Below are 288,358 nucleotides of genomic sequence, written 5' to 3' on the forward strand. Positions count from 1 at the left end.
TATATCTTGGTGGTCGACTGACTTTGACGCAGACTCAGTATTTATCTCTTGGGAACGTCCTTGCACTGTAGTGGTGTGTTTAACTTTAAGGGAGGTGATATCTGGGTTATTTTTATAACTCAGAGGCACATAAAGGGTCAGACTGGCAGTTTGGAGAACAATATAAGTCAGAGTGCATCCCATCACCGACGCTGAAAAGGCATTTGCTGTGAAACCTAAACTGACATTAAACGTTCATCACCTCTTTAAGGGCATTACCCGAGCTCACTTAATGTAATGCAGAGGTTTTCTGCAGGAACTTATAAAAAAGATATTGATAAATCAAGTCTTTGGAGGCATCGAGAAATGTGCTTGTGATGAGTATCCAACAATGTTTAGCTTGTTCATCTCTGACTGGTGAACAGCCACTCAGAAAGTATAAAACCCAGACTTTTTCCAATTAGTGAATGCACAACATAGAGCAATCTGCTTGAGGTAACCTACGGGGACTGCTGGACCTTAAACTATACCAGGGCTCAAGATCTCAATACAATAAAGTCTAAACATGGTGTGTGTGCGTGTGTGGCCGGATGATTTGTGTCCGATGACGAGAGAGAGAAAAAATAATAAAGCGTCGGCCTAGATAAAGGTGTTATTAATCAGAGAAATAAAAAGTTATTTCCTGATTGTTTCTCAGCGGTTACCTTCAACAGGTAAACATGCCAATGGCAACACCTCATCTTCCCTCAGACCCAACCACCCGTTGCCGGTTTCCCTGTACCCCCCCTGAGTACGCCCTAAAACAGCATCTTTAAACTAAACTGAACCTGTCTCAATCACAATGAAAAGTATTACAGCTCTGTGCGTGAGCATAGTCAAGAAACCACGTCTACCACCAAGGCTTGTAAATAAAACTTTCAGCCCAAAATCAAATTTCCCTCTACTGGCGTAAACGACGTGAAGTCAGGGGAAAAAAAGAGAGATTTCTGATTCCTGCTCGTTTTCTTCTCCCCGATCCGTTGCAATTCTCTCGTCTGTTGCCTCCGATTCCTCTCTCTCTTGGTTCCTCTCCTCCTTCATCATTTACCTTAGATGTCTGACCTGCATTTCCCTGGTTTCAGCCAATTGAGCATATTTGCGAGAATGAATGAAGTAGAGGCCACAAGCTAGGTGCGCATATACAGCACAATGTGTAGAAGAAGATAACTTCTTCTATATTTCATCTTAAAATGAAGCGTAGAAGAAGACTTCTTCTAAATAAATACATTTTTCATGTGAATACATTTTTATTTATCAAATCAAAGCGAGATCAAAGTATATTCATGTGCTAGACGTGTCCAGTCAAAGTCCAGACCAAAAATCCTAATGAAAATTTGTGGCAAGGCTTGAAAATTAATGTTCACAGATGCTCTCTGTCAAGTCCGACTGAGTTAGAGCCGTTTTTTTAACAAAGAGGAATGGGTCAAGATTTCCAGCTCGAGATGTGCTTCCAGAGACAGAAATCAAAACTAACGTTAGAAAACTTGCCCTGGTCAGAGTTGAGTTGAAGATGTAATGGGCTAAGTATAGAGTATTAATGGGAGATAAACTGGCTGCAGAAGACTTCAGACTGGGGTGAAGGTTTACCATATGGATGTGTTAGCAGGGCTGAATCACAGATATACAATTGAGAGTTGGTGGCAAGACTCAAAGATTGATGTTCACGTAAAGTCGGTTGAGTTTAAGATATTTCGGAAACAAGAATGGGCAAATATTTTAATCCCTATCTGCAAAACTGGAAGGGACATGCTCCAAAAGACCTGCAGCTTTAATTCCAGGTGGGATGATTGAAAATGCTTCACTGCTCCTGTCAGATTATTATCTTCTCAAAGGTGTCAACGTTATCACATGCTTTCCTGGTGTTGTGCAGCTCGACTATCAAAAAGGTTTTTCAAGCGATTTAGATTTTTTTTTTTTTTTGCCTCGTGTTCTTTCAGGAGAAAGCTCACAAACAGACTTCAGCCCTTGGCAGCTTGAGCCAGCTTGTGACGCCTCAGTCTCCAGCCGTGCTGATGGTCGTGCAGGAGAAGCAGCTTCCCGATGGCCGTTACGGCTTTACGTGTTGCTACAGAGACGGCAGCGGACTGGTGGTGGTCAAGGTGGACAACTCTCGCCTCTGTGTGGACGACAGGTAACGAAGGAGCAGAAAAAAAAAAAAGCACATCATCCAGGGTTATTGACTAAATAGTGTTCACAGATGCCCCCTGGCTAGTGAAAGCACCAACTTACTCATCTTCCATCGGGACATGTTTCTATGCCCAGTAGCTATGGAGACCCATTAAATAATAGCCTCAAAACACGCAACAGAGTAATGCAATACTTGGAGTGAGAAGAACGTGAACATAGGCAGATAAAAAAGATGTCATGCATTTAAGCAATTAAGGATTTACAGTCAGCGTATTATTAGAGAAACAACTATGTCAGAGACACAATTTCACAAACACAAAGAGGTGTTAATTTTGCTCCTAGAGACAATCGTGCCATGAAAAGCATCCCAGAGCAGATAAAGAGCCACTAAAGTCTATCTATCTATCTATCTATCTATCTATCTATCTATCTATCTATCTATCTATCTATCTATCTATCTATCTATCTATCTATCTATCTATCTATCTATCTATCTATCTATCAGACATTCCCTGCCTTTCAATAAATCTATATTTATATATACATACATACAATCTTCTATTTCAACAACCTTTCATATACTAAGTTCATACACAATACTCTATTTGATGTAATTTTTAAGGACTTCAGTTTAAAGCTACTGTTTTTTCCCCCCCTCACAGACTGGTGGAGGTGAATGGAGTGCCGGTGGTCGGCGCCACCCTGGAGGAGCTGAACGATCTGCTGCTCTTCGGACCGTGCGTTCAGATCGTTGTTCTTCGCCCGCCTCCACCTGCTCTGCTCTCTACTTGTTTCAAGACGCCTGCGGTCGGTCCAGATCCGGCCCAAACACTCTGCCCTCAAAGGGATGGAGTAACAACAGAAACCCCTCCACAGAGAAAGGTGATGGCCATTTAACAATGGATAAAAAGAGAAGAAGAAGACTAACAAGTGATTGCAACAGTCCGTTGTTCATCCTTTGTCACATTTGAACCACAAACCTCTATGTATTTACATGAAAAGCTGAAAATAGTGCATAATTGTCTAGTGGAGGAAACGTGAGGGTGTTCAAAATATTTTCCAAGCAATTCTGAAAAGCGTGGGAACATCTGAACGATGTTTAATCAATCATCTGAAAATGGAAAGAGTACAAACCTGGCAAGTCGTGACCACCCACCTAACCTGAGAGATCTGGCGAAGAAAACATTCATCAGAGAAGCAGCCAGGAGGCAAACAACCCTGGGGGAGCTGCAGAGACCACAGCTCAGGTCTAATAAATGGTCTAGACTGGACAAATATTTTTTATGCACTTCACAAATTTGGCCTTTTTGTGGAAGAATGGCCAATTGTTGGGAGAAACCCATAAGAAATATGTTTGCAGTTCACCCCGAACCAAGCAGAGGACAACCAATGTGGAAGAGGTCACTCTAGATGAGACATAAACTGAACCTTTTGGTCACTCTGTTTATAGAGTGAAAAACTAACACTGCACATCTTCCTACGGCAAAACATGGTGGAGGCAGAGTCATGCTTTGGGGATACTCATGGTTTAGCAGGGTTGATGGGAAGATGGAGCCAAATATCCTGGTGAAGACTCTAAACACACAGGCAGAGCTAATGGTCAATTAAATGGGTAAGTCTATGTATATTTGTGTGTTAGAATGGCACGGTCAAAGCCCAGACCAAAATCTAAATGAAAATCTGTGACTAAACAGCAAATTTGCCTGAGCTTGCGCTATTTTGCAAAGAAGAATGGAGAAAAATCTGAGTAGACTCACCCCAAAAAGACTTGCAGCAAAGTATTAACTAATATAATGTATTGACTCGGCGGGACTAAATACATTTAACAGATTTTTTATTCAATTATGTATTTAAAAACCTCCATCATTTTACTCCCACCTCACAATTATGCGTCAGTTGCTGTTCATCGATGACATAAAAGCCAAATGAAATACTACATAGACGTTTGTGTTTACAATGAGACAAATGATGTGAGCGTGCAAATGGGTGTAAGTGAAAGATGGTTACTGTTAAACACCAAGTAATCTTTTCAGTGTTTAATAATCTCCTCATGTGGAACAATTGCTGTTTTCACTAAGAAAAGCCAGACAGTAACTTATGTGTTTCGTCGTGGAGCAATCCTGTGTTTTTCAATGTATGTCGAAAGCGATGCCAATCAATAAATAGCAATAAAATGGTGAAACGTTTTTTTTTTGATTCCACCTTGTTAAATATTTCACTCATTATTGGAAGAAAGTAAACATTGAAGCAAAAAATGTCCCTTCTTGCATTCTGGACGTTTATTTCCAGTGAGGGACTGACACGACGAGGACGCTTTAAAGGCTTTCTGCGAGCTTTCACTTTGCGAACTTGACACTCACGATTTTCCTGAATACTGTCCGCGGCCGAACGTTTCTGGAATAAAAGAAGGTCGGGTCTTTGTTTGCAAGCCGTAACGTAATCCACCGCATTGCATGAATAAACCCTTGGGCCCGGAAGTAGCCCATTTATCAGCCCCCTTTCTTCCTGCTCCCGCTAAGTGGCAGTGGATCATGCATGTCTGACAGAAAGACAGCACAAACACTACCAAACTCTGACCCAGACCCCGAGGGGTCCAAAGAGCCTGAGAGGAAAAGTGAGGGACCGGTTTTGCTTGTCCCGTGATGAGAAAGGTCACAGGTCAGTCAGCAACACGTTTGCGTTTTAATGGTTTTCTAATCAAAGCCAAATGAGCTCCGTATAATCCCCATGATGACAGAGGTGGCATTTTCTGCTTGCCAAACGGAGCCACAGGGTGGGAGGAGTACGACGCTGGCAAAACTGGAAATGTGAGACTTCTTCACAGGCATGGGAAATTGAATTTCTCCACACTGCGAAATGTTCGTCTATCCACCGGCACGGAGGAGCCACAATACCAAACCTCAGGATGTCTAACAATAGAGCGAGAGGTGTATTAAAAACTGCAACACAGTAGCAATAGCAGGGTTCGGATGTGAGCCGCTGTGGGAGGGAAGAGGAGGACGCTCGGAGTCAACAAAGCTGTGTGAAAAGCAGCCGAGGTAGTCTGGTCTTCTATTCAGAGCAAAGAGACATGGGGAGAAATTCACAGCTCTGTAAAATAAAGCCACACAAAGGCTGAGGAGAAGGAGAGAATGTGTCATGGCTGCCTTCATGGAAACAAATTAACGCTGGAGAAAATGAGACTAGAATCCCATAAACACTCATTCTGGCAGAAGTTGAAAGACACGGAGGGACTCCCAGTGACCGACGCCACCCTCTGAACACACTCCCACAGACTTTGATATTCCAGCTATAAAACCGTTGCATGTTGTCAATCTAACAAGAAAATCAGTCTGGTGAGGATTTAAAGGGACACAGTGAAACCTAAAAATGTCATTCAAGCCAATAAATTTTATGAAAACAGGGTCTGTTTAAATGGTAAAGGCAGTTAATGTCTTTACCTGCAGTAGATAAGTCTCTTGACATCTTCATTTATTGTTATTCTAGATAAGTTGGTCTACGGGACTGAAGCTCAAAGCTGGTCCAGTAGATGCCAAGACGAAAGCGGACTTCTGTTGTCTTAATAATACTGCATTATCAGTACTAAACAATTTAAGCAAACCTGACCAACTTCTGCTTAACTTTTTACCCAACAGCAGACATGTTGATATTATAGAGGTTTAGAAATGACCATTCATTTGCATTTATGCTGAAGGGAGATACCTAGAGTTATCTAATCCAGGTAAGATATTATTTATATATAATCTAACTAAATGCGTTTCGATATCCTTATTCAATGTAAATTTCGATTAGTTGGACCATGAGTTTAGTTTTTTTGCACAGTTAAGAATACAAATCAGTAATTTCAAAAGAAAACAAAATATATAGTGCAAGATGTGGCAAAAAACAAAACAAAAATAAAACCACAGGGTTTAAATGAAGCCGCAACCCAGATAGTAAAGAATAATTCAAACAATAAAATACTGGAACAATCCATGTTCAGTTAGTCATAAATTTGTCAAATTCATTAATATGATAAAAGTAAAACATACGACATTCAAAAATACGAATGGGAATTCAAACAGAATAATAGCATAAACAATAACCAAAGAGTAAATACGGTCTTTGATGAATCTTAATCTGCAGATTTAACTTGGAATGAGTCATAAAAAAGGCCCTGGCATATTCTATTGATGTTTATAAATCTTAGAAACAAAAATACAAATTTAAAAAAATTTTGATATTAAAGATAGTGAAGCTCTACAAAGGCCACCACTGAATTGGATTTCAAGCAAAGATCTCTCGTTGTAAATTCATAGTAATCATCAATGTAAAATGAAAAATATATTTATATATATGTTTATTAATGTTTACACATGAATGACTGAGCTGAGACGCAGAGTGAAAACTTCAGACGTCAGACACTAACCGATGAGAAACAACTCACACCTGGATCAACATCAAAATTATAAGGGTTAGTCATGCAGGAATCAAACGGCTCACGTGTCTCGTTTTCAAAATGACATTTTCTTGTGGTCTGTTGTGTAAAGAGGAGAAAATGAGACGTCAAAGCAATCTGAAACCAAAGAAAGTGACCAATATTACCACCAGCGAGTCTACATCAGACATCAGCTTTACCTTGTTTTCGTGGCGTATAGACATAAGTTAATCTTATCTTAGGTCTGCAGTGTCACCTCTCTGATGAGCTGCCTTCGTTTCAGGGAGCAGATCTCTTCTTTTTTGTCGCACAGCTTCAGGAACGTCTTCATTGACGGAAATCACACAGCCCTTTTCTCAGCACGGCAGATTAGTTTTTCAGACAAGAGGCTAACGCTAGCGTCGAGTCTGAGAGCGGCCAGAAACAATGTGGGCTTTGCCGTCTCAAACAACTCATCACAGCCGTTTACCAACCTTTAAATTGTTGTCAAGTTTTCACTGGGCAGTAGGTTACACAGAAAGAGACAACTGGTTTTCTATAACACATCTTAGAGTTTGTGCATCGACAACAAATTACCTGTCTTAAACCTGTACTGAGAACATTTCATGCAACTGATGAGATTTAAAAAATAAGTCCTGCTTGCATTGGGCAATTGTTTAAACAGAAGCCAGTGAATAGCAGTGCACCACCAATACTCTTCCTGAGTGAAACACGTACTCAGAACAGAACATGCAAAGCATTTACTGCTATTTTTATGTCAAAAAGCAGCAATGTTGACATCGCCGTCTGAGGTTTCGGTGAACCCCTTTGGCCTGTGTAAATAACAAATTCAATTCAATTTTATTTATATAGCGCCAATTCATGAAACATGTCATCTCAAGGCACTTTACAAAGTCAAGTTCAATCATATTATACAGATTGGTCAAAAATTTCCTATATAAGGGAACCAGTTGATTGCTTCAAAGTCCCGACAAGAAGCATTCACTCCTGGAGAAGCGTAGAGCTACAGGAAGAGTCGTCTGCATTGTCCATGGCTTTGCAGCAATCCCTCATACCGAGCAAGCATGAAGCGACAGTGGGAAGAAAAACCACCCATTAACGGGATGGAAAACCTCCAGCAGAACCGGGCTCAGTATGAACGGTCATCTGCCTCGACCGACTGATGGTTACAGAAGACAGAACAGAGACACAACAAGACAGACAAAAAAGCACAGAAGCACACATTGATCTAGTAATCTGTTCTACATTAGATGGTAATAGCGGGTGATCTGTCTTCCCTGGATGATGTCACAGTTAACAGAACGCCAGACCAGGTGTACCTACTATGAAGAGAAAAAAGAGAGAGAACAAAAAGTTAAAAGCTGAAATGACAACAGTTATTTCAATGCAATGCAAAACTAGAGAACAGTTTTGCATTGTATTGCATTGCAGAACACCAATGTGACAATAGTTAGAACGTTAACAAAAATGGTGTCTGTATTATTCGCTAGGTCATTTTAAGAATCTGGACAATCGTTCATGCGGCATATTTCTGCTGTGGTCTTGGTCACTTTCCGACCAGCAGACGGCTTCACCCTCTGGTGCTGTTCTGAATTAATACTGAAAGAAGATGCCCAGAGACGTATCTGCTGCAGGTCAGATTTTAACTACCCAGAACTCTCAAACGACAATCACTTCAAAAACCCCGGACTTGCTGTAAATGATTGGTTCTCCAAGTTAAGGTGAGGATACCAACCGGGTTCTCAAATCGCCGTGCATGAGATCTTTAGATCCTCTTCATTAACCGAACCAAATAAAAGACAAATAATGGCAACAATTTATTTTACCTAGAAATGTTACAAGAACAAAACCCCCAGACTTACACACAGCCTGTGTCGGCTGTTGATGCTGTTTGTGTTTTCACTGTAGCCTTGCTCAGTAAAAAAATACTTGCATCCTCAGCGTCATGAATCTCCTCCACAGTTATTTTGTGGGTCAGAAGCTGAAAAGGTTTTGGGAGCCGCATGCTTTAAGTGGAAGAGGGTAAACCGCAAAGCGCCCCGGTACTCTTCTGTTTGCTCATCGGGAACATCTGCAGCGAGTTTGAACGGCACGGAGCGGCATCTTCCCCTTCGCAGCGAAGCGCCTCGGGTTGACCCGGCTCTGTACCTGACACACGGTGGCACGGAGCAACCTGCATCTGGTTTGGCTTAGCGGCTTCAGGAAAACCTACATCCAGCCAGCGCGCACTGATAAGCTCAGAACAGAGTCCAGTCAGGCTGGATTTCTCCCTTTTCGTCCTGTGAGCCACAGCTTCTCACTCCTCAGCCCCCACTCAACGCCCCCAAACCCCCCCTTACACTCCCACCTTTTTCAACTCTCTAACCACCCCATGACATTTAAGGGTGCCTGGCATCCGTTTGAAGTGGGAGAGGGGGCATTAGCTCTGGTTTCCTGCCCAAATCCCACACAAGCCAATAAAATGCATACAGGTCTAAAGTGAACCAAAGGAATTCCTGTTCACTAAATGCTAAACTAACAACACCGGCATTTAGCCCCTTTATGATACTATACAAGCGAAAGGTGCGTTAAATATCCCACTACCTTTTAAAAATGCCCATGCAATTTATTCGCTGGTAATTAGAGATGTGCTTGCATGTTAATTAAATCATAATTCAAATTTCCTTGTCAGACTTCCACTTCTGCGCAGCCTGATATTGTTAATAGAGGTCTGCACCCTCCAGCCCCGTACATTTCAGTAATCACTCAGAGGGAGCGATGGCTGAGAGGGTCAAAGACAAATCCCAGGGGCTTTTCATTTCATTTTACTCAGGTGGAAATGGAAGTTCAGCCTTTTTTTTTTTTTCCTCTGGCTAATCTAGCCACACCGAAGCACTTCAGAGACTCCCCAAAGATATTTATCAGCTAAACGTCTCCAGGCCAGCGTGGCCCTATTATCCTATTATCACCAAGCATATTGTGGCTGCAGCCGCCATTGTGGCAAGACAGCGTGAGTAGAGACTGCCATCTGCTGGCAATCTCACTGTCGGTTTCCAAACGTCACACTGTCTGCGTTGTGTGGCAGCAACCAATCAAGGTAAATTTGCCATGGGGTTGATCGTGAAATTAAATCCCATTATTCATGAAACGTGGACAGTTTAATTATGTTTCTTGGCTGAATGAATACCCAACACATTTTCTTTTAACTCAGTGATGTAATAAATGTGTAAATATATCTAATTAATGTGGGAAAACTCAGCACATCTTTCTTTTTTTCTAAATGGATTGTCTGAAAGATCACGAAGAGTCTGCCTCAGGACTCCCAACGCTGTTAGAGGTCTAAGTTTGAATTAAGTTCAGCATTTTGGATTCCCATTTGTAGTTAAAAGCTTAAAGTAATTTCAGTGAAATAACTACTTCATTTAATTGACAAATGTAGACCCCTCTACAACTATTGGCACTTTGAAAAGAGGTAACCTTTAACTTAACATGTTCATTGGCAAAAAAAAAGCCACATGCTAAAATAATATTACTCACATACTCACTAGTGACAAAAAAAATTGCTACGGTTGCTTTCAATAAATTGTAGAACAACACGTTCTTTTCTTATATAACATTTCACAAGGTTGCACCATTCAGAGAGAATAAACTTTGACCTTTCCTCTTTGCACAATCTCTCTATAAGATCCAGAGTCCTCTTTTATTTACTCTTATCTTCAGCTCAACCCGCAGGGGTTTCCATAGGGTTTAACTCTGTGGATTGAAAGAGATACTCTGTGGCTGCAAAAAAAAAAAAAACAACTGAATTTATATCTGTGGAACCATTTCTGTGTTGATTTGGCCACTCGCTCACATTTATTATCTGCCAAAAAGATCCAGTGAAGCCAAATTTTGAGTTTTCTAAGCAGATATCACCACTTTTTATGTAAAACAACTAATTTGAAAGAGTCTGCTCTCTCAAACAAACAAGCATTTAAAGAGAACAAGGCCCACAGCACCATAGATCCTCCACCGTGCTTAACAAATTGCATCATACCATCATTTTGTCAATTAGTACTAATTGTCTTGTAACCATTTTTTTGAATGCTGAAGATAAACACATATCTGTCTTACTTGAAAACAATGTTCTCCAGTCTTTCCTATTTTAAAGAGAAATGGCCCTTTGCGTCACCATCATATTAAATCCACTTCAGATATGGTTTTTGGTTCTTAACATCACTGTTTGGTGTGTTTTCAGTACGCTTCAATCAAGAAAAAGAAATAATAAGGCATCCTTTTATTTATTTATTTACTTGGGTCAGCAGTGAACAATACATAAAGTCTACAAAAAAATTTGGTTCAATCTATTTATTATTAGTTTTTTTTTTGTACCGTAGCTACAGCAGAAACCTTGATGTTCCCAAATAGCAGTGTAGTGATAGCTGGGAGTCGTCTGCTCAAAAGTTTAGATTTTGGGGTCAAACACTTTTCCAAGAAAGCTCACATTTTATCAAATGAACAAGTTATAAAATGAATAGAATATATAGTCAAGAAGACATTGACAAGGTCAGAAATAATGATAAATAATCAAATTATACTTTCTTCAAATCTTACTTTCATTAAAGAATCCTCCTTTTGCAGAAATGACTCTCAGGACTCTCATGTCAGACCTTTGACGTTCTAGCTGTCAATTTGTTGAGGTAATCTGGGGAGATTTCACTTACGTTAGCGATTTTGTACGTATCTTTACCGCAGGGTCAGCATTTTGTCAGCATTTTTATGGTGAGAGTGTTGGGATTAACAAAATCCAATAATTACATTAATTCACTTCCTTCTAAATGACCCAACCACGGCAGAGCTGTAAATATGAGCCGTGCTCCCTTTTTCTGCTATTTTCTATTTAACACAATCAGACAAAGAGTCACGCCGGGAGCAACACGAATGACCGATGACGACACTTTGTGTTTAATGTGGGTGTAACTGTCCCAGATTAACGTGTATGGGCCGGATCTGACATTAGGGCCACTCTTCAAAGGCAGCTGAGAGACAGTTTAACTCTCATTGCACTGCTTAATTAGAGGGATAATGAAAAGGCCATTAGGATTAAGTCTGAGGTGTGCTTTGGATGAGATAAATATGCTGCTAAATACGCTTTCTCCGTTGCCTTGCCAGCAGGCAGAGAACGGGAAGGGTCAGCATAAGGTGTCTGTCATTTTTCAAACTATTCTCTGAAATACAGAGACCATTATGGCCCGTGTCCTCGTCAGATGAAAGGTTTAATTAACACTAGATGAAAAGGGTTATAGGAAAAAAATCCTCATGGCACATAATCAGCAATGAGTGGCTGGAACATCTTGAATCAAGTCACAGAAGTGTGGCACAGACTACAACGGAAGAAGGGTCTGTAACAGAAAGAAGAAATCAAAAAAGAACAAGACTGACGCATTGTTCACAGCCTGTAGGAGAGGTCCTGCTGCCATTAGTGGGATTTAGAAGAAATTTAGGTATTAATTATTTGCATTGTGAATACTAAAAGGTTAATTGTGTAACAGAGCTACTGAGCACCAACGGCCTAAATAAAATGAGCGCAAAGATATAATAACGACATCAAAAAAAAGAGACAGCTGTCTTTTTAGGACTTCTGAAATGAAATCAGGGGATAAAAAGCAGGTATTAAATTAGGTTCAGGTATTAAATCCACTGACCTTCGATTTAGGTTTCCTTGCCTTTCTCTTGCTCTCCGCATATAATGATAACAAATGTCCAAAACGTTTGTTGTGAACTTCCGGCAGTTATTGTCAAAATGGCGCCGTAGGATACCTCTTAATTAAAGCGTTATTTTCTTTTCTTAATGCATACAGATCGCATTTGACTATTTAGTTAAATCCATGCAAGACTTAGGAAAACCTTAATGATATTTGTGAAAACACACACCCAAAAACATATAGGATTACAATTACAACCACTGCAGATTGATACAAGCAGCACGACCATACGGTATAGCCAGCAGTCAAACAGTCCTCACTGAGTATTGATTGTTTAAACCGAAAGGCACCATTTCAGGTAGCTAGTAAGGGGTAGGGGAGGTTACAGGGGTGTAGGAGGGACTCACCCAGGGCACCATTTAGGAAAAAATCCCAATTGTTCGAAAATTACGTGGAATCCATCTTAACTACGGCCCAGTAGACTTGCTAACTGCTGTGCTCAGTGACCACCAGACTCACTGCCATTAGCAAAACAAGCTAATATCACCGTCATTGCTTAATAACATTTTATTACACTTTAAATGCCATAGCAATAAAATAAAATAAAACAATAAGATATGCTCTGATGAACGGCTTTCTGAATGAAAGCTCAAATTAAAAAGTGGAATTTTGCATTGAAATGAAATGACTTTTTTTTTTTTTTTTTTGAATGGCCTTAATGTTTTCCGTGCTTTTTAACTGGCTGTGGATGAACATCGTTTCTCTGCAATTCCGTTCCTGGACCTCTTCTTGACTCATCCTCAGTTGTCTTTTTTTATATATTTACTCATAAAATCCCTCAAGCCTTTGGTGTCATCTTCTCTTTTCTCTTCTGTGCGCCAGACTTCTAAAGACCTGACATTCTTAGTTTGCAGCAAAACGAACTTTAAAAGTTGCAGCCAGCCGTTGTCCTAATGGTCAAACCATTTTATGTTTTGGTGGGGGGAGTTCTAATGGTCCCTTATTTAAAGAAAACATATTTTCTTTAGTACCATATTGAGGTCATTAATACATTTTTAAAAGTTCTAGATGAACAGCAGCCATTTAGAATTTTGAGGTCAGAGCTGGGGAGAAAGCTCAAACTTTCCAATTTGTAATTCTAACTTTAGGGGATGGAGTTGTGTTCATAAGGAACTATTTAGAAAGGACAAAAAAGATGGGTGCAAACTTCCTTTTTCATGTGTGCAAAGCCCAAAAATCTTAAAGGTATTATTACTGCATATTGTAACACAGAATATATCACACACATTGTCATTTCAATAGCACTGTGCGATATATTCACATTGGGAAGGATTGTTTGGAGTGCAATCATTGTTGGCTAATTATTTTGAACCGTTATTTATACCGGTTGAGACACAAGTTCTCATTTACAAGAAGAGATACCTATTGGCACATACAGTATTTAATATATTCCATCTGTAATCTTGTCTTTTACATGGCAATATAATATTGAGTCAGTAGGAGAAAGTCTAATGGCAGCAGAGGCTCACACTGGACATAAATTACATTGCTCAAATACTAAAGGTTACAGAGTGACGGAGGTACATATGGAAAAGAGAGAAGAAAGAAAAAAAAGGCATGTATCGCAACCGATTCATCCTCCTAAATCCAGCCCTCGTTCAGCAAATCATTCAATGTCCATGAATACAACTTTTTGTGCTGCTGTTGCTTTGATAACATATTATAACGACCTGAAAAAGTCCTGTTGCCTTGCTTTTCAAATGCATATCCAGATGTTTTGGTGTTTTGGAAAACCTGGTATTTACTTATCATGAAAAGTTTTCAGAAGAACTCGAAGCAGGTAAAAAAAAAAAAAAGGAAAAGAAAAAGTTTTAGTCCTCTAATGAGCTATCGCCTCAAGTTTCGGTTGGTGTTGAGTTTACTTATATAATAAGAAGACATATCCTCCCACTCTCTGAAAAACAAACAGGCGATTTCTGGCATTGCTTCAGCATTGTGTGGGGTGAGATTATTATAAAAGGAAAGCCAGAGAAATGGAAACGCTACATAATTGCTGTGTGTTGTCATGTGTGATAAATACTCCAACAGTTGCGTTTACTGCAATAATTTTCTTTGTTCTAATGACAATTTTACACAAAACTGAGGGAAAAACTGCTCAGTTTTGCTCCAACGCAGCCTGATCCCTCATGAACAGCAGCGTTTATGCTCTAGATGGCAGTAGAGGGCTCATAATTGGCCCTGTTTGCTGCACAGAAAAAAACCCACCAGAAACTCAGAAATTCTCTCAGTGAAACCCATTGCTTGCACCGAAAGATGCTTCACAAGAATCCATGTTTGAAAGACTGCCAAGCAAATCCTTAGCCGGGGCTGATTATTTGCTCCTTGATGGTTCTGGAAAGTAGGCCAAGGCACTGCTGATTATTATTCGCAATAAATGTTTGACAGAAGCAACAGAAAAATGCATCAATTTATTTTTATTTTTTTTTTTTTGTTGCAAAATACCACAATAATATATGGATGCAGAATCTCCTGCTCAATACCATGCTTCAGGAAACTGAGTGGAAGTTTAAAGGGCAGGATGAAGGTTATCCACTTTTTTCCCATAGTAATTCCACTAAGAAAAACTGGCACTCAACGGAGCAGCTGAGACGGCACTAAATCCTGTTTGTGTCTGGATGCGAGAGCTGATTGAGATGCACTCACTTTTTGACATTGACAGCAGATCCTAAAAAAAAGTCAACGGCAAGAAAAGCAGAGAAAACGGGTATTGAACACATTGATGGGTGAATACATTTCTACTGAGACTACTGACAGATATCGGCAACAAACCAAATAATATACACGCAAAGAACTAATCAGTGCGAGTTAGCCTTAACATGAGGTGGAATGAAGTGAGGACATAGGGAGTAAGAAGAGTCAAAAAGTGATAAAAAGCTAAGAAAGTAGCTGAAATCTGTATAAAAATTAAATAGCCCCTATCAGTGCCAGGCTATATCAGCTGTTGGTTTCTAAAAAGGTTTGTCATTACCAAGGTATAGCATAGGGAGAATCTCATGATGGGTAAAAGTAAAAAGCTAAATTCTAAGTCCTTGGCAAGCTTCATTGCTGTGATACATACTCATGGTTGTGATTTCAGATGCATTTCTAAACTTGTGAAAGCTCCGGTGAGCACCATAGGGACCATATCCAAGGAAAAACAATAATTTTAGCATGAACCTATCCAAGACCAGGTGGTCGTCGCAAGATTTATGATAGAGGAATTCATATAATAATAGGAAAAGTGGCCGAAGAACTAAGAACCACCTTTGACGAGACCAGGAATCAGCAGGTACAGCTTTTTCTTTTCTTCAGGAAAACAAGTGAAGCACTCAACCACCATATCCTCTATGCAGCTTTGTAAAAGGTTGGTGAAGAACATCTGAATGTAGGTTGGTCAGATGAGACCTGAATTCACCTCATTAACACCACATTAACTCACAGTTATGTGCTATGTCCACCATCATAACAAGAGTAACGTTTAGAGGGGGAACGTCTTGGTATGGGTCTGCTTGTTCAGCATCTGTCACAAATAGAATCATGTTTGGGGGATCAGTTGGAAATGATTTTGTAAAAAAGTTGCATTGTCTTGCTGGAAGTAGCCTAATGGTGGGTACACTGTGGTCATAGAGGGATTTACATGGCCAGCAACAATACTGAGGAAGGTTGTGGTGTTCAAAAGATGCTCAGTTGTTACTATAAAGGGCTTCCTCGTCACCGATCACCACCAGAAGCCTAAAGAAACAGTAAAGCGTAGGGTTTGATGATGTTTACACCACTTTCAGACCCTATCGTTTACCTGTCCCAGCTGAAATTGAGAATCCGGCCAGACAAGGTTTTTCCTATTTTGGTTTTGTCCAATTTTACCGAGTCTGTGTGAACTGTAGCCTCTGATTCTTTTCTTCTTCTTTTGCTGCCGAAGCCCGTCTGCTTCAAGGCTTGACGTGTTGTAGCTTTAGAGATGTTACTACTCACACTTTGGTCGCAGCAAGTGGTTGTTTTCAGGTATGTTTGGCCCTTTTTTTCCCCCCACTCTCAAACTCATGTTCTCTTCCACTCTCCCTCGATTTCTAAGATCAACAGGTTATTTTGATTCACACAACAGCTAACTGGATATTTTCTCTTTTTTTTGCACCAAGAGGTGGTTGGTAATACTAAAAATGAGCCTGTCTGACACTAATAACGTTGCCGTGTTGAAAAGTCACAGAAATCCTCCTTTTTTTTTGTTGCTCGGTTCGAACAAGAAGTCGTCTTCATGTCTGTGTCACAAAATAAACCGGGTTTCTGGCATCCGTGCGGTAGAGCTGCTCTTTGTGTTGGCACGTAATTGAACACATGTCCCTAATACTACTACTACTACTACTACTACTACTACTAATAAAAATAATATTAATAATTTCCTTAGATAGGAAACATTTTGACTAATCTGCATAATCTGATCCAATCTGTATAATCTTATCCAATCTGTATAATCTGATTGAATTAGACTTTGGAAAGCGCCATGAGATGACATGTATCACGAATCGGCGCTATATAAATAAAACTGAATTGAATTGAATTAATAAAGTGGCCGTCGAGTGTAGATTTACCACAATGTCGACAATGTCAATACTTCTTCGATGCCTATTTTCCTCCCGCTCTACTTGTTGCTTTCGACGTGATTTGTGCGAGAACAAAGAAAAAAAACGCCTGTGATATGAGAAGATGACACTGTAGATTTCTTGCTTCAACCTGACACCACAATCCATCAAACAAAAAAGCCACACTCACAGCGATATCGGCCCCTTCTCGCTACACCGCCGCCGAGGCACAAACACGCGCAAAGTAAAAGCGCATGTAGAGCCCGAGTGTTCGGTGGTGAGCGAGCGGGGCCAGAGGAGATGGGAGAAGCACACCGGGGGGAATGATGAGGGGAAATGATGCGCATGATGAGTGCTGAATGCTTGGCCAGTGGGACAGACCTTGTCAGACTGTCTGCTAAAGGGGTGGAAGACGCGTTGAGACAACTGCATAGGGGAGAAGAAGGAGAGACGGCAGAGGATCGCTCAGTGACAATGTTTTTTTTTTTAACTGTCTGGTGTCTTCTTGACCACAGCATATCGCCCTCATCCCACAGCCAAAGCCAACGGGCGGGTTGATTACTAAGCTGAAGGCTTCAGAGTTAGAGAAGCAGGCCAGCAGCATGTTTTATTCAGCTCCTATTACATAAACTCTGCGTTGCATTTCCAATTCCTCCTTCTTTTCTGCAAACCCAGAAACGTCTCCCGGTTCGGTGGTGAGCGTCATCTTCCCCTCCTGTCGTCAAGCTTTTCATCTGCAGAGCAGGTCCTCACGCGCGGAAACAATGATGACCCAGTTCTGAGTTTGTCTCTGTCTTACAGCCAGTTCTCCTCAGTCCTAATCGCAGTCCCAGAGCTCCACGGCTGCCGCTGCTGCTGCTGCTAAAACAAGGCAGGGAGCAGGCAGAGATGAAAACAGAAGAGCAAGAAAAGCAGAAGGAGTTCGTCTTCAAGGGGGAAGGAGAGAAGAGACGACAAAATATCCGGGCGGATGGATAGATATGTTCACAGATAAGGCAGAAATAGAACGACAGAGAAAGGTTAAACCACAGCTCCTTTTCTGATTCGCTCCCCGCGGAGAGCGCTTTCTGAAGGTGGGATTGATGCTATGACGGGCTGGAGAAGGGAAGTTGGGGCTCGGTGTACCGTGCTCCTTCATCTGCACAGATGTCGGCAGAGATACAAGAAATCAGGTCATTCTGTTATTCATCAGGTGTGACTAGAAGCTCGCTTGCAGGGTCTGCGGATCCGTGTTGCCCTAATGTAATCTAAAAACACGACGCCGTCTATTACATCTGTAAATATTTTCAGCTATGAACACAAAACTATTTTACCTCAGTCTGCTTGTCAGCTCTGGATTTTCTTAAACATGAAAAATGTCTTTTTTCCCCCTCTCACAGAACTATTTTCACATAGTTGCATCTTAATAATCTGCTCAGACAGATAAAATATGGAGGATGCCCTGAAACATTTAACGGACATGGACATGTTTATTCCAGGCTTATTTAGGATGCCTGACTAGATCATGGCGGAGTTGTCTCTCTCCAGAAATAAAGAGGTTATGATGCTTCTTTTGCTCTGGTTCCATGCTGCACATCCTGCTCCTGAGCTGCCTCCAATGCCCCCGTTTGTGGTTCAAGCTTTGCTTACATTCACTTAAAGAGATAGCTCAGAATTTCTAACGTGAGGTTTGGGTCAAATGTTACGGGGAATAGTGCCTGCTTCTTTCTTCAGTGTAAATCCAAGTTAGTTTGGCGTCAGAAGACGTTAACTTTCACACCAAGGGCCCAAGTCCATCTCATTTTGCTAAAATGCCATTTCATGTCGTCACGTTTGCATTAGGCTGGTATTTATGTAGAGGCTGATGATGATTTACATGATAAAGGAAGGTAGGAGGCAGCGTATGGCCAATAATCTTGCTGTGTGAAACATACCCGGAGCAAAACGTGTTGTGTGTCTGGTTAGAGGAAAGCTGCTTTCGCCACTTTTCAGTCTCTCCACGTATGTTGAGAATGTCTTTATTGGTTCTAAATGTGAGGAAATGAAGCAGGTTTGTGACAATTTAAGTTCTGTTGCGTGTTTAAAGTATAAGTTTAAAGATGTGTGTCGATCGATGCGTTCTCATTAGTGCGCGTTTATTGCGATTGAAGTTGTGGAGTCAAAGGAGTTCTGCTGGGTCGGGAAGGGGTAACTTTGCAGGGACAACGCACACTTTTCTGTTTTGTTTTATTTTTAAGGATTAAATGGCTTTCTAAGAATAAAATTTCAATGCCTCACAAGTCCCTTCATCATAAACCAAATTAATCAGAAAGCTGGATTGGCTGTCGGTTTCACTTTCAGCTTCAAGCAGGGAAAGGAGAGTAAAGTATCATCAGTGGAGACTGCACAGGACACAACTATGAGGATAGTACTATTTTTGAATTATTGCTGTTATATTTGAGTTCTACTTGACTTTATGCTGTTTAATTGTGATTTGCGTAGAGCGTTCAGAGATGAAAACTCAGAATAAAACAGACCAACTGACCCACAGACCGGTACCGGTCAGGAACCTGCAAAACTTCAGGATGATGCAAAAAGTGAAAAGTTAGATATTGTTTATGAACACTTAAACTTTGTGAAATGTTATAAGAAAAGACATATCATTATCAGCTGGCGTGCCAATGATTGTGCCACCAGTGGTTTGTTTAAAAACGGATTTTTCTTAATGCTATTTTTTCAACACTGAAGAAATCTACTCAACTTTAAAGGAGACATATCATATTTTTTAATGCCTTCCTTTTTACAGTGCAAAAATTCATTTGTGGACTATAAAAAGTGAAACTGCAACACTTTGGTCTGAATTCCTAGTTTCCCCCCTTTTACTCAGAGGTGCTTCTGAGAACAACTCGTTTTGGTGCGGTCTCTTTAAATCAATAGGAGGCTCTTCACACGGTGCACCTCTCCAGGGTGCAGAGTGTTTGTTTTATGCTGGGAGACATACTAAACTGTGTGGGTTAATACACCCAGCAAGGGAACATTTTCACTTATCCACTTGAAGCATTGGCACTCTTCAACTTGGAGAACAAAATCGCTCTGAGAAAGAAAAATGGGGGATTTGCAAAATTGGTAAGCTGGAAGTTCATGGCCTTGTTAGCAGCTCCACCACAATAAATGTGACGTTATCTTTCATAAAACCTAACTGAGAACAGAGAAAACCGAACTGCTTGAAAAATATAACCCAAACAGAATATAAAGATATCTATGCAGTACCTAGACAGACTACAATAATTATTTCTGGATGTCTTGAGACTCCGAGTACACAACAAAATTGATTCAAGGGCTAAAAATGTGGATTTTACATGATATGTCCGGTTTAAGACTGAATGTCTTGGCAGGTAAAAACAGTTGTGGGTTACTATTTTATTGTAGGTCCAACACTTGTTGAGGTACAAGCAGGAGGACTAAAATTTAGAAAGCCAATGCATGCATCATCCGTGAAAGGCCCCCTCATGTAAATGACATCTGTGATTATTTGTGCATGATTTTCAGGACTTCAGAGAGGATCTCCGAGCTGTAAGAAAAACAAAATGTTAACATAATGTGACTGTGGTTCAGGGGTGATATCACTCAGATCCACTATGATGCCAACAGACTGAAGAGTAAACAGGACAAATTGTGCATCGTGCATGAAACCCTCCTGCTCTCCTAGATACCTTTGTCACTGGAGTCAGTGCCAGATGGGACTGAATGAAGGAGGAGAAAGGGAGGTGGTGGAGGCTTACCTATATTTGGCACAGCAGATAACGAAACATAAAAAAGCAATGACAATTATGACAAACCGGGTGGTCCAAGTGTTTGCTATCTAACTGTATCCTGCATATTCAGAGGACAGGGGAAGTGAAAAAAATCAAAGGATGAGCGGTCACGGGTGCCAAAGCTGGAGAAACACAGAGTTGGCACTAAGCTGGCAACGCGCTGAACTTAGGGAGGCAGGGGATTCCTTGCCTGGCAGAGTCTGTCTGTTTGAGCAGAGGGACCACATCTCAATGACTCCTAAGCCGACTATATTATGCTAAGACATGTATCCTTGAGGGAGCATGCATTGGAATTGAAAGTCACACAAGGACAGAGAATTAGCAGTGCCAATAAGAGGATACCAGCTCCACGCTCTGGATGACATACAGCACTGCGCCTGCATAAATTGGCTAAGAACGAAATATTTGCACTGGTTTCTATTGCTTCCCCTAGTAAGAAATCTGCACAAGCTGGTGAAAACTAGTCACTGCAATGCAGTAAAAAAGTTTAAAGCAGAAATTTATGGGTATGAACCCAGAATCGACACCTTTTAGGTGTGTAGTTTAACAGGCTAATAAATATAGACATCTGGGTTAAGTCTCCATGCGTTATTCCCCTTCTTAAACTGCCTGTGTTTCAATTTCCTCTGTGTGATATATATCTCTGACATGAAGAGATGAATTACACCCTCAGCTCATTTCCTCTTCCTTCCCCAACCTTTACACAAGGTGACCTTGCGTGGAACATAATTTACCGCTGAGTGACATGTTTGCTGTTCAAACGTATGCCAGGCTGCGTCAACACTGTAAGTGCTGTGAGACATTGCTAAACCGCTCCGTAAAACTAAACGCTACAATTCAGCGGATTGCTAATGTGCATCTATGAGCCTTCTGTCTGCTTGTTTGCACTGATAGCTCGTTGACACTGCACGTAGTTATGGCATCTGAGGGAGCATGAGCACACTGCAGATGGCATTTCATTGCTTTTAACAGCATCCAGCATGTCTTCCAGTTAAATGTAATCTTAACTGCAGCAAAGCTGAAACACCTAATATGGATTCTGAGTTTAAAAAGAAGGATGGGCTACTTAATGATGCTTCGCTTTCACTATAAATTTCTATACTACTTCAGTGTATACAGCATCTTTATTCACATTTAAAGGTATATAGCCATATTATATGCCTACACCAAAAGGACCAAAATCGAGTTGATTATGATATAATAAGGCTATATACAGCAAGCATCCATACAGATGTTGTTTTGATATACCTTTTTGAACCTAAATAGAACCCGAGTAATGGGTGTGATGAACTGACATAAACCGATGTGGTGCCATCTACTGGCAGTACTGCAGAACTCTTACTCGCCATTGACACAGCTACTAAATAAGTCTCGACCAAGCTGAGCGTGCTGTAATGCCTTGCATGGTCGAAAAACCATCCCGACCTACTCCTATTTCAAGTTCCAGCGAGTCCGTCCCCTGAGCCTCCTTCCACAAAATGGAAAAGCATCACGGTAAGAATTTTTTCAAGAACATGAATAAAAGTCTAAGGCTCAAACCTTTTCATTGGAATGAACGCAAATGAAAAGCAATGCTATTTCCTCCATGAGTAAATTGTGATGTTGTGATGGTAAATACACACAGAAAAGGCTATATTTACCAACATATTAAACAAAAACAAAGTTTAAAAGACAGCAATAACAAATACTACGACAGCAGGACATGATAATCTTTCAGAAATACATAACCAGAGTGAGTTACTGCCGTAGAAATTTAAAAAATGTCAAATAACGTGAATATGTACCTTTAACTTTTTACTAAACGTCATTGTCCTTTTGTCTCGCTTAAAGGCAAAAAAACACAAAAAATGGCTTACAGTAATGTTACCTAGGCTTGGTCGAAGACACAACCCGATCTGGAGGGTTAGGGTTACTTACTCTTGGTTTTCACATTACTGCAAGGTGTTGCTATCACGCTCAGCTCCTTTGCTTCTCCTTGTTGACCAATTGTGCACATGCACAATATTGTACTTTTGGTCACACGGTCTTGTATTGTTAAATTTACACAAAAGCGCTTCGTTTTCCAACAAACGGTTCCAAACAAAGTGTAAAACACAGAGATAAAATGTAATAAGCCAACAGGGTGCGATAACCTAATCCGAAAACCTTTGCATGTAACCATAGTGCGCTACTAGTGTAGAGATCCATAAAATCATAGTAGATGACTAGGCCCCTTTAAGCCATGTTGGTTTCTGTCACTCAGTGCTTAACTGGTTTACATCCTATTGGACAGACAGTCTTTCACAGTAATGATTATTAATGTATCTTCCTCCAGTGCTTGTGCTTCTACAGTATGTCATGTGGGGCGCCGCAGGGTTCCCTTCTTTGTCCCCTCCCTTTTTCCATCTATCTGCTGCCACTCGGACTGATTACAACTCAGCAACTAGCAACTTTTCTTTCCACTGTTATACAAATGATCTTCAGCTTTACCAACAACAGTCACATTCAATCCTTGTCAAACAACACCCCCATATTTCTTACATTGTCACAAAATTTAAAATCCAGAGCACTGGTGGAATTCTCATTGAGCATAATTAATTTGGTCTTTTCTTCATTTAAAAACAGAACATTTTGATTTAACCACTGTTTTCCAGCAGAGATAAAAAAGTCAAATCAAGCTTTTACCAACTTCAGCTTTTAGTTAAGCCTTTGTTAAACCGTGCTGAGCTTGAGATGGCTATAGGTTTTTATCAGCTAAATAACTGACTACTGCAATGCTCTGTACGTCCATGTCTCTCAGTCGTCCCTCAACAGGCTTCAATTGGTCAAAAATGCGGCTGCATGTCTTTTAACCTTCACTGCCAGATGTGAGCACATCACTAATCATATCCTCCCTCCACTGGCGGGCTGTCAGTTTTAATTTTTTATTTTTTTTTACTTTTATTGTTTGGTTTTAAAGCTTTTAATAGTTTGGCCCTGACCTACACTTCTGATTTATTGAGTTTCTGAATGTGTGTAAGATCCCTGAGGTCCTAAAACCAGTTCTGTTTAAATTTTCCAAAAACTAAATATAAGCCCCATTTACACTACCCTTGTTAAACCGATCCATGCTGAGCTCGAACCGAGCTTGGTTCTGACGACCATTTACACATCACGCTAGCACGGTTCCTCGCCTCCTAGAGATGATCTACGGTACTACTGCTCTCTAGGATTGAAGGAGGGAATCAAGCAAATCAAAATGGCGGTGCCTGAAACATTCAGGAAGATATGTTTGGTTATAATTGTGATATTTTGTTGTTTGCGGAGAGTCAGGCGAAGAAGGCAACCGTTAGGTAAATTTACTTGACGGAATCGGCTTTTGGGAAGTGGATAAGACAAACGGACGTCTAATAAGGATTTACAGACGCAGGAAATAATGACAGACGCTGAGGTTCATCACACTGCTGAGCAGAATCATCACTGGAAACCGTGCGGCACGGTAAGGAAGCTAGTATTTTTATGAATGTCTGAAACCGCAAAACTAGTCAGCTGACTGTAAGGAGATGATGCGGTCTGCTCATGCGCTCTTTGTTATCAGAGAACCGAGCCAGGTAAAAACCAAGCCGAGCCGACCTATTGAACTGGTCTAGATTTAAGCAGTCCGGTTGTGTCTGGCACGGTTCAGTTCAGTTTGCGTTCCATTTACACTCAATAGTTGTCTCAGTTACTGAGCTTGGACTGTTCTCGGCACGGTTAAAAAAGGGGCAGTGTAAATGGGGTAATAAACATTTGGGTGACCGGGTTTCAGGGAGAAGAGTTGGGAGCTTCTGGCTCGTGTCATCGATCTTGTGAGAGAGGGCTTCAGTGGTGAAGTGGGTCTTTCTTATCCTCTCACTAAGTAGCTCGTTCTGAGCATTCCCAAGAATCTCTTTTGCCGCGTCCCTTGATGGCGGAATTCAGTCTTAAACTGTTGGGGGATGAGTCTTTGCTGTCTGCATCTCAGGTTGAAACGAAGGTGGTTCCTGTAATCTCCAAGTTTCCTAAACAACTTCTCATACTCCTAGGGTATGGCAATATGTTGGTGAAGGAGGAGGAGGTCTCAGGTTTCAACTTTTAAAAACTTACAACACAGCTACAGGTTTGATTCTTGCTAAGTTTCACACCTCCATGAATGTCATCACAACATTTCCCCTGTGAGCCAGGCAAACGATGAGCCTAACAACTCTCCATTGTTGGGCCGATCAGTTCCAGGTTAATCTACATGCATTTCTAAGCCCTAATGAGGCTTCGCCAGCAGGTCTATAAAGCTTGCAACTCCACACATTTTTAATTGAGAAAGCTTCCTGGAGAGGAATGAAACGTCTTCAGCTTTCGAATGGAAGCCTAGTTGTTTAATTTGTTAACCTTTTTTTTTTTGATTGATCATGACCTGGATGACTGAGAATCTTCACCAACATATTCAAGGGCATTTCAACTTTTGCAATGCACTGTAAGTGTAATCAAGCTGCAGCCACCAACAGGACATCTCTGCCTTCACTTTAGGTCTAAATCACACATAGTATTGGCTCCATCTCTTCATCCTGTCCCCATGCTCCGCCAACCAGCATCTGACGACGTGAAATATTGATTTGCATGTCCACCCATATAACCACGCCTTGGCTTTGCTGTCAAGTTCATTTAGAAGAAATCTCCTTAATGGCCCTTTGATGCCAATATTGTGAGGGCTGTAGGGATGGGGGGGGGGGGGGGGGGGGGGTGGTAGGTGCAACCTCATCTGGGCAGACAAAAACAAGTAAAATCAAGAAGGAAAAAAAATATAAAGCAGTGTAGAGATTCTCTTAATCAGGAATTATCTTTGAATTCAGCATAGCCTGATGCAAGTACTGTATTTAGAGCATAAACCTGCACCTATTCATGTGAAGCGAACACGCTGCTCGGTGCATTAAATCAGGTTGTACACTGTATTTCCCAATCAGTCATTTCGGCATGGATACACTCTTCTGCTTCATATAAACAGCCAACAGCCTGGCCCAAACATCAAACTACACACACACACACACACACAAGCAAAATCACACTGAGGTTAAGAAATGATGCAAACCATGAGTTGTTTCTGAGACGGCCTTTGCAGAGAGCATGAGGTAAAAGGTTATTCTGTTGTCCCAGAGTTTGGGTCAGTGGTGTATGGTTAGATTTTTAGGCTGAAAACTAATGTCACCCACAGTCCATTTGAGAGATAACAAGGTGACCTTTTCATGTACAGGATCCAAATGACAAATTGATGTTAATGCCTTTAGTCTTCTTCTGCACAGCTGCTTCGTGGCTTCCCTTCTCCGACTGCCGCAGCTTAGCAAGAGAGGAAATAAAGTCTCAGCCAAATCAGATGCGGCTGATAGCTGAAGGGTTCCTCTATTTTTTTTTTTTTTTCTTTCTGGACGCCGTGTCAGTCAGACAGCAACAGTTCATCACCAAGCAGGAGAAACCAGTGGCCTTTATTCTCACTGCCATGGTCCCTGACATTGTCTGACTGGCAGACTGAGAAAGAAATCTACTGATGCAACGGGGCGGAGGCAGATGAGATGGGGTTGAGGAGCAAAGATGAGAGGCAGAAAAGGAAGATGGACAGATTTGCTGTGAGGAAAAGATTGAAAGGAGGAAGGCTGGATCCCTCTCAACGAGGAAAAAAAAAACATAAAACACTCCTGCAAGAAAGATGGGGTATTCTCTACTCTACCCTAAAGTGCAAAGAAAAGGTGAGTCACAGCACACACTTGAACTAGGAGAGGCCAATTGACAAGCAGCTTGTGCTGGGGGGAGCATTGTGTGCTGTAGGCTTATTATGAGGGAAGCAGATGAGAGGAGGTTAGAGAATGAGCAAGACGGGATTGATCTCCCCATTGTGCTCAGTGTGAAACCCAAACTCTTTCTTTCTTTTTCTTTTTTTTTTGTTATATCATTAGCTCATCCCCTGGCCCTCTTCTGAAGATTTGCATCATCTCCTTTAAACCCTTGCTTATTTATTTATTTGCATGCAAAATATAGGTCATGCATTCATACAGACCATGCATTTTTAATAGACTCGCAGCTTTAGCTCAAATGCCTGCAAAAAGCCCCTGCGAGCCGATCTGCCTCTGACTCAGGGTATGAATGAAGCACAAACAACAACCTGGTGCAGAACAGGGCAGGGTGTTGTGCAGAAATGCCCCTGCTAAATGCAGCTCGGGTATGATGAAAAGGTTTGCATATCAAACAGTGTGCTTTGACACTCCTACGGTAAAGACGATACATAGCTCGAAACCTTATGCTAATTATAAAACCCCAAACACCCTAGCAGGTATATTCATACACCTCATAGTTTAAAAAAAACAACAACATTTTGTTAAGTTGCCAGGACAAAATTTAACGCACTTTATTTAGATTTCTATGTTACAGACCCAGACAAAGCAAAGTGCATATAACCATGAAGTGGATGGACTTTGACTAGGCCATTTAACCAATGACCTGTTTTGATCTAAGTTGTCCGTTGTAACCTTTGTTGTGTATTTCAGGGAAGTGAACCTCCGACCCAGTTTGAAATATGTTTTAGCCTCTAGTTTTTCTTCCAAGGGAAGAAAAGCATCTCCACAGCATGATGCTGTCACTACCCTTTCACCATAAGAATAGTGTGCCCAAGGTGAGGGCTACAAAGGTCAGGTGACATCAGTTTAGCCAGAGTAGCTTCTAGGACATGTTTGCTGTGTCGCCCACACGGCAAACGCAAATAGGAAAGATTTTCTGAAGCGCTGGACTTATATTCGTCCAGTCGACAGATTCTTCCACCTGAGCTGTGGGACTCTGCAGCTCCTCCAGAGTTTCCATGGGCCTCTTGGCTGCTTCTCTTTCCTGACCTCTTAGTTTGGATGGACAGCCATGTCTTGTTAGCGTTTCAGTTTTGCCATATTTTAAGAAATATGGCAAAACATGATATTAAGAAAAGTATGCAACAATGTCGGCAAAGCTTGGATGTCACTAATTGGCAGCCGAGTTATTGATATTGTGTACAGTAGTGCATGTGATATTTATATATTTGCTGTATGCTGTGAACGTTAGTGCAATGCTCTTTTCATTTTCACATTTTCAGACTACGTTGTTTTGTTTTTTTAACCTAACCCTCCATCGAACTTCTCCCCACCTGTTTTCCCCGACTTGACTCTTAACTAATTAGGTGATTTCAGTAGGCGAATCCGAACCAGGTTTTATTTTCCGTAATCAAAGTAAAAGGGGCTGTACATAAATGCATTCAATGCTTCTCAGATACGACTTTGTAAATATCATTTTTCCCTCTATCTCACAATGATGGACTATTGTCGTGTTAATTTATCACACAGAAATCCGATAAAAAATACCTTAAAATCTGAATTCAAGGGGTACGAATACTTTTGCAAGACGTTATATGTGATCGCTTCCACAAAAAGATGTGCCAATTAAAGAGAACGCCACGTAGTCATAGCAGCAGAGTCGTTTGTGTAGATCAGTCTAGCTCCATTTCTAGGAATCACTGAGGAGCCCAGAGGCGATAAATGGCCTTTTCCCTCCCACAATATTTTCACTTCTCTCTCACTCAACAGACATGAAGAAAAGGTGCTGTCTGTACATCTTTAGTAAGAATTATCACTGCTATGGTTAAACGAGTCAAACATGAACGGTCTGCCATATAGGGACTGGGAATCTGACCTCCCCCCCCACCCAAGAAGACAAATCTCACAAGACACCACAAGCAATGTTGAAATAGAACGGCTGCAGTGAAATAAAACATGACTTACCAGTGCAATTGGTTTAGTCATGATGGCTGTAATGGGTTTAGATGTTTTATTAACATTTCTAGTGGGATTATGAGAGAAGCTCTTGGAACCTAGATTGATGTTGGGGTCTCATTTATTCTCTTTACGCGCATTAAAATCTGACGTGCGAGATGTGACACCTCCGTTTTGAGAATAATGCAGCACGGAGATTGCTGTGAAGAAGACTTCTTCTGAGGTGATAACAAAGCATTAGCTGTCTCTTGATGATAACAGCTGATAAATGATGGAGACGTTTAAGAGATGCTCTTTGCTTATTGCTCCTCTCACATTAGTTGCTTCCGAATGAAAGCGCGTTTCTATTACATCTATTTCCCCTCTGCGATTACCGCCTGATTGCTTTCAACATCTCTCTGATTGCGCCAACCAGCTTTTGATTTTATTGAAGCTATATCTATTTACACTTGTTTATTTCAGAGAGCCAATATTATCCTGTTGCCACAGAAAAGGGAGGACGTCAAAAGCGTCAATACATGCAGCTTCCACAGTCTTTAACATGTATGCATGTAATAGTGGCGGCAATTTAAAAAGCTGTATCGCTCACAAGGAGCGGCGGCTGCTGCTAACGCCAAACTGTGGCATCTACATTACAAATGAAACAGGAGCTTATGTTAGACAGACTGGCTGCTCAGCTGAGTGGAGTAGAAATATTATATATTGAATGCATTAAATGGGTAAAAATCAATAAATGTCTGCCCTGTCGGTCTGGCAGAGCGGAAAACCACTTTTATTTCACGCTCTGTCTAAGAATGAAATTGCAGAGACGCCAGAATATAACCATGCATATGTTCGGCGTTAGAACTGCTTGCTTTCTTTGTGTGGCTGTGATTTCTAACTCACGATCTCCTACCCGCCGCTCAGATTTTAAGGATATTACCTGTGTTGCAAAATTCCCTGAATTAATTTTCTGCTATTATAATGTTCTTGTGCTGCAAAGACGAGGCTTAATCTACCGCCGTTATCTGTTCCTCTAACGGTGACAGCAGGTTTCTCACATTAAGCGAAGTGAGGTTGCACAGCGAAGTGATGAAGACAGAGCAAAAACAAAAACAAAAAATACAAAAACAGCCTTTAAATGACGATTTTATTTATTAGGGAAGGAAGGGAGACTTTTTTTGAACTGTAACTTGACAGGAAAGAGGTTGAAGAGAGAAGAGGAAGATATGCAGCGATGCTCAACACCAGGGATTGAATTTAGAAGAACTGCATGCACAGGGTAGGCCCGCTCTACCGACTGAGCCACCCAGCTCTCCTTGGAAAAAAAAAAAAAAAAGCTTTTAAACCAGCATGGTCCTATCTCAAAAAGCAATTGCCGCCCAAAACCTAATAACTGGCTGTGCTACCTTTGGCGGCAACACCTGCCATCACACATTTGTGATAATTAGCAATGAGCCTTTTACTTCACTGTGGAGAAATTTCAGCCCACTTTTCTTGTTTTAATTCAGCCACACTGGGGTCCACGGTTTGATTAGGCCACTCTAAAACCTGCATTCTGGGTTTCTTCTTAGCTGTCGTCCTGTTGCGCAACCCAAATACACATGAACATAAGGTCAGAAACTAATGGCTGAACATTATCCTTAAGGGTTTTCTGCTAAAGAGCCCAGTTTATGGTTTCATCAATTTCTATAACTCTGTCTCTTATTGCTGAATTATGAGCACTGACCTTAGCTGAGGCAAGTGATCCCTGCCTGCTTTCGATGTTGTTCTGCTTTTTTAAGGATCTCGTAAACGGGCCAGAAAAAAACATTCATCTTGTATTTTTGGTGCCCACCTCTACTGGGAAGGTTCACCATTGTTCCATGTAAACATTATTAGTGGATAGTTACTCTCGCTGTAGTTCACTGGTGTCCCAAACCCTTAGGAATGGCTTTTTAAGTCTCTCCAGACTGACTTTTTAAATCTAATAAGTTTGCTTCCTCTCTGTTTTGAATTTATTTGCTGAATGTAAAGAAAGTGTTGCTTCTTGAGATCTTTTGGCCTACTTCATGCTATCAAGCATGTTCGATTGTGGTAACTTTTTGATTCAATAGGTTAGGTGGTTATCAGGCTCAGATTTAGTTATTTTCCTTACTGTTTTTTTATGTTTGTATCATTATATTGTGATTATGTAAATAAATAAAGAAATAAAGAATAAAAAGGTACATTTCCCCTTGTCCGTTTTTGGTTTCTGAAAAGATCCTCAAATTAGTCAAAAATGCACTGACCCCTTAAAAGTGCTGAAAGATCCGCATAAAGAACCAAATATTATAATATTATAATAATTTTTATACAATGATGTAATTACTTGACTGCATCAATAGGTACTAATTTAATCATCCCACTGTTTGTCCATTAGTGAGCAGTCTTCTGATCTCCAAGACCCTGTCAGCTTCAGCTGTGAAACCATACGCAGTTCTCTAGCACGTTTTCCTATTTTTCTAAGAAATATCAGACTCAGTTTTATCAGCCAGGATTGTGTGCAAAAACAAAGACATCAACTTTGATTTCAAGTACTCACAGCATGCAGACATTAAGTATAAATATATAAACTTTGGACAAAATAAAATAAAGAATAGAATAAGCAGTCTGTGCATGTAAGTGTATGTACAGCAATTTTGTTGTATGAAGAAAAAGAAAAAAATAGAAAGGCGAATCGGGTTGCTGTAATATACTTATTTTATTTCATGGCAGAGTAGCTGACTACTCAGGCTGTAAGGTGTTTATTGTGTTTATCAGAGAGACAGCCTGAGGGAAGAAACTGTCTCTTTAGCAGTCGTATTTTGCAAATCTCTCTGTAGCACCAACCTGAAGGTAAAAATCTAAATCGTCCAGGATGTGTGGGGTCTGCAGAGAGGTTAGCTGCCCTTTTCCTGACCCTAAACCTAGATGGAGGAAAGATCAGCCCTGATGATCCTCTCTGCAGACTCAATTATTCTTTGCATATGGACCCAGGCCATTCAGGTACAGAGAGGTGTGGGGAGAGCACATACCCCCGGTGGGTGCTGGTGCTGATGGTCCTTGTGCAGGAGAAGATGCTCCACAGTCTCACCTGCTGCTGCTGCTGCAGGTAAGCCAAGTGATTCACTGACAGATAGAGGCCAGCACCGTCAGCTGGGTGAGCTTCTGGTGGAAGATGTCTGGGTTGATGGTGTTGAAGGCTGAGCTGAATTCCACAAACGGGACACTCGCGTCCTTCCCTTGATGGTCGAGGTGGTGCCAGATGAAGAGTAGTCCCAAATTGATTTCATCATCTGATGACCTGTTAACCCTGTAAGTAAAGTCCAGGGGGTCCACCAGGGGGGCTGTTATCTCCTTTATATGCTTCACTACCAGTTGCTCAAAGGATTTCATGGCCACAGACATCGGTTTGTAGTCATTTTATCTTGTGATGTTACCTTTTTTGGGGGCTGGGATGATTGAGTAAGATTCACTTGAGGTTTGAATCTTGCACAGTTCAAGAGACTTGTTGAAAATCTAAGTGAAGATGGAGGCCAGATGGTCAGCGTAAGTTCTCCGGAGGGGGAGACAGCGCCAGGTCCAGGAGCTTTACTGGTCCTCTGATGCTGAAAGAGCCTGTTGTTATTATCTTCAGTGGTCTTCAGTGCAGGCAGGGAGTTGGGGTTGTGTGGGAGTGGCATGTGGGAGAATATGTTGGAGGTGTGAATGACTGTTTACCCAGGCAGAAAATATCACCTTCTCGGTGTATAAAAGAAAAAGAGAACTCTTTTACTTTGGTTGCATCCAAAAAGGAAGGTGGCTGGTTGGGCAGCTCAGGGTCTCAGACGGTATTGGCGGGGAGAGGAAGATGGTGCTCTCTGGTGCGCTTGGGGTCAGAACACGCTGGCTCTCTGGAACGGCGGTGCCTTTGGATCTGCGGCAAGCCATGTTGGTTCAGTGGTGCAGCAGCACTCCACGGCTAGTTCGATTATTTGCCCTGCCCAAAGCAAAACGGACGGACTTCGTTGATTCACTGGGAGATGCAGGGTTTCCCAGTGTACCCTCTCGGGGTTTAATCAAAGATGAATTAAAGTCAAGACTTCCTCGGTTATAACAACAACAGAGGGAAAAGTGATGCGGCACTTGGTCCTGCCAAGAATGTGCTCATGCCCCCCCCCACCCCCACCCCCACATGTTGAATACATGCAGAAAATCGAGCTGGATGGTCTTTTCAACCCAGCGGTTGAAAAGACCATCAAGAAGAACAAGCCTTGGATGAGCTGCGGTGCTCCAGTCCGAGGGCACCCATAATCTCTGCTGTCATGTTAGACGCGGCAGTGAAGGAAGTTGTTGTACCAACTGTGTTGCATGCTGGGAGTTGCAGTTTGTCACGTTATGATGGCACAACATGAGTAGTTACTATGCGTTTGCTGGTGAAGATTCTCAGTCATCCAGGTCATGGTCATTCCAAAAAAAAAAGAAGTAAAAAACAAAGCAACTGGACTTGTTTTCCGTCGTTGAAGACATTTCACTTCCTCTCCCGGAAGCTTTCTCAATTCAAAAAGTCTGGAGTAATGTGGAGTAACTTTATACCATACCAAATTGCAAGGCCTTTGTGGGGCAATGGTATAAAGCTTGTTACTCCACATTACTTCAGACTTTTTGAATTGAGAAAGCTTCCGGGAGAGGAAGCGAAACGTCTTCAACTACGGAAAACAAGTCCAGTTGCTTTGTTTTTTACTCTTTTTTTTTTGGAATAGTTACTATGGTCTTAATGGCGAGTCACTAGGGCTCGTATCTTGGGTGTTTGTAATTCATTTAGGTCAACACTAGATGGAAGTAAATCTCACACACCGGGGCTTTAATTATGATGACTTTCCTCTTGCTGTTAATCAAAACAGAAGATTATAATATTACATTAGACCAACGAAAACATTTGTAGTTCAGAGATATGGACTAAATAAAAGCGCCTGTCTAAGTCTTGCCTTAAAGTTTATTTTGAACAGGTACTTTTAAACTTACAAACAACCCTCATCAGCTCTTATATTCTGATTTATAGAATATGTGTCATGTTTGTTGTGGGTGGACCAGTGGACCAATTTCTCGTTAAGAACTGTCAAGAACAACATTGAAGTATGTTTTTGGTTCTCTACTGCTGGGAGAGTCAACGATTATATTAGAAGTAAAGGTGACGTCACAACATGTGTGTAAGGGACCAGCTGTAAAATAGCTTTACTCATTTATAAAAAAGGAAAAAAAGAATGTTGCACCTTATTCTATAAATTTGCACGATTAACTCCACATGTTTTTTTTTTCCCCACCAAGAATATTCCTTAACTGTGAGATTTCTGAGAGGCTGCCATAACTCTATGAAGTCTAGCTTTGCTCTAGCAGCCTGAATGAACAGCTAACATGCCTCATAGATTAACGCTTTCTTTTAAAATAACATCTTTCCCGATGTGTGCATCTTTTATTTTTGATTTTTTTCAAAACTCAGTGATTATGAGTGCAGCTAATTTTGTGCCTTCTTCCCTCAGCAACAACTTCCTCACTGAAGAGTGTTGTCAGCAGTCCTATTTGGGTTTAGGCATGGCTTACTGATTGCTGCTCATGGTCAATTTGTTTGCGCATCTCAAGTTCACCCGCCCTACCAAAACGAACATATGTATCATTACTGATATGTAAATATTGGTATATCACTTACTCACAAAGGTTCCTTATCCAAAGGTTTATGAAAATATAGAGAGCTTTTAACTCTATGATTTAAAGTAAGAAGTGGAAAATCAGAGGGATTTATTCAAGCTAAAATAGTTTGTGATTTAATTCCCATCATCATTATAAATCTCTCAGTTTAGGCTGGAACATGTGTTTCTTAGCATGACAAATATCCATTTTCATCACATTTATATTGTTACCCATTTCTAAACCACCCCAAAATGTTATTAAGTTGATTTTCCTCATTTGTTTTATAACGTGCAGTGAGTCCCAGTGCAAACACCACACAAGCTGTTTTGAAAGCCAGGCGTGATCTAGGCCTGTCATGTTGACAGTTTATCAGGTTAAGACATAACCTCATTATAATCGTGACGTAGACAGAGCATCTGGAGTGGAGGCTTCAGAAAACACAGTAAAAACACAGATTGCTGACATAAAGCTTAACTCCTTTATCGAGTTAATTTATTGCTCTGAATTTGTGTTGCATATCTACCCTATCAGAGCATCTTACTGTGAAACTAAACATGTTATTTTAACCAGTAAGGCACAACGTATTTTTAAATATCATGACATTTTTTTCCGCCTTGTAAGTTATTTGTCAAAGGCTCCTTTTAAGATAAAAAATGCAACTTCAATAATTTACTCACATTCACATTCTACCTGTGTGGTTGCATAAATGCCACTATGAATGAGTGTCTTAGAGAGTATGGATGTATGTGCGTGAATATGTTTACATCTCAGTGAACACTGCAGTAAACCAGCAGCGCTGACACGAGTCACATCGGCCCTCGGTGGCACATCAGGGACAGCTGGATGTTGTCAGGCAGCCATAGCTTTGATGAGGATGGGCTGATCGCAGCTCAGGGGCCCCTCCCCCTTATAAATCAGCTTCACAGCACTCGGGGATGGAATATAGCAGCGGCAAGCAGTGCGATACCTGCTGGGCCACGCTGGAAACCCTGCAGTAAGCAGCAATTTCAAATGGCTGTTTTGCTCTCCTGGGAGACGGATGGTAGTTCTGTTGGCGTTATAATATCGGAGTGAAAAAGCTCAAAATTGAATTCAGCTTTCTACAACTTTCATTCACTCACTTTCTGAGTTCAGGTAGGAATCGTCAGTCTATAACAGCTTACTGCAAAAATAGAACTAAAAATAAGTAAAACATTTCTTGAAATTAGTCTAATTGTCCTTGATTTGAGCAGGTAAATAAGACTATTTGCCAATGGAGTAAGATCTTTGCACTTAAAATAGGAACAACTCATGTCTGTCATCTTATTTAAAGTTCAGTATGTCTAATTATCTTATTTTAGGGGTTGGTAATATTGATGCACAGTCTGCTGAGTGTATACAGCTTCCGTGTATATATCCTTTTTACTTCTTATTTTACTGTATTCTTATTTTTTGTCTGCACAATCAATACCAAGTCAAATTCCTTGTAAGTGCAAACCTACTTGGCATTAAACTTGATTCTGATTCTGACTCTGATTGTGAAATACTCATTCCATTGGCAAATAATGTTATTTACCTGCTCAAATCAAAGGCAAATAGACTAATTTCAAGAAGATTGTACTTATTTTTAGTTCTCTTTTTGCAGTGCTCAGAGTTAGGGAGGATAATAAACTGGGCTCATCTGCTTAATTGAGAATTACCAATCATAACTAATCATATATATGGTGAAGAATATCCAAGAAGAATGAAGATGTAATTAGACAATCCTAATGCTTAGGACTCTTCTTTTAATACATTACTATAATACTTTATAATCTCAACTGTAAGGTTCAGAAACAATGGAAAAGAGTGTCATTCTACATAGTCAGTTCTGGCTCTGTTTCAATAAGAAATTAAGATTTTAAAGGTCTCAGTAGATTGCTTTGTTTCTATCCACAAACTAGATTTGACTCAAATCTTGAGTTTAAGACTGTGAAGCAGAATTATCATAGCACCTCTGCACAGTGTGGCTTGTTAATAAGTGTGACTAAGTCTCCCTTTTGCAAAGAATAAAACAGTTCAGAGTCAAACCTGTCATGACGCATGCAGGGCGAGCAAAAAGACACCAAGAATTAAACATTTTCTGCCAGGGAAAATCTACTGTTAAAAAAATAAAACAAAAGCATTACATTCAGTTTCACACATAATCTCATTTTTAACCGTGTCACAGAAAATCGTTTTAATTAAAAAGCCATAATCCATCATTCCCTCCTGACCTTTTCACAAAGTTTTACTCAAATGGTGAAGTTAATTGTAATGAGGAATTACCAGATGCCCAGAGGGTAAACCTGCACAAAAAAAGAAGAAGAAAATTATAACTCTACTGACTGTTTAGCTATCATACTTGCATGCATTTAAAGATTTCTTCTCGAGGACTCAGTTTTTCCATTAGCTCAGAAAAAAACAACAATTGAACCTCCTTTGAAGACTTCATCCAAGCCGAACCATCATGATATTAATTTCTATGGCAGTCAAGAGGAAAACTAGGGTTGTCTTTGTTAGCAGGGCTGACAGCGGCTAAACCGTGACCGTCTCCCTGTCTTTGTTGGCTTCATTCATCCATATCTTTCTAAGAGACTTCAATAAATCGGATTTTTTAGCTTCAGCCTGAATCTTTGTGGGTAACTAGAAAAATAGTGTTGCCATCACAATTAATGACCAATGAACTGTCGGACACTAAAAAGACAAGAAAGTCTTTAAATCTGTGTTTTATAAACGAGGAGATTGAACCCCCTCTTTTCTTTCCTTTATAAGCAGTCCTTCTGTAACAGTGGATCTCTGCAGTTTGCAGCTACTCATTACATAGCTTAAGAAAACAAATAGTGTCTGACAAATGCATATTATGCTCTGTGGATTTTGCCTTATGTGCTCCGATGTTTAACAGCATTTTCTGCATCCTTATGGTCTGCAAAGTCCACCACAGATTCATCTTTACCAACTAAAGCAAAGCTCCTGAGCATGTAGAAATGCTTTGTCTGCTGTGCAGGCTTTCTGTCTCCTCACCCGAGCCGAGGAAGTTATTTTGAATCAGGGTATTTTATTTTTCCCCAACAGGTGTTAGGTTTCATTTAAATCAAACAAGGAATGAGAATCTGCTCCAATCACGATGTTTTAGCACGACAAGTTAACAAATCCAACTGAGGCTTTCAGACAAAGGACTTAGAGCTGCTGTGGCTGTTAATTGTTAAGGACTTACAATCCTTCTTTCCCACTATAGATTAGTAACCAATAAAAATCAGCTTCTAAAAAAAGGTTTGACCTTTGCAGTCTTTGAGTAAAATGGATTGAATCTATTTAGCAAGCTTGATAAAGAATGTAAAAGTGTTTGGTAGTCTTTGTTCTGATCACATGCATGCAAGATTAAAAAAAAAAAATCAACACACACAATCCTGAGCCTTCGGTAGACACTAACATATAATTTATTCATGTTTTTGCGTGCTTTGCATGCACATACATAGATTTTTTTAACATCTGGAACAGTAATCTTTAAAATTTCCAGGTCCTTCCAGTATCTTACCCTATTTGCAACTGGTGTTGGGAAGCTTAAAACCATTGAAAAAGAACAATTCTGCACAACTACTTGCATTTGTTGGCACTCTGTAACTCCAGGGTACTTAATTTTGCAATTTGGGGCAGCCTTAGATTGCGAAACACAGAGACAGCAAATGACACAAGCATTAAATGATGGTTCTCAATTCCGGATTGGTTTTCTGCAATGTGCTCACAGGGTAAAAACACATCACCTGAACCTATCAGCCTGAACGAAATGGCGATCTGCAGCGCGTGATCCACTTTTAGTAGTGCGCTGGTTATTGCAGCTGTAGGCTGCACTAAATACGGGCATAGCTGCTCCCTCTGCGTTTACTCCCATTGGCTCTTATGTTAGCCTGAAGCAGGCGAGACCCATCCAATATGGCGTCAATGCAGGATACTCTCTGGCACGTGATGAGGCCTCTATGTATATAATGTTTATAGTGAAAAAGGCCAAAACAGCTCAGCAGAAGGCAGGGCTTAGAGTGATTGCTGGAAAAACAGTGCAGTGAACTGATCATTCATAACAAAGTCCATATACTGTAGCTTTATCATTTTTCAGCGTGAGGAATGTCATGTGTGGAGTAAGCGGATGTGAAGTCAGGAAAATGTTCATGTCCCTGTCTGAGCATGGTGCACAAAGTAGGACACACACACATACACACACACACAAAATAATGTCTCTTTTCCACTGTGATTGCCACTGTAAAAGATGAAAAATAGTGATTGTCAGGGCAAAATAAAGTTTTGTTACATCAGCTAAATAATGTGCAGTGCAAATAATGCAGTTTAGCAGGCTGTGCTTCTTCAAAATTGGCTGTTCAAAATGTTTTAAACGTGGCTGTTTTAATATTGGATGGACTTTTTAAAGATGACACATTATCTTAATTTTCTTTATTTTCGCAATTTCATTTATTGCTGATAATTGCTGAGGTGGGTCAAGCATGAACCTTATTTGCCTCCCGGATGCCTTCGTTTGCAGGTTGGTCTCTTTCCAATGGACACATGCCACTGTGAGGAGACCCCATTGAAGACACAGAACTCGTCGGAAAGACTGCCTTCATCTTTTCATATAACCCATAATAGCTTATGTAAAGAAACAATTTATCACAGAGCAAATACAAAAAAACAAACAAAAAAAAAAAAACAATGGTGGAACATTAAGTGTTAAACCTTAAACTGGATAATATTGTCATGTTTGTGGTAGAGAAGGACCGTAATTGCGGGAAAAAGACTGGTATGGCATGCACTGATGAATTACTGCAGATCATAAAAGGACAAACCTGTGTAAGTCTTTACTTTATGAGTTTATTCTAAAGGGAGCTAACATACAGGGATTTTAGTGGTTAAGTCATATTACTCTTGATACTGTACCTCATGAGTTGGAAATTCATGGAAAATGAGCTACTGCTCACATGGACAATCCTATTTTACCTTGGGTAGTCGGTCACACACAAAATCACTGAAGGAAGAAGATAAGCTTTGATCCTCTACATGTCTTTGTGTAGATTTTGAAAGACAAAATAAACAACAACAAAACAGCCACTTTGAGAATACAGCTCACTACAAACTGTAACCTACCAACACATTGTCCTTTTTCTAAACCTTGCTTTCTTACTTATAGTTGGCCAAACAATGGAGTTTACAGAGCCGCTGTCATGGAGGTATGTGAGGCTTTTCCTCTTGAACCTGTTATGGATAGATGGATGGATGTTGATGACAAAGCCAGAAAAGATGATATATTTTATTCTTGCAGCAGCCATGTTGAAGCTGCAGATAAGCGATGAGAAATTAGCTTGTGTGAAGGTTAAACATTCCACTTCCCTCTCAAGGGGGGGTTGGTAATTAGTCTGAATGAACAAAAATAGGTGGTCACAGCGTTCACTAAACTTAAACTGCCGTGAAAAATTTTAATGTTAGTGGAGAGTCAGAGATTAAACTGAGGAGGAGGATAGAAGCTGGCCAGGGCAACAAAATGATTTAGAATCAGCTTTGAGGGGCTTTTCCCATGTGCCGTGCAGTAGCATATCTATTTTTTTGGTGCTTTTTCACAGGTTTCTATGGGGGCTGCTCTCTCAGTTCACAGACCCCAATCTCCTCTCTGACCTTCTGCGACTCTGCGGTTTCTGCCTATTAACGCGCACTGAAGCATGCACACAAAGACACAATTTCATAGTCAATCCAAAGATTTGGATCAAGTGACCATCCACACAAGCATTTACAGCAACTGTACAGCAACATTTAAATATATTAGCATATACAATTAAGAAGTTATTTTTTTAATTATGGCTTCGTTTGACCGTGACTATTCTCTGCTAGCCTACAACAGAAACCAAATATTTATATACATAATTTTGTTTTGTCCCTCTCTAAAATAAATTATAATAGACTTTTCTGGTTTTAAATCAGGATTACAAAATCCCTATCTGTTCTCTGAATGGCAGAATAATGAGAAAATGTCTATCCCATTCTTTAAAGTGAGAGGTTTACATACCTTGTTAAGCCTTTATGGAATTGGAAAAAGCCCAGAGGATGATGTCATAGCTTTGTAAGCTTCTGATTCACAAGATTTAAGTTAAATAATGGTGAATTTCTGCATGTGTTTAAAGACATTAGCTCAAATAAGCTGCTTCCTTGTGTGACATCAAAGCAAAAATCAAAAGAAATTAGAGAAGATATCAGGAAAAGGTTTTGAACCTCAATGAGGCCTGTGCATTCTAGAGTGTCCTTACACAGAGAAACGAGTCCTGTACAGACATGAGCTGAAACGCTGCTCAGTAAGGAAGAAGCCAATACACCAAAAACATCACAAAGAGTCTGATTACAGTGTGTAAATGCACTCAGTGACAATAACAGATTCTAATTTTTGAAGACATGTCCCGTGCTCTGATAAAACTAAAATGTAAGTCTTTGGTCACATTGTTATACTTGAATGAAACAGATGGAAGTCACAGGAGTGGCAGCATCATGGTATGTGTGTTTTGCTGTAGAAAGAGCTGCTGAAAGTCACAGGATAGATGATATGAGAAGGAGATGCATCGAAATACAGATCCAACACCTCAAGACATCATCTAGGAAGCTAAGGTTAGGGCACATATAGGTCTTCGTAATGGTAAGTGAATCCAAGTTAACTGGCTTAGGGACAATAACACCAATGTTCTGAATAGCCATCACAAAGCCATGAGGTCAGTCCGATAGAAAATTTGTGGGTTGAAATTTGAATTAGTCACACCAATTCTGTAAGGAGGAATGAGCCAGAATGTCAAGCAAACTACTGTGAAACCCTTGTGCATTAATGACCAAAATATTTGAAACTATTTAAAGGCAGTTCTTTCAAATACTGCCGTTATTCAGCCTGTTTTATTCACATATATCGCAGTGCGGACAACAACGAACAATTAGATCTGCAGAGAGGACTCACAGGGTCGACCATCCCTTTATTCAGGGCTTGTACTGGTCTAGGGTAAGGAAAGGGGAAATTAACATCTCTGCACATCCCCACGCATCCTGGACACAACATGCTTAGACCTTTACCTCCAGGCTGGCGCTACAGAGATCCATTTGCCGAAAACCAGGCACCACAGAGACAGTTTCTTCCCCCAGGCAGTCTCTCTGAAGAACACAATGAATCCCTTACAGCCTGAGTAGTCAGCTACACTGCTGGGAAACAAAATAAGCATATTGCAATACCACAACCTTGCTTTTTTTTTTTACACATACATGTACATACTGTTCCTGTTTTCCTTTATTTCCCCAAAAATGTATCTATTTATACTTAAGGCCCGTACACTGTGTGCACTCGAATCCAAAGTCAGATTCCCTGTTTATGCACACAATGACTAATAAAGCACATTCTGATTCTAAATCCATCTGTCTTTTTCTTTGCCCCATGCCTGCATGTGCCTGCTCAGCACTCCGCTCCTCCGAGACTGCTCGGGTGCAGCTTGAACTCTTATGGAGTCTGTTCAGATATTTATCTACATATTTACCACAATCCAAAGCAACACAAGTCACATGGAATTATGTTGTTCGGATACGCATTAGCACCCACACTAAGCCGTGCGTTATGATGCCCGGTTGTCTTGTGTAAATAAATCAATTTCTGCATCTGCCTGGGTTGCAGACACGTCAAATCACATCACAGGATGGACCATATGGTCAGCCTTTTCAGCACCAGCGGGACTCCCACCGACACTTTGTCAACACCCAGCGTTCCATATTTCAGGCAGAGAAGAGTCTGGTGCGCTACTGCAGACATAAGCATCTGTGCATCCCCCATAAGTCTGACAAAACATGCAGGTTTCAGCACCTGATCTCTAAATAGCTGATTTTACATGACAAGCACCTCCTGCCTGACTGCCATTATGCAAATCAGCGAAATCGTCTGCTGATTCGATGTTGGTTGGAACAGAAGCCAGCATGATTCAAACCATTAGTGATTCAAGTACTCTGAATTTAACATCTATGTGATAGTGTGGTTGAGTTTATGAAAATGAGATTGGGAATAGGATGGCTTATAAACTCAGAGCAGAAACTAGAAGTCTTGGGTGCTTGTTCTTAAGACGAAAAGACTGATCCGTTTGGACAGCAAGCACTAAATGTAGCCAATTATGGCTTTATGTCAACAAAAAGGACATTGCTTTTTCTCTAATTAAAGCTTTTCATTCAATGGCTTCCTGTTAAATCAAGAATAGAAGTTAAAATTCTCTTTCTAACGTATAAAGTCCTTAATAATCAAGCTCCATCATATATCAGAGCTCTGATTACTCCGTATGTTCCTAACAGAGCACTTCACTCTCAGACTGCAGGTCTGCTGGTGGTTCCTAGAGTCTCTAAAAGTAGAATGGGAGGCAGATCCTTTAGCTACCAGGCTCCTCTCCTGTGGAACCAACTCCCAGTTTTGGTCCATGAGGCAGACACCCTGTCTACTTTTAAGACTAGGCTAAAAACTTTCCTTTTTGACAAAGCTTGCAGTTAGAGTGGCTTAGGTTACCCTGAGCTATCTTTGTAATTATGCTGTGGGCTTAGGCTGCTGAAGGACATCAAGATCTATTTTTCTCCCTGTTGAGTTTTCCTACTGTTCTCCAATTATTTGATGTTATTTCAACTTTTAGCATTTTATCCTCTCTGTCGTTTTTTCTCTTCATAGTAGGTACACCTGGCCTAGCGTTCTGTTAGCTGTGACATCATCTAGGGGTGCAGATCACCTGCCCTTCATTTAACAAAGAAAGGATTCCTGGATCAATGTGTGCTTCTGTGATCTTCTCTAATCCCCAGTCTGTCGAGGCAGATGACCGTTCATGCTGAGCCCTTTTCTGCTGGAGGTTTTCCTCCATGTTTAAGGGGAGTTTTCCTCTCCACCATCGCTTCGTGCATGCTCAGTATGAGGGATTGCTGCAAAGCCATCAACAATGCAGACGACTCTCACTGTGGCTCTACGCTCTTTCAGGAGGAATGAATGCTGCTTGTCAAGACTTGATGCAACCTGCTGGTTTATCCTAGATAGGAAACTTTTTGACCAATCTGTCTGGATGATTTGATTAAATTTGACTTTGTAAAGTGCCTTGAGATGACATGTGTTGTGAATTGGCGCTATATAAATAATTGAACAATTTTAGTTTGACGTATAAACTAGGTAAATCTCAAACAAAACACTTACCTACAGCAGGGTAAATACACGTCACATGTATTTTTTTCAATATATTTTTAATGAGGCCATTGACAAAATGATTCATATAAGATTATCACAACCAAGTAATTCACATGTACAGAGAAATCAAAACAGATCACTATGAATTATGGGTGATAAAGTGGAATGACAGAAGGATTAAGTTTCAACCAAACTTAATGAAGTGTATTATTGGTAATGATAACATTAGAACATTAATTAAGGAACTAAGCTCTGATCCGGTGCAATTTGGACCCTTTCTTCTACACACGTCTTCAAATCTTGAATATCCCGCGGTTCTCCTCTCTGCATTCTAATCATGAGTTCTGTCCATTGATTTTCAATTACATTTAAGCCCAGTGACTGACAGATCTCGATAAACATTTACTTTCTGTTTCTTTTTTTCTGTTTCTAAATAAGTAGTTTTTCCTTGGCCGCATGTGTTTTTGGTATCATTGCCTTGCTGAAAAAGCCTGTCGTTTGATTTTCAGAATATCTGAGGAATAAAATTTCTTCATTCATCTTCTGTTGAACTATGTGAACTCTGTTGGTAACATATGCTGAAAAAACAGCCCCACTGCATGGCATTCTCAGCTCCACACATCACTGTTGTTATGTTATTCCAATCGTCCTCGTTATATGATGTGTATATTGACATCCATAAAGTCCTGTTTTGGTTTTATTTGACATGTCCACTCTTCTAGTAATTTCACCAGTTTGTCCAAATGTTTTTCAATGAGCTTCAAAATAAAATTGAATGTGCTTTTTCTTCAGCGGTGGAGTTTTACACAGTAAAAATTCATAGAGACCGTTGCAGTTGAGTTCATTACTTACTGTTTTCATAGAAAAACTGTACCTGCTAATTCAAGCCTTTTCTGGATTTTGAACAGTTTGCCAGATACTTTTTTGACATCTTGCGAAGTGCTACTTGATCTTAAATTATGTTATTTGCCCTTATGGATTACGATCTCAAAAAGGCTCATTGGAACATTAATAACTAGATTTGTCTCAACTTTTTTTTATCTATATTGCTGGTTTTATTCTTGTTGAATGTTTGTATTGGGGTTGGGTACTCAGGGGACCACAATGGAAATAAGCTCTTGGTTTTCTTGTGTTTTTATCACTAAGGATGATACTTGACTGTGGTCATGAAGTGCTGTTTTTTTTGCTCAATTGTGAGCTTTAATGAAATAAACTCCATTCAATTCAACGTCTGTAGCCAATGCAATTTCTGACATTTATGCCTTTGTGGAGTTTATTTGTTTAATTTGTTCAATGGTTATTGTTAATTTCTAGTGTGATCTTCATACCCTATGTAACATACGGTATAATTACTGAGAAAATTTTTTTATATTTTTATACTTAGTTGCCCCATTGTGTCTCATTTATGAAGTCAATACTTTTCTTTAAACATTGCTCTTCAGTGTTCCTGAGGTGCTTCACCAGAGACTAGGACAGGAGTAAACTTGTAAAGCATGAAAACACTTGAAAACCTCCACTTGAGGCAGTTGATTTCCCCCAGCATACCTGCCAAAACTCTCCTTGTTATTTTTGCACTTGTATTAAAATGAACGTGAAATTGACTCTTTTTCCAACCTTGATAGGACCTTGATTTCAGCCGTGAAAATAAATTACCAATCAGAATTTGAAGTAACAGCAGTCTGCAGTGGGTTCTGTGACAAGGCGGATATTTTAATATAAAATCGTAACCTTGAGTTTACAGTAGGACTTTGCTCACTGAATAGTTGCTTCCTCAGCACCTAGACTCGGACACGCATCTCCCCCATTCTCTCCCTCTCTCTCCCTGGTGTCAACAGAACATGATCCATGTGCCCTATACATTTTCAGAACAACCTGAGTGCAGAATATGCAAGCTGTTTCCAGACTGGGTCAGTGTGAGAACAATCAATGTTATTTACTAATGTTTTGCATAAGAAAAACCTCAATCTGCAATCAATGTGAGAGTTTTCACCTTAACCTTAATTACTAAAGTCTGTTTATCGTCTTCTTCAAAGTGTACATTTTCCTTTCAAAACTATCCCCAAACAACTTTCAGGATTTATGAATCCCCACCGAGTTTAATTCAAGCGCCTACAATGGTTCACCAGAAGCTCATTAGGGTCCTGAAAACTGTCCCTCATTTTTAACCCATCTCCCATGAGCTGTCACTTCTGGGACATTAGTGTCAGGAGTTATAGAAGGTGAGGACCCAAATGTAGAGAGCAGGCTGGAGCCAGGTAGATGGATGACAAGAAGGATTTATTTAAAGGAGAAACCAAGGTTCTGCAAAACAGGGAACTAGATATAAACAAAAAAAACAAAAACCGAAGTAATGTAACATGGCTTGGAGGAGCAAAAACAAAAGACAGAGTTAAGAGAGCTCTGATTAAAGTCCAGTCACAAAACAAACTCAGTCCAGGAGTGTAAATGCTAAATGACATGATAAAATGCATGTGATAAAGATAGACTAATGAAATAAATAAAAACTAAGTAAGTAGACTTTTATTTCTGTAGCACCTTTCGCAAACATTGACATCACAAAGTGCTTCACAGGAGCAAAGAGAATTTAAAAACACAAAACAAGCTTAAGCCATGCTTTTCTAAATAAAAATGTCTTTAGATGTTTCTTATAATAGAAAAAAAAAGTCTCAGAGCCACCACCTGAAAATCGGCGCGATTTTTCACGGGTCTAAAACGGGTCAGAGGTAGGACAAAGGCGGACAAAGCGGCTTCAAAAGATCCTGTATACATTTACACAAGCCTGATTGTGGCTTGCTCTGAAAGTTAAAACCCACATTTTAAAATGTATCCTAATGGTCACAGGTAGTGCAGTGCAGAGAGGTCCGAGCAGGAGTAATATGTGCTCTTCTATTTGTTTTAGTCAGTAGCCATGCTGCAGCATTTTGCACACTCAAGACAGGCCAAGGAGGATTTACTTAAACACATAAAAAGACTATTGCAATAGTTTAAACAAGAAGGAATAATGAAACTAACTAGTAAAAAAAATAAAAAAAAAATAATAAACTAAGGCAAACTTTAAAGGGAATTTATCATTAGTTCACAACTTCAACTAAATGTTTGATTGCATTTGGTCGGGCAGCCAGCTTAGGCATTATTGTATAAAGTATGGCCGTCCAGGAAATAGGTAGTCACAGAAAAGTCTCCAGCTTGAGGGTGAGTTAAAAGCAATGTCATGATGAGACTTAGCAAACCCGCAGCCTATCCCACAATTTTAAAGCTTGCTGTGGCAAGCCTAATCTGCATCTCAAGTTAGAGTTTGTGAAAAAAAACAATTATAATAATTTCAAAATCTAAAATTCTGGCCTCTCAGCTGCAGTATGAACCAGCATTTTTACCCTGATGTGCAGACGCAGGCCCCAACCATCCAACGTCTACCGAGAACTGCCAGCAGAATCTTTTTTTAATTAGTGATCTTTGGAGTGGATATGTAAAATATGTAAATAAAGGTAGCAGCTAAACACCTCACTTCCCTCTACATAATCAAACCCTGTTTTACACATGAGGGTTTATCTGCGCTAGAGTGATGTAGCATGTTAATTGGAGGACGTGTCATTTACGACTCTCAAACTCAGTCAGTCTCTCCACAGTTTTTTTTTTTTTTAAACAACATATTAATTGGGCCGAAAACCTAAGCATGGGCTTATGCTAAAGGTTTTAGATGAGATGAAAGTTAAAGCACTGATACACAATCTGTTTTCATTCGGCTCCGATGCTGACAAAAAAAAAAGGAAGAAAGAAAATCAGCGCTGTAGCTTGTTATGAAACAAGGATGTTTGAAGGAAACCGCTATCGATTCAATTGAATTGAGACTTGGAGACCTCAGCAGGTATTTATTATGGACAGAAATCCTACAAAGGGAAGAAACAACAAAAAGTCTGCCTAATGACACCAACGTTTACCTTGATGGTCTGGATACCGACAACACTCGAGCTATCTGTTGTTGCATGAGTTGTGTCCTCGTCTCCAAGCCTTTTGTTGTTGCTTCTCTAAATAGGGAGATATTATTCTTTTTAAGGCCTTCCTTTTCACATTTAAATAATCCAGTTGTTGTCTAAATAAAGTGGAACTGCAATTCTTTGGTCTGAATTCCTTTTTTACTGCTGCACAGGCACTTCACAATCCGCTCCATTCCACTCCAATCCTGATCGGTTAATATTGTAGTGTTCTCGGGGACGGTGTAATGAAAAGTGTGGGTAAATACACCCGACAAACGAACAGTTTTTACTTATCCACTTGTAGCTTTGACATCCTTGAGCGTGGACCATTAAATCGCAAATAACGTCAAAATGGCAGAAATTCGTTAGCCAGAAGTTCGTGACCTTGTTTGGCAGCTCTGCAGCAAATACTGTAAAATAATTCTTCAAAAAAAAAAAAACATAATAGGGAATAAAGAAAAGTGAACAGCTTAAAAAATGTGACCTAAACTGAATATGAAGATATCTACAGAGAAAATACATACATTTTTTTCTGCACTTCTAGGGACTCCAAGTACACAACAAAATGTATCTAAGGGCTAAAAGTGGATTTAGCATAGTTCCCTTTTAAAGTCACACGTAGTACATTTACTTCACTTTCAGCCGCACATCCATTCAACACATTCTACATAGAAATTACTATTTTTGCCAGGAAAACAGTTTTTATTCACATCAGTTTGCCGTTCCAGATCTCAATGAGGCTTAAAAGACTCTTTCTGAGTCTTATCTACTTTGAAAAACAATGGAACTGTTGATTGTGATTAATCTGTTTCATACGTTTTGCTCTCTGGCTCTAAATATGATCATATTCTACCAGAGATAGAAAAAAAAAACAACAACATGCCGAAAAAACACAATCAAACTGGAAAGACACAGTTGGTTTTGTGTTTTGATTGCTCTTTAATAATAAAACAGCTCTGGTAATATATGCAAAGTAAGCACTTTGGTGAAACGGGGACTACTGTATTGCCTTCTTTTGTGACTTTAACCAAACCATGTATATTTAATTAAAATCTAAGGGCATTATGTTTTACTTGTAAGGAGGGCATCAGTTTTAAACTCTTAAACGCGTACATTGTGAAATATTGTATATGCAACACACAGCAATCCCTTTTTATTGTTAAGTATATAAAAAAAAAACAGAGACAGCCATTTGCAGGGTCAATCTGAACAACCTTAAATAGATATGTATTTAGAAAACACCAAATTAACTCTCGGGCAGACATTCAGACAATTATGCCAAATCGGTTTTATATGATAAAACAGAGAGGAAGGAGAGTGAGCAACGGAAGAGGATGTGTGGGAGTCAGAATGTGAGCTTGTTGTAGGCCAGGGTTATAAGGGTCATCCCTACACTGTCATTACTGCATCCACACATTCAGCTGCAGGACACACACACACACACACTGCAAAACACATGCACAGCCACAGGAAAGGTGCATATTCTATGGACCGATACAATGTGCCTATTTAAAATGGTTGCTGCGCGTGTTATCCGGAGAAGCTTCTGGCTCCTGCAAACCTCCCACACTCGTTGGTATTTCTGTGCTTTCCCAGCAAGTAAAATTACCCCCATAGATCTTCTGAGTGTGATATATTGATTGTTAGCCAAAGGGGAGGCTATCATCTCATCTGCTGTGTTGCTGCCTTTTCAGGCCAGTTAAAGTGTGTTGGGATGTTTGTTGGACAAGGCATTGTTAAAGGTTCGAGTTGATAATGGAGGATCATTGCATTTAGTAATGAAATGTTGATGCTGCCATTTGCTATAACTGCCATTTACAACTAACAAGGGGGGTTATGCAATACAGTGGCCAAATCTGATGGGAGTGCTGCAAATGCCAGTGGGCCTGATTTGTCAAAAAAAAAAAAAGTGCATAGCTTTGGGGGGGAAAAATTATTATTTTTAATGGAATTATTATTATTATTATTATATGTGCCTAAACCCAGAAATAAAAAAATCAGGTGGTGATAACTCCGTTGACTGGAAACAATCACTATCCTTTCTTTTATGGTTTTGGTGACCCCGCCCACAATAATTCTATTATGGATGAACAAAAGATGACAAAAGGGAACATGTAAGGCAGACACAAAAGCTGAGTCATAGTCTCTCACGCAAATAAAGTGTCTGAATATTGCATTAGTTGTTTTTTTTTTTTTTTTACTTTTTTGGAATAAATATTGCGTCATACGTTTTGATTTTCAAAGCAGACTTGCCTTCACAAGTGTTAACTATAGTTCTGACTATAGTGCAGAAATGCTCAGGCTAATATGGCCTGAGCATACTTTATTAGGGATGTACAGGAGAGTTTCCTAGGCAGGGCCATGTCCTCCTCAGTAGAACTAAAGTAAGTGGCCTTTGTCCGAATGACCGCTTCCTCAATCTCATGCAGTGTTGTCTAATACCAAAAAAAAAAAAAAAAAAAAAAAAAAAAAAAAAAAAAAAAAAAAAAAACAGTGTGGAAAGCACCTGGCCTTTTATGGCTTGTTGGGTCTCCCTTCTTTGAATCCAATTCAAGATTTTGGAATGACTTAACAATGGCATGTCTTGGAAGAATAAATAAACCTCCTCCCGCTGACAGTGTCGTGCATGAATGCATTCACGGGTGCCGTTTCACACGACGAACTTGAAATGAGCGCAGCCATCCCTGCTGACATTAAACTCTAATTGGGAGCGTACAAAAGATGAAAACTAAGAAACTTAAAAGGAGATCCTTTAAAGGGACTTTTGGTTTCAGATACGAGTTGCAACATTTTCCCCTAAAGGTAAGGGCTTGGTGACTGCTGTGATATCGTCTGTGTACCCACACCCAGGCACAGCTCAGGCCCCTGCGCGCAAACATATCTGCCTCTGTGGGGACCCGTTATTGAAAATGTTTGCCTCTCTCCGTGCTCCAAACTTGACTTTAATGCTGCCTTCTGCTGTGCTGACAAGAGAAACTGTCCTGTGCCCTAACCACCTAGACTTGACATATAACGTCAATTTTGCACCTAGTTTCTGTTGCTAAAGTGCAGAAATTGAAACTTCAGGTTGTTCAGGAGGTGAACAACACAAATTCATGAATATACACTCACGTTGCGGATCGATGCATCCAGAAATGAGCACAAAAACGACCACACACGTTTTCCACCATATGCACGTTGATAATTTAAGGCCAATGTGAGCAAACGGCAATTAAAAACCCAAAGAGGTGATGGATATGCTACAAATTTTAGGCTCACAAACACTGATTTACTTGCGTATTGCGTGTGCGCACAAACGCTCACACTGTTCTTGTGCCCGACTGCCAACTCTCTCCAAGACCCCACTGGAAAAAAAAAAAAGAAGCTCTTTCAGGACTTCTAAGCCCCATATCTGGGCGGACGCCATCACTTCCACCCCTTCCACCTGTCAGGTGCCCTTGCCTGCTTTAATGGTGGCAGCAGAGAGAGGGGAGGCGTGTGGAGAGGGAACAGTGGACGACGAGCTGCTGGATCTCGTCCGAGCCTTCGTGTGCCAACCCTGCATCACAGTTCATTTCGCAGCCTCCCCTCTCCTCCGCTACGCTCGGCCAAGCCTCTCAGCAGGTTTCCCTCCGCAGAAGAGTTCTGTCGCCGCACAGGGCGGCATCTCTGTGCTCAGGCCCAAAGTGGCGAGCAGCCACCTCCACAACATAACTAATGACTTCAGCGTTCGGAGTTTTGCAGATATTCTATTTAAATTCTCCTGAACCAGAAATAATTTACACTAATAGAGTTTGCATTTTTTTATTTTAACTACACTGAGCATATTTCAACAGTCTGTTTTTCCCGGCTTGTTTGCACTGCACACCATCTGCAGTTAGTTCTTGTAGGATGGAGGTGTCCTGGTATAACAACTTTGAAGATAAAGGCGTTTCATTGAGCGCTATCCTCAAGAAGCAATCAACAAAGGCACAGCTGGACTCCTGGTGCTTTTTAGCTTCACCTTTTGATGTTTCTACCCCACAGCAGGAAGAAAACTGTACAGAGCCAAGGAATTTAAGGGACCTGTACTTGCATCAGTATATAATGTCATTCAATAACTTGATCTTCTAGCGTTACGTCTGCGATGACTAAACCATGAACCAGCAGCATTTATCATAAATGTACATTTCCCCCCCGCATGTGTAATATTGGTTAAACCTGATGATTACATCAAGTGCTGGCCTTTGTTAAACTTATGTGTTAATTGCAGTGTTACTACAGTTATGCTAATGTTTCCCTTCTCTGTGAATATATGCACCTAGGTGATGACAACGTGCGAGATCAAATCGATGTTGACGCTGTGACAACAGCATCATTACCTCCTCCCCTCACTCCTGCGTCTGAATGTGTGAATAACAGGATTACATTTTCTGCAGATGAATGGAGGGAAAATGCAATTAAGCCATTTAAGGTGGATATTTGGGGGCATAAATCAAATGCTGTAGGTAGCTGGTGGACTAAAGTGTCAGATGAATTACAAAAAAAATGTCTGATTTATTATGCATTTTATTAGTTTCAGACAATAACATTTTTTATTTCTCCAGATAATACACAGTTATGACAATGGATCTGTCGAGAATAACAAAAACAATCCGAGAAAACCTTTTCCTTTTTCCCATGATCATTGTTTTTATGTCTGCCTAATACGTATTTTTATTTTTTTTCTGGTGTTACTTGTGGATTTGGTTACCAGGGTAACATCTCTAGTGGCCTGCAATTTCAGAGTATGGTGCCCCGTAATGTTGGCTCCATGTTGCCATAGCAAATTTCTCTGTTCGACAGTGTACACTGTATCAGGGGGCTTAGCGGGCTAATGCTCCTCAGTGCTGCAAAACACTAAGACAGTTAATTAGGGTTTATGGAAAAATCAATATTGAGACTGGTTCAAGGAAGAGCCTCTCCAGTAAATTCATTTACCTTATCCTGCTCTGTTCTTCAGTTTCATTTTCACTGTTAGGAATATATAGCTATTTGTCCAAACATTTAACAGAAATAACAGTAACTAGCACAACACTGCTAAATAAATAGCTAAAATGTCAAACAGAACATAAAAAAGATTTTTACCTGTTGGCATATCTAAAAACTGGGTCTGAACATTTTGTAAAACATCAAGTCCTGAAGTGTTCGCTGATATGGTGTGTGTGTGTGTGTGTGTGTGTGTGTGTGTGTGCGTGTGTGTGTGTGTGTGTGTGTGTGTTCAGGGACAAAGACATAGAGGCACCAAAGATTTAGTTACTTTTTGCCATCATAATACTGTATTGTTTTTTTAGGGTTTCTCTTGTCATTTGATCCATTTTAGGGTTTAATGGTCATATGATCATGTTTATTGATCATATGACCATCTTGTAGTAAAGGTTTTGTAGTATATGAGCACCTATTGGTGCTCAAATCATTACTTTATGTGGTTTAATAGATCTAAATGTAAAGAAATTACACGCATTTGAGATACAGCAAGTTAAATTGATTAAAATAAAACAGGAAATAGGTTCAGCTCCTGCTCTGTTGGTCAGTTTTATTTGTATTGTTATAAAATTATAATGCCATATAAACAAAATGTTGAACAGAAATAACTGCCCTTTAAGATAACATGATTCCTAAGGTTATTAAAGCATTAACTAGGACAACATTAGGACAACATTGCCAAATGAAAGGGTTCATGTATAAATAATTAACTTATAATTGCAATTGAACAAAATAATTTATGCTTATTTAAAATCAGCCTTTAGCTGCTGTCACACTGTTGCTTATACTGTCATGTATGTTCACATATGTGTAAACATGTGGATCGAAATGGGCAATAAATGTAGTTTTAGGAAGCATTAGTTCTATCATTTTCACAAAGCTAGTGTATCATTTATGATGCTCTTCAATTTGCATGTACAATTACAGGATGTGTAAAATATACAATACAATTCAGTCCTGGGTATGGGCGTTTTTTTCCCTTTGTATATAATGATTACCTGAAAACCTTCAGCTCAAAGTAAATGCTCTATAAACAGTCTATACAAACAAAATATGTTCAGTTTACTGGATTTTCAGGTGTCCTTGCTCAGCCAGCTGGATTCAGTAGATCTTCATCGGTACAAACTGTGATTCTGCATGATGTAAAAGCACATCAATGAAGATACCATTGGGTTATAGCTGTGACAGTAAGGTATACAGTTGAAACCAGATATTTACATACAGTAAATAAAAACAATATTTTTTCTCACAGTGAGGCAATCCTTTAAGATGACTTTTGTACTTTGGAGAGAAATTCACTTTTTGTCATAGCTTTATGTTTAAAGATTTCAGTATTCTTTATTTAATGATTTTTGACCAACCTATACTTCCATCCATTTTCCGAACCGCTTTATCCCTCATGGGGTCGCGGGGGGTGCTGGTGCCTATCTCCAGCGTTCAATGGGCGAGAGGCGGGGTACACCCTGGACAGGTCGCCAGTCTGTCGCAATATACCTACCTATACTAATCTAAACAAACATAATTTAGTCACGTTGGAGCAGTGTTGGCATTTACAGCATACTACAGATTACAGAAACCCTTTCCTTTATCACTACAAATCTAACAGGAATGGGCTGGGTGGGATTACTGTCCTTCTTTGTTTGTTATAATAGAACCACATGAAGCAACTGATAATTTATTTACTTGATACTGTTGCAGTAAGGCAGCCAATTAAGAGCACATCACTGCATTCTCTCCTGCTAAAGTGGCTTTGTGTCACTATCCCATGCCTGCTTAGTGCTAATTTCAAGGACAAAATTATATACTATTTACATCTGTTAGCGAAGATTCTGTGCCGTAAGAGGAGGGTTGCTGCTTTAGTATCAGGAGACATGATAAATAGTGATTGCTTAACTTATGTGCACTTATTTTTTAATTTTCACACAAAGCTTGAATGCACAAAGTTTTGGATATTTCTTACAGAAGGAAACAAGCAAGCAGACTAATTATCTAATGCTATGAATATATTTTTTATTTTTTTATTTTTACAGATGGCAATAAAAACATCACAACCCCTCCATACAGGTCAAAGCGCTACCAATGTAGGTTCTGAAGTCCCACAACATAATTTTCCATATAAGGGGAAGTATTTTCACTTTCTGGCTGAAAATGGCAGAAAATTATTATTTTTTTACTTATGACCTTTGTCCAACCTTAGACACATGTTCAATTGATTTGTTGCTGTTCAACTGTTCATTTATATTTGACCTTTAAGCTACTTTGCAAATAATCAAGTTTTATTCAGAGGGTCCTTGTCCTTTAGATTACCCAATTGTTTCCAAGGTTTAACTTCCAGGTTAATTTCTTGAGATGTACTTCAGTGTTCCCTCATAATCTTTATCCTGTAAAGTAAGAAAAAAAATCTCCAACCAAACGTCTTTTTTATTCTGGCATTTTAAAAACATGAATATATATATATATATATATATATATATATATATATATATATATATATATATATATATATATATATATATATATATATATATATATATTTAGTAATGTCAGACAAAAGAATTATCTCTTTTTATACTGTGCATGTAAATATCTGGTTACAACAGAATGCTTTGATGATTTAGAGCCAAAAAATTTACAGCCAGACTTAGCTGGAGATCAAATTACAACAGTATTAAATGTGCAGAAAGGTGATGCTGGACGCCTCAAGCAAAGTTTAGTTCAAAAGACATAAAAGAAATAAAAGACATCATTGCCTTCAATCTGATCAGCATGAGACGTGAAAGCTGAAAACAATTAAAAGTTTGGATCAAATGGGCTAGCACACCATGCTTTTTATAACTTTGTTTAGGATAATTTAAGGGGGGGGGGGTACAAATTGAAATTGAAATGCAAAACAAACAAACAGAAAACACGCTCCTCTAGTGTTTGAAAACAGAGAATTATTTACTTAAAGTCTTGTATCTTTGTGCGACTGAAATGCAAGACAGATCTTCAATAGCGTGGCGGGGGAGTAAATAAACAATTAAACCCCCAAAGGAAAAGGTAAACCTACTGTGCACATGCCAAGTTAAACAAGAGGGACAATTAATCCATATGCATTTGGAGAACATCGAGAGAGTACATTGTATTCTTAGCTCCATGTACTCTCCAAAGAAGATGATAAAAAGAAGTACAAAAAATGTTGCATTTTTTTTTTTCGAACACTCTGAAAAAAGGCACGTTACATAAGCGTTTACGTAATGAGACACACATACACACACACACACACACACATATACATACATATATATATATATATATATATATATATATATATATATATATATATATATATATATATATATATACACATATATATATATATATATATATATACACATATATATATATATATATATATATATATATATATATATATATATATATATATATATATATATATATATATATATATTATATATGTACAGACAGATAAAATCTACACATTCGGGAAGCCTGTGGTAAAGCAACTTCATCCTAATACAGTAGGGGACACAAGCTGTCATTTCTTAGACTTAGACTTAGACTTAGACAACTTTATTTGTATGTGCAGAATTGATTTTGCAAAGGGCATTTGTGCAAGAATACAGCTTGTAAATTACAGATTAAAAATACAGTACAAGGTGCAGCAGTGATTCAAAAGTAAACAATTAAAATGTAAACAGATTTCAACTACAAATCCACTGCATTTAATATAATTAGTATACTTGTCAATTGATGAATACACATTAATCAAATTCTACCTGAAAAAATAAGAACCTTTCACTGCTCTGAATTATAGTGTAAAGCTAAGATTTTATCTATTGGAGGTGAAATTGAATGCTTTGGCTTCAGGTAAATGAAACACATGAGGCAAAAGCCTTAGATTAATCCATCTTTCTTATGGGGCATGACTGCCACTTTAATTGAGACGTAGCCAATTACATATCCAAGTATGCGCAGCTCCATAGGCTGAATTACCCAATCATAAATGCTGTCTGCTCCCATTGGCTGAGCTCCTGAGAGAGCTCTAAACTGTGCTGAGAGGGGGGCGGGGATGCGGGGGCTCTCGATCTCTTCTGCGCTCTCCCATTCAACCTCTGTAGTCAGCAGAACGAGTGGCTGAGCGGAGCAGCGCAGCATCCACAGCTCCTGCATCCTACGGAGGAGTCTGCTCCGAGGAAGAGAGGAGAAAAAAAAAAAAAAAAAAAGATCCTGCCTGACAGAGAAAAAGAGAGCCACAGATGAAGAGAGGCAGAAAGGGGATGAAACGCGCAGAGGGAGAAAGAGGGCAAAATGACAGGACCTGAGTAAAAGGTGCTGCCTGAGGACAACTGCAGCGATACTAAATCTGGAGCTGTCAGGACAACCCTCAGTGAGCCAGCGAGTGAGAAAGGAAAGGAGGAGGAGGAGGAGAGAAGTGGATTTGAAGAGCTGATCTTATCACTCTGGACATGCTGAGATGGGAACCGTGAGAGACTCTCCATCAGCAGATCAAACTTCACATGAGAGAAAAGCCCTCAGATCATCCGTTTGAAGCTCCTTCTTCAGGGAAGTGACAACACGGAGAAGAGATAGAACCCAGTACTTCCCAAAAGCTGGTTGGACAAACCCCGCACAGGACACCTACTGCTGAATCGCTCAGCGCGGCTCGAACCTCTCCCGTCCTCAGCCCTCCATCACACCCGGCTGCTCCTGCTGGATGTCTTCTCTGCGTGCTCTCCCACTGCTCAGCAGTTGAACACACTCATGGTCGATGCCAAGGGAAGGAACATGAAATGTCTGACTTTCTTCTTAATGCTTCCTGACTCGGTGAAAAGCAAGTCAAGCAAAAGCTCCAAGAAAGGGAATGCCAGCGGCAGCTCCAAACTGCCCCCAGTCTGTTATGAGATAATCACCTTGAGGAGCAAGAAGAAGAAGAAGATGTCTGCGGAAATTTTTCCCACCAAGAAGCCGGCGTCCACCACCACCACCGCCACAACGACCACCACGGTGCAGGAGTACCAGCAGCAGAACCTCAACAACAACAACACGATACAGAACTGCAACTGGCAGGGACTCTACTCAACTATAAGAGAAAGGTACAGTGTGCCAAACAAGAAAGCTCAACGCAGATAACACTCACAAGCCACTGTTTGGGAATTCCCACATGCGGTTCTCTACTTTGGTATTTTATTTTCTAAGAGGAGATATCTAACTTTTAAACATCTCGGAAAATACCTTTGCAAACCATCCTAATTTGCTGTTATTTATGGCTAAGACGGTCCTGAGGAAAAACAACCACAAAAACATAGAGCCTGATGTGATTGCTTTTATGAGGCGGAAGTCAACAATTACCTCTAATGTTAGTAAAATAACAGATTCATAGTTAGAAAATTGATGTTCATAGCATAAAATGTTTTTATAGTTATAGACTAAGCTGATTTTTTTTTTTAATAAATGGAGGTAAATCTATTAGATTTTTTTTCCACTCTGCTCTGTTTTGACTAATATTGGAAGTGTTACTCATATGTTGTCAGACTATCTGCTAGGGTCTGCGGTTTTACAGAGCTACTGCTTGCAGCTTGCCATCTGTAGATGAAAAAAACAGCATTAGCATAACAAGAGTGACTAGTGGCGATCCTTAAGTTTACGCACTGTTCACGTTTTTTCCACAATGGGAAATGGGTCCAAACAGCCATATTAGTTATTCATGTGAGCTTTTAGAGTTGCCGCCGTCTTTCAGCAGTGCTCAGCAATCAGTTGGGGAGGGGGCAGCTCTGCAGCACCTCCGTACAGCCTGAGAAACTTCCAGTCACTCCAGCATCCTCTGTGTCATCTCATTAAGACGACTTTAAGCCTGTGAATGTTTAATACCTTTGTATCCCTGCACAGTGGGAAGCGGTCGGCGCCTTTCTCTGGGGGTGTTCTCCCGACACCGTCCTCGTTCTGTTTGGCGAAACGTCTGTTTACAGCCTCTCCCACTCCCACAGACTTCGCTGCTCTGACACAACGGAGAGCAGACAGGCAGCAAGTGTGTTTGATATGCACAACAGGCAGAGGCTGATCTGTGCTAAGAGCCAAATATTTACTTTGGCCTATCTGTAAAAGGGCCCAGCTGTTCAGAGCAAAACGGGGGCTTTTTTTTTTTTCTTCTTCTTCCTCCTGACCTGGCTTTGTTGTCTCTCCAGAACATCAACGGGGCCGTTTACCCACCCCAGTGACATGCACTCAATAATATATGAGCACGGCTTTATTGTTGGTCCCATTCTTTCACAGAGGGGACTTCCCATTAACTTCATTGTCTTCTTCCCCTGTCTTTACGAAGACAGACGAAATAAAAGGAGGTGATATGAGGGGAACTTAATAGCTGCTGGATGATGATGTTACCAGTTTAAATGGCGCAAAATGAAGGACACCGCTGGGCATCAAAGTTACCATCCAGCCGAAACCCATAAAGATGCAGCCGATGACTTTCTTCTCCCCGTTTCTCTTTCCCCTCAGAAATTCAGTGATGTTCAACAATGAGCTGATGGCGGACGTTCATTTTGTCGTGGGTCAGCCGGGAAGGACCCAGCGGCTGCCGGGCCACAGGGTAAGAAATCATCTGCAAAAAATAACGGCGACAAGAGAGGAGATCCACAAACTGGGGCTCAGTCTGGCTGGTTTTCGTTGAAGCTCGTATCATGGGAGCATGAAAGCAATCTTCCTCCTCCTTTCTGTGCCTTCGTGAAGTCTTTTGTGCTCTGTTCTCACTTCCGCACCATGTGTCTTTTTTGAGACAGTCTTCAATTATTTATGTAAATTAGACTGGAAGAGAGTGAGCTAAAGGAGGAAGGGGTCTCCTCCTCAGCAGTAATCTCACACAAGATAGATTTGCCCCTCGTCTCAGCACCACCTATGGAAATAACTAACTTAATCCGTTAAAAGCAAAGATGAGGCAAAGATGGACATTCACAAATCTGCGGGCAGTTTCAACGCCTGAGAGGTTCAGTCAGGTTAAAGGAACTCTGGCTCATTTCCCCACCTTAGTCTGGTTTGTTTGGATGGGAAAATAGCAATAGCAACAGGGTCCCTACCGAAACCACGGTTCCAAACAAACGGTTTATTTATGCTGAGCGTGATCTGACCTCGATCTGACAGAGCTACCAGGTGTGCACTCCAAGGTCTAGCCAAATGCCTTCCCATAGTCTGGTGTTGCTTGTGAGCAAACAAAATGATAAACCATGGCGACGTGTCTTTTTCATAAAGCATAAAAAGGTTTATGCAGCCCTCAATCAAGGGTTCTAAAAAACTTTTGGTAAAGTTCTCTGATAATTTTGGCTGAAATAGTAAATAGAAACACACCAACGACATGATTAAACTCTTGTTTTCTGCGACCTCAGAACCACAGCATCTGCTTCCTGTATGTACATTTAGTGCTCCCGCCTTGGACGCATCTGACCAATAACGTTCTCGTCTGATTGGTAGGGACAGGTTTTAGTTTGTTTGGAGTTTTCACTCTGAAAAAATAAACAGAACCAACCCAAAAACGTTACAAGTTAATGGACTCAACAACTGATTTGGACAAACTATAGGTGTGAAAACAACCTTGGGAAGGACTTTTGCACTCATGTGCATTCACAACTTCCTTTAGGATCCTTTAAGGCACTTCAACACTTTAACTTTTATAGGTATATGCTTTATGCCTAACATTGTTCAACTATTAATGTGCTTTTGAAAAGCAACATATTTTTCTCACAGAAAATAAAAGGACAAAGCTTTGCAATCAATGCCTTGTAGTCTTTAAAGGCTACAGCCCTTAACTTTTCAGTTGGAGAAAATATTTAAGCTTCAACCAGATCACAGGACATTTTTAACTATTTTTGCAAGCAAAAATCTTCCTGCTACAAAACAACGAATAAAAAATACAGATCAAAACATTGAAAAATATTCTTTCGGAACAATGGCTACAGAACAGCAGAATCAGAAATGCCTTCCTGAGAACCTCCGAAATTAGAAAATACCACTCAGCTCTGAAAAGACCTTAATGCAATGCAGTGGCAGCTGGTGATAAAAACATATGTTTTTTGGAATTACAACATTCGTATGTTTAAATAACATTCACACCTGTGTATCTATATTGCCTCGGGTGTGACTTTAACTCACACAGATCATGACTCAATCTGATTGGATGAAGAATGACACATGAAGCGCCGATTGGCCACAGGCGCAGAGAGCTGCGACCTGATGAGTAAGTAAGCAACCAATTAGAAACCAGCATGAAGTCACATGGAAGTCAAAGGTTTCCAAACATATTTTCACCCTCCTCTGGTCGGCACTTCTCCCTTTGGCTTATACACAAAAATAACCCCAAATGAATAATGCAATGAAAACACTGAAAAATCTAAAAGTAAGACATGAGTAACCAAATGTGATGATTACTTTTCAATTTGGAATTTATGATTATGGTTTCTACGCCCTTTTCCAACAATTTTGATGGGGCAGGCACTCTAGCGCCTCCTATTGACAAGTAACCACCGATTAAAAAAATCAATGCAGATTTACTGACAGCTTGTACGACCTCTGAGATGCCAACTACTTCAGGAAGTTTAGTCAAATAGTTTTAATACTTGTAACCTGTAACAGTTTTCAGCCAAGTTGAACTCATTGTCATAACATTAAAAGGGCATTTTTACAGCAAATCTGTATTTTCTAGTTTAGTTAGCGTTAAATAGTTAGATTTTGAGAGTTAGTTTTATATTTAACTAGTTTTTTGATCTTGTTCATCCCTACTTCTTCGTTTCCCCCCACCCACTCAATTCATTCCTTTTTCAAGATGTTCAGATCAATAATTAAGATCTACTTTTGCTTAGACCATATGCCTCCCGTGAATGCGCTTTCATGTTTACTTTCTTTAAACACAATTACTAAAGATTAATGTGGTACGTTGCCGTACCACATTAAATCTGCCCATCCAACCACATCAGCTTTCAATAGCTCTATTTTCTTCCCTTCGGTCTATTATATGGGACCAAATGAATTATATATGATTAGGAGCTGCAGTGCTCTTTGTGCGTTTAGAGGAAACAGTCATGGAAGGATGATTTGATGGCCCTTTATGCTGAGACACTATATACCAATAGGATTTGAAGATGTTCAGCTCAGCCATCTTTATTGTGTCCAGTTGGCAGGAAATTCAGGAAACAAGCATAATCTTTCCAGTTTGTTCCAAACCAAGCCAAGAAAACAGCTAAAAGCGTCGCATTTGCTTCATCTGTGAACTATATTAGAGCATGAATTGAGACTAATTTAATATGTTGTATTATATTGGTCCTTAATGCCGCATAAAAGTACATGTGTGTCTTCACGATGAAGGAAACAAAACATGTTTTGGAAATTTGTGTTCCAGGCTTTCTACAACAACAGTGACATCTTTTCAAGCCTTTCCCCCTGACTGGCTCCAATTTAGAGAGATTTATTTGAGGAAATTTATGCCACCCACATATTCACCTACACATACTTCCACAAACACTTCCACACAAAGATCTAAAACCTGAGTTTATAAACAGATCTGGAGGCCCCAGCGTGTCTAATGGAAGCGTGCCTATTAATGAAAACGGTGATTGTTGCCTCTAATTTCATCATGAATTCGGATAAATCATTAATTCCAGCAAACTGAACCTTTAGTGCACCCTGTTAAGTATCTAGAAATCTGCCTCCCTGTCCGCAGGGAAAAGGAGAGCTGGCTAAGTACTGCCGAGAAAATCAACGGATAAAATAAGCTTTATTCTGTGCGGACTCAGATACTTGGATTCGGCTCCAACCTCGCAAATTATGGGACAATTTCTTGTGTTTATGCGTCCAAATAAGCCCCATTTTTAGAAGCAACGTGTTTATTCTAAACAAAAGGCCATGCTTCTCAGGCATGATCTATTGACAAGTCATGGTTGGTCAGGCTACTCACAAAAAACATAATAAAGAAATAATAATTTGCGCACTTTAGTGATTTTACAAAACGGCCTGTGTAAAATAATCATGACCCTGTCTCTGTAATTATTGCAAAAGCTTTTATCTGCCATCACGGGCATCAGACAGTTCCTCTAATTGAAAACAAGCTCTAAGCACCTGATTTAAGATCATTTTTCTGCATAAATGTCCCTATCTATCCATCTGTTGGTCTATCTATCTGGGAGATTGATGCCACATGAGCATCCTGATGGTACATCAACTGTATCCAAACAGAAAATCTAGATGGTTTACAAGGAAAAAAACATCATAAAGAAAAAGACAAGACAGTGTACCATCTTCCAAATGCCAAACCTGCATAAGTGGACATGCAAAGATACAGAGATGCTGCAATTTATGGACATTTCCGTTATAAGAAAATGTATAATCAGATGTTTCTTCCTCTCCAATGTCACTGTGTTTTCTCTTCTTCTTCTTCCCACAGTATGTATTAGCTGTGGGCAGCTCGGTGTTTCATGCCATGTTTTACGGTGAACTTGCGGAGAACAAGGATGAAATCCATATACCAGATGTGGAACCAGCAGCATTTCTGGCAATGCTAAAGTAAGGAGGTTCAGGCTGTTGCCGTGTTTTCCTCACATCGCTGATCTTTCACTTTTTGTCTTTTCTTAGATCTACCTTTCTTTTACATGTTGGACCAAACTGCTCAACACATCAATGACAGATTTATCGGTCTCAGCAACAGAGTTAAGCGTAATGACTGTAGTGTGGCCCATGCTGAATATATATTATGCTTATCTACTATTACTATGATTACTTGTCAAAAATTCATGTGTCCTTGTAATCTCTGGAAAGTAAAATGATTAAATTCCTGGTAAGCACCCAAAAATTGCCTGGTTTTGCTCATTAAATGAAGGATATATAAAATGTATTTTCAAGCCAGGCTTCATCTTTAGTTTTTTTTTTTTTTTTTTTTTTTTTTAAGAGAGGGTGGCCTCCATGTTTCACTATTGCCATCAGGCTCTTCTCTGAAAAATACCAGAAATGTCCTCTGTTCTGGTGTCCACATGATCCAGTTTTAGACCTATGTGTCCAAAGAACATTATTCCAGAAGTCCTAGTCTTTTACAATCTTTGACTTAGCTCTCTAAGTCAAAGAGAAACACTAGAGGTTTAAAGAAGGTACATCTCCTTCAATATGGTGACTAATGATGTTCACCTGATGCCATAAATCTACAGTATTTGTGGTTTTAGCTATTTTAAGTAGAATTTAGTGTGATTGGTCATCTTATCAGGAGTGAATGCTTCTTGTCAGGACAATCAACTAGGTTCCCTTATATAGGAAATTTTTGACCAACTTGTATAATCTGATTGAATTTGACTTTGATAAGTGCCTTGAGATGACATGTTTCATGAATTGACGATATATATATATAAAATTGAATTGAATTTAATTATTTTATTCCTCAACAGTAACTGCATTTTTGTAAAGTCATATGCAGTTAAAAGTTTAAAAGTCTTCAGTATTAATCTTTTATAATTATTTCAATCTTTAGTATTGATGTTATTTAAAAAAAAACACTGACATTTCTGATTTTTTTATTTATTTTATTTTTTAGAATAAAACAACATCCATGTTTCCAAATGTTTTAAAATCACCGCACACTTGGGTAGTCTCAATATGTTATCCTTAATTTCAACACTTGTTAATAATACCATGGTAAACATATTTATTTGGCTACTGATGAGCGAAAGTTAAAAAAATGTCTCATTTCTGCTTTGACAGGTACATTTACTGTGACGAAATTGACTTGACTGCAGACACTGTGCTGGCCACTCTCTATGCTGCCAAAAAGTACATTGTCCCTCACCTGGCCCGGGCCTGCGTCAACTTCCTCGAGACGAGCCTGAGTGCCAAGAACGCCTGCGTGCTGCTCTCCCAGAGCTGCCTGTTCGAGGAGCCGGAGTTGACACAGCGCTGCTGGGAGGTGATTGATGCCCAGGCTGAGTTGGCTTTACGTTCAGAGGGCTTCTGTGACATTGACTCCCAGACCTTGGAGAGTATCCTACAGCGAGAGACACTCAATGCTAAAGAGATAGTGGTATTTGAGGCCGCACTTAGCTGGGCTGACGCCGAGTGCCAGAGACAGGAGCTCACATCCTCTACCGACAACAAGCGTAAGGTCCTGGGCAAGGCCATGTATCTCATACGTATCCCTACGATGGCACTGGACGACTTTGCCAACGGAGCAGCCCAGTCTGGCGTGTTGACGCTAAACGAGACCAATGACATCTTCCTGTGGTACACGGCAGCCAAGAAGCCCGAGCTGAAGTTTGCGAGTCAGGCCAGGAAGGGGCTGACGCCGCAGCGCTGCCACAGGTTCCAGTCCTGTGCCTACCGGAGCAATCAGTGGCGCTACCGGGGCCGCTGTGACAGTATACAGTTCGCTGTGGATAAAAGGGTTTTCATCGCCGGCTTTGGTTTGTACGGATCGAGCTGTGGCTCGGCAGAGTACAGTGCCAAGATAGAGCTGAAGCGTCAAGGTGTGCTGCTGGGGCAAAACCTCAGCAAATACTTCTCAGACGGATCCAGCAACACCTTCCCAGTGTGGTTCGAGTATCCGGTCCAAATCGAGCCTGATACCTTCTACACGGCCAGCGTTGTTCTGGATGGAAACGAGTTGAGCTACTTCGGACAGGAAGGGATGACAGAGGTACAGTGTGGTAAAGTGACATTCCAGTTCCAGTGCTCCTCAGACAGCACCAACGGCACGGGGGTGCAAGGAGGGCAGATTCCCGAACTTATCTTCTATGCTTGACAACATGTGTAACTATGTCTCTCATTTTAGTGCACTTACTGAAGCAGAAATGTATCACTTTGTGCACTGTGGAAGGTGTTATTTATTTTTGTTGTAGCTTGATGTTAGACCTGTGAGACATTTTGTTCTTTTGACTTGAAAGAATGGTCCGGCTCCGGGTCAATGCGCCCCTTCACCATTTCATAGCCAGAGTCATTTTTGCCCCTTCCTACTGGCAATATGTGGGACGTACTAAAGCAGCGTGTATCAGTTAAACTTTTTGTTGTAAATATTTTGTTAAATCATGAATATGAATAATCACAGAGATGCTCAAATGTCAATTATAGTTTAATTTGATTGTAAAATATTTTCAGAAACATTAGGAAGGGATATTTTGTACTTTGTCAACCAAAGAGTAAAAGCATTTATTTTACCGTATTTTCTGAACTATAAGTCGCTCCGGAGTACATGTCGCACCAGCCATAAAATGCATAATAAAGAAGGAAAAAACATGTATAAGTCGCACTGGAGTATAAGTCGCATTTTTGGGGGAAATTTATTTGATAATATACAACATTAAAAACAGACATGTCATCTTTAAAGGCAATTTTAAATAAAAATAGAACGGAGGCAACAACAGGCTGAATGATTGTACGGTTAGCTTACACTACATGACACAACTGAGAACGTGTCTGGTATGTTAACATAACATATTAAAAGCTATTCAGATAACTATAGCTTAAATAACATGCAAAGAAGTTAACCAAAGCACCCGTGTCACTCCAAATAACTAAAATCCAGTGAAATCTTCATCCTCTGTGTCACTTTCAAATAACTCCGTTAACTCCGGAGGTAGAAGACGCGGCGCTTCCGCTTCTACGTCGCTTACGTCTGATTCAACACAGGCCTAGAGCGACCTCTTGTGGTTTGGTGTGAAAATAACAGGCGTAATGATATACCGGTAAAAATGTGTAATAATTTCACACATAAGTCGCTCCAGAGTATAAGTCGCACCCCGGGCCAAACTATGAAAAAAAACTGCTTATAGTCCGGAAAATACGGTACATTCTAGAGCTAAAACTAGATACCTACATACACTTTATAAACATTAAGCATTTTCCCTCACTGTCTAGCATTAAATCAAACTAAATGTTTCCAGTTTAGGTTAGGTTAGGTTAAATGACACAAATATAGGATAAAATGTTTAATTATCTTTAAAGTGTGAAGTTTACATTTGCTTAGGTTAGTAACCTGACTCTCGCCAGATGGATGTAGTTCCGCTGAGCTCGGTTCAGGTTAAAAGGTTGGTAAGTCTTGAGGAAATTTTGGAAAAGGTTTCTGATTCACAAGATTTATGTTAATTGGAGGAACACTTAATATCTTCCAAAGCATGCCTCAAACACACTGCTTACTTGTGTGACATAACGATAAAAATCAAAAGAAATCAGCCAAGATATCAGGAAGAGATTTGGCAGGCCATCATTCTGTTTAGAAAGAAAGCCGACGTGTTCTGTGTCCTAGAGATAATGGAAAATACTGTATGTGACTTGATCTCAGAAAAAAAAGCTTTATTATACACAGTAAAACAAGTCCTGTACCCACATGGGCTGAAAAGGCATTGGTGAGGAAGAAGACATTCTACAAAGCAACATAACATGCTAGATTACAGTTTATCAATGGTCTCAGGGACAAATATCCAAACTTAACGTCGAAACAAAAATTATGTCGCACGTTATTCTTCATTTAGCAAACAGAGCAACTCTTCTGATTTAATACCAGTAGGGGGAAAAAGGGTTATGTATGTTTTTATAGTGTACGTTTTTGGTTTGAACTGTGAAATATTCCCCTGGCGGGTGTAAATTGACACATGGTCGGTATGAAACGCCCTTTGGTGGATGTCTCTGTTTCATACCAGAAAAAAACAAAAAAAAAGTTAAGTATGAAGTGGCGAAGGGGCATAATAACCTGAACCCGGGTGTAGGACCATTTAAAACATTAAGTTGCTGAGTTGTTCAAATTAATAGATAAACTGCCCTGATGTCCTGCTCTAGAACAAACAAAAAAAAAATACCTTGCACTATAAGTGCATGTACATATGAACATATGTAAATTTTGAAAAATGTATACGATGCCTCAGTTGTGGCCTATGTTGGCTGTAAAGATATCTTATATAATAAAAAAAATGCAACAGTATGTTTATTATTTCTACACTTGAACAGAGTGCACATATATATGAGCAATACTTTATATTCTAGAGTTTATGGTGATCGTTTAATGTCAGGGACGACTCTCTGAACCTTTATCATGGAGGAAGGTTCACACTTTTAAAACCAACCCATGATTAAGATCAAAACCACGGTTTAGCTAATGAGTAATGAGGATTGGTTCTTTGCATTTAGGTGGTTTAAAAAAGAACTGCTGCCCTTTAAATATAGCTCTGGAAGCATTAAGTAATATGATTATCTGTGATATTTCTCTGTATTTACATTCACCTTAAAGTTTTATTTCAGGGTTCTCATTTCCAGCCCTGCTTTGTGTCACCTTTACAACACAAGCAGCAAAAGCTGAATAGAAGTGCTAAAACTCAAAACAAGCTTTTATTAATGCATGAGCAAAGTTTCAGACCTCAGTCATCTGATTATCATCTGTTCCCCATAAAACTGGGTTCCTTCATAAGAGCATGGGCAACAACACGTCCAGTTAAAATAACGCTTATTCTTCAGATAAACCTTCAACACTGTTACTCATGTTGCCATCCTTCAGTGACACTATGTAGCCTCATTTATTCGTCTTAATCCACGAATGCAAGACATCTTAATAGCATTTTTTTTTTTTTTTGCTGTACATTAGTTTTGCTCGTAAAACAGGAACCTGACTAATGTGGATATGTTTATAGCCAAAATTGTAAACTGAGATCCCCAACATTCACCACCCCTTGCTGACATTTTGTTCAGTCATTTATCTATACTGATGCCCACACCCCAGCACTCGCTACATCCGACAACAAACTGGATCTGTTAGATCTTATATCGCTGTACGGCTAACTACTGTGGCTCCTTGCTTTTTGTTTACAGTAAAATGATCAGTGGCTGATCAAGCGTTAGAAAACTGCTGTTTATCTGCTGGACTTAAATCATGGAGCGCTCCCTCCTAATGTGAACAAACAGTATCAGTATTCGCAGAGTCTGCTACTCCACAGCTGCACTGACGTTGGCTCTCGAATAAGTTTGTTTTCACTTGTATTCGCTCGATTTTTTTTATGGAAGTAATTTTTTGGCAGGATTTCCTATGCTACTGATTCTTTCTGATGTGGGATAAATGTCCTCAGCTTGCCTGCTGGTGGTAAGGGATGGCTTAATTGGTGTACATGTCCTGTGTTTTATGTGCTCCAGACGGCGCTGGAAGACAAACGAATGTGTATGGTTGTGTATGATGCAAATAAACAAAAGTTGTATATATGGATTGTGTATTTTGTCTCAATAGAGGGTACAAGTGCATGTCGAAAATTAAGACGTGGGGCAGATCTCTCTTCGGTGCTGCAGGGATTTTTAATGTCGAGCTGAGCTGCCAGTTAGTTGTCACTGTGACGCGCTGACGGCCCACAGTTTTCTGTTAAATGCAAACTATGTTATGCATCTTATTTAAACCTCATTTCAAATTGTTCTAAGAAATGGGCATTCCTGCAAAGGTGGGAGGGAAAACACAATACTTGATGGGATTTCTTTCTTTGACTTCAGTCAAGAAGAAAGGCTTGTAAGAAGAAATCTGTTTCAAAGTTAAAACAGATGAGACTAAAAACTAATATCATGCAATTAACCAGGGACTGGAAGGGGAAAATCTTTCGTTGGTATGTGATTAGTATGTGAAATACTGAAAAAAAATTAATGTTTACTAAATGCATCACAAATTAGAACCACCTCAATTTTTACGCAGGGAGTTTGAGTTTAGTAAAAATCCGATGGATTAGGGAGACAAAGTATGTTCTGATGCATAAGCGGGGATAAATACATTTTAAAAAACAGCTACTTATCAAAGAACCTACAGCACCTTTTTTTTCTCTCTTATGTGGTGTAGTTTGTCAAAAATAGAATGGTTCAATATTTAGAATAGGTACGTCAGACCAGAACATTAGAAGTTGGCCAGAAAAATCCTGATTGCTGCATTTCTAATTTAAAGGGTCGCATTGATTATCTAGTGATATTGACGCACTTCGGCTCACATTAAATCTGGATTAACCAATTTAAAGGAGGATTTTTTTTAAAAAAAGGCACCGCTCTCTTTTGGATCTGACCGTTTCTAATTGCCAAGCAAAAAATATCTTCCGCTTACATACTAGAAAAACAATGCTTCAAAATAGACTTTGGAGACTTATCTGATTGTGTATCAGGCTGTAATTATATATAAAATATGTTTCTCACTCTCGAGACCAATATTTATCTTTGCTTTGCCTTCTTAATGTCAGCCTAGATAATCCTTGGTATTCAGAGATGGACACATTTTCCAGTTCGAAGTTTCAATTTTTCCAGATTTAGGCCCCATCTACATTAAAGCTGATATTAAGCAAATAGTTTTTTGGGGGAAAAAAACTGATAAAACAACAATTTTAATAACTGATAAAATAGGGACCTGCTTACTTTCTGCATAAAACCACAAGAGACATGTAGCCATTAGGAATTTTGTTCCATCATATCTTGTCTTTGGCCAACTTTAGGCTCTTTTAAGTTAAAGTATTTGCTGCAATATTTTAACAACACATGAACCTAGTTTGTTCCATGAAAAACCAAAACAGTGTCCATGAACCCAAACCCTTCATCTGAGGTAAAACCAATCGGTTTACATGCAACCGAGCCCAAAATTATTCATACTTAACTCACGTTTAGAAATGTCAATTATTTTACCTCAACAAGTAAGTTTGTTTCTGACGGGAAATTGACACGGATATTTCTCAAAGATGATCAAACCATGCAAAGATAATTAGCTATTTAAAAAGTATCTGACTATATAAATGTAATTGAAAATAGCATGCTAAAAATTATTTATTCCCATCTCAATAATAAATTGAACAATCTTTACTGGCATTACAGCTATTAACCCTTCTTATAAGTGCTCTTGTTTTTTTTGGATGTTTCCACTAGTATTTCAAAGATTTATCACTTTTGATGAGCTCCAACATCGGAGGGCCTCTTTGCCATCACCCTAATCTTAAAGACTCTGGCTGGGTTGCCTGAAAACGTTAATGCTACTTAAAGTCAAAAGAAACAAGTTATTTTAAGACTAAATCTGCAAGAAGTATAAACAATTTTGGCTTTAACTGTATCATTCATATATTTAATCTCGAAGTCTGATGTAGATGAAGACGCAACAATTAATTTACATTTGATGTTAAAATATTTTGGCTGTTGATAGTTGATAATTGTTGAAAATTTATTTTTCATACTTTTTTCAGACCTGCAAGCGGCTAAAACCAAATTTTTTAATTTTCAAGAGGATGTAAGAGCCGTAATTAAGAAAAAAAATCTGCCTAAATAGTTACCTACCAATAAGTGTAAGCTTTGTTAAACTTACCTTAACGTGTTAAGGGAAGAAAAAAGTTGTTTTTCTTTGACCAAATTTATGTCATTATTCCTACACTACTGCTTTTATCAAGATTAACAAATAATATATTTGTATTAAATACAAAATACATACAATCTCTGGCTACTTTATTAGGTACACAAGGTCAACTGTGTGCTGACACAAATAGCAAGTCAGCCAATCATATCAAAATGTCTTCCAATATAACAATATAAAGCTAACCAAATCGCACAGCCTTTTCAAAACTGGGCAAAAACGTGAAGAATGTTACCCTGTCCAATGATTCTTAAGTTCATCCATAATGGATATCTACAGTGAGAACTGAACTTAAACATGAAAGCTTTGATCTAGACGGTTCAGGCTGCTGCTGGTGGTACGATGGTGAAAATGTTTTTTTTTGTTTTTGTTTTTTTAGGCAACACTTTGGGCACCGTGCTACCAGTGAGGGTTGTTTAAATATCACTCTGCCCGAGTACCGTTGTCGACTATGACCATCCCTTTATGATTCCCTTCAAGCACTACAAAGCTCTGTCTGAACCTGGTTTCTGGAACGTGACAATGACTTAACTGTACTTAAGGCCTCCAAAGTCACCAGATCGCAATCCAATAGAGTTCTTTGGAAACTCATTAAACAGGAGATGTGCATTATGGATCTACAGTCAACAAGTCTGCGTGATCCTTTTACGTCAGTGCAGAGTAATATCTCGGAGGAATGTTTCCGGCGCTTCACCGGCCACTTTATTAGGTACACCTGTCCAACTGCTCGTTAACACTTAATTTCTAAGCAGCCAATCACATGGCGGCAACTCAGTGCATTTAGGCATGTAGACATGGTCAAGAGAATCTCCTGCAGTTCAAACCGAGCATCAGTATGGGGAAGAAAGGTGATTTGAGTGACTTTGAACGTGGCATGATTGTTGGTGCCAGAAGGGCTGGTCTGAGTATTTCAGAAACTGCTAATCTACTGGGATTTTCACGCACAACCATCTCTAGGGTTTACAGAGAATGGTCCGAAAAAGAAAAACCATCCAGTGAGCGGCAGTTCTGTGGGCGGAAATGCCTTGTTGATGCCAGAGGTCAGAGGAGAATGGCCAGACTGGTTCGAGCTGATAGAAGGGCAACAGTGACTCAAATAACCACCCGTTACAACCAAGGTGGGCAGAAGAGCATCTCTGAACGCACAGTACGTCGAACTTTGAGGCAGATGGGCTACAGCAGCAGAAGACCACATCGGGTGCCACTCCTTTCAGCTAAGAACAGGAAACTGAGGCTACAATTTGCACAAGCTCATCAAAATTGGACAATAGAAGATTGGAAAAACGTTGCCTGGTCTGATGAGTCTCAATTTCTGCTGCGACAGTCGGATGGTAGGGTCAGAATTTGGCGTCTACAACATGAAAGCATGGATCCATCCTGCCTTGTATCAACGGTTCAGGCTGGTGGTGGTGGTGTCATGGTGTAGGGAATATTTTCTTGGCACTCTTTGGGCCCCTTGGTACCAATTGAGCATCGTTGCAACGCCACAGCCTACCTGAGTATTGTTGCTGACCATGTCCATCCCTTTATGACCACAATGTACCCAACCCATGATGGCTACTTTCAGCAGGATAATGCGCCATGTCATAAAGCTGGAATCATCTCAGACTGGTTTCTTGAACATGACAATGAGTTCGCTGTACTCAAATGGCATCCACAGTCACCAGATCTCAATCCAATAGAGCATCTTTGGGATGTGGTGGAACGGGAGATTCGCATCATGGATGTGCAGCCGACAAATCTGCGGCAACTGTGTGATGCCATCATGTCAATATGGACCAAACTCCCTGAGGAATGCTTCCAGCACCTTGTTGAATCTATGCCACGAATAATTGAGGCAGTTCTAAAGGCAAAAGGGGGTCCAACCCGTTACTAGTACCTAATAAAGTGGCCGGTGAGTGTATATATATATATATATATATATATATATATATATATATATATATATATATATATATATATATATATATATATATATATCCCAATCAAAGCAGAGTTTATATTTGGTTTAATGTTAAAAAGAACAACCCCATGCAGGGACCCAACCTTTGTGAGAGTTTTGATGTATAAACAAAGCCCTGGGCCTGCGGTGAGAGATTTCCTCCTTTTGTTCAGGTTGAACCCTTCTTTATGCAACCCTGTAATTTAATAATTCTTTGGTATTTGTCACAGTCTGTTCAATAGACAGGCGGCTGGAGGAGGTGTGGCAGAAGGGACTCTGCTCCTGAAGATCAACAAGAACCGAATCAACGCTTCAGTCCAATGTTGACGTTAAAAGGCTGTGCATAAAGAGAGAAAAAAAAAACATAAAAGTCACCAGATTTTATTCTGCAAGGGGCTTCACTCCTCGTCTTGTTTGCTGCAGGCAATCTACTGCTCAACATTCTAATAATTTCCTTCGCAGCAAAATGTAAATGAATTAATAATAACTAGAGAGAGAAGGCAAACTCAGCTGTGGGTGTAAAGAATTCATCAAAGAAAATTATTTCTGTATAGGATTTTTAATTGAACCTCGTTCACACCTTAAGGTAATTCTCCAGTCTCCCCTCGGGCCACATGTTCGGCTTGTATCCATAAGATAATGTTAAAAGTGCAGGGTCCATTTAAGTGCAAAATCTGCTTAGTAAGTGTTATGGAAGTCCAGAGGGTTTGCTAGAATGCTATGATGAATGCACAGATCCCCAAGAACTTTTAAATGGATGGTTCACGATTTCTCAGGTCCTTTCTGTTAAAAGACTCAAAGCAGTTACTAACTTAGCTGCAGCAGATGGCTCTTTTGGCTACTTCAGTAAGTATAAATCCAATTAGTTGGGCCCAGGGGCTGAAGCTAATGGCTAGCTTGAAAGGGCTAAGACTTCTAGCACACTTCTACAGTTTTATAACCAATGACAAAAGTCATTGCTGTTTATGTGAAAGCTATTTGTGAACCATCAAGGACTCAGTGTGTCACACTGCCACCAACCCACGTTTCTGGTGTAAATAATCCTTTTACTTTTTTGTGATTAACTATCCAATGCAAAGGTGATGAAAGTCTTCTTTTTTCACTAAACAAAAACCGCTGAGATGATTTTCAGTTTGGAGTTATTTAAGATGGTAGCAGCTTGTTTAGGTCTTTCTCTCTTAGACGCCTCATTAGCTTCAGTCTCTGGAAGCAACTGGATTAAACTGGTTGTAAAAAGCAAAGATTGTATGGCCTTTTGTTTGTAGAATATTGTACTGATTTCTAAACAGCCTTAATTTTCTACCAATTATTATGACAAGAACTACTTCTTAATGTTCCTTTCTACACGTTTCATACGGGGAGGTTATCTGTGTTGCTCCACATCCTACCTCTATTCCTCTTTAAATAATGATTGTAGTCTGTGCAAATAACCACCCAATGCAAACCTGACCATGGTTTTAGAGTTTTAAAAATAGTGTGCCAGAAGCCTGATTTGATCTGTGACCCATAAATCTAAACCTACCATCTGAATATAGTAGCTGAGACCCAGACTCAGTAATATTTTTCCAATCTGTCATCTTCCAATTTTGCAGTCTGTGCAAATGGCAGACCCATTTTTCTCCATTCTGACCTGCCAGGCGCATCACCTGGTGCAGCCTCCTACTGCTGTGGTCAAGCTGCTTCAGAGGTGAACGTGTTGTTAATTCTGAGATTACGTTCTGCATACCTTGGTAGTAACAGGTGGTCATTTGAGGTTGTGTTGCTTCTCCGTCATTAGTCTGTCCTTTCTCCTCGTACTTCTGATGTTAACAGGACGTTCTCATGCACACCCAGTAGATTAGCAGGTTCTGTAAGATTCAGGCCAGCCTGTCTGGCCCAAAGAATCCCTCCAAGTTTAAAATCCAATTAAATCTTGTTTCTTCTCCCTCCGATGCTCAGTTTTGACTTCAGCAAGTCATCTTCACCACATCTGGATACAAAAAATGATTGAATTCCTGTCAAGTGACGGGTTTGCACTTTGAATTGTCTTGTTACTGGAATGTGCTATACAAATAATAAACTGGCCTTGCCTTTATCAGTGGTGATGACAACAAAGTTAAAAGCACAGGTTACATTTCATCAAACATGAACAGCAGAAACTACTTTGCCAGTTTTTTTAAGTTGATTTTATTCGGAAGAGGTGATAAATCGCCAACAGATGTGACGGACCCCAAAACCCTTAATGCACCAGCTGGCTGTTGGCACTGCTGGCTGTAAGTCAAACAAGGAGTAAAGTCACAAAACTCAGATGGACGGTCCATTTTGGAAGTGACTGCTATTTTTTTCTCTTTCCAACCATTTACAGATGAAACCAGGTATTTAACTTATTCTGACATTACAAAACACCAAATATTATATTTGCTAAAATGCAGAATAATGAGAACGATATATATTTTCTTTAAATTTGGTAGTTTAATGCTCTAAGATTACTGTGCATGTAAATAATTAGGGGAAGCTGCGGTATTTATGTTATGGCTTTGTAGGCTCCTAATAAATCACAACTTTTGAGTTAAATGGAGGCACACGTCTATGTTATGGCAGCATCTCATCTTGTGTGACATTATGGTAAAAATCAAAAGAGGTCAGGGAAGACGTCGGGAAGAGAACTGTGGACCCTCATAAGTTTGGTTCACCTTTATGCACAATTTCCAGATGTTGGATAGATGACACGTTTATCTGTTCGAATTATACGCAAGTATAAACAATATGACAATGTCCAGTTCAATGTCCAAAAGACAAGTGTGTTTTTGGTGCAGAATGTGCAAATCAATCTCAGAACAAAAGACTCTTAACATGCTACCTGAAGATAAGAGGAAGCACGGAGAAAAAGTCAACAATTAATCCGAATGCAACATAATCAGCCGGATTAGTTTGCAAATGCACTCCTGTACAAGCTTGATAGGGCTTCCAAATGGACAATAACCCTGATACCTTAAAATGTAGAAGTGAATTAAGGGTAAGAAGGTTCAATGTTACATTATTAAAAGTCATGCAAAAGTTTTAACAAAACCAGAACCTTTCAATTAAATATAATAGTGCTTACAGGTCCCCAGGCTTCACAAATCAAATCAAATCAAATCAGGACACAGAAAAAGGAGAGCAAGATGTAAAAATAGGGTAAATACACGATAAATAAATTTTTAAAAACCAATGAGTAAAAACCACACAAAAAAAATAATAATCTAGAAATGACACAATTTTTAAAACAAATAAAATCCAATGAGAATGGCTGTTTTATTTCAGCATGTTCATTTCAGTAACAGCAGTTGCAGCAAAACTGTTTTTTTTTTTCCAGGGCAAAGAAGCTGAAACTTGCTGTGAAGGGGATGAAAGTCATTGTTTTAAGGTATATAGCCACGTTATATGCTTAAAAAAGACCAAAAACCGTTTGATCGTGATAAAATAAGGTTACATACACCAAGCATCCATCCTGATAATGTTTTGATGGCCCTTTTTGAGGCTAAATATAGACCAGATGTAAACAGGTGCGGTGCCGTTTACCAGCAGTATGGCAGAACTATCATAATGCCGGTTTGCTTAATTAATAAATCACTTGAAAATACTGCCGGATCGAAACTGACCCTCTGCAATGCCTCACAGTAAAGCGGCAGTTCGGCGTGATCAAAGACCGACCATTATCAATTGAATAAAACGATCTACAGCAACTTTAAGAGCCTCATATCAGAACATTTACTCACGTCAATCAACTCTGTGGTCACATTTGAGCCTCGGCAGGTTTATCGTCTGCTTCAGTGAACGCCGACGTTCAGACTGTATTCTCAGAGACATTCCAGTCTTTTCCCTCTTGGAATCATATATTTTTGCGTCATTTTTCTCTGGTTCGTGGACCATTCTTTATTGTTTCGCTGGGAGATGCTAATAGCTGTTAGCCGCTTCCACGTCTTATCCCCTGCTGCGCACGCGCACTTTCGTAGTTATAAATAAACACGAAAGGCTTTATTTACTAACAAATTGGGCAAGAACAAAGCATAAAACACCAAAATAACAACTAATAGAAGTAGGACGTGAAAACCGTTTATAAATTTTTTTTTGTATGCAACCAGAATGAGCTACTGATGCATGTATATATTTTTTTTAAAAGTTGAATAACGTGGCGATGCACCATTGAAACAGAAGTGGCCATCTGCTGTCCCTGCCTGCTATACAGGGATGAGTGATTGTTGAGGCTCTCCAATCAGTCTAGACGACAGTTTCACAACCTTGAAACCATTCAGTGTCTTGCAGTGGCCTCAAAAATTTGCAGACAGATCGGAAAAGGCGTGTAAGCAAGGCGGCCTAGAAACTTGACTCGGTTACACCAGTTCTGTCAGGAGGAACGGGCAAAACCTCATGCAAACTGTGAGCAGCTTGTTGAGGGAAACTCAAAATGTTTGACTGAAATTATACTGTTAAAAGGAAATTTTACCAAATACTGAGTACCTGTGTGCAAACTTAATGGTACTTAAAGTAAAAAAATCTAATAAAAAATACAGTGTATGTATATCTGGCTGCAATTGGCAAAGACAGACGCAGATGTCGACGGTTTTTTAGCAACGTTCATCTACTCCTTGTGGGTCCAAGTGGCTCACATTTCTGGGAAGTAAGTGCTGTGCGTATCAGGTAAATTTTGATTACTGAAGAAGAAGAAGAAAAAAAAACACTTTTGGCTGATAAAGAGAGCTGCAAATTTTATTCAAACCTGGAGGAAAATGCAGACAACACGGCACAACTAAATCATATCATATTCCCAGTCGCGCAGAGATAAATACCCTGTTTACATAATCGGGTTTTTTTGTCAAATGAAACAGGACCCAAAAAAATTTTGCGGTCAGGCACAAAACAAAAAGAAATAGTAGCTTCATATGCAGTGGAAGCAAAATATGTTGCTGATGCATTATGCTAATCAAGCTATTTAGTCCTACATTTATAGAATGGCATACCTGTCACCCACAGCCATTACTGTAAGGCCTGATCAAAACCTTGGACGCTGGCGGCTTCCCACAGCACGGGCAGATGAGGGCTGAGCATGCTACTTTTTCTATGTACTCCAGAGCCTCTATTCATACTGAAGCATGTCCTCTAAAGCAGCTCTGTGGCTTTGATAGTATGGTGAAAGAGGGCCCCCTTCTTTCCCCAGGGTCTGATATAATGAGAGCAAGCTTTCTAAACATGATCCACGGCTCTCTCAAATAAGCTGCTTGAAACAGCTCCAGACTGAAACACTACAACAAACAGCACTGATTCATTTGTACACATGCTCTCGCTCCATCTCTCCGTGTGTAGCTTTGGGGATGCGTTGAGGGGTGAGGGGGGGTTGTAATGGTGTTTTAACATGCAGTAGGGTGTAATACGGGGATGGAGAAGGCGCAAACCCTTGGGTTTCTCACTTTATGCGCATCCATTCAGGATATCTGCCGTTTTCGGTTTAATTATTTCCTGCTGGCACAAAGGAAATGCAGATTGACAGATTTGTCGCGATTAGATTCGGTCTACATTTGTATACATGTGAATACAAATGTGTTGAGTAGTTATTGTGAAAAATAATAGGTTTCAAAATGTAGTCATTATCTGCTAAATCTTGTCACTTTGCAGCTGCAAGGCTGGTAATCAATAGATGCGCTATTCTGCCCAAAAAGGTGTTTCTTTTGTCAACCCAAATAAAAATGTTTCAGCCTCTCTGGGAGCCAGCGCAGCATTTCCTACTCATAAATACACAAAAAAAAACAGCGAGTTTTCCCTCAGCTTAACCTTCATGGGACTTAACACTTTCCCGACGCTGCCAATTTCTGTATAAATTATAATAGGGAGAATAAAAACAGATGTAGTCAAATGATAACAACGAGAGTTCTTTAGAATGTGACCGAGCTCAAACAGCCTGCTTTTGTGGCCTAATTTAAGAAGTGGAGCGTTATCTCCTGTTCTTCTGCCCTTTTTAATGTCCTGCTTACCACAGGGAAAAACCACTCTCCGTGTCTCTCTGTGCAATTAACACTGTTCAAAACAGCATTACCTAGGCAACTGTGGCCCAAAGCTAACCACTGGAGCCGCTGCTACGCAGTTCGTTGTGACTTTGAAGCGAAAAATTCAGCGCTCGAACAAAGAGGGTCTGGGAGTAAAGTACCTCCATTTACCATCGCTACATTCGAGCAATCGGCCCAAAGCTCAGCGGTTAATTGCAAGCTTCATTGTCAGACTAGCGCTAAGTTTGATGTCAGCAAAGACCTCTTCCTTACAATTAAGCCAAATAGAGTAGCTAGTGCCAGATGTCTCTGCTTAACTGTGTTCCTTGGGTTTTCTTCTCCATAGTCATTGACAGAAAGTATTCCTAGGTCAGCGCTTCTGTGTTAAGCTGTCTCTTTTCTGCAGGTAGCCATTGTCAAAGGAATTGTTGTCACTGACCGCGTGTATTCCATTTGTTTCTCATGCTCATTGAAAGTACTTTTGACCCAGTGCTTGTGTGTTTAACTGGGTTCCTCTTCTGGATGAAGCTGTCGTTAGAGCCGCCGCTGCAATAAACTATGTTCTCGATTTGATTTTCTGTTACATAGAAAGTACCCCTTACCGATTAGTTCTGTTTTATAGCCATGTCTCTGAACTGGAAGAGGCTAGTGAATGATCTTTAAGCACCACTGACTGTGTGCACCCTTCGTTATTCTCTTCAATAGAAGGTACACCTGGCTGAGTGGTTCCGATTTTAGTTGTCTCCATCCTGCACAGTGTCATTGTCCTTCGTACACTATTTGTTTTTTGTTTTTTTTCAGAGAAGGTACCCTTGCCCCGAAGCATCTTTAATTTTCTGTGTCTCCCTTTTTTTCTCGTCATCTCCAAGCAGTGATAACATTAATTGATTTTAACAAGAAGAACATAAATCTGGAGTAGGAAGTGCAAAACATTAAATGATAAATGATCAAATACAAGCGGCAAATTTCTAACTGAAAGATCAGATGATTGAACGCATCTTTTAAGAAACAGTGTTCATTTGACCCAACTAAAAATCTTTTCTGCCTATGCTTTCTTTAGTCAATCCCCAAACTATTCACTGCCTGCCCTCAATAATGGCCTCAATTTAAGCTTTGCCATGCATTACCTTCTCCTTAGTTTCTCTTCCCTTTCAGATAGCAGGGTTTTTTTTTTTTCTTCTTCACTCTGAGCTGCTGGAAATAATCCCAGGACATGAGATGAATAAATGTGTCTTGTTTGTAAAAGTTTCCCTGTTGATTATGAGTGTTTGTATTCTTCAGCACAGACTACACACTGTGTAGTCTGTGTGTGTCGAACAGGAGAAAACCTCTGGACAGCTTTGATAAATGCAACCCCTAACAGTGTCAGGCCCATAAAATGTGTAACTATGGTTCAAAAAGAGATAAAGAGAGCATCAGACTTCCACATAAAGCAGCCAGTCCAAACAGATCCATTGTCTATATAACTGAGTTTATGTGTTTATTCTGGCAGGCAGTGATGTTACTGCACAGGTGAGGGACTATGGGACTAGCTTTATGTATTTAATCAAGGAAAGTGGAGCATATGCTTTGTGAGACAATTCACAGGTTTATGAAAGAGACAAACGTCTGGGTATAGTTGCCAGTCTCAACTGATGTCGTTTCAGGGAAAATGTCTGAAGGTTTTTTAAATTGATCTGATAAATATTTTCGCTGATGAAAGAAAAACAACTGAGTAAACATTCAAAGACAGACCCCTAAAAATTCAGGAAAGATATATAAAATAAACTTAAAATAAATTCATCTTTAATTGTTGTGGGAAAATCTCATGCTAAGATCTTAAGCAAGCTCAATCTTAGACTCAAATGACCAAGGCACATAGTTCAAGTTAAAGTAGTATTTTATTGTACCCCACATTTACATTTCTAATGGTAGAACAGAAAACACTTTTTCAGGGCATCACTTCCTGTTGGCATGTAGATACAATCTAACACTTGCTATGGAGATCAGGTGAAGCCCTTTTAAAAACATTGACCTATTTGTAATATCAATTCAGTCATAGATTATGAACAATAAATAAATAAATAAATAAAAAATGCTTCAGTTGCATTAATTGTAAAGGGAGTATTAAGGGTATACATAATTTTACCAAAATTTTTGTTAAAGGTGCATTGCGCAAGTTTTGAAGGTAAATAATATACATTTTCTTTCCCATATATGTCCTTTCAATTGCCCGGCGTGTAAAATGAGTTATCCTCTAATTACTGCAGTTGCCTCTATAGGCTGGATTAGTCAGTTCATGAGAATTCATGTGATTTGGGTCGAATCTTCTGGGCGTGCATGTGAGTTAGACGCACTGCGCGCTCTCGTTCACCTGGGTACTTTGTTGGGTCTCCACCGTAATCGATGCATTAGCGAGCGAATACGGACTAACTTCAACGTTTATAACTTTCTTACCTCAGAAGACCTTACGCCTCTAAACAAAAGACCCGTGCAGTCGCAGCAGCAGATGCTTTTCCTCTTCTACCATGCAAGTGCAAAACACTGGTGTCATTTCAACTTATCGCCAAAGGGGGCAGACGTGTGCAAAAACTCGGAAACTTGAGCTAGTTATCAGATTTTTTTAATCCATATTAAATAAATTTACTCCAAATAAAGATGTGATTTTTTGACAATTTTGTGAGATTAGGCACAATAAACAACAACAGATACATTTATTTTGTTGCCACACCTTTACCAGGGGTGGCAACAAATGCGTCCGCATATGTATAACATCAGTGACAACAGTGAGAGTTACATGTTTCGGTCCATTTCTTGAGCTAATATTGTCACATCAACTGTTTGCATTTTTTCATGTGATAAAAGGGAATTTACTTTTGCTAAGTAAGACAGTTGTTTTGAGAGCAGCAAAAGAGGAAGAATGATGTTGATATTCTCATTTATGTAATAGAAGATCTCACTCCCCCTGAGGCAACAAAAAGTGACAAGAGAGACATCATTTTAACGCAATGAGTAATGCATCTCATTTTACCATAACATCTTGGACTATCAATTATTATGTTGTCACCTAAGGCAGTACTAAAGCAAGCAGAGCAAGAGCGGAGCATCTCCCAAGCATCCTCTGCTTGAAAAGAATGGCTTGCAGTTTTTGCAGAATTAGCATTTGTGAATAAAGACGGAACAATGGAGAAGTTTAATGCGGTGGAAAAGTGCAGGATCAGGAAATGCGCTTCAGCACAGCAGATTATATGAATAACTAATAGATTTTTGCATATTTAACAATGCGTTTCATTGACGAGGACATATTTTGTAGTTTCTATATCAATTATCACATTACCTTAACTACTTTCCGCCCTCTTCTCCCGGCATCTCTCCTTTAGTCTCCCTTTCGTCGACACGAGATATCACAAATATGTCAGAGCTCAAGAGGTGGGAGAGGAGGGGATTTTCTGCACCTCCAGCAACAAACAGGAAGAGGAGCAGCTGGAATCCCATTACTCAGAGAAGAAACACTTTTCATCATGCTTCTTTTGCATAACAAAGCCGCACAAAATGTATTATGTATGTCAAAGTTTAAAACACAACTATCAACCACCAACAAAAGATTAGTCCAAAAGCGGCGCTCCGTTTGCGGGGACAAAAGCAAACATTAGGCATTTTGCCTTGTAAAGGTTAGAAATATCACCACTCACCACTTCGCTGCATGCATGAGTCACTAACCACATTTAATGTCATTAAAGAGCTTATGCAATTTATCCAGTGACTGCAATATGTGAGGACTTTGGTCTTCTTTTTTTTTCTGATGTTATTCATTACTGTGTGAATGCATCCTTATAATTTGCTATATCAATAAAGTCTCATGCACCGATGACTTGTTTCTTTCAGCGCTGCACAGAGTTCATCGGTGCACAGAGAGAGCTTTGGTTTAGTAATATTTCATCAGTGCTCTATTAAGCTGATAAAAGGGATTGGATAAAAAAAGAAGGCCCATTGCAGCTGAGAATCCATGCCAGGTGTCACTCTAATTTAATGGAGCCACTAAAGACAAAGAGGTGGCCCGAGGGATGGCTTTCAATAACAGGCCTGACTGCAGATGACAAGTGGCACAGTAGCCTGTGATTGAAAGGACCGACAGGAGGCTTCAGGGCAGCTTCACTGTCTAGAAATAATGAGTGGAGTTAGAAGCTCAGAGATTCAAATGGTGTTTTTGAAGGAGTAAGTGGATGAATAGAGAAAAAAAATAATGTGATTTAGAGAAATGGATTTACAGATTTTTGATAAAATGGGACGTTACAGGTGAAAAAAATGGGTGGGGGGAGCTGTCCCTTTTTCCATTTTGTCACGTTACGACCACAGACTTTAGTGTATTTTCTAAGGATTGTTGGAAAGGACCAACACAAAGTAACATATAAATTGATGAGGAAATGATGCATGCAAACCGAAAACTGATCCTCTACAGTGAAACATAGTGTTGGCAGCATCATTCCGTGGGGATTCCTGTCTTTACCAGACACAGTGAAGGCCAGTCCTGACGAAAAACCTGTTACAGATGGTGCGTTCCATTTGTCCTCAGTAGTTGGAATTCTCGGCCTCCAAGTCGGAAATTTCAACTGGAACGGCCCCTAAAGTCGGCATTACAAGTCGGAAAATCGGTGCAACCGGATGGTAACTGACTTCGGTATTCATGATGGCTGCTACTCGCAGCAACATTGAGTAAACCTTCATACTTTGACTGCAGCTATTATTTATGTAACATTTAGACAATCATACAGGTGCTACCTTTCGGTGTTCATCAGCTGGGATGTTTCTGCTCTGTCTATTTGCACAAAATACCGCCTAAACCAGCGTTAATGTTGCTGTTTTAACAACAGTAGCCATAGTGGCTAAACCAGCAATGAAGGATCGCCTCCTGCTGTGGTTCAACGTTTCACGTTCAGTTGGAAAGTTCAGCACGGCTTCAAAAACGACAAAGATCTGTCAATAAAATATGACTTTAAAATGCATTCTGAGGCTCAACATGGCTACATTTATATGTTTAACAATGGCTATTGTGCAAGCGTTCATGTTGTTTTCCCACCGTCCAATAAGAGGGAAACGCAAAAAGGCGGCGATGAAGTGATCTGCGACTCGTTAGTTATGTCTTCTGAGGCAAATTAAGCGCATAAAGAGGGTGAAAAAGCTTCAAGAGAGAGACAGTGGTTCACCTTCCAAAAAAAACCAAAACACTAATCTTAAACAAACAGCTAGAGCTACAATGGAAAGGTTTGAATCAAAGCATATTAATTTATTTGAGTGGCCCAGTCAAAGTCCAGACCTAAATAATTTAATGTTCACATGATCGCCAATCAGTCTGGCAGAGCTTGGGATATTTTGTGAAGGATTGATAAATAGTTTAGTCTCTAGATGTGGGAAGCTGGTAGAGACATATCCCAACAGAATTGCGGTATTGACTGGGAGGCTTAATGCAAATGCATGCTCCACTTTCCATATTTTAATTGGGGGGAAAAAAAGGTTTAAAACCACATATCCTATTCCTCCCACTTGAAAATCGTGTACTACTTTATGTTGTTCTGTCACATAAATTCCAAATTAAATACACTGAAGTTTGTGGTTGTAAGATTCAGAAGATCTGAGAATGGTTGTGTACACTTTTGCAATGCAGTTCACCTTCTCTGGGCTGTATTGGATTTCTCTTTGGCTGATTCAGCTGTTATCAATATCTTTGGAGGTTGACCTATTACTGTGTGTAATTACTATTCAGATTTAGATAATCAATAAAAACGTCTGTATACATCAAAGTAGTCGTGGACACAAATGCCAGTCAGCATATAAACATGTGTGGGTATAACATTCATGCACCACACCCTGGCAACAAGGCTGAGAAAAGGTTAATTGATCCTGAAAAATTAAAAGACGTGAATGGAAATGAATGCGGACACTGGAAGGTGCATTACATGAATTATGCTTAAGCAATGCTCTCTAGGTCGTTTGGTTGCCCAGACATTCAATGCAGCGGCACAGGTTCTCAAGAAGATTTGCAGGATTAGACGTTGTAAACCAGGCCAGGTCGATATATTGATCTAACTTCACTGAGAGTTAAATTTCCTATCAATTAGATGTACCTGAAGGTTAATATGGTGCTTTGTTAATCTGCTTACTTGCCCTAATAATAACTTTCTCTTCGGGTATATCGTTTGGATTAAAGGCACAAAACTCAGACATCCACTCTACTAACATATATATTAGAGATTAATTAGAAATTAGTTTACATTAGATTCAATGGAGGACATTATTTCCTCCACAGTGCTGCTTGTTAAGGAATATATTACGTTCCTAACCCAGTAGATGATTTCAAGGCAACATTCAAACCAAAGTGAATTAGTTTGGCCTCCACCATGACCCTGTAACCATGCTAACTCCTCCCATGACCACAATATGCTTTTAATGGCCTTGTATAGCCACACATAGGCAATTTTGTTTTCATATCCACCGGCTGATTTCATATTCTGAGGACGCTTCATGACTTATGGCGGAGCGAGAATGAAATTTCTCACATGGGATTTAGGAGATTTGTCTGTGGTGTACGTGCATCGATGCTGGGGAAGCAGAAAAAAAAAAACAGCGAGACTGCATGCTTGAAATGAAACCTTCATAATGTTATCAATTCCTATTCATTGAGACCCGTGATGTAGGTCTCAGTGGTTTCTGTGCGTGGATTCACTGTGGGTTTGGGGATTTCAAAGCAATTTTCTGTGATAAATGATGGACAAGGGAGAATTATGTGATCAACAGAATGATAAAGTGATGGCGAATTTGCTGAGGTATAACAAGCGCAGTTTGACACAAGGCTTGAATGTGTCCGATTTACAATTACTGCAGCTATAGAGTGAATTCATATGTCCAAATGCTCGCCGAAAGTGAGCAGCTAAGCGAGGCTGGGGTGGGGGTGGGGTTTGGGGTGGTCCCTGCCGTCAATAGGGAGGAGATTAGCAACAGAGGCTTTAACTGCTGTCTGGTAGTTTGGGCCCAAACAAAGAGAAACTGGGAAAAATAGGCAGTGATTCCAGATGTTCTAACTTTAAGTTAGACAAAAACTCTTATATGCTAATTGGTCAGGAGTCATCATGTTTTTATATAGAGAAGCCCCAATCCTGGTTATCTTGCTGATACCGAGATTTTCAAATCCAGGAAACGCATCGCTTTGGTCTTGGTGTTGTCTAAGCTTATGTGAGTACACCACAGACATTGCGAGGAGCACAGCTGCAGTTTCTGCCAATATTTCCAGTTGCATTCATGTTTAAAAGATTTAGCAAACATACTTTGCATATCCTTTTAATTTTAGATTTCCAATTCTTCTCAGCTGCAGAGCGGCTAAATGTAAGGATGTAACTCGGTGTCCTTTTTTGAGCGGAAAACATTAATTAAATGGTCTGAAGAGCCGCTACATCCCGCCGCAAATTCGCTCTTTAATGGAAGAAATGTTACTATGAGCGAGCCTGCAGCTGCTGTATCTCGTTAATTTCCTTGTGCAGTTTGCGATTCCCATTGAGAATGAAAAAAAAAAAATAATGAATATAATCCATTATCAATTCTTTTCTACTGCTGATAACAACATTACCGGGGTTTATTGTTGAACTTTAAGTCAGACAAAGTTATGTTAAATTTACCTGAAGGTGACAAAAATGTTTTGAATCAAACTGAATAGTTTGCCAAGTAATGTTTTCAAGTATCTCTAGAAATAGATCAATTAATCCAATATGTAAACAGCTCAAGGTCAGCATCCCATCCAAAAACATTGTAAATTACTCATGTCAATTTTACAATTAAACTACATTGTTTACACTGCTGGAGGTTTCTTCCTGTTAAAGGGGATTTTCCTTCATGCATGCTCAGTATGAGGGATTGCTGCAAAGCCATCAACAATGCAGACGACTGTCCCTGTGGCTCTACGCTCTTTCAGGAGGAGTGAATGCTGCTTGTCAAGACTTGATGCAATCTGCTGGGTTTCCTTAGAGAGGAACCTTTTTAACCAATCTGTATTATTTGATTCAATTTAACTTTGTAAAGTGCCTTAAGATGACATGTGTTGTGAATTGGCGCTATATAAATAAAATTAAATTGAATAGAATTACTCAAATTTTTCTCTATCCACTCATTAAATGGTACTTAACTGGGTTTTGGCTGAATACAAGGACAATTCTAACTACATTGGTAACACTTTATAATAACTACCGCTTAGCATTTAGCATAGTAACATTTATTCTAAGCACAAACCAGGCATAATTTGTTGAACATTTCAAGGTAATGTCTAAAAAGCCTTGTTGAAATTAATAGTTTAGAAGGAGGGAAAAAAAATTTCCCATAATTTCTTCTTTTCAAACGCTGTGACACTTTCCAAATCTACAGTGTAAACATATTATCTTGGTACTATTTAAAAGTACATTCAATGTTCCTACAGAACTTCATAATATATAATATAACATAAGCAGAAGTCATACCAAATAGGTCAACAAAAAAGATTTTACTATTATAGAAAAACAAAGAAGAAAATGTTGTTAAACTGTTTTTGTATAAGAAGTTAGCTAACTGACAACAATCTCTTGGCATAATTTCTAGATTGTAGATACTCTTCTGCCAGACTCTTTAAACAGACCTCCACCATGTCCAAATCCTAAACATGTGTGGTAGAAAGAAGTTAATAGCTAAATATGATCAAATAAAGCAACTTTTTGCACTCCTCTTAGCCTTCCTTGTAATAAACTGAACAGGTGGACTCAGTATTCAAGCCAACAAGCAGGAAGTATGTTTAAAAGACGTTTTATTATTATCAGACTGGCAAGACAGGGACAGGCAGGCTCGGTGGTCAGAATAACAGTCCAAGGTCGGTACACAATATAGCTGACAGGCTGGATGAGGACAGGCTGAATCGGAGGTCAAAAACAGTCCAGGACGGTACACAAACAAGCAGGTTAAACAGGATGGGATAAGGCAAACTCAGAAAATCCAAAAACAAAACCAGGTCAGGCAAAACAGGCAGGCAGTCAGATCAGGCAGGAAAAACAGGTTCGGGGGTCAGGCTGTCTCAGAATCTGGAGGCAATCAGGTAGTATAGACAGGTCAAAAAAAGAGAGCAAGACAAAACTCACCAAAGGCAGTGAAGCAGGAATAAATAGGTGAGTGAGCAGGTGAACAGGAGTGAAGACTAGAGGAGGCAGGTCAGAATAATCGGAGGGAAGGTGGTGACTGAAATGAACCGAACTGATTGGCTGTTGACTAGACAGAAGTGTGACAAGCAAACAGATTAGGTGGTGAGGTGAGCCGGCAGATAGCTGGCAGGTGAACTGAGGTGACAGATTAAAGGCTGGAGACAGAGAAGGGATGTGATTACCAAGTGAACTGATTACTTAAACAAAATCAAAATACAAAATCAAAACAAAACAAAACCCAAACTATGACATAAACCAAAACTAAGACAGAACCTGAACTAAGACCAAAACAGGACACAAGCTATAATAGAAACCAAACTAGAAAGAACCCAAAACAGAAACTAAACTAAGGCAGGAACTCAAACTATGACATTCCTGTTAAAGTCTTTAGTTGCTCATTAACAACAAAATTTAACCAGGAGTTTAGGACACAAGAAACATATGTAACTAAAACTACACTGGCTGAAAAACCCAATGAAAATACCAATTCCAATTAATTGACACCTGACTTTTTCCCTTTCATCAAGAATACAGGATGTCTCCGCCACTCTCTAGCTTTAGCATCTCAGCCATTAAACAAACACACCAGGTTGGGGATTAAGGGCATTAGGACTCCATCCAGCTATCTGAACACATTACTGGCATACAGAACATGAATCCCTGACATTTGAAATATAACAACATATAATATTGCATCTGCCTCACCTTCTGCCATTGTGATTTTGCTCATACATATTGCAGTGATGATTGCCATTTGATATACTGGGCAGCTCGACTACAACCATCTATTTATAATAGAATTCAGGAGATTATGATGTATGTTTTATTAGATTAGCATCCAATAATTATAGCCCTTGCACCAATACAGAACCATGTCGTCTGGACTGGTAGCCATCATTATCAGATCCATTATTGGTACAGGATTGGCTCGTCCCCAATACCTTGTTCTTTAAAGTGTAACTCAACCCAATGTAACAGTATATCCCCATCCCCTGATAAATTTTGAAAAAATGCCCCCAATTTGCTTAATTTGACATACTGAAGCATAGAAAGTGAGCAGAGTGACGCTGGTAGTTACGCTAGTAGTTATGCTGCCGTCATCCCCAGAGGTTGAGGGAGGTTTTGTGGAGCCCAGTGGGGCTGAGCCTTATCAGTTCATGGTGCTGACTCAGAGATGCCCGAAGCCGGTGCTGCTGAGGCAGTGGAGGACAGAAGGGATCCCTCTTCTGATTGGTAAAGTGATGTTAGCTAACATGTGTTAAAGTTCAAAGCTAACGTGGGCTAACTTATTGGTAATAATATGCTAACCTGAAAGACGTTATGACCAATGCTGGCGATGCTCACAATTCTGACCCCTGACTCACTACAGGTTTGTGCGTCTGACTGAGGTGCTTTTATACCCAAATATGGAGCTGTGATGACAAAAGCATGCATTGTTTGACCCAATAGGAAAATTCAATAGCCACCTTTAATCCCTAAAAGGGTAGCACTAAGACAGTTTGAAGAATTACTGTATTTTGCAGAAATAAACAAGTTCAATAAAGTAGAACCATTAGGCCCTGTTTTACGGAGCCCTCTAGGGGACATGGGGATTTTTTTTTTTTTTTGCGTTACCTCGCAATACTTTTGCGGTACCTCGCAAAGGTTTTTGCGTTCCCTCGAGGTATGGCTGATTTAGTTGTTGTGGTCTCTTGTCATTCACACACAACAATAAACCGTGAGAGCCAACATGAGTTTTGAAACTGCAAAGCTTTGTCTTAAGCGGAAGATCAAACGTGCATCTACACAGCACAGCGTTCACAGACCAGTGTGATGCATTCGCGAACGTCAGAAAGCTATGGTGCATTCATGTGCATGGGACATTTCAAGTTTACAAGGAAAGAGGTATAAAACGGAACAGAACTTAAATCATACAATAATGTGTTTATCCAGAAACAGTGTGGGCTTTCTTACAACACTGAATGCTCTATAATTGTATTTATGTTAATTTTTGATAATGCACATCTGCTAGCTTTTTATTCTGAAAAATCTAATGTCCCATGCTCCTGAATGCATTCGCGAGCATCAGAAAGCTATGGTGGCAGGCATGTACTTTTCGGAAACATTCACATGCGAGGGAACGCGAAAACTTTTGCGAGGGAACGCAAAAGTATTGCTAGGTGACGCAAAAAGAAAAAAAATCCCCATGTCCCCCAGAGGGCTCTCTACTGTTTATATAGTTCATTTGCAAAAAAAGTTTTATTTTCAGGTGAGTTAGTCTTTAACTGCAAGAAAAAAATCATGAAAGAGTCTATCATACATAGAGGCTAAACTCATCTTTTCAGGATGGGAAATGTTACAAATGTGCAGCATATATATATATATATATATATATATATATATATATATATATATAATATATATATATATATATATATATATATATATATATATATATATATATAAAACAGCTACAAAGATTTGCCATTGAAGAAAAAGAGAAATACTGTGGTGGGAAGAACAAACCCTGAAAAGTAATGACAGTATAGTTATAACGTAAGAAGTTAGTTAAACTTTATGTGCCCTAGAGGAACAGTAGTGTTGTCATTTTAACATATACCATTACATTTCATTCTAGGACACAAAGAAATAAAAAGGGTCTCATGATAATTATGTGTTTGAGGCAGTAATGTAAAACATAACTAACTATATTTTAACCGATATAGGAAAAGATATTTTTAACAGAGAATACGCCAAAAACAGACTAAACTACTGTTTTACCATCTAAATATTGCCACAGCTTTGATAACCGAGCTCTACTGTAGACCCTGACTCATCCAGAGGTGGTGGAAAACAGCTGGGTACTACCCAGAGGAGGCTGGATTCAAACCACAGTCTGCTTTTAATGTTGTTGCACATCAGATGCACTTTTGGGAAAAATATTGCATGTTTACATGCACAAGCCCAGTAGTAAGAACAAAGCAAATTAAAAAAAGGATACTCTTTCAATTTCGCTCCATCCTGTGGCACAGCTAATTCAAGCAATTAATTTAAACTCACACTGTTCTGAGAATCCCCTTCATTTACTCCTCTCCTCACACACTGTAATACTTTACCCCCCGGTGGTGGATGGAGAAGGGGCTGCGGATGCTGCCTCGGTAATTGGACAGACCTTCTAAAACATGCAGATGAAGCAGTGTGAGAAGGAAAGAAGTGGAAGTGAAAAGAAAAACGGACCATATTCCTAATTATCCATTTCTCCCATTCCCTTTTTTTCGAGCTTTGTTCGAGCTGCAGTCATACAGCGGGGGGCTCTTTCTGCTGCTCGTGCTGGCCAGTGCATAATTAGGCACCATGTACATGGCTGAAGAGGGACTGAATCTCACGCTAGGGCCTCGGTGGAGGGGGTTCAGAGGAAAGCTGGAGCTTTGATGAGCGGGTTAAGAGCACTGTCAGCACTCTCACAGTGAATCACCCTGTCAGCTGACACCCAAGCTGTCTTACATGAATCTTGGATGCAAGGTCAAAGGTAAAAACTTCCCATGTGAACACACATCAATAAATTAAAAAAAAAACTCTGAAACATTATATACATATATACATATATATACACACACACATACATACATACACACATATACATGTATATATATATATATATATATATATATATATATATATATATATATATATATACATATACATATACATACACATACATACATACATACATACATACATACATACATACATACATACATACAGACAGACAGACAGACAGACAGACAGACAGACAGACAGACAGACAGACAGACAGACAGACAGACAGACAGACAGACAGACAGACAGACAGACAGACAGACAGACAGATAGATAGATAGATAGATAGATAGATAGATAGATAGATAGATAGATAGATAGATAGATAGATAGATAGATAGATAGATAGATAGATATACCACATAAAGAAAGACATGAGCTATTTTTCTGAAGGACTGGATTACATTAAATGAGAAAACTTTTCCAGCTTTAGGCCAGTTAACAATTTTTTTTTTTTTTTTTACTTCAAATTGAGTTATTACATACATTTCCCCTAGCAATTGCTAGGATTGACGTTATAACTATATGACTTGAAGTATTTTAAAATGGCTTGTATAATAATCTGGTTATCCCTCCACAAGTTTTCCCCCCATAGTTTTCTGTAATTTTGGCCCATTCCTCCTGACAGAACTGGTGCAATTAAGTCAGATTTATAGACCTCCTTGGTCACACATGCTTTTTCACTCCATTTTTTCCATTCATTCCATTTTTTATGGGACTGATCAGTCCCATAAAAAAAAGCTTTATGATCTCCACTCCAAAACATTAACTTTGTTGTCCTTAAGTCACTTTCTGACTAATTTGGTGGCAACCTTAGGGTCATTGCCCATTTGAAGACCCATTTCTGCTCAATCTTACATTTTCTGGCTCATTTCTTGAGATGCTGCTTCAACATTTGCACATAAAGGTCTTTCCTCACGACACCATGTTTTTTTGTCATGTCCACCAGTGGTTCCCGCAGCAAAAATGTGACCGTTTTCTCAAGCTCTCAAGCTTTCCTCTTGCTCCTCCAAATATCAAGATAGTCATTATGGTCAAACAAGCATATTATAGTTTCATCAGAGCACATGCTCCGTCTCTAAAAATTAAGGCATTTTCCCCCTGATTGCATTAGCAAGCTGTCCTCTAGAGTAATGCTTTTTTTTCCTTACAGAACCTGCTTAAAAGGACTAGTTTCACTGTGCATAATAATAATCTGTTACTAGCTTCGGCCAGCATCTTTGCAAGGTGCTTTCACAATTTTGTTCTGGGGTTGCACATTTCCCACCAAAACGTGTTTATCTGCGGGTCAAAGAAACCGTCTCCTTCCTGAACAGTATGATGGCTGGACAACTCGTTATTACATAACATATTTCATGTGGTTCTAGTTATGCATAAATTAGACTTCTAGAAAATGTTCTTCTCTTTTACAAACTTTAAAGCACTTTACGTTAATGTACGCACAATAACTGACTGCTGTTTGAGCTGCTGGGGATACCTGAGCACAGATCACCTAACATAGAGACACTAGCAGCTGCAGCAGCCAAGATGCTCCTTCTTTCATTATTGAAACCATTGTAAAAGGTAAAAATATGCTTAGATCGTTAGGGATAACCTAAAATTGTTAAATGAACACATCACTATGAATAGCCTGTTATACATTTTTGCAAGCTGTGCACTGATTTTTTATTTTATTTACATTTTTGGACCACGCAAATTTTGCTCTTCTGGATAATTCTTTATTTCTTATTGAATTAAAAAGACTTCCGCACAACAACAAATGCTACAGTTGCACGTTTTGTTTAAAAATATCAAATCAACAAGCTGTTTGAAAAGCCTTATGGTACAGTTCTAGTTTTGGGTTTTCTAGGGTTAAACATTACATCTATACCTGATGAACAGAGTTTAGTTTATGGAAGAGCGAAAATTGACGAAGAAAACGCATCAGTTATTGACAAATTCTTCTAAAACTAGACTGCTTTGAAATACTACATTTTACTTGATAGAAATACGGTGGGTTCTGTTTAATGATAAAGGTTATTTTATAAGAAGCCCTTGTGATAAAAGATGAACAACTCTTTCAGGATGAAACTGGGTATCATTATTGTAGGAGGGCATAAAGAATATAAATGAAAGAAAAGGAATTTACAAACACATGAAAACTACAGTAAATCACAGTGGTAAGACCACTGAGGATAAGTGAAGTACTTCTTAAAGAACCTTGTGATGATCACAGAGGACCAGGTATCGACTGTCCTCAACTCACCTGCATCAGATCTTAACATCATTTCCTAAGTTTTCAGCAAAGCAAAGCGTTCTGACATCAGCAGGAGCAAAAGCTTTTAAACACACTTTCTGAGCTCAAACAGGGGAAGCATTATATTTCAGAATGAGTGCACATTTGCCACCAACTGCATGGACTGACTTCATTTTGCACCACCAGAGATGAACCTCAATATTTATTTCATTGATTCCTATATAGCTCTGTATGTCTGACACACATATTAAGGTTTATTTTCCATCTGGGCAATTTCATCTTGAACAAACATCCTGAACAAACATCTTTAGATAGATTAAGACCCACTGAAATGATGCAAGTGAAAGCTCCGTGGAGCCTTCCTCCCATGGCTAAGCCACCTACCGCAGCTAAAGGAGGCTCAGAACCACCAGTCTTGCATATATTCCGCCAGACCGCCCTTATCACCAAACTATGGGGCCATGGAGGGGTAATAGGATTGTGCTTCACAGAGAAAGTGCCATGCTCGCCAAGCAGCGAAAAGCTTAGGCAACAAAATCTGAAGTGGCTGTCCAGCTCCATGAGCAGAGAAGAGCAGGAGGGGGTGGAGGGGGGGAGGGAGGGGCGGGGGGGGGTTCCTTCTTGCTCCATAAATAACTGTGCTAAATTGAAGGCTTTGGAGGGTCAGTGGGATGCTGGTCTGTTAGTGTATATCTGAAGGCCGGGATAACCTGTAATCCTGCATCCCCCAGAAAATGAACAGCGCAGCAGTAACGGCAAAAAAAAAAATGTATTTTCTATAAAACTGAAGCCTGGGCATTTACGAGTCTGGGGACACAGAGAGAGAAAGAGAGAGAGAAAAACCAAACGAGAACGACTTGAAGCAGGGCGAGGGATTTTATAGCTTATAGTCGATGTCTGAGCACCAGCCTCCTTCCTCTGCTGGCTGGGTCCCAGCAGCATCATAGCAGTCACTGTGTATTCAGGAAGAGAGGATGAAAGCAACTCCGGGTCAAACAGGGATAGACAGATGAGGAAGGGGCGTCTTTTTTTTTTTTTTTTTGACAGGCAGGCTATTGTACCCCTTTTCAATCCAGATGACTGACATGGATGATGGCTACAACTCAGCTTTTGAGGCCAACAATGCAACCTAACATCAAGATTTTGGGGGGGGGGGGGGACCAAAGTTAAACGTAGCTAAAGGGGGAACTCAAGAATTAAATGAGTGGATGTGTGTTTGAGCTACATCAGCACGCCAGAGCTCAGGGAAAGGGCATTAAAAGCCACTGCAGGTGGGATAAGATGGATGCAGCCACTCTGATTGTTTTATGTTGTGTTAGAGAACATAAGGCGCCTGAGGCAGCAAGCACTGAATCTGGTGCTATTGCGAAGACTTAAGGTTGTTATTGAGAGGCAGGCTGGGCATGGTGCTGCGTTTTCAAATGCCTGGAGAGATACAGTTCCTTGCAAAGGTATCCAAACTTGGTTAACTTTTTCACATTACTGCCACAAACTTTGATGTTCTCTATCGGGATTTTATTTGACGGGTAGAAGTGAAAAGGAAAATTATGCGAAAATTTCCGAATGAAATTTTGAAAAATGTGGCTCCCATTTGTATTAAACTCATTTACTAGGATGCCCTGAAATAAAATCCAGGACAACCAATTGTCTGACTCTTCTAGTTCAAAGGTCAGTACTGGTAGCCCTTCGTATGACACAACACCAATGAAGTAGCTCTCAGTTCCAAAAAGGCTGGTGACCCCTGCTCCAAGGTTTGTTGGATAACATCCGTCAACAGCAACATGAGGAAGTTCCTAACAGAGCACTTCTCTCTCAGGCTGCAGGTTCACTGGAGGTTCCCAGAACTTCTAAAAGTAGAATGGGAGGCAGAGCTTTTTGTTGTTTAGTTTTCTTCCTGTGGAAAAAAAAAACTCTGTTTTAATCCGTGAGGTAGAAACTCTGTCTATTTTTCACACTGGGTTTAAAACTTTTCTTTTTGATAAAGCTTATAGTCCTGTTTTAGCCTCATTGTACTGGCTGCCTGTTCATTTAAGGATTTTTTATTTTTTTTTTCAATTTCATCTTGCCTCACCGTACCCCTCTGAGCCTTTACAATTACACTGCCTCTCTCTTTCACTCAGGTCAGCTTCTTCTGGATGTGCCAAGGACGTGGCGGAAGCTCAGAGGGGACAGAGGTTTTTCTGTGGTAGCTCAAAGGCTTTGAGATTCACTGCCAGTGTGCGTCAGACAGGCCTCTTCACTGTGCATTTTTAAATCTGCTCTGGAGAAACCTTTTCATTAGCTTTTGACCCATCATGAGAGACCAATTTATTTGCTTGAGTTGCTTTATATCATGTATTATGTTCAGCACTTTGTTGTCATTTGTCCTGTTTTTAAAGTAAATAAAGTTGGTTTAGCTAGAGTGGCTTAGGGCTTAGGTTTTCCTGAGCTATCTCTGTAGTTATGTTGCTATAGGTTTAAGCCGCTAGAGGACATGATGAGCACTTTCCCTTACTCTGCTACTTTCTCCTACTACTCTCCCATTTTGCATTGTTTATTATTTCAATGCTTTTTGTTCTCTTTCTCTTCATAGTAGTGACATTTGGCCTACCCTTCTTTTTAGCTGGGACACCGTCCTGGAGTGGGCATCGGCTGAGCTTCTGCTGCCAACAACTTGATGTTTTCCTTCTACAAATGATATATTAGGTCTGTCATTCAGTGGTTGGTCTGGTCTTTAAGTAGTTAACCTTATCCCCTTCTTTCATTGCTACTCAAGCCTGGGGATTTTCAAATCCCAGGTGGCGTTTCCATACACATTTACCCAGCTAATTTCACTTTCCTGGGGCTTTGGTCCCTCAAGCGACGCAGTACTTTGCTCTGCTTTGCTGGGGCTTGTTGAGGGGGCAGGGTTGTGTGCAGCAAGAACAAACTGTCTGCCACAAAGGTGTTTACAAGCCTATCCATTTTATAACCTTAATTTATCACAGAAAGTTGTTTTTTTTTATTTATTTTAATTCTGCTCGGACGTGTCAGAATTTTTTCTGTGATCAAAAGTCTGCGATACTTTACTTAAAAATCATCGTCATTCTCGCCATGGCTGAGGAAAAATTATATTCATAAAGCTCTTAAAGATCAGTCTTATCTACCCTGCACTTCTATCACACCCCCGCCCCCACCCCGACAAACTGTGGTCCCCGCATTGCCCAGTCAGAAAGAAGCTGTGCTTTATTTTCATTTATTCATACCAACAGGAGTAGAATAGTCCGGCGGTGGGAAATAGGGTTGCAGGGCGGTGTAAAAGGGGCTAAGGAGATGTAACGCCATCAGTTGTGTCGTTGTCCTCCACTGCAAAAACGGATCTAAAAATAAGAAGTAAAATGTTCTTAAAATTTGTGTTTTTGTCCTAGATTTGAGCAGATAAATAGCATTATCTGCCAATGAAATGAGTATTTTGACTCCTAAAATAAGATAATTAGACATCCTGCACTTGAAATAAGATGATGGAGATGAGTTGTTCCTATTTTAAGTGCAAAAGTCTTATTCCATTAGCAGATCATCTTATTTACCTGCTCAAATCAAGGACAGATACACTCATTTTAAGAAAATATTACTTATTTTTAGTTCTGTTTTTGCAGGCCTGTTTCTCCGGAGTGGCAGGATATGGATAAAACTTCTCTGCCTTTGTGTGTTGGTGTGCCTTATTGTAAAGTGTTATAAACTTTCATGTTACGAAGTTATATTTTAACTTCAGCCAAACGTATTTGCTATATGACAAATCAAACACAAAAAAGAACATGAACCACCTGGTTAAATACGATCTATATTTAACTTCTACTCATTGGTGGAAGCCAGCATTATGCCAGTAATCAGGCAATTCCTCCAGGTATAGTGCGCCTCAACCACCTGGTCAGCTGACAGCTGGCGAAGTGAGCTGGCTGTAAGCGCAGCGGGAACAGACATCTCCAAAAACATTGGAGAGAATTCGGCAATTAAGAGATATCTTGATAAACCGAGCAGATAAATGAGTTTTACACAGCTGCATTCTCACCTCAAAAGCAGTGTAAACGTTCGTTTTGTGTCACCGAAAGTGTAATGCATCAAGCTTTCACATTTTTTGCCGTTCTCCTCCACCATTGCTGCTTCCGTTAGAACAATTTTCTTCGCATCTTCACTCCAGGAAAGGGTCCAGCAAACATCGTTGCTCAACACATAACCCTAAACCTCAGCAATCCTATTCCCACAGCACAGCCCTTTATCTGGAAAAGAGTGTCATAATTGCAATTGCAGTTGGGTAAAATAGAGATAAAAAGCGAAAAGGGCATTTAAAATCCTAGGTGGCGGTTAAAAGTTGCTGCAATGGAAATAGGGCTAACGGTCAAAGCTATGCTGGTTGACTGAAAGACACAGGAATGGAGATGTCGTAGTCAGGTGAGTTTTTTATCACAGACAGCGAGAAATGGGGTGAGAGATGAGCTGAGAGAACAAACGGGTGAATCTTGAAGGTGGGTGAATCTGTCAGCTGACCTCACTGTTCTGAAGTAGACTGATTGGAATCAGGGAGCTGAGTTCAGGAGAGCTCAGTTTCGGTATGGACTAAATGGTCGGGGGGGCGGACAGGTTAGGCTTTGAAGCTCTGACCTGTTGTCAGCTGTTGAAGCTTGCCGTTGTCAGTCGTTAAAGGAAGTTGTTGGCATTAGGTCTTGAGGAGGTTTTATAGTAGCGAATCCAGGATGCTTCGCTGAAAAGATGATCCACGGAAGAACAAGAGGGGAAGACACATATAGGTTGAAACCCAAGTGCTGAAAGACTGATAGTCAATTCCTTAAGCTCCAGCTGATGGGCTTGGTGAAAAGCAGGGACACCTGCAGTTCAGTGGGAGGAAAAACACCACATCACTCCATCCAGATCCAGATCCAGGCATCTATAGGGTACTGCATCTTATCAAGTTTTAGCAACAGATCCAAGGGGGCAGTTTTGTTCTTTTCACTGAACTGAATTAGTAGCTAAAGAAAGCACTATGGAAATCAATAACTGGCTTTTTCTTTCCTAATCGTCAAAGTTTTTTCTTTTTTTTTTCTTCTTGTTCAAAACACACTGACTCAGTAAGACAGATTTAGACATTCAGAATCAGAAGTGTCATTATGCATACAAAGGATCTTACATACATAACAAGATTTGGTTTGGAGCATCACAGCTTTCACAGCAGCACAGTCAACTCAGACAAAACAGAAACTAAAGAGAGAAACATCACCATGAGCAAACTTCATAAGCAACACAGAAAAGGTTTTAAGACATCAGGACACAAAACAATCGGCTGTTTCGCCTAATTTATTTTAGAGATACATCACATAATGGTATGCCTGTCCTTTTGAAAGTGGACATTGCTGCCAGTTGGTTCTGAAAGCCTTTAGGTTTAGACTGAAGCTGCCATGCAATTAAAGGGCAGGGTACCCAGGGTGACCCGGCCTTTCGACCATAAGAAGCTGGTTTACACTTCAGTACCCCTACAACTCTGAACAGGCCAAAGTAAAGGTTAACGTAAAAACTGTTGAAACCTGTGATGTAGTCTAAGTTTGATCTCATGTATCCAGATTTTCAAATATAGGAAACCTAGATAAAAAAAGTCATAAATGTATGATTAATATAGTTACATTTAGTTCAAAATGGAAAATAGATGTTTTTTTTAAAATACATATACGATAATACAAATACATAAATGTTAAATTACCATGTTAACCTTTCATTGGGAATTATGTATGTGTCACATCTACATGAAAATCTCATGAAAATTTCAATCATGTCAAGCTTGAAGCCTCCATTGTTTTATTATTTAAACCAAGATGAGCATTAAACTGCAATCTGTCTTTAAATGCATGGGAATAAAATTACAGGCCTATTTGTGGTAAACGAGACTGTCAGCCTAATGTCATGTGTCCCGCTAAGGACGCACGAGTCTTCAGCTTTTCCCGGAGTCGGCTGTGCTTCTAATTTATTTCTTGTCAGGCTTGATGAGATAAAGTGACGAATGCCAAGAGATGGTTGTCAGGAGAAGACAGGGTCTTTCTTCTTGCTGCGTTTTGATGGCTATCTGGGCCTGAGATCTGGCTGAAAGCGTGCCGGCTACACAGAGGGTCAATAACGCTAACGTTGCTACAAAACCGTCTTTGTTCTGTGACTGACACCCGCTCGGCATACAGCTTCTGTCAAGTGTATACATGTCACGGTAAAATAAAAGAGAAGGTATTTTTTCCATTTTAGAAGTGTTGTGAATAACATGACAGATGCAGAGATAGCCGCCCGGCTTTCGCACGTTGCGAAAGTCTGTTTTGCTGTTGGTGAAATGTACGTATATGCAAATTTCCCAGTTCCTGTCACGCACACTTTGCAACTGTTGTTGGTCACTTGACAGCCAAAGGTTTGCTTTTGATCCTCAGTTCTGTAAGCTTTCTTTCCTCTTATACATACATTTCTTTTCCTGCTGATTTAACTCCCCCTGATTGTCACATTAAAGACAGTTTTCTGCTGTTTGAATGATCCCCTGGTCTGATGTAAGGGATAACGGCACGTCTTTGAAATCCTTTGTACGATCCAACACTTCAGCTTTACAGGGATGTGTCTCTCAACACGAGGCAGCATATTAATTTTCCTACTCCTCCCTCTGTTTTTTCCTTTTTTTAGCGTTGCCATTTTAAGACGACGTCTACCCCATCAGTGGGTGAGCTTCTGCCTCCAAACACAAAGTCCCCACAGCTACAGACAACGGATGCCAGTAAAATGATCGTTTCTTGTAGGGTCTTTTAAATGAAAAAGAAGAAGAAAAAGAATAAAAAAGTCAAATAGTGCACTGTAAAAAGTTAATTTTATGTAAGCTTATTTAAAGAAACAGGACTGAGTTATTAATTTATTTTCATTTATGGTTTTAACTTGTTTAATTAAGTAACCAGAGGTTAATTTGTAACAAAAGCTACATAATGCAAACCCAGCCGAATGAAACGGTACATTTATCATTGCAGAATTTCACAAAAATGCAAATAAGGCAAAAACTAAAACCATTTTCCTCATAAAGAGCACCAGGTTTAGTGATTGCAGAGGGGGTATCAAGGGTACAAACTGGGATCTCTGTTTTGTTTTGGTGTCACTTTTTAAAGTTGCGCTAGAGTTGTGCAATTATTTTCCCACATAAACCTTCTGCATGTTTTCAGGCTTAAAACAACGCTGTGTTTGTTCAGTTCATGCTGACACGAAAGGGCTGTCACAAAGTGTGTAGCGTACCTACTTCTATGACTTTGTTGAATAATATGTATTGGAACTGTGAAGCTGGTTTGCTTAACTGTGTTTTTTTTTTAAACCAGTTAAATAACAATTTATGACAAAGGAGTAAAATAAATTGGGAAAAACTGCGATATTTTGTTTTATACTGAACTGTGTGTCAAGTGAGTTGTTGTTTTTTATCAAGATCTCCACAGTGTGCTTAAGAAGTCTTTCAGAAGGCTCAGTATGCAAGTACACTTGTCCTCTTTTTAGTGCCTTATTATCATCATTAATATTAACAAATCTCCCTGTTCTGACCTCAGCAGGCATTCCTTAAAGTAAGACAGAGGTTTGTTAGTGCACATAATTCAGGACTTTTAGTATAGACTGATCATCCTTACAAAGTAACTGGAGTTTTGTTTACTGTTCCCTGCAAGCATAGTATCAGTAGGAATGTTGCATACTGGTCTGGCTTGCGGTCTAAATTTAGAAGTAATGATTTTAAACACAAATAATTCATTTGATCTGAAAAATTATGTCCAACAATATCAGGCACACGTCACTGAAAGAGGAAAGCTAAGCATGACCTCCTTTTTCTTCTTTTCTTCCCATATATCAATGTTACAAGTTTTCAGCAAACAGTGTGCTCTGTTAACAGCTCTAAACTTTGAAAATGTGACACATTTTTGTCAGGCTGTTATTTACATAAATAAAGGAAGACTTTCCTCTAAATGCAAGCTTAACACCTCATTAAAATGTTGGCAATCTCCAATACTGTTTAAAGACGCTATTAATGCAATAGCAGATCTGTCTTTGCATCTGGTTTGAGAATCGGGACACAAAATGAGGTGTTCACAAACATAGCACCTGCAAAGAGCTTTGTGAATGTGCCCCTGAGTGTATGCTTAGCTAAATAAGAAGCTCGTATTATTATTTTTAGTGGTTCAATGCAGCTATTTTTTTTTTTTTACCTCATGCATTTTTTAAAATTTTGGAATTCATTTACAAGTTAAATAAGACTGCGTATCATAAAATGCTCTACGTCAATCAAATCTGAATTCTCTTCGTGTCATGTGGGATGCAGAGGAACAATCCCATGCTGATGAAGCACCCAAATATGTTATTTTGTTTCACAGCCCTGCGGTTTTTGAACCTCTGCAAGACACGAACGGGTATCATGACAACGTGATGGGCTGTTGCTAATATGAGCCAACCGTCTGATCGGGATTCAGCAGGTGCTCCGTGTAGAGGGCTGACGTTTGCTTGGGATCATCCATCAGAGCTAAATGGCAGATGGTCCTCTCTGCGGCCAGGCAGGAAGCACACTAATACAATTGCTGCAAAAACACAGGGAGCACTCTACCTGCTGATAATCCACTTATGCGCGGACAAAGCTGCTTTAATCTGCCCGCTTCTTTCCTGCACAGCCCCTCGCCACACGACAAGGCCAGGCTTCCTGCTGGAGGATCACCGCTGATCTGCGGCACGTATGTGCACAGACTGAGCCCTGACAGGGCGCGTTATAACAAATCCTTAATCACTCTTGTGTGAAACAGGAGGAACATGGACATGAAACAAAGACTGAAAAATAATCACATTGCCATCGTGTTGTTGTCATTTACCCATTCATAAATTGCATGTGAGCATTTGGTTCAAGCTAAACATTTTTTTTTGTTTTTTGTTTTTTTGCTGAAAACATCTGAATAAAACACCAATAAAGAAATGACGAAATGTCAAAAGAAAGCTATTAGGATGTAAATGGGGCATTTAGTATTTGTCTGAACACAGAATGAACTGTCAATCAGCTGCAAACTTACTGTAAATAGTCTATAAAGCAGCAAGATCAACTTAATAAACAGCTTTTTATGGAAAATCAAGATTCATTATTGCAATTATTCGTTAAATTAGATGTGACATTTAACAATAATAAAAAAAAACATACAGATGAACATCTAAGGTTGTTGTAAAGCTACATTTAAAAATCATTAATTTTAAAATACATTTTAGTAAAAAAAAAAAAAAGGCAAACCCCAATCTGTTTTACATCAGAATGAAAAATGGTCTTTTGTATTGTAAAAAAAAAAAACGACTGCGATATGAAAATAAATTTATTGGTACCATGTCGTCTACATTACTGTGATTTTATTCTGTACTGATTCAATGCTCAGATATTCATTACATTCATTTTATGACAATATTTTTCATAAACCCAGATAATTTACTGAATTATCTGGGTTTCAGAAAGCACTGAAGGCGTTTTCATTTATATTTGAGACACTATCTGACTCAACAGATACGACAACAGAGCCTTGGGTAAGCTTGCATCTCTCTGCTGCTATGGATGTTTGCATAAGGAGGAGTTTGTCATAGTAGCTGCCTAACTTGCTAGCTTCCCCTCTGTTTTGATATGACTTGTTGATAATTCAGTTTCTGAACTGATTTTTAGAGGTTCTAAAGACAACTGCTAAATAAACTAACAGAACGGTGTTCCTCTGGCTTCATGAATTTAGCACTTGAGTAACGTTTCAGACATGCTCTCCAGGTGTTTCTGCAGAACGAGTCCAGTCAAAGGGACAGGCAGAGAGCTGCAGCGACCAATAGAGTCTTTCTGTTGTGGCTCTTACAGTGACTCTCACAATGTAAAAGTATATCAACAATTCTTAGATGGGAGAGGCAAACTCAGATTTGTTGGATAACTTTCACATTTAAACAAATTTCGCAATAGCTTGTTTTTTATATTTTATTTTGTATGATATATGCATTAAGTTCAGGACACGGGGATTATTCAATAGGCATAAAAATGTAATAACCCCTTCAATATCTTAACACAAATAATAAATGATATGAATAATATCAAACTGCATAATTTATATAAACCATAACTGCATTAACCTCAGCTTAATATAACCATAAAAAATTAGGATTCTATTCCCTAAAGGTCCTATTTATCAGAAGAAGTCAATGTGGACGTATTTTGGGTTTTCTGTTTGTTCTTTTGACATATCCGGTCCCAGGTCATCTCGTTTTTACAAATACAACTTCCCTTTACGTTAATTCCTAACTCATCTCTTTTTCTTATTTTCCTTCTTGCTCATCTTCACAGGTCCCCAGACTGTTCAGCCCTCTTCATCTCACCACCAGAAGGCCAAAGACTTCCTGATGCGTCTGGATTATTAAACAACCTCCTGCAGTGTGTTCTGTTAGGATCCGCTCCGGGCTTTGACACCGCACTCATTCACATTCATGTGAAAAGTCTTCTACTAAAATGTTTCTTTGACGATAAAAAATATAATTTGTTTACATTGGCAAAGATTATCTGTTGCCAACAATTTTTTTTTAAACCCTCATTCCAATTTATTCCAACCTGATATTTGACACCATAGAATCAAACACTTTGACTATATTACCGTTACAATGAAGCTGGTACAAATACAGTACCTTGCATTTTGTGAAGTTATGCCAAAAAAGTTTAGCTTAGTGAACCTCTGAGCCTGATGTGAAGTGAAAAAAATTATGTATAGTTTTCAAAAATGGTTTATTGAAAATCTGTAGTGCTTTTATATATTAGCCCTCCCTGACTTTGATTGGGTCATTCTAGCCTTCTTCAATCTTAAAATGAGTAAGAGACCAAAAGAAACATTTCCTTATTTTTTTTTCTCCAGCTGCACCTAATGATCTGTCATAGATTCCACATGTTAGAGTCTTGGGTCTATGGGAGTTAACAGAATAACAGTTCTCCTTCGACAATAAGCAAAATCAGTTCCTGCTCACATCATCACACCCAACTGACCACAGAGCTTCTTTCACAAGTGGCAAATCAAACACAGGACATATTAAAGACAAAAGTCTGATATTGGGCAAACAAAATATCATATAATGTTCAAAAGTGTCCATATTGAATTCCAGAGAATGCCATTATGTGCAAAGCAGACTGTGAGTCATCCACTAATTAAATCTAAAATTTCATCCACTTAGGTTTCCAGTTTTGTCAGTCATTCTCTTTTCAGATGATGGATTGAACATTTTCCGAGGAGACATTCACAGCTGGCAACCCAGTGCTGTTTAAGACTTTTCCAGAACTGTAGTCCTGACCTGTCTGCATGATCAGTTTAGCGCTGGGCCAGTGTTGGTCTGGCCTGCTGTGTTCCTTGATCTTCATAATCCTGTCTGTTCACTGGTGTAAGAACTGGGGGGGTGGAGATAGAGGTGTTAAAACCCAAATAAACTGCTCAAAAAAATTAAAGGAATATTTTTTTTAATCAGACTGTAATGTCAAGTCAGCTAAAGTTCTGAAATATTGATCTGGTCAGTTCAGTTATAAAGGGGGTTGTTAGTGTCGGCTGTTTTGGTGTTAATGAAATTAACAACAGAGGCACTAAAGGAATGAAAATGAGACAACCCCCCAAAAAGGAATGTTTTTTCCAGATGCAGGACATTTTTTCCTCCCTTTTTTCTAGTTTTTTTTTTACTGTTTTTCAGGAATTTTGCCTTTGACCAGGTTAAGTGTCACTACTGGTAGCATGAGGCGCTACCTGGATCCTACAGATGTTGCACAGGGAGTTCAACTCCACCAGGATGGCACATCAACATGTGCCATTGCCGGAAGGTTGGCTGCATCTCCAAGCACAGTCTCAAGGGCATGGAGGAGATTCCAGGAGAATCTCCAGCAGTTACTGTAAGGGAGCTGGTCGGGGCCGTTGGAGGTCCTCTACCCGTCAGTAGGACCAGTATCTCCTCCAAGGAGGAACAGGATGATTACTGCCAAAGCCCTACAAAAGGACCTCTAGTTTGCCTTTGGCATGAATGTTACTGACCAAACCATTAGAAACAGACAAAGGTGGCCTTAGGGGCCCGTCATCCTCTAGTGGGCCTCGTGCTTGTCAGCCGGCACCATGGAAATCAAATGGCATTTACCCGAGAACACCAGAATGGGCAGGTCCTCTGTCCATTATCTGTTCTTTTTACAAATGAGAACAGGACAGACACGAAAGCATCTGGAGAGGCTGCAGTGAATATCTGCAACCTGCAACGTTGTTCAGCATGATCAGTTTGGTGGTGGCTCAGTGATGGTCTGGGGAGGCATCTCCATGACGGGGTGAACAGACCTTTACAGGATAAATAATGCCACCCGGACTGTCATCAGGTATCATGATAAACTCCTTAGAAACACAGTTAGACTCTTCGCTGGTGCTCTGGGTCCTTGGTTCCTCCCTGGCCAATGGTAAAGCCGGCTTTTTTTTTGGAAGGGTATACAGGCAGCCATCCGTCATCTCATTAGCAGCATTCCCTGATATCGTCAGGCTAGCATACAAGCCTGCCGCATCCGTTTTTCTGTTTCACTCCCTCAGTGACTTCGGATCAAGCCCTCTGTAGGTTGATAATTGTTATTTTCATCAAATGATGTGGCATCCCTTTATTACCCGTTCCATACCAGTACAGATATTTTGCAAGATATTTTTTCTCCAATCGAGATCTGGTGTGTTTCTTTTATGGTTTTGCGTACAATCGCCTGCCACACATTTCAGATTTTCATTTGTAAAAAGCTTCTGAAACCTTCCACTTGACATTGGCGTGCTACTTAGTGTTGGTTCATCACATCAAATCTAGAGATACCTTTTTAATCCCCTTTTGCCAGAAACCAGATAAACAGATTTTTCTTGGCCAGTTTTGTAGTATATGTATATTATATATGTATATTATAAAATATGCAGAGTAGCGCTTCCAAGACGATCAGTCAGCAATGGAATTTACAATAATTTGCTTTTCCACTGGACTGTTTGCATCACCGAATTAAATTTTTTTTATAACTGATTGATTACAAACCCAAATGATTGTATTTGTTGCGACTTAAGAGTGAGCTTTCCTCTGATCTTGTGTTGCTTTATTAATAACTTTGCACACTGCCAATTAACATTTTGTTTCTGCACAGCGATTAGAAAAGCTGGACTTAGAAGTGGACCGACAGACGGAGCCGCCAGAACCTGGAAGTCCCTTTGGGAGTCATTAAATGTGAAGATAAAGTTTATTGAGGTATTTTGCCAGGTTGTTTCAGCCGAATGGCCTTCATTAAAATAACACCGACTTATTGAGACTGAGCAGAAAGATGTTGTGTTCTTTAGTCTGATCTCAGAAAGCGTCTGACACCCCCAAAAAACTCCGGTCAGATCAGAATAGATTCATAGCATATTTAATTTTCTGTATCCCGGGGTGTGGAGCCGCTCGTTCTGGTGAACTCATCCATTTAACAGTTTGAATAACGAGTTGTCCTCTTTTCTCAGAGCATGTTCACTGGAGCTCTACGGGGAGGAGGTGTCAGAGCGGAATAAGAGCAGGGAGAGAATGAACAATTAGTGCAGAGTGGTGGAACGGCTCCATGACAAGGCAGAGGCGGAGGGGGAAGGAGGCATGAAAGGGGCCAGGTGCAATATCGCATCCTTCCTGTCAGGGAGCTTAAAAAGGGAGAGCAGAGGAAGAGCATTTAGCTTTGAGAGACGCATGTGGAATGCTGACCACAGGTTGGAAGAATCGGCTATTCAGAGTGCGTCTCTTCTCTCTGCCCTGGTGGGAGGGAAGCTGTATCTACCAAGTGAAAACTGCTGCCAGCGTTTACTGAGATGTTTGGAATACCGACAAGGAAAATAAGGTCTGCAGGATGAGAGCTGACCTTGATCGCAGCAGCTGTGGTGACTGGAAGAATGCTTGCTAGTCAAAACAATAGCACTCCATTTTGCATGCTCTTTTTTCAAAAGCAAACGGACATGTTTCTTTTTTTATTAATTTTTATTTGCTATCGCTTTTATTATGTCTTCATGTACAATTAAATATAAATCACATACTGATTTCTCAGTATATATTTGCTTTTCCTTCCATTCAGATAATTGATTATGAACCATTAGATTTTCATAATGCATTTGTTCCTGAAATGTTCCTGTACAACTTTAAACATTGCATCATGAATGGATACATTATATTTAAGCATATACTGTGGATCATTAAAATGCTGCATTTCTTCATTAGAAACTTAAATTTTGAGCAGTCATATATGGAAGTTACACGTGCTGCTTTAAGTTTACAAGTTTAGTAAAGTTTATTTTATTTTTCTTATTTCAACTAGTTGTCTTGGTCCAATGTTGTCATGTATTGTTAATGTGATTTAAAAAATGAAGAACTCAGTAAGGAGGCAAATACCTTTTCACATATATGTCAAAATTAGAGCACACATATATTGCATAGATTAAAATATTTCTTGTCCTCCTTAGGAAGATAAAGCTCAAACTTTTGTTGGCCACATTGCAATATGTGGAATAAAGGTATCCCTTTTTCTTTCAGTCAGCAGGTGGTGAAAGAACAATAGGAGACCACTCCAAATTACATTAATTAGGGAAGTTCAATTAGGAGTTCTCTAACTCAGTTATGTGCTATTCAAGAACAAAAATCAAGTTTGAGACTGGTTCGAAAGTACAAACTTACTGCCACAGCAGACCTTAACTATTACCCTCAGGCATCCTGTCTCTTGGAGTTCTTTGGCATTTCAAGTTTTTTTTTTTTTTTTTATCAGGTAGAGTTAAGTTTCGGTTGAGAACTGTCCGTGCCTGTCCATCATTGATTGGATGCTCTGTTAGGAGTTTGCCATAACATCTTGATTTACTGCGAAGAATAGCGACATGCTCAATAGCCTCCATGTCCTTTCACAGCTAGAGCCTTATTCCTTGTCTTAACCGTACAAATGCTTGTCTTTTAGTCTCTATTGGCATTTTACTCCCGACATCAATACAAGGCTGTTCAACCACTAACAAGTAGAGAACATTTTTGTGGACAAAGAAAGCAAGGGCATTTGTCATTCTGAAAAGCTTTGCTCCTCCAAAACGATTTGAGGTGAGAAAAGAAAGTAAACCTTATACAAAAGACATGATAAAGGTGGGAAAACAAAGCCTTAAAATTAATTTATGTTCGGAGTAGCACAGTTGGTTTTAAAATGCAACCTTTAATTTGAGCACATTACTGCTAATAATTTTTATGAAATAACTAATGGCATAATTATTGATGCCCCTTCTGTTCATTTGGCTATAAAAAGGTACAACCACTCACAGAAAAGTATTTAGTCTTCTATAACATTTCACAAGGTTGTTGCTTACAGAGAGAAGGTTCTTTCACAATTTCTCTTTGCAAATTCTTAATAGATATTCTCAGGATTTAGGTCTGTGGTGGCCATGGAAGGAGGTCGGTTTTGTATCTAGTGGATCATTTCTGTGGTGTGATTTGTCAATAGCACCTTTTCCAATAAAAGCCCCAGGATTTAAAGCCCCAGGCTTTGGTTTCCTGGGGTAAACCAAACTCTGGGCTTTTGGAGTTTCGTGTTTCCATCTGCTGAGGGCCATTTATGTAGAAACGGATTATGACGTCTTGGGAAGTTGTGTGGGGAAACTGCAGTACCACTCCGGTCCAGTGAGTGGCAGCAAAAAGACACCATCGGTCAAACAGAGAAATGCAAACTGAGATGCTGACTCTGGATCAGGATGGACAACTTCTGCTGATGATGTTACACCTCCTTAACCCCCATTACTCCACCCTTGTGGTGGACAGTTTTTTTTGTTGCCCCAGGAAAGTGAAATTAGTCGCGTAAATGTGTATGAAAACGCTACCCGGGATTTGAAAAGCCCCAAGCTTCTTAAAAGCCCCAGGCTTTTGAGTGGCAATGGAAGAGCGGCTAATACTTCTCACCGTATTTTTCGGACTGTAAAGCATTATGTTTGATTACCATACCTGTTGTGCATACTGACCAAATATTTTGTGGTACAATGCGCTCAAAGATCCGTCAAATGTGTAGATCCGACTTTGGTTAGCAACAAACCCGCTCCGCTCAATGGATATTCGGAGCATTACGGTATGCCATGTCACTACCTAATTAGACCCCTGAGCTGTCTACAAAACTGCCTGACTGTAATGTCTAAACTAGAAGAGCATTCATGTAAGCCAGCCCAGAGTGTGCGCTAGCAACAATAAACCAATCAGAGAACAGTATTTGGTACGCTAAACCCAGCCACTTTTTATACGTACTGTGCTTCATCATTATATTACAGTACATTTGGTGCGTACCGTAAAAATGGCACCTGTTAAGAGGCATGCTCACGAAGCGGGATTCAAGCTCCAAGCTATCAGCTACGGAGCAGAATATGGCAACAGAGCAGCTGCGAAAGAATTCAACATAAATGAATCAATAGTACGGAAGTGGAGGAAGCAAGAAGATAAATTGTGCCAAGTAAAGAAAACCAAACAGAGCTTCCACTGGAACAAAGTAAGATGGCCACAATTGGACGACAAAATCAAACAGTGGGTTATTGAACAGAGAGCAGCTGGAAGAAGCATCTCCACTGTCTCCGTTCGATTTAAGGCAACAGCGATAGCACGATATGAAGATCGACAAATTTCACTCCGTGGCTTCGGTTGTAGTTATTAGGCTCTTAACGGCAATGTCGTTTGTAATTCATTCTGAGCACCACTAGATGGTGTGCCAGTGTGTAAATCTACACACTGGGAAAGAATATTTAATGTGCCTTATAATCCGGTGTGCCTTATAGTCCGAAAAATACAATAGATAATGACCCAGTTGAAAGGCCCACTGGTCACATTTATTAGAGACAACCAGACTTTATTTAAAATGTCCTGGTTTTGTAAACAGTTTATAGACTAATAAGGTACCTCAGGCATTTGTAAAATAAACAGCCCTACTGTATCACACATCTTACCCCATACTTAACAGTCACCATGTGGTGTTTTTCTACATTCCTTGTTTGTTTTACACCAAACACACTAGAGGACTTTTTCAAGCAAAGCACAATCTTAGTTTCATCTGACCAAAGCACAGGGTTGCATTTAAAACCCAAGTAGATGTCGGCGAAGTTGACATTGGTTTATGTATCTATTGAGCAGCGAAAGGAAAACCCTTTCATAGAAGTGTCCTGACCAAGAAAGGTCGCAGCTCACATCATCAAAAACAACCCGAAGGTCTAAAATATACCATACATGTGTAGAGATAACATTAAGTAACTAAAAAAAATAAAATAAAAAAAAACTGGAAAATCTACATACTGTAAGCTTAAGAGCCAAGATGGTGTAATATTAAATCTCTTTAGTTGCTGCGGGTCACACAGGTGCTGAAGGATAATTTACAAGCAGACTTATCGGCCAAGCAAATACAGCTGCACTGATTGGGAAAACCATTTTTTTCCCCTGAAGGGCGACAGAGTTGCCTTTTGGCACTAATGTAATACATATTCAGCTGCAAGAAAATTATACTTGAACATATCTAGACATAATGCAAGTGTGTGATCCCTACCAAGTTCTAAAATTATTTAAATCCAACCATAATAAAACACAACAGAAACCACAGTCATATTTTCTGAACTAAACCAAAACAAAAAAAAAAGAGTCTGAGCAGCCAAGTACACGCTTGCTGCTTCCAAAGGATTTTAGATGTAAAGTAGCAGTCAGTTCCTGCTGATTATCAGCAGGTTTCAATATTTAATCCCTAGCATACATAATCTCCTCTATGAAAGCAAGAGTTTTGGAAGTTTGCTAGTCTGGGGAGGTGTTTAATACATTGATAATATATAAAAGAGATCAGAAATGACCGAATAGGAGCTCACATTGCTGCACATCAATCTGGGAAGGGTTGCAGGGCCATTTTCACTCACTTTGATGTCCATCGTTCTGCAGAGAGAAAGGTTACTCACAAGCGGAAAATGTATAGGACAGCTGCCAATCTTTGCAGGAGAGGACGTTCCGGCAAATTCTCCTCAAGTTCAAACTGTGCAACAGCTAGTAAAAAAAAAAAAAAGCTTGATCTCCGATTCCACAGGGCTCAGTAGCATGTTAAACAGTAAATGTCACAAGAACACATAAATACACTTAAATGTGTGTATAGTGTCTTTGGAAGGGTTGCCTCGTCTCTCTAAAAATAACCTAAAATAAAGGACTTCGTTTTTCCTCACCGCAAACATTATGTCCAACATTATGGCCCTTAAACAATCCTGAACTCAATATGCAGGTTTTTAGCCAATGGGAGGTGAAAGAAACCAGACATAGTCAGAACAAGCAGGGATCGTTAGCGCCGTGAGTTGAGGGTGCTAACCACCTCATCATCGTAGTCTTGCAGGAAAACATCGGACCTATTTACAGCTGCAACCCTGCCGTTTGTGGATATTTTCTGCTTATCTCTAATGAATAAATGACCGAGGAAATGTTACCTGACTTAAAAACATGTTGCGACCCAGCTTGTGAGCTAAAAGCCTAAAGTGAGATTAATCACTGCTGTCACATACAATGACAAACTTTGTTTCTGTTAATTTATGGCCTTGTTTATAACTGAGACTCTGAACCAACATATTTGACTCCAACATATTGTAAATAATCTTTGTGCACTTCTCACCTGTCTTGGGCAGGTCCTCGGGCACATATTCAGAGACAAATAGTAAAAGAAAAAAAAAAAGACAATGGACTACAACAATACGTTATTCATAAGGCTTTAAGCTGTGTTCTGCTTCCTATCATCTAAAAAGAAAAATCCTTTCTGGCACTACCTATCAAGCTCAAAAAAAGGCAGTCGTGCATTAGAGCAGATGATGTGAGGCTGGTTTAACAGACAGAACTAATATTTTTAAGAAAACAGCTTGATATGGGCAAATTCATAGTTCCTCGAACTCCAAACATGTCTCTTGGTGTAGTGAATATTTTATGCCTAAGTGTCATAAAGCTGACAGCAATGTTGACCACAGTATGGCTCTAACAGATGTCAGAGAGCTTGCATGGAGTTTTCTAAAAGCACCAATATCCCTTCTACTTGTTCATTTAGTCACATTACCATGAACAGCTTTGTGATTTTTATTAAGATTCTAAGTGATGGAAAAATACAGCAATATCTGATTCCGAGGAAGATAAATTATGAATCTTTGTAGACATTCAAGTTTGACAAATATTTACATTCTGAATACCAGCTTTGGACACGCAGAGACCCCAATTTTTGCATATATTTAACCCCGTTTACACTTTTTTAACCGAGCCGAGACCAGTCCGAGCTCGGTAACCGAGATAACTCTCGTGTGTAAATGGTCAGCAGACTGAACTGGACCGAGCTAGACATAACCGGACTGCGCTAAATGCAGACCAGTTCCAGGTGTGGTGTTGGCCTGGTTTTTTTCTGTCCCGGTTATCTGATAAAGAGCGCATGAGCAGACCGCGTCATCCCCTTACAGTCAGCTGACTGTCCACGGCGTGTCTGGCTGCACGTCCGGATTCACATTCCATTCAGACAAATTTCAGACATTCATAATAATACTAGCTTCCTTACCGTGCCACACGATTTCCAGAGATGATTCTGCTTAGCAGTGTGATGAACCTCAGCGTCTGTCGTTGTTTCCTGCGTCTGTAAATCCTTATTAGACGTTTGTTTGTCTTAGCCACGTCTCAAAAGCCGACTCTGTCAAACCATAACTTCCTGAATGTTACGGGCGCCGCCATTTTGATTTGCTTTGTCCCGCCTTCAATCCCAGAGAGCAGCAGTACCGCAGATCGTCACTAGGAGGCGAGGAGCAACCAAGGAACCGGGATAGTGTGATGTGTAAACGATCGTCAGAACGAGGCTCGGCTTGGTTAACTGATCCAAGCTCGGACCGAGCTCAGCTCGGATCGGTTTAACAAGGGTAGTGTAAATGGGGCTATTCTTTGCATTATAGCTAGAGCTCAGTCAGATTGGATGGAGAAGATTCTCATTTAGATTTACTGTTCAAGAAAATGCTACGAGCCGCATCTTCAGTATTCTGCACCCGTTAAATGTCTCTCTGGTCCAACACACCTAAACCAATGGTAGACCTTAATATGTGATTCAGGTGTGCTGAAAGAGACATCTTAATAGTTCCAGCATGCCAGCTCTCGAGGACTGGACTTTGACACCCTTGATCTAAAACTGACTAACTCCGACCAACTTCATTGGTTGTATTTTTAGGGTGGTTTTCCTGCTGGAAGGTGAACCTTTGGCCCACTCTCAAATTTATTCAGATTCCCAACAGGGTTTCTTCAAAGATTGCCCTGTTTGGCTCCATCCAACTTACTTTTCCAACTCTCACCAGCTTACTTGTCCCTGCAGATGAAGAGCATCCCCACAGCATGATGCTGCCTCCACCATGTTTCACAATGGGGATGGTCTGTTTGGGATGAAGTGTAACATTAATTTTCCTCCCTGATAACATTTTGCAGGACAGAAAACCAAATTTTATCCTCTCCACACCTTTTTCCTCTGATCTGTCTGCTGTGCTCCTTGGTCTTCATGACGCTGTTTGCTCACTAATGCGCTCTAACAAACCTCTGAGGCCTTCACAAAGCAGCTGAATTTATACTAAGATTAAAATAGACAGAGGTGCACTCTATTTACTAACTAGAAACGTTCAATTTCTGAAGAAATTGAACAAGGCGCCCGCCTGGTGGTGCGCATAACCGTCAAAGCCAAAGCTTCTGAATTCCTTGGTTGTAGGCCCTTATTGCTCGGAGATTTTAAATCAAATCTTCTGAGTGATAAGGATTTGTCTTCATCAAAACCAGCCGACAGGAGAAGGTCTGCATCGAAGCAGCATGGAAAATTGGTTTTATTAAAACACGATTAAATACTTCAATGTAGCATGAAAAAAAAGAAATATGTGAATAAAAATGTTAAAGGCTTCAATAAATGGTGAAATGTATTGATTTAAATTCAAAAATACTTATTTAAACCCAAAGGAAAATTAAATGTTGGGTAAAAATGTAAAACTCTGAAATTGCCACACCGGATTTCAATCTTGCCGTACCAGGTTTCGATTCTGCAACTTTTTGATGGGTAACCAATTACCTAACCCACTGTACCAAAGACCAGTGCCAGGGACAGCTCTGAATTATAGAGAGGTCAATTGTGTAGAAGACGTTAAAAATTAAATATGTGAATAACAATGTTAAAGGCATAAAAAAATGGTGAAATATATTGATTTAAATTCAAAAATACTTATTTAAACCAAAAGGAAAATTAAATGTAGGGTAAAATGTAAATCTCTGAAATTGCCACACTAGGTTTCAATCTTGCAACCTCTTGGTTGGCAGCCAAACTCTAACCCACTGTACCAAAGACCAGTGCCATGCTAAACTCAGAATTATGGAGAGGTCAACTGTGTTGAAGGTTCACATTACACACATTACATATAATGAAGGCAAACAAACAGGCAATGAACAATGGTTACAGTTGTTTTTTCTTCTTCCATGTTTCACTTTCTTGCACCAAAAATATCTCAATTAAGATTTAGGTTTATGTTTGGTTTAGGTTTAAGGATTATTTGTTAATTATAGCAAGGCCTTGCTTATAAGTTTGATGATTATGGATCACACAAAAACAGAAATGTGCGAAAGAAACCGATGAACATATCAGTTCACGTATGAAACAGCTGTTTTAGGAGTGCTTTGCATGAAAGCATAAAGCACACAGCTCAAACCGCGTGTTACATAAAGCCGGACACATTTATATGGCAATAAGATGCTTGGTTATGTACAATTTCTTTCTCATCCGCACACAGTCATTTACTTACATAATTGTCTGGCATTAGGCCAAGCCAATAAATGCATTGTTGGTCTTCAAATAGTTTTAGGGGGCAGTGCTGAGCTTTGACTGCTGTGCTCTGATGGGCTCTCTGGAGAGGCCAAATCATGCAGTCTTTTTATAGCCGAGACACATCAAGTGTAGGAAAAAACCTTCCCTTTCAGGCCTACTTTCTCAAGGTTATTTTCAAAGATGGCTCATGTCTTGTTAGAGTATGTGGATTGGGCCTTAAGTGAGCCCTGCCACCAGAGACGCAGTGTAACCCCAATGTAGGGGAGCTAAGGGGGCTTCAGAGAGACCGGGGGGTAGCTAATTTGAACCCATGGGCAGCCTAGATGGGCGCTGTCTTTCTTACAAGAATGATACTGTGATGCCGGCTTTACACACAGCAAACAAACCATCAGCTTATGTCTGCCGTATAGCACTTAAGGGTAATGAGATTTAGGCCTTCTGCTCATAAAGTCCGACCGCCTGGAGAAACCCTGGAGACAATGGTGACCAAGTGCTGCCAAGTAGCACAAAATAGACTTACATTGTATCAGAATCCCCACATTCGACTATAGAAAAAAAGGATTTTATACCCCAGGGGAGGGATGTTCCTTCTGTCGGAGAATTTGCTGCCATCAGACAGTTTATGTCTCGATGTACTGTGTATCCACTTCTCCAAGAAAGATTAAGTACTTTACGGACGGCTGGACTCAAACGAATGAATTTCTGTAAACGTATCCTCTATGATTATAAATCTTTGATTCGATCCATTCTGGAGGATTAATCATAAATGTTACTTTAAGTCTAGATCCCACCAGTCAGCAGCCCTGGAGAACACAGAATATTTCTGGCAGAATACAAACCTGAAAACGTGTTAAACTAGATAAAACTAATACTGACATAGCTGCTCATAGCCATTTTGCAAATATGACTCCTAAATGTCCACAATCAGCAAAATACGGGTAATGAAAACACTCCCTAAATTGTTTGTTGCAAAATCTGAATATTGTATACAACCAATTAAAAAAAAAGGGGATTTTCAGTGCGCAAGAGTCCATAGGAATGAATGCTCACTTAGTAGTTATCCAGCAGTCAATGGCACTCTCCACAGAGAGGGCAAGCTACAAAAAGCCATTGCTAAAAAAAATGACATTTAACAGAGTGCTGTACTCTGGAATATCCAGGAAAAGTTAAGTGGAAGGAAAAAGTGCAGTACAAAAAGACGCAGAAATAAATTAAAATTATTGTGGATTGCAGCTGTGTGTAGTGTTTCAACAAACAGCATTGAAACAGTAGCTATGTTTTCATACACAAAATTCCTTGCTCAGATTTAAAATTGTTTGGATTGAAAAGGAAAAAGTAATCCAAATGCAGTATTTACATCATGATATATGTTTAAATGCACCAGGCTTTGGTCAGAATACAAACACTGCGTAGGGTCCTCAACTCCAACCCCCAAAAAAGTTGCATTTCCATCTTTAAAAAACATAAAAATAAGAAGTGTTTTATTTATTTTTTTCTTAAACTTTATTAAATATTCATATTCAAACAAGCATGGAAATGTGAACGTAAAAGTGGGGTTCTGTATCTTTCTGAGTGCCCAGAATGGACCCAAGCCAGGTTCTTAGAGCGGTTCAGATGTTACTGCCCTCACTAATAAAGCTACCAGCTTTAGAAACACGTGCTGTCGGCATTCCTGCATCACAGGCTGAGAGGCGCAGGGCACGAATGCACAGTCCGGGCAGTTTGCCCCTACCCGAATGACACGATAAGTGTTTAGAAGGACGCCATTCAAATTAACGATCGGCATAAACCACTTGTCACATTTGAAATACAAATTCATTCTTATTGAGCTCTACCCGATCTCCATATTCCAGTCGGCATGTTGACATGACACATTTTTTATACCAGTCGTCTCTTTATCCCAATTACTTATGCACACGTAAACATAGCTAGTGACCATGTCCGAAGCATATAACCTGGGCTCAGGGGGAAAACGACTGAACTATGGATGTTGGTCCACTATGTCAAAATTCAGCACAGCCATCTAGCAGGAATTTTTTGAAAACTCTTTATGCGCTCCACTGCTGAAGAGCTTTGATGGAGATGTTTAATTAATTTTCCAGCAGAAGTTGATATCTGAGTAAACAGCCAAAAGCACCGATTACTGTTTTAATGATCATGGCATCACTGTGCTTGATTGCTGACCAATTAATTTGAGATTTTGGATTGGTGTGTCAGCAAACTGACCTGACATAAACCCAAAAGAGAATCTGAAGTATTGTCAAGATGAGGATGAGAGACACTAGAGCAGGGGGTCACCAACATGGTGCCCCCGGGCACCGGGTAGCCCCCACGACCACATGTGGTGCCTTCAAGACCGTTGAAAAAAAATAGCACAACCCTCCAGTGAGCTGCATTTAAAATGCTACTTTATTCAGTTGCTCTTGTTTTTAATCATACTTGTATTTGCATAAATTTTAAAATGGCAAAAGCATTAAAAACGTTTATATAACGTAAGGTAAGTTGAGCTTGGACCCTTGTAGTTCACAGGTCAGTACAGGTGACCCTTCGTATGACACAGTACTGATGAAGCAGCTCTCAGTTTTAAAAAGGTTGGTGACCCCTACTCTACACCCAACCATGCAAAGTAGCTGAAGTTTGCAAATTAAGGAGCACTGCACAAGTTTAAATGTTTTTTTTTCCCTTTCCCACACATGCCCTTGCAATTTCCCAATATGTAAAAAAAAAAAGATTTCCTCTATCTACCGCAGGGCATTCCGGCATGTGCCGTGTCGGCAACAGGAGCTGTGAAAAGCGGCTCCACAGAAAGCAGCTCTTTGAACACACAGTGCAGTGAACGGATCGCTCGCATGTGGGCTTTGTTATTTCTCCGCGTGAAGTACGTCAAGTGTTGCATGAAACTTGACAGCTCTGCCTATTAAGGTTTATTGCAGGAGAAAAAGCAAAATGTGCTCAATTTAACAAGTCATCATTTCAGCGTACACAAGAACCCCCCCCCCCCCCCCCCCAGCTTATGGTTTGTACGCTTGTGAAACGGCTGAAATTTGTGAACGACCCCTTAATAACCACCAGAAACAACTTAAAGCTGATGGTAGACACCACTCTCCTGCAGTAGGTAATTCACCACACCTAAAATGAGAAGACAGGAGAGGGGACATCCTAACAGCTGAACTTTCAAGGTGTGTTCAGGGACAACTCACAAAAACATTGATCAAAATTAACTCCAGAGATTCAAACAGTTCTTGTTCTCAAATCTCAGCAGTCGTGTTCAAAACCTGTACACTTCACCACTTCCGATGTTTTTATTGCTGTATAGTTAGTCCAGGGGTGGGCTATGCCTGCTCATCCTTTATTAATTGAAAACAATCAAACCAAACTTTCAGTCACTTTTATACTAGCTACATATAATGAAGTCCTACTATATATATATATATATATATATATATATATATATATATATATATATATATATATATATATATATATATATATATATATATAATCTCCTTGATTGAAGCGGACCGAAAACAAGACTTTAGAGCAGAGAAATGTACAGAACCATGTTTTTGTAACTTTTATTTCATTAATTTAAAAAACTTAAATAATCCTGAATAAAACTTGACTCTGCAGCGGGACAATTACCCATACCTTAGCTACAAATCCAAAGAAATGAAAAATTGTGGGCTGTAAATGGCCCTCTTTTCAGAGGTAATAAAATTAAGATTAATATGCAACCATTTTTATAAAAAAACTGAATGTTTAATGGGGGTGCTATGAATTTCATCATGTGGAAATTTAAAGGAAGCATCTCATATCAGCTTTCTGCTGGAAGTTTCAATGCTGAAACACAAGATTCACAAGAGATGCACGGGACACTGGTGTGAAAAGGAGGCACAGGGTCAGGGGTCAGCTCTCCGTCTGCTGTGCAGAGACTCCCTGGGTCCAGGTTCTTCAATTCCACCTGAAAACACTCGAGGAGAGAAAGAGGGAGTCTACGGATGTGAGAGATCATCCATGTGGGGGAGTCGTGGCTCATTCCAGGGTAAACTGGAACTTTCTGCAACATGCATCCTTGAAGAAGGAGGGAAACAGAGGAGAGCATATACGGCCTGCGTCCTTCCTCACCTTAGAGATTCACTTCCTGACCCAGCTCAGCCAGGGAAAAAGGGAAGGTAACATTTAAGCAGATGTAAATGCTTTTATGAATGAAAAGCAATTTTTTTTTTGTTTTGTTTCAAGCTTTGCCAAAATAAAAAGGAACAAAAAGGAGGGTACTCCTACAAGCACAAGCCAGGTTTACAAAAAGAAACCTTTGATACATAGAAAAAAAAAAGATGAAACAAATCGAAACTCTGGCCAAGTAAGCTTTAAAACAGAGCTTACCAAAACCAAACTTTAACAGGTGGACAGCTCAAAAGGCTGGAATAAAACTCAGTTGTTTGCCAATCTGAAGCGGCAGGCTTTCCGTAAGGTGCTTGGCAAAAATCTTCAAGAAAGAAATATTAAATAGCAACAAGTCTAGAGCAGAGCGAGTTTCAAAACACCCCAAGAAACAAGGCAAGCTGCTCACATCAAATCACAACTGCCCTGATTTCCAGGTGAGCAGAGTTTAAATAGCATCAACCTCCAGTTTAAAAAATCGGGTCCAATCAGGTGCTGCCAGCACTGGTTTATGACATAGAAGAGATTTAGCAGTCTCGAAAGCATTTTGGCATTCATCTGACCAAACGAAATCAGGTTTCGGGCTAAGTAGATTGGTTAACGGCTGGACAACAGAGGAGAAATTCCTGCAAAAGTTTCAATAATAACCAACCATTCCGAGAAACCTGTGCAGCTCACGTCTAGTTTTTGGGCGCAGGATACTCATTAATGGTCATAACTTTAGCATTGATGGGACCGACCTGACCTTGTCCCACTTCTCTGCCTAAATACGCCACAGTGGCTCTGGCAAACTCACACGTTGCCAGATTAGGAGTTAAGGAAGCTTGGGCCAAACTGTGCTCCACTCGCCGTAGGGTTTGCGAATGATGTTGCCAGGTTTCAGTATAAATCACCAGGTCGTCTAAATAGGCGCTGCAGTTTGGGATGCCACTTAACCATGTTAGCCGTGGCGTTACGCATACCGAATGCCATCACGCCGTACTGTAAGGAATCATCTGGGGTTACAAAGGCTGAAATGTTGGATGCCCTTTCACTTAGGGGAACTTGCCAGTAACCCTTAAGCAGCTCCAACTTTGTAACATATTTTGCAACTGCAATCAGATGTTTTTGTATCAGTTCCTTTTAATCTTTAAAAAAATGTTGTCCTTTTTTATCACATTGTATTTACTCAAAAACTTTGTATCTTGGAGTTTTTCTTTTGGAAAGTGTCCTCCCATCCTTTAATAACATTTTTGGTTCTTGACTGGGTAGTAAAATAAAGGCACGTGCCAAGATTTTCCTGTGAATTGGTTTTAACTCCCTCCCGGAGTCACACAGAAGGTCCCCGTCGGGGACAAAGATGGCGTCTTCTCTAAAGAAATACAGAACTGAAAGGGAAACTGCTCTCCCTAAAAAGAAAAAGAAGACACAGAGGCCTCTCTTGCTGGAGTTATGGTAATTCTGCCTCTGTTCTCCTCCGGTTTCCCCCATCCCCTTTATCACTCATCACAAATCTCTTCTCATTTCCAAGGGTCTTATATCTAGAGCAGCAGTGTAGGCTTTGTATTTTATTTCACTTTTGATTTGGTTTATTTGTTTCAGTCTTCTTTTCTTTACTTTTTTTTTATTTTTTATTCTAAATCCCGCCAACTCTAGTAAGCTTGATTGGGACAAATGAAGCTAAATGCGGAAATTCAGACTGAAGAAACTCATTGCTTACCTCCATCAATCAAGGACTCATTCGCCTCCGACGCAAGCCAATCAGTTTTGAACTGCTCCTCCTCGAAGCCAATCGGTGTCCTGGATTCGTCTTAAAAGAACTTCAAATCCAGCTCAACTTCTACCCAGCAAGCAAGCAGTCGCTGTGCGATGTCTGATCTGGACTCTGATGACTGGATTCAACCCACCTCCATCCCCTTCTCCACCATCATAGCAGCTCCATCTGGCTTTCCTATGTGCTCCTACAACCTTGTTCCTATTAGAGTGTAATTCCTCCTGGACTCTACAGGATTCGCTGTCATATCTCAATCGGTCCGGCAGAAGACCGCCATGTTGAGCCTGGTTCTGCCAGAGGTTTCTTCCCAAGGGGAGTTTTTCCTCTCCACAGTCGCTTCAAGCTTGCTCATCATGGACAATCATGCAAACCTGTGTTTATCAAATTGGACATCTAGCTCAAACAGATCATCATATGGACTGAACAAACTTTGTCTATCTCCACTCCACCACCAGTTTCAGGCCTGGGGGATCATTCCTATTCTCATACACCTGCTTATGCATATTGAAGTATAATTCAGCATTAATGTTTCCTGCCGAGGTCTGAGCGCCAAAGTCTTAAAATATTGTATCAATAAATTCTTCTAATTGTCTCTTCTTTCCTTGTGAGTTTTTCAGATTGAATTGTTCTCAGCTAGCGTTTGTAAAATCTGTAGAGTAGGAGAAGTGAGTGTCACTTCTGCTGGAGCCTTTCAGATGTATCTGATTAACTATCATGCACACTGGTTAAATTTAATTACAAGGACTAGCCTTTGGTCAAATAGGGTCAGGTATGGCAGGTTGATTCGACAGAGGTGTACTGTTTTTATGACCTTTAATGTAGCATTGGACTGGGAATCTTAAGATGAGTCAGGCTGGTATCACGGGTAAAAACAATCCTGATGCATTCGTAAATGAAAGATATAGCTATTTGTAATAAAGTCTTAAAGAGAAACCAACACAAACATGCGATCTTGCATAATATTACAGAGTGACACACACAAAGAAAAAAAACGTAGTGGTCCAAGTACCCCTTATTTTGTTTATAGTCAGGCACATTCAAACCAGCCCAGTCATGTTGGGCCCTTGATCACTGCCAGCAGCAACAGGACATCTTATTTTCTAATTGATTTTGTAATTGGTTGGCAAATTTGCGGGCATGTAACAAGAATCTGACATATTGCTAGACATTAGGATGATAGCTTTGTAAATGTATGGCTGTAGTAGTAAGAGCGGCATTTGATCACGGCCAAGAAAACCATAAAAAAAAAAACTAATTAAAACAGGTGTCATAGTTCTTACTGGCAGTTAGGTTTGTTTTCCCCTTTTGTTCTCCCCGCATGTGTGTGTTTATGTATGCGTCTGCCCTTTCTGTCCTTCTCCTTCTGTCTTCCTGCAGGCTTGCCATCCAGATCCCTGGCAGCTTTTCTAACACACCTGCTTCTCATCCGCCTCATCCCCAACCTTCATCTTCACCGGGCTTTCATCCTTTTTTTTTTTCTCCCTCGAGGTCGCTCTAATTGCCTGTCAGGTAACACTCAGGCCAAAATCAAGGTCCACCGTAGCCTCAAAATGGGCTAATATCCATTGTTTTTTTTTATCGTTTGTCTTGTCTCGTGCTAACAATTATAATGCTATTATAAAACAACCCCACAGTATGGTTCTTTTGTGAAGACGGTCTAGATTTATTCACAGAAAAGCAAAAACACGACACATTTTCTAGTAAACAAACAGTTCCAGATGCAGCGCTCTGTATTCAAAATCCATCCAAGTATTTAAAATACATTAAGGTTTTCAGATATCGTCATTTTACAACCATAAAGAAGAAAACATCGATTTTGTTTTTTGCAAAAATCTGAAACACGTGATCTATTTGCTCAGGTCTGATGAGATCAAAACGTAACTTCTTGGCCTACATCCAAAACATGGTGTAGTGAAAAACTGATTCTGTTCATGGCACCATCCCGTTATGAAACATGGAGGTGGCTGCATCGTGTTGTGGTTTTCTCTCTGCAGGGACAGTGACTCTCTGCAGGGACTGTGAAAAACTCAAGTTGTATTCACACCTGTGCAAGGCGGTGTATTATTCTGTGCATCTCCGTTGTGTTGATTTTGGATACATTTTTCAAGCAAAATGATTACAAAAGGACAAAAAAATTGATTCATAATACTTTTACATGCATAATTCTGCTTAATTTATAGGTCGAGCACTATGAAAGCCATTCAGCAGATGCTGTGTGACAATTGTCCCTAATTTCTCGACATATCTTGTAATTTTTTTCAAGGATGTGTTCCCTATACCGTTCTTACGTGTGTAATGAAAATGATAAAGGACGCTAATCTCCTGTTCTTTCAAGAACATGTCTGCGCCAGGACTTTGATTGCATAATTAATAAGCTCTGAATGGGGTAATTAATAGGAAGGTTGTCATACACATAGTTCTGTGATTTAATCTATTATGTTGGATTTTTTTTTTTTTTTTGGTACTATGCCGTGAAACCACCGTGAATTTTAATGCTTTCTTTTTCGAGATGCTCTCTGAATTTCCATCTCCCCTCTCCTTTTAATGAAAACCAGGAGACAGGAAGGATGATGAGCCTAATTCCTTTCTGTTCCATCTGGTGCCTAAGCACCTGCAGCCAGCCTTTCCAAACTTATATCCCCCATTCTTCCACCGCCCTCCACAAAGGCATACACAAACACAACCTATCCTGTGACCATCAATATCTACTTCTTTAACGGTTCAATAAACCCTACTACGCCATGAGGCAATATTGCGCAGTTTAAATAAAAATTTCGGAGCCTGAAAGCTGAGCGTCGAACTGACTTTGCAGAAAGTGGACCGCCTGTGTGGCTAAATGTGCAAAGACACAGTACAGCGGCGAGCTGCTCGGCTCTACTGAGCAGCACAGATGTGTCAGGCAGGAGGGGAGGAGGATGCCAAGGGCAATGTAAACAGCATCCAATTACCTGCCTGGATGACGATTCCTGCTAAGCACATACACGTGAAGAGGCCAGCACGTCTGCCAGGAGATGCACAACCACACACCGATGGCAACCTTTGATTCACTGTACCGTCACTGTGCTTCAAGCACACATTTGTTTCATGTTTTATTTGGAATTATCTTGTATGGGTGTCTGAACACCGATCAGTGATCAAACAAGACCAGTTAGAGAGACAAAATGTGATGAGAACACATGGATTTTTTTTCCCCCTGTCATTTATTGATTATTTCCTTCATGGAAAATGTTGGTATTTTTTACTATTGCAGTTACAGCGTCTTGCAAATATATTACAACCACAAACTTTAATGGCCAATGCAAAGTAGAGCACAACTGTAGGGTGAAACAAAACTCGTTTTAAACAGGGCTTTTTCGTCTTACAAATATAATCTAAAAAATACGGAGTGCATAAGTACCCCACCCCCACCTTTACTCTCTTAGCTCGAAATAAAATTGAATACGACCAATTGCCTTCTGAAAGCCCCTAATTTCTTTATCTGCGTATGAATCCACCAGTTCTATGAAGGCCTCAGATGCATATTAGAGAACATTATTGAACAAATTGCATCATCAAGACCAAGCAGCACAGCAGACAGGTCAGGGAGAAGGTTGTGGAAAGGTTTAAAGCTGGGTTAGGTAATAAAAAAATATTGCAAGCCCTGGATTGTCTCACAAAGTTCTCAATCCATTGTCCAAAAATTAAGAGTATGGCACAACAGCTAACCTACCTAAACATGGTCATGCGCGTAAACTGACAGGAGGAGTAACTCTGGAGAAGCTGCAAAGATCGTTAGCTCAGGTGGGGGAATCTGTTGACCGGCCTATACGCAAAACATTACATGAGGGCAGAAACTAAAGGTTGATGTACACCAGAGCTGAATTAGGGTCCATCTGACGCAAAAACAAATTTTATTAAATTGGAGAAATGACTTCTGGTTAATGTGAAACCAACTTGGAGTTCACTGCAACTGTGTCTGCGTAGTTTCAACCTAGGTAGACCCCTGGTCTGTCTTGGTCACAACTACGCAGCAAAGTCGACAGACGGGTAGAGAGAGAAGTTGGCAAAAGTGAAACACATCCGCTCTGGGGAGAAATACAAAATAAAATGTCTAAACAGGTAAACTGTACGCAACATCCTGCCAGGTGCATACCAATATAGGTTCATCACACAGCTACACACAGTGACGAATCCCTAAAATATTTCAATAAACAGTGTACTTACCCGTGATAGGAGCTCAGAAGTACAAAAAACAGATAAAAAAATGAAACCTCAACCTTCTTTGAGTTTGGTTGAGCAGCTACTGCAGCTTTACATTTACTTTCCGGCTTATAATGCAAATAAGACATCATATGCCCATTCCTATTTCTTTTTGTATTTTATTCTTATTTTTCTCTTTTTCTTTGATCCACTGTATATATAAAGATTCACTGTATATAGCTGATGCACCTTTCCTACTTTTGCACCTTCTCTTATGAGCCGATGTGGCAAGTGAATCTCTCCAATGTGAGATCAATAAAGCCTATCTTATCTTATCTTATCTTATCTTATCTTATCTTATCTTATCTTATCTTATCTTATCTTATCTGGATGGTGCTGGCTGAACTTCCGGATGCAAACTCTTGCGTGAATATTTGATCTTGTTTCAGGGGGATAAAAATGTGTTCGGAGCGAAGAGGTTCGGACGCAAGCTGTGTGTCTTGGCCGTAACGTTGCACCGAACACGGCGTACAGCCTCTCCACTGGTACAATGCCATGCTGTTGGAATGATTTTCTTCAGCAGGGGCGAGCATATTGTCATGCAACATGACATTATGTTAGTAATTTTTAGTTTGTCCATGGAAAGTAGCAATACATACAATACATGTTCTGAGTTCATCACACCACAGATATTTGGCATTAAGCAGCCGGCCAAATTTGAATGAATCAAAGCACAGCTGAGCATATGAAATTAGATCTCAAATGTAATGGAAATAACACTGGGCATGTCCGTGGAAGGCGCTGAAACCCCGCCTTCATGTCGTGTACAAGGAGGAGACGATGGCGAAGGCTGGCAGTCCAATTGGACAATTCAAGTCTTACACTTTTGAGCAACCAGGGTCAGACACGGACTCAGAGTCGGACACTGACCCCTGGAATGACCAGCATCCTCGTTCTTCACCATCAGAATGGTAATTTATTTATTCCATCTTTGGACGGCAGCAAAATGTGTTGCTGACTAGGATAGCCTGGCCAAATAAAGTTAGGCAATCGATGGACTAAATATGAACAATAGGGATATGAGCACTTTTGCTAGACTCTGTAACAAGTGTATTCACAGCTTTATAACCTTTTTCTGAGACACTTCATGCTAAGATGTTGGTCATGCCTGTTTGCGGGGAAAAGTAAACGGGTGATTAATTGGAAATAAAATAGGCTAACATTTACATATTAAATTAAAGATCTAAAAGATAATTTCATCAAGCATGTTAAAAATGTTGCCCTCTTTTCTCTAATGTCACAGCAGGGCAATGGAGCGTGTTCAGCAGAAGATGTCTCGAGAAGAGCGAAGCGCTGTCCTGCAGCTAAAACTCTTACATAACGTTGCTGATAATATCAGAAACATCCATCTGTGTTATTCTTGCCCTCAGGTGTTAATCTTCATTTCGCTTTCTACGAATAGAAAGGATATATTACACAATGGATTTTCATCTTGAATTAAATCAGCAGCTGTTTGCAGAGTTTGCCTTTTTTTTCCTACATGAATCTGTATCGCATTTAGAAGTACCAAAAGCAGGATCTTTCCTGTTGCTGTGGTTGGACAGTCATCTTTGCAGCTAGAAGGGAATTGATTCAAAGACAAATGTGTTGTGCTTAAAAGAAGGTGCAAACCCGTGTGTGTGGTTTGAGAGCACAGATAATTACACATTGCAAAAAGGGAATTAAAATACGTAAAATTTTCTTGAAATTAGTATATTTTCCCTTGATTTGAGCAGCTAAATAAAAGACTATTTGCCAGTGGAATGCGTATTTTTACCCCTAAAATAAGATAATTAGATATTCTGCACTTGAAATAAGGTGATGGAGATGAACTGTTCTGATTTTAAGTGCAAAAATCTTATTCCATTGGCAAATAGTCTTATTTACACGCTCAAATCAAGGTAAAATACACTTATTTCAAGAAAAATTGACTTCTAGTTTCCCTTTTGCAGTGCAGGTGATCTCTGTGTAATGTTTTACTATTAAAAAGTGAAAATGAAGAAAGAGAGCATTATTTGCCAAAGGCATCCTTGGGAGCCTGGCTCGCCTGGTAATCAAATTGCTTTATGCCACCGTGTTTACCCTTAAATAGAAAAAAATTTTGACCAATCTGTCTGTGTGAGTCTTTCCAGGTTGAATTGATTTGTCTGAACTGAATAAGTTAAGTGCCTTCAGATGACACGTGTTGTGAGCTGGCGCTACATAACTAAAATCGAACGGAACTGTGTCAAAAGCACAGCAAGGCAATACGAGTGTGTCGTCTTCAGACGGCACCGTGTCTCTACAGCTTTGAAATAAAAGGGAGATGCGAAACAGTGAGACACGGGTAGCGGGAGCTATATGTGTGTCGCAATACTGCGGCTCTAAAGCGGGAATCTCTGAAAGCCCGTCCTTGTCAGGCTCCGTCGTTTCTTTTGTATACCTGGGCTGACACAGGCATGAGCAAAGGCCTGTTCCCCGGTTTTATTGCTTTCCTGATTGCCACAGGAGAGCGACTGACCTCTAGACCACGCAGGAGCAGGTAATATTCACCTTGATTGTACCCTCCCAGAAACTCAGTTCCCATTACCCCACAACTACGCTTCAGGGTAGCACCTTTTTGGAACGTCGACGGGTGATGGAAGCTTGAACCACTGAAAACAGGTTGATAAGATATGCATGGAAAAGAAAAGGCTGTGCTAGCAGGCAAAATTCACCAGGAGAGAGAGAAAAAAAAAGAACAGACAGGACAATACTTTTTTATTTATTTTTTTGGTAGCCCAGGAGGAAAATGCTAAAAAAGAAAAAAAGACTAGACAAAAACAGAATAACCCACTGAACTGTTTGTTTTGATTTTCACTGTAAAACACTGAATGCTCAAACTGTTGTGCTTTTCATCAGTTGCTATAAGCTTAAATTATTTATTTTATTTTACGGATCTAGGCAATGAAGTCTTCTATTCTTAGCAAGCAGGCTCAGAATTTGAATAACATCAACAGGCTTCCAGTCTCCTGCATCTAATTGATTATGCATGCGCTGCATTTTGCCTCTTGAGAATGTTCTATTTGGTCCTTCTCTAGCATTTTAGCATACGTCTTACCTTCAGTTGATGTCAAAAGTTTAAAAAAGACACTTAGGAAGCGAAGGACTAAAAAAAAAAAAAAATGGAAAGTCAGAGACAGATTAGAAGGAAGAAGGCAAGTCAAAAGATGTTTAAAACATGAGGCGGTTTGTTAGCTTCTTCTTTTTTTTTTTCTCCCCCATAATTAAATTCTTAATTAGCGAGCCCCATGGAAAGAAATACATCAAGAAAGGAATTCAATTTAACTCCCCAACGCATTTGGCCAATAGTGAAAGAGATCGGGATGTGGGGGAGGTGGAGTTTAAATGTAAGGAGGCAATGCCAGCAGCAGTAAATGAGCAAATTTAATGCAGATGCTACTTTTTTTTTGAAGGACCATAAATAGCAGCATCTGCTGTACCCATACAAAGTTATCAGTAAATCTCTTTCAGCTGCAGAGGAAGGAAAAACAAACCATGTTGAAATAAATTTATAATTTTTTATTTGTTACTTTCCTTTACTGTAGCCTTTTTTTTCAAGAGAAAAAAAAAAGCACATTTCGTTTTCTCTCTTAAAATAAAAGTTTAGAGAATGAATTTCATTTGACTGGAATATACCTCAATACCTTGAGCATTTTAAAACTAAGGTAATAGTAGAGTAACTATACAGAACCTAGCAAAGGTTTTTAATAACCCCTGAAACTCAATTTTGTGATTTTATGTAACAGAAAGCCCCAACCCCTTACATAATGGTGAACTGAAAGGAAACATGTCTTGTCAAGGTGGCTCAGTTGGAATAGTAGTTTTTGAGCCATCCCCATGTCCAGTGTTAAAAACGTTTGAATGTTCAGTATCGCCCCATTTTTATGTACAGAAGTGAATCTGGATCCAAAAAAAAGGTTTTCCTTCTGGATTGTTTTCTGTTTGGTTTCTTTTATCTCCCCATCAACCTGTCCAGGGAGTCCCCTGCCAGTGACCACCAGAGATAAAGAGGAAAAGGGACGGATGGCTGAACAGACAGATTTTTTTTATGGCCAATAAAACCATCTTCTGCATGTATGCTGTTCTTTTTTTTTCCATCTGTTTTACAGTTGGGTCATATAGTCTCTCCATTTTCAGATGAAGCACTAAACGGTGCTTTTAGACATTCAAAACATGGGACGCTGTTTTACATCCTAACACTAGTTAACATTTCTCAACTTTTTCACTGTTTTTCTTGGTGTTTATACTGCTGTAAGTTCACCACTGTTTTCCACCGAAGCTCCAAGGCCTTCACAGAACAGCAGTATTTATTCTAAAACTGTACAATATGATGGAGTGCATTATATCATTCTGTAATCATCATCACGACATCAATACAGCAATCTAAAAGGCCCACTTAGATAAAATATTTGTTTTCTTTATTACATTTCAAATATCCAACATTCATACTGATTTTTGAATTGAATGGACTCTTACTGTGCTCAAACACCTTCTACCTGAGCCTTATCTCCCCACATCTAAGATTTGAAAAATGCACCTAAAGGAGGTGGTGCCCGGCCATGCAGGGGTTGAGGGCTGGGCTTGTTCTGATTTAATAGAATAAAGGTAAATAAAAGCGAAATAAGCTAACTGAATGCCAAGCTGATTAATCACTAGCCTGAAATATTGACCAAAAAAACTGAAATATTGATTAAAAAAAACACACTATTCTAATTCCAACTTACCTCTGAGGCAAGAAAGAGACAGAGACACTTCTATAGCTGACGTCAGCTTTTCTGGGTGACGTCACAACATCTTTGAAGCCAACACCAATACTGATTTTTAAATTCAAATGCAGTATACAGAGATTGGTGGACACATTGTGCACACAATGGTAAAGACAGAACAGAAGCATGTGGGTTAAATATAATATACACTAGTTATGTTTATATGCACAACATTTCACAATCGGATCGAAATATATTCGGATGAAAAATAAAATCAGATTGTACCATTTATATGGACACACACTCAATTAATCCAATCATAATGTGGGTTTACATACATCTGGCTTTTTTTTCAGAATAGAACCACTCTGACATGTGCAATTTACTGTGATTTTTTAAGCTGTATGCAAACAAAATTTCGTTCTGTACGCACTTTGTGCATACAAAATGACAAATAAAGCTGTCTAAAGTCTAAAGTCTCTAAAGTCTAATCAAATTTCTCTCATTCTGATTACAATTTCATTCTGGTTTAGCTTAATCCGATCCCAGTATTCTGATTTGCTTGTTCATATGACGCATTCTATTCAGCCCTTTATTCCAATTACTTGTGTCCATGTAAACGTAACTATTGTCACCCACATATCCGCAATAGCAATAAATGTCTCCTGATATCATGCATCCCTGAACACAAATACAAACCAAATATTCCAGATTACTATTATAAAAGTATTCTGAAAGCCATGGATCATTTTCTGTCCCCTATCCAACAATGCACAGTATTTGCTTGGTCTATCACATGCTATAACAAACCCATTATAAAAACATAGTGGTAAGGATATTTTTTGCAAGGCACTGTGGTAAATGTAACTTTAGCAGGAAAATAAATTCAAGTCGACAAACGGGGTAGAAAGAGCAAAAAAAAAAAAAAATCCATCCTGTTGTGAACATCTTGCAACTGAAATCTGCTTTCCACCTAACCCCCAGAGTTAACCATGCCGCACAGGACTTAGAAAGTTCTACCCACAGGCGGCCCTGATAACTTCGAGTCTTTCAAGTGGGAAATAGAGAGTCCATTTTTTAATTTGTCAGCTAAGGTCTTTAGTCATGCCCTGCCTGGCACCAGAACCTCTCTGGCCAACTCCAGGACGGCGAGGTTCCGAAGCAGAGAGTGGATTTGCCGCAGTCCTTTGATGTGTCAGCAGAGCGTTGGCGGCACACCTCTGTGAAAACGTTGAAATGTGATGCAATGATGATAGGTGGAGGTGAAGAACCGCCAGAGGCTAAATGAATATGCTCTTTCCTGCATGGTACTCCAAGGCTCTAGGAACCCCAATATCCTGCCTGAAATTGGCAGAAACGTGGCGTGTTTGTATATACAGGGTGTTTGTGTGGGCGTCGGAGTTTTTTTTTTTTTTTTGCAGGTTTTAGTACAGATACCTCTCTGTTCACATGGTTCAGAAGCAATGAACAAAAAACAATAACCCTGTTCTTTATTTTTTATTTTATTTTTTTACTTGTTTTTTTTCTCCAAAAATAAACTAAAACATAAAAATAGTCAGACTTCATGAACCGAGCTGCAGTGTCAGCTCCCAGGTGATCCGGTTTGCACAGAGGCGGGCTTACAAATTTACTCTCGGCACGACCTTTGCAGGCGCTGCAGAGTCCTGTTGAAATGGAAGTAGCCGGCGTCCTTGGAGAATCGAGGACTCGTGGTCGGCGATGGAGCTCAGAGAGAGGGCAATGATTGTGCATTCAGGGGACCTTTGCAGAAGCATGGGTTTAGAGGGTCTAACATACACACAGTGCATGTAACACCAAAGCCCAAGGGCCCCCAACTGTGGGCCGCTACGATTCCTACCGTTGCTAAACTGAGAGGATATTTCCTGTCATTGCAACATTCATATACGTACCCAAAGTTCCTCCTCATATTACAACATCCAGTAATTTTCTTCCTAGTTTCCAGTAAAGTCCTGCAGACTCTACACTCCTGTGTTCATGATTTATCAACAAGTTGTAATGACCCCGGAGGCAGAGTGTATCTGCTTACATCTCAAACCTGAGTGCTTCGCTTTGATTCATCAAACTAAATCAGCAGGTTTAATGAGCATGTGTGAAGATGCTGCTATCAGAAGAGAGTGCAGCTCTGCATAATAAACCCAACATCCAAATAACTTGTTAGATATACAGTTCTGTGAACTGGGGTAATGTGAGCTTCCTCCATAAAAAACCTCGAGACAAGAAGAAACTAGAATTGTGCATATTAAAGTTTATTGCGCCGTGTTCCCTGCTTCCTCTTTCCTCATCTCCACTCTTCTCTTCCCCTGGAAACCACAGTCCCAGAGGGAGGGTGAAGAAACAATACCTCAGCACTGCTCAGAAAACAGGCACGAACACCTCAGTTTCATAAGAAGCCTTGTGAAACCGTAAGAGAAATTGTGTTTATTCATTACCATCTCTATTTTTGGGATTAATAGGAAAATATGAATCATCGTTAAATAGAATTACAGCACCTTACAAAAAAGCATCGTCATCCTTTGAACACTTTCCCATTTAGTCACACTACAACCACAGACTTTAATTAATTGTATTGATCTGATTTAAAAATAAAGACAATTATATTAATCAGCTAGATGCTTATTTAAAGTCAAACAAAATCCTGGCAATTCTCTTTTCTCGTTCAATATATAATGGTGAACTTAGAGTATTATCACTAGTAATTTTGTACCAACATGCGCCTACATAGAGCAAAAATCTATTTTATTATCCTTTCCGAGCTTTCACAGGTGCTGCCATCTTCTCATCCAAATAACGCACTGTCACTCAAATCAGGCGAGAATATTCGTAATCATGCTGCTCCAACAGCACAATAAGAACATGCGATTAAGGGCAATAGATCTAGCCGTGCCGGAATGCCAGGTTACGGCTGCAAAAATAAACCACACCTATGCAAAGGGAAGTCCTGATTATATTTTTCTCTAGACATTATTTGCATTATTATATAATAGCATGCAGTCTCAAAAGGGCCAAAGTGTCATATATCCCATTTTAGGCCGGTCCCAAGCCCGGATAAATGCCCAGCGTTAAGCCAAAAGGCCATCGAGTGCAAAACTTTTTCCACATCTCCACATGTGAGGTGGACATATTGTGTGTTCAGTAGGTCATGTGGAAAGGTAGCTCAGCTAGAAGCGTAGGAGTAGCGTCCAAGCTGTTCTACCGTGGTGTGGATGAGAATAGAAACGGTGTAGGAGTGTCTTGAAGCGGGAGTTTGCTCGGAAAGTTCTGGAGGTGAACACAGTGGCAGATAGGGTGAAGAGTCTGAAGCTAGAAACTGAAGGTGTGATGTTCAATATTGTTAGTGGTTATGGTCCGCAGGCAGCAAAGAGGATGGCTGAAGAGAAGGCTTTCTTCCAGAAGAGGCAGGAACACAGGGTGACTTAAAGGAGCGCAGGTAGGAGCACACAGGTGGACTTTAGCATCTTGTGTAGACGATTTTTGTGTCTGGGAACATCAATATATACATGATGCCGTCTGGCATGTGAGCTGTACGCACGCGGGTGAGAGATAATAAAGAAGCATAGTAATGGCTGATTATTAATGTTAAACAGAAGTAAGGAAACAGGAAGAGCAGAAGTCAACAGAGTTAGCACGACGCTAACGGCGATAGCTTATATTGAGGTTTCGAGCGACCCAGCTAATGTTGGCATCCGCAACATTAGCTGGCTTAAATAGGGTTAAACTCTATTTAGTGGCGGCGGGATTTAAAGACAACACGCGGAAAATAGCTTTGTTGCTACACCTAGCAGGAGCTGAAGTCCAAGACGCATTCCTCACTGTGGGTGAAACGGCAGACGGGGTTGACTATGACGGTGCAGTAAACAAGTTGAATGCTTATTTTACACCGCAGAAAAATGTCACCTATAAAAGACATGTTCAGACAAGCGGAAGAAATGTCAGGAGAGTCTGCGGACAATTCTGTGGGTAGATTAAAGAAGCATGCAGCTACATGCGAGTTTTCGGACAACGGAGATGATTTTATTGACGATCAAGTGATTGACAGACGCTCGTCAAACAAAAAAGAAAAAGAAAAGAAAAAGGCTTAAAACTCCCAGTACTCCAAGAAATTGCAAGAGTGATGGAGGCAGCAGATTTCCAAGCAGAAAGGATAGAGAAATTAATAGTTAATGCCCTGGAAAAGAAACGTGACAAAGACAGAGATAAACGTGTGAGACCCAGATTTCCTACAACAGCACAGCATCAAGTGTTACGTGTGTGGACGTGCAGGAGACGTGAGCCGTGAGTGCACAGTAGCAAAGAACAAAAAGGGTAATAACTGTGGAAAAGAAGGACATTTTGCAAAGATGTAAGACAAAGAAAACACAGGAAGTAAACAGAGTCACAACAACAGTGACACAACAAGGACCCAGTGACGATGAAGATGACGGCGTGTTTTTGTGCTGCTGAGGGAACACTGTCCATATTAGTGAATGACAAGCCAGTAGACATGTTGATAGATCCAGGAGTTTCATGTAACATTATGACAGAATCCAAGTTTAAGCAACTGGAGTCAAAGAGTGACATCAAGCTACAGCTCCCAACAAAGAGAGTCTATCCATTCGGATCTACAGCTCCACTCCACGTAAAAGGTGTTTTCACTGCTGAATTCAAAGCCAGTGAGACATCAGAAACAGTCACAGCAGCGATCCAAGTGATTGAAGAGGCACAAATCTGTGTTAGGCAGACACACTGCTATTAGGTTGGGACTTTTACACATTGGCCCTATAGAACAGGTGAACACAGTGCAGCCACAAGACGTGACATAGAGGGAAACTACAGAGACTGTTTTCAAGGTTTAGGAAAACTGAAGGATTTTCAGCTGAAGCTGCATGTGGACGATAGCGTGCAGCCAGCCGCACAGCCTGTTCGAAGGATACCCGAGACGACCGGAGGAATTGTCAGCAGCAGACCCCATTTTGGTTGCTGTTCGAAGCTGTATCGAAACTTGTGACTGGGGTAAATGTGAACTCGTTTATCAGACAGTTAAAACTGAGCTTTACGCCGTAGGGAAAACAGTGTCGAGGGGTTTCAGGATCGTAATCCCTTCAGGCTGCACAACGACAGATGCCAATGTTAGCACACGAAGGTCACCGAGGCATTGTGAAAACGAAACAGAGACTAAGATCAAAAGTGTGGCGGCCAGGAGTCGATAAATAAGCAGAGGAGCCAGTGAGGTCATGTCAGGTATGCCAAATCAGCTATTTTAATCTGGAAAGGAAAGAAATGTGTAGATGAGAGGGACCCAAGTGGAGCCGTGGCGTAACATGGAGCAGAGATAAAGAAGCTAGAGGATTTTAAGCACTAAGTGGCAACAGTACAGGTGGTTAAACCATTGATGTTTTGGTTTAGAGTGGCACTGAGAAAGAGACAATAGGTAGATAGGATCAGGAATGAGAACATCAGAGGGAGAGCTGATATTAGATGTTTTGGTGATAAATCCAGAGAGGCCAGACTGAGATGGTTTGGACAAAGGAGGGATAGTGAGTACATTGGTAGAGGGATGCTGAGGCTGGAACTGCCAGGCAGGAAACCAAGAGGAAGACCAATGAGGATCTTTAAGGATGGAGCGAAAAAGGATATGAAGGTAGTTGGTGAGAGAGTAGAGGTCGAAGAAGATAGGGTTAGATGGAGACAGATGACTTCCTGTGGCAACCCATAAGGTATAATAATGGACATCATTACATTTCATAACATGGCCATTTAGAAAGAGTGGATTTGTCTGACTTTACCTGAGAAATCAATACAAAGCTTCATATCGTTCTGATATGAAACAAAAAAATCATAGATGGTTTTCAAATGTTTTATAAATAAAAATCGGAAAGGTATGACTTGCATTTGTAGTCCCCCTGCGTGACTCAATACTTTGCTGAACCAAATTTTGCTACAATTACAGCTACTGGTCTTTTGAGGTATGTCTCTACCAGGTTTTCATGTCTACAGACTGAAATATTTATTCCATTCTTGAATGTAAAACAGATTAAGCTCTGTATTTAGCTCCGACCCCCTTCGCTGCCCCTGGCCAATTCTAAATGTTTTATACGTCACTATTTGGGCCTTTTACAGAAATCATAAATCTCTTCATCTTAAATAACGTTAAAGAACAACTGTCGTGCAGGACTTGGAAACAAAAAGCAGACACCATAAGCAAAATGGGATCTCTTTCAACAACAAACAATGTCAAAAGAGCAGCAAAAGTAGGAAGATGACAACTACACTCTGAACAACAGCTGGGCACAAAACTGGGCTAACAGGCAAGAAACGCAGGGAAAGAAAACAAACGCAATAATGATCTGACCGAGAATAACTGAAACAGCCTATATGCTGTAAACAGCATGGGGCAGATTTTTGACAAATTGGTTGCAGAGTATGAAAGAAGAGCAGAAAGTAAAACTAACAGAAAAACAGAACCACAAAAATCAAAGCCACGAAAAGCACAACAAGCCTGACAGGATTGGATGATTTCAGAGATCCCGACAGTCTCAGAATGTCTGAGTTTATAAAATATTTGTGAGGGGGAACAGCTCACTAATGATACATTTCTGAAGCATCTGAAACATACCCTGAAAAATTAAGCAATTCATTGCCAACAAAGCAGGGCAAGCCAGTGAAAAAGATACTAAAGCTTTATCAGCGCAGATTTTTCCACTGACAAAAACCTTTTTTAATTAATGGAAACCAAGAAGAAGCTCCTAAACTTTTAGCTACAACTCAAGCAAAACCCCCATAGCTTTCAAGGAGAAGGTTTCAGACACAAAGGAGTATTGGAACACAATATAACAAATATGTTTTTGTCTCATTTCAATGAATTATAGCTTGTTTTTGCACAGAAATGTTTGTGGGCCTAATGTAGTTTTTTAAATATGTTAGACCCACCTATTTTAAAATGGTTAAATATCAGCTCTGTAGTTAGATTATGTGGTAAAACCACTGAAAAACATGTTTTAGGCCTGTTGTTGAAATGGGGGCAAGAGCCTTGACTCCCTGCTCAGACTCCCAGTAAAAGGTTGAACGTTAACATTTAGCCAAGGCGTGCATTTTGAATATTGAAATACATCTGTTTTATTGTAATTATTACAAACTGCATGGGGATATTAATTTTAGGGGAATATCTTCCAGTCCTGGCTGGGACACATTTCTATTGTGCATTGTTTAAGGCCCAAATGGGCAGCAAGTCTAAAGGTGCGATCACACTGAACATGGATTGCGCCACAATGTTGACACTTTTGCTTGCTGTCGCTCGTCTGACATTTTCACCGGCCGTTTGCGCAGCAGACAACAAGCCAGAAATACAGCAGTACTATGGCACTACCTAGTGACGCTTTCACTTAACAGCCACTCCAGTCTCCTCACTCACTTTTCTCCAGGCTTGGTTCTTTCTGGACCTTCTGGACCTAGTTAGTTGAGTCATACAACTGAGGCCGACTGCAGACCGCCACTATCAGCTTTTCTTCCATGTAGGTTGAACACATCTTCGTCTCGGCACATCCAGTTCCTGCTTGGTTGTCGTGGCGCGACAAGACACAAGCATTCAGCTTTTTCAATTCCAGCAACTGTCGCTTAACATCTATCGCCGGTGTCGTGTCACTCTGGCTTCACTTTAAATCACCAAAATCATGCATTTTACGTCGCTAGAATTGCAGCTGTGGCCTAGCCTAGCGTTGGGTTGCGTCACATCACCACAGCTACCTGTGCGTAGGGATATGTAAATCTGTCGCTTGGCCTGCCACCTTCGCTTTCAATGTGAACCATCAAAGCAAAACCGTTTGTGTGGCCTAAAGTCAGTACATTCAAAAGAAGCTTTGGGCTTTTATTGTAGCAAGTGAAATAAAATTATGTGTGGATTTGATAAAAAAAAAAAAAATCTTCATCGTCAACTAAAAATAGTAGAGTTATGAAATGGAAAAGAGGTCGACTTACAACTAAATACTCATAATATTGATATATATATATATATATATATATATATATATATATATATATATATATATATATGCGACAGACTGCAGACCTGTGATAGGCGCCAGCACCCCTTGCAACCCCAGGAGAGATAAAGTGAGTAAAGAAAATGTATATATATATGTAATTAATGCCGATGCTGGAGCATTACTCGCGCACAACTGAAGTGCCATGCAGGTGCACAACATTGCAACAAGGGGTATAACTTTAAAGTGTTGCATACATTTGCCTCTGCCTGCTGTCTTATTTGGTCTTTTTTTGCATCTTGAAATTCATTTTTCAATTTGCTTGAAGGGAAGTCATTTGCCATTTCCTAACAAAGGTTATGAGTTGGCCTTTCTTGAAGTTATTCAATCAGAAATGCATTAATATTGAAAAACCAGAAGGATTTTCAGATCTGAAGAGAAATTATAAAGATAAAAATAATCTGATTAGACAGAAAATGTTAGTTTGGTGTGTTTTCTGTTTTAGCTGGCTACAAGAGCTCGAAACCAACAGGTTGTTTTGAAAAACATAATCATATTCAGTTCTCTCCTGTTAGTATGCATAAACACAGACCATCAGGATCTTGCAAGATAGTGAAGGGTTTTAAGTCTGCAAGCATTTTTTATGTCCTTCTGCCATGAATGCAAAAAAAGAATATTTTTCAGGGCCTTTTTGTCTTTGTGTTCTTCTAAGTGAAACACTCATCTTTGCTGCAGCAGAAACCCTGTTTCTCTAGAACTTGCGGGGCTTCAAGTGAGAAACCTGTCAGCCAAAAGAACGCCATGCTAGACGTGCCTTTTTATTCCATCACCTGTCTTCTACATGTCTCTGCGTTCTTGCCGTTTGTGCTGTCATGTAGCAGGTGGAATGAAATCCGCCTCTATTAGGAGCCTAAATTTAACACGAGAAGAGGCTGTATGACGACACGCAGAGCAGATTGATCAGCGCCATGTTCCCTTAAATACTTTTTTTTTTTCCTGCAGATTTAATGGGGCTGATTATATCTGGGTCAATGTTTCTGTGAGATCTGAAGCGGAGTAAAACACAACAACAAGCGAACAAAGCGTCATGGAAAACACAATAAAAAAGGTAAAACATTTGCGGCTATGTATTCACACAATAGACACTTGCTCACAAAGGCACCCTGTGCTTGGTGAATCCGCAGTTCTACATTTAGAAGCCTCCAGAGTGTCTAAGCTGCAGGATGCATGCCTGGAAACTGGGTCATGCAAAGCCTTAAATGTAGTCTTCTTTTTTTAATTCAGAGTAATTCTTTTAATCTTCTACATCTTACATTTGAACGCAACACCAAAGAATATGCCGAGGATTGTAATAAGCCTTCGCCTGGGCACTGTCAGAACCGATATGGTGAGACAAAAGTATGTTAAACTTACTAAAGTTAACATCTCTTAACAGCATAGAGAGCAGCTCTGTCAATTAGCATTTAATATGTCCAATATAGGTTAATTGGCAGGGTTTAATGGTAATTTATCTGCGAAGGCAATCCAAGAACATTCCTTTATGTCCCTTGGTTGATGTCCAACAGCATTGTCTACCCGTGGACTGTCTTGTCAAAAAAGCTAAACTTGAGGTGACATCAGTGGTGACCTGTCACGCTGTGGTGCAGACCCCAAACATTTCACCCTCCTCCCATCTCAGTTAATTAGGTCATTCTCAGCGAGAGTTCGTTAGTGTAACCCCCAGAGCTCTCGGAGACTGTTTTCCTCCTGTGTGAGGTCTGCCATCAACCTAAAAATCCAAGTAAGAAACACGTTATTTTGAATTAAAACAAATGGCTCTTTCACCTGTAATGCGCAACAATTCTTAGCTTCTTCATGGTGTTTAGGCCAATTAAGTACTGTGATAAAATAGTCATTGTTGATTGATGGTCGTTAAACCAATTAGTTGTACTTTTAGCAGCACTAGCAGGTACCAAGCCATATAACATAACATTTCTGTATTATGAATTAAATAAAATAAAAAAAAATGTATTGGTCTTATGTAATATTCTTGTGTTTTGAGTTGCTGAATGTGGTGTTTTCATCCGCTGTGAAACATAACCATCAAAAGGAACAGAAAAAGATGGTTGAAATCTATAAGCCTGTGTGTAATGGATCTTTATTATAGGTTGAAGTTTAAAATTACTGAAATAAAATACCTTTCTGATGATATTGTGATTTACTGAGATGGACCCGTACTTTTTCAGTTGTCAAATCATATAAAACAGAAATGTTCAGTTGTATACAATGCGTACAAACATAGAAACTATAAGAAAAGAAATAAAAATCAAGGAAAAGCGGTCTAAAGTGTTGGTATATGATGGAAAATGCTGAATGAAAAGACAAATCAGAACTGCAAAGCATGGAAAATGTAGTACTGTAAATTATATGGTTTATGTTTTTGTTTTTACTGATTTCAATAGTAATTCCTTGTAATTTCTCATTATTTTGTTCAAGTTCTTGGTTCACATTTGGTTTAAAATGTATTTTCTGCTGTTCACATTCTTCCAAGTAGTGGCGTTTCTGAACTTCTCACTGTTCCTCATTTTCCCTCCCGTGGGCTCTTCAGCAATAAGCTCTGAAGCTCGCTTCTGTCAGCCTGCCCCAGGGCAGCCGTAGCTACTAACACAGCTCACCACCATCAGGGTGTGAATGTGTGTGTGAATGGGTGAAAGACTAAAGACTAGTTAAAGTGTTGTACAAGTACAAGCCATTTACCATTACTTATTACTTTGTTTTAGTTCAGTTCCTTTCATGAAGATGGCGCCTGTTTTCTTAGCATTCTGTTTTTCCATGAAGGAAAAGCAGAACGCTAAGCTGCTCAACATTTGCCCCTTCATTATTTTGTGCTCTTGTTTTTTTTTATCTTTCATACCCAACTTTTTTTTAAAAAAAAAAGAGAAAAAAAAGGTACAAACCACAAATCCATTAGTACCTGCCTTGGGGACATTTCACTTTTGCTTTAACAGTAAATGAAATCTAGCCATTTGAAATACAAACAAATGTGTTAAGGGGAAAATGTGAGGAATAAAAAAGCTGCAATAACCTGGTTGCATAAGTCTGCCCACCTTTAAATGAATAGTATGGTTAAGCCTCTTTTGATTCAATTCCAGCATTTCAGTCTTTTTGGTACACACCTGCCATCAAATATAGAGAATCTGATTAAGTGTAAATAAATAAATAAATTTAGCTAACCTTTTAGTATTTCTTGACGTCTGCTTATTTGGATTTGTTTCACTAAAATCACAGTTTGCAGAGAGGATGACTTGGATCAAAAATCATCATGCTGTACAAAGCTATCAGTCAGAAGAAGACTACCAAAAACTCAGAGGGGAGCTGCCAACAATAGCAGTAAGTGAGCTGCAGCAATGCTTCGGTATGTACTGGTTGTTTTCAACATGTGACAATTATAAAATTTATTCTTTCTGTACGTCTGGACCAAAGAATGGGATTGACAGAAGCCTTTGCCTCCATAATAAACCAATTAAGGCCTGGCAAAACAATCTGTCATGGTTTGATGAAACCAAAGTGAAACTTTTGGACACCCAGAAATATATCCCTGCAATATTACCTTTTTAACTCCGAGGTCAGAGGGTAGTTGACTGCCGTCTTTTCAAAGTATGACACTGCGATACAGAACAGATGAGACAGACACATTAAGCTTGTATAAGCATGGCAGCATGGAGGTTTCTCCTCCTCTAAGAACATACATAAATTCAAAGAAAACCTATTCAGGTGTCAAAACAAAAATGAAAAGATGGCCTCAGACTCGGTCCTAGTTAGATGACGACCATAATCTCCCTTAAATGTCACCGTACATTACTTTCACATTGTGTTAGAAAAAACAATGAATTTTAAAGGAGCAATAAGTAAGGAATTTACGGTAAAATCAACCTTAATGATATTAATTTGTCACCCGGGATGGAAGTAACATTCCCCATAAACACTCGGTTCTCTCCATCAACAATGTTTTAGTCAAGTTTTTCTCCTTTCAAAATTAGAGATACGGTGTAGAACGACTCCAGTGCAGTGTGTAGCCCGTGTTTACTTCCTGTTTCCTGAGCCAATCATAAGAGAGTTCCCAGGGTTCCAAAACAGAGCGCAGCATTTGTTTTTGTTTTTTTTGCTTGGCTAAAGAGCAGCAGCCTGCAAACATGGAAACCAGTAAAAGAAGCAGACCAGAAATAGAACAAAATACAACATGATATACCCGTCATGAAACGGCGGGCTGTGTGTGTGTGTTTCCAATTTAAACCACTAGGTGTCACTATTGCTTCTTGTCTATTTAAATTTTTACAAAATCGTTCCAAAATACTGTCTGAAGGGACTAGAACCTGTCTGATAAATACTGTTTCCCTTGCTTCAAGAACCCATGAATTTTGAATCAATCAATCTAGCTTTATTTATAAACTCACTTTACACACCCAAAGTAACCAAAGGCTGTACAGGCCCATAAAAAAATAAAATGAATGCATAAAATAAGCAATAAAAATACAACATCTCCAGTAAAACTAGTAGAATACGAGCAGTTAAAAACCAAAAAGGTTATGAATTAAAATTATAAAAAAAAAAAACAGTGGGAATGTGCTTGTGTAAAAGTCACGATAAAGTAAGGAGGTGATTGTGTTCCATGAGAAAAATACACTTTCAGGCAAACTGCAACGGTTACATAACCCTGATGTAGGCTTTCCAATAACTAAGTGTTTTTCAACGTCTCTGACCTAATCTGAGGCGTGGAACAAGTGACCCTTTTTCTGCTTTTTCCTGTTTTTCTCACACTCGTTAAAACCCCTTTAGCTCATGAAGGTTTATTCTCCTTCTGTCTGTCCTTTGCCCAACTGAAGTTTTGTATGTAAATGAACAATTTACATGCGTACTTCTCTCCCATCTTTTCATCGTTGTACTCTGACTTTTCTGTTTGCATAACGTGGGAGTGACATTTGCACCTGTGGCAGAGGTGAGATCATGAATTACTCCGTTTGGATGAAAAATGCCACAAAAGGCGCTGATTGACCAGTGGTTCAGAGAGCACCAGAGGAGAACCTTTAAGTAGCCAATCAGAGACAAGCATGAAATCACATGGAAGCCACACGTTTCAAAATATACAAAAACACATTAAACACATTAAAAGGGTAGAGTGCCTCCCCCGGGTTGGGGAGGATGTGCTGCCCCTAGTGGAGGAGTTTAAGTATCTTGAGGTCTTGTTCACGAATGAGGGGAAGATGGAGCGGGAGATCGACAGGCGGATTGGTGCGGCGTCTGCTGTGAAGCGGGCGCTGTACCGATCCGTTGTGGTGAAGAGAGAGCTGAGCCAAAAGGTGAAGCTCTCGATTTACCGGTCGATCTACGTTCCTACCCTCATCTATGGTCACGAGCTTTGGGTCGTGACCGAAAGAACGAGATCCCGGATACAAGCGGCTGAAATGAGTTTTCTCCGTAGTGTGTCTGGGCTCTCCCTTAGAGATAGGGTGAGGAGCTCAGTCATCCGGGGAGGACTCAGAGTAGAGCCGCTGCTCCTCCACGTCGAGAGGAGCCAATTGAGGTGGCTCGGGCATCTGGTCAGGATGCCTCCTGGACGCCTCCCTGGTGAGGTGTTCCGGGCACATCCCACCAGGAGGAGGCCCAGAGGAAGACCCAGGACACGCTGGAGGGACTATGTCTCCCGGCTGGCCTGGGAACGCCTTGGGATTCCTCCTGAGGAGCTGGCCCAAGTGGCTGGGGAGAGGGACGTCTGGGCCTCCCTACTGAAGCTGCTACCCCCGCGACCCGACCCCGGATAAGCGGAAGAAGACGGACGGACGGACGGACATTAATCTGGCCTACCTTCTTCACAACTAAAATGTTCAAATTAGGCCTATACACCAGAAATAACCCCACATAAACACAGAATGGAATGGGAATCCTGAAATATCAAAAGTCAGACAAATCTTATGAGAATATTTCATAATTTATGTTTACCTGGAATTTTGACAGACGTGGCTCCCTAGCGCCCCCTATGACAAGCCTCCACTGGTGACAAAAACTTTTCAAAGTTCAACATTCATATATTTTCCCACACCTCTATACTCACAGTAAATTATGGTGGTGGCGGTATACTCCGAGGGTTGCTTTTCCTCTGATGCAACAAGCCCTTCTATCAAGATCCCTACTGGACTTGTTTTCCCTGCAAGCCATTCATAGATAAGTAGAAGACGATGGATGGATGGATGGATGGATGGATGGATGGATGGATGGATGGATGGATGGATGGATGGATGGATGGATGGATGGGTGGATGGATGGATGGATGGATGGATGGATGGAATAACCTTTTGCCAAGCATACGTCTTCCTTTTTCTTTTTTCATATTTATTAAGAGAGTCCGTAAAGTGTTATTGAAAGAAAGTTAATTTATTGTAGGTCAAGCCAGATGAAAAAGATCTGCTGAACCCGACGGGGCTGTCAGATCTGTACTTTGTCAGCACACTGATGAAAAAAAAAGGCTTTGTTTAAAAGCCTTACACATTGAAAGCCATTAGGAAATTAGATATGGATATTTTGAGACTATATACCAAAAAGCCACTCTATGTGTTTATAAAACAGAACACAAGCGGCAAATATGAGCCAGCATTAGGTGCATTTACAGAACGTGGACGGGCTATGCCAAGGAATGCTTTAAAACAAGCGTTGAATATGTTTGATTAGAAGTGCAAATTATTTCATTGCTTTCAAACAAAACTCAAACCAATCAAGTCGTTAAAGGGGTAGAGCTGCACAGCCGTTCATGTTTTAGAGAAGACTCTTTGTAGTCAACTCCATACTGACTGTGGCCATTTTCCAAATACTAAAGCTCACCATCACAAGTTGGAATTTCAATATGCAGATAAGGCTTTCCGTTGCTGTCTGCAATTTCCAGGCGCTCTCGGGAGTATTGCAATATAAGGTTGCGACTCTGATTTATTCTCCCAGATGCTGTAGATTAATCTAAATGCTTTCATTTCCGTGGTTGTTTGCAATGCTGCATGTTAGCACTCTTTAATTGAGATGTCCGGCTCTTCCCTCATGTCCCTTCCTGACATTTACTGGTGCTGGGATGAAAAAGAAAATTTGCATATCAAACACGAGTTAAACTGTTCTCCGGGGGAAATATTTTTTTTTTCCTTCTCTCTATAGTTGTTTTCTCTGCTGTTTATTACTCTTTTGGATAATGATTGTTTGATTATGTTAAAACGAACGTGCCAGAATTGTTTACTGCAGGAGAAGTAAAGAGCTGCAGAGATCTGAAGGAGGCTCTTTTGGTAGCAAACAGAGATCCTCGTTTGATTTCATTGCTACAGGCAGAAATTTGTTGTTCTCCTAAAGTTAGAAAACCCATCATATGTGAGAGGATCTCCCACCCATCTCTCAACACTGCTACTGGCTTTCATAAATAATTAAAGATTTAATATGTGATATTTTCAAAAGGTCAGAAGCACAACAAAGAGAGAGAAATGCCAGTTTTTTTTTTCCTGAGCAGGAGGAACACATTTGGTAATCTCTCCCCACCGGGGGTTTTTGATTTTACCTTGGATCAGCTGGTACATAATGTGTGTAGAGCTAGGACAAGAGGGAACCACCAAAACAAGCATGTTACATTTATTATTGCTTAAAAAAAAAAGCTCATGAATGTTTCATCATTTTTCAACTCTGGAACAATGATGAACAGAAAAAGTGACCATGCAAACTTACGCTGCTGGGAAGGACAGTAGACCATTAACCTGGCTCCAGGTTCAGGAAGAGAGAGGCCGCATTTATGCATGAATATCTCCATCGTGCATTAAATGGCCTTGGTCCTGATGGATTTCTTCTCCTGATGCATTATCTATGAGGACTGCTCTCTGCATTAAAACCTGGCCCTGACAGAAAGAACTTAACCATTTATTTCTCTCTTCTTTGTCAGTGCTTTTCTAACCAATGGAAAATTAAATATAAATACTTTAATATTTAAACAAGAGGTGTGAGTGAGATATCGCTACACGTGCTTCATCTGGATTGCCTGTTGTAAGCAGGTTAGTTGTACAGATCAGTTTTGATGTCAGCCCACTTAAAAAGGTTAAAAAGACACACCACTTCTGTTTGTCAGATCTAGGACCGTATGAAAAGTTTTACCTGTTATTGAATTTGGTTGGTTCGTTTCATTTAGACCATATAATGCCGTTTCACAAAAAAACATCTCAAGGAACATTTCAAGAAAATGAAGTCCTTTCTGCTTTACAAATTTTCCAATTTATTAAAATACACATAAAATACAATTGATGAAGCCAGAATTTATGGAAATCAGTGTAGTGGAAGTTTTTTTTGTTTCTGGAAATGAAAGTAAGAAACACCCAAGTCCCTTCTTGAAGAATTGTGTAAGATCATTTTGTAACTCTGGTGAGATGGTGATCCACAGTCCCACTGTGTATGCCAGGTGCTGATCGCAGTGCACCAGTGATTGATGGGTGGGGCAGACGTCTTGGGCAGGTTGAGGTGTGCATCTTTGTTACTCCTGATGCATTGTCAGCTGTTTGTGTGGCTGTGTTTTTGAGATCTGCTCATCTGAGGCCTCAAGTGCCGTTTTTCAACCAATTTGTACTTTGGCGCTTCATAAATTTGGCTGGTTTGTGAGCGCTACACCTGCTGTTTGTTTCTGGAGCGCTGTTGGTCCACTGCTGTTGTCATCTGCAGTTGGAGTCCTTTGCAGTGACGGCTTCTGCTGGTTTCTGACCAGCAGAAGCCGTCACTTATATATAGCCATCACTTTATATATATATATATATATTAGGGCTGGGCAACGATTAAAATATTTAATCGCGATTAATCGCACTGATTAATCGCGATTAATCGCGATTAATCGCGATTAATCGCATTGTATTTACAAACTCCAAGAATGAATTCAAAAGTAGTGTAAAGAGCACTTTTATTTTAATGTTCTGCTGCCATATGAACAAAAGTGTTGTAACATTTGTAGCACTTATCAGTAACACATATTTAGTGTAAAGCTCAACTTAAACATGTAAAACAAAAAATAGCAATAATAATAAATTAAAGCTTATTGCCACTGACAGGGAATTCTCTTTATGGGGAAAAAATCTACCAAAAACAGGCAATTTCTGAGGTAACAGCAGGGAGCAGCATTACCATTTTATGTTCAATACCAAAGTTTAACTTGGCAGTGGTTACAACTAACTTGTTTCTGTCATATTCCATGCTGGAAGAACTTTAAACTGAAATGCTTGCTAACTCGATATGCTTGCGTTTATTTGACGTTGACACGCGGTTTTTTGTTGTTGCTTTCTCGCGCACATATAGTGAATGGCAGGGGGAAAACAGGCAAAAATACATGGATACTTTGAAACGAGAAGCGACTTCACCGACGGCGTCGATGCAGACCCGCTCCGCTCCGCACAAAACTTGTTCCGGCCGCCAACTCACCGCCTCGCCTCGCCTCGCCTCGCCCCGCCTAAGCTCGCTCGCGGTACCTGCGGGAAACACCGCCTTCCGCATGTCAGCTGTGTTTTTTTCCGGCCAGCACCTTTCTTCCTCTTTGAATCTGAGGCTGGGCTGACAGCGAGGTTATTGGCGCATTATCGCCACCTACTGTTCTGGTTCAAACCCCTACACCGCAGCAACAGACCTTCACAAAATAAAAGCATGTGACCAACATGCGTTAACGCGCGTTAAAGAAAATATCGCCGTTAATAGTCTAATGAGTTAACGCGAAATTAACGCGTTAACTTGCCCAGCCCTAATATATATATATATATATATATATATATATATATATATATATATATATATATATATATATATATATATGGCTTGGTAAATGGCTTTTAATTGAACAGTGACGACCCCAAAGTGCTTTACACTACAGTCAGTCATTCACCCATTCACACACACATTCACACCCTGACAGTGGTGAGCTATGTTAGTAGCCACAGCTGCCCTGGAACAGACTGACAGAGGCGAGGTCAGTACCACACGCTGGTGCTAAATCTCACAGCAGCAAATGTAAATAATTTAATGACAATAAAATTTGAAGAAAGATGTACATGTCTCTTAGTTCTTCCTTGAAGCATAGAACTCTTTTAAAAAAAGATTATTGTCTTTTTGGTGTAATAAGGTCACAGCAGCTGTGTCTCAACTAAGTAATCTAATAGAAATTATTGCTGTAATTTGGTTCTCTCAGGAATCCATATAGCTTGGTATAATCTCAGGTTTTGGACAGCCGTAATGTAGCTTCAGTGTGCACGTGCGATGTTGCTCACAGTGGTCAAGTGAACGCTCAGGCGAGTTGCGTGTATGATCAGACACATGAAAAATTACATTGCTCGTAAGACATGTTGCTTTTTGAGACTCTCGGCCATTTTCAAAGTATACGGTGAGAGCAGCGGAGCTACAATGAACGGCTCGCACTGAATCTAACTGGATACGTAAACACAAGAACCGCGCACGCGCAGCAAGAGGAAACTAACGGGGATCGTGCACACACACTGGTGTTATGTGAGTGCATTACAATAATTGTCATGTGGGACGACCAATAGATAAGGTGATACTCCAGGAACTCAAAGATTGTCCACTATCTTTAAGCTTCAACACCACAGAGTGTGTTGCTCCAGTTCTGCATCAAACCATCCTCCTCTGACCCATGGACCTCTTGAATATCCTTTTTCACCACATCCATGGTAAAACAGGAGCCGTCACCACATTTCAATGAGCTGGTGGGGCTTCAATTCTCCCCTTCTGTAGTTTGCACCCTTGTTCTTTACCTGTATGTCGCCATTTCGTCCCAGGCTACTTCCACTCCATATTTGTCCATGTAATATTTTCCACCAATGTAGTTACGTATTGTGTATAAAAACATTTCCCATGTTAAATTTGGAAGATAGTGATAAAATGTTCAAATCTCATGTATAATTCAATTTAAGGGGGACATACTTGAGACGCTGTTTCCCACTACCCCGCCTCCCTCCACCTTCCTGACGTCTGAGTCAAAGTCGTTACTGATCCATCCATCATCGAGAGCCTCTCATCTCTTCAATCTTTAGCAAATCTATCTTCCTCTATTTTTGCCGGCAGTCTTGACATTTCAGCTGATGTGTCTTGTTCATCCCTCCTCAGCCGGGCCATGTTTCTGAGCATGAACACCTTGTTTTTCTGGGCACTCATGGGAGAGCTGCAGCTCTGGAAGAAAACAGCACGGCAGGAGAATGGGTTCCCGGTAGCTTCATGATGGATTCTTCTCAAATCTTTCGTCATTTGGGCTCCATATTGGCTATTTGCAAAGAAAAATTGATGGTTCTGTGGTCACCATCAAGAGTGCCGCAATCCAGGGTCATTAACCCAACTCTCTGATCTGCTCTCTCTGCCCTCGTCAATTCTGCCTTCTGATGGCTAGTTTTATCCTCTTATGCCACTCAGCTGATAGAATGTAAAACTTTGCCAAAGTAATTTTTTTTCCTTTCCATTGGGAGGATGTTACTTTCTTGGTTTTTGACATTGTCTTTGTAAAAACACCTGCTCTTACCTTTCTGGTAATCTCTTCTTTAAAAAAAAAAAAAACAATACCAAGTATCCGATGCTGTCAGAAACGAGAAGTTCATCTTTTCATCTCGCACACAAAGAAAGTGAAGAACTTCGATTTTACGTTGTTTGTTTCACAGCAGTCAGGCATGGCATGAAAGGCAACAGAAGGTTTTGTTTAAGGAATTTTTTTTTTTTCACAAATAACTTCGGCAGTTGCTGTTTGTGTGACAATGTTCCTGCCAAACATCACTTTTCATCCACAGATTTGCTCTGAAATCCAATTAAGTTTCAAATCTTCTTTCATTTTATCGTTTACCAGAAGCCGTTAGAGCTGCTTTTCTGTATTCTGCTTTGTTGGTCCAGACTTAAGAGTTTTTTTTTTCTTCTTTTTTTTTTGAGTTTGAGAGTAAGTGGTGATTTGTGTGAAGTGCTTTGAGGTGGAAACAGTGGATGTAAGCACTGTGTGCTGTGGCTTGCAAAAGCCTTGATCTCACACATTACAACCTTCACTTACAAACCTCATCAGTCTATTTTACTGGGATTTTATGTGGTACGCCAACCCAAACTAGTCTTTAATTGTGAAACACTACAAAAGATGTTGCATGTCTTTTTTAATACCAGTTTTCTGAAAAGTGTGGCATGTATTAAGATCTATTTACTTCTATACCCCTAAACACAATCCACCAACCAATCTTTCAGACGTCAAGAACCTCCTGACATCTGTTCACTGGTTACCAAGATGTGGATGTCCAGCCGACATGACAAGCTAAGCAAAGATAGCAATAATGAGAGAAAAAGCCACCAAGCCCATGGAAACTATGGAGGAGTTGTAGACATCCCCAGCTCAGGTGGGAGAACGCTAGATATTGGCCGTTCACTCCTCAAATATGGCCGTTATGGAAGAGTGGCAAGAAGAAAGTCAGTGATGAAAGAAAGCCACAAATTGTTCCATTTGGAGTTTGCTACAAGCTGTTCAAGGGAGCAATATTTGGAAGGTCGGGGTTTGATCGGTTGGGACTAAAATCGTATGTGTGGAGGAAACAGGATTAGCTAAACGTAGAATAATCGAGGAGGGGAAACTTGTCAGAGGCAGCAGGAGATTTAAGACCAGCAGGACAAAGGTGCTAAACATATACTCCCAGAGCAAGAGTAGAATAGATTAGATAAAATTATCAGTTTGTGTTAAAATAAGGCCAGTTAAAGTATAGACCAAAATAAAACAGTAGATCCGTGGCAAGACTAGGACACTGATCTCCATCATCTTTCTCTCAGTTTGAGCCAGAAGTGCAAAGAGGGTAGAGACACGCCCCTATTAACTCAGAGGCTGGATACAAATGCGCTTTGTAGCTGAAAATCTTGTATTATTTTTCCTAAAAGTTCACAATTGCACTCTGGTGTGTTGATCTCCCAAGTTATAGGTTGTGGTTATAGTCCAAGAGACATAAGTAGTTTTGCCAGCCACTGCTCTTCACACTGAAGCCAAAATCAAGCGATGAAATCATTAAGAGTTTGAATTTGTGTGTCTGTGTCCCTTTTTTCCCAGCACTAAACTGGTTTCTATGGTTCTCACGGGTGTTTACCTGTCAGACGCTGTGCCTGGCTTCCCGTGTTTGTAGATGCCGGCCGCTGTTAACCTCTGCTCTGCCTTCAAGTTAATATGTTTCTGTCAAGCAGTAAACCCAGCTTGGCAGGCCCAACACAGGCTGCCTTTTCTATTAAACATTCATGAACTGCATTGCAGTGGCACCAATGCAGAAAGGTCACTCAACAATGATCGGTTTAGCTGGCTAAAGCACTGTGCAAGAAAAAAAAACAAAGGAAAAAGGAAAAATATGTACATAAAATAAAATATTCCCCAAGATCTGGCAGCCTGATCCCTTCACAGCAGGAAAAGAAGCACTTTTGTTCTTACACAGAACCAACACCAACATGTCTGATGAAGATAGAGATTGTATAATCTGAGGGGAAACTCACAGGAGAAGATCTAAAAGAAAATGTATTCATGTAGATATGTTTTAAGGAGAAGGAGAATATCATATATGTTTCATGAAGACTGTTATTTAACCTTAAAAATGAAATATTGAAATAGTTTTTTCAGGAAAAAGTTAAATACTTTTCTATTCAAATCACACAGCAGGAACTCTGATGCTCCACGATTCGTGTCTCAGTAAACTGCATATAAGAAAAAGAACAAAAGACAGTAACGTGCACAAATAATATTTGTTCTCGGCAAATAATATTTTTGCATCTCCGCATCTGTAGAACGGAAACCAGGATAAGCGGTGTTTCCAGTAAAAGTGCACGTCTAAAACTTTTTTCCTGCACAGTTAAAAGGTTACCCATTAGTGCGATCCTTTAATCTTTAGCCGTTTTTTGGTTGTTAAGGCTTAAGGGCGACGCTGAAGTCATCCCAGTGAACTGGATCATGATGGACTGGGAAAACAAAACAAATCACGTTGCACTCCAATTAACACCACCGACTAACCCACCGCCATTCTCAGCAACAGAATTATCACAGACACACAGTTAGCGCGCTAACAATTTACATACTGTACACATATTGGAATGAGCGCAGGAGGAAAAACAGGCACATTTACTCTAAATGCCTAATTGCAGGCTCAGCAGAGCGCGTTGCATTATAGAAGTACGGTATCTCTCTCTCTCTCTCTCTCTAGCCCTCGCCGGTCTCATTTGGTTAATTATAAAATGGTGCATCTGCCTCAGAGGGCGGCGAGCTGATAAGACTGCCCTGTGGAGCGGCCGATGCCTCAGTCAAGAGACAAGGACAGTGACCACCGTACAGCTGAGGCCAATTACCCACCTGCTGCATGACTGCAGGTTCAGGGATGTCATTCTGTACTCATACCAGCCCCATTATTGCCCTTGTTTTTCCAGTTAGTCTCCAGTGATATCTTAAAAGCCACTCGAATTAGAACTCTACAACGCTTTGCAAAAGTATTCCATTCCCAAACATTACATCGACAACCTTTAATGTGTTTTATTAAGATTTTCTGTGACAGACAAACAAAAAAGTGCATAATTGTGGATAAGTCTGAAAATGCTACATGGATTTAAAGTGTGTGAGCATCCCCCTTTACTCTGATAGCACAAGAGAAAATCCACTGCAGCCAGTTAGCTTCACAAGTCAACTGTTTAGTAAAAAAAGTCCCCCTGCATGTGATTTAATCTCAGCACAAATCCAGCTGTTCTGGGAAGGCCTCAGAGTAACACTGGCGAACGAACAGCATCATGAAGACCGAGGAAGAGCGCAGACATCTCACAGAGCTCTCTTCAATATATCATCTATAAATTTAAAGGGGATGGCACAGCTGCAAACCTATCACAGAATGAGCAAAGTGGTCCTTTTGTAAATCTGGAGGAGCTGCAGAGAGCCACAGCTCAGGTGGAAGAGTCTGTCAATTGTGCACCCTACAAATCTGGCTATCAGGGGAGAGCGATGAGAAGAAAGCAGCAGTTGAAAGCCATGGGAAGTCCTCTGTGGCAGACACAGCAGACATGTGGAAGAAAGTGCTCTGTGTGAGATGAAACCAAAATCTAACGCTTTGGTCGACATGTGAAGCACTATATGTGTCAGAAACGCTGCACACTGCCTTGACCTCGCCGTTTCCACTGGGAAACACGGTGGCGGCACTATCATGCTGTGGGATGTGTTTCCTTAGAGACAAGGAGGGGGTTCTAGTTGACCTAAATACAGGGCAATCCTGGCAGAAATCCTATTAGAGACAAAGGACTTAAGACACGGATGGAGGTTCCCTATCCAGCACAGCAACGACCCTAAACATGGGGAACCTGCAGAGGCCTCGTAATGAACCATCCATGTAACTCAGGAGTGTTGAACCTGGTAGACATCTAAAATATGCAGGGCACCGGCTCTTTAAGGCAGCAGTTAGCCACCCCCGGTTTTTGATCAAAGTATAGCCATATGTTAGAATGGCCCAGTCAAAGTCCTCATCCCATCTGACTAAGTTTGAACATTATTGAAAGGCAGAGCAGGAGCTAAATGCCACCTGTTTTAATATTTTTGTTGTTGTTGATGTTGTTGTGGAAAAATGTATGTTTTTCTATCAAATTCACAATTATATGCTTCTTGGTGTTTGTTTAGAATCAGAATCAGAATCAGACATACTTTAATAATCCCAGAGGGAAATTACTTAATTCATTTACCACACAGAACATACATTGGAGTTTATGGCTTTCACGATACAAAGTGTCAAAAAGGTTTAAGTGGGGTGAACACTTTCACTCTATTATGTATGATAATATTTTATTTGGACTCTAATATCCTGCAGCAGAAATAGTTGATTTGAGAGATTGCCCGCTGGGGGAGAACATGAATTAATAAAATAAAGAAAATTTATTTGGTGCTTTTCTAATATAATCACATGGTAAATTGAGCTAAATTGTATCAGTTTAATTCCACATAATAAACGATGTTTAAGTTTAGCGAAAAACAAAAATCTACTTCTCCAGAAGATAATGTATCCACATTGCACCACTGCAGCGAGAGGACTTATCGTGCCATTACTAGCTTTGTTATCGCTGTCACTATCTGTTTTTCACACTGGTTAAGCAACATGTCCCCTGTTAATTTTACAGTCAATTCCAGAGGCTGCACTCCACTCGCCTTCTCACTGCTATTATTTCCCCCGAGGGCTCTGCATGAGGGGCTCTGAAAGATGGGAACAAATGAAGGTCAGAAAAAAATAAATTACACATACTGGAAGGCCAGGACCTGTACTCCACGATCATGCGTTGTTACTTTTGGGCAAGTGATTCACAGTGGAACGCATTGTTGAAACGGAACAAAAGAAAATCTGAATAATGCTTGTGTGCATTTTAAATGCATACCCCCCACCCCAAGAGTATGGTGGCGTTCCATAAGTGTTATGTTTTCAGATAAAATGCATCAAGATCTCCCCAAACTCACATGACTAATCCCCCACTTCTACGGTTCAGCTGGCTTTTGCCTCCAAACACATTAGCGAAGATGATGATGAGTGACAGGAACTTTTACATCCTGCCCCAATTAACAAGCCACCCTTGTCCCCCACCAGCATTTAGCGTGGAAGCAGAGCTGACACATGCCTGTCAGACAGCCACCTCTCCTTTTACCCTGTTTAATTCTGCACACAACTGGCCTGTCCTGTTTTTAGACTTCAAGGGCCGATGCCTTAGTGTCCCAGCCAGCGAACTTCACTTTGCTGTTGCCTTTACTATTTTCAAATGGAGGGATGTCTAATCAGGAGGTTGACAACAACCACACACACACACATATACATATATATATATATATATATATATATATATATATATATATATATATACATACTTTTTTAACATAAGGCATCAGAGCTTTGCAAGCAGAGATTTCTCACCATTGAGCACAAGTGTGAACATTGCTAAATGAAACTGTGAAGTTTCAACCCTTCAGCTTTTAGCACCAAATCAGAAGCAAAGAATAACCTAGTAGCATATCAAGGCAAGTGATAAGCGTTAGAAGGATGTCCAGAAACTATTTGTAAGCACTGATTTAGAAACTCTTTTTTTACATTCATAACTACAGCTAGGTTTTTCTGTGTTTGTCTTAATGAAAGACCAGGTTCCTGATAAGTATGTTGTTAAATGTGTCCATTTGTTTTATTGATCTCTTTTTCACTGGCTAAAAGTGAACCATTAACTTCCATTCTTCACCAGGACTATAGTAAAAAGAGACCACTCAGTAGCAATGGGAAATACAGCAACATGTCTCAGTTTCTGTTTGAGATTTTGTTTTAATTACGACCATTTCATAAGAAACTCGATTCATTTCCAGATATATAGTATTCAATTACGTCCAGATTTAGTTAAAACCAGTCAAATTCAAAGCAATTCCATCATATAATCAGAATATGGTCCAATTAGGTAAAATCCAGTTAATTCCAAATTATAATACATGATTTTTTACCTGATTTAATAATTTTTACACGGTTATGTTGGAAATCCCGGTTGGTTGCATTCTCCTCCTGAGCAAGTTTGTTTGGAGATAAGAGTGACAAAACGTTTTAAACAAGAAACCTCTAGCAGAACCAGGCTCCGAGTGAGCGAATATCTGCTGCTGCAAGTCATGATCAATCAAAAAAAAAAAGGTTAAAAAATAAAACAAATGGACTACTCTGAAGACGTTTCGCTTCCCATCCAGGAAGCTTTTTCAATTCAAAATGTCTGGAGTACTGTGGAGTTCAAGCTTTATAGACCTGCTGGCGAGGCCTCGTTAGAGTTAAGATTCACACGTAGATTCACCTGGAACTGATCGACCCTCACAGTGGAGAGTCATAGGCTCATCGTTTGCCTGGCTCACAAGAGAAATGTTTTAGTCACATGCATGGGGTGAAACTTGGCAGGAATCAAACCTATTGCTGTGCTGTACGTTTTTGAAAGTTGAAACCTGAGCCCTCCTCTTCTGTTTAAAGTAATTTTTTCTCGCTTTACGTAAATGGGTTCCTTCACCCCTCTCTCAATCCATAGAGACGGGTGATGGAAACCATTTAAGTAGAGCAGTTGTTGTTTTTTTTAAACCTTTTTTTGGATTTTTGTGGGAAAGACGCACAAGATATCAATAATAATAAATATAATCAATAGCTCCATCAATGGCTCTGTCCATGAAAGAGACACAGCTAAGCACAGAGCCACTGAGCTAGGGGTACTTTCAATGGAAAAAAAACACCATCAGTGGCCTGTCCAGAATATAACCTAAACACAAAAGCAGTGAGTCAGGTTACTTTCTATATGAAAGCAAAAAAATCAATAAAAAAATTATACAATGCCAATGGCAGCAATAACTCTGAAAGGCAAACAGCTAAAAACAGAAGTAGCAAGCCAGAAGTACTTTCTGTCCAAAATAAAAACAAACTAAGGACACAAAGTCAGCATCACAAAATCGTTGTAGATTATCCTGTCAATAGATGAGACCTCGCCAAACAAAGAAGCAGTGAGCCAGGAGTCCATTCTATTTTAAAGACAAACAAACACATTTGTAATTCAAAAGGTCACAATATGAAAAACTCTTGACAAAGCCTGACTTGATTATTTTTGCTGCTACAGCAAAGATCTTAATTGCCATCCACCTCGTTTGAGCTAACAGTCTCAAAATATTCCCCTTACCTTGTACGCTTGTCTGTCCGGTTTGGAAATTATGGGATTTGCATGGAGCTTCAAAAGAATAAGAGACTCTAATCTCAAGAAGAGGTGGGTAGTAACTATTTACATTTACTCAGTTACGTTTACTTGAATAACTTTGTGGACAAAATGTACTTTTCTGCACTGTACTGTTTACTTTTACTTGAGTCATATCATTACTCCAGTATCGCTACTCTTACTTGAGTAATATTTATGGTTACTCTGCCTGCTGCGAGTAACTTCATTTATAAAGAACAGACGTGTTTTAACCAAAAATGCACCAAAGATATAACAATCTAGAGTTTATGTTAAAGTGAGACTTCGTATTTGTACACAAGCTTTGTTTTAATATTATTTTCTATCTGCTGAGCTCATTGAGCCATTTGGAAGTCAAATGGACGTACAGCAAACAGAAGGTCACTGAAAGTACTTTACACTGTTCTACCATACTGTATATACATTAATTGCTGTAAGTATTGCTTTCAAATTTAATGTTTAGAAAATGATTTTGAAAAAAGTTTCTTCTGCCTGAATTTTATGTTGTTTAATTATGTTATTCTTTGTATATTTAGCATTTTTGTCTTTAAAACACCAGAATTTGCACATAACCTTGTATTCATGTCTGTCCAATAACATAATTTTCAAAATATTAAATCATCAGCTGTTAAGATTAGTTACTCAGAACTTGAGTAGCCTTCTTCCTGAATACTTTTTTACTCTTACTTCAGCAATTTCTTGGCTGACGACTTTTTACTTTTACTTGACTTAAAATACGCTGAAGTAGTGCTACTCTTACTTGAGGACAATTTTTGGCTACACTACCCAGCTCTGATCTTAAGCCTCCACTAGGACATTCCCTTATAAACCCTGCAGTGCAGAGAGAAAAGAATCCAAAGCTTTGCATTGCCTGGCATTCATCTGGAGCTGAAGCTGGAGGAGTAATGAATACTGATTGCGTCTCTAAAATACAGGAACTGCAATATTCACATGGAGGACAGGCAAATTGTTGTAAATGAGTGGAAAAGCAGTGTGTCGTAATGTAGATTGATACTCTCATAATGACTGTTCTCGACTAAGCAGGCTTTAAAAAACCCTTCAGCTATCTGTCTCTTGTGCTCGTTTTATTCCTCTCTTGCTTTGATTGCGCGGCAGACCAGCTCCAAGCGCAACTGATCCCGCTTATCTTGTAGTCTTGACAGTCATATACACACTCTGCATAATGAACTCAAACGTTCTAACTTCATCACTATCTTTCTCTATAGTTCGAACCAAGTTTGTCGTGTTTTAATCCGTATTTGCAGTGCTGTGCATGAATTTACTGCATGTAATGAATTGTGCTGTTGATAACTTGTTGTTGTCTTACTTTGCATTACTGCATAGTTTGCAGTGGTGACATGTACAGTACGCTGTCTTCTCAGTTGAACTGATGTGTTCTCCAGAATATAATGAGAATATATATAGAATAAAATGTATTCTTCATATCAAAGGTTTTCCCTTTCTCTCTGGACAATTAATCAAAATAAGTTACATGGAGTTTTCCATCTCATTCTTGCTGTTGGTTCGATACAAAAATAGAAATTAACAAAAAGCAAGAAACATCAGCCATTATACTCTTTGGACAGATTTTATTTTATTTATTTTTTTAAAGAAGATAAATCATCAAGTCTTCTGGTTGTTGTTTTTGTGTAAGGTGAATCTGTACTGCTGTTACAAAAAAAAACAGCAGTACAGATTCAGTGCATCTTATTGACCTTAGAAGGCAATTAGATGCACTGGGTTTTCAATCCAATCCAACTTTATTTGTAACAGGCTTTAAAACAACATAGTTGACCAGAGTGCCGTGCACAAATTGAAACTAAGGTATGAAACATCCATCTTCTCTACTCAAAGCTCACTATAAACACATTAGTACCCTAATAATTACAATTATAAACCATTCCCTGCAATCTGGCAACATTCCAACTACCCTCAAAACCGCTCTTATCAAACCCCTTCTTAAGAAACCCACTCTGGATCCTGAAACACTGTCAAATTACAGACCTTTCGTTTCCAAACTCTTAGAAAAAGTAGTTTCTTCCCAACTCCACAATCACCTTAAACATAATTCTATACATGACCTTCTCACAGCACTGAAACTGCTCTCATCAGTCACCAGCGACCTGCTGATGGCTTCCACATCCCTCCTTGTTCTGCTTGACCTCTCTGCTGCGTTTGACACGGTTGACCAGCACATCCTTCTGCACCGTCTGTGACACGGCATTGGTCTATCTTGCACTGTCCTTCGCTGGTTTCATTCCCACCTCACTGAACGGACGGAGTACATGGCCCTGGGGGAGGCAAAATCCGGTCTTCACGTTGTTACCTGTGGGGTCCCCCAGGGCTCCATGCTTGGTCCTACCCGTTTCACTATCTACATGCTTCCCCTCAGTCGTGTCATTAGCAGGCATGGACTTAATTTCCACTATGCAGATGGCACACAACTCTATTTCCGGATCACTCCCCCTAGTGCCCTCTCCGTCAGCCTCACTCGTCTCAGCTCTTCCCTGGAGGAGATCAAGGCATGGAATGAGTCAAACTTTCCTGCAGCTCAATGGCTCTAAAATAGAAGCCATCCAAATCAGTACTTCTCACCAACTACACTCCTCTCCTGTCTTCCCACTTTCATTTCCTGGCCGTACAATTTCCCTTTCTCCCTCTGTTAATAACCTGGGCGTTAAGTTTGACCACCAGCGCTCCCTTTACGACCACATCACCTCCACTTGAGCAGGCTTCATGCTTGCTCAGTATGAGGGATTGCTGCAAAGCCAAGGACAATGCAGACGACTCTCCCTGGGGTTTTTACGCTCCTTCAGGAGGAGTGAATGCTGCTTGATAGGAAATGTTTTGACCAATCTGTATAATCTGATTGAATTTGACTTTGTAAAGTGCCTTGAGATAACAAGTTTCATAAATTGGCGCTATATAAATAAAATTGAATTGAATTTGCAAAACCTCTTCTTTTTTTTTTTTTTACCTCCGTAACATCTCCAAACTGCACCCCTCCCTTTCCCTTCCTACAGCAGTTAAGCTCATGTGTGTCTATGTAATGCTATTGTAATGCACTCCTCGGCAGGAATCCTTGCAGGAGTCTTCAAAAGCTCCAGTACCTCCAGAACAGCGCTGTCAGGATCCTGATGAGGGTGCAGAAACACGAGCACGTCACCCCCATCTTACGCACCATGCGGTTGCTCCCCGTATCCTCTGGATAGAACACAAGATTCTTTTGGACATCCATCACTGTCTGCACAGTGTGGCCCCCACTTACCTCACTGAACCGCTCACACCCCAAACATCCACCCGGATGTGCAACAGCAGTTTCTGGGATGGAACCACATCTACGCTTCATCTTTGTTTAAGGGACGACCATGAATAGCTGATCTGCCGACCTGAGAGAACATAAATGAGCATAGAGCTGTAGCAGATCAAACAAATAGAGGGCAAGGTAACGAAGAAATGTAAATTAAATGATATTAATAGTTTTAAAATCAGCTCAGTGTAATGAAGACAAATCGAGGCCTATGGGCTCACGTTTATTTAGGGATTTCAGAATTCAAACGCATGCCACACTTTAAACGTCTTTACAGGATAAACTCAAATTAAACATGGCATCATTTTTGCTCTACCTTTAAAAAACTAAATAAAATATATTAAAGTTTGTGGTTTCTAATATAAAAAATGTAAACATTCAAGGAGTTCAAATGTTTTTGTGCTGTCAACAAACAGATTATGAATTTATCTGTGATGTAACGACTTTGTTGTAACACCTGAGGCAACATTTACCGTTTCTCAGACACAGTTAAAGCCGCTGAGCCTCCACTGCCTAAAATTCCCATACCAAAGTACAGTCACCAACTTCTAAACTATAGATACCGTTTCTCTTTACATATTTCTCAGATTTGTCATGTTGACAGCCTAACTCCTGTAAGCCTTTCACGGCATGGCAATGGCCATCTGCTCTGCACCACCGCGCGTCTGATCTGAGAGGACAACATGATTTCCAGTCTATCCTTAACATGGCAAGCTATCATACATCCTCCTAGACACATTTGCTCAGTCTGACAATGATTTCAGAATGGCCCAATGTGGGAGGAGAAGCCATCCTTCAAAATCCACCGATCATCCATACATCAATTACCCAGGAGGGAAGCTTGCTCACTTCCGGGAGGCCCTGAGCCTTTTTTTCCCCCCCTCTCCTTATTATTCTTTTTGCCTGTCCAGCTACTGGAATAACTGACAACATCAAGGGGATTTAGTGCAGTGTCTGTGGGGCGGGTTGGCACATTCTCGGTAGATGGGAAACAGTAATTACAGCTGAGGGGGGAGGCTCCCAGGGAGTCTGGAGCCTTGCAGAGATTCAGTGTCATAAGGCCAATAGATTCCTGGGTGCCTGTAACAAATGGTTGCCTCACTTGTCAGAGCAGAAAGCGCTACCGAACGGGGCAGATTTGACTTAGAGGAGGCAATTTATTAGTTTAACTGTCTGCTTAGTGACATATCTCTTAAGACTAAATTCACATTCTGACCTTTATAAATACATACTGAGCTATTCGAGATGAAATCCCATTTCAGCGTATTTCCGACTGTGAGAATAGAGTCTGGGGCTTAGACTATTAGTGCCGCATAATATTTAGATATCTGCACTGATGTTTATAATTATGTTTGGCTCATTACAGTAAAGCAATACTTATACACTGTTGACTGCATAAGAAAGACAGATTTTTTCCCCTCTAAAAACATATATGCCCTAAACAGGAAACTCCCTCTAGCCTTTCAGTGAGTCACAAAAGCTGCTGGATAAATTGGGATCAGGAGACATAAAAGTGCTAACTTGACCGACCGAAACACAGAAAATTACAGCATAGCCCATACAGCCTCCGGTCATTTTTGCAACACCAAAATCATCACCACTATCTAGCACTCAGTGGAAACGTGTCTGAGATTGGCCTGCCCAATTCCTCTGTTTCAATCCTCGATCCCCTCCTTTATGTGAACATGTCCTAAAGGCTGCTGCAGCTCAAGAAACTAACAAACTAGCATTTTTACTGTCATATAGAACAGTTTACATTGTGGGGAAAACCTTAGAAAATAGAAAAATAACGTTGAACTGCTGATGCTTGCAGTTCAACGATAAGGCTGTGTCACCCAGTAGCACAGCTCCACAAATGGTGGGTGGCACTGCGCTACATTGGTTCAGATCTTGTTTACCAGAACAGAAATACTTTGTGTCACTGGGCAGTCATTAATTTGAGTGAACAAATCAGATCTGGGGTTTCTCAAGATTTCATTCTCATGCCACTTTTGTTTATTATCGACAGCTGAAACCAGATATATACATAGACTGTTTCAAATACTTAAAAAAAATAATAACTTTTTCTGTTTTTGTCCAACCATAAATCAGGCTAAACGTCTTCCTGTTTTAGTTACGTTAGGATTCCCAAAAGTATTTCTGTTTTCAGAGTGAAAACAATCCATCGATTGACCATACCCGATTGCTATTTCCCTGTGTGACATCATAGGAAAATAAAAACTATATATCAGGATAAGACTTGTGAACCACAACAAGTCCAGTTCACCACAGATAATTTCTGGATGCCTTAAGGTGGCTAAAGGTGTTGATCTGTTCTAACGATAATGTGCAAATGCAAACAGTGTGGCATTGTCCTGCCATCACACCACTGAAAAGGGAGATAGGTTCCAGAGGCAAACATGTTTTGGTGTAAAATGTGTTTATCAGCCTCAGAATAAAAGCAAAAGACCTTGTGAAGGAGTGTTGTCATCTAGAGCAGTGGTACCCCACCCTGGTCCTCAGCTACCCCTGTCCTGCAGGTTTTAGACGTGTCTCTATTCCAGCTCACCTGATTCAAATTCAATTCATTTCAATTCAATTTTATTTATATAGCGCCATTTCATGATACATGTCATCTCAAGGCACTTTCCAAAGTCAAATTCAATCAAATTATACAGATTGGTCAGAAGGTTCTTATCTAAGGAAACACAGCAGATTGCATCAAGTCTTGACAAGCAGCATTCACTCCTCCTTTAAAAGCGTAGAGCGTCTGCATTGTCCATGGCTTTGCAGCAATCCCTCATACTGAGCAAGACTGAAGCGACAGTAGAGAGGAAAACTCCCCTTTAATAGAAAGGAAAAACCTCCAGCAGAACCAGAACCAGGCTCAGTATGAACGATCATCTGCCTCGACCCACTGGGGAGTAGAGAAGACAGAGCAGAGACACAAAAAGCACACATTGATCCAGGAATCCTTTCTATGTTATATGGTAATAGCGGGTGAGCTGTCTTCCCTGGATGATGTCACTGCTAAAAGAACGCCAGACAAGGTGTACCAACTATGAAGAAAAAAATGACAGAGAACAAAAAGGTAAAAGATGAAATAGCAACAAGCAATGCAAATTGGAGAACAGTAGGAGAACTCAGCAGAGAGAGAGAAATATACCCTGATGTCCTCCAGTAGCCTAAGCCTGTAGCAGCATAACTATAGAGGTAGCTCGGGGTAACATGAGCCACTCTAACTATAAGCTTTGTCAAAAAGGAAAGTTTTAAGCCTAGTCTTAAAAGCAGACAGGGTCTCTGCCAAATGATTGCATGACATCCTCATCAAGTGCTGCAGAAACCTCTTAACTATCTATTCATTTAAATCAGATGTGTGGCAGCAAGGAAACACCTAAAGCATGCAGGACAGGGGTCCCTGAGGACGAGGGTTGGGAACCACTGATCTCCAGCGGCCTTTATCAACATGGCCTCAAAGCCCACCCAAAGAGGAACAAGCCATTACTGCAAAACAGATTACAGTTAATGAATGCACTCGGAGACAAAACCTTAAGTTTTGAAGACGTGTACTGTGGTATGATAAACCTAGAATTGAGTGTTTGGTGGTAATGATATTTTTTTATGGATTTTGTGTAAAAAGAGAAACTTGAAAGCCTCCAAAGAAAGCTCCAAATTAAAGCTTGGATACCAATGTGACAATAACCCAACGCATGCCATCGAATTATGTTACAAAGCCGCTTAACTAGAACAAAGTCAATGGTTTGAAGTGGCGATCACAAAGTTTATCTCAAGCGTAGATTTTTTGAGCAAAGCTGAAAAGATATGCGTGAACTAGGCGGCCTACAAACCTGAATTAGGTACACCAGTTCTTTCAGGAGGAATGTTCCAGCAACCAAAATATTTCTTTATCGCTCCTTACTTAGATTGGTTTGTATATTTACGATTGTTCTGTAGTAAAGTATCACATGAACGTACAATTTAAATCTGAGATAAAACAGTAGCAAACCAACTTAGTATTGCACATATTTTGTGTTTCTCATTGTACGCTGCCTATTTGGATATTAAAATGAGGGCGGCCGGGCCTGACGAAAAAAATTACACGATTTAATGGCACCCCGGGGGCAGTTTAAATATAGCTCAGCGACAGAACTTGCTTTCATGGCATGGTAGGAGTTCATCCATGCACAACTGCCAAGGTGACCAGCAATTTAAATGCTGTAATAACTGCTCAATCTTAAAATAAAAACATCCAGTATCTGCTCTTTTGTTCCATTTAATGAGCAGTGAGGCTGGTGTGTGCGTGTGTGTGTGTGTGTGTGTGTGTGTGTGTGTGTGCGTGTGTGTGTGTGTAGAGTTGAGGAGGACATTATACAGCGCGTCTCTGACTTTGACATCCTCTGCACTGCCACAAGATGGCAGGACAGCCTCCTGTCTGTCAAAAGTACTTGTCAAAAGAATGTTTATTTTCTCCTGTGCGACCTCCAGACGGAGATTGTTGTTATAAATAATATCAAAAGCCGAAGCACAGGGATTTGGGGTCTATTAAAACATTTAAGGTCATCAAATATGGATTGTTTATTGTTTCATGTGATAGAAACCCCACACTGGAAATATCTGGGTGTGTTGTTCCGTCCCACTTCCCTAACTCAGGTTTAAAAATAGACTGTCACAATATAAACCATGTATAATAATCTTAAATGTAGAGAAAAGAAAAAAGCAGGAGGTGCAAGGGGCTTTTGTCAAGAAACTGCAGCATTTCTAAATATTAAACAAAAAAACTGACAATTACAAGCAAGCAAATGTCAATCTAACCGTTGTATTCATTTCCTCTGTAGCTGTCAGGTGAAATACCGTCGTGCAACATCCACATTATATGTTAAAGTCGCTTCTGCTGGTTTAAATGAACCTAAGAATTAAAGAAAAGCATCCATAATGAAGAGTGCTGTCCAGATTGCTGCTGTTAATGAAGGCTGACAGATGTAGGCTACATCTGGTCCCATGGGAAGGAAGCAATTGTGTAACGAAGGAAAGCAGGAACCAGCTGCTGCTGCTGCTGCTGAGGGTTCTGCTCAAGACTCCAAGCTAAGCTAACAATGGCTAAACATTGCAAATACGACTAATGTTCTAATAATGCTGCACTAAATCCAGACCAACGGATCTGCAATGGTTATGTCTACTTTACTGCAGGACTCAGTCAAGTTGCACCACCCAACATCTATCTGTTTGATTTGCTACTTTTTGCAAAATTAACAGCCAACACTGACCTTCAGGTTAGTGTTGGCCGTTGATGTTGCCACTCGTCCTGGTGGCAACGCTGTCTTCGTAGATAAGAAGATCTTTGGTAAGTCCAGCCTTCATTGGTTGGCATCAAGTAAAGTCATTTGTAACCTTTTGTTACCACAAGCACGAGCATTTTGTTGGGATTTCATGTAATATCTCATCACGAAGTACAGTGCACAAATGTTTTTTTTTGTTACGAATAAAAATTCCAAAATATATGATATGCAAAGTTGTTCAGCCCCAGTCAGTCAAAGCTTTAAAAAACAACCTTTGGCTGCAGAAATTACAAGAGGTTTGAGGTATTTATTTGCCAGTGTTGCAAATGTAATGGCCAAAGTTTTAATATAATAAGTTCTATCCCATTGGATAGGTAGCATCTGAAAACAATGTTTGATTCTCAATTGGATTTAGATCGGGATTAAATCAGGCCCATTGCAACACATAGATATCCTTTAATATTTACCATTCCACAGCATCTCTGGCTGTGAGTTTACGGTTGTTTTTCTGCTGGAAGATGAACCTCCATCTCAGTTTTAGGTCTTTTGCAGCTTCATCTGGGGATTTTCCTGTATTTAGCTTCATCCGTCTTTTCAACTCTGACAGCCTTTTCCACTCATGCAGGAGAAATGCATCCCCACAGCCCTGACCATCTTTCACTGTGGGGATGGCCTGTTCAGGGTTATATGTTAGCTTTCCTTTACACATACTGTTTTGCATATAGCCCAGAAAGTTTAATTTTGGTCTCACATGGCCAGAGCACCTTCTTTCACACGTATACAGTGTATTCCACAGAGTCTGTGGCAAACTTTGACTATATTATCTCAACTTTAACTTAACAACAATGACTTTCTTCTTGCTACCGTTTCATTAGACGCACATTTCTGAAATGCATGACTAACAGATGCCGTTCTAACAGAGTCTGCCACCTGAGCGGCAGATGTCTCTACCTCCTCCAGAGACACTATGGCTGATTGGCTGATCCTCTGTTCAATGCTCTGCTTGTCCTGCCTGTCAAGTTCCAGTGGACAGGTGTAGGGGACACAGCAAACATGTAGTTCTCAGGTGAACGGCCATGTCTTGGAAGGCTTTGCATGTGTGCCATACTCTGTCCATCAGCAGCTGGAATGAACACTGCTCCATGAGATGTTCCAAGCTTGGGACATTGTCAAACAATCCCACCCTGCTTTAAATTTCTTTACACCTTTACCCATGACCTGGTCGCCAAGTTGTTGTTTGTCCACTAATGTTCTCTAACCAACCTCAGAGGCCTTCACAGTGAAGCTGGAATTATGCTGAGATTAAATTACACAATGGTTGACTCTATTTACTTGACCTCTGAAACTTTAACCAGATTTTATTAAGGGGTGTAGCAGTAAAAGGGGCTAAATACAAATGCACACCACTATCGTGATAAGAATTAAAAATCCTGCATCCTTTTTCTATCATTTTCTGGTTTTAGTTTGTAACATAACATGGCAAAAAATATGGAAAAGCTCAACAACGACGAGTACTTTTGCACGGCAATATATAAAATCCCAAAAGGGCCCTAATCTTTTCATCCAGAACATAAAACAGTGGATTCAGATATTAGTCTTATTCTAACAGCTTTGCAATTTCCGTTTGAGAACCGAGACGACGGCTTGGGACGGCACAGGTGGATGGTCTGATAAAGAAGAAAATTATGTTTATCAAACACTAAATAGCTGTGAATGAAGACGCTTTCTACTGTGATAAACGATTTGCGCCGAAATTACATGGAGATGGAAGATTTCAGACAGAGACCCAAACAGAGCAGGGCCGATAGAGAGCTAGCAGAGCGTGTGCGGCAGATACCGCCATCGGAACATTCCTAATCGTGCAGCATGATGTTCAGACATGCTGTTGCATTCCAAACAACAAGTTCCTCCGAACGCAGTCTTCATGTCTGCCTGCTTCTGAAAGTCTGTCTTGCTCTTCGGAAGAAACAAGACAGCTAAAAAAGCCCTAGAAAAAAAATGCAGCAGCAGGATTTTCATCACACCAGCCCATTTAAGCCTGCACATGTTTCAGTCTACCCACTAAGTATACCACAACAGCAGCGAGGGGCTTTCTCTTTACCCAAAAAAGGAAAATATACAAAGTGCAAGTGGACTATCGCCAAGCAAACAGCAGAGACTTTATTTTGTACTTTATAACTGTAAACAGTGCATTTGATTTATGACACGTAAGTATATGATTCACTACAAAGCCTCCCTGCAGTGACAACCAATAGCAACACTAGTTGCAGCTGTAAGACTGGAACATTTTGCTCAGCAATAAGATTAACAGCCACTTAAAGGGTGTAAAAGTGTTGTCATTATGCTGGGTTGGACTTTGACACACAGACTGTCAGTGTTCGGAAGGCTGTTCCGCACAGGAAGGGTGACTATCAGCCCAATATAGAAGCATCTGCCCTCTAAGCTCCATGTATCAACTCCATATTAAACTCTGACGACATCGCTGTGTTGCTTCTTATCAGATTAAATGTAGAAAGCCTGCAGGTAGTATCAACATCAACATGCCTTTTGTTCTAAGTTTCTGTAAGCAAAACACCTGGCACTTAGAGTCGTTACACTCACTGACCAAACCCAACGCGCAAAACAGGAAACAGCAACGCATGCAGGGCTGGTACAAGGTGTACCAAGGTGCCATAAGCAGAATTTGATTTGGGGCCCCACTTCCTGTTACTAAACATCTCCAACTCTTAACAGCGTTTCAATAGAGATTTGGTCGATTCTGGGAGAGGGGGGTCAATGGGTGAGTTAAAAACGATCATGAAGAGATAGATATATAGAGATAGAGAGAGAATAGGAAGATACACACAACCAGACAGACAGCAGACATAGAATAGAGAAATAGAGAGAGAGAGATAGAGACAGACATACAGACAGAGGATAGAGAGAGAATAGATAGAGATGAGATAGAGAGAGAGAATAATGAAGATAGAGATAAGACACCACACACACACACACACACACACACATAGAGATAATATATATATATATATATACATACACACACACACAATACACACTACATACACATACATATATAATATATATATATATATATATATATATATATATATATAAATATATATATATATATATATATATATATATACACTCACATATATATACGTACATACATAGATAGATAGATAGATCGATCTTTGAATGGACAGTGTGCAACTAACTTGGTTTTTATTGCCAAAAATCAAGTATTGCTGCCATAAATACATATTCTGCTAAAGTGTAACAACAATCGCATCAAAAATGAAAGCATTCTCATAGCTTCAAATGACTGGTTTATAAATGGCGGTGCACCCAAAGGCAGTGATCCAACGGCAGTGTGGTCCAGCAACTACTCTATCCTTCCGGCAGAGACTGCTAGTTTTTTCATCTCCCTCTGCCCGTGTGTGTATGTGGAGGGCGGCGTGTCTCTAGCACGGCAGCGTGCTGGGTCTCTTTGTAACTCGTGTTTATAGTTGTTTATTTTAGAGCCAAAATAAGCGACTTCACGTTCAGAAACAAGCCCGAAAAACCACGACTCACGGAATTTACAAGCGACTTTAGAAGAAAACAAGCGCAAAGTGGCTTATAATAAGCAGATTTGCCAACAGTGCCAAAAACCATTTCACATGATAGCTACTGCTAATAGCTATTAGCAGTAGGTTCCAAGCTACAGTAGCTTGAAACCAAACACATGGAGGACATACGTGTTGACATCGTCACATTTATGACACTCCGCGGCCTCTGTAGTAGTTATTACGCACTTAACTTCTTTAGTAATTGATTGAGCGCACCACTGTATGGGTGTAAATCTTACACACTGGAGCTTTAACTTGTAAATTTGAATTTTAATATGAAATCTTTTAACTTATCTATGCAGAAATCTCAAATCAAATTCAATAGTTTTCTCATTCTCAACAAGCTAATCTAAAAAAATATAAGATCTATTAATTGTGTTAAAACCAAGCAGCAGCATAGTTCACTTGTGCTTTGGGCCGGCTCTGAATGAGAGCCTCCGCTTTACCCGCGACCTGATATAATTTAGTTGTTTTTTTGCAAAAACGAGAGCAAATTCTTATATGTACACTACTATTCCAGTGCTTTAAATGCCAGCTCAAACGAAACTGTGATGAGCAAAATGTTTTGGACCAAAGTCAGTTATGAATACACCTTGGAGGCATGTTTCTGTTTCACATTCCTGAGCACCCGTAGTTTCATTTATAAATGGATCAAAGACCATAATACAATCTGTAGAGTTTTGTGCCTCCAAAACCTTTTTCATAACAGATACTGTAAAAGCGAAGCTATACAGATCCCTTTTAATCGTTTCACATTTTTTCACCTCAGCCGAGCTGTGGTTATTGGGCGGGAGGCGGAGTACACCCTGGACAGGTTGCCAGTCAAGAATCAAGACGCTTTATTGACATTATGTGTTACCCTAACGACATTTTTGGTGAGGCAGACAAAAGGCAAGGCAAGGCACATTTATTTGTATAGCACTTTTCATCGCCAAGACAATTCAAATACACGAACAGACCACAGAAAAGAAACCAATACAGAGGAAAGTAAATTGCATTGGAATAGTAGCAGCGGGTCAAGATATAAGACAAGTTGGACTGCAAACCTCTACATTAACATTCATAGGCAACTCCAAACAAATAGGTTTTTGACCTTGATTTAAAGGAACCAAGGGTTTCAGCACTTTTACAGTCTTCTGGGAGTTTGTTCCAGATAAATGGAGCACAAGAACTAAATGCTGCTGCAGAAGGCAGTGAATCTCTGCGTTACCCTGTGTCCATCACAGGGTTAGAGACACACAGGACAAACAACCGCAAACACACGCATCCTTGTTTAAAATACAAAGTGAAGACCGTGCCATGACTTCCACTCATTTTCAACCCTTTCTATGGCCTAGCCCTGACCAGTATATAGCTAACCCTAAACATAATTGACGCCTTAGTCCTAAACCCAACGCCTAGCCCAAAAAAGGCCCTCACTTTACATCAAAGTCCTCACTTTACTAGTAAAGTGAACAAACTATCCATCCATCCATCCATCATTTTCTGACCTGCTTATTCCCTCATGGGGTCGCAGGGGTTGCTGGTGCCTATCTCCAGCGTTCACTGGGCGAGAGGCGGGGTATGTGAACAAACTAGTGAACAAAAAAAAAAAGTTCTCGCTAAGCTGCAAGTATAAGAACACACACACACACACACACACATATCTAAAGGGCAATTTGGAAAGACCAATTAACGTAGTAGTCATACTTTTGAACTGTTGAATGAAGCTGGAGTATCTGGTGAGAACCCATGCATGCACAGGGAGAGAGAGAGAGAGAGAGAGAGAGAGAGAGAGAGAGAGAGAGAGAGAGAGAGAGAGAGAGAGAGAGAGTGTGTTGACAAAACCCAAAACAAGTCATTGTTGTAAGAAAAGGTTTTGTGTTTCTTTTCCAACGTTTTTCTGTTGTGTGCAACATACACAAAAAATACATTAAAAAAAAGTCAGTGTTCAATTGCTTAAAGAAAAAAAAAAACTAATGTGACATTTGTCACATGCTGTGTTTGGTTTGGACAACCAGAAGTTCCGTTTTTGCTGTATGAAAAGAAAAAAACCTTAAGGTGAACTAAGAGTGACGGGAGGGAGTAAGGAAGCCTTCACACACACAACAAAACATTTGTGTAAAAAAAAAAAAAAAAAAAAAAAAAAGGAGGCTGAACCGTGACACCCAGAAGGAGGAAGTCACCTTTGGGAGTTTGGTAACCAGCGCGTAGGCTTCTCATTGAACGGAGCAGACCGAAAGAGTCCGCCCGGCGCCCTTCACTGGAACATGGCAAGAAGTTCTGACGCAGACCTGAAGCCTCCGCTCAGCCACAGCGGCCTGAAATGTGACGACCTGAGGAAAAACGGCTGTCACAAGAGGAAAGAGGTATGGCTGTGCGCGCCGGGCAGGTTAAACTGGGTTATTATGCGCGACGTTTGTTCTCCTTGCCTTGCGGGTCCGCCTGCTTCTAGGTGCGGCTCGGTGTTCAGCAGCTGATGGTGCCTGGGTTAGTTAGTTAGTTATTTAGCTACCTGCTGCATTCACTGGGCTCCTCACCTGAGATGAACCTTAATTGTGACGTAGGTACACCACAGGGTGTGTGTGTTTGTTTTTTTTTTACTGACTTTATACATAAAACCTCCTTTATAAAATAAAAGTTTATTTACCTTTTAAATTAAGAAAAAAAATAGAATGAATTAATGATATATTGTATAAAGCCACACCTTTAATATATAGCCTAGCTAATTAATAGATAAAATATGCTACATTATAGCCTATATTAGCCGTTATGTCCGTTATATTCTAGCTAATGTATGCTACATATTTTATATATTAGCTTGTTTTGCTACATATATAGCCTAGCTAGTTTAGCTAATAAGGGCTACATATTTTTCATATAGCCTAGCCATAGCAGTGCAAGACAAACATTGTTTTTAAAATGCTACAAAAAAAAACAACAACAATAGACTCCACCCTGTAATAATTCCTCATTTCTGTTGAACATTTTCTTTGCCTTGCAGCATTTTTTTTTTTGATTTACACACAGTACAGTTGCACTTCCTCAAAAAGTGTGCAGAAGGACATTCTTTACTTTCCATACTAGCCGTTTGTAGCTTCCCCTAAATTTACATTAACTCCTGAAAGTTTTTTTTATCTGTGCTCACATTCAAACTCAGGAAAACATTTAAATGGGGATTATTAATCATGTACGGCAAGTGAGCGTATAATTTTTCCAACAGGAAGAAGGAAAGTCCCCCACCATGCCTGTTGCCGTTTGCATTTTTAATTTTTTTTCCCGTATTTCAAAACAAACCACTAATTGTTAGCAACTTTGTTCAAGACAACAGCATTTCAATAGTATTTAACAACCCAACTGTATTTTTTCCCCCATTTTTTTATTTAAAAAAAGATATAGCACATATTAATAAACAAGTAAGTACTTTTAAATGTACCCCATGTTTGTAGGAAAACAAAAGCTTTACTTTAAAGCTGCACTGAACTTTTTGGATATTGCTTTTCAATGGTTGGAAATTAAGACCACTGTAGTAGTTTCAAAGCTTAAGTTCTGAAAGTCTTGGGTGATTTTCTGTCACTCAGAACGAACGAATGAATGAATTGCGTCAATTTCTGAACCAATCTTCCTCCTTAAGGACACCTGATTATCATGATGGCTCTAACGTTATTCAAATGAAATATTCCTGCCATGTGCGGTGCGTTAAGAATGATCTAATCAGCTCAGAAGGACGCCGGGACCGCTCTGACCTCAAATCGAGAATAATAAACACCCGAAGCGCGCGGGGTGTTCCCCCGAGGACAAACGAGCATAACGTGACGCGTAGCCAGTCAGAAAAGCGAGGTGACGGAAACACAGAGGCGAATCCTAAACACAGAGGACAAAGCTACTGCCATGGTGCAGCTGAGAATCCGGTGGACATCGCAGACGGAGGACCAGGTCGTTGATGTGTGGGTTAGGGTTAGGATCTGGTCCGAACGACACCTTTCTCCGTTAAAATGTGACGAGCGGTCACTATTGCTTCTTCATCGTCGGCCATGTTTATTTTTTTCTGAACTCTCGAGAGTTGTTGTTTTGTTTTGTTTTTTTGGTGGCACTTGTGGCTTTTATTTCTTTGTTTAGTTTGTGATCACTTCTCAAATAATTTAAGTAGGTCATAGTGCCACTGCTTTCTACTGAATCCATCAGCGCCATTTTTAACTCAGTTCTCAGACACCGCAGGTCCTTTATACCATCAGAAATCCTTAATCAATCCTGCGTAAAAAGGCCGGGCCTGAAAAAAAAGCTGGCTGGGGATGGCGGTCAGGTATTTGTTTGTTCGGGATAGAGAAATGTTCACATACACCACACACTGTTTATACCAGTGTTTCATTTATATATATATATAATTGTTTTTTGAGCTTAGATCTGGAGCACGGTTAGGTTGAGTTGGATTTGTTTCCTAAAAACAATTCCTGTATCTAGAGGTAAATGGAAACCAGCAAAATGACCCAGCAGCACGTCTCCCTGGCTGGCTGCGCACCATTAAATCACAGTTAACATGTTTCTGTTTACTTTGCCAGCCAATGGCAGCAGAATTTCTACCACTAATGTACTGAGAGCCACTTAGGCAGCCGAGGCTCTACCAGTTTAGTACCACAGTCTGAGAGCCGGTTTAACACAATCTTTTTATCCCTCGCTGCAACTGAAATCTGATATATGAAAGTCATGCATTTTTCTGGTGCTATCAGATCAAATGAACTGTTTTAAATGGAACTAGTTTGACATAAAGTTTAATTTTAACCATTTTTTTTTAAGTTTATGCTGTCAGAACTGTCTGTAGCCTAAGTTCCTGTTTTGTGCTGTCGGGCTGGGTTTGATTCCAATTCTCAACATTAAGAATTTTTTTTTTTTTAATCCTATCTCAAACTGGATTGCTGGTATTAAAACTTTTTTTTTTCAGCTCTTACCTGAATTACATGACTATGTAGTTCTGCAACATATTGATACTAGTATTAGATTAACATTCAGCAGCTAATTAATAAAGTAATGGTAGTTAATGGCGGCTGCAAGGACCAAACCCTCTCCCTGAAAATTGCTTTCACACACATGCAGTGGGGAAGGATACCAGAAATTCACAGTGGAAAATGCTTTCTTTTTTTTTTATCGGTCTTATATGAATCGATTTTTAGGAATTATTATTAGAATCAATTCAGAATTGGAAAATCTAAATATTTTTTTAACACGGCCCTATTGTATTCTATGTTTCTGAACTTACAGAAGTTCATCTTCTACACTTTAATCATTGGACTTGCATACGTTTTATATTACTTTTAGTCATCGCTGGACAAATTGGGATCGTAACACAGTAACAGTAGGATACCATATTTTTTTTTTATAGGTGTCACAGTATTTAAATGTATAGCATGACTGAATTGCTCCTAGACGTTTTAAGACACAGCCACCCTAAAAGGACTGGTCGCCCTTCTTTAGTTTCCACGCTATGGCCATTAATGCTCTGCATGTCTCTCGAAGTGAGTTGCCTTTTTCTACACCTGCTAACAGTGTAGCAGTCTTTCTTCAGCCAGCTGTTTGGCAGTGCGCAGCAATAGGTGGGGGAGGGGCTGTTCTGTCTCTCCTTCTCTGCTCCACAGAGCTGAAGAAAACTTCAGTCGCGCTGGTAGTTTCTCTGCCGTCTAATCAAAAAGGACTTTAGACCCCAGGAACAGTGTGAGAGAAAGATTTAAGCGGGTTTGAAATCTTTGTGGAAACCTTAGTACACCTTGATACGTGTAAACGGCCCGACGCAGGTGTTACTATCTAGGCTGTTAAACCATGAGGCTAATCTTTGAAGAAACCTTTACCTAAGCCTGATCTTTTTCTTTTTCTTTTTTTCGTTGTAGAGCATTTAAGACCTTATAAAAAAAGCATTTATGGTTAAAGCAAGAGACTGCGTAGTGGCCCGAGGAGCACCAGAACAGCTAGAGGCTGAATGCGTTACAGCACCCAGCCTTCATGTGTCTGAGTGAAGCCGTTCTACCGTGCATCTGCATTCCTTTAAATGGTGTGTGGTTCCCATTGTCATAAAAATAATCTGGTTGTAGGTTGATGAGTTGATAACAGCGGTTAGTCATGTGAAGAGTTTCTGACAGTTTCTGTGAACATTTGCCTTCTCGGTTCATGACCTTGGTCGATAGTTTCAAGGTGGTTCCTTTAAAAGTCACTGATTCTATAACTACTCGTGTTTAAAATGATCCAAATAAATCCTCTCAGTTTACTTTCATAAGCAACCCTGGGATACATTCCTAACCTTTGGCACACAGACATCCCTAAAGCTGCTTCTTGCACAATTAGTCTGGCAACTATAAGTTTTAGTGTTTGTTTTTCCGTGTAGCTCAACCACATGTGTTCGCATGTTGCTGCGTTCTGTTGTGCTCCCACCTGCCAAGCCAGAGCTCTCACGTGACGCTGTCGTTGCACAGAAAAATGGCGGCCCACAGACCGGCGGCGGCCCCAGGCAGCGCAGCCACGACACGTTCGAACAGCCGCCCATGTATGTGGCAGTCATGACGTACCTGGGTTACGGGATTGTCACCCTGTTTGGTTACTTCAGAGACTTCTTCAGAGCCGTGGGCCTGGAGAAGTGCCATGTTGCCCAGGAAAGAGAGGAACAGAAGGTAGGTACCACATTAAAACAAAAACACGGAGTCAGCACACTCCCAGTTATTTTGTAGGATTACACACAATGCTACACACCCAAGCTTGCAGACACCGTCAATATATTTTGTTACCCCCCCCAATTATTTCCATTTTTCCTTAAGCGGTGCCTCTTCTTTCTTCCCCTGTGCTCCTCTGCACTTCTGCATAACGTTGCCATGGGTGAAATTGAACACCAAAGAGAATACGTGTTGAAGATCTAATTAAATCTCAGAGGGTTCAGGCTCTTTGTTACTTTTCTTCAGATTTCATATTATGTCTCTTCAGTCAAGGCTAAATCAGAAAATACTTTGTCTTCACCATGTTTTATTATTTTGAGTAGGCAGACACAATAAAGTGTGCTCTTGATAGAATAGGGAGCCGTTATTTTATTTTTACTGGGTTCAAGAAAAGCCCATGCAAAGTAACACAAAAGTCATGATTTTACTACATAGAGGATGTAGCGTATACTCTAAAATAATCTTGATGAAAAGGCTTAGCTTTGTCAACGCATTGATGTGAATAATAATTAAAATCTAATTACATTAAAAAGGCTCCTGTTTTCTTACAGATTTTACAACTGAAAAGTTGCTTTGATTAAAAAAATAATAACCTGCTCTTTACTTATTGTTAAATTAAGTCCAATTTTTTTTTTCTCACTGCCAGGATTTCACTCCCCTTTATCAAGATTTTGAAAATTTCTACACTCGCAACCTATACATGCGAGTACGGGACAACTGGAACCGTCCCATATGCAGTCTCCCAGGACCTGTCTTTGACTTGATGGAAAGGGTGTCTGATGACTACAACTGGACATTCAGGTAACCATGTCTAAGCCCATGACCGTTGTTCAGCATGCATAATATTAAATCAATCACAGTGGCTCATTACCATGGCGGTTGCACCGAGATGAGCACACACCTCAAAATTGCACATTAGGGTCTTGGAGTGGCTTGGTAGCAGTGGTGCTAGCTTATCCATGACGTGCGACCTGCGTGTTCTTGAATATGAAACTTTGTGGAAAGGGGCCTCATGGCTCAGCTTCAACCTCACCACACTCTCACTGGGCTTTCAATGTTCCAAGTTGCCTAATTTATTGTAACTTTTAGCACCGCAGCTACAAGAAGCAGAGATGAGCACACGCCTCCAAATTGCACGAATGCAGGTTGCTACCAGACCCAGGGAGGTGGGGAGCTCTATAGGGGACGATTCAAATAAGAATCTGTATTTATTGCACTTCAAAGAGAAGCCCATTATGTGTCACAATGTGGAGGAAACAGCGCAAGCAGTAGTTCAAGGAGTTTGTAATGTCATTTTAGTCGTATTGTCGCTTAAAATCGAGTGCTGCTCGGAGACGAATGCCTGACAGTGAACTGCATCTGTACAAAAAAAAAAGAAAACACACCTGAAACCTCTCGCACTGCTGCTTCCCCCTCTAAGGCAAGGCTGAAACTAAAGGTGCAGACTCTCTCACAATTATAGGGAAATTCTGCAGATTGTGAGAAAACATAATGAGACAAATGTAGCACCTTTGGAGGTATATAGGATGGTCATGAATGCTCCAGGGGAAAGAAAAAAAAAACCCTAGGGGCAGAGTACTGTGGTGGCAGGGTCCTGCTGGCGTTTAAAAATGAGATTACATTGAAGGCCAAAAATGTTTAAGCAATGCTACAACAGGGAAGTATTCACTGCATGATCAGACTTTGATTTCACTGATTTTCATTTTTTTTCTCTATTGTTACCAGACATTGCTGATTGAATCTTAACAAACAAAAAAAAAAGAGGCTTAGTTTTAGAGATGAAAAGATTAGCAAGAGTCACAAGTTCAGTGCACAAGTAAATCACAGTTTGCTAGTTTGATAAGTGTCTCTTTTCCTGCTAATCCTGTTTATTTTGATGCGAGGTATACAAATGAAACAAGTGGGTTTTTTTTAACACTTTTGGACTGCTGTAAATTTTCTTAAACCTCCTGAAGACTGAGGGGCGGACGTCGTCCGGTGTGACCGGGGCTCACTGATTAAATATGAGGAGATCTCTGCACAGACGTACTCATCAAAGCCAAATGTCGGAGGCAGTAGATGAACAATGTGTTCCTGTGTACAGCTCTCTGTATATGGGATTGGGTTGTGTACAGAATGCGATGTTATTCATGCCCAGATGACTTCAGAGCATGGGAGCATCTCCAACCCAGCAAGACTTGCGGGGCAGAATCTACCAATCACTTGCTAGGCCTAACCCAAGGGATGTACTTTGATATGCTGCCACAAGCCACTTTTAGGAGGCTTGTACAACTTATGTTTTATACATTTTTTTGGCTGCATATAACTGACATCATGTCGGGTGTAATCTTTTGGCTTGTCAGTGTATAGACCTCAAGTTAAGAACGCACAAACGTCTCTACAATTTATATCACGCTAGTGTTTCTGAACTAGTATTTTTTTTTCTCTCCTGACTCCTCTGTGCCTCGTGTGTAGATTTTCTTTTTGACGTGCTCTAAATAGGTCACACCAAGGGAAATGCCAGCAAATATAGCATATGCAGATATGTTTTTTTTTTTGAGTTTCTGGACACCGATTGATATTCCTCTGCAAGGCACAGCGGGGTCAGGGAGTACATTATGAAAAAGAAAATGAGCAGAGCCACAGGGAAGGGAAGTGATATTATGAATCTGTGAGGAGGTAAGCGTGGATTACATGTTTAAAGAGCTTTAATGTGACTGTAAGAAGCACATGTGGGCTAGCCTGCCTGACTTTTGTGCAGAAGTGTGGTGAATTGGTCAAATGGTCCGCAGCCGAGTGGGGAAAAGTAGGTCGGCTGATAAACTGCATTGGTTCTTTGAAAGAACTTTAACTTCTTTTAAACTGGACAGGTGAACTCCAGGGTTATATTTGCTTTAACTAGAATTCTTTTTACCTTGTAGCCACTGTAGTCACATGCATAAGAGATCAGATGTTATCTATGCTTTTCTTCTGCTAAATATGTGTATATATATATATATATATATATATATATATATATATATATATATATATATATATATATATATATATATATATATATATATATATATATATAGATAGATAGATAGATAGATAGATAGATAGATAGATAGATAGATAGATAGGGCGTCGTGTGAGGAAGGTAATTGTATCTGCATGCTGGAGAAACAAGGACATACTAACTGAGTCAAACACAAATCTTCCCAGGTTTACAGGGAGGACGATACACAACGTCATCAACATGGGCTCATACAACTACCTCGGCTTCGCAGAGAACAACGTAGATTTCCTGAAAACTGTGGCAGATAAGTTGCAACAGTACGGAGCCGGGGTATGTAGCACCAGGCAGGAAATGGGTAAGTCTGCGGTCAAACTCTAACATAAAGGAAAATGTTTGTCGCCTGTCGCTTTGAACTCAGTTTAACAAAGCCACTCGTTTGAGCTGAAGCATTGTCCACTGCATAAAATCAGCGTAGGAAAGATACGTCTCCTTGTATGACGGTGGAAACGCCTTCTGTGTCTCAAATAGTCATAAACGCACAGAGTGATTTATTTCAAGTGCTTTTTCTTTTTTTTTTTTCCCCAAACATTTTTGATGATCATTGCAATGAAAACCCAAAACTCTGTTTTTTCAGGACATTTGAATGTGGCATAACAGCAGTAGAAAATAAGCATTACTACAGCAATGGTTTACAAGGAAGACGTGTGGTAGTGGAAAAAAGGTGGCGTCTTTACCGGGACTCAGGTGAAAAAGGACCAGCTTGTTTCTCGAGGGGGGGGGGGGGGGGGGTCTCTTACTAAGCCTCAAGTCAGTACAGCTGTCTGGCAGGAAATGTTCATGCTGCTGCCGCTCGCTCACCTTCACAGATAAAAGTCAATTTTACAATTCATTTGGGAATCAAGGCCCCTGGGTGTTGAGGAAGAGTAGAGAGGCAAAGACTCCCAAGTTGCTTGAGATACTTGATCTTCGGTAGAGCTGCGCGACATATCGGATTGCAGACAGAGGTCTCAGCGGCAGTCAATGACGTTTTCTAGGAAGTAAGGGCAGCCGTCTTACATGACATGTTCGTCGGGTTTGGCTGAGGGTATGCGATGAGGTTCAAGGGGATAAACAGGGAGGTGGGGGGGACACCTCTGTGTGCCTTTTTACGGCACGCTGGAGCTGTGGTAACGCTGGGTAAGCTGCTGGAACATTTTGTCCAGATGAAGCTCCTTTTTGGAGGTCAGTAGCGAATGGGAGGCGGTTATTTTAGGTTGAACATTGCAGGAGAAACGGCTTATAATGTTGAAGATTTTTCCCAGTAGAGACGCGAGGAAAAGTGAGCATAAAAGCGAGGCACGAGGAGAACAGAATCGCCACTCAACGCCGACAGAACGAGCATCTGCGCTCGTCTGTGTTCTTGAGGAGCTTGAGTCAAAGCCGATCCGTCAGAGGCTACCAGGAGCAGCCGCGCCTTCCTTAACGTCCCGTCAGAGCTACAGGCTGATCGCCTCCGTGCCACGCTGCATTGATGCAGTAATTCCTGCAAAAAGGAGCCCCAGCCACGTATGGAGTGTATGTACTGTACGTTACATGGAGATACTTTTGAGTAGGCTGATATTTGTGTATTAAAATAATTTTTGTGAGAAACTGAATTCCAGGTATTTATTGGCTGTGGGCGTCAGTCATGAAAATTGACCGGAATAAATGCTTGAATGCATCACTCTGTGAATTTCTCTTGTTAAATTGAGTTCCTGAAATGAACTTTGTGATATTCTGATTTACTGAGAACCACCTGTATACCCCCCCACCCCTAAATTATACCATCAGTATGTTTAATTATCTGTCAGTAACCGTAATGCTATATGAATTATTCAGCTTTTCTTCAATTATGTGCAGTGATAATCAGCAGAGATACATTTTGGCCCTCAGAGGAGCCCAGGAAGTCATGTTGTTGTGGATGAGCTGTCATAGCTCTAAACCCCCAGGATTTCAAAACAGGATGCAAATGGAAAAAATACATGGATGTGTTATTATAATAATAATAAGGATCAGAAAGTGGGATCTAATGAATTTTGAATAGTGTCTTATCTTTTGATCTTCAGCCCATCTTCTGATCAGATGCTAGTGGCAGCATGAAGCTCATTTCAGGCATAGCAATCTTGCAGGCTTGGAGCTCTAATGACTAGCAATCAGCCGCGTGTTTCTGTCAAAACATGCGATGAGTGAACATCACGGACCTCGCTGGTGGAGTTTTCTTCAGAGGAGCACCTCTCCCCGTCTCGTTATTGATGTTTTTAAGAGTGTGAAACCTCTGCCGCCAGTTAGTCGTGTATCTGCTGAGAGCGGGCTTACGAACGGGGCGGGCAAACAGGCTGAGACTCAGAGTCTGTGCCGTGGTATCAGCAGTTTGACACGGAAAAGAAACAACAAGGACGGTTTGTCAGTGCACCAATCCCTCAACCACCCCTAAAAAAAAAAAAAGGAAAAACAACAAATCCATTATTCATTTCTTTGATTTATTTATATGTTTATTTCTCCTTCCAAATTGGACTGTTTTAGTCTGATGTCTTTCAGCTGTCCTGGTGAGTGAGTTATGGAGAAACAAGCACTTCTCTCATGAGACCATATGTGAAATAAATATTTAAAGACCCCGGCGTCTCCTTAAGAGCTGTCATGTCGCTATCACAGCCATAGCAATTTGTAATCGACCAAAAATCCTAGATATCTTAAAAGCCAGTATCAGACAATTTATTAAAAAAAATGAAAAGATATAGCTTTTAAAATGGCACAATTCACTCAGTTGACATAATTTCCTTTTTACATTTAGGCTCAACATGTTATTTTTTTTTGTTAATAATTGTACTTTAAGTTGACGTCTTGGTCAACCCACAATTACCGGAACAAAGTGTAATATTCAGTCAGGGGAACTTTAATTAAACACAGACGTTGTCAGCAGCTGTAGACAAACTGGAAATGTGTGCTTAAGGAGCACACGGAGTAGCTCTAAAGTGTAACGTTAGACACAAAGTGCAACAAGGCGCGCCCTCTAAATAAAGGCAAACCAAACATTCATGGGTTGGTCCTCCTCTTTCTGCAATCATTAACTTCCTGTTTGTCAAATGATCTCTACTGTCAAGCATTTCAATTAATCACCTTCCACCAATAAGGAATACGGTTCAAAGCACAAACGCGTTGGCGCCACTGGTAAAACTGTGGACAAGGCCTTAAATCAAAAACAATCGTTTAGTACTGTTGCATAATCTCACACTGAGAAACGTCTTTATTTTGAGGCACATTTACAGCTTCACAATCAAATCACATCGCGGTTTGAGTGTGTACAATGTCACAATCCCAAAGGGCTGGTGCTAATAATATGGATGACGATGTCGATAGACTCACACACTTGATGCATCTCTGTAGGGACTGGGGTGCTGGGGACCTGCTGATGAAGGAACAGGAAAAAAAACAGGCAAATATGCATTAATCTTAGTCAATATGCCGCAATGAAATGTTTTTTTTAATATCGTTCAGCCATTAAAGCTTATTCAATCCAATAAAACCTCTGGTTTTAAGAAATAATAGTTTTTAACTAAATGTTGGAGGCACACATATTAGAAGTATGCGTTTTAAAATACATCAAAAATGAAATATAAACATTTGCACCTCACGCCCACTGTTCGTTACGGTAGAGGACCTATAATGCTGTGGGCCTGTTTCTCTCCCTCACGCTATGGGATCCTGGGCAAAATAACAAAATATCATGAAACAGAAGGAATATGAAACATAAATCTGAGGACTTCTGCCAGACTTCTGCTAACTGAACCAAAACAGTTGACCAGAACGTCACATAAATGGTTAATCAGACACAAAACCCACCTTGTGTGGCCATCTTTGTTCCCTGACCTAAATCCTACTGAAAACCTGTGGTGAGCTGCTTGTAAATGCTTTAGAAAAAGCTTGAGTCCTATTTTATCAGTACAAAAGACAGAAATAATTTCTGCCTGTAACTCTGATAGTTTGTGTTTTTCACCAAATATGATAACAAAGATCTTGCTAACTCAAATAATTAGAAGACCAAGCTTATAAAGGGTATAGATGTTATCTAATAGGATGGTGCCAAACTGAGCAGGGCGAGCTAAATCTAATAATCACTCTCCTTTACCTGAAGAGTATCAAGATCTAAAGAAGGCTTCTGAAGGTTAAAATATCAATAGGAAGGCGGGGCACACCTATAAAGCTACTGCCAAGGGAAATGTTCCTTAAAGAGAGCAAATGCCAGTGCAGTCTGATTAAAAAAGCTGCACGTGCAAAGCACCCAGGCACGGGCCCGTGTGCTTGAGCGGCCGAGGAAATGTAAGAATCGATCTACCTTGGCGCGTGGCCTGATGGAAAGCACCGAATGGGAATCGCCATGAAGACAGAGCCGGCTCGCTTCATGGCAGTTTTTATGCTCATCGCTCAGATTTCCATTTTCCTGGCCTGCCTGAAACGTCTGTCAGCTTTAGCGTTTAACGCCTGCCCTGTGCGGTAATGACTGCTGTTGGCTGTGACCGTCGCGATTAGCATGCCGTGCACATGCAATGAAGACTCCGTAATTCTGCGTTATTACTATTCATTTTTTTTTTATTCCCTCTGCAGAAGGTCACCTGTGTTATTTCTTGTTATTGCAAATGTAACGACACACGCTGAGTGTATTGGTATGTTGTTTTTTGTTTTTGTTTTTTTAGCAAATTTGCATCATACCTGCAGAACACACGGCGCTTGGCAAAAGTATTTACACTCATTGGACCTATTCGTGTTTTGCCGCATTGCAACCACACAAAGTTGCCTAAGGGCAATTAGAAAGACCAATTAACCTACCAGTAGGGCTGAACAATTAATCGCATTTTCAATATAATCACGATTTAAAAAAACGCAATTTCCAAATCGCAGAGTCTGTAATTTTTGGCTATGTAACAATTAGGGAGTTAGACACGTCCATTAGGTGTTGGTAAAATGTTTAAAGTGGGTTTGCCTCCACATGGAAGTGAAGACAGTTGCAGCAGTGAGATAATCTAATTGTATTACTTTTAGAGTTTATATAATCATACATAGCATTAACTACAGGTCAATCAGTTTAATACATAGACTTGCTTGTTGGTTGCACTTTATGTTCAACAAGGATTGATGTCCAATTAAATTAAAAGCTGTTCTCTTGAACAATATTCTGATTAATAGAAACATTAAAAGTTCTTGTTTTAAATAGTTCTTGTTTACGAACATCTTTATTTATAGGCCATTTTTGTTGCTTGTGGTTAATGCAGAGAAAAGTCAAAATTGCAATTTTGGTTGAAATATATTGTAGACAGAACGCAATCATTACTGCTTTGAGTTTAGATGCTGCGGGTGTGTTAGCAACTAATCCACATGGCGAGGAAACAAAATGATTTGTTGTTTGTATATGTTTAAAAAGACATGATAAATTAAACTGGGGGAAAAAATCGCATTAAATCGCAATATTAAGAAATAAAAATCGCAATTAGATTATTTTCCAAAATCGTTCAGCCCTACCTACCAGTCATGTCTTTGGACTGTGGGAGGAAGCAGGAGTACCCAGGGAGAACCCGCACATACACATGGAGAACATGCAAACTCCATGCAGAAAGAGCCCAAGAACCAAGGACTGTGTTGCTGCAAGGCAATAGCACTACCAACCCTGGTCTGTCATATTAAATCTAATTAAAATAGGTTACAGTTTGTGGTTGCAATGTGACAATACCTGAAAAATTTCAAGGGGAGTGAATAGTTTTTTGCGAGGCACTGCAACATAATTAAAGCCTACTTCATATAAGCCGTTGAGCCCTGTATCCCGACACTGTGACTATAATTGTTCCACGTAACAGATGGCCACGCAGGCAGCCACCTAAAAATGTCTTATTTTGTGCTCAGAATGAAAGAAACACCGTGTCAGATGGCACATTAGCACAAAAATGAATTCTGGTCCCCACCTGCCATATTGGTTTATCACCAACTGTTTCAGCCTCATATTGTCCAACAGAATCATTTTCGACCTTGCGGGACCTATTCTGAGATTAGCTTGGGTGAAAGAGGGGGAAAAAAAAAAAAAAAAAAAAAAAAAAAAAAGATGAGGGGAGCTGCAAGTTCCAAGTTTGTCACGTCGTGAATCTACAAGAAATGAGTCAAAATCGAGAGAGAGAGAGAGCGAGCTGATCCAGAGGTTTGTGTTCGGGCCTTTTTGCTTTTGGAGGAGACGTTATCATCTGTAAAAAAAAAAAAAAAAAAAAAAAAAAAAAAAACTTAGATTGGACAATTAGAGAAATGTCAACAAGAACGTCAAGGAATAACGCCCTCTCTGATAATGCCTGCATGCACAAAGATGGCGGAAAAAAATGAGTTTCATGAATAATCTCAATGCAATACCAAGAGTGCACAATGTTAATAACGCTTTGGTATGTTTGGAAAGCAATGTCTGCTGGTTATTTTAGTCCAAGTGTTAAGAAATCGCACTCTGCGTGCTAATAATGGGCCATGCTGCGAGATGGAGTCTCACTTTGGTGGAGACCAAGACGCTCATGGCCACACAGAGACAGTTGGAAGGACTGTAACAACGGATGAAGAGCAAAAAAAAAAAATCCCAACCGAGATCGCTGTTGCAATGGCCGACGATAACCTCGCCCCTTTGCAGGCTTTTCTGTAACGCAGCCTTTATGCACGGCGAGAGACTCAAGTTTCTGTGTTTTCCATCTTGCAGGTAACCTGAAAATACACGAGGAGCTGGAAGAACTGGTTGCCGACTTCCTTGGAGTCGAGTCCTCCATGATATTCGGGATGGGCTTCGCAACCAACTCGATGAACATCCCCGCGCTCGTGGGGAAGGTACGCGATTCTACACGCTTTTCGCACTCACCGAGTGAAGCACGGTGGACGTTAATGCAATTAGCCGAGCTCTTGTTCCCGTCTGACATAAGAACTAAATTAATAAAAACCTAAATTCCTGACCACATCAGTTAATTAAAATCCTAATTGAACCTTACAGTAGCCAGACAAGGAGGTTCTGGGCTTAAATGTCTGCTTTCAAGCACTCAAGACAAGTAAGGGCAGGTTTTGTTATGAGCGCCACTTAAGGGTCCCGCTACCCATAATCTGGCCTCTTGGCACGCCCCGCCTGCTCCGAGCGGAGCTGACAGAAACCAGCGGCAACGCGAGGCAGGGGTCTCTGCGATTCGACCGGACAGGAGGAAAAAGAAGGAGGGTTGACGGTTTAAGTGATGAGAACAGGCCCGTTTTATGCAGCCCAGGACTCGCAGCGGCCCCTTTAGGCTGCGGCTCTGTCGCTAACCCTGTGATGTCTGCCGTGGGGGGGGGGGGTCAAGCCTCACTGCCAGCGCTGTCCTACAGGGACAGCGTGAGCCTGGACAGGCCTCCCAGCGCAGGCAGAGTAACATTAGAGTGACAGCTGTTGGTGGACCAGCCTGACCCCGGGACATACGGAGCGTATCTGTCACCGAGTCGGTGTCAACACAACCCCCCACCCCCCCCACCCCTTACGACATTATTCTGATTAATGCTCAGCGCTTCAGTGTTATATATGCTAATGCTCTGGAGAGAATTTCATGGAATAACTGAATTAATTTGCATGCAGATCTTTATGGAATATGAAGCATCATATTTTCTATAAAGAAATTATAACAGATCAGCTGATAAAAATGTTATCAAGCATTAAAGGGGGGGGGGGGGGGGGTCTTGTGTAGACAATGTCCATACATTCTGTGCAGGGGGAACCTGGACATGAAAGACTGTGATTAAGACATAAATGAGAGAGGGAAAAGAAGAGGAAAGAGTTGACGAGTAATTGGCCATGAGAATCCTTTTTACTCGAAAAAAAAAAAACTAATTTGCATAACAGGATTGCTTTTTTTTTTTTATGCCTAAACGCATAAAACCCAAGCAATCTCTTAAAGAACAGATGCATTAGGTCGGTCACATGGTTGCAGTTTTCACCCATCAACTGTTGGCAATCTAGTTGATTTTTTTCTTTTATGAAACTACATGAACTATTCACACGGCGATGTAAAAGTTGCCTTCTTATCAATAATCAAAGATTAAAATCAGGTTTGCACGGATGTTTTTGAGGAATCTCACTGTGGCTTTTTGCTGATTCGCAGGGTTGTTTGATAGTGAGCGACGAGCTCAATCACACATCTCTGATCTTGGGGGCCAGACTGTCGGGAGCTACGATTCGGGTGTTCAAACACAACAGTAAGTTCATCTACAGTCTCTTTTCACGTGTCGCACAATTCATAGCAGGTGAGATCCACATTGCAATAAGACTCTTTCCTTGTGTGTTTTATCACTGAGGGCAACGTACTTTGACCATAAGCACAATCATGTTGTCAGAGCAAAGCTTTTCCTGCTTGGTTCTTCTCTGCTGTTCCCATTATTTTCCTTTACAAGATGTGCAGATTTAGAGAGGAGTATTGTATTTGTATTGTATAAAAGTATGTTTAGAGTTATAAACAGGTTTTATCAACCAGCAGCAAAAAGGATCCAAAAAAAAAAAACACTAGTTACATACAATGAGTTGGAAAAGTGTAAATATCCCTCGAATCTCCCCAGTTACAGTGATGTTAAAGCTTCAAACGACTATTTGTTATTATTATTATTATTATTATTATTATTATTATTATTATTATTATTATTAATACATGATGGATCAACATGAAATAGTAGAAAAAAGACGCATGGTTTGCAAACTTTAGGGCTGCAATAACAAATCGATAAAATCAATAAAAATCGACAATTAAAAACGAATTTCATCATCGAGTCGTTGTGTCTCGCGATTAATGCATAGGTCGCCATGTCGCGGAGCCGTTTACCAGTCCTGACTGGCTGCAGAGCGACATAAATTAAGCGGGGCAGAATTTTCAAATACGTTTTTTTTTTTTTTTTTTGTAATAAATTCTGTAAATGACGACACAGAGAATAAAAATAAGTCCTCAAAACCAAAAAAATCAGCAACATGTGAGATTTGACTTGGCACGAGAGCACCGCAGTGATGATGCAGGAGCCGAAACAACATGGAGTCACTGACGAGGGCGATGGGAGCTCAGCAGCAGGGTAAGTCGTTACAATATCTCACGTTTGTTCCGTTTCAAAGTGAGGAAACCCCCGACAGCGCTTGGCTCGTGGGCTGTGAGCGGAGTCATGGGCGGCGCCATGAAGCACAACTAGAACTCAGCCTTAAAGCGAGGGTCGGCGATTTTTCCAGAAGTTTCCCCAAGTCCCTTTTTGAATAACTGCGCTGTTCATATAGACACCATTGACTAATAAATGTTTGACTAACAGTCTGGTCAACATAACGTTTTTTATTTGAAGCAATTTCTTTTCTAATATTATTGTAACAGAACACCTGAGTAGCAACATGTCTTTTTTTCTTTTTTTGTTTTCGCTTATTTGCTCCGTCAGTCCAAATGTTCAAGTTGGAAAAAAGAGATGGAAATGAGAAAAAATTTGTCGATTCATTGATTATTAAAATAATTGTTAGTTGCAGCTCTAGCAAACCTTTCACAAACAGGAATTAAAAAAAAGGGTGATTTCAATTGGTATGTAGTCTGCAAAATCTAGAGACCAAGATTTTTTTTGCCTGCCCTTCTCTGCCTCACGCTCAACCAGTGTTGACAGAGAGCGTCTGTGAACATTCATTTCCACAGACTGGCCACAGATCCGTGCTTTGACTGGGCCAGTCTTATGCGAGAATATACTTGGTTATTAAACTGTATGGCTGTGGACGTTTTGGCTCTGGAAGATGAACCCACGTTCCAAACTTAAGTGTTTTAAAGCCTGTAACAGATCTTAACTCTGAGCAGCATCTCTGTCCCTGCTGGATAAAGCCTCCCCACAGCATCATGCTGCCATCTCTCCTTTTCACGGTGGGGAAATGGATGGATGAATGGGGGTTTTGCATGCAGACAACACTGTAACATGCAGACAACACCGCATTAACAGCACCACCTTCCACATGTTTGCAGAATCCCCTGCAAGGCTTGTGGCAAACCGCAAGCACACCTTCTTATGGCTTTCTTCCAAAAATGACTTCTGGCCATGTTACTGTGAAGGCGTGCTTTGAGGAGTGGAGTACGACTAACAGATGTCTCGTCAACAGATTCTCCCGCCTGAGCTGCAGATCTCTGTAGCTCCTCCAGAGCTTCTCCGCACATTTTATCCCTGAACCTGTCTGCTGTTGTTCCTCGGTCTTCATGGCGCTGTCTGTTCACTAATGTTCTCTGACAAACCTCTGAGGCCTTCACAGAAGAGTTGTACTTGTGCTGAGATTAAGTTACACACAAGTGGGCTTCATCCACTAATTGGGTGACTTCTGAGGCCAAGCTCGTTAAGAGTAAAATATTCTGAATACGAAATGCTGGTCACAATTTAGATGTTCTTAAATTGTAATAACCACGCATAATTTTCCTTCCACACAGTAATGAGGTGCTACTTTGTGTTTGTCTATTAGATAAAATACACTGAGGTTTTTCATTAAATGTGAGGAAATAGGAAAGAAATTCAAGGGACTTGAGTGCTTTTACTAGACATCTTATATATTTAGTTATGTTGTTTTGCTTAAAGTCCGTTTTCTGAGAAAAAAACAACAACAACAACCAGCCTTCACGGTGGAAGTAGGATTCCCTGGAAAACACACCACCTATCTCTGGACAGAACACAAACAGAACACCACAAATGGGCTAGTCCTTTAGCAGCAAATGCATCCTGACAGGTGCAAGCTCAGTCAGTTCTAGTTCCACCAATCAGACCCCCAAGGCCTGTCCAAAGGCGAAGGAGCCTCAGGCATCGGAGCAGCACACCCCCCCTCGCCATAAAGCCTTCAGCAGCGGACTACCCGAGCCCTCGTTTATTAGAATTACCTCTAACCGGGTTAGAAGTTCGCAAGAAATACAGTCACGTTTTCCCTATGTCAGTTTTTTAGTGCATGTGTGTGTGTGCACGTTCCCAGGCGCTGGAATGTTTACGATTTGCATGTTTAGCAGACGGGGTTAAACATGCAACAGACAGGGTGAACTGGTCTGTACAGTCCAGCAACATCCCTGCTTGTTTATAAGAAGCTGCGATGACATTTTCCCTTTTTTTTTTTTATATATATATATATATTTTTTGCTTCTTTTCCATTTGATATGTGTATGTATTTAATGCTTATTAAAAAATAACCGCATTAACTCAACTCTGAGGGAGAATCAAAGACGTACAGTAGCAATTTATGGATATTCGCTACTGTGAGCGCATGTCCAATGAGCAGGAAGATAAGCAGCTAGCCGCACGACGACTCGTATCGGATCAGAGCTTATCTTAAATCAGAGTGATACCGTAAAATTATCTGCGGTCCGGTCTCCTTCACGTGGATTTCAGCGGCGCCGGATGCATTCGGGGTCTGTTGCGCTTCAGGAGGGGGATATTAGCGGCAGCAGAGCATCTGCTGTCTCCTAAATGAACCTGTGTCTGCGTGGAGGCAGTAATATCGATCATCTAGACAGACTGTTGGCTGTGGCAGCTTGTTTTTTTTTTCCGCTGCTCACGGCTGGACTGGAGTTAGATTTTAAATATGGAAAGATCAGGAGAGTTAGAGCTGGTCGTATACTGCCATCTGGTGAATAGTAGCAGAAGATTGTGAAAACTTTCCCATATGTTTTAAAAAAGAAATCTAAGAAATTCATTTGGAAGAGCTGACATTTTAGTCTGGATTTTACACCATGTTACCTTTTTAAAAGTATCCATTAAGCTCAGTGTGTAATTTGGACAGAAACCTCAGATATGCAAGAGTGCAAAGGTTTTTCCTCTTATTACTTTCATTCAGTTGTTGAAGGGATCATTATTGTTTTCTTTCTACATACAGTGCCTTGCAAGAGTATTAATATAACCCTTAAGTTTTTCTACAACGTACAACCAAAACAACCCAAAAGTATTTTATAAAGATTGTCAGTTACAGGCCACACAAAGTGGTGCATAGTTATGAACTGGAAAGAGAATCATACATGATTTTAAAAAATGTTTACAAGTAAAAATCTAGTAAAATCTTGTTTTCGGGTTCTCTACTTTGTGTAACCACAGTTCAACACAATTAAAGCCACAAGTCTTTTGGGGAAGGCTTTGGGCATCTAAAGATTGTTTTTCTTTTTTTTTTTTCTTTTTAAATAAGATTTTGCTCCAGACTTTGACTGCTTGTTTACAGTGGTTAGTTCTGCAGGGAGGAGAACTTCTGCCTTGGTCAATTAGTTAATTAATTAGAGTTTATTAAAAGTGCTAACAGGCCAAACATCACCGACTAGCCCACCAAAAGCCAGTAAACTAATTAAATAGCACCATGATAATTTTAGACAACTAGAATAAAATATAAAATTTATATCTCAGGACTTGCAATCAGAAATTAGGATACTTTAGAGGCACATTTTAAAAAATAATAGAGTTGTAAAAATTCTGGAAATCTACAACACTTAAAGCCATACCAAGTAATTTTCGAGTGGCGCGCCCCCTACAGGTAAAAATAGCACTGTTGTAAACGCTCTATTCCAGGTCTGCACACAGAAAGTTGCTAGGGGGAGATGACAGACCCCTCAATGGTCTCATAAACACTTGGATTACCATCACAGGGATTTAGAAGAGAAAATATTAAGGTAAGGCTTTAAGTAAAGAAAACAAATTACTCAAAAATCTATTTTAAAATGTTATAGAGCAAAACAAAGATGAACTAGGATAAAACCTGAAAAACAGGAATATATACACTGCAAAAACAGAACTAAAAATAAGTAAAAGTTTCGTGAAATTAGTGCGCTTGTCCTTGATTTGAGCGGGTAAATAAGATTATCTGCCAATAGAATGAGTATTTTGTTACCTGACTCCGCCAGATAGATCTGCTCCGCATATCCATCTGGAAACCTTCCGTTGAAGTAAATTTGGGAAGGGGCGAAAATACTGGTTAGCTGATTGGCCTATGTTGGTGATAGACGGGCCAAATAAACCAATCAGATTCGTCGTCGCTCGTAACAGTGCGACGACGAAAACACAACCACAAGCCAAGCTACTCTTGCTGCTGCAGGTAAAGGCTCGTTAGCTCAGCAGAGAAATACTCTGTAATTCCGATAAAACTTGCTCGATAGCCACGCTAACGCTAGTTTCATCGGCTGAAGCCGCCATGTTGTTTAGACTGAACTGACGCGCTTCCCGTTGCGTCACACCTCAACGCCAACGCTGATTGGACGTTCGTTTGGTGAACGGCTCCAAATTTTCTTTAACGGAGAGTAGCCAGACTGATCTGCGAGTTAAACCATGAAAGCTCGCGAGATCAGGATGGTCTCACGAGGCTAGCTTCCCTGTCCCTGCTTAAGAAAAGCATCCCCACAGCATCATGCTGCCACCACCAGGTTTTACACTGGGAGTGGTGGTACAGGGGGCATGAAGTGGGTCTTTTCTGTCATAATTAGTGTTTTGAATGTAAAAAGCTACATTTGGATCTCATCCAACCAGAGCGTGTGAATACTTCTGCTATGCGCTGTGTGACATGTTATGGTCTTTGAGATTAGTTTCTACTGCCCTAATATGGAATAATTTTTAAATATCATTACGGTGTGGATTAATCAGGGTGGCTTTACTCACTCGTTCTTTTACGTGTGTGTGTCTTTCAGACATGCACAGTCTGGAGAAGGTGCTACGAGAGGCGGTTTGCTCCGGGCAGCCTCGGACCCACAGACCCTGGAAAAAGATCCTCATCATGGTGGAGGGCATCTACAGGTGAGCCATACAGACTGCGGCTTATCTCATAGCTTATTCTTATTATCTTAAATGCTATGACTATCAGTCTTTTTTAAGCAAGGGGTCTTTAGCAGAATCTGGTAAAAATCTTTATTCCTAACCCGAGGTGAGCCTGTTCTTAGACACCCCTGTGACGCTCTCTCGTTCTCATTTGCCTCCCTTCCTACTGTTTGAATAATTGATTGTATGTGCGCTGGCAGGTGGATGAGTGTCTGGCTGGGTAGAGTGTGATTACCGGGAAGAAGGGAAGAGGTATTGTGTGTCTCTTTCTGGCGCTGAGCTATATCCCGAGTCTTAGTGACCCTCTCCATCTGCTCATTAGCTCCAATTCAAGGCCAAATGGAGCCACTGAGATTGACTTGGCTGAACCCCCAGCTCCAGCTGTTTATTATTGACATGGTGTCTTTTTTTTCTCCTATTTTGCCTCGTTTTGCCCTTAACTGTCAGCACACTGCAACAATGAGGCAAAGCCTTAAACATGGAAGCAAGCCCAATAAAGAGAAAGCAACATCTTATTTGACTTTATTACGCCGCCTTGATCAACGCGTGCCGCGTGATTCACACGCGAGAGCAAAACGCCTCGTCCTCCGTACAGCTCCGGAAGAACGAGTGCTCCATCTTTCACCTCCCTGGAACATCAAAAGGCCTGGATAAGGAGACTTTAGCTCTATCCCCCCGTCTCGCCTTTGATGTCCACAACGCTCCTGGTTCGGCTCTGTCTTCTATCATTCGGGCTGCAAGGCTCAGCCAAAGAAAGCATAGCAGGTCAAGGATTGTTACAATTCCCCAGCTATATAATTACTTATTCCGTCTATTTGTAGCCTTAAAAGGTTTCCATCAGAAGGGGAGGAAGAAGTGGGAGAAGGATGACAGGGAAGAGTAAAAAAAAAAAAAATGGCTGCAGAAAGATCTTTGAAAAACTGCATCAGCTCAAGCAATATGCAGTTCTGGCAAAGAAAAAAGTTTCCATCAGCTCCTCACGGGCATGAATGTTATATTCACTTGGATCTTTTAAAGGCTTATGTTAACCTTTCATTTCCACAGGTACCATACTAACATGAAACAACGTGCTTTTAGCTGCCGTCAACAAGCGTCCGCTGTAATTCTGGCTGGATGTTTGACTGCTCTTAATATCTGAAACGGTGCAGTTCATTTCAACTATCTTGGTTTCCTGGTTCGAGCTTTGGCTTTTAGGCTCAGTCCACAGATTATCAGTAGAGTTGACATCTCGGCTGTTCCAGGAGCTCGTCTTGGTTTATCTGATGCAAAACCAGTTGTGCTGGACATTTCGGTGGAGCCTGAAAGCGTCTGTTTTGACGTCCTCTCGGTTCATTGGGATGTCAAGCCGGTCTCACAAGGGACGGTGGAACGCTGCAAAAAGGGAACCAAAGTGAGTGAAAATTTCTTCAAATTAGTATATTTTTTTTTATTTGAAGAGCTAAATAAGATTATTTGCCAATTGAATGAGCATTTTTACCCCTAAAATAAGATAATTAGATACCCTGCACTTGAAATAAGGTGATGGACGTGAATTGCTCTTATTTTAAGTGCAAAAATCTTATTCCATTGGCAAATAGTCCTATTTACCTGCTCTAATCAAGGAAAAATACACTGATTTCAAGAAAATTTCACTTAATTCTAGTTCCCTTTTTGCAGTGAACAGGTTTTCGCAGTGGCACCCAGGTTCTAATCAGCTGGAGTCCTGCTCATTTCTGGGCTGAGGACAGTTTGGGCCGGACCGAGACAAAGATCCCTGCCAGACATCGAAACAATTTGGACAAATCATCCGTCTCAGATGGCCTTTCTGAAAACTCCACCTGATCGCCTGTTAAACATTGATGGCCTGTCATCAAAAGCCGGGGCCGTCCCAGGAAACCAGCCGCCGTGAATGATGACCGGAGCGGTCAAATATCGATCCAAAAGCAGACCAGCAGCTTGATGCAGGACATTTCCCCAGATTCTCTCGTGGGTTTATGTCTATATTTGAGATGGTTTTGCATGATTTTGGCCATGTGTGGATTACACAGGGAACCCGCAATAAATGCAACCGTGTGCGGTCAGTCCTTGTTTTTTAATATTCATAGGAGTTATTTGTTGTCTGGCAGTTTTACACAGAAAAAAAAAGAAGTGTTCAAATGCATCCTTACAGACCCCAAAACAATATTACATTCATGAGTGGACGCACACGTTCCAGTACAAGACGTCAAAAGTCGAGTTGTTTTGACTTTTTGACGCTAATGACTCAGTTTCTGTCTGTTGTCAGCATGGAGGGGTCAGTGGTCCGGCTGCCTGAAATCATCGCCCTGAAGAAGAAGTACAAAGCCTACCTGTACCTGGATGAAGCCCACAGCATCGGCGCAGTGGGGCCTTCGGGGAAGGGAGTCACCGAGCTGTTTAACGTGAACGCGGCCGACGTGGACGTGATGATGGGGACCTTCACGAAGAGCTTCGGGGGAGCCGGAGGCTACATCGCAGGGAGAAAGGTTTCTTCCTCTTCCTCTCACTTCAGCCATCCCTTCAGCTGTTTTATGAAAGAGAGCGCTCGGAAAACGCTGCAGTAAACACGCCATTGTTCACTCGAGCTGAAATGAGTCTGGTCGCTGATCAATTCGGACTCAAATGGGGTCAGGATAGATTTTACCATGTAGATGAGATTAATCACACTGAAGCCATTCCAATAGCCTTTGGTTCTCATTACAGAGGATCCGATAGCTAAGCTGACACGTTCTCGAGTGTGTTTAAACACCACTAATCCCGCTTTAAAGCCAGATAAAGCAATGCAAATTATTATCTATAAACAATTGGCAATTTTTAAGAATTAGTTGCAGCAGGTATTAAGAACAGATGGCACTGGATGGTATATAACACCACGGCTGTGCCTTTTTTTTTTTTTTTTTTTTTTTGTAGGCCTCATATGTTCAACAAATGTTCAATAAGCTGGAAGTCAGGGTCTTTTTTATCCTTTTGACTCTATTAAAAAGTACACTTTGGTACATAACCGCACTGGTTTCAAGGCTGTTGATTAGAAAGCAAGGAAACAGGCTTGTTGTTGGAATTAAGCTCTTAAAAATGGACCCTTCCTTTCCCCGCCTTATGTTAGCTCGGTCCTGCTCTGCCTTAATAAGAAGGTAAAGCTGGCCGGGGGCCAGCCCCTTCTTGTGGCACGCATCGGAACTGCGCTCCAGATTTAACGGGATGATTTTTAACAAGCACGATGATGTTTGAAGTATGAACGTGCTGCCTTGGTTTGACAGCTGGCGGTTGTAAACTCTTGAAAGGAAAAGGCAGGAAAGGAGAGAGAAAGGATATTTGTTGTTGTGGCGAAGCGCCCCAAATCCTGCGTTAAGTGGATACGGGCTGACCGAGAAAAGGCTCTGCACATGTTCCTCTGGAAAACAGTCATCTTTTAGCTGTTTTATGAGAGGACCAAAAATAAATGCACCCCAAGCTCCTTATAATTCACTTCAGCAGAGAGGGTGTACGGCGCATTATTCAATTACCCTCAAGTCCAAACCTGGTCTTCACTCAAAAAGGAGAAGTCACGAAATAGGCAGAGCCGAGAAAGGAGCCAACCGCAGATTTCCTCTGTTTCACGTAAAAAAGTCAAACAGATCTGAATACCTGAGTACACTGCAAAAACGGAACTAAAAGTAAGTGAAATGTTGTTGAAATGAGTGTATTTACCCTTACTTTGAGCAGGTAAATAAGATTATCTGCCAGTGGTATTCTGACCCTTAAAATAAAATAATTAGATGTCCTGGACTTGACATGATATGACGGAGAAGAGTTGTTCCTGTTGTAAGTGCAAAAATCTTATTCCATTAGCAGATCAATTAAACCTGCCTGCTGAAATCAAGGACAACTACACTCATTTCAAGAAAAATGTAATTGCTTGTAATCCCCTTTTTTGCAGTGTAATTACTAAATGCACTTTTCAAATGAGTTTAATTTTTTTAAGTGAGAAAAGCGATCCAAACCGCCCTTCAGTTGTTTTAGGAGCGAGGTTTCGCCCCATTCTAACTCTCATTCAGCAAACACTGTGGGATTTAAAAAATACTTTTAATAATCTTCATTATTGCAACTTTGGACAGTCCAATAAAAAAACGTGTGCTCCGCATTCAACCCATCCCTCAGGGAGCAGTGGGACCCAGTGTGAGCAGCATTCTGGGGCCTGTTCTTGCTCAGGGACCCAGAGTGGCTGCCCGTGGGATTCGAACCAGGGAGCACACCAAATAGTGTTATTTGTAAAGTTTGTAGGTCTTGATTACTGCAGTTTAATAGCAAGTAGGCGTTGATTTTCTTCTCCAACCTTTAGTAAACTGCGCCGCCGAAAACTGAAAACTTAATTCTTCTTTCAGTAAATATTAACTGTAAAAATTTAAAGGAAATGCAGCTTTAAAACACCCTGAAAAGTTCCTTCACCACATGAAAGCCACTCCAAGTAATAGCTGATTAATCTGATTCCATAACCTGGTTGAGTTATGAACATTAAAGTAGTTTTCAACCAAAGTTGCTTAGCTCCGCTCTCTCGCTCCGGGGGCTTTATGAGTGAGTGCGCCACGCCATCGCTGTGGCCGCCGTGTGGCTTCGGGAAACACCCCCGAGTTGTTGCTGCGAGCCCCCAGGCATGAGATGGATCTCAGACATGTTCTCCTAACTCGCTTATCTCGGCTCCCCCGAAATCCTGCGGGACCACAGAGCTGTGAAAAACCTCTGGCCTTAAACAAAAACAGATGCCGGGTCGTTCCAGAGCTCCCCTCCTCTCGTTTGAACATTTCCACTAAAATCCCCCACCCCCCCCCCCCCCCCCCTCCCTCCGTGTGTGCGAGGAAGCCTCAGCCGCCGCAGCCGCCCGGTTGGGACAGATGGCGGCGAGCGGAAACGGTGGCCAGACATCATCTCCGGCTGCGTGTCATCACCTCGCCGCCGTAGAGCCGAGGCCCCGCTTCCTCGCGTCTTCTCACCCCAGGAGCCTCCACCGAGTCAGCTCCCTGAAATTGGGCTTCTCCCACCTGTCAGCCGCTGGCAGAATTAATCTCCTGCTGACACTTCAGAATAATGAGCCTGACAATCCTCATTCAGGCTGGTTCTGTCATCGCTCCGCTCTGCGTTTGGGAGCTGGAGACGGGGGAAAGGGTCCAGGGCTACATCGCAGTCAGGGCCAGGTTCCTTCTGGTGACAGAGAAAAGATCTGAGCTGCTTCGACCACTTTTCAGTATACATCAGCGCTCTCTGGTGGCGACAAAAAAGAACTGCAAGTCCTCTGTGTTATACAGGACTGTCTCGGAAAATTAGAATATTGTGATAAAGTTCTTTATTTTCTGTAATGCAATTAAAAAAACATGAAGTTTCCTACATTCTGGATTCATTACAAATCAACTGAAATATCGCACACCTTTTATTGTTTTAATATCGCTGATTATGGCATACAGTTTAAGAAAACTCAAAAATCCTATCTCAAAATATTAGAATATTTCCTCAGACCAAGTAAAAAAAAATAATTATAACAGCAAAACAAAATCAAACATTTGAAAATGTCCATTAATGCACTCAGTACTTGGTTGGGAATCCTTTAGCACAGATTACTGCATCAATGCGGCGTGGCATGGAGGCAATCAGCCTGTGGCATTGCTGAGGTGTTATGGATGCCCAGGATGCTTCAATAGCGGCCTTTAGCTCATTTGCATTGTTGGCTCTGGTGTCTTTCAGCTTCTTCTTCACAATACCCCACAAATTCTCTATGGGGTTCAGGTCAGGGGAATTGGCAGGCCAATCAAGGACAGTAATGCCATGGTCAGTACACCAGTTACTGTGAGAATCTGATGTCGTCTCTTAACCACTACCATACTTGTGATTTAGTTTACTGAACCAAGCTGAGTGTTTTTCAAGGCTCAGGAAACCCTGCAGTGTTTCGAAGTTAATTAGACGATTCAAGGTGATTAGTTGAATAGCCTACTAGTATACTTTATCACGATATTCTAATATTTTGAGATAGGATATTTGGGTTTCTTAAGCTGTAAGCCATAATCAGCGATATTAAGACAATAAAAGGCTTGCGATATTTCAGTTGATTTGTAATGAATCCAGAATGTATGACATTTCATGTTTTTTAATTGCATTACAGAAAATAAAGAACTTTATCACAATATTCTAATTTTCTGAGACAGTCCTGTACGTGGGCTCTGAATTGTGAGGTTTCTGTATATTTTGGGATTACCAAGGCAGCGTTTTCCCAGTGATTAAAAGTGGACACGTCTCTCCTGGTTGCTTGTGTCCCCCCTCCAGGAGCTGGTGGACTACCTGCGCAGTCATTCTCACAGCGCGGTATACGCCTCAGCCATGTCCCCTGCAATCACAGAGCAGGTCACACGCGCCATGAAGTGCATCATGGGAAAAGACGGGAGCACAGAGGGTAAGTCTCTGACAGTGTTAGGGCTTTTGCTTTCCAGGGGTCCGTACCCAGACGCCCCACCAAGGATGACACAGCATTCATACGTTGTCACAATTTGACACGTTAGACTTTTGAATGTATTTTACTGGGATTTTGTGTTAAAGACCAACACAAAGTAAATGTTACCTGGTTTTAAAAATGTAGAAAGGGTGCGGTGCATTTTTATTCGGTCCTTTGAGTCTTCTGTTTTTTTTTTTTTACCTATACAGGTATAGGTATATTTATATACCTAGCAAACGTTTTTACTAATTCAACTTCTCTAAAAATCTCGAACTCAGACGGATCAGATGGAGAGCATCTGCGAACATCGATTTTCAAGTTTTGCCACGTACTTGTAATTAGATTCAGGTCTGGACTTTGACTGGACCGTTCTAACACATTTAAATGTGTTAAACATCCTTATTCGTCTCATCTTACCGGAGCTCCCTCTTCCACATGTTTCCTCTGTTCCCATCATGGTTGGCTGTCTTTCAAAGATGACATTGATGACACTGCCTTTAAGGGCTGAAACGGTGGCATTCACAGTTAATAGTTGTCCTGTCCACAGAGTCCCCCACCTGAGTTGTGGATCTCTGCAGCTCCTCACAGGCTACCTTAGACCTCTTTGCTGCTGGGCCTGTCGTTTCGGGGGACAGACATGTCATTGCCAGTTTTACCCCCTAATTACCTCCTGTTCCTCAATTCTGCATTTCTTTGTGTCATGTCTGTTGTATAACATTACACTAAATACACAGAAGTCTTGGCTGTGCCATGCAAATGTGTAGAAGTGTAAAGGGTACTAGTAAGTAAATATGGAGTGAATTGTCTTCCATTATTGTTTCAAGCAAAGAACACGTTTTGTGAATGGAAATTAAAAAAAAAAAATACAATCCAGAAATTAAACTTGGAAAAACTTCAGTAAAAAGTTTTGAAAGTAACTTTGCTGTTTTCTCAGATTTTATTTGTTGTTTAAAATGTAAATTTTTTTCAGATTTAAGTTTTTAATTTCTTTTTTTTCCAAACTTAGACTTAGACTTAGACTTTCTTTATTGTCATTCTGTATGCACAGAGTGCATACAGTGATAAAGTGCAGCAGTGATATTGGAGACTAAGAGTTGAGCAGCATTTATAATGCTGGATAAGGATACGATACAAATGTGCAAATCAGCGAGTGTGGTACACAGTCCATTTTATACTTCAGCAGTTCAAGTCTTGCCATAACAGTTCAAATTTCTCTTTTTCAGATTGAGTTTTACCGATTGCATTCTCTTCATTTCTGGGGGCGGGCTTTCCTCTGGAGTGAGGAGCAAAGACACATTTCTATTGGTCTACATCAGGGGTCTCCAACATGGGGCCCGCGGGCACCAGGTAGCCCCCAAGGACCACATGTGGTGTCCTCAAGCCCGTTCTAAAACTAGCACAACCCTCCAGTGAGCTGCATCTAAAATGTTATTCTAGTCTGTTGTAATCACACTTGCATTCATATAGATTTAAATATTACAACATCTTAAAAAAAGAGCATTGCAAATATGTTTATTGGTCAGCGCTGATCCTTGTAGTTCAAAGGTCAGTACTGGCAGCCCTTGGTGTGACACAGTACCGATGAAGTAGCTCTCAGTTGGTGACCCCTGGTCTGCATGGACGTTAGCAACGGCATTTTTATTGGTCGATGTGCGCGTCAAGAGCAATAACTGAGGAGAACGTGAGCTATGAAATGCAATTTGAAAAGAACGCAATTTAAAACGCAAGCGAAAAACAGAAGGGAAAAAAAATAATGGAAATTAGAAAAGCGGAAAAAAAAAAAGGGAAATGAAAGCGGGGGGAAAAGTAAGGAGAAAAAAGAAAAGGGAGAGAGAGAGTAGTAGAAAAAAAGAGGTGGTGAAAAAAAGAATAGGAGAGTGAGAGGGGGTGGGTGGAAAAAAAAAGAGAGAGAAGGGGAGAAAAAAGTAGAGGTTGGGTGGGAAAAAAGAAGAGAAGCTAGGCTAGAGATACGGATTTTATAAAATATATATATATTTTTTTTTTATAAAAAATATATTTTTTTTTTATAAAAATATTTTTTTTTTATAAAAAATATATATATTTTTTTATTTTTTTTTTAAATATATTTTTTATAAAAAAACAAAAACAGTTACTCTCAAAGCATTTTTTGATTAAGAAGTTTTCAGTTTAATCGATTTTTATTTTTATTTATTTTTTTCAATTTTGCATTTACAAAACATGTTTTCAGCTTGCAACAATAATGGAACAATATTCACTTCATACATAAACCTATCAGCAAGACCTCTTGGTATCTATTTGGCAAATCTGCCAGCGACGGGGGAGTCTAGATATAAACAGTTGTGTAGTTTAGTTGTAAAAAATGCATTTCACTCAAAGAAAGGACACTATTAGGAAAAGTCCCGGCTTTCTGAGCGCCGTTATGGCTCTCCGTATACATCCCGCTTGTTCTTTCCAATTTGCAATTGTTTGCTTTTCGGTGCAGAAACAGCAAGCCCAATCTGGAGGACACCATCGGGGTTAGCATTAGGAGTTGGACCTGCAGGAAAACGCTAGCAGCTGCTCAGTGAGAAAGTCTGGAAGCAATTACACGGCTCTGCCATGGCAGGGAGAAGGGGAATCATGCAGTCCATGAGCATTTTCATTTAAGCCTTGTGATGAATTCTGAGACGGTTCTGCTTTAATTGAAATCGACATGAGAACAGGGAAGAGGGGCTGTTACTGGACCAGTTAAAGCAGCTCCTGTGCTGGAAGAGGTATTTAAAAAAGGAAGACACACTGGCAGTGATGGTAAATCAGTGACGTTTTAAAGCATCTAAAGCATGTGCGCTGTAGGGCAAACACGAACAGACATAAAAATAAAGAAAGCATACCTCCTCCGTTGGTGGAGGTATACTGTGGGTCCACGCAAAGATGAGCAACTTTTTAATCTGGCTCTGAATCAGACATGCCTTGCGTCTGACGTAGCGCAGCGGAATGGCTGCTGCAGAGAAATCAGTCTTGACCTGTCTTAGTGAGGGGAGGGATCCCAGGGAGAGCTGCAGCACAATAAAACACCTCCAACAGCTCTTTCTCTTTGCCGCCTGTCTTCTCCGTCTTTCTTTTTTTCTTGTTTTGGTTTTGCTTTGGTCCGACAGCCAGCTACAGCCGCGCAGTTTTGTTCGTAGGATTTCTGTGTCTTGCAGCAGGCTTTTGACCTCCGCGGCCTCGATCTTAGCAGAGAGGAGCAATTTACAAAATGGGGCCTGTGCTTTTTTGGCAGCTGTCCGAACGTTATGTTTTTCCCTCTCTCTCTCTCTCTCTCTCTCTCCTCGCCACCCCTCTCTTTCTCTTGTTTTGCTGAGATAAGGGGATTTAAAGTGCTCTCTTACATCTCTTTGAAAGAACTGCCAATCTGTTCCCAGGTAATCAGAGGGAAACCGAGCTGGGATCCAAGGCCGCCTCATGCCAGACTCCGCTGCAGCCGCAGAGCAGCAGGCTCCCCGGCGATTCACATTGTTCAAGGGGGGGGGGGGGGGGGGGGTCAGAGCGCCTCTGCTGCCTTTGATGTGATTTCTAATATAGTCATCTGAAATCCCGAGCGACTGATGCTCACGCATTGTTTACGTTCAGCCTCAGTCATGGCTAAGCTTCACTGGCAGTTAATAATTTTGTGCAAAAATCCATCATTACTAATTTGTGAGCCCTCATTCTGGCAACGAGCGAGCGTGTATACCCCGCTGTCAGGCAGACAAAACTGAACCATCTGCTGCTGCTGCTGCTGCCGCCGCTGCTGCTGCTGCAACCCATTTGTGATCGTGAACAAATTTATGGGGAAGGGTACAGGGTGTCGACACGGTCCTGGAAAAGTCCCGGAACTCAACTTTAGTCTTTTCCATGTCTGGATAAACATGGAAAAATAAACAAGTGTTGAAAAATCTTTGTATTTTCCTGACTTTTTTCTCTATCCTGTTATCTAAATGTTGTTCTTTCTTACATCCTTCCCTCTTTCTGTCTTTCCTTTCTCTCTTTGCTTAGACACTTTCTTAGGACTTCCTTTCACCCTCCCTACTTTCCTTTCCTTTTTTCTTGCCCTGCTTTCCCTCTTTCCTTGTGTCCTTCCCTTCTTTCCTTCCTTGCTTTGTTTTGTTGTTCTTCCTCCTTTTATCCTTTGTGTCCTCCAGTTTTTGTTTCGTCCTTTCTTTTACTTCATTGTTTCCTCCTGCCTTGTGTCCTACCTCTCTTCTTTGTGTCCTTCATTCTTTTTTCCTTGTATCTTCCTTCCTTTCCTCTTCTTTTCTTTCTGTGTCCAATCTTCCTTCCTTCCTTCCTTCCTTTATTCATTAATTTCTTCCTTCCTGTGTCAAACCTTCCTTCTTTCCTTGCTTCCTTCCTCTGTGTCCATCACTCCTTTCTTATTCCCTTCCTTCCTTTCTGTATCCAACCTTCCTTCCTTTCCATCTGTCCTTCCTTCCTTCTTTCCTTCCTTCCTTCCTTCCTTCCTTCCTTCCTGTGTCAAACCTTCCTTCTTTCCTTGCTTCCTTCCTCTGTGTCCATCACTCCTTTCTTATTCCCTTCCTTCCTTTCTGTATCCAACCTTCCTTCCTTTCCATCTGTCCTTCCTTCCTTCCTTCCTTCCTTCCTTCCTGTGTCAAACCTTCCTTCTTTCCTTGCTTCCTTCCTCTGTGTCCATCACTCCTTTCTTATTCCCTTCCTTCCTTTCTGTATCCAACCTTCCTTCCTTTCCGTCTGTCCTTCCTTCCTTCCTTCCTTCCTTCCTTCCTTCCTTCCTTCCTTCCTTCCTTCCTTCCTTCCTTCCTTCCTTCCTTCCTGTGTCAAACCTTCCTTCTTTCCTTGCTTCCTTCCTCTGTGTCCATCACTCCTTTCTTATTCCCTTCCTTCCTTTCTGTATCCAACCTTCCTTCCTTTCCATCTGTCCTTCCTTCCTTCCTTCCTTCCTTCCTTCATTTCTTCCTTCCTGTGTCAAACCTTCCTTCTTTCCTTGCTTCCTTCCTCTGTGTCCATCACTCCTTTCTTATTCCCTTCCTTCCTTTCTGTATCCAACCTTCCTTCCTTTCCATCTGTCCTTCCTTCCTTCTTTCCTTCCTTCCTTCCTTCCTTCCTGTGTCAAACCTTCCTTCTTTCCTTGCTTCCTTCCTCTGTGTCCATCACTCCTTTCTTATTCCCTTCCTTCCTTTCTGTATCCAACCTTCCTTCCTTTCCGTCTGTCCTTCCTTCCTTCATTTCTTCCTTCCTGTGTCAAACCTTCCTTCTTTCCTTGCTTCCTTCCTCTGTGTCCATCACTCCTTTCTTATTCCCTTCCTTCCTTTCCATCTTCCTTCCTGTCCTTCTTCCTTCCTGTCTCCCTCTCTCCCTCCCTTGCTTGTGTTTGTTTTATTTTTTAATTTAAATTTTGGAGCCCACAGTAGAGAAATATATTTGCATTAATTCATGGTGAACCTTTGTTTAAGTCAACATAAAAGGGTGACGCCTCAGATGAACATGTGGAGGAACCCTGAGGTTACATTGGCCTAGGTGGAAGTGTGGACGTTTGGAGGAGATGCCACTGCAACACACTGAGACACAATAAATGTTGTTCCCCACGGGGGGAGAAATTGGAAGTATGCAGGGAAAAATCAATGAGTTGTTGCATTACTCATCCACATCTGGTGATGTCCTTGTTTTAATTGGAGGCATTAGACGGATCCGCCAGTTGGCAGAGAACACCAGATACTTCAGGGCCAAGCTGAAGGATATGGGCTTCATCATCTACGGGGATGATGACTCTCCTGTGGTCCCAGTGCTGCTCTACATGCCAGGCAAAGTGGTGTAAGTCCACCTAAACGCTTACCTACGCACAAACACAGCACAGGCCAGTGTCACACGATTCACGCCTTTCAACACAAGCACCGGTTTGACATGAATAACAACCTCAAAATACGTTAAAGAGCTATTAAAAAATAATTATGACATACTAAATATGTCATAATCATAATCAGAGGACCAGGAGTTCCAGGGCTCAGGTGGCGACTCTGTTGTTAAAAGCCATGTGACCGAAGCAGAGGAGCACAGTCATCACTGGTGTCATTTATGAGCAGTGATGAAAGGGTAGGGACATTTATATAGCCTAATATCAGTAAATATATTCATCTCAGATTTCAATATTAGCCCACTTTTTCGTAACTTTGCATCCCTGAGATAAATAATTAAAAGGTGTATTTCTGCTTTGTTTTTATTGCTATTTCAGACCCCAGATAACGCGTTGGCTATTCAGCCAGTGGGGAAAAGTAAAATAAATGACTTCCAACTCAGCAGAAAAGGATTTATTTAAAGAAAATGCTGCTTGAAAATACCTGGCTTTGCTTTCTTAATGACTTGACAACCTTTTCATACTATTTATACTGCTTTAAAAAAAACAAACTAGTCTGTTACTGACATAAGGAGTGTGAATACCTGGTCATTAAATAGCTACCAAAGACTTATTGTAGACCAAGCAGCTGTGTGCGATACTCATATTAAGTACAATGATAGTCCAATAACAACATATAGGCGATTCATTGTGCAGCTCTAGTATGCTGTAGTTCTGGGTTTCTGCATGTTAAACTCATAATTTCTGTTGCAACAATATTATTTTATTGAAAAAACACGGTTATTGAACAGCCACAGCTGTTCAATAACCGCCCTTTGCAAGAGCTGCACCCAATGATAGCGAGATGTTGCTTCTCTGCTATACCATAGAGCCCTATTTACTGTTGGGTTATGATACAGATATTATTGATATTGATGCACGGACGATTAACGCATTTTTCTTGCCAACTAGGGCATTTGCTCGGGAAATGCTGGCGAGAAAAATCGGCGTGGTAGTGGTTGGCTTTCCCGCCACACCGATCACAGAGGCCCGAGCTCGGTTTTGCTTGTCCGCTTCGCACACCAGAGAGATGCTGGACCAGGTAAACGCACAAGAGAAATGTACCAACATCAGGTGTTTTACTTTAAATATACCCGAGTCAAGGCTCTATTTTTCCTTTTTTTTTTTTTTTTTCACCTTCAGGTGCTGCACCACATGAATGAAGTAGGAGACCTGCTCTGTCTGAAGTTTTCACGGCGGAAACGCTCTCCTGGTCCTGACCCCTGCAAAGGGACAGACTCTGAGGTGCACAGCTGATGTGACCCGTGGCACCTGGACTCCACAGTGTCGAAACTAAGCGTCCCTCCCCGCTGCAGACCCATTAACGCGTGTCGTAGGGTCACACCTATGTCTCCGCACAGAGGAGGGCACAAATGTTTGGCAGCTGCTTTTTAGACATCATCGTAACGGACTGATTCAACAGAAGAGGTGGTTCTGCTCCCTTTTGAATTAAATTTATTTCTTAATACATTTGTTTATGAGTGCTTACTGAAAATTACTGCAGAAGCGTGCGGCCGGGGCCAGTTTAACTTAAAAGAAATTTGCAGAAATGTGTTTAGCGTTGCCCACATAACAAGGCCTTACATCAGTCTATTTGGTGACCAAGTCTCCTTGATAGAGATACAAAAATCACTTCTTTTTTTTTTTACACAACTGTGTCAAAATGTTTTTATATTAATTTGTTGGAAACTGTTTCTTTTAATATATTTTTTATGAAACATGTTTGTTCCTCATAAATTATTACTAATTTTGAAAAATGCTGTCACTATTCAAGAATAAACTATTTTACTTGCTATAATTTATTTTGTATTATGTTAAAGGAGCAGTAGGTTTACCCAGAATCATTCTCATTTGTCACCCGGGATGGAAATAACATTCCCTGTAAACAATCGGTCCTCTCCATCAACAACGTCTTAGTCGATGTTTTCTCCTTTTAAACCTGGAGGTACGCTTCAGAAATACTTCGCTGCAGTGTGTGGCCCGTGTTCACTTCCTGGTTCCTGAGCCAATCATATTAGAGTTCCCAGGGCTCCCAACACAGACCGCAGCATTTGATATTTTATGTTGGCAAAAGAGCAGCAGTCAGTCAGAGAAGCGAACCAGAAATGGAACAGAATACATCATTTACCTGCAACACATCGTTTAGAAACTGCATATTAGATTGTCATTGGAAGGCTGTTGTACCGATATGAGCCACTAGGTGTCATTATTACTTATTCCTCGTTTAAAGGTCCATTTAATTAGCCTAATTTGAGATATTCGATTTTCCGTGTCAATATGCTGCACTCAACATGTATTTATGGTCCGTGCGGGCTGCCCTTCTCAAAAACCCGGCTATGTAACTTGAGAGGCGCGGATCCCTCACTCAGTCATGTGACCTAGAGCGCCCCTTAAACAAGATGGCTACCACATGCTAGTGGCCTACAGGGGCACTTAAACTGGGACTTTCAGGTCTAGGCCCCCTAGTGTTGCATATTATTGTTTTAAGTAAGAAAATGCTTCCTTAAAAGGAATATTAAATAACTATTAAGACTTCCTCTTTTTATGCTCATTTATTTTCATGGAAGGAATGGAGAAAAACGGAGAAGGGGAGCTCAAAGTTCCTTTAGTGTAATGTGAAAAAGGGACATGTGAAGATGGTGCCTATTAATTTAATTCATCTTGTAACGCTTGGACATATCCAGACATTTTATAGCGAACAAGTGGAGCAGAAAACATCAAAGCTGGGGAAAAATTGCACTTTTTTTTTTTTTTTAGCTGATAAGCTTCATGCGCACAAACAACTCTTCCAGTCACCTTGGTCGTCTGGCTGCCGATTCTGTTTGAGTTCCCTGTGATTATAATGTCATCAACTGTTTTATGTCCTCATCTCTGAGCTTTATGATGCTCCTTATCAATTTAGTCCTGTGGAGAAACGGGTTTCAAACTAAAATAAGGCAAATTCATTCAATTGTCCTTTGGGGAAAGTAAAAGTGTTCACTCAGTCCTTTTTTCTGCGCTGCCAACGGAGCGTCCAGCTTCCTCTAGTCATGTTGTTAGCAATTAGTCAAGAAAGCAGTCCATTTTAAAATGGACAGCCGTGTGCTGCAGTTTCAGACGGCACGCCACTGTCCGTGTATGGTAGCGCATTTCTGACTTACAGTAGACGAGCATCGCTTCAAATGCTCTGTTTATGTCACAATCCAGGGCTAATAGTAGTTTGTTTGTCAGTTTTCTTTTCTAAATTATAATATTTGGCCAAGTGTTGTTGAAGTTTTGCTGTTAAAGTATGTTCCCGTTCTGATTCTTCTATGTTTTTTTTAAATAAAAAGGGGGCACTTCAAAACTTGTTCAATCCCAGCAGTCGATTAATCATCCAACTGACAGGTGTCTAGAAGCGCCGAGCCTCCGTGCAGTAGCTTTCAAAACGATTATTTTCTGAACTCACAAACATGGGGAAATGTTTTATTTGTTGTTTTTTTTTCAAAAGAAATCTCAGCGTTACACAACTTTCGTCTCCACTCCAAATTACAGTCATCCTGTATATAATACATCAGGCTGCAATTACCCACTTTGACATGAAGTCAAATCCCAGCGAATAAAAAAAGGTGTTGCTGCATGTTTTGTGGCGAGACTGCATATATTCACCCGATCAAGACAGCTTTATTGTCTGCGTTTTAAAGACCCGCTGTTCCCGTGCGCACACAGGCGGCTTCACAGTTGCTAAGGTAAGCATGCAGAGTATGCGGCACCTGGGCCAACAGAAACCTAACCTACCAATTAGTGCTGAACCCTGAATTCTCGTGGCATGGGGTAATCATTTGATTAAGACATGAAGGATTATAAATGGATGATATATGTGTGTGTTTTCGCAATGAGTCTGCCTGGGTCCAGTTGGCACTTGTCTCCCCGGGATGTGACCGTGTTTGTGCTTTTCGTCTCCACAAACAACATCATGTTTCGCATTTTGGCAGAAAGATGCAACTTGGATCTCTCTGGATGGAAGAACCGCCGCAAACATGGATGGAGCAGAAAAAAAAAAAGATAAACTGGGAGGAGGAGGGGGGGGGAGACTTTGCTCCATCACTTTGTTCTGAAAGTCAATACTTCACATCTGGCTCCTGCGGCCAGAAACAATAAGAAACAGCTTCTTTAATCATCAGATCTGTGATGTCAGGCTAATGCACCGTTCCACCGAGATCTGGAGGAGAAGCTGAAAGGTGGTCTGATATTAGGATGCACTAATGTCTTCCGGATGTGTGCTATTAAGCTTCTCAAAGTTCCACAATTTTAGTTTTTTTAGGCAAAAATGAATCTGATACGTATCTGATCTTTTCAAATGCAACCTTCTTAAAAAGATTGCGTTGGTAATGTGCTGGCTCCGGTTGGAGAATAACGTAAAGAACACAAGATACGCTGCAGCATTACGATCCATGTTTACTTCCGCAAACAATGAGCACGCTTGCTACGTGTGACGTCATCACGTCCTCTACTGCGCATGCGGGACACTTAGGCGTATGAATGCAGTTCACACAGGAGATCACATACAAGTCGCTTATATTTGGAAATGTGAACGGACACGCAAAAAAAATTTATTTCACAAACAAATTGGAATTGAGCATCAAGGCCTGCAGTGTGAACGTAGCCTAATAAGCTCCAGCAAAAGTACTTGGTAAGTGCAGAGAAGAGAGCTCTAATGCTCCTTTTCCATTAGTACCAACTCTTGGAGTTTTTCTTGCACTTTGCAAATCAAAGTGCCATAGTGGAAAAGGGTTTGGTCAGTTCCAGGAAAGTCACCAGGAAATTTTCAAGCAACTCCTGGGAAAAGTAAGTTCCGGGGAAATTTCAAGGACACTGCATGGTAAGATTTGAAAACTAACCTCCTAGTTCAAGGAAAGTAACCTTTAAATTTCAGGACAGTACAAAGCTGTAATGTAGTTCCATATATAAAAAACAACGGTACACATGGTTTGAATCAATAGTTGTGTTTTTTTTGTAAAGCACAAATTAGCTGTCACAGTTGGACTACAACGTAGTTTTTAATGTTTGCTTTTAGTTTCTATTTTGTTTCTACATTTTATTCCTACTTGCTTTTATTCTGCCCCCCCCCCCCCCTGTATTTTAATCATGTAAAGCGCTTTGCATCGTCTCTGTACTGAAATGTGCTATACACATAAATTTGCCTTGCCTCGGCTTGCTGTCAGGAGCAACAGACTTTAAAGCGTAACAATATTAGTCTTTATGGAAATGCTTTCCCCCCCAAAAAAAACACTATTTTACAGAACATCACTGGTTCGTGATTGTTTTCCTTTTATGTTCAATCACTCAGTAAAGATTCTGCTGAGGTCAACATTTAGATTTCTTACAACAAGCAGAGTGCTGACCCGCGGTGCCAAGGCTGCGCTGGAAACGTCGGCCTCGCCTTCTGGTCTCTTGTAGCCGCTTTCAGCGTCGGCAGAAAAGTCCTGGCCTTCGGTAGATCAGCGCGGCCAGCCTACGGGTGGCAGGCCTGGCCAGCACCAGCCTCTTTTGAACTTTGGATCCGAATTCACTGCGCTTATTGGAATGGCATGTAGCTGCTGTTCTGAAGGGGGATCCTCTGCTACGCCTTTGATGTCCACGGCTGTGTCCAGGGCATGCAAACCATTCCCGCTGCTCTCTGTTTTCCATTTAGGCTGAGATTTTTCTACTTTGAGAGGAGTTTTGAAGCAAAACAGACAAGAGGACACATTTGCATGGTTTGGACATCTGCTCTCTGCTTTGAGAAAGTAAGACTGTAAAGACCTATATCTGGAACTGCTATGCGTATTTGATAGAAGCCATGACGAAACGCAGCAAAGTGATATAGGACTCGTGCTTTTCTTCTTCTATTTTATTGATCTTGTTCACAATAAGGAGTCATTTCTGACTATTAAAATTGTTATTCTCATCCGTCATCTTATCGGCTGGCTCTCATGGGTGTGATTAGAAACCTATTTGTCTGGAATCACACAACAGAAGGACAGAAACAGCTCATTTTACGGTTCAAAACATCGGACAGATACGTCACAATGTAGTAAAGAGGAAATTATTTTAACGCATTCATGTATAGTCATGTATGGATATGTTTACAGAGTTTCTATGCATTCTAGAAAAGTATTTCCCAGGTTCAGATAAATGTGGAAAAAGAAAACAGAGAATGGAAAAAATATGGACATCCATCAAAATGTCCATCCATTTGTCAGTTCATTGGTCTATGTATCTATTTTTCATTTTATCCATCCATTTATCCAACCAAATATTCATCCGTTCATATGTTTGCCCATATATTTAGCAAATTCAACCATTTTTTAAATTTAATTTAGCAGTCCATCTATTAATGCTTCACCTTCCATCCATCATCTGGTCATGCCTGTCAGTCCGTTTATTCATATCTACTTGTCTTTTCATCAATTAATGCATTTTTGTTTCAGTCCATCCATGATAGTTCTGTTCTTATTTAATTTATCCCTCCATCCTTTGGTTGTCATTTCATCCATTCATCACTAGCGGCTTGTTTTTCGCACAGTGGGCTGAAAGAGGGGGAGAAACATGCGGCAAAGGACCACAGGTCAGAGTCGAACCGGGGTCAACCGCTTCGAGGACTAACACCTCCGTACATGGGTCGTGCGCACTAACCACTGCACCACCGAAGCACGCCCATGATTTAATTTAATTGACTGTAAAGTGCACTGAGATGACATCTGTTGTACAATTGGCACAATATAAATAAAGTGATTTGATTTGATTCAAGACACCAAAAGAAGTGTGACTTTCATCTCTAAACTGCACACACTAACTGCATTTTATCATATTTATGAATTTATTGACATTAATTTATTGACATTAATTTATTGGCGCTTTCTTGGATCCAACAATGGAAAACAGTAAAAATAAAGAAATAAAAAAAAAATACCGTCAGCTATAGGGGTTTTCAAACATCACTGAAATGCATTGTTGTCATGATAAAATCCAACTTCTAATTATGATTTCATGGATAATAAACAATAATATGCATGACCATCCCTATTTAGGGGCCCACCCGGGGTGGCTTTCGCGCAGGCTCCGCGCCTGCGCGTTCCTTATCGGGACAGTTGTTCCACCTCTCGCGTAAAGTTCAGTACAAACGGTTGAAAGCGCGCGCGCTCCGCCCTGGACAGGATCAGCGGGTTGTCCCCCCCACGCCGTGGCAGCATGCATCCCCACCAGGTGCATGACTTATCCCGCTGGGCTGTCCTTTGAAGGGCACAATAAACCATCTCGCACGGGCTTAAATCCCATTACGCACCATTTGTCTTGCTCAGGCGAGGTGTCGCCGCTGTCTTCCGCTGCTCCTCACACCGACGGCCGCTGCGCTGCCGCTGTACGCGCGTCACGACGAGGGGTCGACCTCCCGGCTGGCGTAATGTCCCCAGATGCGCACCCCACCCCCATCCCCCCCTCCCTCTAGAGACCAGAGAAGACCCTTTAAGTCGCCTCAAGGATTTCTGTTAAATTGCACAGAGGATAACTTTTCACCGTGCCAACCTGCAGCAACTGTCTGGCTTTTTAAAGGCACGTTTTGGTCATTTTATTTCGAGGAGCAGTCGGCGTGGGCAACCGCTCTTCTTGATCTTTCATCAGAATAAGTGGAAATCAAAGCCAGCTGCACCTCAGTTTGATGAGGAGCGGGTTCAAAGGGATGAAAGAGTTAATCAGAGGGGAGGGCACATGGAGTGGGGGAATAGGGGGGGGCGCTTTGGTATAAAAGCAGCTCCAAAACGCACAACAACACCAGCGTGCGTCTGCCGTGGTTCCTCCTGCGGGGTCCCGTCCGTTCCCCGTGTGACCCTGTAATGCTTACCCTGACTCGGAAGACCTCTTTTATTTCCCGCCGGTGCTGAGAACTGTGCTGCTGGACCAAAGGCGTCCCTTGCTGGATTATGCCGCGCAGAATATTGCGGACCGTGCAGAAAGTTGCGCAAAGCGGATGAAGCGGAGAGGTGAGGAAAACCTTTGGCGAGAGGCTGAAAATGCGGCGAGGCGACGCAGCTGCGACTTTTCTCAGCACGGCGATCTGACAAGAGCGGAAAGCACCAATGCTGCGCGCCGGATCGGCCCTACATTACGCACCGGCGGCTGGCGCGGTCTCTGAACTCCTGCAAGTGTTCACGTATTCAGCCTAAATCAAATTGTATGATTAGAAAGCAGAGGAGAATTAGTTTAGTTGAGCAAAACAAACAAACTCTGGATCCAGTTTCATCTCCAGTTCCGCGCATTCCCTGACGGTTTCTCCTCGACCCATTTCCCCTCGCCTTTCTTTTTTCTTTTTCTATTATTTTATTTTTTTTTCCTTTTTGCACCTCTGATTCCCGAAGTGGCTCCGAAGTGGTGTTGCGGCTCCTCGTCCCCGGCGGATCCGGAGATTGGAGTCTCTGCACCGGGAGGAGTCGGAGCGCCGTCCACGCCGCGGGCTCCTAAGAGCGGCCGCGTCAAGAGGATGGTGCGGCTGGCGGCAGAGCTCCTGCTGCTCCTGGGACTTCTTCTCCTCACCTTACACATCACGGTGCTGCGGAGCAACCCGCTGCCTCAAGGAAACGCCACTGCGAGCCTGGATCAGGATAAAACTCTCACAGAGGTGAGTCAGGGGAGCTGCTGTCCTGGGGCAGCAATATATTGCCAGAGGTATACGGAGGTGTTTTCTTGCAACAGATGGGTAGAGAGAGAGAGAGAGAGAGAGTCCAGGTAACAGAGGCGCTCCACGACTGCAGGGGGCCTCGAGCAGAAGTTGATCTGGGGGCCTGGTTGTCTCCCACCACGCAGGGTCCCCATAGCAGTTTCATTGGGGCAAACGACCCCTGTGTACAATAAGTACCGTGAAAAGTATTCGCCCTTTTACAAGTTTTGTGGTTCCGCGTTTTCATCACAAAAGTTTCCGATTTTTGACTTTTGACCGTATCAGGCAAACGTTCCGTTTTCAAATTATGAAATAACCAGTTGTACCCCCCCCCTTGGCTGCAATGACTGCCACCAAGCGCTTTTGACAAGTTCACAGTCAGTTGTTTACGTCGCTGTCGAGGAATTTCTGCCCATCCTTCTTGGTCTGTTAAAGGTCATGCCAAACCCTGTAAATCTGATTTAAGCCTTGACTTTGACTAGGCCACCTCAAAAGCCTGCACCCTTTATTTGTTTATTTATTTGAGCTGGACTTCTTGATGTGCTTTGGACTGTTGTCCAGCTGCATAGCCCATGTGGGATTGAGTTTTCGATCGGACATCGTCCCTCCAGATTTTTTGCTAGAGAGCAGAATTCATAGTTTCGTAAAAAAAAAAAAAATCTGTTAGCCTACTTCGTGCTGTCAAGCAGGTTCTATTTAGGTGATTTCTTGATTCTATAAGTCTGGAAGAAAAACTGCTTGAGAACGGCTTGTGAAATTGAAATTGGCATTCCTCCAGTTTCCTAAATGGGGGAAGGGGGTTGTACATAAGACATGGTTAGTTTTGAAAGCTTTGTCCCTTATACAATCAAATAATAATCGGAAAACTGCATTTTGTATTTACTCTATACATTTTTCTGTGATAAAAAACAAACATTTGAAGATGTATGAAATCTTCTATCAAAGTTAGATGCCAAAATATGTATTAAATGAAGACTGACTCACTCAAACTTTAAAGACTTCTCTTAAAATGTTTACAGCTAGTACATTTGTCAAGTTGTTTCAAATAATGAATAAAATAACTATTTAAAATCTTTTTTTATATATATATTCCCCACTACTAAGCTGTCAACGTCATTTTATTAACAGACTCATTATAAAGAAATCAGAAGTCTTGAGCCGTCTTGTTTTGTGTCCAAATTCAAATGCTGTTTTGGGCCCTTTGGTGACTTTAACCTGCGGCTTAGTTTGCTTATTCTTCTGGCTGGCTCTGTTTGGTTAATCAAAGCCTTCATCCTCTGTGGAAAGCTCTCAGGAGTCTCTGGGGATTGACGCACACATCTATGCAGTCTCCCTGAAGGGTACCCACCAGGAACGATGGTGAGCCAGGAGAGCGGTAGAAGATGATCCGGGGTCAGAGATCAGGCCCCTCACAACAGACTCACCTCCTATTGTGAGGGAGTTAAATGCTTATTGCTGCAGGCACTGCTCTGTCATCAAGGGCTCATCACTGTCATCCAAACCCTTACTTGATAAGGCAGAGGATCAGACTTGAGCCACTGATGGTGCCCCATTTCCTGTTATGATCCACTGATGTGTGTTTGGAGAGCACTTTGCTGTAAGCCAAACTTCCACCCTGTTGGGATTTGAGGCAAGGAAAGTTTTTTTTTTTTGCTTGTATAGCACTATTTGTGCAAAAGCTAATTAAGGTACCATACAGGAAAATAAAGAACAAAGGAAATTACATTACAAGCAAGAAATATAATACACGAATAACTGTAAGATAGAAACTGCAGAATTTATATTAAAATTAAATAAATGGTCATGACATGATAAAATAATAATAATAATAATCGTCCCTCACTGGTACGCACATCTGGAATGTATTTAAAGATTATTCAGTGTTGCCGAAAAATAACATTTGGATGATTTGAAGATGTCTCATTATTTTTCTCCCAAACTGGTATAAAACATAATTACAATAATCCAACCTATACTTAAAATAAAAGACCGAAAACCCCTTTTTCTGCTAATGTTTATCAGAGGATAGTGGGTTCATTTAGTAATTGTTTTTATGTGGATGTTAGGATTTCCATTTCAGTCCATGACAACAGTTAGCTTACTAGCAAGTCCTGTTTTTTTTTACCTCACTGAGTCTAGCTGAGTCCTGATCGGTAACATTTGTGGGACCAAAAACATTCACTTCCTTCTTTTCTACATTAACCTAGAGGACATTCCTGCCCATTCACATATATATGTTATGCCACAGTTGCATAGTGGCTGTAACATAATACAGATGGTAGGAGGTGTTGCAATACTCCCTAATCTGAGCAAGGGGGAGCCTTGATATTGAATAAAAGGGGCCTGAGAATGGAGCCTTGAGGAACCCCACATGCAATCTTTGTCAGCACATGTTTATAAACGGCAAATGTCAAAGTGGTCCTGGTCTTTCTTGTTGTGCCAAGTAGGACCTGAACCAAGCTAGCGCAGTACAAGACAATCCCATTGTTTGCTTCATGTCTGTAAATCATCATTGTATGTTCAGTTGCGTTAAGCAGACCACTGAGATCCAGTATCCTTTTTTATTTTACCAGTGCAGTTTCTGTGGTGTTGTGACTCGAAAGCCTACACAATATGTTCCAAATGAATGAATCAGGTAAATTTACGCTGGGTATGATAACATCCGTTTTTTAATCACACGTCTGATTAAAACTGATGTTGTTGGCTCCCCCCGTGATCCAGGGCAGAACGTGCCATAACAAAGTTCACAAGGGAGAGACATTTGTCAGCATGACGTCACTCGAAACGTGTTTCATGGCTTAACGGCCCATTTTAACAGCAGTGTCAAGCAGGCGAACTTCAGCAAAACCATGAACCCTGACCACAGGCTTATGCCGGGTTTGGAGTAAACAAGCTTTTTTAGAAAGTGTTAAAGGCATGGTTCGGGTGTCAAAAGCTTATAAGGAGTTCATATGTTCACATGTAACCGATAATACTATTTGTTTCTTCATTTAGAATGATTATCAGTTGATTATTTCAAGTGTTTTGACCGAAACGCCTTAACTTTGACTATTACACCGTATATGCCATAGCATGTTGTGCGTTTTTAGTGATGATAACATCCGCTGTGGTCTACGGTAAAGCGATCTGCTCAAGCTGCTGTTTTTAAGGCTTCCTCTGTGATCCAGGTAAGAGCGTGCCCCGACAGGAAAACTCTTGTCAGCACGACACTACTTGAGACGTGTTTAATGGCTCGACTGGCCGTTTTAACACGAGCATCAAGCAAACGTACAGTAACAAAGAAAGAAAGGCGTTGTGTGGCACGGCGGGGGGGGCCCCCACATGTGTAGACACGGAGTCCGCAGTGCAGCTTCCCCCCGGGTTCAACTGCTGGCCTGAGCTATTTGCTGCACGTCTTCCCCGTCCCTCTTTGACCCTTTCCTGTCTGCTAAAACGTCACGTAACGGTCCCTCGTTTGACAAAAAGAAAAACAAAGCGGTAAAATCCCAACCAGACATTTATGACCAACAGGCTTTTGTAAAAGTTTGACGCATCCTACAACCGCTTCTTGTTGTATTTTTACCAAGTTCCTGAAAAACGATATGTGCCCCTTGGAATAGTTTCAGATTAAAGAAAATAAAATAATATGAGATATTGTTTAAAAAAAAAAAACTCCATTCTGACCGCTATCGATGACCGAGGTGCACGTTTGCAAGCCGGTGTTTTCCTGAACGTGAGACCATGCAAAGCTGAGGAGGTATTCCAGGAATTTAAAGGAATATTTGTCGTTCTGCCAAATGTTGGATTGGATGAGCAGGAAGAGGAGCAGCGGGGAGTTTATGCCGAGAAATCAAAGGAGGGATTCTGAACTCCGCAGCCCAAGTTCAACATCCCCTATTTCAATTGTCCCATTTTAGACAGAGATTTCCTTGGCAATGAAACAAACCTTGAACGTTCTTTTTTTAATTTTTTGTTCCACAAATGCACGTAATGTGTGGCTAAGCTTCACTGACTCGCGATAAAACGACGTGATGTCATTCTTTAACCATGCTTGTTTACAGCTCAGGGCACGCATTGTCACCCCGAGGTGTCACGTTTACAGAGACGGATCTCTGTGCGCTTAAGTCAAAAAGTCTTTGCTTCGGCCTAACTTATGCCGTCTCTTTCCAGAGGTCGCTTTAAATTATGTATCTTCTCGGTTTCTCCTTGCTAAATAAATATTTGCGTCCACCTCTGAGACGTGTGAGAGCGGAAGGATGATTTTCTTCTCCACCTATTCTCCACCGCGGCTGAAAAAGCACGCGGTACCATGTAGAGTGCCTTCATTTCCTGCCAGCTTCCCTAGGAGGAAGAACTCCCGAGTGACTCCCAATTGAAAACAGAGTCATGCCCCTTTAAGGAGCTCCTCACAATGTAAAAGAAAAAAGGGAGGAAGCGGGAAAAGAAGAAGAGATACTGTGAAGGGGGGGATAGGGGGTGGCTTGTGTGTGCTAGTGTTCATTCATGCCTTTTGGGAGCAGTGGGGGGGTTGACATCCTGGGAGGCCCCAGATGAGCAGAGGACTGATTTGTCACTTTTGATCTCCAAATTAAAGCGTGTTCCTTAACATATGGCCGATAGGGACTGTAAAGCAGGCAGCCTTCAAAGCTGCTACATTTAAAAAGGCTTCCCCCTGTGCTCGTATACTCTTAAGGTTGTGTTGGAGAACAAAAAGAAGAGGGGAAAAATTTTTTTTTCATTAACTTTAAATTCAAATTCCTCCAAATGGCATATAAAAGGATGGGGAGCTGATGACATTTTTTAGGAATTGACGGTCTTTGCACATCCAGTAACCAGCGACAGTCTCTGCCTGGGTCAAAAGTTTCTACGTTATGTTGTGTTGCCTCGATGCAACTCCTACAAGATATATTTATATACTATAAATTCATATCAAATGTCATTTCAAAGCACTTTTTAAAGACAAGTTATGTCTAGGTAAACAAAATCTGATTCTGTTCAAATTGCATTCAAATCAGTCCAGTTCATGCCTTTTTAGTCCAGTCATTCATTTAGTTCTAATTATTATACAATACAGTAAAATTTAGTAGCTAAGTAATCTAAGGCTACGTTCACACTGCAGGGAAATGTCTGTCTTTTTTATGGCAGTGTGAACGGCCTGATTCCGATCTTTTCACCCCCCAAAAAATCTGATTTGTGCCACTTCCATATGTGGTGCTAATTCAGATACGTATCTGATTTTTTTCAAAGCGTCCTGAGTCTGAACGGTCATTGACGGCGGTCGCATTTATCAGTAGAATGAACGGCCATCCAGTTTCAGCAAAAAATCAGATATGAGCATCAAAACCTGCAGCGTGAACGTAGAAAACCCAGCCAATAGAATCAAGTCTCTAAGTGAGCATGTGGCGACAGTGGAAAGGAACCTCTCCCTTTTAACAGGAAGTGCAGACCTAGGTTCAGTATGAAAGGCCATCTGCTGCATGTGGCTACATTGTGAGGGCAGGAAGCAGAGAAAAACTTGGGAAAGATTATACAAAGCATCAGTAGTTCTATCAGTGGCGTTTGGCAACAAGACAGACACACCAAAACACAACAAGCCTGAGCCAGTAGTATTTTTGTATAAGAAAAGAAAAAAAGCAAGAGAAGAAAACAAAGATAAATTCAGCAATAGCCTTGTAATGGCCCCTTGCAGGTAAGATAAACTACTGGGCATAGATCACAGCAAAAATAAAGTAAGTACATATAGTCAGTGTCAGCAATAGCTCAGCCACAGCCAAATACAGAAGCGAGGAGTACTTTCCATGGAAAGGAAAAAAGTAAAGGAAAAAGCAGACGTATGACTGTCTGGTGGCTACATAGCTCCTATTGAATAATTATAAATAGGTGAGACAGGCTGTTACAACCATTGTTGCGGTAAAACATTTAGAAGAAAGAGTGTTTTAGATTTTCATCGTCGGTTCTTTCATACGTAGTTCTAATATACCATTTAATCACATATTATGTATAATACATTTTTTGATTTGGAAAATATATACAGTGATGGTTTGGAAAAGGAAGTACTATCTGTAACTTTAAAGACAACCCTGAACTATGTGGTTAGGATTGTTTTTACTCTGTGTTCAATAAATTAAATTAGACTGTAGAAGAAAACGTATCATGTCATTCAGTTTTTAATGTTATTTTTCTCTCAAGGTTATCAGAAAGCTACTATATGAAAAAAAAATTTAACAAAAACATTTCTTTCTGTTGTCTTGTACAGTCGGCACCGGTGACTCGCGGATGATTTGATGCTGATGTGATAAAAAATATTTAGTATTTAGTATATTTAGTATTTAAATGTTTAGTATTTCCTTATTTGTGAATCCCATATCAAAGTATCACTTCACAACATCCTTCACATTCCGCATTTTAACGCAGGGGGAAGGCTTCACTTTTTGTACATGAGTTCTTACAAAAATATTACTTTATTCTCATAATTTCCCAAGATTTGAACCCAGGACCTTCTTGCTGAAAGGCCACAGTGTCAGCTCAAAACGCATCTATGCTCAAATAGAACTTCATTCATTCTGCTGTCAAATACTGTTAGTGAAGCAGACTGCGTATATTAGACACCTGCTTTTGTATTCCGCTGCTGTATGTTTGCATTTAGGTTGCGATTAAACCCGTGAATGCTGCGTCCCGCTTGCTCCCTCAGCGGAGCTCAGTTACAGCCACCGAGTGAAATCTGAAGACTGGGAACATGAAAGGCAAGGTTATCACATGGGCATCTCAAAGTCCAAATACTTTTGTTAGACGCAGAGAGAGACCCCAGTAATGTTCGCGTAAAGAGGAGATAGCCGAACCACAAATTGGGCTCCTGAAATCTTTTTTATTTCTTTTTCACCGAACTCATAGCCATAAGTGTTTGGTTTTGGATAAACGCAGCGAGGTTTTGGACTGGAATCAGCTTTTATGACTTCTTTTCCCACAAATATTATAATTTAGCACATAAATTCTCATAAAGAAAACCATATCTAGATTAAAAGTTAGATTCTTTAATTAGGGGTTATAGGAAAAAAAAATCTTGCTTCTTTCTCCGCAATAATCATTTTAAGGACGCACGGCAGGAATTCAGTTAACATCCAACGCGTTATCGCATTAAGTCAGCAACGCAGCTGCTTTCTCCTCAACAGAAGTTACATGTACATTTATTATCCCCGCTTCCCTCAGCGTGCAGCTCCATTTACAGCGTCCGCCTTGCCCCAGAGTGCACCTTGGCTCCACACAAACAGCTCCAGTGGGGGCTTTTATGCCCTCCACAATGTGGCCGGCCTGACACTTTGTCTGTGACAGACCACCGCAACCGTGCACCACCGCTTTCATATTCTCAGGCCTCGGTCTGGCCACAAAAACATTGGGAAGGGAGGGAGGGGGGGAAAAAAAGAAAAAAGAAAAACAAGAAGCATGATTGATGCCTTGCTTTGATCTTATTTTCTGCCACCCCAGAATGGATGATTGCAGACTACTTATGGCTGTCTGTCCAATTTAGGAATAATTGTTCCTTCTGTGCATACCTGATTGAGGACATATGCCTCAGCTGTCATTATGGGATGGATTTACAACACCCTTGTCAGAAGACCAAATGTTTTTTCTGTCTTCAAGAAGGCAGATGTAATTATTTTGCAATATTTGCTTAGCTTTCTGTGTATAACACAGGGCAGGAAAACCATCAGTCTTGGGTTGCCCCTTTTTTAGCTGGCAGTACAGTAGAACAAGCTATATATGTACACAACATATTGCTATGGTGAAGTCGCAACATACTTTGTCAGTAAAATATACAGTATGGCTGTATATAGGATCTAAATGCAGGCTCTGTACAGATTTCATGTTGATTGAAGCTGACAGTTCTTCTTTCTGGGCTCAGAGTCAAACCCGTATAAGTTTCTGTTAAAAAGTTAATCCAGTGTTGGCTTGTAAAAGAAAAATGTGACAATCTTTGTCAAAAAACTTGCATTAAATCTCTTCTACAAGATTTCCAATAAATCCCAGTTAATTTTCTTTGTTTTGTTTTTCTTCTGTAGCAAAACACCTTAAATGCAAGAAGTAGCACATCTGCCCAGCTGGCTCCTGAAGACCGGAGGTCTGGTCCAGAGCACAGGGCGGCCCATCAGCCTGCAACCCTCCCCTGGGTGCAGGGCAGCAACGTACACAAGGATGGCCCTGGAGCTTTCCTGCTGGATCTGCACAATTTTCCAGACCTCTCCAAAGCGGATATTAATGGACAGAACCCCAACATCCAGGTGAGAATATGTGTCTGGGCACCTGATGTTTTATGCATTTTGATGCTTTTCTTTTCCGCAAGGGGTAGTTTCAGATTTTTTTTGATGTGAGGATCTGTGAACGGGTTATAAGCAGGTAATATCCCACCTGCAGTAGGTTTTTTGCCGTCTTCATTTAGGGTAAATCCAGATGAGTTGGTCCCAGCGACTGAAATGAACAGTTAGTCTGAGAAAAACTCGACATCCGCAACTCCTGTCTCAAAAATGTCATCACAGTTTACTGTTCAATAAATCTTCAAACCGATACGCATTGGTATTTACACAGAAACGGATCATTATTTACATGGGAAATGGATTTAGGAGGCGGTTCAGCACCAACAAGCTTCCTATTTTAAACATGTACTGTGAATGTGGCATAAAAGTAACTGTGACTACATAACAATAGTTAGGCAGTGTAAAAGTCAATAAAACAACTTTCACTTAAACCAATGGTAAAGTTTTGGCATTCTAATCCTAATGATGACATTTAAAATGTCATCATGTTTGCATTGGACAGGTATTTATACAGTGGATTTTGATTTTTCACACTGGGGGAGGGGGTGGGGGGTGGGGGGGGCGTGAAGGGGCACAGCCTTGCCCTTTAGTTTGTCCAGAAAATACAGCGCAGGTGTGACACAGTTAAAAAAGTCCATGGAGACCTTCTGTATAAATCCTGATAAACAGGACAACAGCACCATCTGCTGTTTGGTCTGTAACTGCAGTTAGTAGTACGAGTAGCAAGGGATTCTGGGTAATTTCCATAGCAACGGCATCACTGCATTAAAGCTTGAGTCGGTAACTTTTGTAAAAAAAAAAATATATTTGTTAAAACTTCCATTATGTCATGATGGTGAAAAAACAGATAATTAGTGGAGAACATAAAGCTCCACTGGTCGTACTGACATCTACAGAAACGTACCGCTCCTGGTCAAAAAACAACCAGAGAGCGTTAGACAGAGCCCAAAATAAAATTAGGTTGAACATCGGCGCAGCAAGGGAGAGAAGCTGTGGAGGGAAGGCTGTAGCGTGGCAGAGAGCAAAGGGGGAGCCACCTGTAAGGTGTGCTTGTTCACATTTTCTGGCTAACGGTTTACTCAGAACTCCCTACTGCAGCTTTAAGAGAGTGAACAACAAAAGTTACATTTCTGACCCATTTTGTTGAAAGTTTTCGTGGGATGGGTGGCCTGAACATTCTTCGTTGTTGAACAGAAAATGTGAAGGACGCGTCTGATAAAGACTGTATTGTGGCAGTTTTAGAGACCACCGGTGGTGTACATTTGCTGTGTAAATGATCGTGGGCTTCTGTTTGATCGTCAGCACCCAATGCAAACATGATGACAGCTTAAAGGTTCATAGAACAGCTATGGCATAGACCACTGTGATATTTTAAGAAAGGAGATCTTGTAATGAGATCACTAATTCCTGCGCAACCAAAATCCATCTGGCAAAGCCCTTTCCAGGAGAGTTGAGCTTGACTTCCATCTATGTTTGACACTCTTATTTTGAAGTCTGACAGGAAGTAGTTAATAACTTGTTTTACGGCAGAGCTGACTTCCAAAGCCTGCATGCTGGAGCTGGCTGACAACGCTTGACTACAAAGGCATTGAAGAAGCCCCCACTACTTTTAAATAGTATACGCGGCAGCAGTTTAGGTATCTATTTGGTTGAAAAAAAACATGATGACAGCGTGAGAAATACTTGCTGTTACTCACGATCGTGAAGTTGGTGTCTGATTTGGAGCTTTCAATTGTTTTTAATTAATCTGGGAGCGAAAAGTGGTGTCGGGCATGCTAGTTACCACTTTTTTACCACATATGTCACTTTTTTTAACTGGTATGCCAGTTTCATCAAAAGCCATTCAGAGGCACTGAATGCCGTATTCTGGTTTTATTGACTAGATAGTTTTTGCAGGTATGAAAACAAATGTATATGTAGGTTGTGGTTTTAACATAGTTTGTGCGTATGTGTCGGAGTAAACAGTAAACATTCATGCGACCAAATCTTTGCCTTAGTCGTGTTTCCTTTCACAGGCTAACTGGCTATCACAGTTGATAGCAGGTGATCGGCTAACTTGGTTAGCGTTAGCCTAGCCACAGCGTCCAGTCGAATGCAGAGCTCTGCTTCTTCTTTTTTGGATGCCAACTACAGATACTTGCCGCCACCTATTGTACACATGCGTGTGGCCTAATATAATATCAGCGAAACTGGTTTTCATACATTAAAAGTTGAAGAAAAAATGTACGTTAAAAATGTGAAAATTCAATTAAAAAGTGGCCACTTTTCTACTAGTATATGCCAGTAATGCCATATACCACTTTTTGTAGGTGCTGCTGTGAGGTGGACCACAGTTGTACTCTTTTTGTTTAAAATCTGAAATATTTAGACTGATAAAAATGTAATTATTCTACACTGAACATTGACTCTTCAAAGTACAGTTAAATATTCATGAAAGACGTATTTGAATGAGAACAGGGAAGCATTTTTATTTTCAGAATAAGACGGAAAAAAACAAAAACCCACGGGGCTTGTCAAACCTCGACTGGATCATTCTACATTTATTACTGATTCTGGAAAACAAAAGTTTTTCATCTTTTAGGTCCAATATTTGTTTAAAAAAACTAAACGGTTCTCAATGTTCGGTCTCTTGTCCATTTTGGGTCTGTTTGCCCCTCTTGGACTAGCCGTTAGCGTCAACCACAAGGTACAGCTTCTCTGGATTTATAATATAAATGAAAGCAACACGAAATGTAATGCAGGTGAGATATTAAGTCTTTATAACTTTTAAATAACTTTTAAATGTAAAACTACAAAGTATCCCTATAGGCCATCAAACATGTAGAACAAAAAAACAGGAAGGAGAACAATCTGATACGTAACGTTAAAACCTTTTCCTCCATCCTTCTTCTTTCTCCTTGTCCCCCTTTTCACACTTCTCGGCTCCCAGTAAAGCGTAGAAGAGACTCCACGTCAATCTTACTGACAGCTGAAAGACAGAGACTAACCAACGGAGTCTCACTGCTACACTAAACCCATGTGCAGGAAGATGGACGGTAGCCTTATGTAAATGTGTGGCAGGCCCTCGGTCATAAATCCCTCAGAGAAGCAGATGGTTGAATAACGGCTGCCATGTTTAAATCATTCTCCTGTCTAATCCACCAAAAGGGGGCTCTTTCCATTTCCGAGGGCATCCTTGCTAAATATGAGCATGAACAAAGTGTATTAACATCTCAAGATGTGGGAAGAGAGAAAGCAACCAATTGAGCAAGGGCGTGAGGCTGTGGGAGCAAAGCAGGAGGAGGAGGGGGTGTCTTTGATCCTGGTATTCATCTGGCTTTCATGGTCTGGAGGAGGCCGAGTAGCCCTTTGAACTCTGTGTTTAGGTGGAGAGAGCCGTAGAGGTGGGAGGGTGACTGTGGGGCAGGGGTGGTGTCCCCCCTCCTCATATGGGAGGCACATGTGTTAGGCCAAGAAGGAGAGGGGGTGGCTGATGTGTGCTGGGGCAACAGAAAGGGCCACCTTATAGCAACAAATGTTATCTCGTGTTTTGACGAGGGATATATGTATTGAATTTAAGACAAAAAAAAACACATAAAAATAATGAAAATATGCATAAATTAGCTACATCCTTACAGAGTCGCGTGGGTTGGGGTGGAGGGGGCGAGGTTGGGGTGCTGGTGACTGTCTCAAGCCGCCATTGGCCGAGAGGCAGGGTAAACCAGAAGAACCTTTGAGAAGGGTCCGAGGACACCGCTAACTGCCATAGCAAAGCCAATATTTGCCTTAGCATGAAACAACACCAGACGACGCCATCTTTGTTGTTATTCACAGTTATCACAGACAGAGGCGAACCTACAACACGGTCGTTTAAGAACAGACCCGACTTGCACGTCCACACGGAAACACGAGGCTCAAAACGCCGGATCCATGTGGACACACAGCCTAAATGACTTCCTTTACGGATACGCCTAATCTCATCTCCGTGTGGACTGAGTATTAGTTGCCACCCCTAAAACAAGAAATCACCACCATATATGGGCGATGGCAGTATCTTATGGATATCGGTCACTCTCTAGGGCGGTGGACAGAACACAATGTTTGCATGAGAAAAACAAAAAAACAATGGTTTCGACTGGAAGAGGTCAGAAGAGTGGCCTTTATGTTGCGATGCCCGAGTCGGACATTCCAAGCCGAACTTCGTCACTCTTCGTCACTCTTTGTCACTCTTTGTCACTCTTCGTCAACTGTTCTGGCCTCCTTTTAGATTATTCTCAACTTTGAACATGGAAATGAATGCACCAATCACTAGCAATAGCATTTAGAAAAATTTAGGGCCATTAAACAGTACGGAGTTTAATTTGATTTCTTTCACTGCAGGTGACCATTGAGGTGGTGGACGGACTGGAAGGCCATGAACCAGAGAAAGGCCTCCGCAAGGAGAGCAAGCCCAACTGGGCCTCCCCTAACTGGAGGAACTGGTGGCCTCACACCTCCTCCTCCTCTTCGTCCTCTCATCAAACGGAGGAGCACGATCGCGCCTATGGGAGAAAAACCGAGGACAGCAACTTTCTCAGGCCTCCGTCAGACTGGGACAGGAGAGGGAGCAAAGCTCAGACTGAATACGGTGAGACTGACAGCAGGGTGTGCGCCTGTGCTCGCTTGATATATCACCGGCTCCAGTCGGCTCGTACGTGAGCGCCGCCTCCCAGATGCCCACGGACTGATGTGGAATCTGTAATTTGCAGATTCGCTGATTTAAGATGTCAGCATAATAAGCGACGTCCACCGAGGCAGGCCCTCCATAGCCCTTGATTGAAGCCCTTAACAGCTTTTTATGAGGCGGATTGCTCTGCGGCACGGAGCGAGCTGCGTCAAAGTTCAGTCACAGTTGTGGCGTCGGAAGCGGCGCTGGGGCCCTCCACGGGATCGGACCGCGCTCTCCAAAAGCAAACCCCGCAGATAAATCTGCCGTGAAAGAATTTATGCTCGCTGTCATACAGTGTGGCCCGTGTTGAAGCATGCCCAAACCAGCGCAGTCAAAGAGGGAACTCTTTTTATTCACTTGCACTACAGCATTTTCGGAGAAAGATGTTCGATATTTAGCAAAACCATAACCCTTGTTTAAACGACTCTGGCTTATCGCTGCGGTTAGAGCCATCATTCTTCCTGTGTCTCACGCCACACTAACGGACATGGAAATATTTAATCTGCATTGCTGACACAGTCTTAAACCTAATGACCCACCAGCGGGACGATCATTCATCTCATCTGCGGTCGGAGCACAGCCCATTTCATCCTGAATTCGGATTTTTTCGTTTGAGCCGAGGGGGCTAATGTGGCTTATGTTATTCAGAAATGCTCCTAATGAAGGGCAGATGGCAGCGGAGGATGTATAGGATGGTTTGGACTCCAGCCAGGAATGCTCGCGTCCCAAAATGCCCACATTAATGCTTCTCGGTTATTGAAGACGGCTTTTGAAACGTGGATCCATGTGTGTGGCAGAGTGATGGTGGCGGTAGGGCGAGGTGAGCCTTAATGTGGCCGCTTCTCTGCTCGCACGTCACAAGACACTGCGTTTCCTGTCAATGCGCTTTGTGTTTCGAAACGACGCGGTTAAACCCAACGGGAGCTTAGAGGTGCTCGGTGTCAGCGTGGCAGAAATGCGCTTAAATGTGTGAACAGTCACATTCAATCATAGGTCCTTTGTTAGAAAAGCTCTTGTACATTTTGTCATGTCACAACCGCACACGTTTGTGTGTTTTGTTTTGATTTTATGCGGCAGAAAGCGTGGCACGTGTTTGTACTGAGTAATTTCCACCAGCTCGGAGCATCGTGAGATGAAATGTTCTGCCACTTCTGTCGCAAATTAGCTGCTGCTCAGTTGATTGGATGGAAATCTAGACTGTCTAAATCTAGGCGTAGATTTTAAACTGAATTTTTTAATAACTGAATCTGGTTTCATGTAAACAATTGCAGTCCCTCACTGGCTATATCCTCTTGTTTTTGCTGGACTAGTGAACCTTCCCTCAGCTTTTGAAGGTCTGACAGGTTTTCTTCCAGGACTCCTCTGTTCTTCATCTTCCCATCAAATCCGACCAGCTCAACGCAGCATTGTGCTGCTACCACCATGATCTACACACTGTTTATGCTGCAGAAGTCCAGGAAAGGGCCAGCCATGTAGTCACAGATCCCACCCATCTGGGCAACGCACCGTTTGCCAACATTGATCAGGAAAATGATTCAGAAAAATTAAATGAAAAAGTAATACACTTAAAAACGGCTCTCTCCCAAAGCTGTGAAGGCGGTCGTCCCCTGCTGAGAATCAATAAACCAGCAGCCCAGTTCCTAGCCTGTTCGCATCATTACAAACTGGCTGCTGGTTTCACAGGTTCTTGATCCAATAAAGATTTATTACACTGTCTCTTAAGTGCTGATGTCTATTTGCACACCTATAGGTTCTCAGGGAGTGTTTGCTTAGACATTACACATTTGTTTTAGCTAACTTGGTAAAGTTTTTAACTAACTTGAACATTTAAATTTTTGCTACGGACTATTTGCACATTTTTTAACTTCTCAGGAAGTGTTTGTCTGGTACATTCATACAATTGCACGGTATTTCGCATTGTTTTGTAAACTGACTGACTGATCGTCTGTCTTGTTAACTTAAACATTTCAATTTTATCACATGCCAAGGACTATTTGCACAGTTTTTAGCTTCTCAGGAAGTGTTTTTTGTTTTGTTTTTTTATCCGAATGTCTTAATAGGTTTGCAGTTGTGCCACTTGACCAGAGCGCTGAGATATTCCCAAAGCTTCGCTCTGCTTTAGACTTCTCAACATTGTTATTCCCTGACCTGTTCCTTGGTCTTCATGTACCGTTTTGTTCTCTGATGTTCTCTAACAAACCTCTGAGGCCTTCACAGAACAGCTGGATTTCTAATGAGATTAAATTACACACCGGTGACTTCTGAAGGCAATTATTTGCACTAGATTTTATAAAGGGTTATCAAAGTAAAGAAGGCTGAATACAAAGGCACGCCACACTCCTCATTTTATTTGTGAGGATAAAGAAGACCATGGTGTCCCTCTGCTGCCTTGTATAAAATATATTAAAGTTGTAACACGACAAAATGTGAAAATAGCACATATGAACAGTTTAGCAGGGCACTGTAACTGCAGCATAGAGTCTACATGTGAGCTGATAATCTTACTCTCTTTTTATTTTCTGATCCAAGACTACGTGGATGGCGAGGGAGACTGGAGTAACTGGTCAGCATGCAGTGTCACTTGTGGAAATGGCAACCAGAAGAGAACCAGGTCCTGTGGTTACGCCTGTACGGCCACAGAGTCCAGAACCTGTGACATGCCCAGCTGCCCAGGTGACCTCTCGTTTTTTCCTCGCATTAAAAAGCGACACGAAACGCACAATTAGACCGGTAGTCGTTCATCCTCCGTTCAATCCAATGTCCCTTGAAGGTTTTGAAGATGCCTTCAAGACAGCAGCCACTGAAGTGAGCCTGCTGGCTGGGAAAAACGAGTTCAACGCCACCGAGCTCTTCGGCGTCGGTAAGATTTCCTTTCATCCTCACATTCATCTTTACTCCTGCACACACTTCTGGATCGAAGCTTTGATGTTGGCCACCGAATGTGATCTCTCCCAGACACAGACAGCTGCGAGCGATGGATGAACTGCAAGAGCGAGTTCCTGAAGAAGTACATGACCAAAGTGGCCAACGACCTCCCCAGCTGCCCCTGCTCGTACCCGACCGAGGTGGCGTACAGCACGGCGGACGTGCACGACGCCCCGACGCGCCGGGACTTCCGCTGGAAAGACGCCAGCGGGCCCAAGGAGAAGCTGGAGATCTACAAGCCCACGGCCCGCTACTGCATCCGCTCCATGCTGAACCTGGAGTCCACCACGCTGGCGGCGCAGCACTGCTGCTACGACGACAGCATGAAGCTGATCACCCGCGGCAAAGGCTCCGGCACGCCCAACCTCATCAGCACCGAGTTCTCCGCGGACCTGCACTACAAGGTGGACATCCTGCCGTGGATCATCTGCAAGGGAGACTGGAGCCGCTACAACCAGGCCCGGCCGCCGAACAACGGGCAGAAGTGTCCGGAAAACCCTCAGGATGAGGATTATTACAAACAGTTTGAAGAAGCGAGGGAGTTCTAGCCCACCTGTGCGGCGACAGGACTAAATAACACTCCACTCAGACTCGAGAGAGCCAGACACACACAAAGCACACTCGTCATAGACCTGTCCTCAGTTTTTGTTTTTTTTTGCTTTGGTGACAAGTTTTGTTCTTAGAAGATGTGCCTTTACAATGTTGCTGCAAAATGTTACTCAGAGTTGGTCTTCATGCTTTTAAAAAAGGGAAATTTATAATTATAGAAAGGTCGATTTTAGATTGCGTCCAATTTTGTCTCCGTAGATGTTGCAGTGATAGAATAATGAGACCCTGCGGGGAAGGTGTTGGTCAGGAGGGAGCAGAGGAACGTTTTCTGTTGTGCAGGTTTTTATCCATGTAAGTTTGTGGGTATGAGTATTTAGCATGCACATTTTTCTTTCGTTCATTTACCTCTGTAACATTCTGTCTGTGAGGCAGTTCTTGGTTGTAAAAAAGCCTGCATTAGTTTTGTAAAGTATTTATTAAAGTGTAGCTGTGATTGTGGTGCGCGTCTGTAATTTTGGCTTCGTGGTCACATTTGTTTTTTGGGGAGGGTTTGTGCCTTTTTATGCTTTTTTTTTTACTTGCAAACATCATCGTATTTTATTGGGATTTTATATTAATTGCAAAACGGCTCGTGGTCAGTCAGATTGCATGTAGGGCATCTACGACCAGCAACTTGCAAGTCTTATTCAGATTTAGGTCTGGACTTTGACTAGGCCATTCTAAACCATGCTTTAATAGAATTCATTCCATTGTGGCTCTGGCCGTATGTTTGGGCTCATTTTCCTGCAGGAAGGTAAACATCTCTCTCCGTCTAAGACGTGTTGCAGCCCCAGCAACTTTTCTACCATTATTATATTAGTAATATAATATGCACAAAGTGAGCCATATACAGATGCATGTCACACTTCCTATGTTTTCATATGCAAAAAAAAAAGAAAACCATGGATCTTTTTTCCCCTACACTTCCCAATTATGCACTAATTTGTGCTGTTCTGTCACATAAAATCCCAATAAAACGTTTAGGAGACACTAAACTCATTCCCCGCCATCGCTGCGCCTCTCTGTGCCTCCCGACAGAGGGTGAAACAGTGACAGAGTGAAAACGATGTGAGAATTCATCCGAAAGGATAACATTCAGAGAAACAATCCTCTTAAAGAAATGTTTAAAAGACCCACAATCGTGTTAAATAGCACAAAGTAATTCTCTGCTTAATAGTCAGGAATACTACGCTTTGCGGCGTCATTTTCCTGACATCTTCAAGGTTCATCAGCTGCTGTTAGATTTCTCTCCTGCTGTCAAAGGGAAGGGGGGGAGGGATCATCTCCAGGAACAGAAAAAGCATCTCATCTAATCAATTACACTCGTCCGCAGAGTTAAGCCAGCGCACAAGACTTCCATTAGCTCCATCCAGCGTGGCTGTCAGGCCAGGCCTTTTGATGGGGCTGTGATATTTCTTCAGAGGGCGAGGAGAGTAAGGTTCCTTTGAATGCGACTCAGATTCTTTCTTTGGCATGTATCCTCACATTCCTGGGTAATTTCTCAGCGTACACACGCTCCCACACACACACACACACTCACACACACACTCGCCGCTGCTTGTCCGTAGCGGCAGGGACCTCTGACCGTTGCCTCTCCGCTGAGTGCTGCAGCCATTGTCACACAGAGAAAGCCATTCATGGTGCCCTCATTCCTGCAGTCTGGTGTGCTGCACAGCTGGCCGAGCGCAGGGGCCTGTCTTTGTAAGCCAGCAGGCCCCGGCACGTTTCAACCCCCCCACCCCCCCGGGGCGCTCTTGGCGAACCACCTAGTCGTTTCTCTGTTCGTGCAAAACTCCTCCACGGGGCACGTCGTCCGGCCCGTTTGTCTGCCGCTCTGCTTTTTCTCAACGTGCTTGCTGAGAAAATTGCACAAGAGCCTTCCCTTAAAATGTATTTCTGTTTTACTATTAGAGTGTCTTTTTGGATCGTCTGTCACTCCCCCTTGCTTTAAAGCACGGTTTAAAGCCGAGACTAAAGGAGGCAGCGTGGATCTTCATCTTGGCACGGTGTCTGCCGAACAGGTTCAGAGATCAAAGGGAGGTGCTCACCTTTTATTTTGCAGCTTTAGCGGCAAGCTAAAAAAACCCGCCGGCATACTTCCACCGCCCCACGCCTCCCACCCACTCTACCCCTCCAGGCGGTGCTCCTCGTGCCTCCAGAGCAGGCCTTTACTCGCGTGGCCTCCTCGTCTTTCACTCTTCCGTGCACAGCCCGCACCAGTGCAACCCGGTGCTGCTGTGATTATTGCGCAAAAGGTACTGACGTGAACACGGATACGAGGCTGGAGAGGGGAGCCGGTGTGAAATTGTAGAGGAGGGCAGAGAAACCTCGCTGCCGCGCTGCTATTTCCAGCCTTTGCGTTCTGGTGTGTTTCAAAGGCTGCACATTAGTGGTGTATTGTCAAGGACCCGAAAGGGCTCATTAAGCATCACTACGATATGGGTTTTGGTGTTTTGTCTCTATTTTTGTTACGAGAAGGAAATTACGTCCGACGCGCTTTAGGTTGGGTTTGACAGAGCTTCTTCCCCCCGGGGTTTTTTTCGACAGATTTCCACACCAGGCCTACAGCGGCTTGCAAAGACAGTCGTGCATCTTCTACTTCTCCACCTTCTGGCACGTTACAATATCTGGCTTCAACGATTCCATGGATTGTATGAGAACGACGAAAAATACAGTAAAAACATGAAAAGTGCAGCGTGCATTTGTATTGGCGCCTCTTCAGTCTGATAGACTTAAATTCGATTCAATTTTATTTATATAGCGCCAATTTATGAAAATGTCATATCAAGGCACTTTACAAAGTCAAATTCAATCAGATTATACAGATTGGTCAAAAATGTCCTATATAAAGGGAACCAGTTGATTGCATCAAAGTCCCGAGAAGCAGCATTCACTCCTGGAGAAGCGTAGAAACACAGTGGACAGTCATCTGCATTGTCCATGGCTTTGCAGCAATCCCTCATACTGAGCATGCATGAAGTGACAGTGGAGAGGAAAACTCCCCTTTAACAGGGAGGGAAAACCTCCAGCAGAGCCAGACTCAGTGTGAACGGCAATCTGCCTCGACCGACTGGGGGTTACAGAAGACAGAGCAGAGAGACAAAAGGAGACACTGAAGCACACATTGATCCGGGAATCCTTTCTACGTTATATGGTAATAGTGGATAATCTGCCTCCCTGGATGATGTCACATCTAACAGAACGCCAGACCAGGTGTACCTTCTATGAAGAAGAAAAAAATGACAGAGAACAAAAAGTTAAAAGCTGAAAAAACAACAAGCAATGCAAATTGGAGAACAGTAGGAGAACTCAGCAGAGTGAGAGAAATAGATCCCCTAAGCCTATAGCAGCATAACTACAGAGATAGCTCAGGGTAACATAAGCCACTCTAACTATGAGCTTTATCAAAAAGGAAAGTTTTAAGCCTAGTCTTAAAAGTAGACAGGGTGTCTGCCTCACAGACCAAAACTTGGAGTTGGTTCCACAGGAGAGGAGCCTGATAGTGAAATAAAACCTGCCTTTCAGTTCCCCCTGCGCGTAATTTCATCTCAGTATGAATCCCGCTATTCTGTGAAGGCCTCACAGGTTTGGTGGAGACCAAGGAACACAGCAGACAGGCGGTAGGGATGTTTAAAGCAGGGCTAGGTTAAAAAAAAATAGTTCTCTGGAGGAGCTGCAGAAGTCCACGGCTCAGGTGACAAAGCAAACGCGTCAAAGAAGAAGCTCTGGACAGATGAGACCAAAGTTCAACTTTCTGGCCTGCATCCAAACAGCACGTATGGTCTAAAACTCACACAGGCCTTAACCCTGAACACACCATCCTCCTCCTCAACGTGGGGGTGGCTGCATCATGCTGTGGGGATGCTTTTCCTCAGATGGGTGGAGCTGAATACAAGACAGTCCTGGAAGAAAGTATGTTAAGATGCTGCATAAAGACCTCTTAGCAAGATGCCAACATGCAGCCAGAGCTACAGTGAGATGATTCAGACCAAAGTCTATTTATGAGCTCCAGACTTACATCCAAGAGATAATCTTTAAAATTATGCTTCACTTTGATCTGGTATATCGCATTCATGTGGAGACATGATGTAGCCTTCCTAAAGTTCGGCTGCTCATCACCTTACTGGCAGAAAACAAACCAACGTTTGGTTTAGGAGTTTCAGCGCGAAGCCTCCTGTAGGTGAAGAGGCAGGCGCGTCTCTTTTGTTTTGGGGTGTGCTGCAGATGTGGCCGAGCCGTTTTTAGCCTCACTTCCCTCACTTTCTTTCACTCGCTCCCTCACGCTGCCGCTTTATGGGTGGTGTGGCGCAGCGCAGGAAGTGTCTGGGCCGCAATACCGCAGGGGCCTAACTTCGCGGCAAACCTAATTAAAAGGTTTTTCTTTTGGCTTCTAATCTGAAAGGGCTGTCCTGGACCAGGACTTTGCTTATCTTTTATCCGCCCACCCCCCCAACCGTCACCCTCAACACTTTACTGACAAAAAATAGAAGAAGAAAAAAAAAGAAAGGGGGGGCAGGCAGCGTGCCATTGGCTCGCATCTTTGGCACAGCAGCACAGGGGAGGAGTAAGCTGCGGAGGTCGGGTCGGGCAAATATGGGCGTCCAGCTGAGCAAACGGGACAAGTAGATGTTTAAGACCTTGGAGGGCACAGCGCCTCGCTCATCTTTCTTGCGGCTGCGCAATAAATAGTAGAAAATGACAAATCTCATGACCAATTTGCTGCTTTGCTTTTACTTGATAGGTGTTTGTATTAGTTTTAGAGGGACCTGCTGCTGGAAGGTCCTGTTAAACGTGTGCACCTGCTTTTGTAACCACAAACTTCAATCTATTAAGATTTTAAAGGATACACTAACACAAAGAAGCGCTTGGTTGGGAAGTGTGGGGGGGGGGGGGGGGGGAGCATACATGGTTTCCTATTTTGTCTTAAACTATAAAAATATCTGAGTCGGTACTTTCTGGAACTGCCTTTTGTTGCATTTACAGCTTTGCCCAATTTGGCAAAATTTTCCTGGCAAAATCACTCAAGCTGAGACAGAAAAGATGGAGAGTGTCTGTGAGCAGCAGTTTTTACGTTTTGGGTCAGACTCTCAGTTGGATTTAGGTCTGGACTTTTCTGGACTGTTTCAACACATTAAAATGCTTCGTTCTGATCCATCCTATTGCTGCTCCGGCTGTATCAAGAGTCAAGATTATTTAATTTCTCACCGCGGCGAAAACTGGCAAACAAACAGGCAATGAACAAGGGTTACAATTCTTTTCTGTTTAGCGTTCAGGCTTGTGTCCCCACAGCATGATACTGCCACCACCATGTTTGTGTGAGTGAGAATGGCTTATTCGGGATGATGTGCGGTGTTCTCTTTCAACCATTTAAAAAATATTTAATGAGGGAAAGATGGATTGGTGCGGCGTCTGCAGTGAAGTGGCCGCTGACCGGTCTGTTTTGGTAAAGAGAGAGCTGAGCCAAAAGGCGAAGCTCTCGATTTACCGGTCGATCTACGTTCCTACCCTCATCTATATTACACGAGCTTTGGGTCGTGACCAAAAGAACGAGATCCCGGATACAAGCGGCTGAAATGAGTTTTCTCCGTAGTGTCTGGGCTCTCCCTTAGAGATAGGGTGAGGAGCTCAGTCATCCGGGGAGGACTCAGAGTAGAGCCGCTGCTCCTCCACGTCCAGAGGAGCCAGTTCAGGTGGTTTGACATCTGGTTAGGATGCCTCCTGGACGCCTCCCTGGTAAGGCAAGGCAAGGCAAATTTATTTGTATAGCACATTTCAGTACAGAGACAATGCAAAGTGCTTTACATGATTAAAATACAGGGGAAAAAACAGAATAAAAGCAAGCAGGAATAAAATGTAGAAACAAAATAGACCATGGAAAATTAGAAACTAAAAGCAAACATTAAAAACTGGTGAGGTGTTCGGCCACGTTCCACCGGGAGGAGACCCAGAGGGAGAACGAGGACACGCTGGAGGGACTATGTCTCCCGGCTGGCCTGGGAACGCCTTGGGATTCCTCCTGAGGAGCTGGCCCAAGTGGCTGAGGAGAGGGACGTCTGGGCCTCCCTACTGAAGCTGCTACCCCCGCGACCCGACCCCGGATAAGCAGAAGAAGGTGGAGGGATGGGTTTACTAATTACTTGGCTACTGAAGGCAATGAGTAACCCTAATTTAATGCTCATAGAAATAATTTTAATGCCATCAAAAAGTATACATACATATATATATATATATATATATATATATATATATATATATATATATATATATATATATATATATATATATATAGTTATAATAGTAAACAAGGAAAATGTACACCAAAACTTTCTGGTTTTTATATGGGAAAAAATTGTAACCCGTGCGTTCTTCTCTATTATATAGGCTTATCCATTGGTCTAGCACAGGGGTGTCAAACTCATTTCTATATGGGGCCACTTTGGCGTCATGAAGTCATGAAAAGGGCCGGTTGTACGTGTATTGACGATACTTTTCATTTCATAATTTCACTCCAGTTCAGATAGAAGTATAAAAAATGCACAGTAACATAAAAGTAGCACCGTTAGGCCCAGTTTATACAGTTTATCTGCAAAAAAATATTGTGGTGAGTTACACTTACAGGAGGCACAGTTTTAGCCACTTTATACACTTTAAAAGGATATATGCCTCTACTTAATGACACAATATGCTTTTTTTTTGGCTCTTGAGGGCCGGATAACTTAGCTTGACGGGTCGGATTTGGCCCGCGGGCCTTGAGTTTGACACCTGTGGTCTAGCACATACAACACATGTTTATGGTTGTAACATGACAAAACGTGAATGAGTACTTTCACAAGGCACTGCGCACACCGTCTCAGGCCATATTTGTACTTTTACCGGGCTCAGAGGTAAGATGCATCCTTTTCCGACAAGGTTTTACTGAGTCAATGCCATCAGTAATAAACCACTAGATGTTTCCCTCACTATACCATGCTGGCTGCAGACACCAGGGGGGATGACATTGCTGAGGGGGGGGGGGAGTGGTGAGGGGTGGCGAACATGAAGCACAAAAGATGCGTGGCCGTGACTCCCTGGTGACAGCGCCGCTCGGCATGTCGAGGACAGCAGGGCAGGCAGGCAAGGCCGCTGCTGCTGCCTTTGATCTTTATTTGCCTCGTGCCTGTTTTGTATTTAAGAGCTTTGCCGAGCGTAAGGCACAAACCGGTCCACGTTTTACAGACCCGGGAATCTTTTTTCTTTTTTTTTTTTCTTCAAAACCTAAGGGGATCCAGAGAGGAGAGATTTGACGTTTGAAGAGGAAACCCCCCCCACCCCCCCACCCCAAGTGGCACAGATTAGCTCTGATGAGAAGAGCTTGCTCTCTAATAACACATAATCATGACAGTGGAAATCGGTGAGCGTATGCGGAGAACGGCCATTATCAGTGGTACCATACGTCTCCTTTTAAACGGACCTTTAACATCAAACCGGGGTCGGGAACAAAAGCACACACACAGCATCCCTTCAGCTGACCTTGCAACACTCCTGACCTCCCAAATCCATTTTGCACCTCGCCGACGGCAAACAACTGTGACATGTTACACCTGAGGGGCAGACGGGCTGCGTTTCATCACTATGCGGTCTGATCTCACAATCTGGCACAAGGCACTGACAGCGAGCCATTTCTTCTTTCAAACGGTGAATATTAATCATTTCACAGCTCCGCAGCACATTCCACGCAGACACCACAGTGGCCGCCGTCCAGAGCCAACAGCAGCTGGACAACGTGTTGCTGGAGAGCCAAGTCTTGAAAGTACTGCCTGTGCAAAAGTTCAGAAGAGCACAAGTTGGACCGAAGAAAAATGCACTGGAGTATTATTTTTGATTTCTCTGAAACAACGAGAGTCGCTTCTTCACTTTTCTCACTTTTATTCTGATTTAGAATAATAATAATATCATCTTCATTGTCATTGAAACATACATTATAACGAAATTTGTTCTCTGCTCTTAACCCATCACCCTTGGGGAGCAGTGGGCTGCCATGTGCGGCGCCCGGGAAGCGTTCTGGGGTTAAGGGTCTTGCTCAGGGACCCAGAGTGCGGGCACTGGGGATTGAACCGGGTACTTTCAACCTTCTCTGAGTGCAAGCGCGCTGTTCTAACCACTAGGCCAACACTCCCCATACAGCTCGGTAGGCAATTTGGAGTTAAGTGCCTTGCCCAGGGGCACATCGCCATGTGGCAAGGGGAAGCTGGAATTGAACCCACAACCTTCTGATTGCCAGACGACTACTCAACCCATCATCACAGTCGCCCCTAAAAATCTTACCGCGACGCTTTCTAGATTTTTCGTCGCTTTCCGCGATGCTTTCCAGATTTGGTTCTGGACTTTGACTAGGCCATTCCAAAAATATTGGATTCCCACTGGTCAGGTCTTTAGTTACTGAGAAATAAATAATCTTCAGTTTTCCATCATCCAAGTGTTCAAATGTCCGTTCCCCTTGACAAAGACCCCCATTTCATCTGAAGAAAGGTAACCCAAGAGCATGATGCTGCCCACCACCATGTTTCACCATAAGTAAGGTCACCTTTGTTTTTTGTGCCAAATATAACACCATCAGTTCAGACCCAAACTTCAACTTTGATTTGATTAGACCACAAAACACTCTCACAAGGTTTAGTGGTAGTTTCTTCTGCTTTGGATGTTTCTTCTGAATTTAAAATCTTTCAGTTTTTGTAATGGCACTTGTCTGTTATCTTCTCCAGTGATCGGTGACTGCCTTCACTTTGCCATATGAGGATATAAAATGCTGAGGATTTATTTGTACCCTTCTCCCAATCGAGGACTTTGTACATTTAGATTCTTTGTAACCTCTCTCCAAAATTTGCCTTCAGATAAAGGATGTAACGCAACAACTGTTCATTAGGATCGTTATTTCAGGTTAATCAGATTCACTTAGCCGATAGCAGCCGTCTACCAAAGAAAACAAAATGCATTAATAAAGGTTTTTCAACCAATTTGTATCCTTTGATATTTGGCGTCACCATTTTTCCACAAATTTTGTTTTTATTCTCGACTTCCTTGTGCTACTTTTCGTCTTGCCTTTTCACATATTTCTCAATTAAGGACATGAAAATGAAAGCAACAATTGGGAGGCACAAGACCTATTCAAGAAGGAAAAGTTGTAAAAAAAACAAAATAAAAACATAAAATATTAAGAAAATCAAAAGTTACCTGTGAAAAAAGTTTTCATTGGAAGAAGGCATCCAATTTGAATTAGATTTAAAAGAGACACAAAAGTCTAGCAACGTAGATTTTATTCATCTTCTCAGCACTGCAGTGTTGCACATATATGGTCTCCAAAGCTTATACAATTCATTAATAATGTCATTTAAATGTAGAAATTAACTGGAGTTTTGTCATGTTTGAAAATCTTACTAAAAATCAGCAAACCCCATTTATCCAAACATAGTTCAGACAGTCTTTTCAAGTACATTTCAACAGCACCATTTCATGGGCCTGATATGTACATTTGTTTTTAGCTGGGTTCTACCAGCAAGAAAATACAACTTCATTGCCAGTGGGACAAAAATAAAAGGTGATTTGTAAATGATAAGTAACAGTCATCACTCTGGGAAGGAACAGCTTCCTGCTTACAGATCAGCTCTCTAACTGTGAGGTAAGAGAAAGTGACTCGCCGTCAACATGCAGTATTTGTGTAATTCATATTTTATAAAAGAAGCAAAACATCCAAAGTCTGATATGATTATATAAAAAGAAAAAAAAACACTCCAGATCAAAAAGCCGTGTCATGCTATACTGAAAATAATGCCAGAGTATAGACAGGACACTGGAGGCTGATTAAAGTAGCCATAATAAAGTACGGTATTTGCATTATTACTGGTAAAATCTCATAGCTCTAAATTATTCTAAGCAAAACATCATGAGTAACAGGTAATCCAGAAGGTGCAATTTTACATCTTTCATCCATTGTCTTTTAAAAACAAACAAAAAAACAGCTCTTCACTTTAAAATAAAAAAGTGAAAACAATCACATCTCATCAGCTACACAATATGACATCCACCCTGTTTCCCTAGATTATAGCTTATGTACAAAAGGAAGGATGCATTTTTGAGCTGAGGGGGTGGGGGATCAAAGAAAAGTAACGTTTACTCAACATAACGTTGCATCAAGTTTGATCCACTGGAGAGCTTGGAGGGTAAACAGGCATAGAGTGCATACTGCAGGCCGGCAATGGCAAAGGGAAGTCCTATAAGTGCACTAATAGCTAACGCTCCTCGCTTCTTCCTGAACACCTGTTCAAACAATGAAAGCTTATTATCTCTGGGAAGTTGGGGGTCCTGTACGTGTGTCTGTGTGTGTGTGTGTGTGTGCGCAGTTTGTACAGGAGTATTGCTAAGGAAGCCCAGAAGTTCATGGAGGTGGTGAGGAGGAAAACTGGTTCAATCCACAACGCCCATCAGACGACACACCCCTCCCTCGATGGCCAAAGACTGGCCAGGAACGGTCCCAGGAGGCAACCTGGAGATGTGCGTCTGCAGACAAGAGACAACACAAGATTACAGAAATTCTACTTTCCTAAACACTCCAGCAGAACTTGATTCAGGTGTTGGGAGAAAAGATGCAGCTAAAAGTTGCCGGGTTGGACTTGGGCTGCCCTGCTTAACCCAGTTCTCCTATCAGCCACGGTCAAATTCAGAAATAAACCGTACGTCGCCTCAATACCATCTCTTCTGTCAGATAGTTTGCTGCAGTGGACAGAAAAAGGAAATAGAGTCTCAATCCTCTTTTCGGTTTATATTACCGTCTCCCTCGCCACATATCTGATAAAACCCGTGATTAGTCTGGAACAAGGCTGCCTACCAGCTACACCTGAACACACTAAATCTAATCTAAACTCAGCTGTAAACTCTTGAAATAGGTGAATTAGGTATACTTGTCAGCATATCGCGACAGACACAAACAAAATTAAAGGAATGAGGCCCGATCCTTGAATCTTCAGCATAAAAACCGGGTGCCATGAAACTCTACGCCACTCGCCCCAAGCTTCTCACGGTTTGCCACATAGTTACCAGTTTACTCCATTGATGTTATTTCATGAGCTATTAGCAAGCGACAGGTGTGGAGGAGATGTTTTCCCAAATTAGCTCCCCCATTCAACAAGATAATCAGGCGCTCTAATTTTATGCTACGTATGCTTGCAGTCAAAGCAAACGAGACCATAAACATTACGATCATTATCAGTGTCCTAACAAAGCTATGTAGCTAAAGCTGAAACAAGCAGCTATCATTGGGCAAATATGTAATTTCCAAGAAAGGAGAAATCATTTTGAAAGTTCATTTTCCTGTGAATCAGTGAATAGCTACATTTCAGCGACCAAACATGGCCAGAAACAAACCAAGGTATTATATGACACTTTTTGGTGATGGGCTTTAATCATGGCAGTTTTTTTGTTCTCAGGTATTTAAAATGTACAAAGAAAAAACAAAACACATAACATAATGGTCTACATCGGGCCATTATTCCCGAGTTAAACGTGTGGCTAAGTTAGCCAGTAAGCAAAGTTCCTGTTTAGGTGATAGGTGTCTCAAGGCAGCGATTTAATTTAAATAACACGTAATAATTAAAAAGGAAATTACACACAAAAGAGAAACAGAATAATAAAAATAAAACGTATATATGCAAAAAGGTACTAAGACACCATTAAAGAAATAAATTCACTAATACAAATCTACAGCAAAAAAAAAAAACTAAACAAATTGCTTTATTGTGGCCAAGAAAATGTAATCTAGCCTTTATAGGTTTTTTTTTTAGCATATATTATGTTCCAATAACTTCCCATGTGTTTTTTCCAGATTAAAACAGAATGAAAAGTTGTAAGAAAGTCACAAACTAAGCTGTGAAGGGATGAGTGATACCTTCATTTGGGGATCAGAGGTGACCGACTCAGCCACCGTTAATGGCTGTCATCCTCCTTCCCTTCTCTGGGCACAAAGGCTAAGGCTGATTCCCATCTCAGGGGGGAGGGGGGAGGGGGGAGGGGGGGGGGGGGATCAACTCATGAGTCAGGCCACTGAACTGGTCCCACATAACTCATCCAGATGCGGGAGCCGACTGGTGCTTTTTGGTGTCAGACTATTCCCCCGGGCTCCCCGAGGGCAACTGTCACTACAATGGGACAGCAGCCAGACAAGGCCCACCACACATGGCAACACTCTCAGGGGGCCATTATGCCTGCAGCGCACGTCTCTGAGTTCATCCTCTGAAAATAAGGTTAAAGAAAGGTCTGTTTAAACTGTCTGATAGGAGGTCCCTGGCTGAGTAATGATCGACTTATGGTGACAAACTAAACGTTTTCCTTTTGATGTTTGTAAGCCAGCGGGGAAGCAGCTTTCGCAGCGGTAAATCGGACAGAGACGGTCTAAACTTTACAAACGTAACACACACGGCGCCATCAAACTATCAGGATTGGTTATAATGATTTGTTTGGTATTGTTTGTTTGTATAATGATTTATAGGGGTAACTAGCATTAGTTATAACCCGAGTCTGGCTTAGACGAAACACCTCAAGACACAGAATCTGGTGAAAAGCAGAAAATACTAGAAAAAAATGGGAATATCTGGATTGGGATGTTGATTTTTGTTACATAGAAAGCAAGAATCGGAGGTTTATAGCCAAACAAGTAAGGAAAAGAGGTACTAACTGTTCCACACACATATCCACAGTGGATAAAAGGGGAGACTTTTACACTCAATAAAAGGGGATTAGCACATTTAGCTAAGAAAACCAAATAGAGCTCATCTAACGGCTCTTTTTGGTTGGATAATTAACACCACATATACTGATTTCTGGACCTTTTTTGTTGGCTAAATAATGATTGCAGGAAATGTTAAGAAAATGTTGCACATTAGGCTTTCTCCCAGGGAAGTTGGGTTTTTATTAGGTCTGACAACAGCCACAAAACCTAAATATCTTCACAGTACTGAGATAGGTAATTCACAACGGCCCTGCTCACAGTTTTTCAACGCCCTCTCTGACTCGTTTGTGAACGCACAAATACCGCTGGGATTCAGCCTGCAGGGAAGGTTAAATTAGGTGTAGAAAGGTTTGATTTTTAGCTGCTTCCATTCACTACTGCTATGTTTCATACAACCACTGGAAATTAGATTTTAACTTTATAATATTCTTTTCAGAGATGATCATCCTCTGTGGTGAATTACATAAAGGCTGCTCTCTCCCCAGAGCTGTTGCAAAAAACCGTTCCATTATGTCTCCAAGCTATTGCCTCTTTAAAAAAAAAACAAAAAAAAAAAAAACATTTCGCCTGACGTTCTTTTCCTCATTGAATCAACAGCTATGTCACCGTTCAGCTTTTGTGACTTTACGGACAGTTTTTTAGTCCTGGCTGGCAATTGTGTGTAATCGGTGATGTCTGAGATCGATGTTTTATGCACTTTGTTATCCCTTTTTTGCAACTTTTGCCTGCGTGCTAGATGCTTTTAAAAAATACTTAACATCAGACAGAAATGAACATAACAGTCATGAGCTACATATTCAAACACAATTTAAAAGGAAAAGGTGTAGAATATGCTAAAATATGTCCCTATGGGATTCCCTATTGTGTCACTTTTAACATTTCCTTCACAAATCGTAACATAACTGGTCCACTAACAAGGAATCTCTGTTTTATGAAACCTGTAAAAATTGCTATATGACATGTACGTCTAAAAAAAAAGAGCAGAAATAATGTAGAAAAGAAAGAAGGCATGCAAACCTGTTTACAACTTGTGACTCAGTGACCAAAGTAACCACATGACAGGACAACAGCTGTGTCAAAATATAGCATGGAGAGCACAGCTCACTGTTCATATGTTTAAGAAAAACAACATTCTTTGTTGATATAAATGTGTTTAAGAGCTACAGAAGCCACACATTAACACCACAGTGTACACGAAAGGATAAATGTAGCTGTATGGCCGTGCTTTTGTTTTCCTCTTGTGGTTTTTAGATTTATTTCCCCCCCTTAGAATAACTACAAAGACAATCATATGCTATTTTTTTTTTACATTTTACTCCTTGAAGGATGAACAATATAAAGTTCTGTAACATACAAAGTAAATAATATCCAGAGAGGCAGCATTGTACAAACCTTTTTGATTTTCTCTGGCTTCCAGCGGTTTGAGGAGATAATCTTTGTAGTGGTAAAGATGTAAAAGAGGAGAAAACAAAGCTGTGATGGTAGTTTTCATCTTCCATTTGTCTTTGTGCAACCATGCTAATCATAAAACAATACTCAGCCTCGACCGCTGGTTTGTAGCTCTCTAAAACATAACCTTTATGCTCTGAAGTTGATCCAGGGTAGATGCAAGGTAATATTTGAATAAAACCAATAAAACATTGGTTATAATACAGTAAAAAATGCTAAGAATTTTGATTTAGGATGGATTGTCAGACACTTATTTTTCTTTTTTTCCCTTTTTTGAGATTATAAAGATGCACCTAGAAACTAATTGCTGACTGGAATCAGCTTATCTGGTCTTCACCAGAGACCAGTTGGCCAGAAACCCCAAAATTCACTCTTTTTCCCATCAGTGACCCACCATACTGAGCACTTCTAGGCTCCACTGGCCGCACTCTCTGGCATGAAGTCTGTTACTGATTGAAGAAGACTAAAACTTAGCTATTTTCGGTATTAGTAAGTTATATAGCAGAAAGCCAAGAAGAGTCACAGAATTAATTTTTTTAAAAGGAAACTAGTTTCAACCAGAATGCTGAGACACGCCCACCGTTCGTTAGGCTGAGAGAGAGAACGAGACTTGCAGCAGATAAGAAGAAATTTTATTTATACAGCACCTTTAACAGATAAAATCACAAGGCGCTTCACAATAGACAATAAATTATAGTACAAGGCTGAAAGTAGTACTGCAAAGTTTCTTTCTTTTATCCTTTTGAGCTCTCAACCACCATCCGTTGTGAAACGCTGCCGACCTTTTCAAAAACCTGAGGCTTAATATAAACATCTACATCATTAAGGAAATACACAAGGAGACTGCTGTTGTAGTAGCCTGACACTAGCTGTTGTTATCGCTTTATGCTATCCCGGGAAAAACTAACATATGATACTAAAGACAGCTTAAAATGACAACTCTCTTAAACGTGTGGGATAACATTGCCTCTTATACTGATATAAGTTATTATTGATCACTCATGTTAAGGAAGACAGAAAAATATATGCTGAACGCTGTTCCTTTATCTTATAATGTAGTCAAAGATAAATCTGAGTTGGCTAAAAAGAGCTATTTGTCAGAGTTTTCCAAAATACGGGATCAAACAGTCCCTAATATACTCTGGTTTTACTCTGGTTTTCTGTATGTCTAACACTAAATGATCTAAAGCAAGATGATTCTAAGGACACCAGGAACCCAGTGACCTCTTCACTAAATACTCATGCTGTTGTGGATAAGCCCTTTCATGTTTTTATCGCATAATATCAGCGGAAGATGAACTCTGGCCGGGCAGAAATGGTCAGCTAACAGGAATGGAAGGAATGTTTTGAAGAACTGCGGCGCAGGCGCTGAACTGCGATGCTCGGAAAAGCCGTGCGTGAAAAGAAATGCATGTTTTAGAACTAGATTTTTTTTTTTTTTTTTTTACCTATTCTATGTTTTCAACAAGGACTGACGACAACACTGGTAGGCTTTGTTTCAAGCTGCTTCCTCTGCTTTCCGGCGCTGCAGCACGAGAGGGGTACCCTTCTCCAACTTTGAGGTTGAACATTCCCACACATCAAGGTCACGGTCATGCAGGTGGCACTTGGTGGGCCTCTGCAGCAGACCACAGCAGATGTGGCTGCAGTCTGAGCTCTTTTAAGTTCCTATCTCTTGCTATTTGAACTTCATCCGACGGGAGAGAGAGAAAACAGATGCTGTTCACCTCCTTAATGAACGCATGTAGGCACTGAGCAAAAAAAGAAAGAAAGAAAGAAAGAAAGATGGCTCTGGCCCCAGCTGGGGATCGGCGAGGAAAATCTTGTTTGCACCCAGCAAGGGAGCATGATGGACAGAAAAGCCAGCTGCTCTGGTGTGCAGATGGTTTAGCGCAGAGACGTGGCTCAGATCCCACAGTCGCTCTCTGGTAGAGAGGAGTGTGAGGTTTGGTGGAGCAGCTGTGATCGAGGCAGTGCTCTCTGATATCAAAATCACCACCGGTCCCTCAAGAGGAAGCGGACACCCACCCCCAGGAGATTCAGAGACGGCTGATGATAAATGATTTTCCTGGACCAGCAGTCACAGACCACATCATTTACCCATATAACTTTTGACTGTTTAATGTAAACAGTTTAGAAACTACACAAGCTCAAATCAGGAATTCATAATGAATTACTCCTACTTTATTATTTGAAGAACCGTGTTTGACATATTATGTTTCGGAGCAACTTCAACACTCTAGCTGTACCACTGAGCTATATTATATATATTATATTATATTATATTATATATTATATACTGGAGTGCTAATCGGCCGCTGTTTGAACGAGTCGCTTTGAAGCCACCAGCTGTCATATTGGTACTCCCTATTTTCCCCCAGTAACTAGGGAATATGTGCGCTACAGCATCGAATAACAAGGATTTTCTCATGTTCAGGAGGGGCTTAAAACTTTTAAAATGTCAAATGCCATATACTTTTATGTTATGTTCTAAAACTATCAAGTAATGAGAAAGTCATGTGCTGAAATATTTAGCATTTTATTTATTTAACAATATATAACATTTATAAATATATAAATAACAATATACAAAAACATTTACATATATGTATACATACATATATATATATATATATATATATATATATATACACGCATACTTATATATACATATATATATTTAATATGAACAACATATAATATTTCAGCACCTAATTTCCTAGTAGTTGATAGTGTTAGTACATCCACTGACTGTAGAATTACCTGTGAAACGTTTTCACACAGCCAGAAAACTGCTTGTTATTGCAACCAAATCCTATGGGATTCTGTGAGAGTAGGGAGTAGCAAGTTACCTGACTCCGTCAGATAGATTTGCTTCACATATTCATCTGGAAACCTTCCGTTGAAGTAATTTTGGGAAGGGGCGAAAATACTGGTTAGCTGATTGGCCTATGTTGGTGATAGACGGGCCAAATAAACCAATCAGATTCGTCGTCGCTCGTAACAGAGCGAAGACGAAAACACAACCACAAGCCAAGCTGCTCTTGCTGCTGCAGGTAAAGGCTCGTTAGCTCAGCAAAGAAATACTCTGTAATGCCGATAAAACTTGCTCGATAGCCACGCTAACGCTAGTTTCATCGGCTGAAGCCGCCATGTTCTTTAGACTGAACTGTCGCGCTTCTCGTTGCGTCACACCTCAACCCGCCTCAAAGCCAACGCTGATTGGACGTTCGTTTGGTGAACTGCTCCAAATAGGGGGTTTTCACTGACGTCACTGGCCAACTTCCGGTCCGCCATATTGGGTGGTTCACTTCCTTATCTCTAGTTGTCGTACACGTTATTATCGTATCGCGAATGGATAAGTACGCCAGCGGGCTAGAGCGACCAGATAAGGACGTATATCTGAGGAAATGTTCCGTGATCGACCATATGGACCCGTATGCCCTCCACGGTGCCTTGTTTAGCCGTAATCCAGATGCATTACCTGGTGTTCGGTGAAAACCCTCTGCACACTCTTGAGGAAATGAGAGCTTACAAGGGTCTAGAGGCTCACAACCAGTTCACATCTGGTTATGTACATCAAGGAAATCGCCATCATACGTGGACGGGTGAGTTTTAATAAGATGGTAAAAATGTAAACAATCCGACGCAAATGCGTCGCATGCTTCTGCGGTGGCTGACGGCCGGCGGTGCGCGAAGGCGCTTGGCTGCAGGGCCGATCGACGCCGCTCGCGGCTTTAATTATTTAAGCAGAACAATGACCAGTGCAAAATTGAGTTGTATTTACCGTATTTACACCGGTAGGCGCCGGTAGGAGCTGCAGATCATAAAGCCAGCATACAGTGGGAACACAGTAACTCGTTCAAAGGTAAGCTGCGTTCAGACGGGCTCTGGCACATGCTAACCGTTAGCGCTAACAACCACTCACGCATGTAATGTACTTTTAACTTGCTGCTATGTGTTTCAAAGGTTTAGAACACACTCTCATTGACATCGGGATACTGTGGAAAGTTATGTTCGGTCGACTTACAGCCGCGATCCAAGCGAGCCGACGACTCTTTGTTATCACTAACAGTTGTTCTCCGTGGTTGCGCCTCCAGGCAGGAAAGCGGTGGAAAATTAATCTGTTTCTATGTTTTTCCCATGGCGATCATGTGTTGCGCTGTTACAGCCCACAATACAGCAACGGTTTACCATGGTTGAAATCAAGTTAAGGTGAAATTAATCAAATTAAAACATGGCTGAGAGAGGGAGTACAGTATGCGGTAGTAATAGGCAGTAGAGGCGGCGGAGGCAGTCAACACGACAGCCGTGGAAAGTAATAAGTCATAACGCCCAAGCCCTATTATTAATATATTCTTCTTATATGTTTTAAATACTTAACAGTTAATTACCTGTGACAAAGTGAGCACCGCAGACTCTGGCGTATTCCAGCTTAACACCGTCCAAATCGGACCTGGATATCCGTGTCAGCCATAGGTGACGGCGTTGTTCAGACAGCTGTTTTTTTTCTTCACACTGATTCACTATTACGGCTGGTAGGCGATAGAAAGCGTTGATCTCCACCTCCACGGGCTGTGCAACCAACCATTAAACACGTTTTCCCCATTGTTCACTTCCAATACTGCCTAAGGCGTCATACAATGCAGGTCAATGGTGCGAAACGACTGCCACCCAATATGGCGGACGCGCTGAGTAGTCACGTGAGCGTGACGTCAGCTGAAAACCCCCTATTTTCTTTAACGGAAAGTAGCCAGACTTATCTGCGAGTGAAACCTTGAAAGCTCGCGAAATCAGGATGGTCTCACGAGGCTAAGTAGCAAGATGGCGGCCAGTGACTTCAGTTTTTCAGCAAAATCAGCACTCCAGTGTATAATATAGCTCAGTGAGCTGTACCCCAAAAGGCATATTAATCAAGCACATTTGACATTTATATAGATTAATAGAGAATAGTACAGATAGTGCTAGTGTTGGATGACTTTCAGTAAACATTAGGGTATGTCAGGACCAGGCAGTGACCAGACAATAAAGCCATGAGTAAAAGAAAAGGAAACCATTGGCCATGAAAGCCATGACACTTTGCTAAAATGGGTGTAAGAACAAAAAAAATGAAGTTTAAAGGTAATATTTTGTGGTAGCATGCATCGTTTTGAAGACACTGTTTGTGAAACGGATTGTGAAGCCTCGACTCCTCTCTCACATATTCAACGTGGCATCTCCTAAAATCAACAACTGAGATCATTCTCAGCAAATTGGCTAAACAAAATGAATGTATTGGATGTATTTTCTTACAGAAAAATTGGAATCAATTAAAATCTTGATTCAGGTTTGGTTTCCCGCAACCCAGAAAGACCAGAAATCAGCTTCAAAACTCCAGTGGGCGTATCTCTGTGCGCTATGCAGACTGTCGGATAAGGTCTCGCGTTGCAGTGAACCAAGCCCAGGTCCAAACCAACACCAAACTGCTTTCAAGATCATTGTGATCATAATAAAATAATCTTTGGAACAAACCTTTAAAGAAAACTTTTTAGAGGGAGCAAATTTGCAAGCTAACCTGTGATAGACTAACACTTTGCACTGTTAGCTGCCAACTTCCTCAGTGAGGTGCACCCAAACCAATTTATTCAGTATGTAACTCATTATATACAGTCATGGACAAAAATGTTGAAAATTGACAAAACAATAAATAAAGAATTACTGAAAATTAACCAATTAAAATAAGACGTAGCTTTTGAATTGTGGCTCAACAGATTTAATTTAAAACATAAACTAATGAAACAGGCTTGCACAAAACTGATGGTAGCTATAACTTAATATTTTGTTGTGAAAGCTTTTAAGGTTATATATATATATATATATATATATATATATATATATATATATATATATATATATATATATATATATATACACAGTATATATTCAAAATTAAGTAGAAAAAGTTTATATGGTGAAATACTCAATCATGCAACATGATCCCTCTGACATAGATCAGTAAGATATGAATAATATTATAAAATATACGATATAGGAGCACTTAGAAATTTCATTTTTAAGTAATATTAACATATTCATTACATGTTTTCATTACCTGTCGGTTTGAAAACTCACCTTAGCTTTGCTGTCTTGGGCAGACATGTAGCCAACACACATGCTCTCTGTGGTGTGACTCCATAGGAACTCCACTGTACATGAACAATAAAAACATAAAAACAGGGCTAAGTTTATTCAGATTAATTAACATAAACAGGCTGAGTGTAAAATAAACTTTGTTACTGTTTTAAGGTTAATGGTCCTAATACAAAAGGCCTGCAATAACAAAGAGGGAGAACAATAGAAGGTAAACTATGATAAGAAACCATTTTACCTTTCTAATCTGAACTGCCTATCATGGTTTTAATTCCTAAATTAACATGCATTAAGCCAGAGATTTTGGACACATCTCAACCTGAGTTTAACCTTAAAGCAGCATTGTGCAAATTTAAAGATGAAATATTATGCTTAATCCTTAACACGGGCTAACTTCAACATTTCTTATCTCAGAAGACATCGCCAGAGGGGGCAAACTTCTGCAAAAACTCTCTGGAACTAGCGCTATGCTCCTGGCTTGTTTTTTGTAAGTGTCTTATAAATTTCGTGAGCTGCAGAATGCGGTTCACTGGGCTTGTTTTTTTAAGGTGAAGTCTCTTATTTGGTCAACAAAGCAAGTAAGTAGTTCAAGAGCTATAAATAGACCCACTCCTGCTGCGTTACAGACAGCGAGCCCGTGACTCCAACCACTATCCGTCCGCATACACACATCTCTCTCCATCTCTCTCACCTCCTCCTTGTCCCCCTCCCTCTCCTAAATAAACAAGAGCTATAAATAGACTCCCCCCGCGCTGCGTTAAGCTGGGGTCACAGTGAGGCAGGTCCCTATCCGTCCGCATACACACATCTCTCTCTCCCTAGCTGCTTTGAAGGTGACAGTGGGCTGTAGCTGTGGCGTGTGGGGAGCACGTATTTACGAAAGTGCTATTTTCAAAAGGTCCTGTAGGGGGAGCACCACTCAAAGATTACTTAGTATGGCTTTAAGGTGTCAGCCTAGCAGAAAATAAACGGTTCTGTCTTAAAGATGCAGGCCCTAAAAGGTGAAACCGGAGCCTGGTGGCACAAATTTAACCCCAGACCACAAGCAAGAAAGCCCACGATATCTCCCCCCTTTTTTCCTCGTTCAACCAATCATATATTTTTTAAATATTCACAGGCACAGCTTTGCCTATGGGTATTAGAGGCATGGATTTATGCCCGGAGCCGCAAATATTCATGCCTTACCCACCCATTGCACCTTGAATATCTGGAGATGCCTGCGCCTCCACACATCTGCAGCATCTCAAGACGATAACTCCACCCAGAACTCGATCCTCACTGGCCAGAAACGGTGAGCCTGCGAGCGGGAAACGTGAAAGACAAAAAATGTATCCGTGCCGGCCGGGCATCACTTTCAATCAAAATTTACATAAACAGTAAAAAAAACTTAGAATATGCGTTCAGATGACGAAATATGTTTAGACAACAACTGTTAAGCAGGTGTTAAACATGCCTTTTGTTTCCCAATCAAGTCCAGAATTCTGCAATAAAATTTTTTATCAAAATAATGTAATATTATAATCTTAAATGTGCTTTTATTGGTTGTAAACAAAAAATAAATGCAACGTAGAGTGTGACCAAAAAATAAAATAAAATCAATTCACATGGAAAATAAGGAAGGTAATATAAACACTTTTACACAAACAAAAAAACAATCTTTAGAGTATAAAGCTTCAAATAAAACAAAATATATGTTTTTTTCTGCTTGATTAATATTTTCTTTACAGAGACCAGCTTAAAATAAAGGAATGCTCCAGTTTTTCTGTGTCCTGTTTCGACAGGAAACCTTTTAGCGTTACTAAGCAGATGCAGTTAAACACTTTTTGTGTTTGTTAGTAGTAAAAGCAGCAAATAAGGTATTCAGCAGGACAGGACAACATAGATATTAAACAAAAATCAATATATGTCTCATGTTCTGTTGTTTGGAGAGGCCTCAGTTTAAAATTTAGTAAAATCCTTTCTTCCGCGTTAAGAGTTGTTTGCTTATTTTTGGCCAAGTTGAACAACTGGAAGTGGTTATTCTCTTCTGATGCAACCGTCCTCTTTAGCAGTGAGCTAAAATCTCCTTTCTTTCATGTGAGCACAATAATAGGATAATGACAGGTAATACAACTGTTGTATTTCTGATGATAACACAACCAATTAAACAGAAAACAGTTCAAATAAACTAATAGTTAACCTTCCTTCGCATTAAAGACACCAACTATAATAAAACTGCAAACTTGAACGTTTTGTTGTATTATTCAGGGTTGGTGTGGTCCAATAAAATTCAAAAAAGCTCGGTCTGTAAAAGAAACAAACTACAAACATCTGCTGCATGACTTGCCATGTCTGAAAACAGCAACAAGAAAGAGGAAAAACATAAAAAAATCAGGACCAAATGTTTTGTCTGCATTCCACTTCTCTTTTTTTGTGTCCTTCAAACAGAGTTTGTTTCCCTGTTATGATGTCCTTGTAGCTCGAGATCCTCTGTTCGGGTACCAAAACAACATCCTGGTATGTGTTTGTCACTTCGACTTGCTAAACAGTCCACGATGTCTCGCTAATCTTTTTAGGTTTCTGTTGCGGGGCACGCGAACACCCAGAATTCACTTTTCACACATATCAGCTCTCCTTCAAATACCTCCGCTGACCCTTTAGATTGTGCCAAACCACTGCCTTTCCCATATGTGATGTCCCGATTCTTCAAAATGTTGCTTTTTCTTTACTTGTTTATGATATTTGGTTATTTATAGCAGTTTGTGGACCTTGGTTTATTTTAAAGTGCTTTATAAATAAAGGCTGTATGTTATGTATTAACCGCAGTGGTTGAATTATGTCTTAATACCTATGAAGATGTGTCTTATCTTTTACATAAATTGTTTATTAATTTACAAATTGAGGAAATAAAAAAAGAGTAATTATTTAACCTTAATTAGTGATCAGTGAGTCTAAAATATAAGCCTATTTTTGTTTTTATTCTTTAGAGTGATTACTTGTGTGAACCTTGAATAGGAAAACAGCTAAGCCAGAATAAAGGTTTCATTTACAAAGATGATTGTTTAAATTGCAGCAATTATTCACAGACTTCAAAGAACGGGGTATAAAGCACTGCCAATATTCCTTTTCCCAATATTTCCTACTGGATGTGTAGCACGTTGTGTTTCATATTCAGTAGGGAGAAAAGTAATGTTGGACTGCTATTATTTTCAGCAGAACTGTACAGATATTTAGTTTATAGATAAGTAGTTTGAAAAAGCCATTAATTCCTACAGTGAAGGAAAAAAAAGGCTAACTATTGCCCTAATCATTTGTGAAATAGGTATGACATTTTTCTTAACGTAGTCAGAAAGCTTGTTTATTTGGCTTCAAAGATTTTAACTTGCACATTTTAAATCTTCACTTAGCTTTGATTAGGTCATGCTGCCTTAAGGATTTATGCACCTTTGTATAAACCTGATGTTTATTCAAACAGAAACATGAAATAACATCAAACTGACCTCGGCTGGAAAGCGAAATACGTCACAGAGACAAACATAGATGGACCTCCAGAGGCCAGAACAAGGCTGAAACCACCACATGTGTCCGCTCGTCTTAGCATGCTCTGATCCAACACAGCGGTCATTCACTGCACGGCAAACACACTTAACGAGGACCTCTAAAACTGACCAACTCTGGGAATGCAACAAAATTACACCTTCAAATGAACACGCAACAAACCATGCACGTCCTCTTAAGTCATCTGTGGCTGTCAGCTGTGATGAGTGGAACATCAGTTAACTGTTTAACAATATAAAATATAAAACAAATTTGTCTCTTTTGATGCTTTTTTTTAATATGAGTGCTTCTGGTGGTTCACTCAGAACATCTGTTTGTTTACTTTCCACAATGCGTTTCTCAAATATGTTGTCTTGCAGAAAGTGTGTGTGGAGGGCAGCAGTCATTAAAGCAGCAAGTTTAACTCCTCCAGGCCAACAGGTGGCGCACTCACGCCCGCCAGCTCTTGTTACAACCCTCAGTTGTACTGTTTGCCACAAGCTCCCTTAACCCGGCACCAACGCTCAAAAGTTTGACAGACGTTCACCTTTGTTTTGCCTCTTTTTTAGTCCACTTCAGTCTGATAAAAATGCAACGCCGAGAAAAAGCCATTTCTCAGCGCTATCGCCAACCTACTACGATCCGGCAACGCCTGAGCTGCGTCTCACGTGGCTTTAACCTACTGTTCCTATTGGATACTGGCATCGTAACCAGAAGTAAATATTTATAGATTTTGGACCCATCAAAATGTATTAAACTATTATTTATATACTATATCAGGGATGGGCAACTTCCATGATAAAGAGGGCCACATTTTTTTCAGCACAACCATTGGAGGGCCACATGACCACGCACTTCAAATAATTGGATATGAAAGACGCTGCAAATTATTCTCAATAAGAACAAATTTTAGATGAATTTATATCTGTATGTTTACTGCACCAACATATAACTATTTTCTGCATATAAATGCATTTTAATATGTCCTTAAGCAAAAGACAAATCCATATCAATGCATTCAGGAGCATGGGTCATTTCAAATTTACAAGGAAAGAGGCATAAAACGGCACAGAACTTAACTCAAACAATAATGTGTCTATCCAGAAACTGTGTGGGCTTTCTTACAATACTGAATGCTCTATAATTGTATTTCTGTTACTTTTTGATTGGGCACATCTGTTAGCTTTTTATTCTGAAAAATCTAATGTCCCATGCTCCTGAATGCACCATAGCTTTCTGACACTCACGAATGCATCACACTGGTCTGTGAACGCGGTGCTGCACGTTTGATCTTCTGCTTAAGACAAAGCTTTGCAGTTTCAAAAATCACGTCGGCTCTCACGGTTTATGTTGTGTGTGAATGACAAGAGACCAAAAAAAAAAATTCCCCATGTCCATACTTCTTCCCATTTTGTCTGAAAAATGTGACTTTCTCGTCAAGTTTTCCCTTTATTGCACTGCTAGTGGTCAGGGCTCTTGACTTTCTTCCTCGCTGTTGCAAAGCGGCCCATGCCCGCTATTGTTTGGGTACGGCCCCCTATCGGTAAAAAGTATAATTCCATTTTTTTTTCTTTTTTTTTTTATCATTATTAAATTATTATTGATCTATTCGCGGGCCGCACTGAGTGATGACGAGGGCCGTGTGCGGCCCCCGGGCCGCCAGTTGCCCATCCCTGTACTATATATTTATTTTTCAGTAAAATTAAAACTTTCCGTGCCACTCAAGACGTTCAGTGGCTGTAATATTTTTGAAAAATGAATCGTCTTTGATGAAAAAGACTGTAGCTATGCCCTTTAAGCTACACGAGGGGGACTCACTGATGAACTTGTTTTGCATAGCCTCCAGCAGTGCTTGGTGGGCATCTTCAGACTGCATGGCAGCAGAGCATTCCCGAGCCAGCATGGTGCGAACCAGATGCTCTCCACACCCTGGCAAAACACAGAGGATCAACCAAAGACCATTAACATTTTGACTGGTCACAGCTTTAGTCTAAACAGCTTTAGACAATACATTGCAAACAGCTTAAAGCATTTGATTTTTATGGACAGAGCTCCATTGGGAGGAGAAAAATCAGAGAAAAATCAAGCTCCTACTTGGAACTTAGATCGGCTGAAATTTGGAGCTGTCCACATGGAAAAATGAATGACTTTTAAAAGAAGGTTTCAATGCCAAACAAGGCGATGATTGAGCTATTTGGCCACGGTGGCAGGACCAAATTTTAGAGGAGTCAAGGTGAAGGAAAATTCTGTTTAATTCAACAGTTTCTATAAAACACGTTTTAAACAAAGCAGATTCTGAAAAAACAAGTGAAACTCAACGTCCTGAACGCTGAGTTTCCTGAAAGTAATCAAACTCTGTGTCATAAAACAAGTTAAAAAGCAATCTGTTTTTAATCAAAAGGTTGAAAGCATGGCAACATTTTTTATTCATAAACAAGTCCTAAAATCCCCTCCCCCCTGCTTTTAATATCTTTCTAATTGAAAGTATCACAAATACATTGAAAAATTATGGACCTATGTGAAATGTTACTGAAACTACACCCAAATATACAATGTTAGGACGTACTCCCCCTTTTCTGTATTTTTTGCTTATATTTAAGTTAATTATATGTCTGTTTTTGTTTTCTTCTCTTAATTTAATTGTGTTTAAGTTTGGTGTTTAAATACATCAGCACACCTCTGTTTTGTCCATTGTGCAGTTGCACAATTGTTAATTGCCATATTTGTTTGTACATTTCTGATTGAATAAAGTTGGGGGGAAAAAAAAGCCCAAAAGACTTAAATAATATATGTAACTGCAATAAATAAATACTAAATAGACACCCTTAAAGAAATAGATTTGCATGAACTGTCAAGCAGGTCGGTGGCAGCATCATGCAGTGGGACTGTTGTGCTGCCACTACTACTGGTGAATTAGACTTCTTTTTAAATTCTATAAAGTTGTTTATTGTATAAAAACTCACAATGGTTAAAGGACCCAAAAACCCACATTTCTGGCCATAATGAATGTTGGTGCCAAAATCTCTTTATTATTAGGAACATAGATTCAGAAGTAAATGTACTCAGTACTTCAAAGTCTGAACGGTTTATTGTAATTTATTTTCAAACATATTAACCAGTTTGGTCACATTTAAAAAAAAATACAGCAACGTTAAAAATTCAATAAGTCTCACTGTATGCAAAATTTTGGGTTAGACTTTAGTCCTTGACACAACATAACATTTCCTGTCATACCTGCAAACAAAGCATGATTTTCCATGTTGCAGGTCACCTGTAGGGGGCACCGTTGAGCTAAATTGTTATGTGAGGTTTGTACTCATCTTTATACAGTATTTAGTCATTAAATTTGTCCCCTGGGTAAAAACCTGAGCTCTGCCAATTGCCTATTTGTTTCCAGTTGGTCTAATTAGGTATAGGGAGGCTCGGATTGCAACCTAAAGTCAATCTCCAGAGCATCCAAAAAGATTTTCAATGGCATCACTGTCTGGGCTCTGTGGCGCACTAGTTGTGTTTAAATACTGTCTCATCTTCCCTCAACCATTTAGAGGAGCAAAAATGAATCCTGGCAACATCCTCCTGGAATATGCCTCTGCCATCATCACGCTGATGAAAGAAGCGGGCTATTCAACAGATTCTGGCAGTCAGCTCGCCGCAGTTTAAAGACACATAATGCTGTTGAACCCAATTATTTTCACTTCTATGGCAATCCCGGATCATACTATTGAGTATCCCACAGCAGACATGAAGAGCAAATTATTTACTTATTGCTCATCTTACACCGATACATCACTTAGGAAGGGAAAAAAACTGAACTAAGCAGACCACAAGCTTTCCTGTTACTGAAGCCTTTTAAGGATTGCTAAATATTTATTTTAAAAGGTTTTAAGGGATTTTTAAAAATCACAATCCTTTAACTTTTGTTACTGACCCCATTCATTGCTGAAATATGGTGTTTTCCCACTATCCTTAAAGGTTGTAATAATGAATTGGACAGTCTTAGTTGGTTGCTTTATGCTGAATATTAAAATATTTTTTGGAGCATCCCCCCCACAACTACAAGACATATTACCCCATTTGACTTTAAATGAATGAAAACTACTGTAACAGTTTTATTTTTGGTTATTAAAAAAAGTGTATTCCTGCAATGCCAGCAAGGCCAACAGAGCGAGCAAAGAAGGGACTTTTACACCGGCAAGACCCTACAATGGATTTCCTTTGTGAACTTGAGGTAGGGCATGCTTTTGAATGGCTACCAATTCTTTCTTTGTGGGTGTACGTAGAAAAAGAATCCTGATAAGTGAGCAGAGTCAGACATGTCCGAGCAGAATACGCTTTATGCGACTCCAGAAGGAAACCAGAAGTGTCTGACGCGGTGCTTGTTCTAAATAGGCGTGGGCAAGTAGGAGGTTGTCATGGTATAACACCCTTTAATAAACTGTTATATTTACTGACGATTTAAATAAAGAACTTGTTATATATTTTCAACTAAAGTTAAAATAATGTTATATGCGAAATGCATTTACTTGGATTTTGATGCACAGGATTGAGCAAAAATGCAGAACTGAATTTAGATGTAGATTTCCAGTGCAAATGTTAGAATTTTTTAATGTTTTCCTCTTTATATAAAAACAGTGGGAGCGCAAAACCTGGGAACACAATAATAAAAAAAGAAGTTACTATATCCAGATTCACCTATCATAGCATACAAAAAACGCATACTGTGATTTATTTGTTAGTTGAAGTTGAAATCTTCTCTCATACAACTAAGCCAATTTCTCTTCTTTTCATACATATATTGAGCAACGGTCTGGTAACTTCAATGTCTGCCTAAAGATAAATTTAGGATATGCTGCATATTTCTGAAATCAAAAGTCGGACCATTCCATAAATATGTAAAAAAAAAAAAAAAAAAACACAGACTGGTTTTTGTGTTTGTCTTGAAGGCAAAACCAAAAAAAAAGAAGGTTTAGAGCCCTTGTTTAAGCCAGGTGATTAGCAGTGTGCAGCAACATGTGGGGGAGGGGCATCACCGCATTCATTTTAGCATATAGCCAGAGAAAAATCCAGTCACTTTCTCTAGTATCTTATTCAAAAGTTTTCCAATCATACTGTAGAAGGGCTATGATGGAAGGAGAGTTGTAGGACTTTGCAAAGCATTTAGGGACAGCAGGAAATATATAAAGCATGCATTGACCTCCACAATCACTCACCTTAACCACTGCTAAATTTAAGGCAAATAATACAAAATTTCAAATTGAATATTATTTACCTCTAACAACAAAAGGCACTAAGATAAAATTGAAAATGTTTTCTTGCCTGTATCAAAGTATACGATTCGAAAGCTATCAAAAAATACCTGAAAAGTAAAGCTTACGGCCACAGAGAAAAAAAAAAAAGAATCGGATTCTGGAAGTGAAAACAAAACCCATCTGACGACAGCGCGCTTGTGAAAACCCGGGTAAAAAGCTGAGGAATAACTCAGCCTCATTGTTTCTGTAAATCCAAATTAAAGCTCCCATAAAACATCAGGTAACTACAACAGAACAAAATGCAGGTTAGCAACTACGCAGACCAAGCGCCTGCAGCCATTTCCAGCTCTTTTTCGAGCAAAGGCGAGGGCCGCACTCGCCAACTTCTCCTCATTTTAACCGCCGAGCCTTCCAGAAGAAAGAAACCAGAGATCGTCCAGGTGGCACGAAGAGCTGGATGGAAATTTCAGAAATGCAACAGAACAAATAAATAAACAAACGAGCTGGCAACAGTGGATCAAATCTGCTTCTGAGCTAATGCCTCAGTGGCCACAGCAAAGTGAAGACCAGATGAAGTAGTAAAACTATGACCCAGATGAGCCACATATTAGAAATCCGACTGAAATGGAAAACGGGAGTAGACAAAGGCGGCCGGAGGAGGAGGAGGAGGAAGAGGAAGAGGTGGTGGCTTTTTGTGGAGTAAAAAAAAAAAAAAGGGGGGTGACATGAAGGGTAAGGATCACACTCCTTGTGTCATATTAAAAGATATTGTTTTTCTGTCTCTTTTGATGGAAACGCCTTTCAAGCTATGAAATTAAAAACAGGTGCTGCGCTGGAACCCACACTGCGCTTTTCAAACCCATAAGACCGGCTTTGTGTTGGTTACATCAAAGCAAAGAAGCCACAATATAGCAAGACGGGGTGAAGCGAAAAAAAGACGCACAAGGGGAGACATATGCACTTGATCTACCGAGATACAGAGAAAACAAAAAAAAAAAAAAAGAAAAAAAAAGAAAAAGAACAACACAGCCCTCCACTGACGCCGTGCCCTGATGCTGCTCGCGGAGCGAAAGCAACAGGTACACGACGGATCAGCCGAAAGGCAGATAAGACCAGCACCGTTGAGCCAGACTACCTTTGACCCGCAGACAGACAGCAAGTAAAACACTTTGTCATCTTCTATGTTCAAAAAGAGACCAATACAGGACTGTCTCAGAAAATTAGAATATTGTGATAAAGTTCTTTATTTTCTGTAATGCAATTAAAAAACATGAAATGTCATACATTCTGGATTCATTACAAATCAACTGAAATATCGCAAGCCTTTTATTGTTTTAATATCGCTGATTATGGCTTACAGCTTAAGAAACCCAAATATCCTATCTCAAAATATTAGAATATCGTGAAAAAGTATACTAGTAGGCCATTCAACTAATCACTTGAATCGTCTAATTAACTCGAAACACTGCAGGGTTTCCTGAGCCTTGAAAAACACTCAGCTTGGTTCAGTAAACTAAATCACAAGTATGGTAGTGGTTAAGAGACGACATAAGATTCTCCCAGTAACTGGTGTACTGACCATGGCATTACTGTCCTTGATTGGCCTGCCAATTCCCCTGACCTGAACCTCATAGAGAATTTGTGGGGTATTGTGAAGAAGAAGCTGAAAGACACCAGACCCAACAATGCAAATGAGCTAAAGGCCGCTATTGAAGCATCCTGGGCATCCATAACACCTCAGCAATGCCACAGGCTGATTGCCTCCATGCCACGCCGCATTGATGCAGTAATCTGTGCAAAAGGATTCCCAACCAAGTACTGAGTGCATTAATGGACATTTTCAAATGTTTGATTTTGTTTTGCTGTTATAATTTTTTTTTTACTTGGTCTGAGGAAATATTCTAATATTTTGAGATAGGATTTTTGAGTTTTCTTCAGCTGTACGCCATAATCAGCGATATTAAAACAATAAAAGGCTTGCGATATTTCAGTTGATTTGTAATGAATCCAGAATGTATGACATTTCATGTTTTTTAATTGCATTACAGAAAATAAAGAACTTTATCACACTATTCTAATTTTCTGAGACAGTCCTGTATACACACCATGCGTGAGGAAACCGCCACAACCTGCCAGACAACAGCAGCAGCCAAAGTACAGTTTAAGTCTTAACAACCAGCGTTACATAAACAAAAGTCTAAAGTTTGAAATGTTTATTGGGGCTTTTTTTCCTCCCCCACTTTTAAAAACAACTGATTGCTGTGGATTGCACCAGTCAAGTTTGAGCTGAAAAAAATTTCAGGACGTATTAAGAGGTCCAAGTGCATAAACCCGGTCTGATCAAAACAGCTCGTCTGCACTGAGGCGCATTAGGCTACGGCTCCACATCAAACGGTTTCTAATGTTCCCCAGAAGCCGCGCTGCAGACATCTATGCATCTGAGAAGACGGCTTAAACTTTCTTTTATACAGTAAAAATTTGAAACGGAGCTGCGTAGACCTGGTTCTTGAAGCTAAAAGGGGAGCGGACTTTCAGGTGTTGCATTTGCCAATGTTGCATTTGGACTAAAAAGAAGGAAGATGGTGTTCTCTGATGGTAATTTTTGTCCAGGATGGAGAGGCCCCACAAAGCTAAAAAGCTGTTATTATCTTAAGCCAATGGAAGCCAGGGCTTAGGAGATTCAGTGCATATTTTTGTCATGTTTTAACCACAAACTTCAATCTATAATATAGGAATTTTGTCCAATAGAACAACAGAAATTAGTGCATATTGATGAAATGGAAGGAAAACATTAATTGGGTTTCTTTTTTTTTTTTTTTAAAGAAATAAAACTCTGAAAAAGTGTAGCGTGCAAAAGTAATAATCCCCCTCGAGTTCATACTTTGTAAACCCTCCTTTCGCTGCACTCCTAAAGCCCTCCAGGCTCTTACTCTAACAGCTTTGCACATCTAGAGACGGAGCTTTTATTTTTTGCAAAATAGCTCAAGCTCAGTCAGACTGGGTGGAGAGTCTGTGAACATCAGTTTTTAAGCTTTTCCCTCAATTATCAACTGGATTTAGGGCAGGAAATTAACCAACACTGTATTTGGATCCTAGCCATTTCATTGTAACTCAGGCTGTATGTTTAGGGTCGCTGTCACGCTGGAAGGGGAACCTCTTGGTCAGTTTGTACCGATTTTGATGCAAATGAGAACATGCACACGGAACAGGGACGGCTGAGTACAGAGTAATTAATAAAGACCAATATCTGGATGAAACGCCAGTTAATGTACAATGAATGTTAACCTTGATGCATAAATAACATCTGATCTGCTGCAGTTTTGGATTTTTTTTTTTTCACAAATAAACAAATCTTAAGTCTTTAGTCCAAACATAAAGACCCCAAATGAAGGTTTAGCTGTCAGCAGCTATGTTTACATGCACAAAATGTCACGATCGGATTCAAATGTATTAGGATAAAACAAAAAAATTAAATAAAATTATATCATTTATATGGGCACACAATCAATTAATCCGATCATAATGTGCGTGTACATCCACCTGGCTTTATTCAGAATAGAACCACTCTGACATCAAAATTCTCTAAATAAACCACAGAAGAAGAAGAACTTCCGTCTTTGATGAACAACAAAAATTAGCAAACAAAGCAGTGTTATACGAGTTTAGTTTGTCCTCAGAGCGCCCAGGCTGGACTTGCACCAGATTTTAATTATGGTTGAAACATTACATCACAGGTGTCAAACTCAAGGCCCGCGGGCCGAATCCGGCCCGTCAAGGTAAATTATACGGCCCTCAGGAGCCACAAAAAGAGGCATATCATGTCATAAAGTAGAGGCATATATCCTTTTAAAGTGTATAAAGTGGCTAAAACTGTGCCTCCTGTAGGGAATGTTTTTTTTTTTTTAACTGTGTAGTAACAGCATCCTGCCACAAGATGTCAGTTTCCCCACAACACATTAAAACAACCCAGAAATGACCAAAAGGACAAAAAGAACGATGAGTTTAAAGTGTAACTCACCCCAATATCAACTTTTTTTTTCAGGTAAACTGTATAAATTGGGCCTAAGATGCTACTTTTATGTTACTGTGCATTTTTTATACTTCTATGTGAACTGGAATGAAATTATGAAATCTATACACATGCAACCGGCCCTTTTAATGACTTCATGACGCCAAAGTGGCCCCATATAGAAATGAGTTTGACAACCCTGCATTACATGGTACCAATAAATACCAATTTTTAGCTATTTTAATGTTTCTAATAGAAAAGTTGTATCGGGAGCCCTGACAGTTTTGCTTCCTGATGCATTTCCGCCACTCAACAACGCGGAAATACATCACGTTTACGTCGTTTACATGCACGTTGGTTGGATTATCAATCGGTATAAACTAGCCCTCTGATTTGGGAATACATTTTCATTCCGACTGAGCTTAAACCAATCACAATATTCCGATTGGCTTATTTAGATGATGCTTTTTCTTTCAGATCGGCCCTTAATTACTTTTGTAGGTAACTATTCTTAGTGAGTTTTCCATCACACCGGTGCTCCTTCCATTATATCTACAGCAGGTGTCTCCTGTCAAAGGCCTAAAAATCCAAAGAGCTTTGCAAAGCACCTGGCATGCAGCTGGCTAACTAAGAGCGGAGTATGATGACTCAATCAGCTCAGGAAGTGACTGATGAGAATCACTCAACAGAAAAAGTTAGAGGTCGTCGGAAAGCAAAAGTTTAAAGCTTTTTTTTTTTTTTTTTTGGCCTTGATATCACGGCCTAAACAAAGACCAGTTGTAAAGAGCAGAACCCCTGCACCGTTGTATATTGTAGCACAGAAATGCAAAGTTGTGTAGAACATGAGGTTATACCTGAGGTACTCACTGCTGTAGAGTAAGAGTTCATGTTACAGGCGTTTTCAGCCCAGCAGCCACATCCATAATGAGCAGCCTAGGATTAAAAAAAAAATAAGAAAAGAAATAAGACTTTCTTACATAATAAAAAAAAAGGGTTTGCTGAATTAGCTTTAATGGGAAAAAAATATTACAAACCCTTAAATGTTACCTTTGGCATAAAAATAAAAAAAAGAAGGCAAGAGTAATTAACCGCATTCTAGACTCAGAGCTGATTACAAGCTTTGCTTAACATTAAAGGTGCTAATTAGGCTGACAATGCTGCTAACTTTATCCTTTTAAGCTCCACGTTGCAGCCATTTTCCAGTTGTGCTACGTTAATAAAAAACAAAGCAACAACAACAACAACAAAAAAGGCAGTACTTCTTGTAACTGGCACAAACTAAAACATTTACCGCACACACATTTGTAATCACATTAAACAAAGACATTTAGTACATGGGTAAATCATTCTTCAGTAGGAAGTCCCATTAATTTAGGCAATATCCATTAGGAACCAGAAGTTTATTTGGGTTATTACATCAGGCTGAGGCAGCGCTAGACTAACAAAGCAAAGGAAGGGGGGGGGGGGGGGGGGGGGGGGGAGAGAAAAAAAGGGGGCCAAGAGAAAGCTGTGGGACTTTAGTGGTAACAGCTGTTCGCTGAAACTTCCCAGCTGCTGCGTTCAAGCTTTTCCAAAGGTGCATTGCTCGGTTACATCTTAGGGACTGAGAAATGAAAAATATGAACCGCACAGTTTCAGTACATTTAAACGAGTGCGCCGGCAGCTTATTGCGTAAGGACGTTCTGGCGGCGGACGGATGAAACCAGAACAGCTGCTTTGCTGTTTCCATCAGACCTCTGAATCAAAGTGCTTTTTGTGTGTGTGTGTGTGTGTGTGTGTGTGTGTGTGTGTGTGTGCTCTCATGAGACCGTATCCTGACAGGCTCAAAGGTAATAACAGGAAAAACTACTCGTTCTTAATCAGGCGAGGGCTTTACAAAGACGTCGTCCACGTTATTCTAAATAAATAAATCCACTGGTGGTGACCTTTAACCTTTGCCTCTGTCAACATCAAGGACCCTCTATGCGCTCTATGTCTGCCAGGAAGAAGCCTTATTTGAGTTTTTGAGATGCAACGGGCAATTACTGGTGACCCCCTCGCATTATTTAACACCTGACCAGCCCAGAGCTTTGATTTGCCAGTTCTAGCTGGCTCTGAAAGAGAAATAAAAATCTGTATTGGCAGCTCTAGGAGTTTTATGAAATCGGAGATAGAAAATTGGCCACAAAGGTCTGATCGGTGCATCGCTGCTTCAGGGCTGTCCAAAAAGAACATTAGAGTACCATAACAGTTTGCCAATGAACCCGGTACAAACACAAACCAGGCCTGTTGGGATGTTCTGTTCTGGAAACCTAAATCAAAGACAGTTATTTGGCGACGGCGACCGCCGGCATCAAAGGCGGCGTTTCAGAGAAGACCATCGTACAGAGTTGAATGGTCACAATGGTGGAAATGTTCTGCTTTGCTGCCCCAGGGACCGGGACCGGGACGATTTAACCATGAATTAGGCATCATATCAAAAGCAGCCATGTGTCCAAAGGTTTAGGTTGAAATGGAAGATGCTGATTATGAGATTACACGTCTCAGAAAGATTACAAAAAAAAGTAGCAGGACGCGGCTGGACGTGGAAGAGCCGACGTCAAACACAGGAACAAGATATTCTGTCAAAACTTTCATTAAAGAAACTTACCTACTGGCCGTGGAACACTGGACCAGCTCTACACCCTCAGCAGGATTCTTGAGGGGGCATGGGAGTTTGCCCAACCAGTCTACATGTGCTTTGTGGATCTGGAGAAGGCATTCGACCGTGTCCCCCGGGGGATCCTGTGGGGGGTACTCCGGGAGTATGGAGTACCGGACCCTTTAATAAGGGCTGTCAGGTCTCTGTACGACCGGTGTCAGAGTCTGGTCTGCGTTGCCAGCAGTAAGTCGGACTCGTTTCCGGTGAGAGTTGGACTCCGCCAAGGTTGCCCTTTGTCACCGATTCTGTTCATAACTTTTCTGGACAGAATTTCTAGGTGCAGCCAAGGTGTTGAGGGGATCCGCTTTGGTGGCCTTAGGATTGCGTCTCTGCTATTCGCGGATGACGTGGTCCTATTGGCTTCATCAGGGCGTGATCTACAGCTCTCACTGGAGCGGTTCGCAGCCGAGTGCGAAGCGGCCGGGATGAAGATCAGTGCCTCCAAATCCGAGACCATGGTCTTGAACCGGAAAAGGGTAGAGTGCCTTCTCCGGGTTGGGGAGGATGTCCTGCCCCTAGTGGAGGAGTTCAAGTATCTTGGGGTCTTGTTCACGAATGAGGGGAAGATGGAGCGGGAGATCGACAGGCGGATTGGTGCAGCGTCTGCTGTGAAGCGGGCGCTGTACCGATCCGTTGTGGTGAAGAGAGAGCTGAGCCAAAAGGCGAAGCTCTCGATTTACCGGTCGATCTACGTTCCTACCCTCATCTATGGTCACGAGCTTTGGGTCGTGACCGAAAGAACGAGATCCCGGATACAAGCGGCTGAAATGAGTTTTCTCCGTAGTGTGTCTGGGCTCTCCCTTAGAGATAGGGTGAGGAGCTCAGTCATCCGGGGAGGACTCAGAGTAGAGCCGCTGCTCCTCCACGTCGAGAGGAGCCAGTTGAGGTTGCTCGGGCATCTGGTCAGGATGCCTCCTGGACGCCTCCCTGGAGAGGTGTTCCGGGCACGTCCCACCGGGAGGAGACCCAGGGGAAGACCCAGGACACGCTGGAGGGACTATGTCTCCCGGCTGGCCTGGGAACGCCTTGGGATTCCTCCTGAGGAGCTGGCCCAAGTGGCTGAGGAGAGGGACGTCTGGGCCTCCCTACTGAAGCTGCTACCCCCGCGACCCGACCCCGGATAAGCGGAAGACAACGGACGGACGGACGGACCTAACTGCACGTTATACACTGCACTGCAAAAACAGAACTAAAAATAAGTCAAATTTTCTTGAAATTAGTGCATTTATCCTTGATTGTAGGAGGTAAATAGGATGATCTGCCAATGGAGTGAGTATTTTCACCCCTAAAATAAGATAATTAGATATACTGCATTTAAAATAAGATGATAGAGATGAGTTGTTCCTATTTTAAGTGTAAAAATCTCATTCCATTGGCAAATTATCTTATTTACCTGCTAAAATCAAGGATAAATGCACCAATTTCATAAAGATTTGACTTATTTTTAGTTGTGTTTTTCCCTGTGTACCAGGGACGCTGAAATAATTTTAAAATGACACTTGTTTTTATTTATAGCCCATCTGACCACTGTTCGTACCCCTTGAACCTTTCCTGTTATGTTAGATTAGAACTACAAACCTCTATGTGTTTTAGACAGACCAGCACCAATTAGTGCATAATAGTTTAGTGGGAATGAAAACAATAAACGGCTTACGACATATTTGCAAATAAATATCCAAAAAATGTGGCATGCGTTTGCTTTCAGGCCCCTTTAATCTGGCATTCCTGAATAAAATTCAGCACAACCCACTGAACACAGCATCCCACAGCATCGCCGTGACGCATAGTGGTGGGAGCATCATGCTGTTGAGGTGTTTATCTTCAGCAGGGATAGGGAATGTGGTTAAAGAACCTGTTTGGCGCTGCAGAAGACCTAAGACTGAGGCGGAGGTTCATCTTCCAGCAAGACAGCAATCTTAACCATGCAGCTAGAGCTAAAATTAAACGATTTAAACCATGATCTTCAACGCTGTTCCCCAGGACCCACACTCCTGCATGTTTTAGGCGTTTCCCTCCATCCCCACATCTGATCTAAATAAAGGGGTGATTAACAGGAGTGTGCAGCCCTAGATGGCTGCTGAGGAGGTCTGCACAACATTCACATCATTGCATCTCCATCTAGGATTACAAATGCTGCCGAACTCTTAGTTTTTAAATGCATTCTTGCACAAATGCCCTTTGCACAATCAAATTCTGTACATACAAATTGTATTTTTTTTAAAAACACTCACCTGTACACTGTGACTTCTCCTGCATTGTCTACATTTAAATTGTTTACTTTTAAATCACTGCTGCACTTTATACTGTAATACTGTATACTGTACAAGCTGTATGCAACAAAATTAGCTGTATGCAACAAAATTTCTGTACACACTCTGTGCAAACAAAATGACAAATAAAGTTGTCTATAAGTCTAAGTCTAAGCAATCATTTGATTCAGGTGTGGTGGAGCAGAGACGTGTAAAACATGCAGGATAGTGGCTCCTGAGGACCAGGGTTAAAGACCCCCAGTTTAGACTAAAGCATAATCACTTTCTAGGTTGGTCTAGACAAAGTCCACTGATATAAACAATTCAGAGTCTTTGGCAAGGCTTGAAAACTGGTACTTGCAGACAGTCCCCATCAAATCTGACTGAGTTTGAGCTATATCGCAATGAATTAACATATATTTTAGTTTCTAGATGTGCAAAGTTGTTAGACATACCCTGAAAGAGACAAGGCTGTCATTCCAGCAAAAGGTGAGTCTACAAAGCATGAAACGTAATTTATTACATGATTTATGTTGTTTTTGTTATTTGGTCATGCACCACTTTATGTTGGTCCAATGTATAAAATACTTTGAGGTTGTGGTAATGCAATATGGGGGAAAATGTCAGGGAAGGAATGTTTTTTGCAAGAACGCTGCATTTTTTGTTTTGGGTGGTGTAATACTTTTTTATAAATGAAATAAGTCTGTGAAGACAGCAGACATGAGAGGAGGGCGCCCCTACCTGGCCAACCCTGCCGGGATGTTTCATAGCCAGACCACCGCTGGACACGGCTGCAGCTACGTTCCCCTCCGAGTCGACCACAACAGCTCCGACCGTGTCCAGGCACCCTGAGCCGTTTTCCTGCACCACACCAGGAAGGAAAGACAAATCACGTGCATTAACAGAAAATGTACATAAATGAAGGCAATCACCCAAGAATTTGGGCAAAAAAATCCAGACATTCATTCAGAGTTTGCTAAAATGAAATGGAGTTTGAATATTTCCTGAATCCTCTATTCTCACCCATCATCTTTTTATAAAAATGCTCTGCTGTAATTTAGACCGGCTCTTTCTCTCTCTGATTGCAGTTTGTGTTGGAAGTGATTTGTTTGTGAGTCCAGAGAGGACGATGAATGAAATTCTGGATGTTAAAACGGACAAACTGGCATCATAACGCATGATCGTAATTCCACGTTCACCAGAACCTAAATACTCTGATTGCACCTTGGAATAAAAAGGAAATAAGCAAGAAAACAACGCAACGCTGTTTGTCCTCCATCATCTGCTCTCCTGAATCACTCGTGTCTCTGGGGCTTTAAGGCCAGAGCCAGCTATCTTAAAATTAAAAGCCACCATCTGTGCCTTTTACTTTCCCTGTAAACGAAGGCTGCAAAAAAAATCAAAAAATATGCAAAAATGTGTTAGTCTGTGAAAAGTTTAACGCGGCACCATCAATACGCAGGTGTTTCAGCTCCATGAATTAAAAACGGGAAAAAGGAGAATTTATTAGTGGGCAACAAGTCAGCGAGGCAAAAAAGACAAAAATAAAACACCGTGCACAACATAAAAACAAGCCAGCTTGGCATATTTTTGTCTGGGTATTTCATATCAAATGTAAATGTATCTCAAATGCAACAAGCTAAAATCGAGAACAATTTCTTATATTCAATAGGCACATGTTAATCTTTAAATAGGTCACGCCTTTTGGTAAAGAACAACAAACATTCCCTCTGTGCCTTTCAGGAACACCAAGCATTTGACACAAGGATTCATCACTGAATTATTGGTCCCTGAATTAAACAATCATGCCAGAAAAACTGTGTTTTCTTTCAGACTGAAAATTTTAGGAGTGAACTACCGTATTTTTCAGACCATAGTCTGCACCGGATTATAAGGCGCATTAAATATTCTATGTAGAGCTATCCGTCTGTCGGGAGGACAGATTAGTTAACAACACTGCCCTGTTTCAAACATAAGGCCAAAATAAACGTCGCTTTTATATTAAATTAACTTACTTGGTTTACTGTTGTTGGCGTGTGGGCTGCCTTACATGAATTAACTTCTAGTTTAGACTTTAAAGTCAGGCAGTCTTGTAGACAGCTCAGGGGTCCAATCAGGTAGTGACACAGTGTACCGTAATGCTCCGAATATCCATTGAGCGGAGTGGCTTTGTTGCTAATTAAAGTCATACTTACACATTTTAACAGATTTCTGAGAGCATTGTACCACATAAAATCAGTCAGTAAGCACAACAACTATAGTAATCATACATTATAATGCGCACCATACATTTTTGAGGAAATTTAAGGATTTTTAGTGTGCCTTATAGTCCAAAAAATATGGTATGATGTAGCTGTACTAACCCAAAATACAGTAAAAAGCCATATCTATCAAATTTGCAAGTTGCATGTTTTTTTTTAAACTTAACAGCCAAGATAAACGTTCCCGCCCTCTTCTATCCACGGTGAGGGCATGTTGAACAGGCACTGAGACGCAGATTAGCCACCAGTCGTGTGCCGCTGTCACCCGTCTAAGTGACCCCTGAAAATCCCCGTCACTAAACCATACCCCTTTGATTTTGTCAAAGCTTTAGCCTTTTCAAACCTCATGTTTCTTTCTGTACTCCTTCCTGAAAGACCGAGCAGGAAACCAACGAATTGCTAGATTTACACAACTGTTAGCCATTTGGGTAAATACAGATGAGGCCAAATATATTAAAACCCCTGGCAGATTTAGATTTAAAATTACTTAAATTCAACCAAGCAGTTCATTTCTGGACAGGAAATGAGACCGGCCTCTCTCAAATGCACTCCTAGTTAAATCCTTTATAGTAGATGGTGCTGGCACCTTTCTGGGTTTTCTAACAGCATCATTAAGCTTCTTCACAGCTTCTTGATGATTGAGGAAAAAAAAAAAAGTTGAATTGGGTGCAATTTTACGTGTAGTCAAATGATTGCCTGGGAAGCCGTTTTGATTAGCGCATATTTTCTGAGCGGTAATCATAGTTTGCAAAAGAAAACTGATTTCCAGCACCTCTCCCTTCTGCTGCTCTAATGCAGTCAGTGACAGAGTGACAGCTGGAAAACAAGACTCTGTTCTAAGGGAAGAGTCTCCTTCCATGTTGGACAGCAAATAACTCACGTTTTCACTTGATTGTCGTTTTTTCTTTGTCTGGTTTTGTCCTGCGTCCATCTTCTCCGCCAGCTCCATCTTTCGCTTGTTCCTCTTGTACGCAGATAAGCTGAACTCTGAATGGGACAAAATGATGCGACCCATTTGCCTCCAGATAAAATAAATCAGGTGTTTTGTTTCATTGGGTTTGAGTTGATGGTTTATTTACTATAAACCAAGTTTTGAATTTTTTTCATTTTTGTGTTTTATAAATTAGTTTTGCGATACTCACTTGTTGCCATTTTCTCTGAAGGGCATGAAGGTATGCCATGGCTGACTGCCCAATCGCGAGCCCCTCGCCCCACTAAAAAGCTGCAAAAAGACAGCAAAATTAACTAAGAGCGAAACGCCAAGATTCCCATCTTTAATCATCAGCCTTAATAGTCACCAGGGTGGTATTCTGCCTGCTGAGAGCTTCCCTTTCTGGGCTTCAGCCAGGAGACAGTTTGCAACTAAGGCTGGGTTTTTTATACCTGAGGGAAAGGGAAGAAAAGACTTAGAACAGAGGAGGTCGTTCATTCAAGCACAGCTTTACAGTGTCGTGCAATCCTTCAGCTATAGTGCCTTGCAAAATAATGTAACCCCCCTAAATGTCCCACATTTTCTCACATTAAAACCTTTAAAGATTGAAAAAAAAAAAAAAACTAACACAAAATAGTGACAGATGAGGATTGCTGCATCTCGCTGTGGGAATGCTTTTATTACACAAAGCTAGTTGAAGGGAGGATGGAGTGATGGGGCTAAATAAAAGAGCGATCCTAAAAGGAAACCTGTTACAGGGCTCTAAAAGAAGTCAGATTTGGACAAAGTCCTTCTATAAGGACAATCACCCCAAACATCCATTAAACAGCCAAGACCTACAACTGAATAGTAGATATCTGCATTAACATCGGTTATGGCCAATATTAGTCATTGTTTAACATATCAGTATTGGTCTGACAAGTAAAACTGGGCTGATACTAACAACCGATGTTTATTTCCATCTAGTTTCACTTTGTACCTGTGTTTAAAGAGGGGGAGGGGGTTGGTCGTGTGGTTTTCCTTCGGTCATGTGACAGAGATGCATCGCAGCCAGGACTGTGGTTTTTTTTAAAAAGCAGTGTGCAAGTCTAGACTATAACTCACATTAAAAATATTCAACAAGCAGATTTTTCAGTTTTTCAAACTTTTACAAAACCTGACCTTCACAGAAACGTAAATGCATGTGTGTATACACACATACACACACACACACACACCGGTAAATATCAGTAATCGAACATAACAGTAATTTTAATATCGGATATCAAAATTGGCCAAAATTTTCATATTGGTGCGAAGCATGTTTTTGAATGTCCTAGTTGAGGTCAAGACATAAATTCAACAATCTGTGGTAAAAATGGAAAAGTCTGTTTTCAGACGCTCTTCATTCAATCTGACTGAGCTTGAGCTATTTTGTAGAGGTGAATGGAAACGTCACCCAAACCTCAAAAGGACTTCTTTTGGTCTTAGACGTAAAATAAAAACAAAAAAAGTCCCAATAAAACAAACAGAAGTTTGTGCTTGTAACGTGACGCAATTTTTAAAAACTTCAAAAGGTGTCAAAGGTCTTGCAAAGAAGTGTGAGTCAGTTAGAAAATTATAAACAAATATAAAAACTATGCGGAGGCAACAGAAACGACACCCACAATGTGAGTTTATGTCTGCCTGGTTAAGTCCAGTGGAGTAAATTAAATAAGTATGTCATGAAAAATGTGTTAAATGTATAAGCTGATGCATTGCTCCCCCCTCATTGTTCTACTGGAACACCTGTGAAGGCTGAAGTGGCCGCAGTCTTTCTTAAACACATCTTGCTGAAACTTTATGAAACACACATGTTGGCAAGTATTTGTTTCATGTCTTGGTAAAACAAATAATCAGGTACAAATTTAGTTGACATCATGCCGACAGGTAACGAAAACAATCTGTTGTCTGCTGGACTAAACGTTAAGTGCTAGGAGTCAACCGGCCCCCCGACTGTAGTTTGGAACGAATTATACGTTTTGGCACAAAAAAACCCTGTTGTTGTAAATCTGAAGGAAATCAAGCTGTGAAAATACAGGTTTATATACACACAGTAATAGATCATTTCTAGCTTGTTGTCAAGATGTAGAATCAGCGTCTAAATGCTGTGGTATAAACTGCTGCAGCTGCTGTGAGAGACTGGAAAGTATGTCAAAACACACGTCATGTTCAGAGTCAAAACTCACCGCTAATGGCTCCAACTGCGCCAAAATGAAGAGACTTCCCGTCCATGATGCTTGCATCACATTCAATTTCCCCCGACAGATTCAGGTTGGAGCCCATGCCAGCATTTGTAAAAGGAGAATCCTGAGGGGAATTAACATGAACAGAAAGTAGAAAAATTAACAACATTTAGATCAAGAAGCTCATATAAATAAAGTGAAATCACTTGTTTCTCTAAGATAATATTTCAACTGGCTTTATCCTTTTTATAAGCTGCTAATAAAGAAGGAAATTGTCAAAATAACACTTTTTTTATCCTTAAGTATGTTAGATTATTTCTGTCCTAGTATTTAACAAAAATAACACTATTTATTTATTTTGCTCATTCAACCTGACGTCAAATGACAGAATCTAGGCATGAACTGCTTACTGGTAATTTTACAACAGAGCTACCATACCCTGATGCTCTAATACCAAATCACGCCTTATAAAATGGCAATCAAAGCCATAAAATACTTCTATCTTGCACTATTACTAACCCAAAGAAAATGTACTACTGTACTGTCAAACACACTTCCTCCAACAGTCTAATGGCGGACTGTTGCGCCTAACATGCATGTTTTCTGTTTGTAGGGGCCATAAGTCCTGGTGAACCAAATGTAGAGAAGGACAAAACATTTCAAAATCACGCCTTATAAAATGGCAATCAAAGCCATAAAATACTTTATTTTGCACTATTACTAACCCCAAAGAAAATGTACTACTGTACTGTCAAACACACTTCCTCCAACAGTCTAATGGGAATCATCAGTGCGCCTAACATGCATGTTTTCTGTTTGTAGGGGCCATAAGTCCTGGTGAACCAAATGTAGAGAAGGACAAAACATTTCAAACTTGGCAGGATGGAGATAAAAAGGCAACTTTGGTGGTAATGATATGAAACGACACATCTGATACCTACAAAAAAGAAGAGCATGGATGTCATTTGCATTACTCCAATTGTTTATGCATGAATGTGTCACAAACCTATCAGAAGCTGTTTGGATAAAAATGTATGCATATGCATTTTCCCCCTTTTACATCCTATACATGAAGCATTGCTAAATGCAGCGGTATTTTGCAAGCAGGTTTTAAATTATAAAATAATTTTTATTCAACCAACCTCTAGCTCAACCAGAGCAGCAGTCACGGCCTCCACTGCAAGCGCCCCTGCTCTCAGTTGGTCTACAGCCTGGAAAAGATAACAACTTAAAAACAGTGAACACATCGCATTGCATCCATTCAGCTTTTGCAAAACCCCGTCATTATCAGATCATTATTATTGACAGAGAATGAGGACTTCTCTCCTTTTGAGAAAACCACAATGCTTTTCGCAACAAAAACAAGAAAGCATCTGAAAAGTAAAGCCTAAGCAAATGTAGGAATTGTGCTTAAAATATTTTACGTGAGTGCGAAGAAATGTTTTATAACATCTTACTGGAGAAAAACAATGTTTTATTGCACTGATAATTGATCACTCAGTTCACCGAGGTTGCCTTTACCCCAGATAAAGAGTGCATATACTCTCCTGCACACATTGTTAATGCCATCTTCTTACAACAATCCTCCCTCAAACTTCCACCCTGCCTCATGCTGCAATCTGCAAGGAATGTCTTGGACTACAAAGGGTGGGGTAAAAATCTTGAAGTTAACGCCACATAAGCATGATGCTACGCTACGATTGGGCTGTAGTTTAGGCTTAATAATGTTCTTGAAGACCACGGCTCACTGGTGTACACAGGCACCACATCATGGATATGATGCCACTGCAACTACACTCAACGCAGAATCCACACTGACAGCACCATAATAAACTAGCACAGGAAGATCTCTCCAAGATTTTGCAAAGGACATTTGTCTTCTGACATTTTACGTTGCAACTGGGTCTTCATCCAGTGTAAGGGTAACCTAAGGCGTGCAAAGTAAACTTACCCGCTGGCAGGCCCTTTTACAAACATGCTTATACTCCTTTGCCTTAGATTCTGAGTGATATCCTGCACCTGAAAGCAAGCAACAACAAAAAACTTTTAAGAAATCTGATTATAAATCTAAGGAAATGACTAAACTGCCTGTAATATGATTAGGATATTATGTAAAGCAAAAAGAACATCAATGCTATTGGTAGATACAAAACATTTTGATTTTATTTTTTGTGTGTTTTAATAGAATTCATCTAATACAAGGGGCAATAAAAAAAATTATGCACAGTGCATAAAAAAAAATTAGCCAACGAACCAATAAATAACATTCAAAGACCTTTAGAAAACTTGGGGGAACTATGATTAAGGAGAGTACCTGACTTCTTGAAAACAAAGTATAAAGAAATAAATGGTCCATACAATTCTAAAGAAAAACCTATTTTTCATTGTTTTTGTTTTTCTATGTTCTATGATTACAAAGAACATGGAGGTTTAACAACCTGCAGTACTCCACACCAGCAGAGATTCTGTAATCTATGTTCACATGGGACAAGGTGTAATGTTTTATTTGTTTATTTTAGTGCTGTCTGGACTCACCTGCGTGCACCAGGACAAATCCACCAGCACATTTTGGCATTTGACCCCTGAAAGCTTCTTGTTTGGACCAGGAGTTGGTCATCCCAGATGAAGGCTGCTCCTCTTCATCGCAATTAGTTAAACTTTCCATAACCTCTGCATAACTTCACAAGCATATCATTGCCTGTCACACAGCCTTAACTAAAGCATTTCAGTAGCATACCTGTGAGAGGATCAAAAATGCATAGATTAACATTGAATTATAAAGCACAATTATTTGTCTGAATAAAGGGATTTTTGCATGCAGCACTGAGCCAAAGTAGTCAATAATAACACTATCCACAAAGCCACAGGCAGATATTTAGAGTCCTACTGAGAAGAAATCAAAATAACTATTAAAACTATTCCGTGCAGATGGTCTTTTAATAACCAAACTCGTTTTCTATCTGCATTTGGCGGATCAAATGCATCTTTCAATCAAGATGTGTATGGCTAAAATCTTTGAAACATCAATTTTTATGTATAAATGTACGTCATCAGTAACTTTATAAGCAGTTAATAATATTTTTCAAGCATATACAGTCTCCGTCGTAACGCACGCATCCGCTTTTTGTGTCTCACATGCCTGTTTGACGGATAAAAATACACGACGAACAAATAAGTTATTTAAACTTTAGCAAATAGTTGTGTTTTTTTTTTCTTTAGCGTGTTAGCCAAAAGCTTGCTAGCACAACAACATTCTTTAGACTTACAGTTGTTCTTCCTCTCATGTCTGCGACGCAATTGACTCCTCGCATTCATTTTACCGGACAAGGGTGCGAGACACCTGTACAGTTGCCGCACTCATAATTTTAATCGAAATGAACTTTATTTTCACACTTTCTCCCCCCAGAACAGCACATAGCTAGTTAGCTGAAGCACACCGAAGTACTTCCGGGTACAGAAAGTCGTTGCTAAGGAAGTGCGGTCTCCAAACATCGGTGCACGTGGACGAGAGGGCGCAACAGCATCCATAATTCATTAAAACAGACAAATGGTAAAGATGTTAAAACGTATTTCCCACGTAGGATACAAAAAAAAAAGAAAAGAAAAATGAATAAATAAATAAAATAAAAATAAAAAAGGATATCATAAAAATAAAACCACGCAGTGATGGCGTATCATCAGAATTTCATATTAATATGTCCTATAATTCAGACAAAATGTAAAAATGACGTCGACAAACGTAAATATTAATCTTTAAGTAGACAAAACTACTACTTATTCTAGTGTTGAAAGAAGCTTAAAATAAATACAAGTATTTTTTATCAAGATATCCCTGTACATTACAGTTGTCTTATGCAAGCACATTAACTATACTAAAAAGATAAAACAAACGTGAGATTTTTTAAAATGGCGACACAGTGAAACAAACAACTACATTTTGTATGAAATGTGAACATTACAAATGCTACCTAGATTGTTATTAGATTGGATTTGTTAAGAATTTCTTTGAAGAAAAAATGTCACCTTTCATTACTCAGTTTATTTGGTAATTGAATTTTAATGTCTTGGTTTTGGTTATATTAGCTACATTAAGCCACTATATTATACAGTTTTGAACCTCAACGTAAGATGATTTTGTATTTATGGATTTATTTTTGCATGATTTACAAAAACCTGGCAAAAAGGTGGCAGCCCCTCCCTGGGCTGCCACCTTACCGTGGTGGAGGGGTTTGAGTGTCCCAGTGATCCTAGGAGCTATGCTGTCAGGGGCTTTAAGCCCCTAGCAGGGTCACCCAAGGCAGACAGGTCCTAGGTGAGGGACCAGACAAAGCGCAGCCCAAAACTCCCCTTATGATGAGTACAATTGTTGGACCTCGTGTTCCCTCGCCCGGACGCGGGTCACCGGGGCCCCACTCTGGAGCCAGGCCTGGAGGTGGGGCACGTTGGCGAGCGTCTGGTGGCCGGGCTTTTGCCCATGGAGCCCGGCCGGGCTCAGCCCGAAGAGGCGACATGGGTCCCCCTTCCGATGGGCTCACCACCTATCGGAGGGGCCAAAGGGGTCGGGTGCAATGTGTAACGGGTAGCAGTGGAGGGCGGGGACCTTGGCGTTCCGATCCTCGGCTGCAGAAGCTGGCTCTTGGGACGTGGAATGTCACCTCTCTGGTGGGGAAGGAGCCTGAGCTTGTGCGCGAGGTTGAGAGGTTCCGACTAGAGATAGTCGGACTCACCTCGACGCACCGCTCTGGCTCCGGAACCAGTCTCCTTGAGAGGGGCTGGACATTCTTCCACTCTGGAGTTGCCCATGGTGAGAGGCGCCGAGCTGGGGTTGGCATACTTGTTGCCCCCCATCTCGGTGCCTGCACGTTGGGGTTTTCCCCGGTGAACGAGAGGGTGGCCTCCCTCCGCATCCGTGTGGGGGGACGGGTTCTGACTGTTGTTTGCGCTTATGCGCCAAACAGCAGTTCAGATTACCCACCCTTTTTGGAGTCCTTGGAAGGGGTACTGGAGAGTGCCCCTCCTGGGGACTCCCTCGTTTTGCTGGGGGACTTCAACGCTCACGTGGGCAATGACAGTGGGACCTGGAGGGGCGTGGTTGGGAGGAATGGCCCACCTGATCTGAACTCGAGTGGTGTTTTGTTGTTGGACTTCTGTGCTCGTCATGGATTGTCCATCACAAACACCATGTTCAAGCATAAGGGTGTCCATATGTGCTCTTGGCACCAGGACACCCTAGGTCGCAGTTCAATGATCGACTTTGTTGTCGTTTCATCTGACCTGCGGCCGCATGTCTTGGACACTCGGGTGAAGAGAGGGGCGGAGCTCTCCACCGACCACTACCTGGTGGTGAGTTGGCTCCGATGGCGGGGGAGGAAGCCGGTCCGACCGGGCAGGCCCAAACGTACTGTGAGGGTTTGCTGGGAACGTCTGGCGGAGTCCCCTGTGAGGCGGAGCTTTAACTCCCACCTCCGGGAGAACTTTAAACACGTCCCGAGGGAGGCGGGGGACATTGAGTCTGAATGGACCATGTTCCACGCCTCTATTGCTGAGGCGGCTAGTCGGAGCTGTGGCCGCAAGGTTGTCGGTGCATGTCGTGGCGGCAACCCTCGAACCCGCTGGTGGACACCAGCGGTGAGGGAAGCCGTCAAGCTGAAGAAGGAGTCCTACCGGGCTTTTTTGGCCTGTGGGACTCCGGAAGCAGCTGATGTGTACCGGCAGTCGAAGCGGCAGGCGGCTCGGCTGGTCGCCGAGGCAAAAACTCGGGCGTGGGAAGAGTTCGGAGAGGCCATGGAGAAAGACTTCCGTACGGCTTCGAAGCGATTCTGGTCCACCATCCGGCGTCTCAGGAGGGGGAAGCAGTGCAGTACCAACACTGTTTACAGTGGGGGTGGTGTGCTGCTGACCTCGACTCGGGACGTCGTGCGTCGGTGGGCGGAATACTTCGAAGACCTCCTTAATCCCACCAACACGTCTTCCATTGAGGAAGCAGAGCCTGAGGACTCTGGGTCGGGTTCTCCCATCTCTGGTGCTGAGGTTGCCGAGGTTGTTAAAAAGCTCCTCGGTGGCAAGGCTCCGGGGGTGGATGAGATTCGCCCTGAGTACCTTAAGGCTCTGGATGTTGTGGGGCTGTGTTGGTTAACGCGGCTCTGCAACATTGCGTGGACATCGGGGGCAGTTCCCCTGGATTGGCAGACTGGGGTGGTGGTCCCCCTATTTAAAAAGGGGGACCGGAGGGTGTGTTCCAACTACAGAGGAATCACACTCTTAAGCCTCCCTGGTAAGGTCTATTCAGGGGTTCTGGAAAGGAGGGTCCGTCGGATAGTCGAATCTCGGATTCAGGAAGAGCAGTGTGGTTTTCGTCCTGGCCGTGGAACACTGGACCAGCTCTACACCCTCAGCAGGATTCTTGAGGGGGCATGGGAGTTTGCCCAACCAGTCTACATGTGCTTTGTGGATCTGGAGAAGGCATTCGATCGTGTCCCCCGGGGGATCCTGTGGGGGGTACTCCGGGAGTATGGAGTACCGGACCCTTTAATAAGGGCTGTCAGGTCTCTGTACGACCGGTGTCAGAGTCTGGTCCGCATTGCCGGCAGTAAGTCGGACTCGTTTCCGGTGAGAGTTGGACTCCGCCAAGGCTGCCCTTTGTCACCGATTCTGTTCATAACTTTTATGGACAGAATTTCTAGGCGCAGCCAAGGTGTTGAGGGGATCCGCTTTGGTGGCCTTAGGATTGCGTCTCTGCTATTCGCGGATGACGTGGTCCTATTGGCTTCATCAGGGCGTGATCTACAGCACTCACTGGAGCGGTTCGCAGCCGAGTGCGAAGCGGCCGGGATGAAAATCAGTGCCTCCAAATCCGAGACCATGGTCTTGAACCGGAAAAGGGTAGAGTGCCTTCTCCGGGTTGGGGAGGATGTCCTGCCCCTAGTGGAGGAGTTCAAGTATCTTGGGGTCTTGTTCACGAATGAGGGGAAGATGGAGCGGGAGATCGACAGGCGGATTGGTGCAGCGTCTGCTGTGAAGCGGGCGCTGTACCGATCCGTTGTGGTGAAGAGAGAGCTGAGCCAAAAGGCGAAGCTCTCGATTTACCGGTCGATCTACGTTCCTACCCTCATCTATGGTCACGAGCTTTGGGTCGTGACCGAAAGAACGAGATCCCGGATACAAGCGGCTGAAATGAGTTTTCTCCGTAGTGTGTCTGGGCTCTCCCTTAGAGATAGGGTGAGGAGCTCAGTCATCCGGGGGGGACTCAGAGTAGAGCCGCTGCTCCTCCACGTCGAGAGGAGCCAGTTGAGGTGGCTCGGGCATCTGGTCAGGATGCCTCCTGGACGCCTCCCTGGAGAGGTGTTCCGGGCACGTCCCACCGGGAGGAGACCCAGGGGAAGACCCAGGACACGCTGGAGGGACTATGTCTCCCGGCTGGCCTGGGAACGCCTTGGGATTCCTCCTGAGGAGCTGGCCCAAGTGGCTGGGGAGAGGGACGTCTGGGCCTCCCTACTGAAGCTGCTACCCCCGCGACCCGACCCCGGATAAGCGGAAGACAACGGACGGACGGACGGACGGACAAAAACCTCATAGAAAAAGAAATCTGCCCATTGATTGTTTAATGGATTATACAGTGAATAACCTTTGGTATTATTTTAAATTAAATTAACCCAGGTTTGTCTGTTGTTTAAACTGTATTTGTGTATGTTTGTTATTTGCTTCTCTCATCAGAAAAAGGTAATGACAAGCAAACCAAATATAATTGCTTATTGGATTTTGTTTTTAAAATACTAAATATTACTTTATAACACAAGATGTTTTTGTAGTCGAAAACAGATGAGCGTGAGGCAGTGACGTCCTTGCGGGAAGTATGCACTGGTTTGCAAGCTTAAATTGAGGAACACCGGAATGTTTTTATTATTTTAAATATGAAAAACTAAAACCAAATTTAAATTCTGCTGCTGTTTTGTAACACAGCTTAATATTTTGTATTTACTTATTAAAAATCAAAGACTCACATCTTTTATGCTAATCCTCACTGATTTTTAAAGATAAAATCTCATTGCAGAAATTTGCACTGTTTTTGTCATGCTTCCTGCCTGTCTTCTGTTGTCTTTTGGGCTGACTTGCTGTTTTCCACTCTCTGCGCTGCTCCACGCACCTCAGTTAATTAGTGGAGCAGCTACACCTGTGCTGACCTTAATTACCTGCATGGTGTTCACCTGTTCCCCCGGGGTTCCACTAAATGTGGAAACACCATGATGCGGCTGTGCAGCACCTTCAGAGCGGATAACAGCAACTCTAGTTAATCAGACCGGTTCCACCCGGTGTGCCGCGCTGCCTTTCTGAAGCATCCATATGCACCAAGGCTTGCCATTTGTCGAAAATACGTGGCTGTTCTAGTTTTGCCGCTCACCACACTGACTCCATGTCAATCTGGAGCATAGAGGATCGATCAGGCAGGAAGTCAGCAGATAAAAAGCAAAGTGGGTCTGGTCAAGTTATCAATTAAAAGAATAGATATGACAAAAACAATATGTAACAGCTGGACTTTCTGATTTTGTGAATTATAAACAATCAAACTTTTTCTTTTTTTAAGGCCTACAGCTGCACCGATCTATGCAGTTAAAAGCAATTGCAGCGTTAATGAGCTCTTTCCTTTCACCGGCTGACAGAAGTCATGGCCCCAACAATAAAGCTGTCACCTGAACCTGTGGAAAGGATTTTAAAGTTCCTTCAAGAAGTAAATCAACACAGAGTGTAGCAAAATATATTGTCTGTATCAAATCAGCTGTATCTGGATTTTGGAGAAAGAACAAAAACAAACTGAGAAGGGAAAGAGACAAGAGACAAAGAGAGACATCAAAGCATCAGTACTGAAAAGTCAAAGCAATGTGCACAATAAAATAAATGAAAGACAACTGTGCAGAACCAAGAGCCTGTAAGAAACTATAAGACTTTAGCTGAGGAAAACATAAAGGCAAATGTAAACCATCATTAAATAGAAAAAAAAAACAAGGTTACAGTGGGGTAAAGAGAAGCAGTCATTGATTCTGGGTAATTCATTCAGCAATGAATGATAGGTCAACAAACATATTGCTGGAACATTTGATCCCATTCCAATGAACCTTTTTAAAGGAGACATATGTTTTTCAATGTCTCCCTTTTTCATAATTCAGTTGTGGTCTATATTGCGTTCCATTGAGGATCTGCAATGGTTCGGTCTCAATTCCTTGCTATTGTTACCCCCAGCCCCTCTTTTGCCCCTGTTCTGAGGTGCATCTGGCAGCAACTCATTTTGGTGCTGTACCTTTAAATCTAAAGGAGGCACATCAAAGTCCCCCCCCCCCCCCCCCCCCCCCCCCCCCCCTCCAGGTCAGAGAGTGTTCCAGTCCACTACATGGGGCCATTTTTGTAGTATGCCAGGCCGGACGGTGTAATGACCAGCTGAACATTTTGACTTATCCACCTGTAGCTTCAACATCCTTCAGCTTGGACCACAAAATTGCAGAGATAAAATAAAATGGTCAGATTCACAAAATTGATAACCTGGAAGTCCATGGCCTTGTTTAGCAGCTACAGAATAGAGAAAACTGAAAGCCCTGAAAAGTGTGACCCAAACAGAATATCAAGATATCTATTCAGTGCCTGGACAGAAAAAAATAAAATTTTCTGCATTCCTAGAGACTCCGGGTATACAACAAAATGTATTTAAGGGCTAAACAAGTGGAGCCCTCTCACTGGAGATAGGCACCAACCCCCCTTAATCCTGCAAACATAAGCAGATATAGACAATGGATGGAGTCAGTTAAAGGAGTATCACTTTCCATGGTAAACATAAAGGTGGAAACTTACATTTCAGACACTTTTCTTATTCCTTTAATCCAAATTAAATTGCATTAATTTCTGCTCTCAGGATTGTAATGCACCTCCTGCACCTTTGCTCCCAGCAAGAGTGCTGGAACGTTTCTTCAAGAAAGGCAAACCAACTTGGCCAACCAACATCTCACATCTCAGTCCAATTTAACCACTTTGGCTGGAAATCATAAAAGCAGACGATTGAAAGTGCTGTACATGAAAAAGAAAAGAAAACATTACAGAGGAAAGAAAAACTATTGCAGAGACAGAGGGTAAACATTACAGAGTAAATCACATTGCAGTGAAATAGTAGCAGCAGGTTAAGATATAAGACAAGTTGAACTACAAACGTCCACATTAACTTTTAAAGGCAATTCTAAACATATAGGTTTTAACCTTGATTTAAAGAAACTCAGGGTTTCAGCACTTTTACAGTGTTTTACTATCTGGGAGTTTGTTCCAGATAGATGGAGCATAAGAACTTAATGCTGTTTCTTCATGTTTGGTTCTGGTTCTAGGTATGCAGAGTAGACTTAAACCAGAAGAGGGTTGATACACTGATAACATGTTTGTGATGTATTTTTGTGCTAAACCATTCAGGGATTTATAGACCAACAGAAGTATGTTGAAGTCTATTCTCTGAGATACAGGGAGCCAGTGTAAGGACTTTAGAACTGCGGTGATGTGCTCTACTTTCTTAGTCTTAGTGAGGAAGCAGGCAGCAGCGTTCTGGATCAGCTGCGGCTGTCTGATCAAATGTTTTGGCAGACCAGTGAAAACACAGTTGCAGTAATCAATTTGACTAAAAATAAAGGCATGCATTAGTTTTTCGAGATCCTGCTGAAACATTAAGTCCCTTAATTCCAGAAATGTTCTTTGAACGGGTTTATTGTCACCTGGTAACATGGTGATGTAAAGCTCTGCGTCGTCTGCATAGTTATGGTATCTGATGTTTTTTATGATCTGAGCTGGAGGGATCACGTAAGGTGATGAATAGGAGGAGACCCAACATGGACCCTTGGGGAACCCCACATGTGATTTTTGTTGTCTCTGATGTAATGTTACCTACTGACACATAAAAGTCTCTGTCCTTTAAATAGGATTTAAACCAGTCGGATGCTGTACCAGAAAGGCTGTCAACAGACAGTGAGGAAGTCAGGTTTCGTTTCTCTCGTGCTTCTTTTGGAGATTTATTTGCATCATTGTTTTGCATATGCATGACAATGACACAATGTTTTTGGTAGGGACAGACACACATCGACATCGACAAACTGAACATGACAGCAGCCCCATATTGGCGTCATAGTGCAATAGCTACTGCTAATTCGCAGCACTTTTCGTTATCTTGTAACAGATTGTTGTTATTGCAAATTTCTTTGGCTCCATTTATTTTGAATTACCTGGCCAATATGTGATAAACATTAAAATATCCATCTCTGTGATTGTTTAGGCAATAATAGTGTATGCACACTGCAAAAAAGGAACTGAAAGTAAGTAAAATGTCTCTTGTAATTAGTGTATTTGTCCCCGATTTGAGCTGGCAAATTTAAATGATCTGCCAATGGAATAAGATTTCTGCACTTAAAATAGGAACAACTCTTCTTTGTCATTTTATTTCAAGTGCAGTATATCTAACTATCTTATTTTAGGGATCAAAATACTAATTTTAGTGGTAGATAATCTTATTTACCTGCTCAAATTAAAGACAAATACAATAATTTAAAGAACATTTGATTTACTTTTAGTTCCTTTTTTGCAGTCAAAAGTTTGGACCCACCTTCTCATTTAATGGTTTTTATTACTACCTCTAGGAACTCCTTTGAGACAGTTGGAAATTTCAGGTGACTAACCTCATGAAGCTCATCAAGAGCAGGCCAAGACTGACCAAAGCAGTAATCAAAACAAAGGGGAAGTATTCAAAAAAAGCTAAAATATACAAAATGTTTTGAGTAATTTTACAAGCTTGTGTTTGATACATAACTCTATAAACCTTTGATAGTTTTGATTTCTTCATTATGTATCTGCAACGTAGTCATAAAAAGTCATAAAAGTCATAAAAATAAGGAAAACCCATTGAATGACAAAGGTAAGCCCAAACCTTTGAGTGGCAGTGTTTAAAAAAACATTGTGATTTTTCTCTTTATAAAACATAACCATCATTTTAAGGCCCTAAGCCGTTTTATGAGGAACATATGTTTTTGCCAAGTTACAGCTTCGTAATAAAGTCACAATTTTTGTGAAAACTAAATCTCTACATTCAACTTTGCGTAACCCTTTTCCCTCATTAATGTGAAACATACAAGCAGTCCTGGTATCACGCAATAACGTTTTGCTTGTGTGACAATGTGAAAAAGTCAGAGGGGCATGAAGACGTCTCTCTGTTTTTAGACGGTACATCATTGTGCCCCTGGTGGTCCATGAGGTCCCTTTTCTTTCTCGGAAATATGTTAAGCCTCTCAGAGGGCGAGGGCTAGAAGACGTTGGGAAAACCCTCGCTTCTGTCATAATGTGCAGTGTTTGCTTCGGATCAAGTCAAAAGAGATGAAAGCGCACTGTTGACCAGTTAATGTAAAGAGGGCTGGAGCTGAGGCGCTGTGTGCTGAGGTGGGGCCAACCAGCCTTCAGGGGATAGCATTAGCACTGCATACCAACATGTCTCTGTGGAAACCTCTTCAAGCTGTTGTTAATGGAGTGCAGCTATAGTCAATCCAGGTTTATTTGATGTGATCTCTATCATGACCTCAAAGACAGTTGATTATCCGTAAAAGATATTTTAAATGTAAGAAAACCCTCCAACATTAAGTCCCTCGTTTACCGGAGAAACTCTTCAAACAACTGTTTCAACTTTGTTGCAAAAATTAACAAATATAATCAACATGCTTGCACTTAGAAATAATAGTTGAGTTGTGAAACAGAAGTCTGCATGATAAATTTTGTGAAGGATGATATCTGTCTTGTAATTTAGCCATAATATCCAGCTCACATCTATTGGACAAAAGTTCTCATGTGACTGAGTGGCTCTTGCAGTTGTCAAACACGGAGAGCACTTTGTGTGTTTTTTTTCTTTGCAGCACATTTAAAAAAACTAAAGAAGTCACCAAATTTACCAGATTTGATTAAAGATATTTATTATTTATCACGCAAAGAATAATCTTGAATAATGTTACAGATGCAGACAAAACAGCGGTTCAGGAAGTGAATTGAGGAGTGGAAAGTTAATTGGTTTACAAGGTAAGGTGATTGAGTGGGAAGTGTTGGGACTTTCTCTATTGATGTAGGGAAGTTACCAGTGCTTCTAGTGGGAGCTGAAGATCATCTGTTGCTAAAGGTTGGGTTGATTAAGGACACAGGTTCCGTTGAAGGGTGTGCTGAGGTAACCCTTACAGTGGGTTTAGTGTTGTTCCCCTGGAACATGAACCTTCGCCCTTGTCTCAGCTCTCTTGCGGCCTCAAACAGGTTTTCTATAAGGTTTGCCCTGTATTTAACTGCGTCCTTTTCCCCGTCCATTTTGGCCCAGTCGTCACTGTTGAAGGAATTAAGTCCCACTGCATGATGCTACCACCGTTGTTTTATTGAGAAAATCAAACTGCGGTGTTGTTTTTTTTGTCCAGAGCACCTCCACCCACATGTTTGACACAATGGTTTCTTCATACCACTGTTCCACAAAGGCCAGATTTTTAGAGCGCACAATTCATGGCTGTCTGTAACGATTAGTGCTCACAGGACCCGATAATCCAACAAGACAGAGTTACTTGATCCGAAGCAGCCGATGTGTCCCCAGCGAGGGCACAAGCACTAGTAAAGGGCGAGAAAAGGTTCACTGAAACAGAAAGCTCAGGGACAAAAACACTGGGGGGGAGGGACTCACATGCAGGCAGCAGAACAAGACTAGACGATCTGACAGGGAAAGGTAGGCTGAGACAGGTGTATATATAGACAGGTGAACAGGTGAGCAGAGTGAATCCAATTAGTGGAGCAGGTGGAGCTGGTCATGTGCCGAGCAGTGGCTGGTATGTGGTTGAGCTGATTGGAAGATGACAGGTAGCTGATGGCTGAGGGGGCTGGAATTTAATGAATCCAGAAAAGTCCAAACCAAAACAAACAAAAAACCTAAATCATGACAGTTGTCCTGTGAACAGATTCCCACAACTCAGCAGTAGCGCCCTGCAGCTCCTCCATGGTTATTTTGAGCCCTCAGTTTTTTATGCTCTATCCATTTTCATACAATGGATTGAATTTCCGTGCCACCTTTTCTATATATTCAATTTATGTCAGACTTTTCAGATTTTTATTTGCAAAAGAAAATCATGTAGCATCTTAATTATTTATGCACTACTTTGTGTTGGTCTCAAACATCATATTTTTTATTTTATTTTGCTCTGAATTAATGATAGCTTGAGGGATTTCAGAATAACTCCAAAGAAGGCTGAAGGATGAGACCCAGAAAAGTGGTTCTGGAACACAGAGACGCTGAGATTTGAGAGGGTGGAAAGAAAATGTCACAAAGTCGGAGTGAGATCACCATAACCTGTGGAAAACCAGACATTGAGTGAGCATCCTAATGGTCCTTTCAAGCAAAAAGCTTGGAGAGGAGACTGAAATCAGAGTCTGCAGCTCAGTGGAGCAGCCCAGCCCTCATGGAGAACAGCAGCCAGGAATGGGAGTGTTGAGGAAAAATAAATAAAGAAAAAAACAGGACGACAAAAGATGATGATCATTTTACCTTCCCTATTTCACCCATGTGGTTTTCAATGTTCCATACTTGACAATTTTTGAATTCATATCTAGGGGATGTTTCAGAGCAGATTTAAACCAGCAAATTAATATAATTATCTATATTCAGCCAATAGCTTAGGGAACGTGATTATATGGCTTCAGCAAAAAACATCTAGCAACAAAAAGTCCCTTAATTATTATTTTTTTGATCTAGGGTAATATCTCATATTTTGTAGCAGTCAGTCGGTCCAAAGACATGTTAGAAGCTAGATGAAAGCAAATTCTAATGTAGACTTCACAGAATATATACAACACAATAACGCTATACAGATTTTAGCATTATTTCAAAATTTTCATCTCCTTCATTTATTAGAATACTCAA

The 288,358-nt window shown here is 40.8% G+C and overlaps 5 protein-coding genes and 1 long non-coding RNA gene across 10 annotated transcripts in view; 4 read left to right on the plus strand and 2 right to left on the minus strand.

The window, feature by feature from the left end:
- The window catches only part of LOC105934722, a 24,464-nt gene extending 20,141 nt beyond the window's left edge, over positions 1-4,323 (plus strand). For both annotated transcript variants that reach the window (XM_012874838.3, XM_036126558.1), the window contains 2 exons: positions 1,956-2,149; positions 2,808-4,323. In XM_012874838.3, the coding sequence (XP_012730292.3) occupies positions 1,956-2,149; positions 2,808-3,042 (429 nt within the window). In that variant the 3' untranslated portion in view covers positions 3,043-4,323. The remainder of the gene's footprint in view (positions 1-1,955; positions 2,150-2,807) is intronic.
- Positions 4,324-56,262: 51,939 nt separating this feature from the next.
- Positions 56,263-65,399, plus strand: btbd3b (BTB (POZ) domain containing 3b). The gene is made up of 4 exons (XM_012874861.3): positions 56,263-57,263; positions 58,666-58,756; positions 62,594-62,712; positions 63,895-65,399. The coding sequence occupies exons 1-4, from the start codon at positions 56,932-56,934 to the stop codon at positions 64,925-64,927; spliced, it is 1,575 nt and encodes a 524-aa protein (XP_012730315.2). The 5' UTR covers positions 56,263-56,931; the 3' UTR covers positions 64,928-65,399.
- An 8,822-nt stretch (positions 65,400-74,221) lies between these two features.
- LOC118557073 lies at positions 74,222-171,325 on the minus strand. Its single transcript, XR_004927566.1, has 3 exons — positions 171,243-171,325; positions 141,735-141,789; positions 74,222-74,427 (listed from the first exon to the last, which is right to left on the minus strand). It is a non-coding gene; the product is annotated as an uncharacterized LOC118557073 (long non-coding RNA).
- Positions 171,225-206,643, plus strand: sptlc3 (serine palmitoyltransferase, long chain base subunit 3). The gene is made up of 12 exons (XM_012874848.3): positions 171,225-171,425; positions 175,515-175,709; positions 176,395-176,549; positions 178,935-179,083; positions 185,462-185,586; positions 186,876-186,969; positions 192,402-192,507; positions 194,792-195,011; positions 198,814-198,940; positions 204,631-204,766; positions 205,758-205,887; positions 205,989-206,643. The coding sequence occupies exons 1-12, from the start codon at positions 171,327-171,329 to the stop codon at positions 206,100-206,102; spliced, it is 1,650 nt and encodes a 549-aa protein (XP_012730302.2). The 5' UTR covers positions 171,225-171,326; the 3' UTR covers positions 206,103-206,643.
- A 5,961-nt stretch (positions 206,644-212,604) lies between these two features.
- ism1 (isthmin 1) lies at positions 212,605-230,446 on the plus strand. The gene is made up of 6 exons (XM_012874849.3): positions 212,605-213,459; positions 221,535-221,753; positions 226,146-226,392; positions 229,003-229,146; positions 229,244-229,333; positions 229,429-230,446. Exons 1-6 carry the CDS (start codon positions 213,322-213,324, stop codon positions 229,944-229,946), a joined length of 1,356 nt encoding a protein of 451 aa, XP_012730303.2. The 5' UTR covers positions 212,605-213,321; the 3' UTR covers positions 229,947-230,446.
- An 8,816-nt stretch (positions 230,447-239,262) lies between these two features.
- Positions 239,263-276,894, minus strand: tasp1 (taspase, threonine aspartase, 1). Of its 4 annotated transcripts, none has more exons than XM_012874856.3 (14): positions 276,687-276,892; positions 275,956-276,157; positions 275,372-275,439; positions 274,563-274,631; positions 273,424-273,544; positions 271,584-271,668; positions 271,428-271,507; positions 271,166-271,272; positions 268,766-268,885; positions 263,950-264,028; positions 255,656-255,766; positions 251,511-251,618; positions 250,304-250,377; positions 239,263-240,519 (listed from the first exon to the last, which is right to left on the minus strand). In XM_012874856.3, exons 2-14 carry the CDS (start codon positions 276,083-276,085, stop codon positions 240,427-240,429), a joined length of 1,245 nt encoding a protein of 414 aa, XP_012730310.2. In that variant the 5' UTR covers positions 276,086-276,157; positions 276,687-276,892; the 3' UTR covers positions 239,263-240,426. The 4 variants fall into 4 exon arrangements, with proteins under 4 accessions (XP_012730310.2, XP_012730311.2, XP_035982469.1 ...); XM_012874857.3 differs by having other exon boundaries at positions 240,398-240,519; positions 251,520-251,618; positions 276,687-276,893; XM_036126576.1 differs by lacking the exon at positions 239,263-240,519 and adding an exon at positions 243,373-244,177 and having other exon boundaries at positions 251,520-251,618; positions 276,687-276,894.
- Positions 276,895-288,358: the final 11,464 nt, after the last annotated feature.

The sequence above is a fragment of the Fundulus heteroclitus genome, chromosome 22, assembly GCF_011125445.2.
Source record: "Fundulus heteroclitus isolate FHET01 chromosome 22, MU-UCD_Fhet_4.1, whole genome shotgun sequence".
NCBI classification, from domain to species: Eukaryota; Metazoa; Chordata; class Actinopteri; order Cyprinodontiformes; family Fundulidae; genus Fundulus; species Fundulus heteroclitus.

Coding starts and splice junctions, on each gene's coding strand:
- sptlc3 (XM_012874848.3), top strand. CDS start 171,327: ATGGCAAGAAGTTCTGACGCAGACCTGAAGCCTCCGCTCAGCCACAGC. Junction 171,426..175,514: donor GCTGTCACAAGAGGAAAGAG/GTATGGCTGTGC, acceptor GTCGTTGCACAG/AAAAATGGCGGCCCACAGAC. Junction 179,084..185,461: donor TAGCACCAGGCAGGAAATGG/GTAAGTCTGCGG, acceptor TCCATCTTGCAG/GTAACCTGAAAATACACGAG.
- btbd3b (XM_012874861.3), top strand. CDS start 56,932: ATGGTCGATGCCAAGGGAAGGAACATGAAATGTCTGACTTTCTTCTTA. Junction 57,264..58,665: donor TACTCAACTATAAGAGAAAG/GTACAGTGTGCC, acceptor CTTTCCCCTCAG/AAATTCAGTGATGTTCAACA. Junction 62,713..63,894: donor GCATTTCTGGCAATGCTAAA/GTAAGGAGGTTC, acceptor CTGCTTTGACAG/GTACATTTACTGTGACGAAA.
- ism1 (XM_012874849.3), top strand. CDS start 213,322: ATGGTGCGGCTGGCGGCAGAGCTCCTGCTGCTCCTGGGACTTCTTCTC. Junction 213,460..221,534: donor AGGATAAAACTCTCACAGAG/GTGAGTCAGGGG, acceptor TTTCTTCTGTAG/CAAAACACCTTAAATGCAAG. Junction 229,147..229,243: donor TGACATGCCCAGCTGCCCAG/GTGACCTCTCGT, acceptor TGTCCCTTGAAG/GTTTTGAAGATGCCTTCAAG.
- tasp1 (XM_036126575.1), bottom strand. CDS start 276,085: ATGGAAAGTTTAACTAATTGCGATGAAGAGGAGCAGCCTTCATCTGGG. Junction 275,440..275,955: donor ATTTGTCCTGGTGCACGCAG/GTGAGTCCAGAC, acceptor GCTTGCTTTCAG/GTGCAGGATATCACTCAGAA. Junction 271,273..271,427: donor TTCAGAGAAAATGGCAACAA/GTGAGTATCGCA, acceptor TGTCCCATTCAG/AGTTCAGCTTATCTGCGTAC.